Source organism: Lissotriton helveticus, chromosome 11, assembly GCF_964261635.1.
Source record: "Lissotriton helveticus chromosome 11, aLisHel1.1, whole genome shotgun sequence".
NCBI classification, from domain to species: Eukaryota; Metazoa; Chordata; class Amphibia; order Caudata; family Salamandridae; genus Lissotriton; species Lissotriton helveticus.
Genome location: NC_136072.1, coordinates 1,124,268,328 through 1,124,556,685, shown reverse-complemented (window position 1 = coordinate 1,124,556,685; position 288,358 = coordinate 1,124,268,328). Strand labels below are relative to the sequence as shown.

General features: G+C 45.8%; 1 protein-coding gene across 1 annotated transcript; it reads left to right on the top strand.

The window, feature by feature from the left end:
* The first annotated feature begins 70,567 nt into the window (after positions 1 to 70,567).
* On the top strand, positions 70,568 to 251,543 carry LOC144792693 (carbonic anhydrase 15-like). The gene is made up of 8 exons (XM_078667847.1): positions 70,568 to 72,267; positions 151,699 to 151,734; positions 189,594 to 189,764; positions 201,281 to 201,441; positions 216,462 to 216,554; positions 232,224 to 232,290; positions 248,805 to 248,971; positions 250,938 to 251,543. The coding sequence occupies exons 1-8, from the start codon at positions 72,201 to 72,203 to the stop codon at positions 251,145 to 251,147; spliced, it is 972 nt and encodes a 323-aa protein (XP_078523973.1). The 5' UTR covers positions 70,568 to 72,200; the 3' UTR covers positions 251,148 to 251,543.
* The last annotated feature ends 36,815 nt before the right edge of the window (positions 251,544 to 288,358 follow it).

The following is a 288,358-nucleotide window of genomic DNA, read 5'->3' as shown; positions in this document are numbered from 1 at the left end:
TCCTCACCATAACACTAAGATTGCCTCTGTTATGCCGATAATGCACACCATTAAACCAGGGCTACCACTGTGCCGCAGCTGGATGCCCAACATACATCAGTTATGGACAATGTTATGGGAGAAGCGGTTGCCACTCTGTCAGGAATGGCTAAAAGCAGGCCAGTCATGCTCTTAATATGTCAGTGATGGCAGCAAGTATGTAATTACTAGACATGTATGCCCAAAATAGTCAAGGACGACAATATTATGGCTATTGCAGAATTATACCATGAATGGGCACAATTGCGTCAGAGATAATACTCTTATGACGGAGACCAGCATACATATTTGGCAATCCTTGACGCTAGGTGTAGCTTTAAGGAATCAACACTGTTTATTTGGGAAGGACACAATGTCACACACCCACTCAAAAATGAATGTGATGCTTTTAATTTTCTCTGCCCTGGATCCATACGCTCTTCTCCTCAGCTCTTTGGTTGATCATGCTCCCAAGTAACACATTTTCACTCTAGTTTTTGCAGTCACACCCTTTGGTGGGTCAGCCCTGGTTACTGCTGCTACTATTCTTTGATGTCACACACAGTGCGACTGATCGAGCAGGGCGGATAACATGGCCAAGCTCCTTTTTAGGTAGATTTAAAGTGGATAAGATGGTTCATGTGGCAGATCCATAGGCCAACGCTGCAGCTTCCACATGCTTCAACCCCCTCCGCATACTCAGCAAGACCTGGACCCACCCCCCTTATCTAGGAAGACTGTCACCCATGCACTCATCACAAGCAGGCTGGACTACAGGAACACCCTCTATGCCGGAATCAACAAATCTCTACTCCACAAACTTCAGACTGTCCAGAACGCCGCAGCCAGACTCATCCTCAGCATCCCACGACAAGACCACATCACCCAGCATATACGAGCACTCCACTGGCTCCTTGCCAAAAAAAGAGTGACCTTCAAGCTGCTCACACACTCCTATAAAGCCCTCCACAACACCGGACCCCAATACCTCAACGAAAGAATCTCCTTCTACACACACAAAAGAAACCTCCGCTCCGCTGACCAGGCCTTGGCCGAAATCCCCTGCATCCAGAGAACCAGAACAGGAGGCTCACCCTTCTCCTACATCATGGCCAAGACCCAGAATGAACTCCCCCTCAGCATCAGATGAAGCCCCACACTGAAAGCATTCAGGAAGAGCCTCAAGACCTGGCTTTTCGAATGACCTGAGCTGCCCAATCCCCCACACTGTCTGCCAGCTCCTTGAGACCCTCACAGGGGAGTATTGCGCTCTATAAATCCCTGATTGATAGGCCATCACAGTGTGTGTTTGAGTGTTATCAACAGGCTCGTCATTGGTTTGGCTGTCTGTAACTCTTAAGGGTAGTGAAATGAGCAGTGCTGCCTTCTTTAATATACACAGAATCTCTGAGATTGGCTTAGTTTGGCTTCACCTCTGAGATCTACTTTGAGGGTGCTGGTGAGCGACCAGTAGCTCCCGAGCTACTGGTTGGAGACCCCTGCCCTAACTAGTACAGTCAGTCCCTAACTAGTCTGACTTCTCCTTTGGTGCACCATTCTTCCTTCGAGGGCACAAGTTGTACCTAGTAACTCCAGGCACAGAGGGGTCAGAAAAGAAGGCTAGGGGCTCAGGGGACTCAGACACAGAGGGGCCAATGGACTGGGGCTCAAGCACAGATGGGCCAGCAGAACTGGACTCCTGGACAGCCCTGATCTCAGGTGGAACTGCCTCATTCAACACTGCCTCGTTCTCCGAGAAGGGAACGAAGCGGGGCAACTGCTCCCCCTCAAAATCCCGATGCCTTCAAGGGCCCATTGGTCGTAAGGCAGGGGAAGAGGTACCCGGCAGCAGTGCTGTAGGTGAATTCAGTTCTTTCGGCCTGCAACCTTGACTGCACTATGGGTGGCAAGAAGTACTTGTACCTGCCCCTTCCACTGCGGCTCCAAGGCTTTCTTGCGTTAAAAATTACGAGTGAGGATGTAGTCGCCAGGCTGAATATCATGTTTGAGCCCCTCAGGTGCTGGCAGTAGGGTGTCCTGGATCTGTTGGTGAATAGAACGCAGACTTTTAGATAACGCATACAGATAGTCCACCAACATAGGGTATTCCAACTCAGAAAACATTTTTGGGCTGTGGGACGCCCCAGACATTTGTCGGGCGTACAAACACAACTTCATAGGGCATCAGCCCCATTCTGAAGTGGGCTGTTGTTTTTGTTAAAAGAGGGCTAATGTTAAAGCATCTGGCCATTGCAACCCTGTACTCTCCTGTATCTTTGCCAACTTCAGTTTAAGAGTACCATTGTACTTCTCAACCAGGCCTGCTGACTGGGGGTGGTTCACAGCATGAAACTTTTTTTTGATGTGGAGTCCCTCACAAAACCAACTGTTTCATTATTGCATTAAAGTGACTTCCGTTATCACTCCAAAGCAAACGGTGCAAGCTGAAACAAGGAAAGAACTCCTTGAGGAGTACCTTTGCAGTCGCCATGGCTGTATTTTCTTTAGTGGGGTAAGCCTCGGCCCATTTACTGTGTGTAATGTGAATGTGCAAACAACCACCAACACATATTTCAAATTGTTGAACCTGTCCATCTCAATAACATTTATGTGGAGAACTTCAAAAGGAAAAGCAGAAGGTGCAAAATTACCAGGTGGGGTAGGGTACCTTTCCCAGGATTGTGCATCATCCACACCATATAATATTTAACCAAATGGGCGGCTGTGTTTTGGCTATTTACATTTTGCCACACTGGGTCTAACAACTTGAAAATGCCTTTCGCACTGATATGGGCAGGCCCGTGAGCCATGGTAACCACGGGAAGAACATATGCATATGGTAGCATCCATCTCTGTTTTCCTGACTTATCAGTCCAACACCCATCCTCGTCCAAACGTGCTGTGCTTTCCTGCCATATTGCTAATTCCTCAATCGTTGCCTGACTCTGAATCTGCTTGACATTTACCAACATCCTTTTCATTCTTGTTCGAGCTGTCTCCTTAGCTGTCTGATCTGCAAATGCATTCCCTCTGCCCACATCATCCGTAATTGCCTTGTGGGTGCTGCACTTCACTACCGCTAATTTCTGGGGAAGTGTCAAGGCTGACAAGAGCCTATGTATAAGGGGGCAATGTTGGATCCTCATCCCAGGGGAAGTGAGAAAACCTCTCTCTGCCCAGAGTTGCCCAAAATTATGGGCAACTCCGAAGGCATGCTGGCTGTCAGTATAGATGTTGACAGCCAGTCCCACACTCAACTCACAGCCTCAAATGAGGGCAATGAGCTCTGCAGCTTGTGCCAACTGATAGGGAACTCGTGATGTCTCAACTAAAGTGTGTAGTGTCGTAATTGCTTATGCAGCTGTTGTAGTGCCATCTGGTAACTTGAAACAAGAGCCATCGACATATTGTTCCCCTTGGGGGTCAGATAGGGGAACATCAGTCAGGTCTACCTCTCCCTTCGTCTCTTCCTCTGTCCAAAAAATACAATCATGTATGTCAATTTCCTCACTCTCAGAAGGGAGGGGTAGTGACGTGGCTGGGTTCAGAGTGGCACATTTTTTGTTTTTAAATAAACTTTATTTCTTGATTTTCAAAACCAAAATAAACACAACAACAAAGCAGATGGTCGCATCACTTATAGAGTGGCACATCTTTTTATCGTGATATGCGGGGCAAAGAAAGTTATCTCATAACCGATCAGACGGCCAATGGGAAGGTGCTGCATCTTGGTCTTATTCAAAAGGGTATCCACAGCATGGGGCACCAAAACTGTGAGGTAAGTATCAAGTACGAGCCCAGCTGATTGTCTTATCGAGACAGCCACAGCCGCAGCCTCTCTTAGACAGCTCTGGAGGGCTCTGGCGACAGGATCAAGCAAAGCAGATAAAATAGCACATGGACGTTGCTTACCTCCAAAGGCCTGTGTTAAGACAGAAAGTGCATAACCAGCTTCCTCGTGTATGTACAACATGAACGGCTTTGTATAATCAGGCGTGCCAAGCACAGGAGCAGAGCAAAGTGTGACATTTAATTGCTCAAAAGACTGCTGACATTCATGAGTCCAAGGCAGGGGTTCATGCACACCTTTAGTGGTTAGTGCTAACAGGGGCTTTATTAACAATGAATAGTTAGGAAGCTATTGCTGAAAATAGGGAGTAATGCCAATGAAAGTGTGCACCTCTCTCTGAGTGTTGGGGGGTAGGCATTTTAACTATGGTACTGATGTGCTCAGGAGTCAATCTCCTACCTATCCTCCTTCGACAGTAGGTGACCTAGGTAGGTGACCTCCTGTCGACAGTATTGAAATTTAGAAAGAGACACTTTATGTCCATGATGTGTCAAATGCAATAACAATTTGACTGTGCTGCCTTTGCAACTTTCTTCAGTGTCAGAAGCAATGAGAAGGTCGTCGACATATTGGAGCAATATATTACCTGAAGGAAGGGTGAGGGAATCTAATTGAGCTTTTAAAGCTTGACTATGTATGCTAGGGCTCTCAGTATACCCCTGAGGAGCATGACAGAATCTAAAGCTCCTGCCAGTCAGTGTAAAACCTAACAAATGTCTACTGTCTGGATGTATTGGAATACTGAAGAATGCATTTTTTTAGATCAATGACAGAAAAGTATTTAGCAGAGGAAGTTATCATCGTCAGAAAGGCAGTAATGCCAGGGACCACCTGAAACTGAGGAACCACTATTTTATTAACTTCGCAGAAGTCAATCACAAAATGATAAACATCTGGATGGTCTTCAGAGGAACCCAGAGAGAGCCCTCTCAAGGATGGGAAGAATAGGCTATTGCATACATTCGCATACAACAACCCCTGATTCAATCAAGTCCTGTATAATTTGCAACAAGGCTCGCTCCCCAGCCTGCGGTATCTTGTACTGAGGAATGTGGGGCAAGATGGCATTGTCTTTTATTTTAATGGAAACCGGGGGGATCTGCAATAGTCCTATGTCCGATTCAACAGTTGCCCACAGTGTGGGTGGGACGTCTTTGAATTCAGCAGGGAGTGGTGCATCCTTGAACAGACACTGCTTAATGTTGACCACACCAGAACCCATTGCCATGTAAACACCTGCAGGGGAATAATAAATTGTGCATGCAACTTCTTTAACAAATCTAAACCCATCAGATTTTCTCCACAATTGGATGTCAACAAAAATGGCGAATCCACAGCAAAAGGAACTATAGTCAGTGCAAGAGGTCTAGAAATGGATCTCACAACCGGTACACCAGAAAAACCTACAGAAACCTTATTTTGGCCGGACAGAGCTGCCCCATGGACCAGTGAACAAAAAATGGAGCTATTCATTACACCTGTATCCACCAGAAATTCCTCGGCTGAGCAATGCAAATCCCCAGTAACATATGGACTGCGCTAATCTACAGGTATCGGAACTGGTCCCTCACTCTGCCCTTGGCTGTCCTAACTGTGAGACATCCCTGTTACCTCATCCGTGTCATAATCATCATGATAATATTCTCCACCCCTAGTATCACCAAAGTAGTTACCTCTTGAACTATTCTTTGATGCCACGGCCTGCTGAGCTCTGTCCTGTCCAAGTGCTCTCCGAAGCCTGCAACCGAGTTGCTATCTCAGGAAGCAAGTTTATAGCAAATCTATTAATGAACAACCGAACACCTCCATCCACTGACAAAACCTGTCCAAAAAGACACCCTCAAATGGGGTGATGAAATCTGACACACTTTCATCTGCTGGTAACTTGTCCCAATCTACCCTTCTCGGTGGAATGAGAGAGTGTATATACGTAATAATTTGGCCAGGCAAATCTAGAATCATATGCTTTTCCCCAGGCTTCCCCTCCTGATCCCATGCTTTAATCTGATCCCAGGTACCACCCAATTCCACAACTTGGTCCTGCTTGTGCATCTGTCTCCAAATATCAATGGGCACCAGCAGACCAAAGAACATTTCAATATCCGCAAGCGTCATCACGATCGATGAAGCAGCCTCAGTCAATTCCTTATAATATACAGTGAGATTTTTCCTAGGGTCAGGTAACTGGGCATATTATCAAGAGGGTTTATCTCCGCTTTTTTGGCTTTAAAAGCCAAGAAAGCGGAGATAAAATTATCTCCCTATTACCTAGCTGTCGCTAACACCAGTTAGCGACAGCTAGTAGGAGATAGCGACCATCTTGGGCCCCACTTTGCATGTCAGTGATATTTATCACTAATGACATGCAAAGTGGGCGTGCCAAGATGTTAGCGACTGGAAACAGTCGCTAACATCGCTATCTCCAAAAGCTAACACCTGCCCTGAGCAGTTCTTAGCCATGTTATCCAATGGGAGGTGGATAACATGGCTAAGAGCATTAGCTCGGTAATGCATGAATATCGCTGACTTTTCAGCGATATTCATGCATTGCGGCCGATTTTTATCGCATTTGTGATAAACCTTGGTAATACCAAGGTTTATCTGCGATAAAAATCGCCGCAGCTCAGCAGTACATTTTTGTCTCTAACTAAGCAATAGCGATAATTATCGCTATTGCTTGGTAATATGCCCCTCAGTCTTAAGGGACAAAACCTCACTTCTTTTCCCCGGAGTATAAACCCATTGTTCTTGGAAACAGGCCTCTACCCTCAGTCTAATAATAGTATTCTGCTGATCCCATAGCTCTGGTAATTCAGGGTGGAATATGGGATGAACTTCCCTCATCGGAAACTAACAGCCTGATTCATGTACGGGCCGTTTTGCGTGGCCCTAATAGCGAATCATAGCGACTCGCTATTGAGGACACGCAAAACGGCATTCATGTAGGAATTGCTAAATCAATAGCGATTCCTACATGTTCTCTATTTGCGAGTAGCAATTTGCTACTCGCAAAAAAAGGAATAACTCCCCATTCATTCCTATGGGCCAAAAGGCCAATAGGAATGAATGGGGAGTATCCCTTATTTGCGAGTAGCAATTTGCTACTCGCAAATCAGATAGCGATTTTAAGGGTGCCAGGGGTGTCCAAAGGACACCCTGTAGCACCCCTAAAATGCACATTTGAACAGGTGTTGCGCACACACATGTCCAAAGGACATGTGTGTGTGCAACATGCAACTTAGAAAAATGCTTTTAAAAGCATTTTTCTATGTTTTTGCTATTTACCGAGAGGTCTGACCTCTCGGTAAATAGCGGCCCAATTTTGCTAAGTCGCAATTTTTGCAAGTGTCATGAATAGCATTTAAGGAATCTCTAATAGAGATTCCTTAAATGCTAATCCTCGCATATTTGCTAATTCCTCATTAGCGATTTTTGCATTTGGGATTGTGAATCCCAAATGCCAAAATTGCACTCGCAAAAGGCAAGATTCTGAGAATCTTGCCCTTTGCGAGTGCAATTTTGCTTCATGAATCAGGCTGTAAGATACTATCTTCGGGCTCTTTTCAAGCAGTCTACTGCGATAAGCGACCAGTGTTGTGACATTACCAAAAACCTCACCAGGTGACATACCAGCAGCATATACATGGTCCCTAATATCATAAATAATTTGGGGTGCTACATCATTGAAGCATTGTTCCCACAGTCCAATCAACGTTGCCGACATTGCTAAAGGGCATGTTGCTGCACAAACGGCTCATAGTCTTTCATCACATCCCACATATCTTCCACACTATAAATGGGACTACATGCCCACTGCGCAGCCTGATAAACTACCACCTTCTTCTCAGCTTCCCCTACATCAGACCGTATCAATGTCCGTCCCAGCCAGTCCTTGGATTTCGTCCAGTCCCTGTCCTCAGAGCCACGTACTGGCGTCTCAATATTCTGTAACATCGGGGAATAGGGGAAAACAGTGGGAGTGATAATAGTGCTACAGGGCAATAAGGTCGCTACTTACTGGGTTGTGGGCGTAGGAGCTGGTGAGAGGGACGCCAAAGCAATAGGTATTGTCGGGATGCTAACATTGGTAGTTGCCACAGAAGGTGGAGACGAAGAAAGGACAGGGGGTGCTGTAGACAAAGGCAGACGGAGCAACAGTAGCAGGGACAGAGACAACAGAAGCAGAGGAACCGGGTAACTAGGGTTGCAGGGAAAGTACAGGGTATACCTTTTGCGGGGCATACGGAGGCAGAAGTCGAACATCCAGCAATTCCTCAACAAAAGTGTCATTTTCTTCTCGAGCAACATAAGACTTTTTACATTGTAATCTAAACATCCTATTGGCACACTCTATTCCCTATTTTATTTTCTATCTATCAAGTGTTATAGCTTTCTGAGTCGACAACTGCATTCTCCCCTTCCGGGCCTTTTTCTCTGCTTTCATACGTCTCTGTATAGCCTCCTTTTGCCATGTTCTGAGTGAATCAAACATAGACTGCCTGCTACTTCTTGCAAACAATTTTTCCTGTAGGAAATTAATTTGCTGTTCAACAAAAATGCCCATCAACGGCCACTGTAACTTGGTATTGTCCCTCGTATATTTGTACCATAGTGTACTAAACATAATAGGAATCAAATCAATAAAGCAGGCAATGCACAGCTGTATTGGGGTAGAAATGTTTTTAAGTGGGAAAGTTAACCATATGTAGGAAATTTAAAGGTGCTCCAACTGGTGGCGTAACCGGATTGCTTTGGCGTCCCTCTCTCAAACATTTCTACCCCAATACAGCTGTGCATTGCCTGCTTTATTGATTTGATTCCATTTTCTTCCGCCCAAATAGGCAATAGCACGCCCTAAAATGCAATTTGAAACCATCACAAAATCTACTGAAGCTAGAGCTGAACTACTAGCATATGGTGATGATGAAAAAGAACGCATTTACGCATTAATCCAAGACGACGTTTCACATGAATCTAATACTCGCACTAGAGAACAATGTGTCAAGCATCTTCTATACCTTTCCAAACGCCGCATTAACCAGCAATTACATGCTAAGACACTAGTGAAATATCACCAAGCTCTTCGCATCCCCCGTGGACTCAGAATCGCCTTAAAGCCGTCTCTATGCAAGAACTCAAAAAATTTTCAAACTAAATGGAACGCCATTCTCAACAAGTGTAGCTTAGACTTGATATTACTCATTATTGAGGAGCTTTCTAACATCTTGACCGAACTCACCAATGAAATCAAGGAAGTTGAAAAAGAACTTGAAGTTTTCAAATCTACTGAAGACATAACTCAAATGTTAGAAGACATGAAATTACAATTGGAAAAACACACTAAGGATATCAATGATAGGAAACTAAGAAAATTTAGACGTGACACATTGGATTACCAGCTAGATGAGGTCTACACTTGGGCCGACATCTATGCCCAACGTCGCCGCAATAAACCGTCAAGCCAACATACGGACACCTCGTCCTCCGGGAGCGAGTCCCCGAACAGACAACCAAGAAAGTCTACTGCGGACCCCAGGAACCAGCGAAATCAAACCGATGAGAATGCGTCCACATCTGCCAGTGTCTCTTTTTTAGAGAAAGGCCCCCCAGAAATCGTCGACCCAGGCGAAGCAAGAGAAAAGGAACCAGAGGTTCCAAACACCAGAGGCTCCAAAAAGGACAGAAAAAAGATGAATCGTTAGTCATTAACATCTCTGACATTGTATTAACGGAACATGAGACTGATCTGCTACAAAAAGGCACTTCCTTCATTCCAACTTCATTTACTAACTTGCTTGAATTGGAGACTAGCACATTTAAGTTAACGAGAAAACTTAGGTTACGGCATTTTTTTGAAAATATTATTCCACCCCCAACTGATCAAAAACCGGACCTACTACGTGGACTACGTCCAACGAGCTCCTATATACCACCAGTCAGCCATAAAAGCATAGATACCTTCGAAACATTGGTTAAGCAGGATCTGGGAAAAATAAACTTCAAGAAAAAGATCAAAAGCACAAATCTAACACAAAAGGATAAGGATACCTTGAGAAAGCTTGCTAACAACAAATCGATTAAATGCATCAAGGCCGATAAAGGCGGGGCTCTCGTCGTGATGAACTCCAGCATGTATAATGCAAAAATGAACGACCACATCGGCCAAGCTGACACATACATTCCGCTTGAATCTAATCCTACCAACTTATACAAAACTGCATTAGTTGCCATCATCGATCAAGCTCACGACAAAGGCACCATTGATGAGCGTACCAAAAAATTCCTACTGGTTGACTTCCCGAGAAGTCCCACGATAACCCTGCTACCAAAGATACATAAAAACTTAACGGACCCGCCAATGCGGCCAATCGTATCCACCAAGGGATCTTTGCATGAACCTATTGGTAAATTCCTTGACCGTTACCTTCAACCTCTCGTTAAGGAACTCAAAAGTTATGTAAAAGACACTACCGAGTTCATACTCAAACTAGCAGAAATCAAGATCGACAAAAATGACAACGTAATCTTCTGCACAGCGGATGTGAACAGTTTATACACCTCCATACCACATGGAGGGGGTATTGAAGCGATTGAGAAAGCTCTCACACACAGCAACATCCCTGAAGCTATGCAAGTGTTCCTCATGGAGCTGATGATTTACACTCTTTATCACAGCTACTTCTGCCACAACAACCAGTGGTTTCAACAATCTTCTGGAATGTCCATGGGCAACTGCGCGGCACCAGCGTATGCTAATATTTATATGTCTGATTTTGAACTACAGCATATCTATGACAATCCAGCTTGGACCAACAACTTGTTAATGTATGTCAGATACATTGACGATCTGTTTTTCTTGTGGAAAGGCAGCAGAACTATGCTGGAAGATGAACTAAACAACCTCAATTCCAAAGACCAAAGAATCCAATTGACTTGGAATCTGGACGATTCCCGAATCAACTTCTTGGACGTATCCATCACCAGATCTGATACAGGCTTAACTACCGATCTTTATAGGAAACCAACCGACAGGAATAACACGTTGCACTATGCAAGTTTCCATCAACACTCCTTAAAACGTCACCTCCCTTACAGTCAAATGTTACGACTAAAACGCATAGTATCCAACCCGGACACATATGCTCAAAGGATCAATGAAATGAATCTTAGATTTGCAGCTAGAGGATACCCATCAGAAATCACCAATGAGGCTACCAACAAAGTTTCCACCACCGACCGTGAAACTGCCTTAAAGAAAACAACTAAGAAAGACTCAAACCGGATGGTAGTTGTCTCTAAATTCTCCACTCTTAGCGGAAGATACAAGAAAATTATCCTGGAACACTGGAGAATCTTAGCATCTGAACCAGATTTTCATGAAATGTTCAAAAATCCCCCTATCTTTGCTTACTCAAGAGCTAATAATCTAAAGGAGATCCTTTCCAAAGAAACACCAACTCCAACCATCTACAAAGGCACCAAACCGTGCCACAACTGCAATAACTGCAACAACATTATCACTGGCAGCAAAATAAATCACCCAATGAGAGGTACAGAAATTAAGGTGCACGTCAATGCAACATGCGACTCATCTAACCTCATCTATTTACTGAAATGCCCTTGCGGCAAGATCTACATTGGCAAAACAGAACGTAAAATTAAGGTTAGATTGAATGAACACAAATCAAATATCCGGACAAAGCAAACAAAATCCAGTGTGGCAACCCACTTCATGGAATGTCATCACACCATTGCACAGTTGAAGTTCATGGTCCTTGAAATTGTCGACAAAAAGGAAGGAAGAGATAACAACAAGTTCCTTTTACAAAGAGAAACGTCATGGATTTACCGCTTGCAAGCTTGCAAACCTTTTGGTCTTAATGATCGGATCGAACTTAGTTGCTTTCTATAAATACCCGGCCGGGTATTCAAGGACACTTTGATCCATTGCGAGTCTTTGAAACATCACTGTTTGTAATTTCTTTATTTGTCACAGTTTCCATTTTTTTAATTTTATTCACAACCATCATCCCCTTTCATTAATCTATGCAATATTGTTTATCATCCCCTTTTCACCCCCTGAGATGTGGGCTTATTCATTTCACCTTTTCCATCTATGTCACCTTCACACCATCTGTTTACGATACACTCGGCCGTTTAGATTTTTCCCTTCACCCATTCCAACATGGCCCCCGTAGCCGACGCACCTGAGTCCTTCTTCAATCTCCATGATAGCAAACTCGGGTTTTTGTTATTACCGAGTCAGTTTCTCACACAAGCCCCAACACCTACCGGGCGTCCAGGCGTAGCAGCCGACTAGCAGCTAACCCGTTTGGAGACTTATTCAGTCCCCTGATAGAATCCAGTTAGGTAAGCTAAGCCTCGTTCTTGCCAGCCAGCCTCCGTTAAACGTGGCAAACACAGATTGTTTGGTTAATGGCTAACCTCCCGTTTTCTTTCACAGCACCGCGTTACAGCTTCAAGTCTACGTGAGCGCACTTCAGACTCCTTTTACTTATCTTCACTTTTGCGAGCCGTCTTTCACCCCCGGGCACCTCTTACCACGTCTGGGTGAGCCCATGATTTTCCAAAACCACCGTAGCACCCCGGTATTCTTAAACCATATTCTCCATTACCTACTGCCCACCTAACTAGTCATCTCTTTTCCTATCTCTTTCACTTTCTTCACCCGCTGACGCTGTTTTTAAATTCACTCCTGTATTCTCTTTTAAATCACGACTGGAAATGTTTATTTTTGTCTTTTACGATTTTGTGAATGTAATGCTGATACAAATGCAGTTCGTTTTCATTTTCAGAGCTCCTTGAGAAAGGGTAACGCACCCGAAATGCATTGGAGCAACAATGACTTTGTATAAAGCCATATGATTTGGATGCTACCTATCAATTTATGAAACTCATTTGAAAATATCAAAAATTGAATAAAATTTTGGAACTTCACCGGATTCTTTTTTGAACCAGAGGGAGTGCCCAATTACTGGGATGTGCGCACTGATCGTGTTCACACATTCATTGGCTAAACATAATAGGGCCAAGACCATTTTTAACATACTTGTCAAAATTCGGAGTGCCTTCCGGAGGCGCTGGCTGTCTTTCTTCCAATCGAGCATCAGCAGAACAACAGCGACAGCCCAAACAAAACACCTTCCTAAAGCACACCATTTTTCAGAAGAAAACAGGTTCTCTATTTATGCCGAGCAGATATTTGCAAATATTGTTACCAAATATTGGTCCCCAGACCTCATCAAATACAAATCTAAGTGGTACCATGTTCATAAAGAACTCAAACAAATTTAAGCGCTTGTCCAAAGACGGTCCTCAGACCGTGTCAAATAAAAATCAAATTGGCGCCATCTCCAGAAAGAACCAAAGCAAACTCACCTGGTACACACAGGTCAAACCAATTTATTCTCCACTGCTGACTCTATGAACCAAACGGATCCAAGGGTTTTGCCATTCAGGACCCCAGTAGGGATGACCACTGGACGAAGCACTGCTCGGTCAGACAGACGGGGCAGCTGCACCCACAAGACTCTCTCATGCAGGGATCCCCGGTTCACCTGTCTGACGTGACGCGGCCCGACCACCTCACCCATTTGCGGGCAAGGATGGGTCACTCACCCGATGGAGTCCCTGTTTGGGCGCCAACTGAAGGAAGTGACCCGATTAGGGCCACTGGGTCACTCGCAACCACCTCTCAGCCTACCACAAAAATAAAGAGTTGGTCAGACTGTAGAGAATACAAACCAAAGTGATTTACAAGTCATACACTCGAGCGGAGTCAAGTCTGACCAGCCTCCTTGGATTGCTGCAGAGGGGACTGACATCAGACAATATGTTAAGTGTAAAGTACACTTCCAGCACCCCTAAAGACCCGCCCAGACTGGACTTTTCCAGTTGGGAGCTAATGAACAAAGGAGGTACAGAAGGATGAGTTACAATCCTGGGACCGGGCACACATTATCTTGTATTCAAGATTACTCTGCCTGCCCTCACCGCTCTGAGCATTGGGAGCAAACCTATCTAGTCAGAAAGGTATGCACTAATAAAAATTCTATTCATTAGCACAGCAAACTCAGCCTTGGAGAAACACATGTACAGAGGACACATTTGCAGCTGCTTTTCGGTGAGGCAAACACAAAGCGAGATAGAAGTTAGTTTTTGATCATAGCTCAAAATGGCAGCTAAATACAAAATGGTGCCAGGAATGCTAACTTAAGTCATACAGTGTATGGGAAATTTGGGAAAAGCACTTTTCTAATACAACAGGCTGCAGTGGGTGCCACGGAAGGTGGGCTGCCTTTGGGAGCTCACATTTGCCAGAGGATGCTCTGGCTGCAGTGAGTACCACTGGTGGTCCCTGCAGCACGTGCTGCACCTGTTCATGCAGGGAACACCCAAGTGATGTTGCAGAGGCCCCACAAAGCATAGAAGGGGCCCAGGAAGAGCGGTGCCTGGACACTGCTTTTTTATTTCTATCTGATTCTTCAGACCTTTTCACCTGCTTCTCTAATGGAACCCCTTTCTTACTCAGTGGAGTGTTAAAACTAACCTAGTAGAGGTAAGAGGCTTGCATTTGCATTTGAAAGGCTACCTCCTTCTTCTTACCCACTGAGCTTTTCAGCCAATCGGACCGTTGCATTGTGGGGCTTGTAGTTTTGCTATTTACACTGTTGTTAGGGCTCAAAACCCCAGCATGCAAAGTGTTGTTGGATAAAATACCAGTATTTGCTTCAAGTGTTGTACAATACTTGGGTCGACCTGTCGGCTATATTTTAAACAGTTTCAGATGCCCAGTCCACTTGAAAAAAACAGTGGCTTCAAAATGAAGAAGTGATGTTGTCGTTTATGATGGTTTGCTGTTTTATGCACGATATTCATCAAAACAAGCATTGGCAAGGCAAATCATTTTGTATTTTTGTAGTAGAAAGTTTTATACTGAGCTCCACAACATAACAATTGTACAACATGGACAGCCACAGAGAATATGCACAGAACAGGTGGCTGTAGCAGGAGGAATATCACATGATTGACCAGTGGCGGCTGGCATGCAAGGAGGGTAGTAGGGCGGAAGGGAAACAAAATAAGTTATAAACAAATAAAATAAACAAATACATACTTACCTTCGATCCTGGTGCAACGTCCTCCTAGCTGGGGTACAGGCAGGCAAACAGGCTCCAGCGTGGCAGGACCAGGAAGCTGCAGTAAATAATCCTGGTGCTGCTTTCATGCAGAATGAAAGAAGCGCCAGGATTGGAGGGAGCGGCCTCTCTCGCCGCTCCTGAGGGCACTGGAGCCCTATCGGTCTCTGGGTTAGAGAGGGCTAAACTATGCATGTCTGGCTGGCCGTTGCAAGATGACGGGCCAAAAAGACTTGCATAGTTTAAATCTACGTTCTCTGCCTATCACTGCTTGCTGCTGCTGCCTGACTGGCAGCAGCAGAAAACAGAATGCTCCGCCCACCGTCCAGACGCTCTGCTCGGGAAGGGGTTTGGAAAAATAAAATGGTAATCAATAAAGTTTATTATCATTTTATTTTTCCATATCTGGGGGCAATTTGTTTAGTGGGGCGCCACTCCTCCGCCTTAATGGAGGAGCCACCCTTGCATGATTATGAGACTTTGGGCAGCATCTCCAGCACCCCCAAAAAAGTGTTGCTCTCTACTGAAGAAGGCAATTATCCTGAAACACACGCCTAGAGATACACAGCACTGGCTGCACCAACAAGGGTGAAAAACTAAAGCCTGACACCAAAGAAAGTGTTATCATGTACAGCATTTATTATGATGCATCGGGGCAAACTGAGTGCTGGAGTGTGAGGCAGTGTGCGCCCACCCCGATCCGATTATCAGACATAAGCAGGGAAGCTAAAACACAAGCAGATAACACTCTGAGGGAGTGAGATACACTCACTGTATGCAGACCAACATGTACAAGAAGTACACAACTCCTGGAGGAAACACCTAAACCACATTGAATATTAAACCCTCGTCTCCCTAGCGTGGCATGCTTCTTCAGTGAGTTCAGATAAGAAGTGAGACTAGGTGAAACCTAGAATCATCCCTTTACGGGCACACAGTTCATTGTCTTCCCTGTAAGAAAGACTTCCACTCCTGTTAGTTTCTTAGTGTTTGTCTTTATTTCTTAACGTTTTGAGTATCAAACGTTCAAACAGGCTTGTGTTATCCTCTTAATTTTTTCTCAAACATATTATTATCTTCAGGCAATGTCATAATGGTATTACCAATGCATTTCGGGCATTAAGAATCATGCCCTTCATCAGGGAGACAACACTGTAAAAAATGTAATAAATTAACATTACTATCTAGTGCACGAACGTATATGACAAAAATAATCTCATTACCACATTATCAGTTGGCTGAAAAAACATAAACTGACATAAGAAACGTAACGGTAACACTGGAAATGTGAAAAAAATATATGGGAGACTGGTGTTTTTACGAGGTGTTCACAAGGTAAGTAGGGTGAAAAGAATGTGGTATCAATGACATGCCTTTCGTTGTGGGGTAGTACCAATCTAGAAAAGAGAGATACGAAAAGGCTCATTTATCGAGTGACCGATAAAAACTAGGGCGAGCTCTCAAAAGAGACGTGTCAATCTGTCGTCGGGAATCAACTGACCTGAAATTGAAAAGTGAAGCAGGCTCAAGTCCGTTATTCGTCTTCAGTGATGGCGGCACGAAAATGTTCGGTCGCGCTTAAATATTTTGAAAAAGTTCCGGTCATGTGAAGTGTCACATGACCATAGATAAGGAAAAAAGACTGATGCTGATCTAGGAAGTTCGGCTGTGTGTCAAAAAAGACCACCCAGTGTATATCACACTCGGGGGAATAATAGCTAAAAATGCACATGTGCCCATGGTTTATGGTGTATGCAAAGTCAAAAAGGAAAAGTGTCGGTGATACCGAGGGTCATAAAAATTATGGGCGGGTGTGGAGGAAAACGTCAGGGTTCGAAGCTACGTGTTATTGGTCTTAAAGTAGTCTCGTTAAAGTGGTTGTGCCGTTGTAGGGTGTACATGGATAGTGAAGAATTCAAGAGGTACTAAAGTAAAATAGAAAAAAATTAAAAAGACAGTTGACAGAACAAAGAGTGTCAGATATCATGTATACAAACACAGGGGCATATTACCAACCAATAGAGATAATTTTTGTCTCTAACTTATTTAGAGACAAAAATTATCGCCGCAAATCGACGATTTTTATCGCAATTAAACCTTGCTATTAGCAAGGTTTATCGCAAATGCGATAAAAAACGGCCGCAATGCATGAATATCGCTGAAAAGTCAGCGATATTCATGCATTATCGAGCAAATGCTCTTAGCCATGTTATCCACCTCCCATTGGATAACATGACTAAGAACTGCTCCTGGGCAAGTGTTAGCTTTTGGAGATATTAGCGCTTAGCGCGAATATCTCCAAAAGTTGGTAATAGGAGATAGCGATGTTAGCGACTGTTTCCAGTCGCTAACATCTTGGCACGCCCACTTTGCATGTCATTAGTGATAAATATCACTGACATGCAAAGCGGGGCCCAAGATGGTCACTATCTCCTATTAGCTGTCGCTAACTGGTGTTAGCGACAGCTTGGTAATAGGGAGATAATTTTATCTCCGCTTTCTTGGCTTTTAAAGCCAAAAAAGCGGAGATAAAGCCCCTTGATAATATGCCCCACAATTACCACAATGTACGGTCTTTAGAGCAATTGATCACAAATAACATGAGAGTTCAATTCTTTCGTTCAAACCCATCGGTTTTTGGGTAGAAAGTTTTTGAATCCAATGATTCTCCCTTCTGAGTAGATGTTTGGAATTGTCTCTCCCTTCTATTTTCTGGACAGTTTCTAAGATTATGAACTTGATTTGGGAAACGTTGTGATGTTCTTCCAAGAAATGTAGTGATAAGGCTGATTTGGTGTTCTTCAATCTGATGTTGGACTTATGTTCAGTTAGTCACACTTTGATGCGGCGTTCTGTTTTGCCCACGTACATCTTCCCACATGGGCATCTTATCCCGTAGATTAAGTTGCTGGATTCGCAGGTGGCATTTACTTTTAGTTTGATGGGGTAGCCTTTTGAAGGATGGCTTATGTTGTTTGCTCGAATTATACTGTTGCAGTTCCCGCAATTTAGACAGGGTTTAGTTCCTGAGTAGGTTATGTTCTCTATGGGTTTGTGCTGGAGGATTTCTCCCAGGTTCTTAGCTCTGGTGAACGCAAATATCTGTGGTTGGCTAAATGACTGTTTGAAATCTGGTTCAATGTTAAGGATTGACCAATGTTTTCGAATGATTTGCTTGTATTTCTTGCTGGCTGTGGAATATTTAGGTACCACCACTGTGCGTGATTGGTCAGTTTTCGGTTTAGGGGTTAAGAGATTAGGTCTGTTGATTTTGTCAATTCTCTCTTTGGATTCCTCCACTACTACTGATGGGTATCCTCTAGCAATAAATTTATTGGTCATTTCTTCAAGTCGTGTCTCTAAAATTGTTTCATCGGAGATTATTCTTTTCACTCTGGCCATTTGTGAGAACGGTAAGTTCCTGATTAGGTTGGGTTCGTGAAAACTGGAATACAGTAGCATATTGTTCCTGTCAGTGGGTTTGACATATAAATCGGTTAGAAATCCATTGGGAGTTATAGAGACTTTTACATCCAGAAAGTTAACCATGGTATCAGATATGTCCCATGTCAATTGGATCCGTTGATCAATATCATTAAATTTATCAATTCAGTTCGTAATTTTTCTTCAGTGTTGGTCCAAATGATGAAAAGATCATCAATATATCTGATAATCATTTTGAGGTTGTCTGTCCATTCCTTGTTAGAAAGAATATGTTGATTTTCATACCACTGCATGAATATGTTGGCATACCCGGGAGCTGCCGAATTGCCCATGGCCATGCCAGTGAGCTGTTGGTACCAAGTTTCGTTGACTTTGAAGTAACTGTGATACAGTATGAAGTACATCAACTTCATAAGAAAAATCTGAAAGTCTGAATCAAGATCTGTGTGCAGCAGAGCAGTTTCCATTGCTTCTATGCCCATGTCGTGGGGTATACTGGTGTAAAGACTCCGTACATCAGCTGTACATAAGATTACCTTTTCAGTTGGATTCAAAGATATCTGTTGTAATTTCGAAAGAAATTGTGAGGTGTCCTTGACATAGGTTTGCATTGATTGCACTGTGGGCTGCATGTATTTATCCAATAGTTGTCCTATTGGTTCGTGTAGGCTCCCTCGCGTTGACACGATTGGCCGCATTGGTGGATCAAACATGTTTTTATGAATCTTAGGAACCATTCTTAATGTTGGACTTTTCGGATTCGCTGTAATTAGAAAGTTCTTGGTTCTCTCTGTTATGGTGCCTTGTTTGTATGCTTCGTCTGTGATAATTTTAAGATTTTTAGAAAACTCCAATGTGGGATTGTGATCGAGTTTACTGTAGGTGTTGGTATCTGTGATGTGTTCCATCACTTTGTTGTTATACATGTTGGTGTTCATAATCACGATGGCTCCACCTTTCTCTGCTTTAGTAAATATGATTTTATCATTAGTGGCCAATCTTTTTAGAGTATCAAGGTCCTTTTGGGTGGCGTTCTTTCTTTTGGGTTTGATATGTTTAATCCTGTGTAGATCTTGTTTAACTAGGTTTTCGAATAAATCCAGAGTCTTGTGACTTGATGGGGCCTGAAAGGTACTTTGTGGTCGTAATCCTAGTAGTTGATCTTTCTCGGGCTGAGGACGATCAGGGAGTGTATTGTCAAAGAAATGTCTCAATCTAAGCTTCCGCATTAACTTAAAGAAGCTAACTTCCAGTTCCAAGTTGTCAGTTGTCAGATAGCACGCACCTAACTATCACACGAACTATTAAACAATGAGCAACTACGAGGACATATCGAAAAGTACGGAAGCCAGAGCTTCAACTTTTGCATTTGAAATTAAGGATGCGGATCAAATATATTCTCTAATCAGGGAAGAACTTTCACAAGATAACACAAGCCGGTCCAAAGAGCAAAATATAAGACAATTATTGTATCTGTCCAAACGGAAAACCAACCAACAACTACATGCCAGCACACTGATAAAATACCATCGCAACTCGCGCATACCACGAGGCTTAAGAATTGCACTGAAACCATCCCTCTGTAAACATTCCAAAAAGTTTCAAGAACGGTGGTATGAAATTCTGAACAAATGTTCTTTAGATTTGATTTTACTGATCATACAAGAACTATCTACCATACTTGAAGAATTAAGTACAGAAATTGAAGAAACCTCATCTGAGCTATCTAAAATGATGACTGAGGAAGAATTAAGTACAACCCTAGAAGACATCAAAAACCAAATAGACCGACACTCCAAGGAAATCAATGAACGGAAAATCCGTAAATTTAAGAGAGATGCCCTTGATTACCGCCTCGGGGAAGTATACACATGGGCGGATATCTACGCCCAAAAACGGAGGAATCGTCCTTACAATTCTAACACAGAATCATCTTCTACTGACAGCGACACCAGCCACAGACCACGTAAACCCCAATTCACTCGCACAGCACAAGACAAAACACCTACTGAAGAACCTACCACCAGTAAAACAACTGAAACCAACCCTTTTTTAGACCAGGGCCAATCCCAAAAAGGAGACCCCAAGAGAGGGACAGGCAAAAGACAAAGAAAGAGACCCACCAACTACTCGGAGCACATCAACACTATCCAAGGACAAAGAGAAGGAGAGAAAGACCAAGAAGAACCAACCGCAGAACAACTAGTTATCAATATAAGTGACGAACACTTCAACCCGTATGAATTAGAGTTACTACAAAAGGGCACATCTTTTGTACGAACAGCTACCACTGACAACTTGGAACTGGAAGTTAGCTTCTTTAAGTTAATGCGGAAGCTTAGATTGAGACATTTCTTTGACAATACACTCCCTGATCGTCCTCAGCCCGAGAAAGATCAACTACTAGGATTACGACCACAAAGTACCTTTCAGGCCCCATCAAGTCACAAGACTCTGGATTTATTCGAAAACCTAGTTAAACAAGATCTACACAGGATTAAACATATCAAACCCAAAAGAAAGAACGCCACCCAAAAGGACCTTGATACTCTAAAAAGATTGGCCACTAATGATAAAATCATATTTACTAAAGCAGATAAAGGTGGAGCCATCGTGATTATGAACACCGACATGTATAACAACAAAGTGATGGAACACATCACAGATACCAACACCTACAGTAAACTCGATCACAATCCCACATTGGAGTTTTCTAAAAATCTTAAAATTATCACAGACGAAGCATACAAACAAGGCACCATAACAGAGAGAACCAAGAACTTTCTAATTACAGCGAATCCGAAAAGTCCAACATTAAGAATGGTTCCTAAGATTCATAAAAACATGTTTGATCCACCAATGCGGCCAATCGTGTCAACGCGAGGGAGCCTACACGAACCAATAGGACAACTATTGGATAAATACATGCAGCCCACAGTGCAATCAATGCAAACCTATGTCAAGGACACCTCACAATTTCTTTTGAAATTACAACAGATATCTTTGAATCCAACTGAAAAGGTAATCTTATGTACAGCTGATGTACGGAGTCTTTACACCAGTATACCCCACGACATGGGCATAGAAGCAATGGAAACTGCTCTGCTGCACACAGATCTTGATTCAGACTTTCAGATTTTTCTTATGAAGTTGATGTACTTCATACTGTATCACAGTTACTTCAAAGTCAACGAAACTTGGTACCAACAGCTCACTGGCATGGCCATGGGCAATTCGGCAGCTCCCGGGTATGCCAACATATTCATGCAGTGGTATGAAAATCAACATATTCTTTCTAACAAGGAATGGACAGACAACCTCAAAATGATTATCAGATATATTGATGATCTTTTCATCATTTGGACCAACACTGAAGAAAAATTACGAACTGAATTGATGAAATTTAATGATATTGATCAACGGATCCAATTGACATGGGACATATCTGATACCATGGTTAACTTTCTGGATGTAAAAGTCTCTATAACTCCCAATGGATTTCTAACCGATTTATATGTCAAACCCACTGACAGGAACAATATGCTACTGTATTCCAGTTTTCACGAACCCAACCTAATCAGGAACTTACCGTTCTCACAAATGGCCAGAGTGAAAAGAATAATCTCCGATGAAACAATTTTAGAGACATGACTTGAAAAATGACCAATAAATTTATTGCTAGAGGATACCCATCAGTAGTAGTGGAGGAATCCAAAGAGAGAATTGACAAAATCAACAGACCTAATCTCTTAACCCCTAACCCGAAAACTGACCAATCACGCACAGTGGTGGTATCTAAATATTCCACAGCCAGCAAGAAATACAAGCAAATCATTCGAAAACATTGGTCAATCCTTAACATTGAACCAGATTTCAAACAGTCATTTAGCCAACCACCGATATTTGCGTTCACCAGAGCTAAGAACCTGGGAGAAATCCTCCAGCACAAACCCATAGAGAACATAACCTACTCAGGAACTAAACCCTGTCTAAATTGCGGGAACTGCAACAGTATAATTCGAGGAAACAACATAAGCCATCCTTCAAAAGGCTACACCATCAAACTAAAAGTAAATGCCACCTGCGAATCCAGCAACTTAATCTACGGGATAAGATGCCCATGTGGGAAGATGTACGTGGGCAAAACAGAACGCCGCATCAAAGTGCGACTAACTGAACATAAGTCCAACATCAGATTGAAGAACACCAAATCAGCCTTATCACTACATTTCTTGGAAGAACATCACAACGTTTCCCAAATCAAGTTCATAATCTTAGAAACTGTCCAGAAAATAGAAGGGAGAGACAATTCCAAACATCTACTCAGAAGGGAGAATCATTGGATTCAAAAACTTTCTACCCAAAAACCGATGGGTTTGAACGAAAGAATTGAACTCTCATGTTATTTGTGATCAATTGCTCTAAAGACCGTACATTGTGGTAATTGTGTTTGTATACATGATATCTGACACTCTTTGTTCTGTCAACTGTCTTTTTAATTTTTTTCTATTTTACTTTAGTACCTCTTGAATTCTTCACTATCCATGTACACCCTACAACGGCACAACCACTTTAACGAGACTACTTTAAGACCAATAACACGTAGCTTCGAACCCTGACGTTTTCCTCCACACCCGTCCGTAATTTTTATGACCCTCGGTATCACCGACACTTTTCCTTTTTGACTTTGCATACACCATAAACCATGGGCACACGTGCATTTTTGGCTATTATTCCCCCGAGTGTGATATACACTGGGTGGTCTTTTTTGACACACAGCCGAACTTCCTAGATCAGCATCAGTCTTTTTTCCTTATCTATGGTCATGTGACACTTCACATGACCGGAACTTTTTCAAAATATTTAAGCGCGACCGAACATTTTCGTGCCGCCATCACTGAAGACGAATAACGGACTTGAGCCAGCTTCACTTTTCAATTTCAGGTCAGTTGATTCCCGACGACAGATTGACACGTCTCTTTTGAGAGCTCGCCCTAGTTTTAATCGGTCACTCGATAACTGAGCCTTTTCGTATCTCTCTTTTCTAGATTGGTACTACCCCACAACGAAAGGCATGTAAGTGATACCACATTCTTTTCACCCTACTTACCTTGTGAACACCTCGTAAAAACACCAGTCTCCCATATATTTTTTTCACATTTCCAGTGTTACCGTTACATTTCTTATGTCAGTTTATGTTTTTTCAGCCAACTGATAATGTGGTAATGAGATTATTTTTGTCATATACGTTCGTGCACTAGATAGTAATGTTAATTTATTACATTTTTTACAGTGTCGTCTCCCTGATGAAGGGCATGATTCTTAATGCCCGAAATGCATTGGTAATACCATTATGACATTGCCTGAAGATAATAATATGTTTGAGAAAAAATTAAGAGGATAACACAAGCCTGTTTGAACGTTTGATACTCAAAACGTTAAGAAATAAAGACAAATACTAAGAAACTAACAGGAGTGGAAGTCTTTCTTACAGGGAAGACAATGAACTGTGTGCCCGTAAAGGGATGATTCTAGGTTTCACCTAGTCTCACTTCTTATCTCAATTGCTAAGACGTCGTTGGACCCTCGACGCCTCCTTTTCGGTGCACCATAAAATCAAACCAACGTGATCACTTCACATAACCCATTTGCTGTGCATCTATCCAATTCTTATCTCTTCAGTGAGTTCCCCATCTGGCACTGAAGCAGAGAGTGCAGCTGTCCAGTGGTTGTGCAGTGCTCTAGTTATAGGTTCCCTAGTTAGGATAAGATTATGACCCTTATGTAAATATTTATGTTTACCCTTTGTTAAATAGTCAGACTCATAATGTGTGAGGGTGAGCTATAAATGTTTTACTGTGTCTCTCACCCCAAGAGTTAAATACTAAAAAACAGGAGGGTTGAGCAGCGGACGCTGCTTCTCTTTCAATATTTTTCAGGGCTGACTATTGCTCCTGTGAGATCAGCTGTCTTCCATAGGACTATATGTCTTGTTAGCTCACATCAAACATTGTGAAGCAGCTCTGGGTTCAAAGAGCTTGTTATGTAAGTGCATTTAACATATCCTATGTGTTTTTAATGGGTGCATCAACAGCAGTGGAAACAGCCCTTCTTCATGGAACAGGTGCACCTTGGGTAGAAACAGAGCAAGCTTCTCACCCTCAGATGACAGGTACAGCTAGGTTAGCAGTAGTGTCGGGGGTAGAAACAGTGGAAGCTTCCCTACCTTAGAGGACAGGGTTAGCTAGGGTAGCAGCACTGTGAAGGGGTAGAAACAGTGCAAGCTTCTCTCCCTCAGAGGACAGGTAAAGCTACGGTAGCAGCAGCGTCATGGGGTAGAAAGAGTGGAAGCTTCCCTACCTCAGAGGACAGGTACAGCTAGGGTAGGAGCAGTGTGAGGGGGTAGAGATAGTGCAAGCTTCTCTCCCTCAGAGGACAGGTACAGCTAAGGCATCAGCAGCGTCAGGGGTAGATACACTGCAAGCGTCTCTCCCTCAGAGGACAGGTACAGCTAGGGTAGCAGCAGCGTCATGGGGTAGAAAGAGTGGAAGCTTCCCTACCTCAGAGGACAGGTACAGCTAGGGTAGGAGCAGTGTGAGGGGGTAGAGATAGTGCAAGCTTCTCTCCCTCAGAGGACAGGTACAGCTAAGGCATCAGCAGCGTCAGGGGTAGATACACTGCAAGCTTCTCTCCCTCAGAGGACAGGTACAGCTAGGGTAGCAGCAGCGTCATGGGGTAGAAGGAGTGCAAGCTTCTCTCCTTCAGAGGACAGGTACAGCTAGAGTAGGAGTAGCGTGAGCTTTCCTCCTCACAGGACAGATACATCTGGGGCAGCAAGCTTCCCTACCTCAGAGGACAGGTACAGCTTAGGGTAGGAGCAGTGTGAGGGGGTAGAGATAGTGCAAGCTTCTCTCCCTCAGAGGACAGGTACAGCTAAGGCATCAGCAGCGTATGGGGTAGATACACTGCAAGCTTCTCTCCCTCAGAGGACAGGTACAGCTAGGGTAGCAGCAGCATCAGGGGGGTAGAAACAGTGCAAGCTTCCCTACCTCAGAGGACAGGTACAGCTAGGGTAGCAGCACCATGAGGGGATAGAAACAGTGCAAGCTTCTCTCCCTCAGATGACAGGTACAGCTAGGGTAGAAGCAGCATCAGAGGGTTATAGAAACAGTGCAAGCTTCTCTCCTTCAGAGGACAGGTACAGCCGCTGTAACAGCAGCATCAAGGGGCAGAAACAGTGCAATCTTTTCTCCCTCAGAGGACAGGTACAGCTAGGGTAGCAAAACATGAGCTTTCCCCTGGTGTGTGTGTAGTGCGAGCTGAGAAATGGGAAGAGCAGTTCTCCGATGTCTTCAAGGATGAGCTGGGTTTACTCAAAAGATTCTTCCATAAGATTATATTGAAGTGTGAAGTGATTCCCAAAGTACACAAGGTCTGGACGGTGCCTATGGTGATGAGGGAGCCTTTGAAGAAAGAGTTGGAGAGATTGTGTTGTTCCGGTATTATTGAAGAGATTGAAGCGTCAGAATGGTTAGCCTAGTGGAGAGTTGAGGATGTGTGTCAACTTAAGAGATCTTAAGCAGGCAATCTAGGTTAACAGACATCCTCTGCCCAATATTGGAGAGATGTTGGCGACAATCAAGGGTGCAAAAGTATTCTCTGCCCTAGATCTGTCATCAGCTTATCATTAGATTGTGCTACATTCTCATTCTAGACATCTGACGTCCTTCGTCACCCCAGAGGGTGCTTATTGGTTCAAGTGCATGCCTTTTGGCTTGGCATCACCTTGGCTGTATTTGAAAGGGCAGTGCACCAGTTATTTAAGGGAATGAACAATGTAACATACTTCTAAGATGACATACTCATCTTTGCTAAAAATATGTCAAAACATCATGCTCGGGAAGGGGTTTGGAAAAATAAAATGGTAATCAATAAAGTTTATTTTTCCATGTCTGGGGGCAATTTGGTTAGTGGGGCGCCGCTCCTCCGCCTTAATGGAGGAGCCACTCTTGCATGATTATCAGACTTTGGGCAGCATCTCCAGCACCCCCAAAAAAGTGTTGCTCTCTACTGAAGAAGGACAAACAATTATCCTGAAACAAGGGTGAAAAACTAAAGCCTGACACCGAAGAAAGTGTTATCATGTACTGCATTTATTATGATGCATCGGGGCAAACTGAGTGCTGGAGTGTGAGGCAGTGTGCACCCACCCCGATCCGATTATCAGACATAAGCAGGGAAGCTAAAACACAGGCAGATAACACTCTGAGGGAGTGAGATACACTCACTGTATACAGACCAAAATATACAAGAAGTACACAACTCCTGGAGGAAACACCCAAACCACATTGAATATTAAACCCTCGTCTCCCTAGCGTGGCATGCTTCTTCAGTGAGTTCCCCATTTGGCACTGAAGCAGAGAGTGCAGCTGTCCAGTGGTTGTGCAGTCCTCTAGTTATAGGTTCCCTAGTTAGGATAAGATTATGACCCTTTTGTAAATATTTATGTTTTCCCTTTGTTAAATAGTCAGACTCATAATGTGTGAGGGTGAGCTATAAATGTTTTTACTGTGTCTCCCAGCCCAAGAGTTAAATACTGAAAAACAGGAGGGTTGAGCAGTGGACGCTGCTTCTCCTTCAACATTTTTCGGGGCTGACTATTGCTCCTGTGAGATAAGACATCTTCCATAGGACTATATGTCTTCTTAGCTCACATCAAACATTGTGAAGCAGTTCCGGGTTCAAAGAGCTTGTTATGTAAGTGCATTCAACATATCCTATGTGTTTTTTAATGGGTGCATCAACAGCAGTGGAAACAGCCTTTCTTCATAGAACAGGTGCACCTTGGGTAGAAACAGTGCAAGCTTCTCTCCCTCAGAGGACAGGTACAGCTAGGGTAGCAGGAGTGTCAGGGGGTAGAAACAGTGGAAGCTTCCCTACCTCAGAGGATAGGGTCAGCTAGGGTAGCAGCACCATGAGGGGATAGAAACAGTGCAAGCTTACCTACCTCAGAGGACAGGTACAGTTAGGGTAGCAGCACCATGAGGGGGTAGAAACAGTGCAAGCTTCTCTCCCTCAGAGGACAGGTACAGCTAGGATAGCAGCAACATAATGGCGTAGAAGGAGTGCAAGCTTCTCTCCTTCAGAGGACAAGTACAGCTAGGGTAGCAGCAGCATCAGGGGTTGGAAACAGTGCATGCGTCTCTCCTTCAGAGGACAGGTACAGCTAGAGTAGGAGCAGCGTGAGCTTTCCTCCTCACAGGACAGATACAACTGGGGCAGCTAGCTTCCCTACCTCAGAGGACAGGTACAACTAGGGTAGGAGCAGTGTGAAGGGGTAGAGATAGTGCAAGTGTCTCTACCTCAGAGCACAGGTACAGCTAGGGTAGCAACAGCATCAGGGGTAGAAACAGTGCAAGCTTCTCTCCCTCAGAGGAGAGATACAGCTAGGATAGCAGCAGTGTCAGGGGATAGAAACAGTGCAAACTTCCTTACCTCAAAGTGCAGGTACAGCTAGGGTCGCAGCATCAGGGGGTAGAAACAGTGCAAACTTCCCTACCTCAGAGGACAGGTACAGCTAGGGTAGCACTACCATGAGGGGGTAGAAACAGTGCAAGCTTCTCTCCCTCAGATGACAGGTACAGCTAGGGTAGGAGCAGCGGCACAGGGTAGAAACAGTGAAAGCTTCTCTCCTTCACAGGTTAAGTACAGCCACAGTAGAAGCAGCATCAGGGGGCAGAAACAGTGCAACCTTTTCTCCCTCAGATGACAGGTACAGCTAGGGTATCAAAACATGAGCTTTCCTCTGGTGTGTGTGTAGTACGAGCTGAGAAAAGGGAAGCGCAGTTCTCCAATGTATTCAAGGATGAGCTGGGTTTACTCAAAGGATTCTTCCATAAGATTATATTGAAGGATGGAGTGATTCCCGAAGTGCACAAGGTCCGGACGGTACCTATGGTGATGAGGTAGCCTTTTAAGATCGAGTTGGAGAGATTGTGTTGTTCCGGTATTATTGAAGAGATTGAAGCGTCAGAATGGTTAGCCCCTGTATTGTTGGCCTTAGAAACCTAGTGGAGAGTTGAGGATGTGTGTCAACTTAAGAGATCTTAACCAGCCAATCTGGGTTGACAGACATCCTCGGCCCAAGTTCGGAGAGGTGTTTTGGACAATCAAGAGTGCAAAGGTGTTCTCTACCCTAGATCTGTCATCAGCTTATCATCAGATTGTGCTACATTCTGATTCTAGACATCTGACGTCCTTCGTCATCGCAGAGGGTGCTTACAGGTTCAAGCGCATGCCTTTTGGCTTGGCATAACCTCGGCTGTATTTGAAAAGGCAGTGCACCAGTTATTTAAGGGACTGAACAATGTAACATACTTCTAAGATGACATACTCATCTTTGCTAAAAAGTTGTCAAAACATCATGAGGTGTTGGTCGAAGTATTAAGTATTTTACAACACAGTGGGCTGACTATCAAGTTAGAAAAATGTAAATTTGGAGTCAATGGTGTTGAATATCTAAGTCATTGGCTAGATGAGAATGGCGTATCTCCCAAATTACTTCTGGTGAGAGCTATTGCGGATGCTTTGTCACCTTTGGATAAAGATCAATTAAGATCTTTCCTAGGATTGGCTGAGTACTATTCACGGTGCATTCCTAAATTTGTGGACAAAACTGTTTAAATGCGTGGCTTGATGCTTAGGAATGTCAAGTTTGTGGGGAATTCTTGAATGTGAACATGAATTTAAGCAGATCAAGGGAGAGATTGCCTCAGCGCCTGTTCTCAAGCCATTCGACACCTTGGACAAAAGCATAGTGTGTACTGATGCTAGTGCGTTGGGATTGGGTGCTGTGCTTATTCGGCAAAGACCAGGTAGGGAAGGGACCATTGCTTATTCCTCCAGACCAGTAAAGGGTGCAGAGATAATTGTCATATAGTTATGCTTTACCTATATGCTGTGTTAAGTTAGCATGAGCTTATTAGGAGTTTAAACGCCATTTTACCTTTCTGCTGCTTCTGCACACGACACATAACTGTTATTGTAGCTTTGAGCCTAGTAGAGTGTTTTGATTCACACACGAATAATATGTTGTTACTCTGATATCAGCTTTGCTTAGTGAGCCATGTCTGTACAGCGAGTGCTGAAGCCTTCAAGGATATTTCAACACAGTTGTTATGAGGTCTGATCTTCACACCTTCCTAGACATAACATACATGCAGCTGCGGCCAAATTCAGGTGCTAGGCGCATTTTATATTGCTTTGCACAGAGCATACTCACACAATTGATGGTGCTTCGCATGCAGAGAGCTGGTGGAAGATGATGTGATCCCTTACCACTAAGATCTGAGGTATGGGCCCGCCCTGCTAAAACCCAAAGAGACCTTCTTAGATACAATATAATATGTTAGCTAGGGAGGGTGAGAATTAGGTGTTGTTCAACCCTATTCATTTTTAGCATTATTTAACATGCTTTCACCTTTTGTATTCTATGGACTAGTAACTATGCTGATTACTTTTTTCTTATAATATGTTTGCTTGTATTAGCTAAGATACTGCGTTTGAGAACACTGCATTAGTAAATAAACATTTCAAATGTGCACGCGTCCTCTTTTACTCCTTGTTCTGGATTGAACTGATTGTATAACAAAACAGTGTTCATGTGTTCCACGTTACCTGAGGTATCCTAAGTTCATGTTCTGGTTTGTCTAAACATTGGGAGTTTGTAAGAACCAATGAGACACTGTTGCTAGCTTGGTAGGGGATTTTGGGTACTAAGGTGAGTTTTGGCACACCCATTCTCACTGAGGTTCCAAGTCTCTATGCACAGTTCTGTATGAGAACGGAATCCCTGCTACATAATGTATTCAGCTATTGAGAGGGAGGCCCTAGCATGTTGGTGGGGAGTGAATCATTTTTTTAAAATTGTGTGGGGAACACAGTTTGTGCTTCGCATGGACCATCGTCCTCTGGTGGAGGTGTTTACCAACAAGGGGACTAGTTCTAATTCACCCAGGATAATGCATTGGGTTTTGCGGATGATGGAATTTTCATATTCCATAGAGTACATGCAGAGAAAAAAAATGTAGTGGCAGATTGCCTATCTAGGTTGTGAGTAGAGGGCTTTGATGGTGGTGTGGCGGAGGATAATGGTGAAATGATGTTGGCTGTATGTGCCATTTTGGGTGGTCGCATTGGGCATGAGGAGTGGCAGCAGGCAGTAAAGGAAGACAGGGAGTTGGAGGAGGTAATGAAGTACATGTCTTGTAGATGGCCTGTCAAGGGAAAAGTTTCTGAGAAGGAAACATAACAACGGAATTGTCATTTGTGAGTGGGATCTTGTTGAGGGGAAAGTTGTTGGTGGTACCTGAGGTGTTCAGGTCTCGTATTCTGAGGCTAGCACATGAGGGGCATGTAGGCATGCGCACGTCCAAGTGGCGGATAAGAGCGGAATATTGGTGGCCAGGTTTGGATGTAGGTGTGGAAATTGAGGTCAAGGAGTGTTTGGCGTGTGCTTGGAGTGATAAGTCACAGAAAACTGTGAATTATCCTCCCATGGATGTGGAAAAGACAGACACAACATGGAAGAAAGTTGGGATGGACATTTCAGGACCTTACAATGTGTTGGGTGCTTGTCCTGTGTACACAATCATCATTTTTTTTTGTCCTCATTTGTGCGATCTTGTAGTTTTTTAGCAAGTTAGGTCTCCTCTGGTGAAGTGACCCGCCCAAGATGGAAGAGGCAAGACCATGTCTAAAAACTGCCAACAAATTCTATTAGAATTCTTTTGGATCTGACATATTGAGACCGCTCTAATGGATCCTCATGGACTCACTTAATCGCAGTTTGTAAAATCATTGGACAGCAATTCCTATCCTATACCATCTTCTTGTCCCATAAATCCCAATATACCATTCGTTTGGTCACCCCTCTAGGTGTGTCTAGGCTCCTAAACTTATTGACTTGTGTGAGCCAATGATCTATATTAGGAGGAGATGGGAGGATCCAGTTTCTACATATTTCACGTCTAGCTGGTAACATCAGGATGAATAGCAGACATTTCTGATTTTTATTTAGGACACCATCCTGGTCATTACCCTCTAACTCCATGAGCGCTGCGGGTTTTCCCGCTGTGTGCTGACTTTTTAAAAAGCCGCTGTTCATGACGAGCTCAGCTCGTCATGAGCGTACGACAGGCGTACCTCATGACGAGCTGAGCTCGTCATGAGCATCGAAGGGGCTAAAATACCAAAGATAATGTTAAAAGAGCTTACCTTCATATTTACGTTTAATGCTTTATTAGTTATCTCACCAATCTCCTTCCAATAGATGTCAAGGTGTGGGCATTGATGAAACATGTGAATATCATTTGCCTTTATTTCACCGCACTTGGGGCATTTTCTTGTCACCTCATTATTTATTTTAGAAAGCCTCTCTGGCGTCCAATAAGATCTGTGTAGGGTAAAAAGATGATTTATCCTAAGTGGTGCTAAGATAGTAAAAAAACATTAAAAAGTGCAAGATACTTGCCATAAAAAAGTGCAAGATACTTGCCATGTACATACTCATCATGATAGATTATCATACAAGATGGCCAGAGGTTGAATTTATGAATCATTTGACTACGCAGGATGTGATCAAAGCTTTGGAGAGATTATGGGATTTGAAGGTGAAGCAATTGTAACTGACGATGGTGCACAGTTCACGTCACATGCTATGAAGATGTTCTTGCAGTGGTATGGGGTGGAGCACACAGGGTAATCCACAGAGCAATTGGTGGAGAGATGGTATAGAACCTTGAAGGAGGGGATTCAATTTACCTTGAGCCGGGGAGAACAGTGGAGAGGTGCTGTACGTAAGCTAGTGTGGGCATATCGCACATCCCCTAATAGTGTTACGGGCAAGGTACCGTTTGAAGTCATGAGTTGAAGGAAGGTTCAATCATTGCTTGGCAAAGGGGTGTTGAAGAAGAGGGTTGGTAGTGAAGGACCTGGTCTGGTTGAAGGACGATTGGCTGTGGGAGACTCGGTGCATGGGTTTGTCAAAATTTTCTAAGCCAGTTCAGATAAAAAGGTGAATCGTTTTTCTGTTCTTCTTAGTGATGGTAATGTGTGGAATGTCAAGAAGGTGGTAAAGGTGTCTGAGTGCTTGTTGGAGAAAAGTACTTTGCAGCAGGGATGGAGATGTGACAGTGGGTTGTCTGATGGGTTGGCTGAACGCTTGGATGAGAGGTGGTCCAATACTCACAATTTGCCTAAATGGTTCGATGATTTCATCATGAACCAGTGAGAACTACTCTATGGTGTATATGTTCCATTTGCTGGTCATTTCCTGCATTATGTTGTTAATATGTTCTTAGGTTTTATGGATGCATATCTTGTAGACATTCACCACGTGTTCAGTTAGTTATATCCTGTGTGCATTTTTGTTATTACAGTTTAAACATTTCATTGTAAAGGGGGAGATGTGTTGTGTTCTGCTCTGGAGCCTTTCCCGTTCCGAGATTCTATGGAATGTTGGAACATGAGTGAGACTCGAGAGCAAGGCAGTTGAGAGAGGTGTTACTGGCTGGCAGCTCCTTCCTGGCAGTGTTTCTTCAGGATCTAATAAATCATCGACTTACCTGCAGTGCGACTTTTATTTCAGGCCTCTTACGTAGGAGCGGCAGAATGGTTCCACCACTGGATTTACGGGTCAAAGTCATCAATCTCCATGATGAAGTTCATCTAGGTATTGTTAAGAGTAAGTGCAGGGTTAAACAGTCTTACAAGTGGCCTGGCATAGAGAAGGATGTGGAAAGAGTTGTCAGAGATTGTGTGCAATGTATCGATTCTGATAAGAGCTTGGTCACCCACAGATCTCCCTTACATCCTATTGTTGTTCCCAGCATGCCGTGGGAGAGAGTAGGATTTGATGTCTTTGGTCCTGTGAGGGACATCAATGGTTTTCAAAAGTACATTCTTGTCTTAGTGGATCACTTTTCTAAGTGGCCAGAAATCAAGATTATGGAAAAGGCTGAATCAGAAACATTTGGCAGATGTTTTTGGACGAGAAGGCCTCCCTAAGGCTATAATCTCTGACAATGGTGGTCAATTCATTATTGTTGTTTTTTTAATTCATGAAAGAGGCAGCTATAGTTCACAGGACCACTTCCCTCTATCACCCAGAGGGAAATGGTTGCTTTGAACACTTTAATAGAGTTATTAAAGGTATTATTGAGCTGTCTTTTAGTAACCATGTGGACTGGGAAGATGAACTACTGTGAAAACTGTGTGTGCTTACAGGATCACTTGTTGTGAGTTTACCTAGCCTTCCCCATTTGAGTTGATGAGAGGTAGATTCCCACGCACCAAGGACAACAGGGGGTGGTTGAATAGCACCAAAACTGTTTCATGGTCTCCCAAGAGGGTAAGAGACTCCCTTGTGGCGGGTCAAAGGAAGTATAAGGACAGGTATGACCATTCTCATGGGACTAAGAAAGTGTGTTTAAGTGTTGGGGACATAATCAAGAAGGGAAGATTGACATTCAAAGGAGAGAGTAGATTTTCCACTCCTCTTAAAGTTGTTAAGGTTGTGTGCAATTCCGCAGTGCTCAGTGATGGCAAGGTACGGCATGCTAATAGGATAGCTTTGTTAAACGGCACAGAGGGATACAGGAGTAAGCGTCGGAGATGTTGGTTGTAATTTTGGAACAAATGTGCATCCTTTGAAGTATGTTTGTGATAGAGCAAGATTTCGCATATTACGCGACTTGCTTGAAATCAAGAACCTCGAATAACTTATAACCCTATAACTCAACCTGTACGTTTTACTAATTTCTCTTTATTTTTGATGTTCGTGTATCCTAGTGACGCTTGCCTATGTGTTTACTAATTCAAATAAACCTTGTTCCTAAAATGGCCGCCAATTGATGGGTTTCTTCTGCGCATGCGTTAGTCACACTCACGTGACGTGACGTACTTGCAGTTTTGGTGGGAATTCTTGCGCCTGCGCACTTGCTTCTAAATTGGCTGTCTGTATACTCACATGGTGAAGCTTGCGCTGATGCTTACGTGTTATTTTCTGTTGCACTAATTCGTAATGGCATAGTATATTTTTATATTAAAACGTATAGAGTAGCTATTCATGATATACGATGATTTCATTTATATTCTGTGTTTTAAATTTGTTTTCGCTTACTTTTCATGTACCGCGATATTGGGGGTCGGAGGGAGACGCGAACCATCTTGAAAGTCCCTACTGCGCATGTCGCGCAGGCAGAGAGAAGGCAACCTTGAGCAGTGGAACTCAGCCAGCTGGCAGCCACAGTCAAGATGCTCCTGTGAACGCGACCTGTGACCCAGCAGGATGGAGCAGAACTTTTCCTCAGTTGCTACAATTGTTATTTCTCTATTGTATTCTATCGAATATCTCGTGGGAACCCCAAAATCACTAGGCGGTCCCAGAGCATGCAAATTTAGGCTTGTAGAGTACGAATATGATTGGTGTGTTGACCTATCCTACTTTGGGACCAATCGAAATTGGGGATTCTGACACTTGCAACATTTGGGGGGTGGTACACTGACCCGAAAACAGTATAACTAGCCTAGGTTTAGCTAGAGAAATTGTCCGACTTGTCTGAATAGCTGACCTGTCACTGACCCAACGCACTCAATAGGTGACTGATACAGAGGTGCTGCGGAGCACTCTGTCCAAATAGGCCATAGACTCAAAAGGTTTTACTAAACCTTAAGTGCTGGCGGAGCACTTTGCTGGAGAGTTCGCTAACCCAATCGGGGTTCTGACTGATAGCTGCAGAGAGGGTGGAGCGCAGGCGTTGCTTCCGAACTGCGGGTGCTGGTCGTTCCTTGGTGGTCCTGTCCTGATCCTAATCTGGTTCTCCTGTCCTGTCCTGGGGTGTCCATTCTGCATTTGCTGTCCCATTGATGACTGTCCTTCCTTGGGGTATTTTCCTGTCCTTGACTGATCCGTGGCCAGGGTTGGTCTTCACACCATTCCAGGTAAATATATAGTGCTGAACCTCTATACTGCACTTCTATTTTCTGTCTTTGCTTTAATAAAGACATACCCTTGCGCATAATTGATTTCCATGTTTTCGCAAAGCTACTGAATGAATGCTCATACATTATTGCTATTTTCTAGCATGTTCCCATGTTACCCTTCCTTTAAGCACAATTTTTCATACCGCTTATAAAATATAGATGTGGTTATAATTTCTCTCTTTAAGTTGATTGAAGTAAGATTTCTAGAGCTATAGCGTGTTCCAATTTTTTCCCCTTCCTATAGATGTATAGGATTTCCAAATTCTTACCCAACCTTTTAAGTATTTCCCAGTAGTGAAATTCTAGTACGTGCATAACATTGCCCATTCATAGTTATATTTTTCTTAATTTCCATTCCTGAAATCTGTTTAGCATTTTCCCATGTTGTTACCTTCCTATAGACTTATAAATGGTTGCCTTAGTTTTCTTTCTTTATGGTTATGTGATATTCGTTATTTTGATTATTGACTGCCTTTTGGTGGTAAATTGTATGCTTTCCGAATCTGAATTCTAGATAAAACCTTTAAAACTTTCCAGTAGTTTGTGGTCATTTAATGAAGGTATAAGAGTATATGTTGGTATTTGGTTGTCTACCTTTCTTTTACAGCTAGCTCCCTGATCCATTGTGGTCATAGGTACCCTTAACGGTGGATTGGTAAGTCGGGTACTGTAGAGAAAATAGGAAGGATAAACAGTTCCGCGAAGGGTTATCAGTATTCAGAAATGGATGGCGCACAACATGTAGTGGTTGAGTAGTCACGATAGTGTAAATTTGTTTGGTGCAGCTTGTTCAAAGAAAACCCCAAAACTTTGAAACCAAAGCGTGAGAAGGCTAACCCTTATGATGAATAAACTAACCAGTCAAGCGCACACAACAATATTAATGATATGAGTAATCAAATTGAAGTCATTCACAGGATAAGATCACACACAAATGTTCTTTTCATTCCTGTTTTAATGAGTTTGTGAATGTTTCTCCTATCTAGGAGATCCATACAAAAGAAAACCAGCCGACACGTGTTTCGTCAATTGGGGTAATGACCCCTGACTCTTCAGGGCTGAGAATGTATGGAGTTTTGTAGTATCGGCAGAACGGTGATAATTCCAACCCGCTCCTGTTTTTTTTTTTTTACAATAATAAGGTGTAACAGGTCTATATTGACGGGGCCTGAGAGGGGAGGACAAGGAGTGTGTACTTGGCGCCTCCTTGCCGGTAGACCAGTCAGGGCCATACATTGAAGGAAAGGTTGACGGAAATGATGTCACCTTTCTGTTGGACACTGGTGCTACCCGTTCTACTGTGAGAACAGCGGACGTTCCAAACCTACCCCTCTCGGGAGAAGCAATCCAAGTAGTGGGCGTGTCTAATCAATTGATTAGTACCCCAGTTACTGAGCCCATGGAGATCACGATAGGGAATTTCAAAGAAATGCATAGATTTGTAGTGTGTGATACCAGTCTGGTAAACTTACTGGGACGTGATTTGTTGTGCAAAATGAACTGTACCATCTTTTGCACACCAAAGGCGTCGAAATTCAAACCCCAGACGAGGATGGCATATACAAATTAATGTTAATTAGACCAGACTCAGAAATTAAACAAATGACTATACAAGACTTACCCGAAGAACTCCAAAAGACAGTGAAACCGGAAGTATGGGACTTTACTGGAAAGGATGTAGGTTTAATGGCAAATGTAGACCCAATAAAAATAGCTATGAAAGAAAATGCAGTTTACCCCAATACCAAGCCATACAAAATGAGTGCAGAAGTGAGAGCAGGAGTTGCCATTGAAATAAAAGATTGCTAGAAGCAAACATCATACAAGAAGTGATGAGTAGCCCATGTAATTCACCCATAATTGGAATCAAGAAACCTAGTGGCAAGTATAGGGTAGTGCAGGACCTGAGAAAGGTAAATAAAATCGTTGTTCCTTGCTGTCCTATTGTTCCCAACCCAGCAGTGATCCTACATCAGATCCCCTGGGATGCTGAGTGGTTCACTGTGATTGACTTGTGTCACACATTCTTTTCGATCCCATTGCATCCAGACAGCAAATTTATTTTCTCATTTGCATTCGACAGTCACGTGTTCGTTTGGAATCGCGTCCCTCAAGGGTACACAGAAAGTTCCTCTATCTTTAATCAGATTCTGAAAAAGTGCCTTGAATCTTTAGTCTTACCTGGAAAATCTGTTTTGGTGCAATATATAGACGACCTCTTGGTGGCGTCTAAAAGTCAGAGAGACTGTGTTGTTGACACCATTGCCTTACTGAATCACCTAGGTGAAAGGGGACATAAAGTATCCCCTGACAAATTGCAGTTCTGTACAAAGTCAGTAAAATATCTGGGGCACCAGATAGAAAAAGGCATCAGAAAAGTCACCTCAGAGAGAGTCCGAATAATTCGGAACATGCAGTTACCCCGTACTCAGAAAGAAGTCAGAATGTTCCTTGGAGTTGTAGGTTACTGCAGGCAATGGATTGTGGGATTTGCAGTCCTAGCAAAACCTTTGATAAAAATGACCAAGAAAGGAGCAAAAGACCCAGTGGAATGGGATGATGAAAGCTTGACAGCATTTACTAAATTACGAGAATGTCTGTGTACAGCCCCTGCTGTAGGGATGCCTGACTATTCCAAGGAGTTTGCACTATTCTGTGACACACGAGATAATTGTGCACTGTCAGTCCTAACTCAGGAGCATGGTTTGACTAGACGTCCAGTGGCATATTTTTCTGCCACTTTGGATCCAGTAGCTGCTGGATTACCCTGATGTCTGAAGGCAGTAGCTGCAACTTGCACGAGTCAAGAACAGAGTGAATCTATTGTTATGGGACATCCTGTAACTGTGTATGTTCCACATGCAGTTGTGATTTTACTGACCAGAACTAAAGCTCAGTATCTCACCCCTAGTCGGCTGACTAAATACGAGAGGATTCTCGTGGGTGCTGCAAATGTAGTCATTACTCGGTGCAACATTCTGAATCCAGCCACCTTGCTACCTGATTCAATGACTGCAGAAGCAAAGGGAGAGGACGAGCATGACTGCATTGACCTGACAGAATTTAGTACTAAACCACGCCCAGACATCAAGGAAGTGCCCTTGCCTGTGGAAGATGAAGAACTGTTCGTGGATGGCTCATGTATGAGACACAAACTGGTAGGCCTAAGTGCTGCTTATGCTGTAGTCTCAGTAAAACAAATTGAAGAAGCATCCTGTTTATTTGGAGTGAAGTCTGCACACGTAGCGGAATTGATTGCATTAACAAGAGCCTGTAAAATTGGGAAAAACAAAAGAATAACAGTATATACTGACAGTCAATACTGTTATGGGGTTGTGCATGACTTCGGCCAATTGTGGCTACAGAGGGAGTTTCTGACTTCTTCAGGTACTCCCATCAGAAATGGAAAAGTTGTACAAGATTTACTGGAGGCAATCCAATTACCAAAAGAATTGGCAGTGGTCAAATGTGCTGCTCACAAATCTGGCACTGATCATGTGACCTTAGGAAATCGATTTGCTGATGAAGTGGCCCAACATTGTGCCAGACATCGCATGTCTGTAAATATTAAATTGGGGGAACTGGAAACAGCTGCCAACTTATGGTGTTTGAGGATGTGCCTACCTGGGAAGAGTTGAAAGATTGGCAGCATGCTGTGCCATCAAAAGAAAAGGAAAAATGGAGGAAACTTGGTTGTCGACAGAGAAGTGAGGATGGTGTCATTGTGGGCCCTAATGGTATGCCTGTGTTGCCTAGACATCTGCTTGCTTCAATGGCTAGGTTGATACATGGAGATTCACACGTTGGTAGGGACGCCATGGTTCTGGTTTTCCAACAAACATGGTACAATCCGAAGTTCAGGAAAGTAGCAGAGTCACTCTGCCAGAGGTGCTTGACATGTCAGCAATTCAACGCTGGGAAAAGAACAGTAGTTGAATTGGGGAAAATTGGGAAATCAGGAGGTCCCTTTGTAAGAGTACAGATTGACTTCATCACCCTGAATCGTTGTGAGGGAATGAGATATGTCCTTGTCATTGTCTGCCTATTTTCAAAATGGGTGGAAGCCTACCCTGCCAAAAAGAATGACGCAATAACTGTAGCCAAATTGGTACTACGGGAACTAATACCTAGGTTCGGGGTTCCAGTCACAATTGAATCAGACAGAGGCAGACATTTTCAGAATGAGGTAATCGATCAGCTCTGTAAAGCATTCAAGATCACACAAAAGCTGCACTGTGCATATCGTCCAGAGGCTTCTGGAGTTGTGGAACAGATAAATGGCACTCTAAAATCGAGATTAGGAAAGATGTGTGAATCTACTGGCATGAACTGGATAAATGCTTTACCTCTTGTTCTGATGGGACTCAGAAGTATTCCAGACCGAAACACAGGCCTAAGCCCCCATGAAATCCTGATGGGAAGAGTGATGAGACAGGCATGGGTACCAAGACATAAACTGATAAACATTTCTGATGATTTGGTACTTGAGTACTGCAAGCAACTAGGTGACCAAGTGCGTTCTATCTCTCGCCAGATTGGGGAAGACGCCGTCGCCAATCCAACAACTCCAGTCCATAAATTGGTTCCAGGTGACTGGGTTGTAATCAAGAAGCATACTCGTTCAGATTGCCTTGCACCGAAGTGGGGACAACAACGCCAAGTGATACTGGTGACCACGACAGCGGTGAAGTGTGCCGGCGTTCCTAAGTGGATCCATGCCAGCCATACCAAGAAGGGGATCAGAGACGAGAAAACTGACGCTGAAGGTTGTCCAGCTGAGGGGTCTCCAGACGATGGTCCTGAAGTAGCTGATGACGAACAACCGAGCACCAGTCGAGATGAGTAGATACCCATAATCGATCTGACTGACGACCCCATCAGAACAAGAAGTCAAACCTATGCAGACAGAGAGTGGGATAGAGAGGAAGAGACAGGCACAGGCGAAGACAATCAGATTATTGAAATCCATGTCAAATTTGAAGGTGAAGAAGGTCAGACAGGGACAGAGCCAGTGATCGACACACCTCCACAAACTCCTGAAATTGAAAAGGGACAGACAAGAACTAGTGTAAAAGTTCGAGCAGAAGAAAATCAAGGATTCGAAGTGCTTGAACAGGATCAGACAGAACTAGAAGAACGTGTTCAGGATACAGAAACTGAAACACCCAAAAGACTAATCCAATATACACCTGAACCAGGCCAGCTTAGTAACCAGGCAGAAGAAATAGAGACAAGACCGGGGACTAGTCAGACAGGAAGGGAAGAAGCAGAAGCAGAAGTGCCACAAACAAACGAAAATAAAAGAGCATTAGAAGAAAGCCAAATCACAGTGCCGGCTAAAAGACTCAAGAAAAAGAAAAATATCGAACCTAGATATATCAAGAGACTGAGACTGAGACTAAAAACAGTAGAAGAAAAGCTCGAGCAAAGAAGGAAAAGTTCCCGTATTGCAGAGCAGGCTGGAGAAAGCTCCAAAAGAAGAAGTGATCGAATAAAAAGACTGAACGAAAAATATCAAGATCCTGAATGGACATATTTGATTTTGGAGGAGTTTGAGGATCTTGATATAACTGACGAAAGTGACGAAGAACAGACAGCTGATCATTTTGCCAAAGAAGAAGAACCAACCTGAAATTGCGCAGTGTAAGCTACCTGTGCAAAGTTAGAAAGAGGGGTTGAGAAACTTCTTCTGAACGAAAATGTCTGATTCAAGTGTGAATGGAAGACCTAAAGGCAATTGTTGCAAAACATGCTGCAAAGTATGTATATGTAGTATAGCTATAGGGTTAATAATTTGGATAGGACTAACAGTTTTCATTCCTTATATGGTGAACAAAAATACTAATACTGACCTTACACAGACTGTGACCACTGACACTGAAGAACTGACAACTCGAAGTGTAGAAAGACGTGAAAAGGCACTCAGACAGACAAAATCAGACTTAGAAGCACCAGATGAGGAAGGACTACATTATCATGGAGTTAAGAACCAGACTCATCTAAATGTATTTGCAAACCTGTTAGTACATTACGTAGAAACTATGGAGATAGAAGACTGTTATGTCTGCATGAAGCTACCTACTTCTGTAGCTGAAGGCGTGACCTATCATCACCTGCCATTGACTTATGGAATTTCCTGTAGTATTTTAGCTAGCTTATTTTACAAAAGAGGACCGTTACAGTACTACTATTCTAACTTAGACGTGATATTTTCTGAACTTCCAATACGTGGACATCTGAATCCTGTACATACTAAAAGTGACGTTACACGTTATATGGGAGAATACTTTCTGACTATAGGCACTATAGATTTGAATGAAGCACACCGAGACAACTTGACCTGTTCACTACATGAACAAGAGAAAATGTTTCTAAACATGGCAGAGAAAAGAAGGGAGAGTTTCCAAAGAAAGGCAAATGATAAAAGACAGAAAACTCCTAAATGGGCTGAAAACATGGAAAGTACTTCAAATGGTGGGGCGGGTCCTGCTTTGTTGCTGGATTTCGAGAGAAAGGGGAAACTCTGTCTTCACCGCGAAAAGACTAGTTATTATAATAACATTTTCATTGGTTCCAGTCAATGTGAACACAATTACAAGGTAATTGGAGGTTGGGGTTTCAAAAATGGGTCAGAACCTGTGTTTCCCGGAATTTATTATATATGTGGAAACAAGGCTTATTTCAAATTGCCGGATCACTGGTATGGAAGCTGCTACTTTGGCATTGTCTTCCCGAAAATATACCATGTGAATGAAATTGCTGGAAGCAGTGAAAACACTAATGGCTTAGTGCGTAGTAAAAGAGAAAGCGTAGGGGAAATAATGGATAGTATTTTTAGTGCACTGATACCTGGAGTGGGAGTGGTTCTGAACACACACAGAATTTGCAAATTGTCTACAATAGTGGATGTGTTGTCTACTGACACAGCATATGGATTTCTGTTGGTCAATACCGAAATGGTTGCGATCAGATCTATGGTTTTACAGAACAGACTTGCTCTTGATACCTTATTAGCAAAAGAGGGCGGAGTCTGCCGGATGTTGAAAGCGCAACATTGTTGCACTTACATACCGGACAAAAGTGTACAAATCAAAAAATATGTGAAGAACATTACTAGTTTGGAAAAAGAACTCAAACCACTGGAGGTTGATAGTGCCTGGAAGAGACTTACTGATGGTCTCTCCTCTATAGGTCATTGGTTTTATAATTTAGGTAAAGGTTTATTGTTTACGGTACTGATGCCAATTGGAGTGATAGGTTTCGTCATATTCCTCATATTTGTCTGTTGCAAATGTCGCAAACACACGAAGAAGTACACTGTGAATAGGAGAGGTGTGAAACGGAGTGTGGATGAACTTGAATTGGAAGACTTAAATAATATGATTTACAAAAAGATGAAAAATTCTCACCCTAATAAAGATGTGAAAGAGAAATTGAATCGAATGTTGGAAGAAATTGAAATGCACAAAGTTTGAAAAGTTGGCATCTGATTCCATTAGTTTGTGATGATAGTAAATATCATCAAAGAGGGGATTGATAGAGCAAGATTTCGCATATTACGCGACTTGCTTGAAATCAAGAACCTCGAATAACTTATAACCCTATAACTCAACCTGTACGTTTTACTAATTTCTCTTTATTTTTGATGTTCGTGTATCCTAGTGACGCTTGCCTATGTGTTTACTAATTCAAATAACCCTTGTTCCTAAAATGGCCGCCGCTTGATGGGTTTCTTCTGCGCATGCGTTAGTCACACTCACGTGACGTGATGTACTTGCAGTTTTGGTGGGAATTCTTGCGTCTGCAGTTGAGAGAGGTGTTACTGGCTGGCAGCTCCTTCCTGGCAGTGTTTCTTCAGGATCTAATAAATCATCGACTTACCTGCAGTGCAACTTTTATTTCAGGCCTCTTACGTAGGAGCGGCAGAATGGTTCCACCACTGGATTTACGGGTCAAAGTCATCAATCTCCATGATGAGGTTCATCTAGGTATTGTTAAGAGTAAGTGCAGGGTTAAACAGTCTTACAAGTGGCCTGGCATAGAGAAGGATGTGGAAAGAGTTGTCAGAGATTGTGTGCAATGTATCGATTCTGATAAGAGCTTGGTCACCCACAGATCTCCCTTACATCCTATTGTTGTTCCCAGCATGCCGTGGGAGAGAGTAGGATTTGATGTCTTTGGTCCTGTGAGGGACATCAATGGTTTTCAAAAGTACATTCTTGTCTTAGTGGATCACTTTTCTAAGTGGCCAGAAATCAAGATTGTGGAAAAGGCTGATTCAGAAACATTTGGCAGATGTTTTTGGACGAGAAGGCCTCCCTAAGGCTATAATCTCTGACAATGGTGGTCAATTCATTATTGATGTTTTTTTAATTCATGAAAGAGGCAGCTATAGTTCACAGGACCACTTCCCTCTATCACCCAGAGGGAAATGGTTGCTTTGAACACTTTAATAGAGTTATTAAAGGTATTATTGAGCTGTCTTTTAGTAACCATGTGGACTGGGAAGATGAACTACTGTGAAAACTGTGTGTGCTTACAGGATCACTTGTTGTGAGTTTACCTAGCCTTCCCCATTTGAGTTGATGAGAGGTAGATTCCCACGCACCAAGGACAACAGGGGGTGGTTGAATAGCACCAAAACTGTTTCATGGTCTCCCAAGAGGGTAAGAGACTCCCTTGTGGCGGGTCAAAGGAAGTATAAGGACAGGTATGACCGTTCTCATGGGACTAAGAAAGTGTGTTTACGTGTTGGGGACATCATCAAGAAGGGAAGATTGACATTCAAAGGAGAGAGTAGATTTTCCACTCCTCTTAAAGTTGTTAAGGTTGTGTGCAATTCCGCAGTCCTCAGTGATGGCAAGGTACAGCATGCTAATAGGATAGCTTTGTTAAACGGCACAGAGGGATACAGGAGTAAGCGTCGGAGATGTTGGTTGTGATTTTGGAACAAATGTGCGTCCTTTGAAGTATGTTTGTGATAGAGCAAGATTTCGCATATTACGCGACTTGCTTGAAATCAAGAACCTCGAATAACTTATAACCCTATAACTCAACCTGTACGTTTTACTAATTTCTCTTTATTTTTGATGTTCGTGTATCCTAGTGACGCTTGCCTATGTGTTTACTAATTTAAATAACCCTTGTTCCTAAAATGGCCGCCGCTTGATGGGTTTCTTCTGCGCATGCGTTAGTCACACTCACGTGACGTGACGTACTTGCAGTTTTGGTGGGAATTCTTGCGCCTGCGCACTTGCTTCTAAATTGGCTGTCTGTATACTCACATGGTGAAGCTTGCGCTGATGCTTACGTGTTATTTTCTGTTGCACTAATTCGTAATGGCATAGTATATTTTTATAGTAAAAGGTATAGAGTAGCTATTCATGATATACGATGATTTCATTTATATTCTGTGTTTTAAATTTGTTTTCGCTTACTTTTCATGTACCGCGATATTGGGGGTCGGAGGGAGACGCGAACCATCTTGAAAGTCCCTACTGCGCATGTCGCGCAGGCAGAGAGAAGGCAACCTTGAGCAGTGGAACTCAGCCAGCTGGCAGCCACAGTCAAGATGCTCCTGTGAACGCGACCTGTGACCCAGCAGGATGGAGTAGAACTGTTCCTCAGTTGCTACAATTGTTATTTCTCTATTGTATTCTATCGAATATCTCGTGGGAACCCCAAAATCACTAGGCGGTCCCAGAGCATGCAAATTTAGGCTTGTAGAGTACGAATATGATTGGTGTGTTGACCTATCCTACTTTGGGACCAATCGAAATTGGGGATTCTGACACTTGCAACATTTGGGGGGTGGTACACTGACCCGAAAACAGTATAACTAGCCTAGGTTTAGCTAGAGAAATTGTCCGACTTGTCTGAATAGCTGACCTGTCACTGACCCAACGCACTCAATAGGTGACTGATACAGAGGTGCTGCGGAGCACTCTGTCCAAATAGGCCATAGACTCAAAAGGTTTTACTAAACCTTAAGTGCTGGCGGAGCACTTTGCTGGAGAGTTCGCTAACCCAATCGGGGTTCTGACTGATAGCTGCAGAGAGGGTAGAGCGCAGGCGTTGCTTCCGAACTGCGGGTGCTGGTCGTTCCTTGGTGGTCCTGTCCTGATCCTAATCTGGTTCTCCTGTCCTGTCCTGGGGTGTCCATTCTGCATCTGCTGTCCCATTGATGTCTGTCCTTCCTTGGGGTATTTTCCTGTCCTTGACTGATCCGTGGCCAGGGTTGGTCTTCACACCATTCTAGGTAAATATATAGTGCTGAACCTCTATACTGCACTTCTATTTTCTGTCTTTGCTTTAGTAAAGACATACCCTTGCGCATAATTGATTTCCATGTTTTCGCAAAGCTACTGAATGAATGCTCATACATTATTGCTATTTTCTAGCATGTTCCCATGTTACCCTTCCTTTAAGCACAATTTTTCATACCGCTTATAAAATATAGATGTGATTATAATTTCTCTCTTTAAGTTGATTGAAGTAAGATTTCTAGAGCTATAGCGTGTTCCAATTTTTTCCCCTTCCTATAGATGTATAGGATTTCTAAATTCTTACCCAACCTTTTAAGTATTTCCCAGTAGTGAAATTCTAGTACGTGCATAACATTGCCCATTCATAGTTATATTTTTCTTAAGTTCCATTCCTGAAATCTGTTTAGCATTTTCCCATGTTCTTACCTTCCTATAGACTTATAAATGGTTGCCTTAGTTTTCTTTCTTTATGGTTATGTGATATTCGTTATTTTGATTATTTACTGCCTTTTGGTGGTAAATTGTATGCTTTCCGAATCTGAATTCTAGATAAAACCTTTAAAACTTTCCAGTAGTTTGTGGTCATTTAATGAAAGTATAAGAGTATATGTTGGTATTTGGTTGTCTACCTTTCTTTTACAGCTAGCTCCCTGATCCATTGTGGTCATAGGTACCCGTAAGGGTGGATTGGTAAGTCGGGTACTGTAGAGAAAATAGGAAGGACCCAGGGTTGCTGGTAGTAGAGTGTTGGGTCATCCGATTAATGTGTAGGAAAAATTTAAAAGTATATGGGCCTGGTACGTGTATGGTGAAATTATTGACCGGGTGACCTGCGATCTCTATCAATTGGATTGAAGATGTTTCCTCTTCAAGCAGTGTTTGTATCCCTGGACCATCTTTTTTTGCTATCGACAAACGGCCTATTTTGGAAACCATCATTAATGTTCCACCTTTACCCATCTGTTCTCCTCAGCGTTCAAGTACTTTTGCTGGTTCCCTGTCTGTTAAACCAAAAATAACAAGTTGTGCAAATTCAAATGTTGCAGAAGGGAAAAGTTGTGTGGGATTTGGACAGATGGGTGGTGCTAACGATGGGTAAGTCACTAGGGCCTTTGGATGATGATATTACTCACGTTGACTTCTACCCAGTTGACATTGCGACAATTTGCAGTGGACTTACGGCATACTTGACGGGCTATCAAACCCATGGCCTTATGATTGGGTCATGATAACAGTAAGGTCCCTTTGAAGTTTGCAAAAAGAACATCCGTCCATCATCTCCTTGTGGTTGCTATGTTCACCCTAAGTTGGCAGGGTATGCCCAGACGGGGGTCCCTTGCTCACTTTGCCACTGGAGTCAAGCTATCCTGGCTGAGGAGGGCTGTTAGCCCGAAACTGGTCCCGAGATGCTTGTTTCCGGTGCAGGGAAGACATAGCTTGGCAGTTCAGGCTGGACTGTTGCTGCCCACCCTCCCTGCCGGTCCACCCTCTGTGTTGTGCACTCTCCCTGCTGCTCCACTGTTGTAATGTATCTTTTACTCAATGCACTCTCCCTACAGAAGTTCTCTCCTTGCTGCTCAGCCTATGATGAGATCAGATAGAATGTTGACTGTGTTTGGATTGGAAGTGTGAATCAGTTGGTGTGGATGGGCTGGGCTGGTTTGATTTATGTCTTTGGTTGTGCACGTTGGTGTTACATTCTTAGCATCACGTCATCTCTATGTGTTGTTTCTTGTATATCATTCTAGTTCCATTAGAATGCTGCTCCATGATTCCGAGCTCCCAGGCAATCAGTTTATCTCTGACTCTGTAAGCCTGAGAGCTGTGTTGCTGTGCTGTAACTTATATATTAAATTACTTAAATGTAACTTGGATTATTGGATTCTTTTAATGGCGACGAGGTGAGGACGAAGACTCTCAACACTCAGGTATCAGCACAGAAGAGTACATTTTTCCTGAACCCAACAAGTTAGAAGAATGATTATATTTAAAAAAGCAGGAAGAGTCATTTTAATGGAAATCGGACGTGTTCCTGCATACAAAACGGAAAAGGAAGCAAGTGGTATATTATTTTAAAAAATTCGTCTTTTGTTCAAATAAAAAAAAAAACGTATATCTAGAGAAAATAACCTATGGAAAAGCAATTGTATGGAGTATAAAGGACACCAGGAATATTCGATGCCGCCAACTCTAAAGTGAAGGTAAAGTGACTATATATATTTAAAGAAATTACTTGTGGGCACTTCAAGACGTTCAAAAATAATCTTGAACGCTTACCGGCTGAGCGCGTTGACATTTTAAAAGTCAACAAAAGACTTAGGGCCAGATGTATTAAACAGTTTTACTCATTCTGTGTCTATGGGAAAAAGTGTTCATACATATGGCCCGCAATCTCTTGAGGGGAATCTTCGGTCCGGTCAGATTCTGCATTGCCGAGCGTCTCGCAAAGGATCTTGGGAGACGCAATGCATGCAGGGATGGACGTCATCACGCAAAGATGTGGCAGCCATCTTTGTGTCTCTTGGTAACAGCTTAGCAACATAAACGCTAGCTGTAAAGGACACGATCGTCTTATTTTTGATTAAAAAAAACGGAGGAATTGTTTACACGGAGGAATCATTTAACATCTACGAAGTAAGTAGGTTTATTCACATTTTAGGAGCATTTAGGAAGTTTAAGGATGTTCCTGAAGGCATTAAAAAAAATGATAATAACATTGCACCCGCACCGATGTTCCTTACCTTTTAATGGAAAAGTAAAAGGACTTAATGAAAAGAGAATAAATACAGTTAAAGTGTTAAGAAAAAGAAACATATGGAATATTCATTTTGTGATTTGGCAGACATAAAATACATATACAGGTTATTTATTTATTAATTTTTATTATTAAACATCGTAAGTAGTCCATACATATTTTTGGGAGAGACATGGCAATGCAATTTGATCCACCAGCAAAATTTTTACAAACAAAGGGTGATCCACCATTACCCTGGGCAAGATGGAAAGAAGAGTTTGTAAACTACATGAAGGCAATAGATGGAGAAAGGATGGGGGCAGAGAGAAAAAAAAGCATATTATTACATTGCCTTGGTTCAGAAGGGCAAATGGTGTTTAGGACTTTGCCTCAAATAACTGTTGCGGAGAATACAGAGGCAACAAATGCTTACAATGAAGCTCTATTAAGGATGGAAAAAAGATTTAAACCTACTAGTAATATTGCACTAAATAGATTCAAATCTTATACTAGGAAACAACAAGACTCGGAGTCCTTTGATGAATTTTTGACTGCCTTACGTTCACTAAGTTTGCATTGTAATTTTGGAACTATCTCAGATGAAATGATAAGGGATCAAATTATAGTGCATGTTAAATGTAAAAAGACGCAAGAACAACTATGGGTTATGGGTGATCCCAAACTATCAGAAGCAATTTCAACGGCGAAGGCTTTTTTTTTTTTTTTTTTAGTCCGCAAGAGTTTTATTAACTTTTGACATTATTACAATCATTTCGCCTACAATCCGGAGGCCGGCTCCATTTCTATTCACAAGTTTATGTGATAATACACAGCTATTCAGCCGACAACCAACGGTCCGGCAGCAACGGCATCAGAGTAGTCCATACAGTCAAAAAATATCTATACCACGAATCAGTGACTCTCACTTTTGTGTTTTATAAACCAACTTAAAACTTTTGATACAGTACAGTGGAATACACCCCATCGCTCTGCCTCGTACATATGACCTGTACACCTGTGTTCCCGCTCCCTCCTTCGTGTTTGAGTCGGGTGTAAGTACCGCCTTTCAGGGGACCGTCTCGTCAGTCAAGGCGCTAAGGAGACCCCCATGCCAACATTCATCCCCTTCATTCATCCGAGTCCTCCCCATCCGAGCTATCCACTTCATCTTCTGTCAGAGGATCACATATGTCTCCCCGGTATTTATTCCAGGGTGTCCAGACTGCATTCCATTTGCGGGGGTTAGCCCTCTTTTTATACACCGCCCTTTCAGTCACCATAATCGCATCCATGTTCCTGCACCATTGATCTAGCGTTGGTGTCCCCGCCACTCCCCATTTTTGTGCTATATCCCGCTTCGCCACCATGCAACACACCGTCGTCCATATCCTCCCCTGGCGTGTGATGTCAGTCGGGCCCCATATGTGTAATAAGGCCATACGTAGTTCTGGTACCAGTGTCGTGGCAAGCGTCTGCGAAATGGTACGTGCTATACGCCTCCAGTAGTCCGCAATTTTCGGGCACTCCCATAGTGTGTGTAGGAAGGTACCCTCCCCACCACATCCCCTCAGACAGTGCGGATTATCAGTCCTGTGCAGTTTATATAGGGTTGTCCTAGTGAAGTATATGCTGTGGAGGACCTTCAGTTGGACCAGACGGAACCTCGCCGAGATGCCCGCCTCTCTGGGGGAGGCCAGCGCCTCGTTCCATTCAGTTCCGTCCATTTCCCCCAACTCTCCCACCCATTTTTCTCGCAATTTGAGTAAGGGGTCTGGCAGGTTATGTAGTATTTTACGGTATGTGAGGGAGGTGGCGCTCGTGTGCATAAAATCTGTTAACAGTCTGTCTTCCAACGGCGAAGACTCCGGTATCGTAGTCCCCGCTGGAATTACTGTCATGAGTGCATGTCGAATTTGGATATAACGATATGTTTCGGTGGGGCCTAGTTGATAGGTCTGTTGCAGTTGTGTAAATGGGACCACACCACCCTCCACCCACATGTCTCCTACCGTTGATATTCCTATGGTATCCCATGCATCAAACCCTTTGGATTGTCTCAGACTGCCAAGCGCCCTGGTGTCCCACAAGGGTGTCATTCTCGTTATGACTCCCTTCCATTTAAGCTTCGCCTGTGCGCTGTGCCAGAGAGTCGCCGTGTGTTTTGTCGGCCCTAGGAGCTTATTTACCTTCCCTCTATGATATAGCGGTGCCAGCAAACCCGGCAATCCTAGTTGATATCTGTCTGCCATGTAAGCATGGTCGTTCTGTGGGGCATGAAGCCACTGATTAACAACTTTCAATTGCGCCGCCCAGTAGTACAGTTGCAGGTGGGGCAGAGCTATCCCTCCATCGTACCAGCCTCTCGTAAATGTAAATAAATAAATGTAGGGCTAACGCAAAGAGTAATGGCGAGAGCGGGCATCCCTGCCTCGTTCCCCTGCTCAAAGGTATCTCACGGGAGATATGGCCATTCGCCGTCACCCGTGCCACTGGATCAGTATAGAGCAGTCGCACCCAAGCTATATACTTGGGGCCAAAGCCCATATGTGCCAGCACCGCAAGAAGGTATCCCCATTCCACCATATCGAATGCCATCCTAGCATCCAAGGAGAGAATGACCGTCGGTGCAGTCAACAGCGATGCACGGACCACCGCACCATGGACTCGCCGGAGGTTCAGTGCCGTGCTTCTGTGTGGCATGAAGCCCGATTGGTCCGGGTGAATGAGCTGGGCGAGGTATGGCATCAACCTGGTGGCTAGGAGTTTTGCTAATATTTTAGCCTCTATATTGAGGAGTGAGATCGGGCGGTAGGAGCCACAGTCCTCTGGCGGTTTACCGGGTTTCGGGATCTCCACAATGGTGGCTTGTCGTTGATCATGGGGCAACACCCCCTTGGCTAGACTGTCTTTGCACATAGCTAACAGATGCGGGCTTAGTGTATCCGACATTGCCTTGCACCATTCAATCGGGACACCGTTGGGGCCCATTGCTTTCCCTGAGTTTATCATGTGTATGGCTCCCTGGACTTCCTCCACCGTGAAGTCGGCTTCAAGGTCATCCACAGCATCTTGCGACACGGTTGGTGTCGGCACATCTCGCAATGTTGCCTCCGCCATCTCCGTCGTGACCTCCTCCTCAGGGGTATAGACCTCCTGAAAGTGATCCGCCAGTAGTTCCACTATCACCGCTGGTCGCGTGTGCAGCTCACCATCCCTGTCTGCCAGTTGCAGTATACTCCTGGCTCCCCCCCCCCCTTCTTTTCCAGCCATGCCAGGAGCTTACTTGCCTTGTCCCCCACATCATATACAGTCTGCGTTGTAGCGGTTATGTGCTCCATGGCCCTCTTCTTCAGGTGGTCAGTGTGGAGCTGCTGACTCAAACGGAGGGAGTGTAGGGTGTCAGGTGACGGATCCTTCGTGTGTGCTGTGTGCGCCTCAGCCAGGCGGAGCTCCAAGTGTGCGGTTTCTAGGTCCTGTGTGCGTTTGTACCCACCGATAGTCGATATCGCTTGACCCCTGAGAACCGTTTTATATGCTTCCCAAAGGGTAGTGGGGGAGTCTACTGAGTCCATGTTTTCCGCAAAATAGTTATGGGTTACTTTTTTCAGTTCCTTTTTTATTGCTGGGACTGCTAGATATCCCGGTCGTAATTGATACATTCGTCTATACGCCCGTTCCGGACATGATAGCGTGAGAGTTAAGGGAGAATGGTCAGATATACCCCTAGGTTTGATTTGAATTTACGGCGAAGGCTTTTGAACAAACGGAGAAATGGATGCACACAGTCAAGGATATAAGTAATAAAAATAATAATAATACAGAAGAAGTGTGTGCTATAAAACGGCAGGATGAATCAAAGAATGAGACACACAGTTCAAAACCATTGATGTCAGAGAATTCATATGGTGCTGGATTTAAGAGGTTTGATAGGAACGAAAGAAGTATGTCTTGTTACAGATGTGCAAATAGAGGTCACATTGCTTCATTTAATGGATGTCCGGCTATTAAAAGAGAATGTAAAAACTGTGGTAGGATTGGACACTTTGCAAACATGTGTAGAGATCCCCCCAAAAATATTAATCAATATCATTCCAGGATTTCATATATGCGAGAATGAGTTGGACAGGAGATGGCTCCTAGAAGGGAAGAAAAGTATTTGGAAAGTACATCCAATTCAGGTTTTGTGGTATCCTTAATGGAAACGGTAGGGAAACTTGAGGATTCAAACAACAGTTTAGTGATCAATCCCCCTATGTGTCTAGTACAAGTGTGCAGTGTGGAACTTAATCTCATGGCTGACTCAGGGTCACCATGGACCATCATTTCAAGAGAGTATTTTGCAGAAAAATTGGGTAGTGTTTGGGACATAAATAAAATTGTACCATCGGATATAAACCCGCTATGTTATAATGGTTCAAATATTGATTTGGTGGGTTATTTTGAAACTGTTCTGCATTTTAAAAAAAGGTTTGCCAACATACACCTATATGTAGCAGTAAAAGGCATAAATGTTCTTGGCTGGAAAGATCAATGGAAGCTGGGCATAATGTTGAATCCAAGGCTGAAGGATCCAGTGGTCTTGGATGAGTCATGGGGTATAAATTATATTTCTGGAGCCGATGCTGAAAACATGGAAAAGTGGGTGAAGGATTCCTTTAAAGAAGTGTTTTCAGATTCATTGGGAAAACTTAAGAACTATGCTCATCAGATTAAACTTAAGAACCAAATCACACCCGTTAGACAAAAAATTAGACCTGTTCCAATTAATGTAAGAGAAGAGTTAAAAGAAATACTAGCTGATCTGGTTGCAGATGGCATCATTGAACCTATAAACTCATCCGAATGGGTTTCACCCATAGTTTTAGTCCGGAAACCGGATAATACATTGAGATTGTGTGTCGATCTAAGAGCTCTAAATACAGGCATTATTGTGGATTGTCACCCATTACCGAACATAAATGAAGTTGTTTCTATGCTTGAAGGTGCTAAAGTGTTCTCCACATTAGACTCGAGATCAGCATATCATCAAGTTCCTTTGATGGAAGATTCAAAAACATTGACTGCATTTATTAGTCCACAGGGATTATACCAATATACAAGAATGCTGTTTGGGTTAGCTTCGGCGGCTTCAGTATTTCAAAGAATTATTGTCATATACAGGCATGTGTGAATACTATTCAAAGTTTGTGACTAATTTCGCAACAAAGATGGAGCCGTTAAGGTTATTGTTAAGACATGGTGCGGAATTTGAATGGACTGAGATGCAGCAACAGGCATTTTCTAGCATCAAACAAGATATTTTGAATGCTCCAACATTAAGACCTTTTTGTTTAAAAAAAATTGCATCATCACGGTAGATGCCAGTTTATATGGTATTGGAGGAGTTTTATCGCAGATTAGTGGTAATACAGAATGGAATGTCTGTTTTGCATCAAGAACATTAAATGAAATGGAAAGGCGTTATGCTGTTATAGAAAAGGAATTACTAGCGTGTGTGTGGGCTATAGAACATTATAGAAATTACATTTGGGGTAACAAGTTCACATTAAGGACAGATCACAAGCCGTTGGTAAATATACTCTCACCAGGTGGAGGTTGGAATGCAACAGCAAGAACTGCGAGGCTCACATCAAGGTTACAAGAAAATTGTTTCAATACTGAATTTGTCCCTGGAAAGAAAAATATGACGGCTGATTTTATGTCACGTCATCCGTATTGTAGTGTAGCTCCTATTTTCCCAATAGGCTCTGCGCATTGGAATAGTACCTACAGCAGTAAAGGCCTAGGCCAGACGTTAACTAGGTCTACTACTGTCGATGCTAGACTTAATTTTTGGGTTTGCCAGCTAAGCTCAGAGTTCGCTAGAAACTTTCTCGAATGTTCAAGGAAGGATTAACTCCCCTGATTAGACAAGAAGGGATTTAGTTTCTGACAACCATAGAACATGACAACTTTGCTCTCCCCTAATCAAGAGTCAATCTCAAGAGTCGTGTGAGCACAAGGCAATTATTTTACTCAGTCAGTACGTGCATTCTTAGTCTCATCAGAATGTAGAGAAAAGGAAGAGACGGGCGTGTTCAATAAAAGATGTTATTTATTGATCAGTCTCTTTTCTCGTACAAGAGAAATGGATCGATATTATTGCAATACTTATAGTTAAGTAAAGTGCATACATTAAAAGCAATAGTATAAAATAATACTGTAAAAACATTGATATGGTTTCTGAGCCATATGATGTTTTAAAATGATTAAAATATATTTACATACACATATACATTTGACTAAACGTGCTCAACTGGTGTTTCTAAATACGCCTACCCCGTGTACCTGACCTAAGTCTAATACGTGGGCGGGAATAGAAAGTTACAGTTTAAGTTAAGTTTGTTTTTGCCAAGTGAATAACTAAAGAATTCTCTAGGAGGGGTTATTCAGTTCTGTACCTGGAATTTAGGATGAATGAGGAATGGTATCTCTTTCTCTGCTCTCGATATTCCAGGCTGCCTGCGAGGGCTGCCCAGAAACGCCGGTGCTGGGTCTCTCGGCTTGAGATAGCAGCGCGTCTCTCAGCGCGTCAGGAAGGCGGGGCTGCTGCCTGTGGGGTCTGCTTCTGCTCTCGGCTTCGGCAAGTATGGCTGCTCCGTCTTGTCACCACGCGTGTGTTTGCATAGGGCAAGGTCGGCAATATTTATACCTTAAAGGTGCCGGGATTGACGTAAGGATGGACATAGGTACGTCAATAAAGATGTCATATGACTTGCTCGTTAGCACATTCTTAACTAAAGTTCTCTGTGAAATCAAAACAATGGCCGCACGGATTATCCAGGTTGTCATAGGTTTGATTTGTTATGAGAACGTCGTATGCCTTATCAGGGGCTGGAGGAATGTCGCTTGTCTAATTAGATCTCAAGCGTTATGACCTAATTAGATAACACGTTCCTGTGCCATAGTGTGACTGCGTCAGATAACGGTATCTGCATCATGGGGGATTTCTTGCCTCATGGGCTGACTGTTAGTTAACTAGCTAGGTAGTTTAACCAGAATAGGGTCAGGAATAGGGAGATCGATTCAGAACCTATAGAAATACACGACACCCACTCCACGCTAACTATGGTCATATCTACTAATCTATGCATAGTATAACATAGTACAACATACTATAGAGTATAGTGTATACCTTACCACCCCAAAATACATAAATGCATTTTGAAATTTTCAAATATACTGAAAAATTGCAGTCATATATATTGTATGCACTTAAGCTATGAATTAAATGCAAAAGTAAACACGCATTGTTATGCATTATTGCTTGTTGGTATATGAGAAATACACATGAAATGGCTCTTAATATGGCTATACAGAAAAAAAGTCGAAACCATTTCATCACATAAAATATATTGTGAACATACCAGCGGGCAGCTAAAGTCTATATAAAGTCTATAAAGTATCTAAAAAAATAGAAATCTTAGTTCTCTAGGAATAGTTTCTTACTTTAAGCAGAAGGTCAGTGTCCCGGGGAAAAAATATATAGAAAAATATTTTAAGGGCTTGCTGAAAAAGGTTGCTGTCCGTGAACTGGATTGTAATTGTTCATGTGACTTTATTTTTTAAGTTGAAGGCCGGATTCATGGAACGCCGTGTGCGAGTTTACTCAAAAGTCTCTATTTCTGTTCCGGAGAGAACATCATATCATTCAGGCTTTCGAAAAAACTGTCAACAGCTTCATGGGAAAGTTCCACTAAGTCGGAAATAGGGGTAACCATGCATTCATGCGCATGATTGTCTGCATTGACATTCTGATTTGCATTGCTGACAGAAGGTCGTACCTGTTCGATGTTGCTTTCATCTTGAACTTCACTACTCTTCAATCGCAGTGGTGAAGATTCCAGGAATGCCGTCATCAGAATTGGCAGCCTTTGAGGGCAGCACAAAGCGTGAACCTTGGTAGGAACCAGCAGTGTATCTGCATCCACCGGCGCATCCGATTGTAGTGTCAGACAGGTGTCTAACACGCATTCTTCTCCGCATAGCAGACACCTTAGTACAGGTAAAACACACCTTTGCCACATTGGTCGAAATGATAGAAACCAAGTCATGTTCAGGTCTCTAAGCCGGGAGAGTCCCAGGATTTTTGATATCCGGTCCCGGTATCCAATGGCTAGGATCGTATCTTCCATTGTCGCGAGAGTTTGATCTGTGACATGGGTTGCCATATCGAAAAATAAGGACTAGGAATAGGATTCCTGCAATTAGTCCCAGGATCAAGGGAAGTCCGCCAAAAATCGAATGGACGAAATCTGGAAAAATACCCAGTATGGCTTTGAATGGTGTTAATGCCATCGAAAATACTGTCTTAAATACCTTTGAGACCCCTGTGGTATCAGAAATATTTAAGATTTCGCTCAGGATTTCCGCGAAATGTACGGGGGAATTAGTTGATAATAATGTATGTATCTCTGCAGTCGTCCTTGCGACTTGTAGATCATACGTTTCTTTTGATGACGTGAGCCTTGTAGGCGTCTGAAGAAGCACTGTTTTCATTCTGCTTAAAGTGTCTATTCGAATAGAAGTAATTTTCAAACCGGGCCATGCCCTTGCCTCCCTGTCTGGAAAGGAGCTGGGGAACAAAGAACGTCCACAGCACTTGACCTTCGCCGTCGTAGTGACGAGATAAGGAGTCCCGGGCATAAGACTACAACATCTGCGGTCTACAATAAGAATGTAACTCCCATTATAGAGTCTTTGAAAGAATGGTTCTATTTCAGTTGCAGGTGCGCCTTGCTGGTGACATGAAAGGTTGTATGAATTCCCTTCACAGGCTCCGTGCAAACTAATACCGTTACACAGAAGCGTGCCGCTTAGTGACATAGCACAATTGTTGCCACTAAGAAACACTTTCTGTCCTTTGTTACTGACACATGCATGTGAATAGGGCAGGTTCCAAGTTGTTTTAAGGTACCCCTTTCCCAATTTCTCGTACATGCCAGCCTGTATATATTTTTGGCAGTATTGAAACCTGAAGGTTGAGATTGGAATATTTATGATTCCGTGGATTATCCATTCACTGACAGGTCGTTCTGACATTGTCAACGGTAATCTTTCTAGTTTTTCAATGCTCAAGATTGTATAATCAGCACCCTTCTGCGCCATACCGATTTGTCTATCAGTAAGGTTAAAGATTTGGAATAGTGACGTTGTGTTGATTAAACGCCAAGGCACGTAGCCTGAACGCAGATTTTGTAACGTCCAGCCAAGCTGTACAATAGAACGCAATTGTGACTGACCATGTTGTAATAACAGTAAGTCTTGCGATAATATATCGATTGCTGAAGACACAATGCTGTCCAATGAAAAAATTCTGGAGGACAGAGTCATTAACCCATTGTCCACTACAGAAAGTGATTTTTCCAAATTAATACGATCAATTTCACGTATTCTCTCTGCTGTTTCAATTTGAGTAACCTTCCAGGCCTCATTGTATGCTGCATATACAGAGGCTGCTATGAAACGCTTTTGACGCTGTTTGCGTGGTCCCATTATGAAATCACGCAAGTCAGCACCATCAGTAAGTAAAGTTAGGTGTTGCTTAATTTCAGGCAGTGTGGAAGACTGTAGCCATTGAAGGCATAATTTGCCCACACTGTAGGTTGTTATTATCCCTGGGTGATGTCTTTGGGGATATCTAGGGTCTGGCCTGGTCATTTTGAAACCCTGTGTTTTATTCAGGAATCTATCTTGACAGTTATTTGTATCTGTGGGCCAGATCAACCATTGTTTCCAATCAGGATGTGTTCTGTTTTGGTTAAGTATATGGTTTATGTCTATTCCTTCATCTGTATCAGAGTTATTGCTAAACATTGTTGGCTTTGGAATAGACGGGTTATTTAAATCTTTGATTTTGGCTAAGCCAAGACAGGTGGTTTGTTGAACAGTGTCATTTAAAAATATCATTTGTTCTGGGATCATGCAGGCTCTAAACAAAGCTTCTATACCCTGTACTTGCCATTCTTTTGTACCCCAAACACTTTTCAAATCAACATTTTTGTCCCAATAATCGAATCCAAAAGTATTCATTTTTTCAAAGAATGAATCAGAATAAATCAATTTTGTGTTGGTTATCATGGTTTTGGTCCCTGTCTTGTTTGACAATTTATAATAAAATGTTTCAGCATTACTAGTGTTAAAACCTTGAAAGTATGAATATTTGTCATAAACGGTTCTAGAGCTCCCTTTTGGAGGTGTAGCACAATGTTCCCATTGATTAAAATTTAAAACATTTCTAGGTTGTGCAGATTTATGCAAGAAATGGTTACCATAGTGGTTATAGCAATACATACTATCATAATTTGTAGAACCTTGCAAATAATCATGTTTTGTAAATTTAGCAGACATTACTAAGTCAGACATCATATTGTTTATACTTTCAAAGTCCCAATCATCAGCAAATGAGTTTGGTTTTGCAAAGTCACTCAAAGAGATCTTAATTTGGTATGGATATTTCAGGATCTCGACCGGACCATAAATTTCATAGTCAGTGTTGTCCCAGGCTACCCCACCAGGTATTGGAATTGCTGTGAAGTTGGCTGAAGAAAGTTCTGAAGAAAGTTCTCTTTTCTCGACGTGTGAAGATGTGTGTGGTTTGAGGACCAAGTTGATGTTCTGACTTGCTGTGTCCATTTTAGCATATTTTCCCTCAATGAACCGTCCCAAAGTAAATACCATGATGAGCCAAAGTATGAGGATAAATGCACCAAAACCCACCCAAAATTCAATCCATGGAGAAATCAGATATGTTTCTTTTAGTTGTTTCAAAAGTTCCTTCGCTTTGTCTTTAAAGGATTTTGATGATGGCTGTGTCTTTTGTTCGCTGAAGCCTTCAGAGGAATCATCGAAGTTGATGAAGTAACCGGATGCAGTTCTGTCAATTGTTCCAATTGGTTCAGGATTTTTGTTTTTTGCATTTTCACTTGGTACTTCAGTATAGATTGGTGTGTCTCTGCTAAATGTCTTTATTTGGGTTTTCAGAGGTCTTAGTTCTATTGCATTGTTGCATAGTCCTTGTTGTTCTTCTGTAGGCGTTTCGAATGTGATGAGCCTCTTTGTTAGGACCTCTGTACTGGTAGCAAACCTTGGTGTTCTGCTACTTATTGGGAGTCCACTTGGCCTACTGTTTGTTATCGGCCACATGTTGTGGTTTTACCAGGTCGATGGATACAACTCGGTTCTCCTTTTTTCCAGCAAGTGGCGGTAGTACAACTGATCTTGTCCCGTTGACAGACAAGACAGGAACTGCTTTTCTGTAAGAAGGCCCAAATTCCTTCTTTACCGCGATCTTCTCCCTGACTAGATCCCCGACTTTTGGAATCCAGACAGGTCTTGCTGGGACAGGTGGTGATTCTTCAGTGGTTGTTGGCTGTTGTTTCAACTGTATGTTGCTCAGGTCTTTTCTTGTTTTGTTTAAGTCCTGCAAAATAGCCAAACGGTCTTTGACATCAAAGCTTTTTTCTGTTACCACTGAAGTCTGACTATCAAGGTCAGAGATCAACATCCTAGTTCCGAATAATAATTCGTACGGACTGAATCCCTTCAGAGAATTTCTTGGCAAGTTATTTAGACTACGTTGGACACTTATTAGATGTTTGACCCACCCAGCTCCCGAACCTAATATCCTTTCTATTATAGATTGCTTTCTGTCTTGGTTTTTTCTTTACACCATCCCATACCCTCAGGAAGGAAGTGAGAAGATTCCCGCTGGGCTGTGCTCATTTGGCCATTCTTTCCCCCCCCAGGCTGGATTGCCTGAGAAAAAGAAAAAAAAATGGTCGAACGTAGCATGCTCTTAGCGTATATGCCATTTAGACTCGCAAATCTTGTATAACAGTCCGGACGTCAGCTGAGTGCTGTGGATCTACATTATAAGTGGGAACTAGCCTGTATATGTTAATCGCAAGCCATTCTTTTTGCTGGTAATATTATCTGCCTTGATACGACGAGGTATTAAACTGCTTCTCTCCCCACTGCGATCTCTGTTGCAGTTTGGGCAGTTTTTTACAAAGATGGTAAGATGGAGGCTCATGCCTGGCCACCAGTACCGTGATTGTAAATCTTCCAGAGAATCTTTTAATTTAAGGTGTCTGCGACCCTCGCCCATGTGTGCGTCTGCGATTAACAAGTTTCTCCTGTCCATGTTTGGAATCACTCTATCCCCCACTCCAGGGATTCGAGCAAAAGGGACGGAGTTTGCATCGATTATGTATGTATAATTGAGTGGATAGTTGATCGGTAACGCTGAGCAGTCGCCTTTTGATGACGTTTTCACCGCCAGCAATGTTTCACCGTCAATGTATTTTAATGTACGCTTTTTTCGATCTACGGGAGCCGATTTAGTGGCTGCCGCTGCGGCTGTCTCAGCCAATGAATTCCCCACAACGTGAACGCCATCACGTTGATGACTCAGTGAGTGAGTCACGTGAGTCTTTGGTAGTTCTTTCTTCAAAAGAGCTACTTGTTCCCAGAGAAGTCTCTGCTTTATTGGTGCATCTGTGTCATCTTTGTAACCGTTCTGAATCCATGTCTGCAAATCCTTGTTATATGCTTTGACGCAGAAATATGAATCTGACACTATAAGTGTCGGGAATTCGCGATCCGCATTATCTAGCGCCATTTTCAAAACTATTATTTCAGTTTGCAGTTCTGAATTAGTTTCTACTGAGTGTGATTTTGTTAATAGAGGTCTTAGTTTACCTCCGCGCCACACTTCTTTTGTGATCTCACATGTGGGATTGTATGCATGTTCTCCCCAAACGGAGGGTTGAGCATGTCCGTCTGTATAGATTACACAGGCGTAATGTCGTAGAGGCAGAATGTCGATTGGCAGAGGGTACGTCTTTTCATATTTTAGATTTTTTAATTCTTCTAGTTCTGGATCAAAGAAGTAGTATACTTTGTCCGTTGTGATTGAATTTACCCATTGTAACCATTCTGGATCCAATGTTGTTGTTGGTAAATTACACGGTGTTGTTAATGCCTCAAAGGCTGATTCAGCTGTTCTGACTGTGATATGTCTACCGTCAGCTATGTCTTTTTCTCTAGCTATTGCGGTTTGAACTGCTTGAACAATTTTTCCTTTGTTGCTGAATCTCTGTTCAGCTTTTGTGTACAAGTGTGATCTGAATGCAATTGGTACCTTTTCTCCCTCATTAGAGGTCAGGTATGTGAATCCGCATCTCCCTGGGATGACTCGGATCACAAGGTTGCGTGTATTATCACGTGTTTCTAATTTTGTCTTAATTAGCATGTCTGTTTGTAAGGATCTCAAAATGTCTGTGTGTGTTTGAGTCCAACTTGATCTTTTAAAATCTGGTTTAATTAGATCGTAAAGGGGTTTGACCCTTTCTGCGTAATTTGCAATGTAAGTTCTTCCGAAATTTAGGAAGCCTAGAATTGACTGTAGGTTTTTTAGTGTTTTAGGAGCTTGGATTACGGCACATTTCTCTAGGAAATTGTCTGCCAGGCTTTTGCCTTCACTTGATAACTCATATCCTAAGAATAGGACTGTCAGATGGGCAATTCTGGATTTTTTGAAGTTGAATTTGTAACCCTCTGCAGCGAAACCAAGTATTATGGTGTTCACTCTTTTCAAGTGAGTTTCCAAGTCATCATCTGTTAAGTAAATGTCATCGACATAAGATAATGCTTCATCATCATATAGTTGTAGTAATTCTGTTACTCTTGCTGAGAATACCCCCGGGCTGTTCTTGTACCCCTGGGCTAACCGACAGAATTGTTTTTGAGTGCCATTTACTGAGAAAGCTGTTAAATATCTGCTCTCTGGTGCTATGTTTTGACAAAAGAATCCGTTGGAGATGTCCAAGGTAGTTTTGTATTTTTTGCGCACTATGTTATTCATTAGTGCAGCACTGTGTGAGTTTTGCACTGCAAAAGTTTTGCAACATGTGTTAAGGTGTCGGTAATCCAAAACTAGACGATATGAATTGTCTGGTTTGGAGACCGGAAACAAAGGATTGTTCATTTGTGAGGTGCAAGTTTCAATCACCCCCTGGTATTCTAGCTGATCTAGTATTTCATTTACTTGTTTTTTAGCTTCTTGCTTAATTGGGTACTGCCTTTGTGCAGTTGGTTGTGATTTTAACTGGACTTTGTGAGGAGGAGAATCCTCATCCCATCCTACATGATTTTTATATAAAGCAGGTGCTAAGGCCACTGCCCACTTTCTAGCAAGTGTGTATTTTTTATGAATCGGGATTTGATTCGAGAAGGCAGGCATAATTACTTCTTCGCCATGAGGGCACTCCCTGACAAACTCTGGTGGCCAGTCTTTTTCAGCTAAAAGGATGTCATAACCCTTTGAGAGGTTATCCCAAAATAGTCCCCTTATTTTCCTAGTCTTATCTCCCTCTATACGTAATGTTATCTCGTATATTTTGTGGGGCTTGCTAACTCTGGTATCTGCAGTTTCCACTTGAAGGTATTCATTCGTGTCCACTGTCTCCAGATGATTCATAAGGACTTTGCGAGCTATGCTCACCTCTGCTGCGCTGTCTAGCATTGTCTGAGCCCACTCTCCGTTTTTCAGTTGTGTCCTCAGTATTCTCGGCATTGTTAACTACCTTGATACTGGCTACCTTCTTTTTTGGAAATTGTGATTTCTTTTTCAGTTGAGCAGGTTCCTTGTCTTTGGACTTGGCGTGCTCTTCTGATCGTCCTCTTCTTTCCGATTTCTGCGAGGAATTCTGAAAAGATTGAGAGGGACGTGTATCAATGTCTTGATATCTATCAGGTTTTTTAATATTATCCCTATTTCTAAGGTTATATCTATTCCCAGAGGGTTCACTCTGGGGTGACCTTTGTCTCGGGTTTGGAGATTTCTCTCTTCGCCTAGGAGACCTTCCTCTGGACTGGAATTTCTTTTCTTTGGGATTGGATTGTTTGTTCCCATCCCAGTTCTTTTTTGGTGAATTATTATTATTATTAAAAAACATTTTTTCTGGACTTGTAGTCAGTTGCGGTTTTACTGGTATTCCACCTAGACTATCTCTGCCTAGTTCTTCATAGGATTTTTCTATGATTCTGGCAATTTCAGCTGGTTGGTCTGCTATATCTGTCTCTTTTAACCTCTGGCGGATCGCCACGTTTGCTGCTTCACCCTTTATGTTGGCTAGTAATATAGCCGAGACCTGCTTGAAGTCTTTTAGTAATTTCATACCAAGAGTTAAAGCAGGTTCTGGACCGTATTCATCCTGAATTTGTTTTAGCACATCTGGTATTACCGAAATGGATGGAACACCGTGCGTTTTTGTGTAGATGGAAGCAAAGACTGTACCCCAAGTGTCACAGTCCTCAATGTGTGGTGCGATTCCCATTGGGAGACATATAGTCAGAATCCTGTGTTTTTCTAATGGGGTGGTGTCAGGAAACACCGCCTCTATTTGGGTAATTTTCTGTGCCAACCAGAATGGTATTTGTTCCCGTTTAGCTGGAACTTTACCTAGGCAGGATTGGATGTTCTGTGGTGTAATTTTATTTGTGTTCCCCTGGTGAGGGGTCAGCTGTGGAAGTTTAATCGCTGGCTGAATTGTTGAAGTCCGCATTACATACTGAACTAATTGTCTGTGAATTTTTAGTAGTTGTTTTAGCTGTATTAACAGCTCTGCTGCAGGCATTCTTTCGATGTCTGGATATGGTGTGTATCCGGCTAGGACCGGCCACGTTGCTCCTGGTCTTCCTAAAGGACCGAGCCTTGTAATGTGATTATTATGTTTTAGGGCGCCATCAAATAAGAGCAAATGCTCTTGGAATTTGAGTGGTACTTCCACCTCCTCGAAAGGAGTGTACTCATTAGGAGGTTCCTCTACTTTGTAGTGGAAGTACTTTGTTATAGTATTAGCTGCTGGAAAATGTATCCATGTATAGTATACCTCTGTCTGCCGATATTCGTGTGCCTCGATTACGAATATGACTGTGCCACCTCTAGGTGTCAGTCCATTTTCTATAAGTTTTAAGGTTATAGATCTCCTTTTGGCGACCGGAATGAGTATTATATCCGCGTCTGCTGCTTGCATGGTAGCATCAGCATCTGCTATTTCAGTAGCTAATCTAGTAACCTCTCGTTCTTCATCGCTGTCCATTTTGCTGACAGGATGGTATTATGTTTATTTGCAGATCAGGTTTCTTTATGGAAACAGAGATTAGATGCACAATATTTTGGAACACTGTTTATCCTTCAACGTTGACTAGACCAAGAACCATACATAGGAGTTCCCTCCTGCGAGGTTTTGGAGGATATTATAACCTTTCACCCACTCCAGACGTCTTTGGAGTATTTGGGAAAAGGGGTCTGAGTGAGAAAGCACGACTGAGTTACTCTAAATGTCTTACGTTAGTTTTATCGCCCTTTCCAAACGCGTTGGGCGCCATGTAGTGTAGCTCCTATTTTCCCAATAGGCTCTGCGCATTGGAATAGTACCTACAGCAGTAAAGGCCTAGGCCAGACGTTAACTAGGTCTACTACTGTCGATGCTAGACTTAATTTTTGGGTTTGCCAGCTAAGCTCAGAGTTCGCTAGAAACTTTCTCGAATGTTCAAGGAAGGATTAACTCCCCTGATTAGACAAGAAGGGATTTAGTTTCTGACAACCATAGAACATGACAACTTTGCTCTCCCCTAATCAAGAGTCAATCTCAAGAGTCGTGTGAGCACAAGGCAATTATTTTACTCAGTCAGTACGTGCATTCTTAGTCTCATCAGAATGTAGAGAAAAGGAAGAGACGGGCGTGTTCAATAAAAGATGTTATTTATTGATCAGTCTCTTTTCTCGTACAAGAGAAATGGATCGATATTATTGCAATACTTATAGTTAAGTAAAGTGCATACATTAAAAGCAATAGTATAAAATAATACTGTAAAAACATTGATATGGTTTCTGAGCCATATGATGTTTTAAAATGATTAAAATATATTTACATACACATATACATTTGACTAAACGTGCTCAACTGGTGTTTCTAAATACGCCTACCCCGTGTACCTGACCTAAGTCTAATACGTGGGCGGGAATAGAAAGTTACAGTTTAAGTTAAGTTTGTTTTTGCCAAGTGAATAACTAAAGAATTCTCTAGGAGGGGTTATTCAGTTCTGTACCTGGAATTTAGGATGAATGAGGAATGGTATCTCTTTCTCTGCTCTCGATATTCCAGGCTGCCTGCGAGGGCTGCCCAGAAACGCCGGTGCTGGGTCTCTCGGCTTGAGATAGCAGCGCGTCTCTCAGCGCGTCAGGAAGGCGGGGCTGCTGCCTGCGGGGTCTGCTTCTGCTCTCGGCTTCGGCAAGTATGGCTGCTCCGTCTTGTCACCACGCGTGTGTTTGCATAGGTCAAGGTCGGCAATATTTATACCTTAAAGGTGCCGGGATTGACGTAAGGATGGACATAGGTACGTCAATAAAGATGTCATACGACTTGCTCGTTAGCACATTCTTTACTAAAGTTCTCTGTGAAATCAAAACAATGGCCGCACGGATTATCCAGGTTGTCATAGGTTTGATTTCTTATGAGAACGTCGTATGCCTTATCAGGGGCTGGAGGAATGGCGCTTGTCTAATTAGATCTCAAGCGTTATGACCTAATCAGATAACACGTTCCTGTGCCGTAGTGTGACTGCGTCAGATAACGGTATCTGCATCATGGGGGATTTCTTGCCTCATGGGCTGACTGTTAGTTAACTAGCTAGGTAGTTTAACCAGAATAGGGTCAGGAATAGGGAGATCGATTCAGAACCTATAGAAATACACGACAGTATGAGTCAGTGGCTGAGAAGGGAAGTGATGACTTATATGTTGTTACCACTATTCAGGATGTTGTGGTTGGAGCGTTTGAGGATATTTCAGAGATTAAGTGGAAGGAATCAGAAAAAGATGATATGTTGTGGCAAACAGTTAAAAGATATATAGTAGAAGGATGGCCAAAGAGGAAGGATGTTTCTGAAGAACTCATGTCTATGTTTAAAGTTTCAGAAGAGTTAAAGTTGGATGGGGATTATATTTACAAAAATGGTAAGTGTGTTCCACCATTTGGGGTAAGAGATAAAATTCTTAAATTAGCACATGTTTCACATCCAGGGATGTCGGCCATGAAAAGGTTGATAAGGAGTTATTTTTGGTGGCCGGGAATGGATCGCATTGTTGATCGAGTGGTCAGAGAGTGTGAAATGTGTTGTGTGAATGATAAAATGCTTAAAGTCAATATTCCTCCACTTAAGAATGTGGATTGGCCAGAGGAACCTTGGAAGAAACTGGCATTTGATATTTCAGGTCCCTTCCTAAATTTACCACTTGATTCACGTTATGCTTTAGTGTTAGTAGATTGCCACTCAAAATGGCCAGAAGTTAAGTTGGTGCCAATGGCCACTACCAATAAAGTTTTGGAGTTTTTTAAGGAGGTTTTTGCTAGAGAAGGGTGTCCCTCTGTCATTGTCACTGATAATGGGGTGCAATTGATTTCGAATGATATAGAGGAGTATCTTAAGTGTCAGGGCATAAAGCATGTCACTACATCTTTGTATGCACCCCATGAGAACGGACAGGTGGAACGCTTTAACAGGGTTTTGAAGGATTATATTTCGGAAGTAATTAAGGAGAAAGGTGATTGGAAACAGTTGTTGAGGGAAAGATTCTGGATGTATAGGATTACACCACACTCTACGACAGAAGTTATTCCTTTTCGGTTGTTGAAAGGTAGGGATCCTGCTTCAAGAATTTGTCCTTGGTGGCTCAAAGAGAAATGTGAGGGTAATATTAAAAATGTTTATGACAAAGTGTATACCACCCTAAGAGTTAAGGAGAAACAGAGGAAGTACAAAGATTGGTTTGACAAGAAGTGGAACACCAAACAACATAATTTTAAGGTTGGAGTATGGGTGAGGATTAAAAAACCAGGTATACAAGCTAAGTGTTCCAGCAAATTTTATAGACCTATTAAGATCACCAAAGTGTTCAGAAATTCTATTATAACTCAGGATGGCAAGTTGTGGAACATCAGACGGGTATCTAGATGCCCCGAAAATTATAGGGCTGGGGATACATCCCATAATCTTGTTCAGGGTACCTCGGAGTCTGAATTGTGTATTCCGGGTACCTCTCATGACATTCAAACCACAGGTAGGTCTGATGAATCCATTGCCAATAGAGTTAATGATTCTACACGCTTGAGATCTATTCCTACAAAAATGCTTGACTATGTTAGATAATTTCTTCTCATTTTACTTTATTGTTTATGCTTTAAGTTTGTCTTTATATAAGGGAGATATGTTATATTCTTAGCATCCCGTCATCTCTATGTGTTGTTTCTTGTATATCATTCTAGTTCCATTAGAATGCTGCTCCATGATTCCGAGCTCCCAGGCAGTCAGTTTATCTCTGACTCTGTAAGCCTGAGAGCTGTGTTGCTGTGCTGTAACTTATATATTAAATTACTTAAATGTAACTTGGATTATTGGATTCTTTTAGTTGGGTTTGGTGATTTTCATAATAGATATGCTTTGGGTTTAAGCAGACCCATAATTTGTTTGCTTTGGGTTAAGGGATACCCATATAGAGTAGTTTGGGGGGTTTTATTACCCTGTCTTGGTTTGGGTTGTGTCTTATTCCATTTCTTTGGGGTAGACCTGTTCTGTCACTGGTTTGTGCAGTTGAGGGTTGTAGATCCCTGTTCTGCCACAGTTTTGTGCCTTAGTTTGTGGTGCATTGGCTACTCATTATTGTACCCGCAGTTTGGGGCGTGAGTTATGTGGATAGTTTCCACTGGTTTTGAAGGATGTTTTTATTTAACTTGCATTCTTGTTGTTTGTGATCATTATGAGGGGAGATGGGTGTAGTATCTTAGTTATCTCATGCATCCTCCTTTGCCCTCATTTGTATGTTTGGCAACTGTCATGCATTTGTTGTTATGATCATTATAGCAAGGGGGTGATGTATAATTTTGTTATTATTGCATCCTCTTTTGCTGGACCGTGTGTTTTATCAACTACGTGTGTTTTATCAACTTCACAAATATGTTGATTGTTTTCCATCACTATAAAGGGGTAGATGTGTTGTAATGTACCTTTTACTCAATGCACTCTCCCTACAGAAGTTCTCTCCTTGCTGCTCAGCCTATGATGAGGTCAGATAGAATGTTGATTGTGTTTGGATTGGAATAGTGAATCAGTTGGTGTGGATGGGCTGAGCAGTGAAGAGCCTGCTCCTGGTGGGGCACTTTAAAGGATCTTACTTGTATTATCTTATACCTGTAACCAAGAAGTGATCCTGTGAATAAAGCTGAGAACTTATCTACATCACCTGGTCTACGCAGTATTCATCTTTGTAACATCCACCCTCCCTGCCTATCCACCCTCCGTGCTGTGCACCCTCCCTGACAGTCCACCCTCCGTGCTGTCCACCCTCCGTGCTGTCCACTCTCCCAACCGGTCCACCCTCCGTGCTGTCCACCCTCCCTGACAGTCCACCCTCCCTGCCGGTCCACTCTCCCTGCCGGTCCACTCTCTCTGGCGGTCCACCCTCCCTGCTGTCCACCCTCCCTGCTGTCCACCCTCCCTGCTGGTCCACCCTCCGTGCTGTCCACCCTCCCTGCTGTCCACCCTCCATGCTGTCCACCCTCCCTGCCAGTCCACCCTCCCTGCTGTCCACCCTCCCTGCTGTCCACCCTCCCTGCTGGTCCACCCTCCCTGCTGGTCCACCCTCTGTGCTGTCCACCCTCCGTGCTGTCCACCCCTGTCCACCCACCCTGCCGGTCCACCCTCCCTGCTGTCCACCCTCCCTGCTGGTCCACCCTTCGTGCTGTGCACCCTCCCTGCCTATCCACCCTCCGTGCTGTGCACCCTCCCTGACAGTCCACCCTCGTGCTGTCCACCCTCCGTGCTGTCCACTCTCCCAACCGGTCCACCCTCTGTGCTGTCCACCCTCCCTGCCGGTCCACTCTCCCTGCCGGTCCACCCTCCCTGGCAGTCCACTCTCCGTGCTGTCCACCCTCCCTGCTGTCCACCCTCTGTGCTGTCCACCCTGCCTGCTGTCGACCCTCCCTGCTATCCACCCTCCCTGCTGTCCACCCTCCCTGGAGGTCCACCCTCCCTGGAGGTCCACCCTCCCTGCTGTCCACCCTCCCTGCTGGTCCACCCTCCATGCTGTGCACCCTCCCTGACAGTCCACCCTCCGTGCTGTCCACCTCCGTGCTGTCCACTCTCCCAACCGGTCCAACCTCCGTGCTGTCCACCCTCCCCGGCGGTCCACCCTCCATGCTGTCCACCCTCCCTTCTGGTCCACCCTCCCTGGAGGTCCACCCTCCCTGCCAGTCCACCCTCTGTGCTGTCCACCCTCCCTGCCAGTCCACCCTCCGTGCTGTCCACCCTCCCTGCCGGTCCACTCTCCCTGATGTCCACCCTCCGTGCTGTCCACCCTCCCTGCCAGTCCACCCTCCATGCTGTCCACCCTCCCTGCCAGTCCACCCTCCGTGCTGTCCATCCTCCCTGCCAGTCCACCCTCTGTGCTGTCCACCCTCCCTACCAGTCCACCCTCCCTGCCGGTCCACTCTCCCTGATGTCCACCCTCCATGCTGTCCACCCTCCCTGCCGGTCCACTCTCTGTGCTGGTCCACCCTTCCTGCTGGTCCACTCTCCCTGATATCCACTCTCCCTGCCAGTCCACTCTCCCTGATGTCCACCCTCCGTGCTGTCCACCCTCCCTGCTGGTCCACTCTCCCTGATATCCACCCTCCCTGCCAGTCCACCCTCCATGCTGTCCACCCTCCCTGCCGGTCCACCCTCCCTGCCGGTCCACTCTCCCTGATGTCCACCCTCCCTGCTGTCCACCCTCTGAGCTGTCCACCCTCCCTGCCGGTCCACCCTCCCTGCCGGTCCTCTCTTGGTCCTGTCCACCCTCCCTGCAGGTCCACCCTCCCTGCCGGTCCACCCTCCCTGCCGATCGTTCTTCCATGGATGGCTCCCGTGCCTGGAAGGGGAGCGGGTGGAGTGCACACATTCTTTATCCGAGTTTCCTTCGTGTCTTCTCCTGTGGTTTCATTCTGGAATGGCTCGCCTCGCGGCCGTCAGCCCTGTGTACCTTTGAATGTCCGGCCGCGCTCTCCCCGGTGGAGCGGACGCTCCTGCGGGCAGTTGAAGCCGGGTCTGTGGGGAACGAGGACGCGCTCCCGAGGGTGACTGACCGCTCCTGGACCCTGGGGGTGACTGACCGCTCCCGGGGGTGACTGACTGCGCCTGGACATCACCGGAGTTGAAGGGGAGTCCTCTCCTCTCCTCTCCGAGGTCCGGCTCCTTCATTGGACTCTCACTCTACAAGGTGTCGGCCCAGGACGGCCCCTTGGAAACCAGATACCGCGGGAGCTGCTCCGGTCCGGTCCTGCCGGTGCTGCCGGCACGGACGGGGTTAATGGTTAGCTCAGTGGGCTCGGGCTGAATATTTAACAGGAGCGCTGGGGCGGCTCTGGCTGGCCTGGAGTGAAGCTCGAGGCTGCTGCAGTGGGACTGAACCAGAGGGAGGGGAACCAGGACCCGGACACCCCCGACACCCCCGGCCACCCCCGGCCCCTGCCCGCCCAGCGCAGGGCTGTCGGAGCCTTCATCCTCGGCCACTGGATCTCTCTGGAGTCCCCGCGGCGCTGGACGTCTCTGCAGCCGAGGGGTCGTGCAGCTCCACCGGCCTGTGGCGGCCCCCACTGCACGGGGGCCCCAGGGAGACACACCTGCCCAGGGCTTCGAGCGCGTGGACGGAGCCCAGAGCATCGATCACTGCAGGGCTGGGACGAGTGCACTATTCTCAGGTGGGCACCACTGCACAAGCGACCAAGGGGCGGCATTATTCCGACGAGATTGCTTGAACAGTCAGTGGTGCCTGTCGCAGGTGGACACTCGTGCTGCACAGCTCTGGAGTAGGCACCACAGCACGGATTCACGTTGGTGCACTGTCCTTATGGTGAAACTAGTGTACCAGAGTCAGGGCGCTTCACCGACCTGCAGTGGACACTAGTGCACGGATCTACAGGGGACACTCGTGCACCAGAGCCGCGGTGCTGCACAGCTCTGGAGGAGGCACCACAGCACGGATTCACTGGTGAACTGCCCTTGTGGTGAAACTAGTGTACGAGAGTCTGGGTGCTGCGCCGATCTACAGTGGACACTAGTGCACCGGTGCCAGGGTACTAACTTGCTCCGTGGTGAGCATTAGTGGGCGGAGCCACGTGCACCACTACTTTGGGTTGGACACTACAGCCAGGAGTGGGGGGGCTGCCCTGCTCTGAAGTTGACATTTGTGCCCCAGGGTGCCGGACTGTTCTAGGGTGGATACTTGTGCACGGGAGCTGGAGTGATGGCTCGTGTGTGGTAGGAATTAGTGCCCTGCATTACCTGTGGCTAACTTCAGTGCACCGGGCCAGGGTGCCGGACTGGTCTGGGGTGGATACGTGTGCACGGGGACCGGGGGACTGACTACTGTGTACACTAGTGCAAGACAGGTAGCGTCGTGCACCACTTCGGGGGGAGCACTGGTGAGGGGGGCCAGGGGGTTGCTCCGCTCTGGGGTGAGCACTAGTGCACGGGAACTGCTCCGTCCTGGTTGGACACTGGTGCACAGAAGACGGGGGTGACGGTCTTCCATCGGCTCTGCAAGGATGAAGGTCCAGGGAGTGTGTCTAACCCTCCTCGCCCTTCCTCTCATCGTTAAGGCGTCTGGAGGAGGTGAGTCCATGGGGGACATGTCGGGTGTCTCAGTCTTTGCAAAGTGCCCTCTCCCCCAGTAACTCTCACCTCTCTGCTCTTTCGAGACTGCCCCTCGGTACATCTTTCTGCCTCCTCTCATGCTTCCTCCCTGCCCCCTCTACTCCTACCCCACACTTCACCCATGTCTACTTGTTCTGCTGGGGTGCCTCCTGTTTTTTTATGCGTCCCCTTGTCGCTGACCGTCTCCTGCCTCTTTCTCGACCTCTCCTTTTCTAAGGCTCTTTCTCCACAACTCTCCCTTTTATCTTATTTTCTTTTGTCTCGTTCTCTCTCTCTCCATCTCTCGGTTCCTCTCGCACCCTCTATCTTTCTCTCGCCTCTCTCTCCCGTTGTATGGTTCTCTTGCCCGCTCTCCACACCATCCTCTCCCTCCCTCGCACTATCCCGTCCCCTCCTTTCTCCTTCTCTTTTTCTTGCTCTTTAACGTCTTCTCTGTCTCTTTTTATCTTTCTTTCTCCTCGTTCTCTCACTCTTTCGTTCCCCCATTCACTTCTCCTCCCTCTCTCCCTCCTCCCTCTCTCTTGCCTCCTCTCCTTTTCTCTTGCTTCCCTCGCTCGATCCCATTGATTCTTTCCCTCCTCTCGTTTTCTCTCTCCCCCTCTATTTCCCTTCTCTTTCTCCCTCTCTCCCCCCACCCCCAGTGAGCCTGTTATTTTCATTATTGTTTTGATCTTCGTGAAGTCGCACCTATTAACGAGCGATCTTAATCCCCCTTATCTCCAGTGAAACCAGAGCGCGCGCGCGTTGTGCTTTCTCGCCCCTCTCGTTCAGCCGTGTCATCGCTTTTCACTACAAACAGCGGTAATGAGTCTGCCCGGGACATAAAAAGGCAGCGTAAGCTTTATTCACCCGGTTATCGAAAGTGACTGGCATGGTTCAAAGAGCTCTGGGCACCATATAAATAAACAAGTCTCACGCATTTTTCGTGAGCATTTGCTCTGGGCGTGAGCGCGCGTATAGAACTAATGCCCTTTACTTGCTGCAGGTATTTGGTGTAAAGATGACAGACCTCAAGGGGCAGCGCGGGGGCTGCAGAGGGAACATTTTTATTGAGCAGCCAGGAGCAGTGTGGTGTGTGGGGTACCCCGTGAGACCGGATTAGGCGGAACACACACGGGACGAGGAGCTGAAACGCTACTAGACAGCACATTGTAGATTTTCACATTTAGAATTTGAGGAGGGGCACAGAGTGATGTGCCCCAGATCACACGATTAGTTGGTCTAGCGTCGAAGCTGGGATTGTTACGAAGGGCGCCAGATTGAAACTGAGGTCAGGGCAGCAGTTTTGCCAGAGAACAAATGTTTTCCCTGGGAAGCTGATTCCCAGTAACACAGGGCCCGATTCACAGAACTAACTTAAGACAAAATCCTAAACTTACTACCATTTCGATATTCACAGAAGGCACTTACTCATTTTGGTATTCACAGAAGGCACTTACTCATTTTGGTATTCACAGAAGGCACTTACTCATTTTGGTATTCGCAGAAGGCACTTACTCATTTCGGTATTCACAGAAGTTAGGAGTCTTAACTTTAGGACTCCTAAATGCCTTCTGTGAATACCGAAAGTCTTAAAATCAGGAATTTTCTCAGTTTAGTAGTAGTAAAGTTAGGACTCCTAAATTCGGCCACACATGCGCCAAGCAGTCCTCCCACCCACCAAACAGACTAGTAAACACACAGCCATGTAATATGGCTAAGTTTATTGCACACACATATAATTGTAATGGTTAAGGGTAAAAATTGAGTTTATAGTATCATTAAGAACATATCCCTATGTATGAAGCCACACAATCCATAAACATGAAGTCAGCCGCTACATGCTCCCGCTAGCCGGACTACTCCATCAACATAGACACGTTTTTACATGTATGCAGATGACACACAGGTCATGTTTACCATCTCCTTCCGCCAGAAGCCTCTCTCACCAGGCCTCATGCCTGGCGGGCCGGGTCACTGCTGGCCATTCATCCATGGCCCTGAAGTTTCTTAAATTAATCCATGGAAGAGTGAGGGTCTGGGCACCCCTCGGGGATCAGATATGAGACCTCCCGGCTGCTGTAACAGGTCCCCTCAAATCCTGTAGAAAAATGAAATCCTCAGCACAGCAACATTTATCTGCACATTGTATGTATAGACACGTGTTTTGTCGCATACACTGGGAAATCTTCCCTGACTTTCTCAAGGCTCTACAATCTTTGGTATATTCCTTTCTTATGTAGTGATAATACCAACCCACAATGGGTAAATATCTGTCTTCTGCGTTAAAATCGGTTCTTCATTCAGGAAAGGTCTCCGTCTACAGAATTTGAACGGACAGTGGTATTGAGCTTGGTGAAACGGCGCCACTCAGGAAAATCGCACGTATATTAGTTTCAATAGATCCTGAATTCTGGGCGGTGCTATAAGGTGAGGAGAACCACCAACCTCCCCCAAACGTCACGGAGAGTCTCGGTTGTGGGCTACGTTGATGACTTAGCTGTCCTTACGAGCTCGTGGATTAGTCAGGTGAAGACCTTTCCTGAAGGAAGAACCAATTTTAACGCAGAAGCCAGATATTTTACGCATTGTGGGTTAGAATTATCACCACATAAAAAAGTAATATACCTAAGATTGTAGAGCCTTGAGACAGTCGTGGGACGATTTCCCTGTGTATGCGACGAAACACGTGTTTATGCATACAATGTGCAGATAAAAGTTACACTACAGACATGTGCTGAGGATTTCCTTTGTGTATTCAGTGGCCTCGGCCACAAGTTTGGGGGAGGTTGGGTGTTCTCCTCACCTTACAGCACCATCCAGAATTCATGATTTATTGAAACCAATATATGTGCGATTTTCCTGAGTGGGGCCGTTCCACCCAGCTCAATACCACTATCCGTTCAAATTCTGTAGAAAGTCTGACTGCTCATCTTCAGTCCTCCCTTTCTCTCAGCCATCAGGTTCCAAGGTGGATGACAGCTGTCTTCTGCAGCTCTTACATTCCGGAAAAAACTTCTTTGTTGGACCCGGACTTTCATATCCCTGTCATACTGGCGAGAATTCAGCCAAGACCGGATCACCCGGCTCCAACCATCAGCCTCTGCCCCCTGGGTCTCCACACCTAACAGAATTATCCTCAAAGCAAAGTCAGCAGGACAAGAGGCAACCCCCAGGGTCCTGGCACCCACTGATCCTGGCATGATCCCGAAAGAAGCGTCCTTTCCACCAGTCTATTAACTCTCTCTGTACCTCCACCCAGACCAGCCTCTGATGAGTCCACAGATCCCCAGACCAGCCTCCGAAGAGTCCACAGCTCGCCAAACCAGCCTCTGATGACTCTACAGCTCCCCAGACCAGCCTCCGATGAGTCTACAGCTCCCCAGACCAGCCTCCAATGAGTCCACAGCTCTCCAGACCAGCCTCCGACGATTCTACAGCTCCCCAGACCAGCCCCCAAGAGTCCACAGCGTCCCAGACCAGCCTTCGATGAGTCCACAGCTTCCCAGACCAGCCACCGAAAAGTCCATAGCTCACTAGACCAGCCTCTGTTGAGTCCACAGCTCCCTAAACCAGCCTCCGATGAGTCAACAGCTCCCCAGACGAGCCTCTGATGAGTCCACAGCTCCCAGACAAGCCTCTGATGAGTCCACTACTCTCAAGACCAGCCTCTGATGAGTCCAGAGCTCCACAGACCAGCCTCCGATGAGTCCACAGCTCTCCAGAGCAGCATCCGATGAGTCCACAGCTCTCCAGACCAGCCTCCGATTGGGCTGATTCACAGAACTAACTTAAGAGAAAATCCTAAACTTACTACTTTTGGTATTCACAGAAGTTAGGATTTTGTCTTAAGTTTGTCTTAAAACAGACTTAAGACACACTTAAGTTAGGATTTTGTCTTAAGTCTGTCTTAAGTCTGTCTTAAAACAAATTTAAGACAAAATCCTAACTTCTGTGAATATCAAAAGTAGTAAGGTTAGAATTGTGTCTTAAGTTAGTTGTGTGAATCGGGCCCGATGGGTCTACAGCTCCCCAGACCAACCCCCATGAGTCCACAGCTCCCCAGACCAGCTTTGATGACTCTACAGCTCCCCAGACCAGCCTCCGATGAGTCCACAGCTCTCCAGACCAGCCTCTAATGAGTCCACAGGTCCCCAGACCAGCCTCTGATGGCTCTACAGCTCCCCAGACCAGCCTCTGATAAGTCCACAGCGCCACAGACCAGCCTCCAATGAGTCCACAGCTCCACAGACCAGCCTCCGACGATTCTACAGCTCCCCAGACCAGCCCCCATGTGTCCACAGCATCCCAGACCAGCCTTCGATGAGTCCACAGCTCCCCAGACCAGCCACCGAAAAGTCCATAGCTCACCAGACCAGCCTCTGATGAGTCCACAGCTCCCTAAACCAGCCTCCGATGAGTCAACAGCTCCCCAGACCAGCCTTCGATGAGTCCACAGCTCCCCAGACAAGCCTCTGATGAGTCCACAGCTCTCAAGACCAGTCTCCGATGAGTCCACAGTTCCCCAGACTAGCCTCCGCTGAGTCCACAGTGCCCCAGACTAGCCTCCGCTGAGTCCACAGCGCCCCAGACCAGCCTCCGATAAGTACACAGCTCCCCAGACCAACCTCCGATGAGTCTACAACTCCTCAGACCAGCCTCTGATGAGTCCACAGCTCCACAGACCAGCCTCCGATGAGGACCAGCCTCCGATGAGTCTACAGCTCCTCAGACAGCCTCCGATTAGTCCACAGCTCCCCAGACTAGCCTCCGATGAGGACCAGTCTCCGATGAGTCCACAGCTCCACAGACCAGCCTCCGATGAGGACCAGCCTCAGATGAGTCTACAGCTCCTCAGAAAGCCTGCGATGAGTCCACAGCTCCCCAGACCAGCCTCCGATGAGTCCACAGCTCACCGAGGGTGTCCTGGTGGCAGCATTCTCCTCTTCATCTGTAACATTGTGGAACTCCCAGCCTTTAACTCTGCTATTTATCACTTTTTAAGATTTATCTACAAAAATGACTTTTTAATCAATGAATACATAATCTTATTGCTTTAGTTATTGTCGTGGATTTGTTAAACTCCTTAGCACCAAGAGGATCATGCATATGTGCTCTTAATAAACACCTTTAACATAACATGACATAAACAGGAAGAGATAGAAAAAAATTACTACCCATCTACCAACACACTTAAAAAAAATCAAGCAAGAAACGGCAGCGAGTGTGAAACAGAATAGATTCCTAGGACATAAATGATTAACCAGGTATTCCCCAAAATGCAAATAAATTACTTTGTTAACCTAATTAAGGTGCTTCATATTAATTAAGGTATCAATGGTTCACCTACTTGAGAAGAATATTTGTATATTTTTTGGCCAACAAGGAACACACAACCTGAACAGGTTAATATATGTAAAGGGTGCAATATTCCTAATCACATATAATATGCTTCTTATCTGTAGCTTTATGCTGAAGTGTCTTCTCTAGGCAATTCCCTGCCAGGCTCTAGAAGTCATACGTTTTGTAAACATGTTTTGTGCACAGGAGGACCAGTAAGTAAGTAATGGCTTCATAACTTGCTGTTTAGTACTTTGGAATAATTTATGCTTTTATGATCTGTTTTAAAAGATCGAATAAAGTTTTGTGAAACCCGAAGTAAATCATTTATTGTTTAGTTAATTAAAACCATAATATTTTCACAGTAAAATTACAATATGTTAAAATAATATAACATTTCTTAATTTAAGTCAATATTACTTAGTTTAAACAGTGCAGTTTTGCCCGGGAGGACCAGGCCTGCTTGACCCGCATTCACACTCAGTTTGGGCCCTGCTCGATTCTGGTTGTGATACAGATGTGTAAGGTGGCGTGCAATACAAGCTGCTCTTTTAAAGGAAGTAATAGAACTGATCGTGTCTCTCATCGTGTGCACGATAGGGAGCTCATTTCTCCCCCATGGTTGTACCCCTTAAATCATTTACAGTATCACCTTATATGACAACATGCAGCCAATAACCTGACCTATCAGAATACCTAAAGTGAGGGCTATAACTGGCAGTAAAGGCCACATTTTCACAACGCTGAAGCTTATGATGTAATAAGGCTTCACTGGCCAATCAGAAACCGACTCACACTGCCTTTTCTGATGCTTAGCCTTATTACAGAAATAATTATGCTCAGAGCCAGAAAAAAACCCTGGATAATTCTCAAACCTTGGCGAACATTACACCAAATTCTGTGTAACAATTTGCCCTGTGGCCCGAATGGGAACAGCATAGTGGACAGCCATGTATAGGGAGAGGAGTTGGCCTAACTGCTAGGGCGGTCGACCTTGAATCTGGGGAACCGGGTTCGAGTCTCGGCAAGGACGCTGAACATCCTGTAATTCTGGGCAAATCACTTAATCTCCCCATGCCTGACAAAAATGAATGTTTCCTCATTGTAATGCAACCGGTGCTATGTATAGCGCTCTGATACCTGATTCGGGTCATGTTCGTGCTATATAAAACTCCATAAATAAATTAAAAAAAAATGTAGGATTTGCCTACTTCTGGTGCCAACCTCTGGGCTGGCACATAAACAGTCTGGACCATAAAGTTGCACACCACAGAGCTGAGGCGAATGCATGCCCTCTAGCAAAGCACTTCTAATGAGAGCATACACCTCCAGAATAATTCCTATGCATAGACAACCACAGGAGGCTCAGATGCATAAGACGTGTGCTGCGCAAGGCAGTAGAAGTGTAGTGCATTGGTTTCTGAGGGCAATCAATCCATTCCCCCTCATGCCCCTGCTTCCACTGGGCTTTAGCATTTGACGTCAAATCAAAATGCGGTTAGGCTACCTTATGATGGTTGGCTTAGTATCAAAGTAAATAACGTAACATGACACAGCATGGCATGGCATAACATAACGGGGCATATTACCAAAAACTAGCGATAATTATCGCTATGTTGGTTTAGCGGCGATATTTCTATCGTCGAGCTGCGGCGATTTTTATCACTTAGGAACCTTGCTATTATCAAAGTTTATCTCCTAAGCGATAAAAATCGGCCGAAATGCATGAATATCGCTGAAAAGTCAGCGATATTCATGCATTACCGAGCTAATGCTCTTAGCCATGTTATCCACCTCCCATTGGATAACATGGCTAAGAACTGCTCAGGGGCAGGTGTTAGCTTTTGGAGATATTCCCGCTTAGCGCGAATATCTCCAAAAGTTGGTAATAGGAGATAGCGATGTTAGCGACTGTTTCCAGTCGCTAACATCTTGGCACGCCCACTTTGCATGTCATTAGTGATAAATATCACTGACATGCAAAGCGGGGCCCAAGATGGTCGTTATCTCCTACTAGCTGTCGCTAACTGGTGTTAGCGACAGCTAGGTAATAGGGAGATAATTTTATCTCCGCTTTCTTGGTTTTTAAAGCCAAAAAAGCGGAGATAAACCCCCTTGATAATATGCCCCTGAGACTTTCTACGGATAGCATAGAGGCGCCGATTTAAGTCAAACAACAAACTTTGCATAAGATAATAACATGGGCTCTGTCTTGAACCACTGTGCTGGATCGGTGCATAGATCAGCTCCTGTTTTTATGTGTTTTCTGTGTCTAAGGCAGAGGTGGGTTGGACTTGCGGAGGTTAACTCCGTGAAATTCCATAGAGTTACAGAAAACCTCTGCCAAGTTCAGCGGAGTTTTGCCAAGGGGTGGAAAATATGCAGCTTGTGCTGCAATTTAACGCCAGTGGTGTGAGCAGCGCAGATAATCGGCACAAAAGGCACCATGCGTTGCACAAGAGCGCGCACCCATTCGAGTTGGGTTGCGGCAACTCAAGTAGAAAATCTACTCGAGAAGCAGCAGATCTGCTCGAACAACAGCGAACGCTGGCGACCTCCAACGTTAGAAAATCGGCACGAATGGCACCATGCGTTGCAGAACAGCGTGCACCCAACTCGAGTAGAAAATCTACTCGAGAGGCAGCAAATCTACTCAAACGGCAGCCCTGTGACAGCAACCACTCGAGAACGCCCGCGCCCTCCCATGTTAGAAAATCGCTCTAGGGGGCGCCGAAGCTCGTTTGTGCTCGCACATTCTTTAGCCTCGCGGGGAGGGGGGGGGAATTCTGCTCCGCAGTGTTAAAGAGTAACATGGAGTGGCCAAAATTCTGCCCACCCCTAGTCTAAAGTGCAGACACTAAAATCAAAATTTCCCTGAGTTATTGCATTATCTGCAGATTGCATAGTTGGGGAAAAATGGGCAAGGAGTGTCTTTTTCTATTTCTTGTGCTGTCTGAAAATCGTGCACACATGTTTTTTGCACCGGCCTTCCGTTTGCGCCCATTGCACGTTAAGCACAAATACCGCCAACTTCAGATTTTTTTCAGGCAGTTTTCCTCCTCTCCTACCTGGTGAAAACTTCAGAAGCAAAACTGTGACGGTCGGGTAATAGCCTTCGGAAATGTGAATGTAAAAGTTGCTGCATGTTATTCCCCATTGTTTCCCACACAGGTGGAATCGGGTGCTAACAGTAGGTGTAGAAGAGTTATTCTATCCCTGCCCGCCTCAGAATGAGACCCTTGGAGGCAGATTTACAAGGCACTTGCGCCACGATTACCCCGCCATTGCGTGACGGGGCATGTGCGCCTCGCAAAAGTGCCTGCGTGAAATCTACAAGATCCACCGTGACGCAAGGGTAGTTTTGTGTGACGCATTTGTTCTGGCGCATCCCTGCTGATTTGCAGAGATGCGCCAGAACTCATAAATATACCCCTAGGAGCCTAAAACCCTCTGCGAATGGAAGCACCGCCCCTCCCTGTGACAGAGCTGAAGACATACATGTTGTCACCCTAGACAACTTGAGCAGTTGCCCACTGCCCCCACAACTTTCTGTAATATGTGTTTCTCTGCACAACCCGAGGCCTCGCACCTCAGCACAGTATCCAAAGAAACGTCACTTATTATGGGGGGAAAAAAGTCTACAGGCGGAAAAGTTCAATAACAAACTCAGATATATTTTCTTGCAGTGCCCACAAACAGGTCCGCGCTCCTAGGCAGGTTATCACACTGAATACCTAAGTGGCATCAAGCTCAGACTTCACACTGAATACCTCAGCAGTCACACCCAGGGGCAGATAACTGAATAACTCGGTGGCGTCAGACTCAGAGCCAACACACTGAATAACTCAGCAATCATACTCAGGGGCAGAGAACTGAATATCTCGGTGTCAGAACCAGAGCTGGTGCACTGAATGCCTTATCAGTCACACTCGGAGCCAGAGCACTGAATACCTCAGCAGTCACACTCAGAGCTAGCACACTGAACACCTCAGTGGTATCAGGCTTGGAGACAGCGCACTAACACCTCAGCAATGTCACACTCAAGGAGGGCACACTGAATACCTCAGCAGTCACACTCAGAGCTAGCGCACTGAACACCTATGTGGTTTCAGGCTCAGAGCTAGCGCACTGAATACCTCAGTGGTTTCAGGCTCAACGCCGGCGCACTGAGTACCTCAGTAGTGTATTCCTCAGCGCTGTCACACTTAGTGACAACGCACTGGGGGCCTCATTTATGAGGCTGTGCGTCACTTTTATGCCGCCGGTGCGTCACTTTTTGTGCCGCACCAGTGGCGTAAAAAATGCGCCTTGTTTCGCCACATTTACATAGTGACGCCTCTAGGTAGATGCATCACTTTGTAAACCCATGCGCCACAATATACCTGCACCAGGTATAATGTATGCAGGAGGGACGTATTGACACAAGAAAGTGTTGTAGAAGTGACGCAGTGAAATCTATGAGATTTCACTGCGCCACTTCTAGGACGCAAATGCGTCAATATCTTACTCCTGCCTCACAGCAGGCATAAGACTGACGCAGGCCCTTTCACATGGTGCTTGCCCCATGTGAAAGGATACATTGCTGGAGTTGCGTCACTTTTGTGACACACTCCAGCAATGCGCCACTTTTACACCCTACAGATACATCAGAAATACTGACGTATCTGTAACTCCTTGCGACATGATGCGTCATACTGTAAATATGACGCATCAATCATGTCACAAGGAGGGCGCACTGAGAAGTCATGCATCGCTGCTTTCATGCAGATATGCGTCACTTCTCATAAATGAGGCCCCGAATATCTTAGTGGTGTGACTCTGAGCTGGCGCACTGAATACCTCAGTGGTTTCAGACTCCGAGACGGGGCATTGAACACCTCAGTGGTTTCAGACACATAGCCAGTGCATTGATTACCTCAGTGGTGTCACACGCAGAGACAGCGCACTCAGGGACGGCTTTAGCACTGGTGGTGCCCTGTGCGACGATATTTGTAAGCGCCCCCCCCAATGACCACCTCTGCCATGGATTCTCTCACCACCGCCCTTTAACAGTGCCCTTCAAGTCTCCAGAACCACTCTCTCTCTGATTCATTTAGTTTTATAGCACCACTCATACCAGTGTATGGTGTCAGAGCACTTTACATCACACACACATTGCACAGAGACAATCATAGATTTGTAAATCAGTGTATAGGAAATGTTACATCAGACAGGACTACAAGGTGTAGTGTAGGAGTGACATGTCATCGATACTGATAGGCAATATAGTTTAAGAGTCCTTATTCTGGAAAAGCACAAATTCAGAATTTAAAATACATCATTGTTAGGGGTTCTCTGTATGCAATAATGTAATAACAAGAATTGTTTTCCACCGAAAGGAACCCTTTTGGCAAGATTAGGATAATGAAAGACTGAGCAAAAAACACATATAGCTCTAACATATACTTTGCAGTTTACACACAGCTCTTTGATGGCAGTTAATAGCTGAATGTTCTATATTACGATTTAGACTTACAAACGACAAGTAACAAAAGGAGCTCTCTTCAAGAAGCAGTAACTCACTGACCTATTTACATTACATGCACTTTGTTATCTGCATGGTACACATTCTTAGCTGCAGTCATTTTAACCCACTGTGCTACCTTTGGATGAGTCAAAACCTCCACTAGACAACCCTCTGTCTCTTTCCAGGAAGACAATAATCACTGTATTTATCTTGACATTTTAATTGATGCCTGATAATTGTTGGAGGGCAGAAACGCGCGCCAGCAGGTGGTTTTTAAATGACAATATACTTGCAAAAATGACACCCCAAGTTAGCGCCCAGTGCGCTGGCACCGATCGCACCGCCCTAGAGGCGGCCCTAAGCGCACTGAAGGGCATATTACCAAGGGCCTTATCGCCGCTTTAGCGGGAATTTTTCCCGCTAAAGCGGCGATAATTTTATCGCCCTATTACCTAGCTGTCGCTAACACCAGTTAGCGACAGCTAATAGGCGATAGCGGGCATTTAGGGGCCCACTATGCATGTCAGCGATAATTATCGCTAATGACATGCAAAGTGGGCGTGCCAAGATGTTAGCGACTGGAAACAGTCGCTAACATCGCTATCCCCTATTACCAACTTTTGGAAATAATCGCGCTAAGCGCGATTATCTCCAAAAGCTAACGCCTGCCCAGAGCAGTTCTTAGCCATGTTATCCAATGGAAGGTGGATAACATGGCTAAGAGCATTTGCTCTGTAATTCATGAATATCGCGGACTTTTCAGCGATATTCATGCATTTCGGCCGATTTTTATCGCTTAGGAGATAAACCTTGATAATATCAAGGCTCCTAAGCGATAAAAATAGGCGAAGCTCGGCGATATAATTTTGGCCGCTAACCAAGCTGAGCGATATTTTTCGCTTATGCTTGGTAATATGCCCCTGAATTCCTCAGCAGTGTCCCACTCGGAGGCGGCGCACTGAATACATCAGTGGAGGCATTTAGAGGCAGAGCACTGAATACCTCAGCGGTGTCCCTGTTGTATTCCTGCTGCTCAGCCTAGAATGTTTGGTGTGAGAGCTAGTTAGAATGTTGAGTGAGTAAGACTGTCAGTTGGATGAAGGGCTGAGGGAGGCAGGGAGACTGCTCCTGGTGGGGCTCGTCTTCTTCTAATCTTGTAACATCATTCATGGAAATAAACTACTTAAAGACACAACGTGGACTACGCTACCAATTATGTACAACATTTTGGCGACAAATTGAAAAAAAGAACCTACGTGTACCACCTCAAAAGAACCTGGAATTACTACGCTAACTGGTAGCGTAGTCCACGTTGTGTCTTTAAGTAGTTTATTTCCATGAATGATGTTATAAGATTAGAAGAAGACAAACCCCACCAGGAGCAGCCTCCATGCCTCCCTTCCGCAGGCAGTGAGTACTAGACTCAGAGGCACCGCATTGAATTCCGCAGGCAGTGAGTACTAGACTCAGAGGCGGCGCACTGAACTCTGCAGACAGTGAGTACTAGACTCAGAGGCGGCGCACTGAACTCTGCAGGCAGTGAGTACTAGACTCAGAGGCGGCACACTGAATTCCGTTGGCAGTGAGTACTCGACTTAGAGGCCGCTCACTGAGCTCCACAGGCAGTGAGTACTAGACTCAGAGGAGGCACACTGAACTCTGATTGAAGTGAGAACTAGACCCAGAGGCCGCGTGCTGAGCTCCGCAGACAGTGAGCACTAGACTCTGTGGCGGCGCACTGAACTCCGCAGGTGCTGGCAGTGATTACTAGACCTAGAGGCCGCGCACTGAGCAACACTCTGCTCTTAGGGGGCATGTAATGCAGGGCACAGGCTGTGAGTTCTGCTCCTAGAGGGCCTGTAATGCACGGCACAGGCAGTGGGTTCTGCTCTTACAGGGCATGTAATGCATGGCACAGGCAGTGAGTTCTGCTATTAGAGGTGCTGTAACGCAAGGCACAGGCAGTGAGTTCTGCTCCTAGAGGCGGTGTAATGCACGGCACAGGGAGTGAGTTCTGTTCTTAGAGGTGGTGTAATGCACAGCACAGACATATCAATGCAAAACTCCTTCCGTTGAAGACATATGAATGCAAAACCTTTCCATTTAAACTACTTCCATCTGTGATATATAAATTCAAAACTTATTCTGTCTATGACATATCAATGCAAAACTCCTTCCGTCCGTGACATATCAATGAAAAACTCTTTCCGTCTGGGACATATCAATAAAAAACTCCTTCTGTCTGGGACATATCAATGCAAAACTCCTTCCGTCTGTGACATATCAATGCAAAACTCTTTCCATCTATCACATATCAATGCAAAACTCCTTCCGTCTGTGACATATCAATGCAAAACTCTTTCCGTCTGGGACATATCAATGCAAAACTCCTTTCGTCTGGGACATATTAATGAAAAGCTCTTTCCGTCTATCACATATCAATGCAAAACTCCTTCTGTCTGGGACATATCAATGCAAAACTCCTTCCGTCTGTGACATATCAATGCAAAACTTCTTCCGCCTGTGACATATCAATGCAAAACTCTTTTCATCTATCACATATCAATGCAAAACTCTTTCCATCTATCACATATCAATGCAAAACTCCTTCCGTCTGGGACATATCAATGCAAAACTCCTTCCGTCTGGGACATATCAATGAAAAGCTCTTTCCGTCTGTCACATATCAATGCAAAACGCCTCTGTCTGGGACATATCAATGCAAAACTCCTTCCGTCTGTGACATATCAATGCAAAACTTCTTCCGTCTGTGACATATCAATGCAAAACTCTTTTCATCTATCACATATCAATGCAAAACTCTTTCCATCTATCACATATCAATAAAAAACTCCTTCTGTCTGGGACATATCAATGCAAAACTCCTTCCGTCTGTGACATATCAATGCAAAACTCTTTCCATCTATCACATATCAATGCAAAACTCCTTCCGTCTGTGACATATCAATGCAAAACTCTTTCCGTCTGGGACATATCAATGCAAAACTCCTTCCGTCTGTGACATATCAATGCAAAACTCCTTTCGTCTGGGACATATTAATGAAAAGCTCTTTCCGTCTATCACATATCAATGCAAAACTCCTTCTGTCTGGGACATATCAATGCAAAACTCCTTCCGTCTGTGACATATCAATGCAAAACTTCTTCCGCCTGTGACATATCAATGCAAAACTCTTTTCATCTATCACATATCAATGCAAAACTCTTTCCATCTATCACATATCAATGCAAAACTCCTTCCGTCTGGGACATATCAATGCAAAACTCCTTCCGTCTGGGACATATCAATGAAAAGCTCTTTCCGTCTATCACATATCAATGCAAAACGCCTCTGTCTGGGACATATCAATGCAAAACTCCTTCCGTCTGTGACATATCAATGCAAAACTTCTTCCGTCTGTGACATATCAATGCAAAACTCTTTTCATCTATCACATATCAATGCAAAACTCTTTCCATCTATCACATATCAATGCAAAACTCCTTCAGACTGTGACATATCAATGCAAAACTCTTTCCGTCTATCACATATCAATGCAAAACTCCTTCTGTCTGGGACATATCAATGCAAAACTCCTTCTGTCTGTGACATATCAATGCAAAACTCTTTCCATCTATCACATATCAATGCAAAACTCCTTCAGTCTGTGACAATCTCAATGCAAAACTCTTTCCGTCTATCACATATCAATGCAAAACTCCTTCCGACTGTGACATATCAATGTAAAACTCTTTCCGTCTATCACATATCAATGCAAAACTCCTTCCGTCAGTGACATATCATTGCAAAACTCCTTCTGTCTGTGACATATCAATGCTAAAGTCCTTCCGTCTGTGACATATCAATGCAAAACTCTTTCCGTCTATCACATATCAATGCAAAACTCCTTCAGTTTGTGACATATCAATGCAAAACTCCTTCCGTCTGTGACATATCAATGCAAAACTCCTTCCGTCTGTGACATAGCAGTGCAAAACTCCTCCCGTCTGTGACATATAAATGCAAAACTCCTTCCGTCTGTGACATATCAGAGCAAAACTCTTTCTGTCTATGACATATCAATGCAAAACTCCTTCCGTCTGTGACATATCAATGCAAAACTCCTTTCGTCTGTGACACATCAATGCAAGACTCCTTCCGTCTGTGACATATCAAGGCAAAACTCCTTTCGCCTGTGACACATCAATGCAAGACTCCTTCTGTCTGGGACATATCAATGCAAAACTCCTTCCGTCTGTGACATATCAATGCAAAACTCTTTCCATCTATCACATATCAATGCAAAACTCCTTCCGTCTGTGACATATCAATGCAAAACTCTTTCCGTCTGGGACATATCAATGCAAAACTCCTTCCGTCTGTGACATATCAATGCAAAACTCCTTTCGTCTGGGACATATTAATGAAAAGCTCTTTCCGTCTATCACATATCAATGCAAAACTCCTTCTGTCTGGGACATATCAATGCAAAACTCCTTCCGTCTGTGACATATCAATGCAAAACTTCTTCCGCCTGTGACATATCAATGCAAAACTCTTTTCATCTATCACATATCAATGCAAAACTCTTTCCATCTATCACATATCAATGCAAAACTCCTTCCGTCTGGGACATATCAATGCAAAACTCCTTCCGTCTGGGACATATCAATGAAAAGCTCTTTCCGTCTATCACATATCAATGCAAAACGCCTCTGTCTGGGACATATCAATGCAAAACTCCTTCCGTCTGTGACATATCAATGCAAAACTTCTTCCGTCTGTGACATATCAATGCAAAACTCTTTTCATCTATCACATATCAATGCAAAACTCTTTCCATCTATCACATATCAATGCAAAACTCCTTCAGACTGTGACATATCAATGCAAAACTCTTTCCGTCTATCACATATCAATGCAAAACTCCTTCTGTCTGGGACATATCAATGCAAAACTCCTTCTGTCTGTGACATATCAATGCAAAACTCTTTCCATCTATCACATATCAATGCAAAACTCCTTCAGTCTGTGACAATCTCAATGCAAAACTCTTTCCGTCTATCACATATCAATGCAAAACTCCTTCCGACTGTGACATATCAATGTAAAACTCTTTCCGTCTATCACATATCAATGCAAAACTCCTTCCGTCAGTGACATATCATTGCAAAACTCCTTCTGTCTGTGACATATCAATGCTAAAGTCCTTCCGTCTGTGACATATCAATGCAAAACTCTTTCCGTCTATCACATATCAATGCAAAACTCCTTCAGTTTGTGACATATCAATGCAAAACTCCTTCCGTCTGTGACATATCAATGCAAAACTCCTTCCGTCTGTGACATAGCAGTGCAAAACTCCTCCCGTCTGTGACATATAAATGCAAAACTCCTTCCGTCTGTGACATATCAGAGCAAAACTCTTTCTGTCTATGACATATCAATGCAAAACTCCTTCCGTCTGTGACATATCAATGCAAAACTCCTTTCGTCTGTGACACATCAATGCAAGACTCCTTCCGTCTGTGACATATCAAGGCAAAACTCCTTTCGCCTGTGACACATCAATGCAAGACTCCTTCCGTCTGTGACATATCAATGCAAAACTCTTTCCGTCTATAATACAGAAATGCAAAACTCCTTCCGTGTGTGTTATATCAATACAAAACATATTCTGTCTATCACATATCAATGTAAAACTCATTCTGTCTGTGACACATCAATGCAAAACTCCTTCCGTCTATCACGTATCAATGCAAAACTCCTTCCGTCTGTGACATATCAATGCAAAACTCCTTCCGTCTGTGACATATCAATGCAAACCTCCTTCCGTCTATGACATATCAATACAAAACTCATTTTCTCTATGACACATCAATACAAAACCTATTCTGTCTATCACATATCAATGCAAAACTCCTTCCGTCTATCACATAACAATGCTAAACTCTTTCCGTCTATCACATATCAAAGGGGACAGCATCGAGGGAATCTCACCGATTTGGTCCAGGTCTTGGAAGGAACTGTGAGAGATCTGCAGTGGTGGTTGACGAACCGTAATTGGGTCAATGGCAGACCCCTCTCCCTTCCCCAACCAGATTTCACAGTCGTGACATATGCGTCACTTCTGGGATGGGGCAGCAATCTGGGAGAGGTGGAGATGGGGCTCTACATAAAATTGTTGGAGATCGATTTATTTGGCATTGAAGGCTTTTCTTCCCTCCCTCATGGGGAAGCTGGTGCTAGTGTTCACGGACAACACCACCACCATTTGGTACTGCAACAAGCAGGGCAGGGTGGTGTCATGGACCCTTTGTCATGAGGGCCTGCGTCTCTGGACATGGCTGGGACAGGAGGGCATAACCCTGGTGGTTCAACACCGGGCAGGTTCTCTGAACGTCAGGGTGGACAAACTCAGTCATCGATACTTTGCGGATCACAAATGGGGTCCCCAGTCAGAGGTGGCACAAGGTCTCTTTGAGCAGTGGGTAGAACCTTGGTTAGATTTGTTCACCTCCGAAGAGAACGCGCAGTGTCAGAAGTAATGGAGTTTTCAAGGCGGCTCTCACTTAGCGAAGCCTTTCGTCATGAGTGGAGCTCAGGCCTGCTGTACGCCTTTCCACCCATACCACTCCTGCCCAGGGTTCTGAAGAAGATCAGGAGTGACCAGGTCGAAGTCATCCTTGAGGCACTGGACTGGACGAGGAGAGTCTGGTATCCAGAGCTTCTGAGAAGGAGTATTGATCCTCCGATCAAACTGCTTCTTCTGGAGGATCTTGTGTTGCAGCAGCAGGGGAGGGTTCACCAGCCGAATCAGTCAACTCTGCGCCTCCTTGTGTGGAGATTGAGCAGCAACAGTTAATAGCTTTTGACCTTCCTCCCAAAGTATGTAATGTTATTCTGGCGGCCAGGCGGCCCTCCACTAAGACTCTGCCATGGGAACTCTCAAGGATTATCTTTGTTCACTGTCTGCTTTTTTGCGGCTGTCAGACCAACCCTCTCTCTTCAAATCTCCCATTGTGCATAGATTTCTGAAAGAGCTGGCTCATCTGTTTCCACATACGCGCTTTGTTATGCCGCAGTGGGACCTTAATTTGGTCCTCACATTTCTGATGAGTGCTCCTTTGCAGCCTTTACACAATTGTCAAAGTTGACCATCAAAACAGCCTTCTTGGTAGCGATTACATCGGCCCGGAGGGTGAGTGAACTGCAGGCGTTATCTTGATCGCCTACTTTTTTTATGTCTTTTCCTGACAAGGTGGTGCTTTGCACCCGAGCATCCTTTTTTGCCAAAGATTGTGACCCCTTTCCATCTGGGTCAGTCCATCATGTTACCCACCCTCTTTGCTCCCCTGCAACCTTCTAAAGAAGAGGAGCGTCTCCACCAGCTGAACCCAAAATGAGCATTGTCGTTCTACCTTGACCAAACAAAACATTTCAGGGTGGATGACCAACTCTTTGTGCGGTACGTGCGGTAAGTAGGAGCAAAGAAGGGCAGTGCAGAAAAGGACCATCTCTCGCTGGGTCATTCCCTGCATCAAGATCTGTTATTTCCTGGCAAAGAAGCAGCCCCCTGAGGGATTAAGGGCCCATTCCACCAGGGGAAAGGCTGCGACTACTTCCTTAGCTCGGGGTGTCCTAGTCCAAGGCCTCTGTCAGGCGGCAACGTGGGCTTCATTGCAAATGTTCGCAAAACACTACTGTCTGGATGCTCAGGTCCGCAGAGATGGGCACTTTGCCCGCTCGGTCCTGCAGGACCTTCTAGTGTAAGGTATTGGTCCGCACCCACCGCCGGAATGGTATGGCTTGGGTATCTAATTCAAAGGTAAGGAATCTGCAGCTACACTCTATCAGATGAACAAGTTACTTATTTTCGGTAACGCATTATATGGTAGCGACTCTATCTAGCTGCAGATTCCTTACAGTCCCACCCATGCCTCCCCGCTTGGCGGATTAATATTGTTGGGCTAGGCTTACTCCCCTTTCGGGGCCCTAGTTTTGAAAATCACTACATCAGTTACTTCGTGTCTCTGTGCTTCTGGTGTGGAAAAAATTAAAAGTACTGACGTTGGCGTGCCTGGGTGGCGCCTAGATAGGCACCGCAATGTAATAACTGATGCTAATGACGCCCACAACATCACATGGAGCCAAATGGAGCCTGCCAATGCCATGCACAAGGGGTATTGCTCAGCAAAAGTTTCCGGATCCAGCCTGACGCCTGTGAAATTCAAAGGTAAGGAATCTGCAGCTAGATAGAGTCTCTACCAGATAATGCATTACCAAAGGTAAATAAGTTGTTCTTTAATGAGAGACGGGCAGAAGACATGGAAAGAAGAAAAGCACCTGAGAGCATCAGTAGCACAGAGGCCTCGTAGCCAGAGCTTCCCTTCTCTCCACCCACCAGGAGGATGATTAATACTGGGAGGAATGAGAGGGACAAGTGCTGGCCAGGGGAGGGAGGGCTCACAGACAGACAAATCAGAGCAGCACAGGCATTCTCTGAGGACCCAGAGACAAGAGGACAAGCACAGAGGCAGGTCTGGGTACCACCTCAACAGGAGGACAGTTAGACATGAGGGAGGAGAGCGAGATGGGAGGGGCAACTCACATTCTGTTCAGCACTGCGCTGACATCCTCTGTGAACTAGGAGAGAAGAGAACAAGCAGAGAACAGGGCCTGGAGCAGGTCTGGGTACCACCACGAGAGGAGGGCAGGCAGACTTGAGAAAGGAGAGAGAGATGGGGAGTGAGTCTGTTCAAAGCAGAGCAGGCGTCCTCGGTGGACCAGAAGAGAATAGAACAGGTAGAGAACAGGGCCAGGGGCAGGTCTGGGTACCACTATGAGAGGAGAGCAGGCAGACACGAGGGAGGAGAGAGAGATGGGGAGTGAGGGGTGGCTCACAGTCTGCTCAAAGCAGAGCAGGCGTCCTCTGTGGACCAGGAGAGAATAGAACAGGTAGAGAACAGGGGCAGGTCTGGGTACCACCGCAAGAGGAGGGCAGGCAGACACGAAGGAGGAAAGATGGAGGGCGACTCACAGTCTGTATAAAGCAGCACAGCCATCCTCTGTGGACCAGGAGAGAAGAGAACATGCAGGGAATAGGGCCAGGAGCAGGACTGTGTAGGCGGCATGGCATATATCGAGGTCAGCAATATCAACCTACAATGGCAAGTTTATATACGTTTTCTCTTTCCTCTGGATCTCTCCTTACCATTAGTTCACTTTCGAGACTCCTTCTAGGACGCCCCTTTGCTGAGGCAGCCATGCGCTCTACAAATTCTATAACATAACATAACATAAATAAGGATTGGGGTGATGTGATCAGTTCATCTTGCATCAGAGATCAGACAGGCTGGGGAGTTGAGGGCAGCTTTTAAAGGTTTCAGGTGATATTTTGGGGTGCTGGCTAGATGGGAGATACCGTAGTCCAGATTGGGACGGATTGGGGTTTGGAGCACTGTCTTGAAATGTTGAGACGGAATTAGGGACTTAATCCCCCTGCAATTGAGTATTTTTGGCAAGGGCACTAATATGGGTCTGAAGGTACATTATTTATAGCCTGATTTAGATTTGTGTGGATGGTTTACATCGTCACAATGATGACGGATATCCCCTCCACCAAATTATAAATCCTATTACATCCTAGAAAATGTATATTTTGGCAGACGGGTTATCCGAAACCGTTGTGACAATGTAAACCATCACCCGACATCTAAACCAGGCCCCATGTCTAAGATGAGGCCCCAGGATTTAGCTCTGTTGATTAATTAGCAAAAACACAGCTATCTATCTACATTTTTTTGCAGAGTTTTCTATAGCGCATACTTGACCTGAATCGGGTATCAGAGCGCTTTACATAGCAATAGCACAAGTTACGTTACATTAGGACACACACACATTCATTTTTGTTAGGCACGGGGAAATGAAGTGATTTGCCCGTGATCACAGGATGTTTAGCGTCATTACTGAGACTCAAACCCAGTTCCCCAGGTCCGAGGTCGAGCGCCCTAGCTGGCTGGCTGGCTGGCTGGCCTGACTGTCTGTCTGTCTGTCTGTCTGTCTGTCTGTCTGTCTGTCTGTCTGTCTGTCTGTCTGTCTGTCTGTCTGTCTGTCTGTCTGTCTGTCTGTCCGTCCGTCTGTCCGTCCGTCCGTCCGTCCGTCCATCCGTCCATCCATCCATCCATTTACCAGTCTGTCTGTCTATATATGCTGCTGTTCATAAAGCAAGAGCAAATTAAGTTTAATGGGATGGAATGCATGAAAGTAAGAGCTTCTTTGCTTCAATGACTCCAATGCTGAGCTCAAGCCTGGAAAGAAAGAGACCTGGATGGGGAAGAATACCTGGGGGCAGCCCCTGGTGGGGAGGGAGGAGGAGTCCCAGTCGTGGTCACTGCTGCCAGTAAAACCAGCGCCTAGCTATTCAACCTGCCCAATAGTCAAGGCAGACCTGCACAAAGCACCAGTCTGTCTACTAAGGTCAGATTACCCGTCTGCCCGTCTGGGACCTGGTCCTCTGTGGCCGTGGGCAACTCCCATTCATCTACTACCTCTGACCACAGGTCCGCTATCGACCTCCACTCACCCCAGGTGTTTCCTCCTGCAGCAGTGCTCTCCTTAGCACCGGCCCACATAGCCATGTCTCTGACCCAGGTTTCCACTTTGGGCCTGACAGTGGACTTCCAAGCCATTGCTATGTGTCGCTTAGCTAGGATGAGTGCCAGGTAATAAAGATGTGCCCAACATTCCTGGGGGGTGGTCTAGGGAAGGCTCCTAAAAACACATTTCGGGAATTTTCTCAAGTTTGCGAAATAATGTCCCATTAGGTTTCAACATGACCTCATCTCAAAACACCCGGGTCATATGGCCAAAGTCTGCATCTATCGTCCCACAGCGGGGGTATCCACTAGGGTCACCTCCGTAGATGACCTTGATCCTGTGGGGTGTCAGGTCTGTCCTGTGAGAATAATTATATTGACTATATTTGAGGTGTGTGTTACGAGACACCTTCTAGAAGTATGATAGTGTCGTCCCCCACTCCGCGTCTGACAGGTCCCTTTCCAACTCTATGGTCCAGTGCGCTATAGAGTACTCTATGAAACCATGTAATCAAGTGGCTGCCGTTGCCCATTGTCAACAAAAGTTTGAGGATGCCATGGGTCTGGGGTTCCTTGCCAAATGTTCCACATAGGTCACAAAATGTTCGTGCTAGAGCCTTGTAAGTGAAGAAGTGACCTGGTGGCAGACCAGCCTGCTCCAATAGTACACAAACAGTTATAATGTAAAAACACAACACAAGAAAAATTCCAAACCAAATAAAAATAGGCTCTAAGCTGACCATCTTAACAATACAGGGTCGTTAGGCCATTTGTGTGGAGGCTGAGCACAGGCTATTTAGTTGTAAGTGGGGCTGTGCTCAGCTCTGCCCTCCCCCATCCTGCCAGACGATGGCCCATTGAGGCATACCTAATCCCGCTATTATGTGTCTGTCTGGGAGGAATTCACAAAGTCTGTCAGCTAAATCCAGTCATTTGACCCAAGACAGGCTGCAGGCCCAAGGGGCTAGGGGCAGGAAAGTGCCACATTTCTAAAAGTGGCTTTTGTAAAATGTTCATGAAAAATCAGAATTTACCGTTAAATTTCAAAGGTGATATATTTACCTGCTCCCAATTGGGAATTACAGCTTATGAAATGTAATAAGGATTTCCTAATTATATCCTTGGAGAGGGGTAGGCATCACAGTAGTGAAAAAAAGAGTTGGGAGTTTTTCAGTACTAAGACATGTAAAACTTAAAAGCACATGTCACCCTGCCCTATGGACAACCTAGGGGCCTACCTCAGTGGTGACTTATATGTAATAAAAGGGAAGGCTTTGCAAGGGGGTTAAAATGCCAAGTTGACATGGCAGTTTAAAACTGCATTTAGGCTGCAGTAACAGACCTGGGACATGTTTTAAAGTGCTTCTTAAAAGGGCAGCACAATATGTGCTTCAGACCCACTGGTAACATTTAACTTACAAGCTGTGGTTATGTGGTAAATCACTCTACAAGGAACTTACAGGTAAACTAAATATGCCAATTGGGTATCAGCCAATTTGACCATGTTTTAGGGAAAGAGCGCAAGCACTTTCACACTGGTTAGCAGTGGGGAAGTGCACAGAGTCCCAAGGCCAACCAAGACGAATTTAATTTAGCAAAAGTTGGATGAAAAAGGCAAAGAGTTTGGGGGGTGACTCTGCAGAGAGGGTCAGGGACAACTGTCTAGAACCTCTCTTGGGGACATTTTACAGCTATTTATCACAGTTGTTCCCGGTCAGTCGTTGCTTGATTACTCACTGCTTTTACTATGGCTGGTTGTGAAGTGGTTGTTCACCTGCAGTTTCTAGCTGGACTCATACTGTATTCCATTTTTGCCTAACTCCACGTGTTGGCCCTCTGTTGCTCCTGAGCGGACTCCATATAATATTTTGTCAATATTTGGCCCTGCCTTTAGGGATGGGATTTGGTCGATCCTGGGTGGATTTGTTATAATGTTATATGAATGCATAAACTATATGGATGCTTCCATGGGTTGGCTCTAAGTTGCTCCTGGGTGGACTCCATAAAATATTCTCGTTGGTTGACTCTGCCTTCAGGGTTGGACTTTGGTCTCTGCTGGGCAGATTGTTATACTATTATATGGCTGTATAACCCTGTCTCCAGGGGTTGAACCGCTCTTGTTCCAGGCTGGACTCTGTTTAACATTCTCAGATTGCTTAGTCCTACTTTAATAGGTTGGGGTTCTCTTGATCCTGGGTAGTCTCCATGTAATAATATATGTCTAACCCCTACGTACAGAGTTGGGCCTCTGTCACCCCTAGGGGGACCGGGTATAAAATGTTTCAGCTGCTTAATCCTACATCTAGTCCTTGGGTCTGTTGCTCCCAGGCGCACTCAATATAATAGCATCTAGATGCCAAACCACGCTTTCAGGGTTAGACTCTGTTGCTCGACTTGACTCCATAAAGAATTCTCTTCTTGCTTAACTGGTCCCTTAGGCATATGGCCTCTGTTTCACTCTTTTGTAGACCCATCTCAATGGTGCAACTACTGATCCACATCAGTGGTGACATCTAATATACAATATAGGGCACCCTAAAGATGGTAGGCATTCTATCACGCCACAGCCTCTATTCTCACGTTCTACGCGACACCTCTTGCTTAAGAATTGTGATGCGCTGCACCATGGTCATAGTGACTTCTGCAAACTTCTAGCATGTCACGCACTACCTCCCATAAAGGCCAATCTACAACAAACACCCATTTCAGTCATGTAATCTGAAAGGATCCCAATGCAAATTGAATGCTTTGCAGCCACTTTCGGGTTATGAATCATGACATATACTCCATATTTGTATCAGCCGCAGTCAGTGGCGGCCGATACAAATAAAAAATGGGGAGGTGGGTGGAGGGGGCGCGGGTGGAGCGTGGGAGGGTAGCGCGGGGTGAAAAATAAATAAAAGACGTACCTGATGCTGCCGGCCACTCGGTGCACCTCTCCTGCTCCCAGCAGTCCCTAGGACATATCACAGACTCTCCATCCAATCCAGATGCTGCTCTCATGCTGTACTTAGCATGAGAGAAGCGTGGAGATCGGCCTGAGCGGCCTGGTTTGACGCTCGCTCAGGCACAGGAAGTCTGTGCTATTTATTTGTGGAATACAGCTGGGTTGGAGAAGCCTAAGTGTGCATGTCTGTTTGGCTGGCCTCCTGGGGTCAATCAGGATAGCCCGGCCCGCCTTTGAAACACCATACCAGGCATAGCAAGGAAAAGTAAAATGATAATAACATGTTTTATTATCATTTTATTTTTCCTTTATTTACTGCTCAGACAGCAGTACGGCAGTGCCCCTCTGGCTTAACGGAGGAGCTGCCGCTAGAACCACTACAGAAGAAAAATGTTATTATACCTGATGTGTCATGAATCCTCACTCCATTCCTGCACAAGTTCCTGCACGAATGCATTGTGGTCTATATACCATTGACCTTTTGAACTATGACCTTCTTCTTTTTCCAGACATGCTTGCTATCTCTCTTATACTGACATTCACAACTGTATCTTTTCTGTCTTTCTGTCTGCATCTCCAAGGACACAGGAGAAAGGGAGCAGGTAAGTTGAGACTGTATGACACTTAACAGAATATATATATATGATAAAGATAAAAGCGATTGCCCGCACTGAAGGGCAGGGGTGGCAGTATCTCTGCATGTTTGTGTTGTCATCTAATGTGTTGTGTTCCAGTTCTTGCTTTGCTTCGATTGAATTCATTAGTTGAATGAATACACCTGAAAATAGTGATTTGTAGGTGAAAAGTTCAGTACTGGAGACAGTGTCCACAACGACCTGTTGTGAGGTGCTCAGCCTACATGGCAGGAGTGTAGGGAGAAAAGGATTCCTGCACTGACACGTAACATTTGCCTTCCCAACCAGGATGGTAGAACAGATTTCAGCAGTAGTGCTTGGTTAATGGTAACAGGTAACATGGAACACGTGTCACTCGCACACTTTGCACGCATTCCCTGTTAAGAAATCTTCAACACATGATAGAGATGCGATGGAAAACGTATGGCCCTGATGTAAAGAAGGGTGGTAGTGTATAATTCGCTGAAAGGAGGCGTGACATGATTTCCTCCATAAGTGAAGTCTCCTTTCTGTAGCAACATTGTTGTAATTTCTACTGCAGTGAATCCGCTAAAGGCAATTGCAATTGCATTTATATAACGCTTACTACCCCTGACGAGGCATCAAATTACTTTTTTAGTGAGTAGCATGCTACTCTGGAAACCAAAAAGGATTAGTGGTGAATTAGTATAGGGAGATATGAAATTAATTTGAGCAGTGGATATGTTAGTTTGATTGAAAAGGATAGTGGAGGGATGGGAGAGGTAAGGGTCTAGAAAGTGTTTGTGTTTTTTGGAGCTCATAGCAGTAGGAAGAGGTTTGGGATGAGTAATGGGGAGGTGGAGGGTGAAGAGTCAGAGAGAAGGGTTTAGAAAGGCTTGTTTGGGAGATCTGAATAGTAAAAGAGGTATGAGATGATGCAAGGAGGGGTAGAAGAGACTAGAAAGGGTTATTTTGTGGGTCATAGTGGTAGAATGGGGTTTTGGATGAGTCAGAGAGTGGAGGTGGAGGATATATTGACAAAGGTGTAGGGTCAGAAATAGAGTAGTGCATTGGATAGAGTAGTAGCATGAGGTTTGAGATGAGTCAGAGAGCAGAGGTAAAGGATATATTGAGAGAGGTATAGGGTCAAAAATAGGGTAGTGCATTAGAGAGAGTAGTTGAATGAGGTTTGAGATAAGTCAGAGAGTGGAGGTAGAGTTTATATTGAGAGAGGTATAGGGCAAGATATAGGGCGGTGCATTGGAGATGTTGTATTAGAAGTAAAGTAACAAATATAAGATACATAAGTACATGGAAGGTATATATGTATAAGGAATGTAATATATGTAAATGTAAGTTGTATTTAATCAACTCAGACTTTCAAGTGTTGCTGTTGTGTACAAGTGGGTCATAATGTTTCCAATTGCCACACGTGAGTATTTCTGTTTTGGAAACATTCAGTTTGAGATGGCTCCATGTCATCCACTGATGTACAGCTCTGCGGCAACTGAAAATGTGTGAGTTTCCAATGTCTTTGGGCTTTCCAGGTAAGGAGTATTTGTGTGTTAGTTCTGCTTTGAAGGTAGGATGTGATCCAGTTGAGAGCAGTCCCCTCTATGCCAGCTCCGAGGAGTCTTTGGGCGAATGCTGTTCTTTCTATGAGTTAGCCCAGGAAAGGCCTATTTATAATTGGTCTGTAGTTGTGGGGGTTAAGTGGGTCCAGGTTTGTTTTCTTTAGTACTGGGTGTCTATGACTTTTTTAGAACTTCTGGAAATATTCTGGTAGTTAGGGAATTGTTGATGATTCTTCTTACTGGAGTGGCGGCAGAGGCAGTTAGAAGAATTTTCTAAAAAGTTTGTAGTGGACACGAAGCAGATGGGCTGCCGGCTGGCTTGCTTGCTTTGACCAGGCCCATACATTCATTGTGTGATATTTGTTAAAAGGAATGGAGAGGCTGTGTTAGCATACTCTTGCAGTGTTTTTTTGGAAAAAGTTTGGGGCTGATTTTTGTTGTTGTTGTTTTAAATAGGAGTCCAACATGTCTGCTTTGGCCATGTAATACTTTGTCAGTTTGTCTGTGAATTCTTGAGTAATGGCATGAGCACCTTCGAGGCAATTTACTACACAAAATTCTGTGCAAATTTTATATAATTCTTTATGTGCACATTTAGTATTTTGCATTCTGTCTGAATAGTATTTTTTTCTTAGCTTTTTTTGATTGCTGAATTGTATAATCTGTTTCTTTTCTGTGGGTGAAGTTTGTCTTGATTGGTGTTTGTGTTGAGCCACGTACGCTGTAGTTTTCAAATTTGCTGTTTTATCTCCTTTAGCACTGTATTTCTAATTTCCCTTTGTTCTGTTGTGCTGTTTTTAGTGGTATTAGGATATCAAAAGCTTCCTGTAGCCACTCATTGCGTTTTTAACAGAATGTATTGTGTCTAGATCTGTACTGGATGTTAGTTGTGTTTTTAAGTGTTTTTAAGTGTTCAAATTGAGTTTGTTCCACGGTCAATAGGTGGATGCGTGCAATGTAGTTTTAGCTGTGTTGCTTTGTGGTGTTTTATGTTGGAAAGCAAGCAATTGGTGGTCTGAAGTCATCGTTTGAACGGTAACTAGTTCTGCACTAATGACAGAAAATAGACACACTACTACCGGTTTTCTTGGACTTTATGTCTGAATGAGGTTGTGTGTCTTCTCCTCTCCTTCTACAATCACTTGGTTTTGTTATTTCTTCCTGTAAATTACATTTTGATCCATACCCTTAATATCCTTCAGCGTTTCTCAGGCAGTGGCTTTCTAATTAGACTACAGACATTTATGCCAATAAACACACCTTATTAATCACACAAAAAAGGAGGATCCAATAAACCTGGTCCGTAGGATCATTGCTCCTTCACCCAAGTCTTCTACAGCAGAGGCAGGGCCCATGGTTTGCAGCCAGCTCCTCAAAGGGTTCACAGAACTTCGAGCAGGCAGGCTTCAGCCCCCTCCATCACTGGCAGATGGTCAGAGGGCAGAACGCCCACATTCCAATGCCAAATACCAACGACAGAAAGGATAACTGAGTCCAAACCCAGCAAAAAGCAAGAGTAAAGGTGTCGTAAGAAAGCAAAACACTCTGGGAGACACTAAAATCAGACAGTAATTCCTCACTTAGACTGTGCCTTCAGTGTGCCCAGAAACAGGGAGCGAGGGCATGCCCTTGCGTTGAGCAGGATCTGAGGCTGAAAGGCACTTCAGAACCTGCTGATAAAATGACTTTGACACAGAGGGTCCGTCCTGCCGCGGCTTCGATCCAGCGAGACGCGCCTGTGCCAGCCCTGAAAGGCAGCCATTTTTTAACAGAATACATTGACTTTTAATCAAAGTCAAGCAATTGCAACGTGAACGATAGCTTCTTGCGCGTTCCCGGGAGATGAGAACACTTAGGCTACCCAGGCTCTGGCACGTGGCCCTCCGCTCTCCATCAGACAGGAAGGATGGTTCATTGGCAGGAGTCCCGTGAGCACAGGCCCAGTGAGCCGGACTCCTGCAAGCAGCTGAGGCCCTGGGACAGCCATCGGTACCTGGGCTGCAGAAGTGGGCATTTACACCCCTTCACTGTAGAAGTCGGGTGTGCCCTCGACTAGACCTCAGGCGCTCGGCTATAACAAATACACAGGAGTCAGTTATGATGCTTAGGCGGGAAGACCCCAAGCGGTCTCCCGCAGGTTTATTTATCCCTTCAGGGCGGGCCCGCCCTGAGGGGTGTATGCATGTGTGAGAAATGGCTACATTGTAGAGGAGAGCCCGAGTGGCTCTCTACATCCCTCCTTCATTTTAGTCCGATATCAGAACACCTTGACCATCTTCACGGGGATGCACAGGCAAAGTCTCGGAGTCTCTGGCTGGGGCCAGGGTTGGGCCGGTGGCAGTAGCGTTGGCTACGGCGGCTAGGAGATGACTCACATCCAGCTGGGTGTTCCACACTCTCCTCTCTGTCGAGGTTTGGATAGGTTGTGCTTGGGCTCGCCCATGCTCCTGGACTCAACGATGGATGTCCTTCCACCGCCGGACTCCACGCCAGTGACGGCCCGAGGGATCTGCTCTTGGCGTCATGTCTTGAGATGCCCCAACTCCAGGGTCAGCTTCCGTTTCATGGGCTCTCTTGAAGCTGGAAACGTTGCGGGTGACCAGTTGATTTTCTCTTCGTGCCGTCACCATCGTCCCCTTGATCCTTTCCACAGTCCAAACCTTCGGTTCATAGGGTGTTCGAAAGTTCCACCCGGGGTGTCGGTCTTTGATCACCACCGAGTCTCCTACTGCAATCGTTGAATCCTGTGCACGACGAGTCTCACTCGCCTTCCGATTGGTTGTCTCTCTCCTTGCTTGGATCGCCTCATCGTTCCTCGGTGCAGGAGTCCACGCTGGGCCCGCTGGTATGCTGTCTCGGGGTGCCCTTTTGAATAACAGGTGTGCGGGAGCACACTTCGTGGTGCTGTGAGGAGTCTGGCGATATGCCCCCAGAAACTGGTCAAGGGCTGCCTCCGGATTCTCTCCATTGTCGTCAGCGATGCACAGCACCCGGTTAAGGGTTCTCATTAGTCTCTCCACCTAACCGTTGGCTTGGGGCCACAGCGGGGTAATCTTTCTGTGGCGTATGGCAAGGTTATCCAGATATTCTTGAAACTCCCGCCCTTGAAAAGGGGGTCCGTTGTCTGACTTGACCTCTGCAGGCAGGCCCATTAATGTGAAGACCCGGTCCAGAACTGTTTTCACCTGCGGGACTGCTGTCGATGCGATGACCTCCACAATTGGGAAATTTGAGAATGAATCGACGATTAGCATCATGTGACGGCCGTCAGGGTAACTGCCGAAATTCACGCTCAGGTGTGCCCACGGGGTGTTACACGGTTCCTCCGTGATCACGGGCGCTGGCACCGGGTCCCCTCCGGTGATTGTGCAGGCATGGCATGACCTCACCATCTCGTCCATCCATGGCCGGAAACCAGACTTTGTTCCTCAGCCTCGCTTTGGTCTTAGCCATCCCCTGGTGTCCCACGTGAGCCAGGGCAAGAATCCTCTTCTGTAGGCTTTCGGGTACCACGATCAGGTGACCCCTCAAGATGACTCCTTCTTCCCCCACGCTGAGCTCATGCCTCACCTGTCAAATCTGTTGTCGAGCGTGACTAACTTCCAGCAGGAGGTTTCGGGCTCCATCCATGAAGTGAGCCCAGCTGTTGCCTTCTAGCGCTTCTCTGACCCTGGACAGGGTGGCGTCCTCTTGGGTGGCATGACCTATTTCCGCCAGTGTCATTGCTTTGGGGGAGGCGGACTGTGTGATCATGTTGACGAATGCCTCCATGCTGTGAACGACGTCAGGTGAGCGAGCTGACACGTCTGTTTCGGGGTGTCGGGACAGATAGTCTGCGGGATTCTGTGCCCCTGGGCGGAAAACGACTTTGAAGTTGTAGCCTTGCAACTGTACCACCCATCGTTCGATGCGCGGGGGAGCCAGTCGGGTTGAACCCGCGAATAACGGTAGCAGTGGCTTGTGGTCGGTGACCACGGTGAACTCTTGTCCGCACAGGTATCGATGAAAGTGCTGACACGCCCATTTGATGGCTAACGCTTCACGTTCAATTTGCACATAGCGCGTTTCGGTGTGGGTCAGCGCCTTGCTGGCATAGGCAACGGGCTTCCATACCTCAGAGCCATGGTCCTGCAGGAGTACTGCTCCGTGTCCGACCGGACTTGCGTCAATGACGAGCTCCGTTTTGCGCTGGGCCTGGAAGTACGCCATCACCGTCTTGTCGAGCAGGCTAGTCTTGATGTCTTGGAAGGCTTTGTTTGCCGCCACAGACCATTCCCACTTCCGGTCTTGGCGCGTGAGTGTCCGCAGGGGCTCCGACATTGCCGCCAGGTTTGGGATAAACCGGCCGCAGTAGGTGGCCATGCCAAGAAAACTCCTCACTTCGGTGGGGTTCCGTGGGGTGCTCGCTGCCCTGATAACCTCCGCTTTCTTTGGGTCCACCTCGAGTCCTTCTCGGGTGAACGTGTATCCGAAGAAGTCGATGCTTTCTTGATAGAATGAGCATTTTGATTTATGCAGGGTCAAACCGCAATCCACCAGCCGTTGTAGGGTCGTCCTCAGGTGTGCGTGATGTTCCTCGAGCGTGTCCAAATACACCAGAATGTCGTCGCTGAGGTTTATAATGCCGCGCAGCCCCGACAGCACCTCACGAATCACGTTCTGGAAAACCTCGGCCGCAGAGGACACTCCAAAGCTGAGTCATTGGTAGTGGCATAGCCTTACGTGTGTCGAGAAGGTGGTTATGTATCGACTTTCCGGCTCCAATTCTAGCTGATGGTAGCCTGCATTCAGATCGAGCTTGGAGAACCACTTTGCGCCGTTCAGGTCAGCCACGATGTCGTCCATGGTCGGCATGATGTGTCGTTCCCGCTTCACCGCCATGTGGGGCAGCCTCATGTCGACACACAGTCGAATCGCTCCAGGTTGCTTGGGCTTGGGGGCCACGACCAGGGGAGATACCCAGGGTGTGGGCCCGGATACCTTCTCTATTACTCCGAGTTCCTCCAACTTCCTGAGTTCTTCCTCCACTTGCGGTCGGAGGTAGAAGGGCACGCGCCGGTGCCGGAGGGCTATAGGTCGTACTGACGTGTCGATGTGAAGTCTGCATTTCTTTCCTTTGAGCTTGCCCAGACCCTGGAAGAGGTCTGGAAATTCTGCGAGGAAAGCCTCCACATGTGACTCGTGCACTTGGTTTGCGAAGCAGATGAGCTCTAGGTCTTCGGCTGTGTGGCAGCTGAGCAGAGTTCCTTTCTTGCCTTCTGTCACATGGAACCTCGCCTCTGTGGAGTGTTTTCCGCTCACGATGGTAGTTTGAATTACACCTCGCAGAGGCAGGGGTCAGTTCCTCCATATGTGTAAATTCTTGCACTTGAGGGCGCGAGGGGCGGTTTTGGTGATATCCATTTACTGACGCCCCAGTGTCTATTAGAGCCTGGACGTCAGTACCTTCTATGGTAACTGAGCACATGGGCGGTGGCCGTCGCTTGGTTCCTGCCCGGCTGACATACGAGATGACAAACACTTCTTCATCGTCGTCATCCTCGTACATTGGACGTCTCCCCTGGGCCTGATCGTCGGGCGGTGGCGTCACTTCGTCCAGTGATATCTGACGGACGCGCTGTGGCAGGCCTCTGGATCTGGGTGTCGTAGTTCGAAAACGTCCTCAATGGCACACCCTTGCGTAGTGGTTTAGCCTTCCGCAGCGGGAGCATGTCTTCCCTTTTGCCCGCAGGTGGCCTCTGCCGGGTGATCCTTCCCGCAATATCCACACTGGTTCTTTGGTGTGGACTTTGGCGCTAGGCGCATCGGCGTGGGCCTTCTCTGGATGGCATCCACCTTTTCTTCCTTGATCGGTAGGAGCCTTGCTGACGACGGCGTGGCTACAGGGATGTGCAGGGCCGCCTCCATCACTTCCGCTCAGGCGTCTGACAGCTCGTGGGATCGGGCCAGGACCAGGATCTCGTCCAGGAAGATTCCGGGTTGTCTGAGGATCAGTTTCCTCAGTAGCTTGGAGTGGCATCCCACGATGATCTGGTCTCTGATCTCTTCCCTAGGCTCAATGAAGGGGCACGTGCTAGCCAGATGGCGGAGCCGTGCATAAAACATGTAGACGGACTCTGATTCAGTTTGCCACTCTCTTTTGCACTTGAACTTTTCGAAGTCATTGTTGAGCTGTGGGTCAAAATGCGCGTTGAGCGCAGCGACCGCCGCATCATAGTGGTCCTCCTCTCCTGTGTTCAGGAGTGTCTCGAACAGATCGTAGATTTCTTCTCCCCGTAGTAGATGAGGAGTGACCTCTTGACTGTTCCATCGGTTTCACAGGTTCCCTTGAAGTAGTGGTTGAGTCTCCCGACCCAGGCTTTCCGGATCGGCGGATTCGCTGAATGGAGGCAGTGGTGCCACGGCGGTGTGAGCGTTTGCCGGGGGTTGAGGTCTTGGCGCGGGATCGCGGTTGTCTCCTGCTCCCTGCTGCTGCGCAGCCGCTGCTCCTGGCGCGGTGTTGCTCATTGCAGCGTTGTGGTCTGCTCAGGTGTCGCCCTGGCGTCGCTTGTGTCTACGCCCTTAGCGTGCTGATGGGCTATCCGCACGTGGTTCCGTTGCTCTGCCACGTGCCTACTGCGGGCGCGCAGGGTCCCTGTTCCCTCTAATGCCTCTGTAGGACCAACAGCCAGAGGGCGCGGAGCTTGTCAGTGCTCGACTGTGCCAATGCTTGAATTTAGCAGTGCTTGATTGTTTTTCCCTTCAGTTCCTCCCCCCCCCCCCCGGATATTTGGTTTTGGCCAATGCTTGATGTGGCCAAAACTTGTCCCTCGTGTGGTGGAGGTGCTTCTGCCTTGCTGGCTTGCCTTTCTTGATTTCCTCGCACGTGTGGAGCTTCTCCTCGAGGTGCTGTTGTGAAAGAGACAGGCGCCGCGTAGGACAGCCGTGCTTCGGGGCCTTCGAGTAGTTTCCAGGCTCCCCCGGGCTCCTCGCAGCCAGGGGGAGCTGCAATATGGCATCGGAAGCCGTAGGAGGTGCTAAGCGAGCAGGTAGGCCCAGGGGGAGGGAAAAGTGTCTGGCAGCACGCGCGGGGGGGGGGGGGGGGGGGGAATGTGCGTCGCACTCACTCCGACACCAGGTCGTCACCGGGAGCTCCGCCATTTGAACGCGCTCCAGTAGGAGGGAGGCGCGTGGGCAGGCTCGGACCGGCCGGCATGAAAACGATGACGCCAGGTGGCAGACGGGACACGTCGGGTGGGCACCGCAACACCTCCTTCCCCCTTTGGTTGCACGTAGTGCCGCCGGAGCAGGTCAGTCACGGGTGGGCACCGCGCGCTCCGTTGTGAGCAGGCACGCGTAGTATCATCCCACCCTCGTCGCCAGTGTAGAGGTCGGGTGTGCCCCCGACTAGGCCTCAGGCGCTCAGCTATAACAAATACACAGGAGTCGGTTATGATGCTTAGGCGGGAAGACCCCGAGCGGAGGGGTGTATGCATGCGTGAGAAATGGCTACATTGTAGAGGAGAGCCCGAGTGGCTCTCTACATTCACCTTCAGTTTTTGACACCTGCTCTGTTCACGCTGTGTCCGCTGCTTCGAGCATATGTACTTCCGGGTCAGCTGAGGGATTCACCCTGTTTGGGCCGAGAGATAGAGATCCAAGTGAAATGTTAAAACGCTGAGTTACTCTAGGAATGCTTGATACAGCAGCCTTTATGACAGACACCCTTCCCTGCATCCTAATCTCAGATGATGACATCACTTCCTGTAGTGTAAGTGATGTGACTCCATATTAAGGTGGTCAAGACGTAAGGCATGGCATTACATCATGAAAGACGTTACATAACTCACAACGTTTTATATATGAATGACATGATTGGTGCATTATATATTACACCATGAATTACATCCTTTGGTGAAAAGCATATTACATTATGAAAGGCATATGAAATGAGGAACGACATATTATATTGTGAATGGACTTTGATATTATGAAGGACATGAAATATGACCTCAATGATGTATTATTTAATGAATGACATTTTGAAAAATGATTGGCATAATACATTATGAATGACAATATATTAAAAATGACCTTTGGTAACATGAATGATGAAATGTGACCTAAATGGCGTATTACATTATGAATGATATTACTTTTTGAATGACATATGAAAATGATGAATGATTTTATATTAGGAATGGCTTTTTGCATTATGAATGACCTAAATGACGTATATCATTATGAATGACATATTACATTATGAATGATGTTACTTCATGCCCAGACATGGGTCCCGTGCTCACCATGCCACTGGAGTCAAGCTATCCTGGCTGAAGACGGCTGATAGCCAGAAACCGGTCCTAGGATGCTTGATTCCGGGAAGGCATGGCTTGGTAGTTCGGGCTGGACTGTTCCCATGAGGCACAGGGTCAGACTGATTTGCATATAGCCATGTCTGAACTGGGGTGGCTTGGTGAGCAAAATAACGATGGATTAAACCCAGATCTGTGACTGGGGGTGAATGTTTTGCCATTGTGCAACATTCCGTCCATCATCTTGTGTGTTTTGCTGTTACTTTATGAATGACATGAAATTATATTATATCATGAATGGGTTTTTGCATTATGAATGACATGAAATATGAACTAAGTGACATATTACATTATGAATGACACACTATTATTGACTTTTTAACATTATGGATTGCATATTATACTATGAATTGCTAATGTCCACTTACGTCCTGAATTCCATAGCAAAAATGACATTATGTGCAACATCATAGTAGACATTATTTAGAAACCATTCACACACTGGTGATCATACTCGCTAGACATGACATCATTGCCCAGTGGATTTTACACTTTTACAAACTCTCCTACCGGAGACCCTGTGTTAAGTACCATACCATAGCATACCATACCATTACCATACCACACCATGCCTTGCCATACAATACCATACCATAACATGCCATGGAGCACCATCCAGTACCATACCATGCCATAACATGCCTTGCAATAACATACCATACCACACCGTACCATACCATACCATATGTTAGTGTATCATACCACATCACACCACGCAACACCATAATTGATGCTGTTATCTGTGAGTAGACCCCGAATGCCTCCGTGTGAAGGCTGAAGATGACAGGAGGCAGTACAGAGCCCTTGGTGACTCCATAGGTGAACGGGATCCTTTGTGACCTGGAGTTGCCCAATGTGAACATGTGGCATTGGTTGGAAAGATGGGAGTAGAAAGAGTGAGGGACATTGCTGGTGAATCCCACTTGAGACTCCAGGAAGTGCATGAGGGTGTTTTGAAGGCAGCTGAGAGGTCCAGTAATATCGAGAGGCAGGGGTCCTTTGCAGTCAAGAGGGCATTGTCTACGATGTGTAAAGTGGCTGTTTCGTTGCTGCAGCGTGATCTGAAGCCAGGCTGGTAGCCGTGTACCAAATGATTAACATTGATGTGACCTTGGAGTTGAAAGTAGACTGCTGTTTCAATAATCTTGCTAACGAATGGTAGGTGAGTGATGGTAGTTGGGCAGGGCATCAGGGCTGGGGTATGTTTTTTAGGGGTGGGAGGATCAGGATTTGGTCTGTCTAGCTCAGTACACCCGCCATTCCAATAGACTACGCCAGTAACCTCGGCATCACAACACAGTTTCTTTAGCCTGCTTCTGGACCCTTTGCATGCTGCGCAAGATCTTCAGGTGGCTCTCAATGAACACCAGAAGGACCATCACGTAGGCCCTCATCACTAGCATGCTAGACGATGCAAACACGCTTTATGTGGGAATCACTGCGCACCCACTGAAGAGACTCCAAACAATACAGAACTCAGCTGCAAGACTTATATGCGACCTTCCAGAAGGATCCACATCATACCCCATTGCAGGAAACTGCACTGGATGAATCAGAAGAGATGCCAGTTCAAGCTGCTGACCCACGCCTACAAGGCTCGGCATAGCGAAGGACCAGCATGCATCAACAAATGCCTAATCTTCCACCAACTCTCAAGACTGCTCCGATCAGCCTACCTCTCCATCGCAGAAACCCCAAAAATACATTGAGCCTACAGAGAGGCACGATCCTTCTCGCACCCAAGGCCTGGAACAACCTCCCCCTGCACCTCAGGACCACACCGTCACGCCAACAATTCTGATGAGACTTAAAGACATGGATGTTTGAGTAATCACATCCACGCAGCAGCAAACAACCCAGCGCCTTGAGACCCTCACTGGTGATTTGCCCTGCTCTACAAATGACTGATGATTGATTGATAAGAAGTGACTTTAAGGGAGTTGAGTGTGTCAGCGAGATCTGGGAGAGAAAGCCCATTGGCCGACACCGGAAAATATCCATTACAACATAGGCATTACATCGTAATGCCTTTACAAGGCAAGGCGTTACAATGATGCGTTGTTACCGGTGACCTTTGCAGGATTCTACTTGAAGGGCTGGATGTAAAAGATGAAGCAGGCTTGGTATTGTTTGTGTGCTGTTGGATCGTCTGTATTTGATCAATGAGAAGGTTCATGGCATTGCATTTTTCTGTGGAGTGAGGTATAGGTGAGTCCCACAGGGTGTTGATGCAGTGCTTGATTGTCTTGAACAGTGTTCTGCGTCTTTTGGTGGGTTCATGGATAGATTTGGTATAGAATTTGCTTTGGTTGATATGATGAGCTGTCTGTGTGTTGCATGGATGTACTTTAGTATCAAGAGGCACCGCTAGAGTTCTGTTTTTCTTCCAGTTTCCCTCCTGTCTGCAGATGGATCATTTATTGTCAGCAAGGTCCTTAGAGTAACAGGTTGCTGAATGCTTTTGCTTGCAATTTTCAAGTTGTAATTGGTGCATGAATGTACACATAACTTTCCCAATTTCTTTTGAAGTTCTTTAGAAAGTGTTAGATCTGGGGGTCTCTAGTTGGCAGAGGTAGGTACCACTGTCCAAATAGGGACCCTTGCTTCTAGTCAGGGCAAGGAGATAACCTTCTGAGATAACCCTCTAGGTAGCTTGGCACGAGCAGTCTAGGCTAACCAGAGGCAATGCGTAAAGTATTTGTACCAACACTCACAGTAACACAGTGAAAACACCACAAACTGACTCCACAACAGTTTAGAAAAATAAAGGTATTTTTTTAATCTAAACTACACAAGACCAAAACGACAAAAATCCAACAGACACAGTTCAAGAATATGGTTTCAAAAAGAGTTCTTAAGGTTGCGTTAGACTTCTCTACGTTGCGATAGAATTCTCTACTGATGCGTGAAAGGTTCACAGTTGCGTCACGTTTACTCACAGTACCTTTTAGTTGCAACAAAGTTCCAAAAGCAGAAGCTGGTGCGGTGGAAAACAAGCGATGCGTTGCTCCTGAGACCCTGGGGAGGCGATGCGACAGCCCCGCTGCAGCAGCGGGCGTGTTGCGACGAATCCGGTCTGTATGGGGAGGAAGGCCACTTGTATGGATTCCGGTGCGTAGGTTCCGTAGGAAGTCTGTTCTCGCAAAGGCACGGAGCGACGATCTCGTAGGGACTGCGACGATCTCCGGGGCGACGATGCGCGGTCCAGCGGGGATCCTCTCTCTCGCAGCTCCTCGATGCGTTGATTCTGCGGCGATGCTCGCAGCGACGTGATGCGGTCCGCAAGCAAGCGGTGCGGCGATCTCACCCAGCGACGACAGGCTCTGCGACGATACTCGCAGCGATGTTCGATTCTCCTGCACCGGTCTGGTGTGTCCCGCAAACGAAGGATGCGACGTCTCTGGCAGCGGCGTCAGGCGCTGCGACGATCTCGACCTCCGTAGCTGCGGGAAACTTCTCGCACTGTCGGGGATGCCCTCCGCAAGTGAGCGATGCGACACTTTTCAGATTCAAAAGTCACTCAAGCTTAGTTTCAAGCTTCCCAGCTCAGGTACAACTTCCAGAGGCCCCACAACTGGATCAAGCACTCTAGGAAGGACAGAACTCTCTCATCAGAGTTCAGGGAAGCTGGGGGTGAAGTCCTTTTGTTCCTGGGACTTCAAAACAGGGAGCCAGCTCTTCTCAGGCCCTTGGAGATTCCTTCAAGACAGGGGACACAGCTCAGCAGCAAAGTCCTTCCCCTCTCCTTGGCAGCAAAGCAACAGGTCAGTCCAGCAGAGCAACAGCAGGACAATCTTCCTTCTTCAGTTTCAGCTTTCTCCTTGGCAGAGGTTCCTTCTTGATTTCCAGGATGATCTAATTTTCTGTTGTCAGGGGTCCTGTACTTATACCCCTAAAGTCTTTGTTCTCTTGGTGCATGTGGGCCCTGAGCCCGGTCTGAACCAGATCTGGGTGGATCTTGAGCACTTTGTTTTGCTGGCTGCATCTTTCCTTTCAGAGTGAGGGGCAGGGTCCTCAGCCGCCCAGCAGGGGGGTGGAGCCAGCATTGTGGAAGGCACCATTCCAGTTGCAACTGCAGTCATTCAGCCTAGTGCTGACTCATCCATCCTGCTGGGGAATTCCCCAGCCCCTGTCACTCACAAACCAGACAGTCAATACACAAACAGGCCCAGGCACACAGAAGGGTTAGACAAGAGAACAGCAACTTTCTAAAAGTGCTGCTCTCAAACCCAGGATTTAAAAGCAACCTTTCCTAAAAGGTGTGTTATTAAATTCTGAGTTCAGGGATACTAGATACTTATGTCCTATCTTGTTCCTATGGGAAGAAATGCTGTTAACCACTGTAGCCAGCATCCCCCATGTTAATCTATGGAGCAAGATAGCCTTACAATAGTGAAAAACGAAAATGGCTGTAATTCACTACCAGAACATGTTACCTGCACCAGTACATGCTCTACCTTTCACATACACTGCACCCTGCCCAGGGGGGGTACCTTGGGCCTTCCATAGGGGTGGCTGATGTGCACAAAAAGGGAAGGGTTAGGCCTGGTCAGTGGGGACACTGGCCAGGAGGACATGGCAGTTCTAAACTGCCCATAGGCACTGCAGTGGCAGGCCTGAGACACCATTTTAGAGCTACTCCTGTGGGTGGCACAATCAGTGCTGCAGGCCCACTAGTAGCATTTGTCATCACCAGCCCTGGCACACCCAGTGCACTTTACTAGGGACTTCATGGTGATACAAACATGCCAAACATGCCAAACATGCCAAACATGTATATCCAATCAGAATAACAATTTACACAGGGAGCACTTACACTCTGGCACTGATCAGCAGTGGCAGAGTGTCCAAAGCATCTAAACCAGCAAAAACGAAATCCAGCACAGCATCAAAAATGCAGGAGGTAGAGGCAAAAAGATCAATCATAGCATTTATCAATCAATCAATCATAGCATTTATATAGCGCACTACTCACCCGGAGGGTCTCAAGGCGCTGGGGGGTGGGGGGGTCCGCTACTGCTCGAACAGCCAGGTCTTGAGCTTCTTCCTGAAGGCAAGGTGGTCCTGGGTCAGGCGGAGGTGGGTCGGAAGGGAGTTCCAAGTCTTGGCAGCCAGGTAGGAGAAGGACCTTCCTCCTGTGGTGGCTCTTCGGATGCGGGGGACGGTGGCGAGGGCGTGGCTGGTCGATCGAAGCTGGCGTTTGGGAGCGTAGAAGTTGAGGCGGCTGTTGAGGTATCCTGGTCCTTGGTTGTGTAGGGCTTTGTGTGCGTGGGTGAGGAGCCGGAAGGTGATTCTCTTGTTGACCGGGAGCCAGTGCAGGTCTCTCAGGTGTCCGGAGATGTGGCTGCGGCGGGGGATGTCCAGGATGAGTCGTGCTGAGGTGTTCTGGATCCGCTGGAGTCTTTTCTGGAGTTTGGCGGTGGTTCCAGCGTAGAGGGAGTTGCCGTAGTCCAGACGGCTGGTTACGAGGGCCTGGGTGACCGTCTTCCTGGTCTCGGTGGGGATCCATCGGAAGATCTTTCGTAGCATGCGCAGGATGTTGAGGCATGACGAGGAGACGGCGTTGACTTGTCTGGTCATGGAGAGGGAGGAGTCCAGGATGAAGCCCAGGTTGCGTGCGTGGTCTGTGGGTTTGGGTGCGCTGCCCAGGGCGGGGGGCCACCAGGAGTCGTCCCAGGCGGAGGGTGAGGATCCCAGGATGAGGACTTCCGTCTTGTCCGAGTTCAGTTTCAGGCGGCTTTCCGACATCCATTTGGCTACGTCTGTCATCCCTTCGTGCAGGTTGGCTCTGGCGGTGGCTGGGTCGTTAGTGAGGGAGAGGATCAGCTGGGTGTCGTCGGCGTAGGAGATGATGTTCAGGTTGTGTTGGCGTGCGATGGCTGCGAGGGGGCTCATGTAGACGTTGAAGAGTGTTGGGCTGAGCGAGGAGCCTTGAGGGACGCCGCAGATGACTTCGGTGGCTTCCGATCTGAACGGGGGGAGGCGGACTCTCTGTGTCCTTCCGGCGAGGAAGGAGGTGATCCACTCCAGTGCCTTCTCCTGGACTCCAACGTTGCTGAGGCGCTGTACTAGAGTACAGTGGCAGACAGTGTCGAAGGCCACGGAGAGGTCCAGGAGGATGAGGGCCGCTGTTTCTCCATTGTTGAGCAGGGCTCGGATGTCATCGGTGGCTGCGATCAGGGCGGTCTCGGTGCTGTGGTTGGCCCGGAAGCCAGACTGCGAGAGGTCGAGGGATCCGTTCGTCTCGAGGAAGGCGGCCAGTTGCTTGTTGACGGTCTTCTCGATGACTTTGGCTGGAAACGGGAGCAGCGAGATGGGGCGGTAGTTCTTGAGGTCGGTTGGGTCTGCTGATGGTTTCTTGAGTAGAGCGCTGAGTTCGGCGTGCTTCCAGCTCTCCGGGAAGGTGGCGGTGTCGAAGGAGGTGTTGATGATGTCCCGCAGGTGGGGTGCGATGACAGCGTCGGCCTTGTTGTAGACGTGGTGAGGGCAGGGGTCTGTCGGAGATCCGAAGTGGATGGAGTTCATCGTGCGGATGGTGTCTTCGGTGCTGATCGGGGTCCAGGCGCGGAGGGTGGTGGTGGGGGCGGTGGTTCGGTCGTGGCGTGCGTCGGTTGAGTGCTGAAGCTGTTGTGTATATCTGCGATCTTGTTGTGGAAGTAGGAGGCGAGGGAGTTGCAGAGGTCTTGCGAAGGGGTGATGTCGTTGTTTCCGGCGTTGGGGTTGGAGAGCTCTTTCACGATGTTGAAGAGTTCCTTGCTGTTGTGTGCGTTGTTGTCCAGTCGTTCCTTGAAAGCGGTTTTCTTGGTGGCGTGGATCAGGTGGTGGTGTTTTCGGGTGGCGAGCTTGAGGGCAGTCATGTTGTCCGGTGTTGGGTCTCTGCGCCAGGTTTTCTCGAGTGCTCTGCAGTTCTTCTTGGAGCTCTTGAGGTCGTCGTTAAACCATGGGGCTTTCTTGCTGCCGGGTCTGCTCGGCGGGGTCTTCAGCGGGGCGAGGTCGTCTGCGCAGTCGCTGATCCATTTCGTGAGGTTGGTGGCTGCTTGGCTGGGGTTCGTTGTGCTGGTGGGAGGGTTCTTGTTCAGGGAAGTAGCGAGCTGGTCTGCAGTGATCTTGTTCCAGCTTCTGCGGGGAGCCTGTTGCTGGTGATGGTGGAGCGTGGTCCTTCTGAAGCTGAAGTGGACGCAGCTGTGGTCCGTCCAGTGGAGCCCCGTGGCGTGGCTGAAGGCGATGTCCTTGCTGGAGGAGAAAATCGGGTCGAGAGTGTGTCCGGCGTAGTGGGTGGGGGTGGTCACCAGTTGCTTGAGTCCGAGGTTGGCGAGGTTGTCCAGCAGGGTGGTGGTGTTGCGGTCGTTGTTATTCTCCAGGTGGAAGTTGAGGTCCCCGAGGAGGATGTAGTCGGCGGAGGGGAGGGCGTGTGGGCTGATGAAGTCGGCGATGTCCTCGCTGAAATGTGTGCGTGGTCCCGGGGGTCTGTAAATGAGGGTGCCTCTGAGGGTGGTCTTGGGGTTGACGTGGATCTGGAAGTGCAGGTGTTCGGCGGGTGCGAGGGTGTCGTCAGCGTCGTCAGTGTTGGTCGTGATGCGGATGGTGTTCCTGTGGATGATGGTGATGCCTCCTCCTGTCTGGTTGACGCGGTCCCTCCGGATGATCTTGTATCCGTCTGGAATGGCGATGGCGATGTCGGGCGCTGAAGAGGCGTTCATCCAGGTTTCCGTGAGGAAGGCGACGTCTGGGGCTGTGGTGTCGAGCAGGTTCCAGAGCTCGACGGCGTGTCTGTGGACGGAGCGGGTGTTGAGCAGGATGCACTTCAGGTGGGTGCTGCTGGAGGTCGGCTTGGTGGGTGCTGGTGTGGCGTGGGTCCGGTTGCAGGTGAACTTGCAGGTGTGGCAGCTGAAGGGTCCGTGGGTGCGTCTCGGTGTGGCTCGGTAGCAGCCCGGGGTTCGGCCGGTGTTGAGTGCGTTGAGTTCGGTGGCATCGTAGGTCCGTCGGGTCAGCTTCCATCGGTGGGGGCCAGGGGTCCTGGCACTGGGCGCGGGCCAGGCGCGGATGGGCGCAGACGGGCTTACCTTTGGCGCGCCTTCGGCGCTCATTTGGTGCTCCCGCTGCGCGCGTCCGCTGCACGCGTCCGCTGCACGCGTCCGCTGCACGCGTCCGCTGCGCGGTCGCTCCGGGGGCGTCATAAGAAGGGAGCCGGTAGGGAGGGTCTGCGGGGAGGCGGGAGCGGGCTGACCAATCGGCTGGCGGGGGGGCGGGCCGCGGGCTGGCAGCGGCGGGAAAATGGATGTCGGGCTTGGCGGGCGGCCCTGCGGCGGCTGGGGCAGCGGCAGTATCAGCAGGTAGGCAGTGGCTTGGTGGGCGGCCCTGCGGCGGCTGGGGCAGCGGCAGTATCAGCAGGTAGGCAGTGGCTTGGTGGGCGGCCCTGCGGCGGCTGGGGCAGCGGCAGTATCAGCAGGTAGGCAGTGGCTTGGTGGGCGGCCCTGCGGCAGCTGGGCAGCGGCAGTGTCAGCAGGTAGGCAGCGGGCAGCAGGTAGGCAGTGGGGGCGACCAGGCCGAAGGCGCAGTGGTCGCTCCCTAGGAAGAGTCTGGGTCCCCTTTAAGAAGGGAGCCGGTAGGGAGGGTCTGCGGGGAGGCGGGAGCGGGCTGACCAATCGGCTGGCGGGGGGCGGGGCCGCGGACTGGCAGCGGCGGGAAAATGGATGTCGGGCTTGGCGGGCGGCCCTGCGGCGGCTGGGGCAGCGGCAGTATCAGCAGGTAGGCAGTGGCTTGGTGGGCGGCCCTGCGGCGGCTGTGGCAGCGGCAGTATCAGCAGGTAGGCAGTGGCTTGGTGGGCGGCCCTGCGGTGGCTGGGGCAGCGGCAGTATCAGCAGGTAGGCAGTGGCTTGGTGGGCGGCCCTGCGGCAGCTGGGCAGCGGCAGTGTCAGCAGGTAGGCAGCGGGCAGCAGGTAGGCAGTGGGGGCGACCAGGCCGAAGGCCCTGAAAGATAGGGGGAAACCACGCCAAAGATGCCAGGTCTAACATGTGTCCCCTCCAGCTGAAAGTGGGGAGAACTACCCACCCTCTTGGGAGTTCTCTTCACTAAGGCTGAAAAACCTGGACAGACCATCAGTGTTGGCATGTTCTGTACCAGGGCGGTGTTCCACCGTAAAGTCCATTCCCTGTAGGGAGATGGACCACCTCAACAGCTTTGGATTCTCACCCCTCATCTGCATTAACCATCTGAGGGGCCTGTGGTCGGTCTGAACACGGAAGTGAGTCTCAAACAGGTAGGGCCTCAACTTTTTCAGAGCCCAGACCACAGCAAATGCTTCTCTCTCAATCGCACTCCACCTCTGTTCCCTGGGGAGTAGTCTCCTGCTAATAAAGGCTACCGGCTGGTCTCCTCCCTCCTCAGTGATTTGTGAGAGTACTGCTCCCACACCATGCTCTGAAGCGTCTGTCTGAACTATGAACTCACTGGAAAAGTCAGGTGCCTTGAGCACCGGCGCTGTGCACATAGCAGTTTTCAGGGTTTCAAAAGCAGTTTGGCAGGCGTCAGTCCAGTCAACTCTTTTGGGCAACTTCTTGGAAGTGAGTTCTGTCAAGGGGGCGACAATGGTGCCATATCCCTTGACAAACCGTCGGTAATACCCGGTGAGTCCTAAAAAGGCCCTCACCTCTGTCTGGGTCTTGGGGGGCTCCCAAGCCAGAATGGTATCAATCTTGGCCTGAAGGGGCGCCACCTGGCCGCTCCCCACCTGGTGTCCCAAATACACCACAGATCCCTGCCCTATCTGGCACTTGCTGGCCTTGATAGTGAGGCCTGCCCTTTGCAGAGCCTTCAACACTTCGCAGAGGTGTTGCAGGTATTCCTCCCACGTGGAGCTGAACACAGCAATGTCATCCAGGTATGCGGCGCTGAATTCCTCCAGCCCGGTCAGTACCTGGTTAACCAGTCTCTGGAATGTGGCAGGGGCATTCTTCAACCCAAAGGGCATGACACGGAACTGGAAGTGCCCCTCTGGTGTTGAAAATGCAGACCTTTCTTTGGCCCCATCAGTTAAGGCAACTCCCAACCGATCCACGAGCTCATCAGCTCTGGGGATGGGGTGTGCGTCAGTCTTCGTGACCGCATTGAGCCCACGGTAGTCCACGCAAAACCGGAGTTCTGGAGGGCCACCGGGGGTAGCAGCTTTCTTGGGTACCAAGACCACTGGGCTAGCCCAGGGGCTGCTGGAGGGCTCAATCACCCCTAGCGCCAACATCTTGGAAACCTCTTCCTAGATGCTGGCCCTGACCTTGTCAGCTACCCTGTAAAATTTCTGTTTCACAGGCAGACTGTCTCCAGTGTCCACATCATGGATGCACCAGTTGGTGACTCCTGGGGTCAGGGAGAACAGGGAGGAGAACTGACCCAACACTTGGCGACAGTCACTCTGCTGTTCTGGGGTCAGGGTGGGTGAGAGGACCACACCATCCACTGACCCATCTTGCTCCTTAACTGCCAAGAGGTCAGGGAGAGGATCACTATCCTCTTCCATTCCTCCATCTGTAGCCAGGAGCATGGTTACTTCAGACCTCTTAAAGTGTGGTTTGAGGCGGTTCACATGCAAGACTCTCAGGGGCTGCTCCCCATACAGGTCTGTATGGGGAGGAAGGCCACTTGTATGGATTCCGGTGCGTAGGTTCCATAGGAAGTCTGTTCTCGCAAAGGCACGGAGCGACAATCTCGTAGGGACTGCGACGATCTCCGGGGCGACGATGCGCGGTCCAGCGGGGATCCTCTCTCTCGCAGCTCCTCGATGCGTTGATTCTGCGGCGATGCTCGCAGCGACGTGATGCGGTCCGCAAGCAAGCGGTGCGGCGATCTCACCCAGCGACGACAGGCTCTGCGACGATACTCGCAGCGATGTTCGATTCTCCCGCACCGGTCTGGTGTGTCCCGCAAACGAAGGATGCGACGTCTCTGGCAGCGGCGTCAGGCGCTGCGACGATCTCGACCTCCGTAGCGGCGGGAAACTTCTCGCACTGTCGGGGATGCGCTCCGCAAGCGAGCGATGCGACACTTTTCAGATTCAAAAGTCACTCAAGCTTAGTTTCAAGCTTCCCAGCTCAGGTACAACTTCCAGAGGCCCCACAACTGGATCAAGCACTCTAGGAAGGACAGAACTCTCTCAGCAGAGTTCAGGGAAGCTGGGGGTGAAGTCCTTTTGTTCCTGGTAATTCTCTACAGTGCCCTGCCCCTGTAACTCGAGTTGCCAGGTTGGATGCCAGTGTGCTGGTTGTGGAAATGCTTTTCTGATTTGGTCATGTGCTGTTGTTGCTTTTTAGATTGGGATCACAACCCTTCTAGCTTGTCTTGTCGAGCACAAGGTAGGTGAGGACACTCGAGTTACAGGGGCAGGGCACTGTAGAGAATGTGTTTCCCCCCCCCCCAACAATAGATTTGTTGCTTTTTGTCATTACAGATTGGTCCTGAAGAGAACTACGCAAGAATGGTAGTTCGAAACGCGTAGACCCCGTTAATAGCCAAAAAGAGTCTGTTATTGAATCTTTAACGTAGAAAAATTTGTAAATACTGAAAAAAACAATTGGCTTGTGTTACTGGAGAGTGCATCCAGTTACGTTTCGAATCATTTATGTTTTGTTGTGAGTTTGTCTATCTGTAGTGGATTGAGTGTTGTATGAGTGGAGATTGAATGGTGAATAAGTTGTATTACACTGTAAATATCTAACAAATTTTGTTATCACTGTATTTGATATTTGTTGCGCACCTCAGGTTTTTAATATTTGTACAATACATTGTGAGATCATTTTGAAATAGAAGTGTCAAATGAAAATGAAAAAAGATTAAAACAAACAGAATTTATTTCACTGTAAACATATTGTTTGGATCATATGTTTATTCAAGTAATGTTATTTTGAAAAAGTAGTGGCATTTGCAACTGTTTTGTTTCTTATACAAGTGTGGCAAGCAATGCCTGTGGGAGCCCATACCCAGTGGTTTTGTGTTCGTTAACCACTGTAGCCAGCATCCCCCATGTTAATCCATGGAGCAAGATAGCCTTACAATAGTGAAAAACGAAAATGGCTGTAATTCACTACCAGAACATGTTACCTGCACCAGTACATGCTCTACCTTTCACATACACTGCACCCTGCCCAGGGGGGTACCTTGGGCCTTCCATAGGGGTGGCTGATGTGCACAAAAAGGGAAGGGCTAGGCCTGGTCAGTGGGGACACTGGCCAGGAGGACATGGCAGTTCTAAACTGCCCATAGGCACTGCAGTGGCAGGCCTGAGACACCATTTTAGAGCTACTCCTGTGGGTGGCACAATCAGTGCTGCAGGCCCACTAGTAGCATTTGTCATCACCAGCCCTGGCACACCCAGTGCACTTTACTAGGGACTTCATGGTGATACAAACATGCCAAACATGTATATCCAATCAGAATAACAATTTACACAGGGAGCACTTACACTCTGGCACTGATCAGCAGTGGCAGAGTGTCCAAAGCATCTAAACCAGCAAAAACGAAATCCAGCACAGCATCAAAAATACAGGAGGTAGAGGCAAAAAGATAGGGGGAAACCACGCCAAAGATGCCAGGTCTAACAGAAAGGCATTGGCGTCAGGTTTGGAGTTGATAGGGTGAATATGAGTTTAGCATTAGGTTGTCCATGGTGAAATATTTGAAGGATCTGAAGGCTTTGTCTTCTCTTTTGTGTTGGCCTTGGATTGTTGGTAGGACGCTGAGCAGTGAGATAGGGATGGCAAAGTAGAAATCCAGTCCGGGGGTGTGGGTGGTTTGCATGGAATTCTTGGTGATGTTGAGAAGACAAGGTCAAAGTTGTGACCTTTGGAGTGTGTTGATTCTATGAGACGGAGTGCCATGTTGAGTGTATTGATGATATATATATAGCTCACCTAGTGGCCATCGCCACTGGGTAGTTATATGTAGTTGAGCTGTTTCAAAGGAAAAGTTTTTTTGTGTTGCTAAGGTTTGATGAATCTCGACTAAACTTTCCAAAAAGGTGGTCTTTTTATTGTACTTTGTGTATGGACGATTGTGAGGTGATCTGTCAAGCAGGGCCCAAGAAAAAAGGGTGATCCAAAAACACAAAATCCCCATGCATTTTCCGTAGACTTCTGTAAGAACCACTTCCGCAAAAAACTGCTAAACGGAATTACACCGGAAGCTAGATCTTGGTCCTCAGATTGTGATTTGATATAAATCAGTTTAGTAGATTTTTAGAAATTAAGGGTCAAAATTATTTGTAAATTGGGACATTTGGGTCCGTGAGAGGCTTGCGAGAGTCTCACAGGAGCGCCAGTTCAAAATAGAGCATTTTGATTGACCCAGAGAGCTTTATTTCCCATGGGCCAAATCGATACCGCAGAAGTTAGACTTCCAAAGGATTGCTAATGCGGGATTTCTGGTCTATTGCTGTTAATCCAGATCCCAATTCAGGTCGACTAAATCGTTGGTACCTGTCATTGAGTAAAAGGCAATCTACTACTGGGTTAATCAAGAAAGATCTTACACCACTCTAAAGAACCACTTACCACTGGAAAAGGTTTAAAAGTTTATTATAAAGCCAAAGCTATCTGGAGATACAAACATCTCAGAATGAGATTCAAAAGGTATACAGGAATCAATACAAACAAGAATTCTCTGAAAGCTCTTAGTCGGCAGAAGGATATCACTAAAACAAATTCGAAAAGCATTAAAGTTGCCAATATGGACACAAGCTGTAGCTTATGCGTCATTTACAGAAAAGAAAAGTTCAGGTTAGACTGTCCCTACACTAGACTAAGTGACATCCCTACTTAACAAGATCTTTACCTAAAAAGGTGTCAGCCGTGGTGACTTCCAAAGAAGATCACAGACTTCCCTTAGTCTTTGTCTCAAAGTCGAAGTCTTGCAGTTTCCTATCTGCCTACCCATCCGCTCTCTTAGATTCCTCAGATCATCTGCTCTAACTCCACCCCGGGGTGCTGTCCCTAATACAAAATCACATTTCCAATAGGAACGCCCCTGGAGACGCCTCTCACGTGGTGTAGTTTCTGGCGGCAAATTCCATGCTGGTACTCCTCGGGACCCTTCGTTAAAGTTGACCTTGCTTCCCAGGCTTCTCTCCGGCAAGACGGTACCCCCTAGAAATTCCTGAAGACTCCTACAGGCCTGTGCCAGGCGTCTCTGAACAAAAGTCTATTCATCATTTTCTGATTAAGCCCCCTCGCACCTGCAAAAGACACTTTTTCTCTGTGGGCCCCAAATTCCGGCCTCCACCATATCTTAGGGTCGTAAAACATTTGAACAGGCTTTACATTCGTGCTCTGTGCGACCTCTCCTTAACGAGCACATGCAGATCAAAGAAGCAACCTTATCTATTCAGGCCTACTAGAATTACATGAAACGGGCCTCTGCAATATGCACATTTAATTTCTTTGTTTAAACAGTATTCTAACTAACACACATTACTATAATGTAACACATCTATTCAAAACATTATTTTAATTCTATGATTAATAATACTTTGCAGTAAAATGACATTAGAATCCAGGTTACTTAAAAGTGTAGCAGCATCTTTCGTTTCTTGTGAAATGCCATGTGGCCTACACATTTCCATGGTTTGCAGAATTACATTTCTTTTTCACACAGCCCCATAACGTGAGACTCCAACATCATTCTAACACTTCTACAAAGCTCTACATTAGTTTTCACACTGATATATGTATCTCTATTCTAATTAAACACTCCTGTATATATTTTCACTCAATAAGTTTGACACTCTGGTGTATTCTATTCTAAACTAATACAACGTGCTTGTAAATATGGTGCACTTCTACATTTTTCAGATTTGTGCTTTCTCAATCCCCCCTTTGATGACTTACAGTAGTCATCATCATCACAACCCCCTCTCTAAAGTATAGAGTATCAAACTGAAGTCGTTGCAACCTTCCCTCGTTTCATCTCCTCCAGAGCCCTCAGACTCCGATACTTATTCTCCTGCATCGCAGCTAATCTCCTCCCCTGCTCTCGCATGGATCTCTGCAACCTGTTTGCTCTATACCATTTGTACAGCTTCACCAACCCCCACAAAGCGATTACACAAATCACTATTATGATGATAGGTTTCAATATGTACCAAATGATATTCTTTCCCAGGTTGGCAAACCAACCTCCAGCTTTACCCATTCCTTGACCTACTTTTTCCCATACTGTTACCTTCGTCAAATCCTCTATTTCATTGTGTATTTCAGTAATGTTTCGAATGTACTTTTCTAGAGGTTTTGAATTGTCTGGAATGTAAGTGCAACATTCCTGGACCTTCAAAGCCTTGCAGACTCCTCCCTCTTTGGCCAACAGAACGTCTAGAGCAAGTCGGTTCTGAAGAACCATTGCCCTTATCGATTGCATCTCTCCTTCCACCAGCATTAAAGATCTAGCAGTACTGGCGGATAGTCTATCTACAACTGTTGCCAATCTTCTTATCTTAACATCATTTAGTGCTATCCCCAAAATAGGAAACATAGCGCCAAATACATCTCCAACTACCTCCTCAGCGCTTACATCCCTTCTTCTTCTAGTTTGTTTCCCTCTCTTTTTGGTTTCTAAGTCCTCAGCATGGTATATTTTGGGGAAGATAATTGCTAAATAACATGATCCATACCAATTATCTGGTAGTTTCACGTATGCATTTCTTCCACAAACAAAATACACATTCGGGATCACCTGCATTTCCTTTAGGAAATCTTTGGAGTAATTCTCCAGTTGGAAAGCATGTTCACAACTGACCTCTCCCACAAACACATTCTCATAATATGTTTGACTTCTGTGTATACACAGCTTTCCCCTTTTCTCTCGGTCTAAAGCTATTGGACCATTGCTACCCTTCCTTTGGTGTTCCCTTTCTTCCTGGGTCCAATCGGTTTTCCATTGTCCTGAAGCTTTTAGGATCTTTTGTCTTTTATATCGATCATCCACCTGCCCTATACATTTTTTCTCAATTTCGGACACTTTACAAGTCAAATTATTTCTTCGGGCATGTGAAGTATCTAATGTTCTCCATGGAAGGAAAAATTTCTGTAATCTGTCTTCACTCTTGTAATAATCCCATTTATTGAGGTGCTTATAATTTGGCACCTCTGGCAATATCGAGTCAAAGTTCGAGAAGTAATACTCGAACCCATCCCTTTCATAAAATATGCTCAGCAACAAACTACATGTGATTCCATAGGTCAATGGAAGATGATGATACCTGATGCCTTCATCTACAGAGGCTGGCAACTGCATGCAGACATAGCAGTTCTTCGCCTCCATGACATCAATATATTCATAAAGCAATTTGGCATAAGCATTTGTTTTAAAATTCCCCTGTGATTCATCTGCATGTAATCTTTTTATTTCAGCATCTAACAAAGCTTTCTCCTTCGCTGTGTTTTCCCCCTGTTTGCCAGCCGTAGGAGGCTTCTGTGTTGATGCACTTTTTGCTTCTTTTTCTGCTTTCACATCATTTTCATGTCCCACTACATATGATAGAGTAACCACTAAAACTATAAGAGAAATCACTACCACTAAAAGTGTGCCTACTATGCATTTTGCCCTGCGGTTCAGGTTGCCAGCCTCCATGGTCTCAAGACAGTGTAGCTCTGGTTCTCTTTCACAGTACAAAGTCTATTTTCTTTGCTTCTCCAATCTTTCGAACCACACCTGGAAGCTGAAAATCCCCTCCGCCAGAACAGTCTCTAAGTTCTGTAGCAATAGACAACCTTAGCCCTTCTCCATCCTCTAAAAATGGAAATCCCTAATTTCTTCTTCTTCTTCTTGACGCTAGGTTATCTATCAATCCGTATTTACAAAGTTCTTTGCAAAGTCTTTAGTAATCCAAAATTATGCGTGTTCCAAGAACTTCCACTACTCGCTCAAATATTTCCAAACGAAGAAGGATTCCCTCAAGTATTGGACACCTTGAACAGCAACACGGAAATTCAACTGTCTCTAGAATCAATTTTCTTATGCCGCTCAGAAGAGGAGGATAGACGATGTTGAGTGTCAGCAGCCCTTCGACCTCCACTCCTGGTATCAGCAACTCTACTTCCACTGTTATGAAGGGGTCAGTTCTGGTCAGAGTCACTTTCCTCAGCCTCCCAGTTCTGCGTCCCTCGGACATCGGTAGCGAGGTAGGTCCACTCAGGAGTAGCGTATCTTCTGCAAGGCACTCGCACCCTCCTTGATCTTCTCGGACCTTCCTGTTCTTGTCCTTGTGCGCTTTCTTCTGGATCTGAGTCTTCGGATATAGGAGCAAGAGTTTCCTCTCGAGCTGGCTTCAAGCTTGGCCTCCTTTTTCTTTCAGGCCAGGTAGCTGCTCCACGCCTCGTTCTCCTATTTCTTGTCCGTTCACTCAGTTCTTGATCACTCTGAACTTGTTCTGTCTCTGAGTTGTTTTCACAGCCGCTTTCTCCTTCAGTGGCAACTTCAGTTTCACTGCCGTTCTGTCTTTCTTCTTCTTCTGGATCTGTGACACTCCCAACTTCTTCAGACACCCCCACAGCTTGACTGGTCCCCTCTTGTGATTCTTCCTCTACAACTGGACTTTCGTCTGTGAGAGGAGCTGTTTCTTCTAGGGGTGCTGGAACTCTTCGAGTATGGGAAGCGTGGATCCAATTTGGCAGTCCTCCGCACTTCACGGCAGTGTTTGTCGTTAAGATAATCAGGTTGGGTCCTTTCCAGCGCACGTCTAAGCAGTTCTTCCGGACGTGCTTCTTCACCACTATCCAGTCACCTGGACACAGGTCGTGGCATTGATCTCTTGAAGATGGAACTTCTGCGGCCTGTACCTGAAGAGACACAGAATGAATGGCGTCAGACAACCCCTTGCAATAATCCAGGATCAGGTCATCTGTAATGTTCAATAATGCAGTTGTTGGGACAGTTGGAAGTCTCATTGCCCTCCCCATCAACACCTCGTGTGGAGAGAGACCTGTCCTCCTGTCGGGTGTGCTACGCATGCTCATAAGGACCAAAGGAAGAGCATCAGGCCAACTTAAGGAAGTTGATGAACAAACTTTAGCAATTCGACATTTCAACGTCCCATTTATCTGCTCCACGATACCTGAAGCCTCTGGTCGATAGCTACAATGCAATTTCTGATCAATGTTCAATGCAGAGCAAAGCATCTTCACAACTTCGCTGTTAAAATGTGTTCCTCTGTCCGATTCCAAAGAGGCAGGCATCCCGAAGCGCGGTATCAACTCTCTGAGCAACAACTTTGCTACTGTGAGTGTATCGCACCTGCGTGTAGGGTATGCTTCAACCCATCTGGAAAATATGCATACTACCATAAGAACATACCTAAGGCGGTTGACTTTTGGCATTTCAATAAAATCCAATTGCATTCTGTTGAAGGGCCCCCCAGACCTCCCAATGTGACTCAGTGTAACTGGTGTTCTTTTCCCTATATTCAACTGCTGGCAAGTAACGCATCGCTTACACACTGCGTCTGCTGCAATCCTAAATTTTGGGCAATACCAAGTCTGCCTGAACACGCTCAGCATGGCATGTCTTCCCAAATGCACTGGACCATGTATCTGTCGTGCCATTGGACTCGCTAACTCCTCGGGTAACACTGCCCTTCCATCTGCTGAAACCCAAAAGTCCATTTCGCTTCTCACACAACCTGCTGTTTCCCATGCCTGCTTCTCAGATTCAGGTGCATTGTCTTGCATTTGTTTCAAATCTTCCCAAGTATCAACAGTTTCTAACATCATGCTTAGTTCTGTCCTTTCCTGAGCCCCACCTACTTCCACCTCCGTGAAAGAATAACCATGCTCAGCACAATAGCGGGCAACTTCGTCTGCATATCTATTTCCTTGTGACACAAAATCTGTATTTTTCGTATGAGCTACACATTTCACAACCGCAATTGCGGCTGGACCCTGTAATGCTTCTAACAGCAGTCGTACAAATTCTCCATTTCTGATTGGCGAACCAGAGGAGGTCGTGTTACCCCTCTGAGACCACAATTGCCCGAAATCATGAACTACACCGAAACCATATTGGCTATCAGTATATATGGTGACTCTAATTTTGCTACCTGCTATACAGGCACGTGTCAATGCAATGATTTCTGCTACCTGAGCGGAGTGTACTCCTTCCAGGCAAGCGGCTTCCACAACTCCAGTAATGGTGCAAACAGCATAAGCTGCTCTCAACCGACCAGTATCGTCTCTTAAACATGAACCATCAACAAAGAAAATTTCATCGGGGTCGATCAATGGTTCATCCACAATATCTGGTCTTGGCTTCGTACATAGTTCAGTCACATCAAGGCAATCGTGATCTTCACAGTCTTCGCCTTCTATGTCATTAGGAAGTGGCATCAGTGTAGCAGGATTCAAGACAGAACACCTCTTAAGGGTCACGTTCTCTGCAGCAAGAATAACTTGCTCATAGCGCGTGAGCCTACTGTTAGTCAAGTGCTGGGTCTTGGTCCTGGTCATTAACAGTTCCACAGAATGAGGTACATACACCACTAACTGGTGTCCCATCACAATGCTTTCACAACGCTCAATGCTGACACCCATTGCAGCAACGGATTTGAGACATCCGGGCAACGCTGCGGCTACTGGGTCTAAGGTAGCCGAAAAGTATGCAACTGGTCTACGGGCATTTCCATGGACTTGCACTAAAACTGACAAGCACAGCCCTCCCTTTCGCAGCAATAGAGGGAAAATGGCTTCTCATAGTCCGGCATCCCCAGAGCCGGAGCACGTCATAAGTCATCTCTCAGCTGTAGGAACGCCATCAAGCACTCATTATCCCATGGTACCGGATCGCTCACCTCCTTGTGCGTCAGTTTCTGTAAGGGTTTTGCTTTCAGTGAAAAGTTAGCTATCCACTGTCGGCAATAACCAACCATTCCTAGAAACATCCTGACTTCTCTCTGTGTTGTAGGCGAGTTCATCTTCATGATTGCCTCTATTCTATCTGGTGACACCTTGCGCTTTCCTTTTTCTATCCGGTGACCCAAGTACTGTACTTCTGTCAGACAGTACTGCAATTTACTCGGGGACACCTTGTGTCCATTTTCAGCTAAATGGTTCAACAAGGCGATGGTGTCTTCCTTGCAAGCCTCTTCTGTTCCTGACGCAACAAGTAGGTCGTCTATGTACTGGACCAGAACTGAATTCTGGGGCAGTACCAGACTTTCAAGGTTCTTTTTCAACAGCTGGTTGAAAATTGAAGGGCTATCTGTGAACCCTTGTGGGATTCTGCACCATATTAAGACGCGACTCTCCATTTTAAACGCAAAAAGGTACTGGCTCTCTTCGTCTAATGGGATTGAAAAGAAAGCCTGACAAAGATCTATCACTGTGAACCACTCAGCTTGAAATGGTATCTGAAACAGTATTACTGATGGATTCGGTACCACTGGACAACATGAAACAACAATGTTATTAATTTTTCGAAGGTCCTGTACTATTCTAAATTTCCCACTAGGTTTCTGCAAACCCATAATCGGGGAGTTGCATGGACTTCCCACGATTTCCTTCAGTATTCCCTGTTTAATCATAGAGTCGATCACGGGTTTTATTCCTGCAATCGTCTCTTGGGACAGCTTGTATTGTGGCGTTCTAGGATAATCAACATTTGGTTTCACTATGATCTTCACTGGCTCTACCCCTTTGACCAATCCTATCTCTTCTCCTGTAAAATCCCATACTTCTGATGATACTGCCTCGCGTAAGTCCCAAGGAAGGTCCTCCACTGTCAGAGTAGGATACAGTTCTATGCATGTTCTTGAATTCACGATTTTGAAGGTAGCGTCATCATCTGTCATCTCTACCTCTACTCCCTGAGGTGTGCAGTATATGGTACAGTTCAGCTTGCACAATAAGTCCCTTCCTAGCAGACACACAGGACTAGAATCGCACACCACAAACTGATGTTCATTCATGTAGTTTCCGATTTTCACTGACACTGGTTCCGTCAAAGGGCTAGTCATCCTCTTGTTTGCGACTCCTACCACCTGAATTGTTTCCCCCGACATTGGTAGATCCGGAACCACTGCTGATCTCAAAGTTGATCGAGTAGCTCCGGTATCCACCAAGAATGTTGTGGGACATCCTGCCACTTCAGCCTCAACAAATGGTCCTCTTTGATCCACTTCCAGAACTGCCCCGAGGGTACAGTCCTCTTCTTTGCTTACACGTTGTCCCGTCAAGGGATCAATGTAGTAACATTTTTCCTCATCTGTGAACAAAGGCATTTGTCTATAGACCTTTCCTCCTGTCATAATCTTTGGTGGCTGAGGGAACTGAGCTCGTGGAGCCGAAGTCCCCTCTTTGGCCACATTACTTTTTGTCACTGTCACCCTTTGAACTGGAACCTCCTGAACTTCTTCCTCTACTTCTATCTCTCCATTTTCAGGGTTATAGGGACACTCGCGTCTCCAATGTCCCACCTGATGACACTGATGGCACTTTGTCGTTCTCTTCAACGCGGCAAGGTCTATTCTAGGTCTCGGGTTTTCTTCGCTGTCTCTATTCTGCCCGTTTGGTTTTCGTCCCATTGTCCCTGTTCCCTGTTGGCGCTCTCCACCCTTTCCAGCTTACTGCATCTGTACTACCATCAGCTTGTCTTTTAATTTCTTTGCTTTGGACTCTATCTCATCACTACAGTATCTTGCGTATCTCAAAATCTCATCCAATGGTTTGTTTTGCCAACAAATTAAATGCTGCTGAATCATCAGACAAATATCAGGTCTCAGCCCCAAAACAAACTTTGATACAAATTGTCCTATATCCTTAGGGTCCATTACATCTAGTCCACTGTGTTGTTTGAATGCTTTCAGCAATCGCTCATAATACTCATGGACTGTCTCCTTTGGTTCTTGTCTTGTTCGGTCTATTTTTACCCAATCTATGTCTTGTGGCGGCACCTTTATCTTCAGCCATGTCATTACCCTATCGTATTTCAACATTACAATTTCAGACGGTCCATTTGTAGCAGCATTCCTTTCTGGTTCTACCGTTGGCCACTCGACACTAGTCTTGCATGCTGTCCACAAATCTCCTGGCACCACAATGTCAAACAAGGTGTTCAAATCAATCCATAATACTTTTGAGATTTTCACAAACCTTCCTACCTGCTTGTACCACTCAACTGGATTGTCCCTTAACTTCGGAAATGAATTGGTAAATGCAGCCAAATCTCCTCTACTCCAGGGCACATGTACATAGTTCCCATTCGATATTTCTCTCAAAGGAAATGCCTCCATCTGCATTACCCTTCCTTCCGGAGACATCACACTCGTGCTCCGTCTGACAGTACCCCTTTTGGACCACCTCTCTTCCCATTTGTCCAGATCTCTCCACGCTCTTATTCCTGTTATCAGCTCCCTTATGTGAGTCTTTAATCCTGTAGTTCTCTTCTCATCTAAGTCTTGGTCTGAATACTGCAACCTATGGTTACTCTGTAATGTCTTTGTTCTGGACAAATCCACCATATACTTCTCTGCCAGTTCAGACAGTTTCTCATGAATTGCTCTTGCCTTTCGGGTAATATCCTTTGCTATAAACAGTAACTCATCTTGTTCGTATAGGTCAATCCTTTCTAAGGCTAACGTCCCATCTATTATCTCGTCCAGATCATGTTTTAAACTAGTGACGTCAAGTCTTCTGGCCTTTACTGCAGCTTTCAGTATGCTAGCTCTAGGGGGTCCATTCACATCTCTCCCATCCCAGCTCCGAGTCCTACGTCTAGGCTCAGGCGAGTTATGGGGAGTCCTCCCATGTTCCCATCTCTCCAGGTCCCATGCAGTTCCATCCTCTCTGGGTGTATGGTGAAACACTTTCCCATTTCTCATAATCCCACAAGTCCCATCCTGCATGGTCTCCCTAGATACATGGTAAGACATTCCGTTATTCCCCCTTTCTTCGTCTTTTGCCGGTGGCCTCTGATCTCTCGACCCATGGCAAGATCCTTCACTGTTCCCCATGCTCCCACTACTCCAGTGCTGTACATTATCATTAGGTGCATGGTGAGTACATCTAAACCTATCCCTGTATTCTTGTGTCCTTCTTTCTCCCTCACTGGTTATGAGACGGGACGTCTCTCCACATCCTGTACTTCTCTCACGTCTCTCTTGCTCATTCCCACCGTCAGTATGACGTATAACTCCTCTACTCTCCGGACTGTTACCATCCCACTCCTGACTACTTGCGCTAGCCCCGCAGTGAGACAATGTTCCGTTGCCTCGACTTCCCCACTCAGCCCCTGTTCTTGACCTGTGGGCTGGTGCTTCTGTGGACCCATCCCATTCTCTCAAGTCCACTCTCAGCTCCTTAAAGGATTTCGGCCGTGGTCCCCTCAGGTCCATCGGTCCTCTCTGACCCCCCTGTTCTCCTGCGGGACCCTCTGCTGAATCAAATGGGGTGCTCCATGTCACTGGTCCTGGCAATTGCCTCCAGGCATTTGTCATGTTATTTCTCCTTTCCATTTCAACTCTTTCTCTGTCTAACCGTATCTGTTCTTCCTCTCTGTCTCTCTCGGGGTTGTAAATCGATACTATAGGACCTATGGTAACGGGTACTCGTAGAGCGTCTGGCAACCCATAAGACTCAACCCTCTCAGTTTCCGGTACCTTCTGCACCACAAACCTTCCGACTACACTCTGTACTGTACTAGGCTGAGGTGTCTCCTCACCTTTGGTAGGTGTCCACTCCGATATAGGGAGTGGTACATACCCCTCTATGGCAGCCCCACCTCCCCTTGGGAGTTCGTTACTTTCTGTCTCCCCTACGTTCGGAGGCGGTCTATCTATTAGCAATCTATTTATCAAGTTGTCCTCCAACTCGCTCTCCTCATCCTCTTCCATGAGCCTCTTTTCTCCTGCCACCTCTCTCACTGGGTACAACTTATCCACCTCAATAGCCTGTACCCTCCATCTCTTGGCGTCCGCATCCCATTGGGCATCTCGCACTGCCCTTACTGATCGCTTCAACCTTTCTTGGCGCCTGTTCAGATTTCTGTCGTGTGCCGCCCTAAGCCACGCATTAAGGGCCTCGAACTGCGTTGGTCTAGGCGGAGGATTCAATGAGGACATAATTGCTTTCAGCCGATGTAACGCCTCTAACCTGAACGTTCCATACTTAGGAAACGTCAGTTCCTCATTCCCTTCTGAAATCTTGCTCCATTCACTAATCCACAGTATAGTATGCAAGCCAACATTCGCTGCCATATAGTAAGCTGGTGTACCCTCTGGCGGTGCCTCTTCCCCGTAATAAGAGTTCCTTCTTTTTCTCTTAAAAATCCCTCTCAAACATTTAAAACACTTCATGTTCAAAACCTACAGAATTTCTATTTCCTCCGCGTTTGTTTACTTCCTAATGACAATCCACCAATCTCAGCACGGTTCTCGCTTACTGCCCTATCACGACGCGGCTTTTCACTGACGTCACACCAACCGCCCTATCACGGCACGGCTTCTCACTAACCGGCCTATCTCAGCGCGGCTCTCGCTGACGTCACTCGTCCCCCTTCGCAGCAGTTCCCCTCCTTACTCAGCTCGTCTCCGCGGTCATGCATGCGTCCCATTCATACTCTGAAAAATGATTACTTCCGTCCAAGCGATCACTTTTCTTTGACTGTACGCCCACAGTCTATCTGTAATTGTCACCTTAACTGACGAAATGTCTTTCCGTTTACGTCCAGACAATCGCCTTCTCTGATAGGTTACTTACACACAGTAACTTTCGACCAGCGTCCGTTACTCACACACGCACTCTTACACTCCCCCTATCTCGGTCATGCGGCGGTCAATGGTACCTCATGACCTCCTTACTCTGGTCGACAATTACTCTGGATGTTCGATACACCCGAACCACTTAAGCTCTACCCCGAACTTAAGATTTTACCAGGTTGCGCGCGCTCACAACCTTCTCACAATCACACTACAGGCATTCAACTCCGCATGACATTACATTACAAATACAACACAAAACACCGCAATCTGTCCATGCATGACCCTTGTTATACTCACTCTCGTCCGATACTGCTGCTTTTCTCTCTCCGTCAGCACCTTCTTCGGCAGGCCACCTCTCGAGCTCTAGGGACCTTGGGGTAAACTAACCTAGTCTAGATCACCTCCCTCAAGAAGGTAACCATCCTCTGCTACCAACTGCTAACGCGGGATTTCTGGTCTATTGCTGTTAATCCAGATCCCAATTCAGGTCGACTAAATCGTTGGTACCTGTCATTGAGTAAAAGGCAATCTACTACTGGGTTAATCAAGAAAGATCTTACACCACTCTAAAGAACCACTTACCACTGGAAAAGGTTTAAAAGTTTATTATAAAGCCAAAGCTATCTGGAGATACAAACATCTCAGAATGAGATTCAAAAGGTATACAGGAATCAATACAAACAAGAATTCTCTGAAAGCTCTTAGTCGGCAGAAGGATATCACTAAAACAAATTCGAAAAGCATTAAAGTTGCCAATATGGACACAAGCTGTAGCTTATGCGTCATTTACAGAAAGGAAAAGTTCAGGTTAGACTGTCCCTACACTAGACTAAGTGACATCCCTACTTAACAAGATCTTTACCTAAAAAGGTGTCAGCCGTGGTGACTTCCAAAGAAGATCACACACTTCCCTTAGTCTTTGTCTCAAAGTCGAAGTCTTGCAGTTTCCTATCTGCCTACCCATCCGCTCTCTTAGATTCCTCAGATCGTCTGCTCTAACTCCACCCCGGGGTGCTGTCCCTAATACAAAATCACATTTCCAATAGGAACGCCCCTGGAGACGCCTCTCACGTGGTGTAGTTTCTGGCGGCAAATTCCATGCTGGTACTCCTCGGGACCCTTCGTTAAAGTTGACCTTGCTTCCCAGGCTTCTCTCCGGCAAGACGGTACCCCCTAGAAATTCCTGAAGACTCCTACAGGCCTGTGCCAGGCGTCTCTGAACAAAAGTCTATTCATCATTTTCTGATTAAGCCCCCTCGCACCTGCAAAAGACACTTTTTCTCTGTGGGCCCCAAATTCTGGCCTCCACCATATCTTAGGGTCGTAAAACATTTGAACAGGCTTTACATTCGTGCTCTGTGCGACCTCTCCTTAACGAGCACATGCAGATCAAAGAAGCAACCTTATCTATTCAGGCCTACTAGAATTACATGAAACGGGCCTCTGCAATATGCACATTTAATTTCTTTGTTTAAACAGTATTCTAACTAACACACATTACTATAATGTAACACATCTATTCAAAACATTATTTCAATTCTATGATTAATAATACTTTGCAGTAAAATGACATTAGAATCCAGGTTACTTAAAAGTGTAGCAGCATCTTTCGTTTCTTGTGAAATGCCATGTGGCCTACACATTTCCATGGTTTGCAGAATTACATTTCTTTTTCACACAGCCCCATAACGTGAGACTCCAACATCATTCTAACACTTCTACAAAGCTCTACATTAGTTTTCACACTGATATATGTATCTCTATTCTAATTAAACACTCCTGTATATATTTTCACTCAATAAGTTTGACACTCTGGTGTATTCTATTCTAAACTAATACAACGTGCTTGTAAATATGGTGCACTTCTACATTTTTCAGATTTGTGCTTTCTCAGGATTGATCAGTTTCATTGCCTGACAACAACATCAGAAAAATGAAACACACCCAAAAAATTATGGCGGTGGGACACCTTTCTTAAGGGCCCCTTCCTTGAGCCATTAAAGACCCCAGGGAGCCACTCCTGGGACAGAAAAATTGCATAAAAGAGAAGGCCTGCAGAGGTGGGAGGCTCCAGCGAGTCCTGTAAGAGCAAGTGCTCTGATTGGCTAGCTGGTGAAATGTTAGAAATGAAATGGCCACCATTACTGTTTACTGTAAAAAATTGGATCTGTTGTCAAAATGAAGTAAAAAAGCTATATAAGGGTGCAATAGAAAGGCATGCTGTCCCCCTAGATTTAGGGAGGTGGTGCCTAAGGGATAACTACGGAGAAGATAATAAATATATATTGTTTTAAACTAATATTTATGATCTTGCAGGACTCTAGCAGCATCATGAATAGAAAAAAGAAGTAGAAGATTTCTCAATGTACTCTATTAGTAGGAATGCACATTGTGATACTCATTTTGGAGAGGCAGTGTGTAAGAGATAAATACTGTGAAGAGTACATAGTTAAATATTATTGTAATTTTGTTTACCTTCTTGAAAGACTCTTGTGTGATTGTGAAAAGTGCAAAGGAGTAGGTGATCTTTGAATGCACACTTGCTACTGTAGGAAGGAGTGTTGCTGGAGATGGTGTTTATCAGAGTCTACTGTTTATGCCCATCAGCTTGGCAAAGATTGAGAGTTGAGTACAGTCTCTTCCCACACCCTACTATGCACACCAATTATCAGAGAGAGGAGTGTTAGCAGGAAGGATAATCCACTCACTACTACACACACCTGTCATGGGAGAGATAGGCAGAGAGGGCAGTCTCTCTCAACACACTTTACTATGCACCCCCATCCTATGAGAGAGGGGTCTGGCAGGAGAGACAAGTTCATCTCCACACACTACTACGCACACCCATCGTTTTAAGAGAGAGATTAGAAAGGACAGGCCGGTCATTTTCCAAACACTACTACGCACACCCGTCATCTGAGACTGAAGTCTGAAAAGAAAGGCCAGTCCATTCACACACCCAACTACGCACACCCGTCATTCAAGAGAGGCTTCTCAGTGAAGAGGCTAGTCTCTCTCCACACATCCTACCATGCACACCTGTCATCTGAGGGAGAGGTCTGAAAGGAGAGAGCATCCCTTCCCACAGCCTACTACGAACGTCCATCATCTGAGACGGAGGTCTAATTGGAGGGGCCAGTCCCTCCACATAACCTACTATGCACTTCTGTAGTGCATAGCCAGGTCTCAGCGGAATGGCCAGTCCCTGCCCACACCCTACTATGCACACCTGCCATCCAAGAGAGAGATGTCAGCATGTGGGGGGGTTGGATTAATTTATTGTAATTTAATATTACTTTACTTAAAAAACTAGAAATTCACAGATAAAAACAAAGGTTAAAGTAACGTTATAGATAGGTGTGATAAAAAGATCTGTTTTTTTTTAGAAAAACCTTCTAAATTTACCGGTAAATGTAAAGTAACATTGTAGTTAGGTGAATTTGTCAATGACAACATTAACGTTTTGAACCAAAAACACCCACAGGAATCCACAAGTTATAGTTTGCAGTGCTAACTTTAACTTTCACCACTGCCATGCACTTCTTATGACCTCACATATGACGTCACTCATGTTCTATGATATAATTTATGACATCACTGATGACATATCGAGTGACATCACTGATGCCAAAATTTATGATGGGCACTGATGACATATCCAATGGCATAACTGATGACATCACTGATGACAGCATCCAAACTTCACTTCACACCTATTGCTCGATAAATTGTATTCTACAAAACAGCTCACTTAGATGTAGAAAACAAGCATTATATGCAACATTGAGCCCATAGCATACAGTTTACACGTAGCATAGATCAAATTAACAATCGACCACAGATATACAACAACCACTCATTGACTGCAGTGTTTAATATCTACACAATTGTTGACAGAAAAACAAAATAGGAAATATAAGTTCCAAAACAAATGCTCTGCTATGGTCAGCTTTTATAAACCCTTGACACTCACCGAACCTATATTGAGAAATGAAGCTGATATGAGCCAAAAGGCAGGTACTGTAAACAGTTTTTTCTCTATGGAGAGAGTATACTCTATATTACACTGTATGCAGAAATCCCTCTCATGAGAAATGCACCACACAGCATTACAACAATCTGCTCAGAACAGTGTACACTCTATGCAATAGTTGGAAAAAAAAAACAATATTTGTTAAAAAAATACCCCCAATTTGAAGGTGCTAAAGAACATACCTGCTGCACCCTTCACAATGTTGTGACAACTTTACAGATAGCTCATATATTCTAGAAAAACTAACACACATATTTTTCTTAGTTCCTGGTGCATACAGTCTTCTATGTTAAGGTTAAATTATCATGCTGACAAGATTCTCTCTAATAATTCAAGACAGCTTACAAAAGTTAGTATCTACTACATAAACTCTTTCTCCTCTAGGAAACTTTTTTGGTAGTATCAAAACAGTGTCTGTAGCATAATGAACATTAGTCAACTGTAACCTGCACACAGTGTTACTCTTGAATACAATTTTCTATAATGTGTTAAATATCTCTACATGTGGTGCATTATGAGCACATGCATTTTGTAAACACTAAAATGCATTTAACATGTATATATAAATATATATACACATATACAATTTTGGATCTTTTTTTTTTGAAAACTTTTTATTGATTTTAAAACAAGAAAACAAAAGAACAATACAAAACAAGGCAGTACATTAAAACATGTCATCACGTGGTCCGTGGGGGGGGTACATAGAGGAATCAAGCAGTAGTGCAATCAATAATTGGGGGGGGAAAGGAGACCAAAATACATACAAAACAACTATGTTCCTGCGGAGGAAACGTCAGGTTGGGAGGAAGACAAATCAGCATCAAATTCCGACATTGGGGAGTACATATATCTCCACGGTATGCGTTCCATTGGGTCCACACTTTCCCCCACTTGCCTGGTTTGCCACGGGAAACATACACAGTTTTTTCTCGAAACATGCACCAATCCATGTTTTGTGTCCATCCCAGAAGTGTCGGAGGCTTCTGAGCGCCCCACACTTGGGCAATATCACGCTTGGCTACCATGTTTCCCAAGGTCGCCCAGCGGAGCTGCGCTCGATTGTAGTCATTCGGCTCCCAGACATTCAACAAGCATCTTCGCGCTTCAGGCATTAATCGCACTCCCGTGACATCACTCATTACTTCATGCACGCGGTTCCAATAACGTATCACAGCAGGGCATTCCCAGACAATATGAAGGAACGTAGCCACCATACCGCATCCACGCCTGCCCAATCCATCAATCGAAAATCCCATACGAACCAGACGTGGGCCAGTCACATACACCCTATGCAGAATTTTCAGTTGGACGAACCGAAGACGTGCCGGGATAGCTACTTCCTTCGGGGAAGAAATAGCGGACTGCCAGTCCTCATCATCGAGTTCCAGACCATCTCCGGTCCACAACCCTCGAAGACTATCTAGTAGATCAGTCGTGGTATTGATCAACTTTTTATAAATTAGCGAGATCGTGCTATCAGGAACGTGACCATCCAGAATCCGATCCTCGAGCGGGGATGCCTCCGGCACGTCCGAGCCTAGTGGAAAAACAGACAAGACCGCATGCCGGACTTGCGCATATCTGAAGAATTCCTTATCATTCAGCCCATACTCAACTTTCAATTCCTCAAACGTCTTGACCCTGCCCTTGATCCATACGTCATCTACCCTACTGATCCCGATCATGTCCCACCGATCAAATCCCTTCGATTGCCAAAGGGAGCCCAGTTAACCGAAGCATATAGTGGGGTAGCCCGGGTCGGCCTACCGGCCCATCCCGTGGCCGCCGTAGCTCTACGCCACACCTGCACTGCTGTTTTGGTGGGGCCCGTAAGAGTGTCACCAGCTGATTTCGCATATAGAGCCCTATTGTAGTCCCCACCGGGTAGTAACCATCTGTCCATCGCAAAAGCCAGGTTTAGTGGGGGAGTGTAGGTGCCATGGTTGATGGCCCCCAGTTGAGAGGCCCAGTAATAGCGACGAATGTCCGGGAGAGCGATGCCGCCATCGTACCAAGGGAGTGTAAGCTTCGAGAGGGCGATGCGAGGACGGCCCCCCCATAACAATTGCCGCTGTAGACTCTCAATCTCACGAAAATATTCCGCTGGCACTACATCAAGCGTGTTTTGAAGCGCATAAAGGAACCGGGGGAGCAACATCATCTTAAACAACGCAGCTCGTCCCAAGGGAGAAAGGGGGAGCTTGCTCCAAGTCCCGACAGCCGCCCGAAGGGGTCTGAGAGGGGGCAGCAGATTGCGCTCATACCGAAGTGTGGGGTCCAAGGTGACAAAGATTCCCAGATATTTGAAACCATCTAGTACCACCGGAATAGGACAATCACGGGGCAGGAGGGGAGTATCACCGGAGAGAACATAAACGCAAGATTTAGACCAATTTATAACTAAGCCGGAATTTTTACGGAAAGAAGTCAAAACGTCAAAAAGGACGATTAACGACTGTCGGGGCGATGTGAGGTACAAAAGGATGTCATCTGCATACAGAGATACACGGTCTTCAAAGTCCGGAGACCATCGAATACCCTTCATGGATGGTTCCCATCGCAGCCAAGCCGCCAGTGGCTCTAAAGCAAGGGCAAACAAGAGTGGGGACAGAGGACAGCCCTGGCGCGTACCTCTACCGAGAACAAAGGAGGCCGAGACACGTCCATTCACCACTACCTGGGCTAAGGGATCAGCATAAAGCAATCAAACCCAACGGATAAAGGTGGGCCCAAACCCGAATTTGGAGAGGACCGCCCAAAGATAGGGCCATTCAATCGTGTCAAACGCCATGGTGGCGTCCAAAGACGCCAAGATGGCCGACTCTCTCAATGTCCCGGCTCGCGCGAGGACTCCATGCAAGCGCCAAAGATTAAGTGCCGTATTGCGATGTGGTATAAATCCGGACTGGTCCGGATGAACCAGATCGCCTATAAGAGCCACCAGACGATTAGCAAGAACTTTGGCCAGGATCTTGGGTTCAGCATTTATTAGGGAAATAGGCCTGTACGATTCGCAGCGGTCACGTGGCTTACCCTCTTTATGTATAACCACTATGGAAGCCAATCTCTGATCAGGAGGAAGAAACCCTTCCGCCAGTGATTCCAGAAACATAGATCGCATATACGGTGCCAGTACATCCGGACAAAGCTTGTAGAGTTCTATAGGGAGTCCATTAGGGCCCGAGGCCTTCCCGGAGCGAATCGAACGGATAGCGGTCGCAACTTCATCCGCCGTAGGCGGAGCCTCCAGCAGGTCCCGCTCAGATTCAGACAAACATGGTAGCGAGATATCGCGTAAAAGCATGTGGGAGTCCTGCTCCGGTCTATCGGACACAGGGGAGTACACTACCCGAAAATAATCGGCGAACCTCTCAACAATCCCAGCAGGGTCCGTGATACTTTCACCATTCGCGTCAACTATAACAGGAACCACTCGACTCGCGCATTCTCTCCTATCCAACCAAGCAAGCAACTTCCCAGCCTTATCTCCCACATCATACAGACGTCCCTGCTGTTCACGACTCATCTCCTTCGCTGCATCAGTCACCAGAGCTCTGTACTCATGTTGTTTTAGGTCCAACAGATGAAGCCTCTCAGGGGAGACTCCAGCATCAAACTCTCCCTCAAGAACGGTAATTTCAGTCTCAAGACGAACAACCTCCTCTCGTCTACATCTCTTAACATTGCCAATCGACGAGAGGGCCTGCCCCCGAATTACAGTTTTGTACGCCTCCCACAAGGAGACAGAAGAGGATACTGACCCCACATTTTCGGCAAAATAGTGATCAATTGTCTTAAGTAGTTCCGCTCTAATCTTAGGATCATGGAGGTACCATGGGTTGATCGGGGCCACTCGACCCTCCGATCCCCCATGTGCGTTCACAACCAACCACAGTGGGGAATCATCCGAAATACCCCTGGCATGATGTTTCACCTCCCCTATACGGGAAGTCTGGGAGGAGGGCATCAAAACATAATCCAACCTCGAAAGGCTGCCGTGGGCCCCAGAGTGGAAGGTATACTGTTGTTGCCCAGGATGATGTAATCGCCAACAATCGGTCAGCCCTAGCGCCTCCATGAAGTCCCCAAGCCAGGATTGGAACTTAGCGAGAACTCGGGGAGGGTAACGATCACACATCCCAGATACTACTGAATTAAAGTCTCCCCCGACCACAAGCAAACCCTCGGGGACTCCCAGAATCACTCTTCCCAAATCCGCATAGGTCGTAGTTTGAAGACCTGAGGGTATGTAAACAGAAAATAGTGTAACCACCCTACCCTCCCAACGCCCCACAATGGCGGCGTACCGCCCTCTATCATCAAGTATAATGTCGTCAACAGCGAGGGGGAGGGAGGTCCGGATTAGAATGCCCACCCCTCTGGAGCCAGAAGTGAAACCTGAGTGTGCAATGAGACGATAGCCACGCCTATTCATGGCGTGGCACGTATTACCCAGCAAGTGCGTCTCCTGAAGCAAAACCACATCAGGGGACAAGCGTCTCAGTAACTGCAAGACCACTCCCGGTTTAATTCTGTCTCCCAGACCATTGACGTTCCAACACAGTATCCGTAGTCCCCTACCCCCCATCCCAGAGTCCACCCCAAGTCTCCCCCCACGCCAGCCGCGACACCACAACACAGAAGATCATCAGCATTATGCCTTGAAAAAAACAAAGAAACACATCCCTGAACTTCCCAACCCCCCAAAACAACATCATACCCCCCACCCCGCACCCCTGCGTTAGACTCAAAAGCCACCCCAACTCGCAGCGTGCCTGTCGCCCTAACATACAACTAATCTACGAAAGGAACCCCAGAGGAGGAAGTCTCACCCGCCCCTCACCCACACCCCAGTAAGACAATGGAGTAGCAATCATTATCAGTATAGCATCGAACCATTGCCGAAAGTCAAAACGTTGGTCCGGGAGCCGATGTCGCTCCCTATTCCTGCTCCGTCGGGCCGCCCTCCGCTCCACCGGATGGTTCCGATTGTTCAAACCGCCCTCGTCCCGTAGGCAGCGAGTCCAACCAGCAATTAGCCGCTTCAGGATGGTCAAAGAAAAATGTTCTATCATTGTGGACGATACGCAATCGAGCCGGGAAAAGCATGGCATATTTCATGTCCCTGTCTCTCAGTCTCTTCTTCACTCCTTGAAATCCTAGCCGCTGCTTCTGGACTTGTTGGGTGAAGTCCGGATAAAAGCTGACCGCAGCGTTCTCATATTCCGTGGGGCCTGATGTGCGGGAAGCCTGCAGTATCACATCCCTGTCGCGAAAGTTGAAAATCCGTGCAATGATGGGGCGCGGAGAGGCACCCAGCTTGGGCGGGCCACCCGGGACACGGTGGGCCCGTTCTACTGCAAAGAACTTGCTCAGGCCCTTGGGCGCTAAATGATTTAGGACAAGGTCCTCCACCAGTAGGTCCACAGCTGACGATTCCGCCTTCTCCGGGACACCGACCAGTCGGACGTTGTTCCGTCGTGCTCGGCCCTCAAAATCGTCCAAGCGACGGGAGAGATAGTCACGGGCGGATCTCAGATTACCGACCTCCGTCTGTAGGTCAGAGACGTCGGCGATGAGACTAGTAGTCTTCAGGTCGAGAGACTTGACCTTTTCGTTGGTCTTTGCAAGATCCGCCCTGATTAAATTGACATCTATGGCAACAGTGTCCAGCTTGTGGGTTAGGGCCTCATACTGTTGTCCCATCGCGGCCTTCATCCCAGCAATGGCGCACATGACGTCTTTCAACGACGGGTCATCACCCAGCAGGGATTCGTCCTCAATGCCGGCCGGGGGTTTAGCCATTCCGCTCGGAGAGCTCTTAGTGAGGGTATATCGGTCCATGACGTTGGATTGGACAGAACCTCCTCGAGCTGCTGGTCTGGTCTTGCGCCTCTCCGCTTCAGGCTTGGTGGCCATCTTAGGTCGTGTGCCCCGGAGGGTAGTCTGAGACCTAGTGAAAATGGCTACACTCGATGTGCCCGCAGAAGCTCAAGGAATAAAGTGAGGACCAGTCACTAGGCAAAGAGCAAGAAAGTCCGGATCTCCAAGCGATGTTTCGAATAAACGAGTGAAGCAAGCAACCAGGGCGACCAAGGCAAGGTCAATGACGTAGGATCATCAAAATCGAAACCGAAAGTAGAAGACCGGGCAAGGGAGGTTAACGCAGGCCGTTGTTATTCAATTACTACCCGGCTGTCAGAGTAGGCAAGCCCGGGGCAGTGCCAAGGAGCAGGCCGCAAATATTCAAAAAAACATATCTTAGGTTCCCGGAGACCAAAGCGAAATCCGCCAACGGATAAGTGATCAGCAGGTTCACGACCACAGAAGCCCATCGTCCAAATCAGGATTAGATGCAGGATAGATGATGGAGGTGGCGAAGGTCCGGGAGCTCTGAGCTCACGCGACCATCTTGGGTGCGCGCTAAGCTCCTCCTCCCTACAATTTTGGATCTTGATCCAAAATTGTAAATAGAATGTTATATCAATGAAGTTTTAAAGTGATCTTGATCTTAATTTGTACTTTACATTTTATAGATCTTACTGATTAATTTCCATGTAATCATTGATTATCACACGATTTAATGAAATGCAAACCTCAGCGAATTAATATGTAGCCTATGTTTGTACAATTGAAAATATATCCCTAGGTGCACTGAACACACTTGGAGACATGGATATGAATTATGATGGGACAGAAGTAATCCAATCAATATTGGGTTTCTAATATGAAATTAAATGCCAACTCTTTGTTTTAAATATGTATATATATATATAAAATGTTATCCTGCACTTGCACTTTCTTGGCACTGAGTGTACTTTACAAGCAATGTCAATATGGTGGATGAATTAACCCATGTTTGCCAAAAATCGATCAGCAGTTTAGCTGTCGAAAAATATTAAACAGAAAGGAGGGATACGCACTGAGCACTTTATTAATACAGTCTAGACCCGGAGGACTCTATGGTCCAGTAGAAGGCTATTGGAAGCCGAAACACGTAGACCATCCTGTTAGTACGATTGCACTATGGTGTGTGAAATAAATCACTTTTAAAATTATTACCTTTGCTGTGGTGCCTTGACTTTCGCCGCAAAAAGAGTCTTGCTTGTAACGCGAAGGAATCTCAAATAAATAAATATTTTAAAAAAAATAAAATATATATATATATATATATATATATATATATATATATATATATATATATCAAAAAACACCCAGTTCATGCAGAACAGACGTACTCGGACACTTAAAAGTTGCTGGTGCTCAAGAATTTATTTGGCAGGAAACAACGCGTTTCACCTTATGGCTTGCTCACGTTGGCCGTAAGGTGAAACGTGTTGTTTCCTGCCAAATAAATTCTCGAGCACCAGCAACTTTGAAGTGTCCGAGTACGTCTGTTCTGCCTGAACTGGGTGTTTTTTTGATTTATTGGGCGACCAGTAGCCCCACCTCGGACCCCCCGTGAGCAGGCTGGGCGTGATCCAAATTACCGGAGCTGGTGGGCTGGTGGTGGAATATATATATATATATATATATTCACTGAAAAAAACATAGGTTATAGACCATATATAGTTAGAAATTAGCATTTAGAAAACCTTATTTTACTCACACAAAACCATTGAAATTCCATATATAGTTAGTTGCACTAACTATATATCGCGCACCCGCAATCCACTGCTGATGATGTCACATATTACATCATTCATGACATGGTCAGTGACATCACTGATGACATCACTGATGACATCATCTAGTGTCTGTGTGTTTTTGTAAAGTTTAAATACGTTTTACATATTGAAGAATGACTGGATGGATGGAAGACTGAGTGTGTGTGTGGCTGGCTGGGAGGTGTGTGACGCTGTGCATATCAATGTGTACTTGTATCAGTGATTGTATAAGAGAGTAAGTATGTGTTAGTATATGTGTGAAAAGTATGGTGTTCTGTGTTTAACTATAGATGAGGAAATCGAAGTGTGATTGATTCTTCACAGGACTGACTAGGTGTATGAGTGCATATGATAGTGTTCTAATAATAACTGACTGTATGTATGAGTAATTGTATGGGTGAATGAGTGAATGTGTGTGTAGACGTACGAATCAGTGAGTGCGTATGTAGTAACTGGTATTGGTGTGTCATGATGTCATCAGTGATGTCATTTGAGATGTCATCAGTGATGTCATTTCAGATGTCATTAGTGATGTCATCAGTGATGTCACTGAAGTATGGTGTTCTGTGTTTAACTGTATAGATGAAGAAATGGAAGTGTGATTGATTCTTTACAGGACTGACTTGGTGTGGGAGTAACTCCATGGATGAGTGGCAGTGTGTGACTGTCTGCATAGGTGTATGAGTGCATATGATAGTGTTGTAATAATGAGTGACTGTATGTATGAGTGATTGTATGGGTGAATGAGTGAATGTGTGTGTAGACGTAGGAATCAGTGAGTGCGTATGTAGTAACTGGTATTGGTGTGTCATGATGTCATCAGTGATGTCATTTGAGATGTCATCAGTGATGGCATCAGTGATGTCATTTGAGATGTCATCAGTGATGTCATCAGTGATGTCACTGACCATGTCATGAATGATGTAATATGTGACATCATCAGCAGTGGATTGCGGGTGCGCGATATATAGTTAGTGCAACTAACTATATATGGAATTTCAATGGTTTTGTGTGAGTAAAATAAGGTTTTCTAAATGCTAATTCCTAACTATATATGGTCTATAACCTATGGTTTTTTCAGTGAATTTTCAAGGTTTTGTAAATGCTAATTCCTAACTATATATGGTCTATAACCTATGGTTTTTTCAGTGAATTTCATTGGTTTTTTAACAGCTAATATCTGTAGCTGTAAAATGTATTCTTCTTTAAATCCAAAAATATATTTTATATGTTTATTAATACATTTTTTTTAAAATATTTTTTTTTCTTCGTTCCCGCTTCGCGAATCGGGAAGCTTCCCGTTAGCTGACCTTGATGCCGCGAAATAGACCGCGAGCCGGTAAACGTTTCTTTACCGCAACTGCCGCGTTAGAAAACAACATCGTGACGCCTCCCGTCCGCATGACGTTTCGCGTTGTCGCGTGATACGTCATATGACGTGCTACGTTAGCGAACTGGTACGCTTACCGAGTCGCAAAGCACAGGTTTCTGGAAGCAAACCTGGAGGCCCTGCAAAGCGCTTAACGTAAACACAGCAGGTCATGTGACTTGGTAATAACACTTTTCATTGGTTCATTTCGCTTTTGGTTTCCTAATGATGTAAGACTAGGTCATATAATCTAAAATGAACACTTTTCATTGGTTGAGAACTATTGTTTTTCCCAAATGATGAAAACCCCTCCTTCTTTCCTCACTCTGACTTTCATCTTTGTGAGAGAAAGACCCTTTGTTACCAGTGAGCAATGGCTTCTTTAGTAGCTTCAGCTGGTGCTTCCCCACCACCTCCACCACATCCAAGGAAGAGTGGACCACCTGCTCAAGTTATAATTCAGCAAGAAGAGGAAGAAGAAGAACAGGACGACGAGCACGAAGAGAGGCACTTTTTGCCTGAGGAGCCCAGGACGTCTCACCGGAAAGAAAACTTCATTTGGCAATTTTTTTAAATTCCCAAAGGTCAGAAAAAAGTAAATGCAAGATACGTAACTTGCCTTATATGTCAAGATAGACTGTCCAGAGGGACCGACAAAAAATACAGTTTCGGAAACTACACAATGCATCGCCATATGACTAGGTGGCATCCTAACAACTACAGTGCTGCACAGTTTCGTAACGACCTAGATAATCTCCCTATTATGGCCAGAAGATCTGTTGTACCGGAAGTAACGGGACCAGAGGGCAGGGAGATGGTGCCAAATATACAAACGAGATTTCATGAAGTAAAACAAGTCTGCGTACATTGCAGTGGATTCATTTGCTACGGAGAAAGAAGCATCACTCTGATCAACAGAGCTATTGACTATCATATGCAAGTTTGTACGAAACGCCCCAAATAATAAATACTTTTTTTTTGTTTTGTTGCTCCTGTTGAGCCCTTTACAATGAATCGTTTTCATTGCCCCCTCCAAGAAAAACCCAAAAAAATATAAAACTGTTCAGAAAAATTCAAAAAAAGTAAAAAAATGTTCAGAAAAATAATAAAAAAAATATAAAACAAAAACAATAAAAAAAAAGTTCTTTTCAGAACTACCTCCCCGTTATTAAAAAATTGGTACAATATTTGGAACTGTGCCAACCTCTATTTCTCGTAGTTCGCTTCCCAGTTCGCTCGCCGGTACGCGAACCGGAAGTGAACCAAAATTTTTTTTTAAAAAAAAGAACAGTAAGTATAAGGGAAGGAAACAGACACTTATGTTAAAAGAAAGACAGCTATAGGGGAGTAAACTAGAGATACTATTACCCGTAATCCACTGCTGATGATGTCACATATTACATCATTCATGACATGCTCAGTGACATCATCAGCAGAGGATTGCGGGATTTTTGGCAACGTGCCTTATCCACGGTTTAATAACGCTGCCTTTTGCTTTATATAAGTTTTCAAATTGTATGAAATATATACCAATAGGTCGTTATGAACCTTTAGGTAGTGCTTTTCTTCATGAGGTCTGGTCGCTTCCATACACATACAGATGTTTCAAAGATGATCAAGAAGTTTATCTGAATGGAGAGGAATGCACTGAGACGCCACATCATTCACTAATGTGTAGGCACATACAGTTACACGGTTCATGCAACAAACACCGACCAAATATGGCTTGCGTGTTGCAAGGCACGCCAGTTCCTGCTATCATCCCCACGTTCAAGATGTTGGAAAATGGTAGTTATTTGATGCTCAATAATGAAGATTGTTCTGGGTTAATTAAAAGTATTCCTTTTATCGTAACAGTAAGTGAACGGGTTATTTGCTGCAAAAATGTTCTATTTCCTCCCACACATGAACATAGGGAGTTTTCAATCTGGCCACAAATACCAACCTTGGGAGCAGATTTCAATGGCATGGCAAGAATAAGAGCTCTTTTGTCTCAGAGAGAGGTGGCTTTGAGTTCGGCCCGTGAAACTTTCGTGCTTCACATAGCGAACACCCGTACAGAGGTGCAGACCCTTTTCAATACGGATTCGCCTTTGCATTTCAGCAAGATGGTTCGGACTATCTTTAACGCGTCCTCCACAAAGGCCCTGGCGCACTTTTTAAAAGTTGTTACCAGTGGTCTCGTGACTTCATTTGAGAAAATCTTTGGAGTCATCCCTGCTTTCTTTCATTCTATTTTCTCCACTGTGCTTCGTGGATTCCCATTTTTACTTGCATTACCAGCGGACGCTCTTCTGATTTTTTACATTTTTAAATATGGATGTCCTTCCTGTGCAAGCTCCCGCCCTGCAGCTGCTGACACTGTTCCGCAATCGCATGCTAGAATATTATGGCACAATGCCGTTGGCGATATTAAGCACGGCATATGGATTATCTTTTCGATTCTCCTACTTCACCTGTGTCCAGCCTGTATTTCACTGCCTGACCTGTGATTTCGATTGGGCCATTGATTTGTGTCTCTGGGGACCGGTTTCTCCTGACGTCGACTTTAATCAGCTGATGACTCCTATCATTACTCACGAGTTGGTTTGTCCTGGCGAAAGGATTATGGCTGTGGCATTGATGCATGGACTAATTGGTCCCTGGAATTTACTGGCGGCAACACAGTCTTTCTTGGAACAGAGCTTTCTTGAAAACCCACCGAGCTGTCCTCTGATGGTGATAGAGGATCCGGTGCTGGGAGAGCACGTATGTTCTTTTCCGCTTTTAAATTGGATTGCTGAACTCTTTTCGGATGAAGACGGTGACTTCCTATTGGAGGCTGTTGCAGCTTATTTTGCATACACAGTTATGTCATAGACCTTTTTCATGTTTGATATGCTGAGTACTAGCATTTCATTGACAATTCATTGAGTTATTTGTCAAGTTTTTATTATTTAGCTTGCCTATTGGCTTAAGACTCGATAAAGTACTTGGCTGTTTTATTTTTCTTTAGCATTAAATGTTCCTAGTTTTTAATGTTTTACCTTGCGGACCGTCCACATATAAAGTTGCAATCTGCTCTCATGAGATGGCACTTCTATTATCTTATTCAGTTCGTTTCCGGATCATGGGGAGGTGTCATCTAGGTCCTGGATATCTTTACACCGTGTTAAGTTAGCATGGGCTCATTACCGGTTTAAACGCCATTTTTCCTTTTTTGCAACTTCTGCACACGACACTTAGTTGTTGCTTTAGCTTTCAACCTAGTAGTTCATCGTGGTTTACATAAGAATAATATGTTATTGCTCTACTATCTGCTTTGCTTGTTAAACTATATCTGTACAGCGAGTGCTGAAGTTTCAAGAACAACACGATACAGAATTGTTATGAGGTCTGATCTCCACGACTTCATACTCATAACATAAGTGCAGCTTCTGCCAATTCTGGGCATGAGGCGGGTTTTATATTGCTTTGCCGAACACACATACACAACAGTTGATGCGGTTCACATGAAGAGAGAGCTGGTGTATGCTGATGTGATTCCTTCAAATCTAAGACACTAAAGTATGGGCACGCCCTAAACCAACACAAACAGACCTTCTTAGCAAATAATATAATATGTGTATTAGGGAGGGTGAGATATAAGCAGCCGTGGGCCGTGGAGGGAGTTACGGTGGGGCAGGGAGGCGGGGAGGGGGAGGGGCAGGGTGGAGCCCTCTCCACCCTGCCCCTCCCCCTCCCCGCCTCCCTGCCCCACCGTAACTCCCTCCACGGCCCGTGGCTGCTTATAAGTGTTGCTAACTCTTATTCATTTACAGCATGTTAACATACTGTCACCATTCGCTTTTTATGTACTAGTAACTATGCTGGTAATTTTGCTACTGATAATATGTGTACTTGTATTATCTAAGATACTACGCCTGAGAAGACGGCATTAGTAAATAAACATTTCAAATACACATGTGTTCTTCTTAACTCCATGTTCTGGTTTCTAAGAAATATATAACGACCGACTGTTCATGAGTTCCACGTATCCTGAGGTACTATAAGTTCATATTCTGGATTGTCTAAACATTAAGAGTTTGTTATATCCAATGTGACACTGTACCTAGCTTGCTAAGGGGTTTTTGATTACTAAGGTGAGTTTTGGGGCACCCTAATTCGCCGAGGTTCCAATCCTCTGTCCACAGTTCTGTGTGAGAACAGAAACCCTGCGACAGGGGCACCCCCGACCCTTGCTGGAGCTTCATCACACTTGCGATACAACTCCAGCAATGCGCCACCTTTACGGCACAGATACATCACGCATCTGTGCTGTTTTGGCCCCATGATGCGCCGCATTGTAAATGCAGCACACCATAGGTGACGGAACAGCGGCACAGAATGACTAACACATCCCTGGTGATGCGCCAGTCATCATAAATCTATCCCTATGCTTCTTATCTTGTTAGAGATGAACCGCCATATGTATCATCAAAGTTTTTTGCATTTCCTAAATAGCGAACTTTAAGGAATAAATAGCGATTCTTTACCATTCCTAGTTTGCGATGAGCTATTAGCTAATTACAAATTACCCATTCATTTCCTTCATTTCCATAGGGCGGTTGGACTCACTTTTAGCTCGAACGGCTGAATGGATTTCCACGAAACTTGGCAAAATTGTAGGGACTGGTAGCCCGATGTGCCTTTGCTATGTCTCAAGATATATGCTCCAGTGGTTTTTATGAAAATTAACTTTGAAAAATATATATTGGGCTACATTGGCCTATATATATGTTGGAGCCCAAATGTAGCCCAATGTAGCCCAATGAAGCCCAATGAAGCCCAATGTAGCCCAATGTAGCCCAAAGATGGCCGCCAGAGACAAAAAAAACAAATGTAGCCCAAATATCAGCCAGATGTAGCCCAACTATAGCCCAGTGACAGAATGACCAATCAGCTTCGCAAACCTCCGTTACGCGAAGCGGAGCGCTGTTACAGATATATATCTTTTTTTGAACGTTAATTTCTCAAAATCCACTGGAGCACATATATTGAGACCTAGCAAAGGCACATCGGGCTACCAGTCCCTAATATTTTACCAAGTTTCGTGCAAATCCATTCAGCCGTTCGATTATTATTATTATTTTTTTTTTTTGCCCCGAGGGGCCCTTTTAAAACCTCCACATCAAACCTAGGGGGTCAGCGAGGATCTACTATGCCCCCTTATGGTCATTTGCCCCTTCGCTTTGGCCTCCTCTTGTCTCTCGATCCTACCGAGAGACAAGATGGCGGCCGCTACGGACTGTTTGGAATGTTTACAGACGCCGGAGAACCAATCAGCTTCGCTTCACAAAGCTCCGTTGCGCGAAAAGTACACGTACTGGAGCGCTGCCCGGTCCGCTGTTACAGATATATATCTTTTTTTAAACGTTAATTTCTCAAAATCCACTGTAGCACATATGTTGAGACCTACAAAAGGCACATCGGGCTACCAGTCCCTACAATTTTGCCAAGTTTCGTGCAAATCCATTCAGCCGTTCGGGCTAAAAGTGAGGCCAACCGCCCTATGGGAAACTCAATGTTAAAAACACGTTTTGGGACCCCCCTTTTTTCTCGGCCCCCCCTTGACGAAACCCCCCCACATTTTCAGGGGCTGCTCAGAAACAAAATGTTCCATTTTCCTGAAAATTTCAGCCAATTCCGTCCACAAACGCCAAAGTTATTAGACATAGAATTTTCAAAAATCCCATAGAGAAAAAATCCTAACTATATATACCTACTGGCGACCGCCAGTAGGTAATATATATATATATATATATATATATATATATATATATATATATATATATATATATATATATATATATATATATATATATATATATTATATGTGTTACCCAGTGGCAGTCCCCACTGATTCGTTATAGTTAGGATTGTGCTTCCACAGTTTTTTGTTTTGCTAATAACTTTAATGCCATTTGACGAATTTTCACGAAACTTTCCACAAAAGTGCTTTTTTTCCCCTAATTTACACACTGCCACTTCTTGAAAATATGTACAAATTCGGCCCATTTGTTATTGGAAAGCTGAGTGCTTCTGGTATTTGCTAAAGTTTTTAAATACCTAGAAAACATTTTAATCATAACACCTACTTCCTAGATTTTCTCTGAAGCTATCAGAACCTGAATGGTTCATGTTTTACCTCTGGTACTTGTACCTTCTAAGAGACAACAAGCAGCACTACTTTGGTTCTCTTTCCACCAATTGCCTCATTATATGGCATTGCTTTCATTTGTGGTTGTAGCAATCCATGGAGTATTTTAGCATTTTACACACGTGTGTTTTAAGTGAGACCTGACATACCAACTACAATACAGCATCAGGCATTTGTCATCATATTTAGTGCATCGCTTCTTGCAGCTGGATTGTCCAAAGCTGCCTTTCGTGAGTTGTGAGTGGCGCCTGGCTGCCATTTTGGAGTCTCTTACCTCTCTCTTTTACCATAGCGTAGATATGTATTGAGAAAAGCAGCTTTCTTTGAGTATCATTTGGCATAAAATAATTGCAAATGGGGATAAATGTGGGGGCTTAGTATACCTTTAGAAATCTCTGTTTGTGGTTCCTCTTGACTCTCATCTGTCCCACCCTCTGAAATAGTGCCCACCATATTAATGTCTTGGTTTATGTAGCGCCTACATGGCATCTCACTTGTCTTCTTTTTCTTTCTCCACAGCTCACTGGTGCTACTCTTCTCAGAACCCCTCATGCGGTAAGTTATCTGTTTCCTCTATAAATTCCTCTGGGGCCAGTCACGGTCCAGTCCCTTAAAGCGTGCGAGCATCATTGTAACAGCAGTGGGTGACATGTCCAGTACTGTGCAATACCGCCATCTGGTCTGCTCAAAATGGTGGGATGGCAGCTGGTAGTCCAGTGACCAGTAAACTGAAGGAGTGCAGTGGTGCTGGAACAGTTCTCAGAGTGGGGGTGCTGCTGTTAATGTTACATCACTAAAGTTATAGGGACATTTGACTTCTGCCTTTGAATGCACAGCAAATGTGACAACATAAAAACATGATTTAAAGGGATCTCTATTGTTCTTTCACCCTCTGAACGGATCACTGATATTTTGCTCCTATACTTATAATGGTGGTGGGTAGAAAACTATTGGAACACAATATTGTTGACTCTAATATCATCCAAACATTAAAAAAATTTTTTTTTAAACACAGAGTTTAAAGTAGCAAATGCTAATATTTTAATGTGAATATTTAAAATAATGTACATTAAATACATTCCACTAATATTTAATACTCTATATAAATATATACTTATATTAACACACAAACACATATATACAAAGGTTACTGGGATGCTATAGTTAGGCTCAGATTTCACTCGTACAAGACCAGTGAAATTCAGTAGATAGTTACCTGAACTAACTATAATTTACGCCCCCACAATGTACTGCTTATGAACTCACATATTACATCACTCATGACATGGTCAGTGACATCCCTGATGGCATCTCAAATGACATCACTGATGACATCATCAAGTGAGTTGTTTTAAAAAAGTGTATGGGTGTTAAACATGTATACTAACCTACTACAAAAGTTAAATTAGTATACTAGGTGTACAACTACTGAGTAATACTACTTCTAACATATATTATGTGAGTGGCTGTGTGGCTGTATATATTCTTGTGTGTATTGGTGTGTGAGTGGTTGTTTGGGTGTATAAGTGGGTGTGCAAGTAGCTCTGTGGGTGAGTGAGATGCTGTCTAGGTGGCTGTGTTGGTGAGTGAGTGGGTGTGTCAGTGGCTATATGGGTGAGTGAGCAGCGATGTGAGAGGCTCTATGGGTGGTTAAGTTGGTGTGAAGTTACTGTAGGGATGAGTGAGTGTGTGTCAGAATGGCTGTATGAGTGAGTGACTGGGTGTGTAAGTGGCTGTATGGGTAAGCGAGTGGTTGTTTGAGTGGGTGTTTGGTTAAGTGAGTTGGTGAGTGAGTGGCTGTATTGGAAAGTAAGTGTTTGTGAGAATGGCTGTATGGGTGAGTGAGCAGATGTGTAAGTGCTTGTATGGATGTATGAATGGGTATGTAAGTGGTTGTGTGGGTGTGTGAGTGAGTGTATAAGTGCTTGTGTGGGTGAGTGTGTTTAGAGGCTTATTGGTGAGTGAGTGAGTGTGTGAGTGGCTGTGTAGGTAAATAAGTGGGTGTGTGAGTAGCTGTATGGGTTAGTGTGTGGCTATTTGACTGGCTGTATGGGTGAGTGACTGGTTGTATGGGTGAGTGAAGGGTTGTTCGAGTGGCTGTACAAGTGAGTGAATGAAGGTGTGAGTGGCTCTTTGCAGGAGGGATTGGGTGTGAGTACTGGTCTGTGAATGGGTATGTGAGTGGTTGTGAGAGTGGGCGTACAAGAGGTTGTATGGGGTTTGAGTGGGTGTGTGAGTAGTGCTGTGGATGATGTCATCAGTGATGTCATTAGTGCTGTCAAAGAAAATGTCATGAGTGATGCAATATATGACGTCATAAGCAGTGCACTACAGGGGTAATATTTAGCTCAGGTAATTATAACTGCTGAATTTTACTGGTTTGTATGAATGAAATCTGAGCCTAACTATAACATCCCTGTAATCTTTGATTTTTTCAGTGAATTTCTATGTTTTTTTAATTCTATTTCCTAACTATAATGTCCCTGTGACCTTTGTTTTTTTTCTGTGAATTTCCCCGTTTTTTTCTAATTCTATTTCCTAACTATAACATCCCTGTAATCTTTGCTTGTTTGAGTGAATTTCAATGTTTTTTTAATTAGTAGTTGCATTTGCAGAGTGATGGAGAAAGTGGGCGGGGCCTCTAACTAGCTCAAAGGAATCCCACTGTGTTGGACTTACTGGAGGTAATAGGAGGGCTTCTTGGCCCCCAAGGACCCTCAGCATCCAAGAGGACTTCATCCCTCAACCAGTAGTGCACCAGGAGGTGCATTTGCAGAGTGGTGGAGAAAGGGGGAAGGGCCTCTGACTAGCTCACAGCAATCCATCTGTGTGGGACTAACTGGAGGTAACAGGAGGGCTTTTTGCCCCCCAAGGACCCTCAGCAGCGAAGGGGACTACATCCCCCAACCAGTAGTGCGCCAGGAGCTGCATTTACAGAGTGCCAGAGAAAGTGGGTGGGCCTCCAGGGACCAGTCGGGTAGCTTTGTTTTTTAATTAAATTTTTTTTCGTAACTATGCCCTCCCCTTGTGTATGCCCTGCCTGCAGGATTGTAGATATTACGACATTAGGGGGGCAATGCCGATCTCGCTCGGAAGGGCTCCGAATGCGATCCCGCCAGAAAAAGTACGAGCCGTCCGCGTGTTTTCTGACTGACTCGTACAGCTGTACGAGCGAGCAAGTACGATGTGAGAAATGCGAAATTGCCGACTGAATCGTTTCTGGGTCCGAACTGCTCCTTACGTCTCGTCCGCAAGCATACCGTACCGTGCAATGGAGGCGATTTTCGACCAAGCCAGTACGATGCACGATTCGCGCAGCCCAGATTGTGTCGGAGCCTCCGACATGTGAAGGCTCCAGGAAGGGGATTTCGGGGGTCCGCGCTGGACTCCCCTTCACCCATAGTCGTATGAGGTGATCACAGGGGGGGAGCCAAGGGTCCCCCCTACACATGCATGTAAGGTGCGGGTGGTACAGATGCGTCCCCAATACAGGGGGCGCCCTTGAGTGGAAAGTAACTTTTACATCAATGGGAGCCTATGTACGCTTCGTACAACAGGTTCCCATTGACTTCACTGGGGCTCTGAGCACCCCGTGTCAGTCAGTGCTTGTTTGCATCATACACGGGCACTCGGAGCCCCAGAGCACCAGCCGGTCGGAAAGCCCTCCGGATCAAAGTTGGATGGAGCCTTCTCCCAGCGTGATCGGAATCGGCCCCTTAGCCTTTATCTTATAACATTTCAGCTACAGGAGGCCAGGCAGCACAATTTTTTTTAAGGAGGCGGAGCCAAAGCCCGCTGTTGATGGGTACGGAGTTTTGAAAATTGGCAAGGCAGACTCAGACGTTTATCATTTCATGATCAGTAAAAAGATAATCAGCATATCTGTTATTTATGGCATTGAGAAACATCAACAGTGTGCTATGAAGTTCTACATACAAAATATTGTATGGGACCCGATGCACAAACTAGGTTTTGTAGTACTTAAAGTAGTACTCAGCTAATACTTACTACAAAATGCAATTCACAAACCTATGAGTGGAGATCACCACCTTCATCTCTCCTTTCTTTTCGGGACCAGGATCTCCGCTAATGTAAGCATATTTTTTTTTTTTTTTTTTTTTTACTAAATAAGGTAGGGACCAGTGAGAGTGGTGGGAAAATGGGGAATAATTACTTAAAAATAGATGAGGTTAACATATGGTTGAGAGGGTGACGTCATTCACATATCGTAAGTTAATTAATAACCTGCCAGATCCAACGCTTAAGCTCCGACAAAAATGGTCCCAAGATGTATGTGACTTTGATGATTCAGAATGGCAGGAGGCGCTGTCATCCCCGCGGGAGACGGCCATACCTGCAAGGCTCAGATTGGTCCAACTTAAAGTATTACACCGCACCTACTACACTAGGAAGACACTCCACGCCATAGGGAAAGCCCAACACAAATACTGTTTACGGAATTGTGGGGAGGAAGGTACATTTTTCTATACACTGTGGGAATGTCCTCTTGTGGCTGCATACTGGGTCAAGGTGATGCGCACTATCTCCCAAGCTGTAGAGGTCTCCCTATTGCCTGAACCCAGAAGATGTCTGTTAAATGTGTAGGAGCCCAACGACCTCACTCATCAGGAACAAGATTGGGCCATGCTCGGTATGGCCTTTGCTAAACGCAACATTGCTAGGCTGTGGGGGTCAGGCGATGCACCTACACTCCGGAACTGGTGTACGGACATGGACGAGGCGATGATAACTGAGAAGACGGTCTTTATGCACTGTGGATGTCCACGTAAATGGGTACAGGTGTGGGGAGCATGGAATAAGTTCCGAGGTTATATTTGTGAACCACCTGAAGTTGAAACGGATGATGTGTCCCCTTGATACGATTGTTTTCCCCCGGGGTTCGAGTCACGAGTCGAAAGTAGCATGTATTGTGTATGAGGAAATAGGTAAGATAAGCGTTGTACTATCTAAAGCACTGTTCGCAGCCAATCATGATTGTATTTGTCTATGTACTGTTTGCCCTGTTTTTCAATTCAATAAAAAAAAATAGGTGAGGTTAAGGGGAAATTGAGGATGGTTTTGGAAGGGGAATGTTAATACAAAACACACATCCACAAAAGACTGTGACCATTTTAGGCCACTAATACTGTTGTAATGTTACTTCAGCCCTAATCATGTCATAACAGACTTAAATGTACTCCAACCTAGTCCTGGAGTAAATCAAGCACCACACTATTACTATGTTGTGAATTCCTTGTAGGTGCAAATGGAGGTATTTTTCAGTCAAAAATGTATGTTCATGGCCAAAAATGTGTTTGTGAATATGGCCTTTAGTTCTCATTAAGACTCTGATTCATGGATATTTAGGCGCAGATTTGCACATCTCTAAAATTCTCACTGGTTGATAGCTGAAAGCTGTGACACTCACAGGTTCATAGGAGAACTCCTAGAAAACATCAGAAGACTCCTATATAAGCTAACCCAAAGACATTTCCACATGCATGTTTGCTGTACAATTACACATTCTTATTTTTTTTTCATGTTTGCAATTGCACTTCAAAAAACTTTTTTTTCTCCATCAGAAACATATTTTTCCCTGTGGAGAAACTCCCTTGAATCCTTCCCGGTTTTCTTCACATTTTCACCCTGGAAACAAATCTACTCCTTCCCTTGATAGGAATAAATGACTTATTTTCAGAGTTGCATAAGATTTGTGAATACCCACAAATCAATATGTTTGTGGGTAGGCACAAACTTTCCGATGCTTCTCTGCCCTGTAATGCTCTGATACTTACCGGTAATCTTCATTACTCCTGGTCCCGTTGTCCTTGTCTCATTCATGACACATGGAGATATATCAACTCCCAGATGGAATAAAGAACACAAGGAATGCTGGTTCCCCCTACCCTACCCTGTCCCACCGGGAGTACATAAACAGTACTTACCCAGCATTTGTTCTGAGCTACCAAGCCCTCCAAGGAAGGTCGGCCATTCGGGTGGGTTGGAGGGCGAAATGAATGGGACGAGGACAACGAGATCAGGAGTAATGAAGATTACCGGTAAGTAATAGGGCATTAGCCCCAGGTTCCAAAAAGTCCTTGTCCCATTCATGTCATATGGAGAACACAAAAAGCCAGACAACTGGCCTTCCAAACTCAAAACAAAACACCCAGGACACCACACCTAAAGCAGCACCCAAGTGAATTTCTTCAAGAAAGCTGCAGAAAAAAAACACAGTTAGGAGCACACACCCTGCAACCCCTCTAACCCTCAATTGGCATCCTCCCCCAAAACATTTTGGAGACGATAATGGCGAACAAAAGTATTGGAGGAAGCCCAACAAACCTCAGCAATGGACACCCTTTGCAATTCCACCTAGGCAGCCACCACCCCCCTCGAGGAACGACCCTGTGCCCCACCGGTAAAGGAGCACCAGCAAGGGAATAACCAGCACATTCACCTGTTTCAGCTATCGACTGATGGATAGTGAGGAAGCCTTCTCCCCTTTAGAAGAGGGCCTAAAGAAACAACCAAGGGCTCAGATTTACGAAAAGACAGAGGGGCATATTATCAAGGGGGTTTATCTCCGCTTTTTTGGCTTTAAAAGCCAAAAAAACAGAGATAAAATTATCTCCCTATTACCTAGCTGTCGCTAACACCAGTTAGCGACAGCTAGTAGGAGATAGTGACCATCTTGGGCCCCACTTTGCATGTCAGTGATATTTATCACTAATGACATGCAAAGTGGGCGTGCCAAGATGTTAGCGACTGGAAACAGTCGCTAACATCGCTATCTCCTATTACCAACGTTTGGAGATATTCGCGCTAAGCGCAAATATCTCCAAAAGCTAGCACCTGCCCTGAGCAGTTCTTAGCCATGTTATCCAATGGGAGGTGGATAACATGGCTAAGAGCATTTGCTCGGTAATGCATGAATATCGCGGACTTTTCAGCGATATTCATGCATTTTGGCCGATTTTTATCGCTTAGGAGATAAACCTTGATAATAGCAAGGTTCCTAAGCGATAAAAATCGCCTCAGCTGGGCGATAAAAATATTGCCGCTAAACCAACATAGCGATAATTATCGCTAGTTTTTGGTAATATGCCCCAGAGTGTGCTCCAGCTAGACCAGGGGAGCCAGTTTCATGTCCAACATGGACCAATCCAATTCACCGGAAGAGCTAGGAACCACCACCAGAACCAGCTCCCGGGACCGATGGAATTAGAGACACCACCTTAGGCACAAAAGAGGCATCCAACCTCAAAACACCCCATCTTCAGAAAACGGCAAGTTTTGGCCATCAGAGCACTCAGTTCACCAACCCTCTGAGCGGAAGTGATCGCTACCAAAAAATCACCTTGACGTTGCCAAACTTAATATCAACTCCAAAGGTACAAAGGGGGCAGACACCAGAGCCTTCAACACCAACGGCAAATCCCATAAGGGAAACAGCGATTTTACCACAGGACGGGCAAGAGAGAAACTGTGCAGCAAGCAATCCACCAGATCACCCACACCAGCCAGGTTTCCCCAAGGGGACCAAAAAGCCTTAATGGCTGCCCACTGCACCCGTAAGGTAGCCACCACAAGCCGCTTCACTAACCCTTCCCACAAAAACTGTAACACATCTGTCAAGAAACATTCCAACGGAGACAGCTGGAGGGAACCAATCCAACGCAGTAAATTCCCCCAATGCATATCATAGGATTTAAGAGTGGAAGGCCTACTGGACTGCTGGATGGCAACCACTAGGTACAGAGGCGCCTTCTTCTCTGCAACCCCTGCCTCTCAATTTCCAGACCGAGAGACGGAGCCTTGGAAGAGCCAGAAACGGGACACGCCATGCAGGAGGGGGAAAGCATGGAACCATCCACAGACCCTGAACAGCCATTAGCCTGAGACTGGGGAACCACAACCGACGGGGCCAAAAGGACACCACCACACCACAATCACAAATCTGGACTTGCTGGTCAGACGAACCAGAAACTGGGGAACCAAAGCAATTGGAGGGAAGGCATACAACAGGTGGTCGGGGCGGGCCAAGGTGCCCTCAGAGCATCCACCCCCCAGGTCCCTAGGCCAGTATCCCCTGCCTGCAGCTCTAAAAATTCTTGCACTGAAACTGGTCCAATGCTTACCCCTGATCAGCAGAACTGATCTTTCTGGAGCTTCTAAGATCTAATAAGAAAATCTTTCTTGGGATAAAAGAGATATATCCTTAAAAGCATTTCACAGTGAATTCTCAAATCTGTACATTAAGGTTAAAAAACTTCAAAACATATTTTACCACAATTAATTGGAAAAATCGACCGACTCCTATTCTCGATTTATATTGCACCTTAAAAATTAAAACATTTAGGATCTAATTTCACAGAGGGTACAGATCATGCTGAAAGCAATGATGTATCAAATTATTAGAACACGAACATCTCAATGTAAAGCCTTCCAGAGGGGTGCTGTAAGTTCAACAGGTGCAGGTATGTACGCATTTCAGCAGTCTGGCTAGTGGTAGCACCCTGGGTGCCAGGACAGACCCTGGCAGGCAGCTGGCGCACAGCCCCCTGTGCTGCCTTTAACACCGGGGGGCAGAAGGAAGAGAAGAAAGTGTGGGCTCGGGTGATGGAAGCAGCTTTCAACAAGCCTTGCTCTGCATACATTAGTGTCTCTCTCTCTCTCGACTCTTATCAGTCGAGGAGATGCACAGATGCCTCGCGTGACTGCTCATTAGCCAGTGTCATCAGCAGGTTTCAGCAGCGAGAAATGTGCCCACCAGGTAATAATTTAATGAAGGCGGTGGGCAGGCTGGCAGACCCGTTCGCTGGTGCCCGCTTAGCATGCAGACGTCTCCTTCAATGAGAGCCTGGGGAATGCACTGGTGCACTGGGCGCTCTGCAGCAGCAGGCCACGTGACACCCCTATGGACTGCTAATGTAAACATGGATACACACTCCTCTGAATCTGCTTTGATCCTCAGTTAGCACTGCTAGCTCGAGAGGTGGGTTGCAAAGAGGGTTTACTTGCAACCAAAACTTCAGCAACTCTTAAGATCAGCACTGACTGCGAAACACGTGTCAGGAGATAACTCACTGATATTATCGAGAGGGAGAGTGAACAAGAAAGTGTGAATTTTTTAGATTGGATGTACCAGAATACACTGGGGTCACAATGAAGTGACAACACCTGTGATACTTTTGAGAGCTGCCCTATGAGCATGCCACAAACACACTGTCCTGGCTTTTCTGGAATGGGGCATGACAGCACAACTTAAAAATCAAACACACCAGCCCTTCTGATGGTGACTGATGCCTCTGAAGCACATACCAGGAGACAGAGGCTTGATATGGTCCACAATGGCTGTGAAGAAATATGAAAATGGGAACTTGAAAACTACATGTACCAGAATACACTGGGGTGATACTGAAGTACCAACACTTTTGAATACTGTAACGTGAAAGTGCCACCAGCCACTACTACAAATCCATTTGAAAAAACTTTGGGTTGACCATAAACGCCGTTTTTGGGATGCAAATGGCTTCCTTTGACTGTGCCCTTTACTCTAAAGACCCTCAAATGTGGTTGTCCCTAGACTTTCTTGGGACATACCACCACTTCTTCTGGGTAGATCCCAGAGGCCTCTACTGCGGTACCTGTGGCCTCTTTGGGCTGCGCGTCACCACCTCTGGGCATACCCCCTCTACTGCGGTTGTTACTAGATTTTCTTGGGCCCAACCACAACTTCTAGGTAGACCCAGAGGCCTCTACTGCAATACATGTAGCTGGAGCCTTTGTCCACCACTGGGTGGACCCCATAAACAAACTATTGAGGTGTCAGTAGACTCCCTTGGCCCTTTTCAGAGGTCCATAGACACATATACTTGTGACATCACTAAATTCCTTGAGTTGGCTGTTGCCCAACCTTGGGTGGACCTCAGAGTCTCATACACTAAGAGGCTGTGTTTCACTCCCTGGGGTTGCACCATCATTATCATCACCCTTAGGATGAAGGGCTAGCACTCCCGCCACGATTTTACCCTTCAGTCGGATATGTCGTACCCATGCTGCATAAAATATTCCCTAATGACCTCACATACCTCTATAAACATTTACATGCCAAGACAACATATCAAGACACATCAAGACCCCATGTCAGGATCTCACACCCCTCACCCAACTCTTCCCACACATGGCATAATACAGGCACACACTCTGCACCAAGCACATGTTAGTCTGCCATCGCTCCCCACCGTTCAAGTCTCCTCCCATCACCTGTTGTCTATTGAACCTGATTGCATGCCTAGTCTAATTATTACTGGACAAAGACAGCCAATGAGAATGCTTGCAACCAGTTATTGTTACAGGCAATAGGACTGGACGCCCTTCTACCATTCTGAATTTACCTCTATGTTTAAATCATTCACACGGGCTAAAGAGCAGCCAGTCAGGGTACCAGGGTTGTCCATTCTTACCAGGACATTTTGCACATCAAGGTATAGAAATATCTGCACGGCTCTTGGAAAAAAGGCTACTTCATGGGGGAACATAAAAGAGCAGAATTTCCATTATCTGCATGTCGGCGAAGACTTTCACCCATCACTATTTTTGTGATGTTTGTCATTCTTGCTCTTCTACATTACCTTTATTATTGTGAAACCGCTTTTTGCATTTTACACCTTATTTTCTGTATTTTGCAGTAAGGGTGTCATTATCCCCCCACTTTGGCAGCTTGAGTGGGGGTGGGTTCAGTGCTTAATTTGTAAATTAATAAGTGCCAGGACCCTTGTAAGAAGGCCACTGCAGCTTTGTTGCAAAGTTATCCTGTGTGTCTTGTGCACCCCCATTTTTTGCTGCCTTTTACTAATGGTTATTAAATCTAACTGTATCCTGGGCTCTGTCTAAAAGGCCCACGACCAGGGCTATGGTGAAAACACACACATGCATGAGGGTACACTATATATTAGGGTTCACTTATAAGTGGCATGACCTACACTATAAGTGCCTAGTACATAATAGGGCAGGGGGATTCAAACTACCTTTAAATCCCTAGTATATAATAAGGCATGGCAGTTTAGAGGCCAGCAGCCCTTTCTTCACTTGCATGTCTACACTGCTGAGCACCTGGGGTTAGTTTAAAAGCAGCCCTGTGCTGCACCATTGCTTTTAAAATGGAAATCGTGCCTAAACTCGACTTTGGTGGTGGGGGCACTTAAAAATGTATATTCTACACAATGTTTGGCATTTTAGGTACCTCCAGTGTCTCCCTAGGTGTCCAAAGGGGTGGTGGATGTGTCACTATAAAGGAGGCTCCTTGTAAATTATGTTTTATATGCCCGGGGGATGTGAAAATTGCACCTTTCACTTCCCCTATTGTAGTAAAGTTCCTTTCAATATCATCTTTGGTGCTAGGAGCCCTGTGGAGTGAGGATCTACACTATTGTTACATATTCAGGACCTCTAACGTCTGCCCCAGGTGTCCCATGAGTGGGGGTGAGGGGTCCTGTCTTTATAAGCAGGGTCCTTATAAAAGATGTTTTATAAGCCCTGGTCTTGATGAAATTGCACATTTCATTTTCCCCATTGTAGATCCCCAGCCAATATGCCATTGATGAATGCATCCTAAAATATATACAGAAAAGAAGTTATAAGACTTTCTTGTCTGTAAACCAAAATTCTGCCTTCCAGTGGTCTTCCCTGATTGGTCAGACTTAACAGGACTAGCCAAGCTGCTTTGATGAAGTGATAAGTGGCTAACCGCAGAGAGGCAAATATGTTGGAGAGAGCTCTGCTAAAGAGGAATACCAGAGCAGGGGGGAGGGCCGAAAACGATGGCACTTTAAAGAAAAGTTAGGACCGGCAGGAAAAGCCAGGTCCATCTACCCCCATTCCATATGTCCCAGCCAGATGGCAGGCTTAAGGAAGGAATTTGCAGATGTTTGAGGGAGGGGGGCTATGGAAATGAGCCATACTGGAGATCGGTTTAGCTAGCTCTTGCTCCTTTGCCGAGACTCCAGCCATACTGACTTTTGGAGGAATAGTGCTTTCTGGGAGACCATTATGCCACACTTTAGAGGAAGTGATCATGCTCTGGTGTGTTGCCGTGCACCTCATTGGACATGAGTGCCCTCTGGCCTGACCCCAGAAAATACTGACTAAGTACTTGAGTGGGGCCGAGCCTCTTAGATCTGCTATTTGAAACTAAGAGTAGAAGAAGGGTCCATGCTTGAAGTTTGATTTGCACCAACTAGGCCCTGTACCTGCTGCACAATCTGGAACTGCAGCCCTGTAGACCTAACTTGCTTCAAGAGGTATAAAGAGTGGACTCCCTGCACGCTATAGGTTAACAGAGCTCACTTGGATCACCACCACTAAGAATCCCCAGCCTGGAGTGCATCTGGTTGATTTGTAAGGGTTTTGGCCGAGTGGATTGTGGGAACTGAAGTCCCAAACTTTCAAGGATCCTCTTGGAGATTCCAGACCCTTGGATTGTGGTTTAGACACTTTGGAACCCCCACAGTACTGCAGGAAGAAGTTACAGAAGTTTGGAGAGCTTTGAAAAAAAGCTCCAGAGGGGGACCGAATCAACCGCGAGAGCCAGGCCGCCTACCTTCAACCGCGCGTCAGCCTGGCTTGCTGGTTTGTCCTAATGAAAAGCTCCAGAGGTCCAACTACAAGAGTTTGACCGGGAGCTCCAAGGAAAGCAAGCAAGCAAACCCTCACTGACCCCGGCCTGGTGAAGAGCCTCAAGGGACTCGGCAGAAAAAGCTCCAGAAAAGTTTCTAAGTTAGAAGGTACATTTTGACCGGCTCCTATGTGAGACATTTAATCTCGAGGCAGCCTGGTTCCCTGGTTCATCTCACTGAAAAGCTCTGGAGGTCTGACTTCCAGACGTTGACTGGGAGCTTGTCAAAGGTTAAGCTGCTGAACCCTCATTGAACCCAGACTGGTGGACAGCATCAAGGGACTGCGGCAGAAAAAGCTCCATGAAGGTTTCTAAGTCAGAAGGTAAAAACTTTGATCGAGGCCTACCACAAAGGTTAGCAGTACAGGGCTCCTTCGCGGTCGGCCTGAAACTTTGCCTTTGCGCCTTTCTAGTGCAACCAGATGTCCCAATAGGCACTATGGATTTCTATGTGCTATATATACAACTTCATATCTCTGGTTCCCTACATTGGATTTTATTTTTTGGGTGTCATTTTAAAGATAACAAGTATTTCCTATTTTTATAACTTCATGTTGGATTTTTATTGTGTGTTGTGTCTTGTTTGTTTACTGAATCGGTGTTTTAAAATGCTTTACATACCTGTCTCTGAAATTAAGCCTGTCTGCTTGCAGCGAAGCGACAAAGGGATGAGCAAGGGAGTAATCTTTTGAGAACTATTCTGAGCCTTAGAATGTGTTAGTGGCCTTATTGCCATGGTAGATACACATTTGCCAATATTCATAATCCACTTTCACCACCCACTGTCCATGCCAGTGCCTCCAATAACCAAACCAACACAACTACTAACAGTCACACTCTCCAAATGTGACTATTCCAGGCTACCAAAGCTATAGGAATGGCTTAAACAGCAGGCATTAGTACATTTTTATGTATATTGAATTATTAAAACCTTGTTCTGTTTATCTATAATTTAGAAAGACTGTCTTAAGTGCTGGCGTTGACAATTAAGTGCCGGTGATGAGCACCGGAAACCACCGGCTCAAATTAAGCACTGCCTGGGTGTCGCTAGGTAGGCAGCTCTGTGTAATATGAAATATGTACAATATTGTTTATGGCTCATTTGGAGACTGTGGTCTGCTTGAAGCTTATAAAACAGAGGAAGGGAGGGATGGAGAATATGAGAGCTTGTGAGAAAGTTGGAGAGAGGATAGAAAGATGGATGAATATATGGATGGAGAGAAGGACTGTTGCACAGAAAGATGGAGAGAGGATGTATGCAGAGTTGCATGTAGAGGCGAATTAAGTTATGGTTGGAGAGCAGGATAGATGGATGAATGCAGAGATGGATGGATGGATGGAGAGAGGATGGATGAAGAGATAGATGGATGCAGAGATGGATGGATAGATGGATGACTGGATGGTTGGATGAATGGGGAGACGGATGGATGCACAGATGGATGGAGAGGCAAATGATGTTATGGATGGAGAGCAGGATAGATAGATGGATGGATGCAGAGATGGGTAGATGGATGGAGAGAGGATGGATGAAGAGATGGATGGATGCAGAGATGGATGGATAGATGGATGACTGGATGGTTGGATGGATGGAGAGACGAATCGATGCACAGATGGATGGAGAGGCGAATTAAGTTATGGATGGAGAGCAGGATAGATGGATGACAAAAAAAAACATATGCCTCCTTCTAGGTGCTGCTAATATCTTCAAACTAGAACAGTACAAAAAAAACTTCCATACAAAACATTCAGGTGTGCATAAAAGGGAGGGCATGCACAAACACACAAAAGGATGACATATTAGCCAGCCCACAATGCACACAGCAAGTGCGCGCCAGGGGCAACCTCAAGCCTGTCCTGGTGAGTTTTAGACTGAGAAACCATGGGCTCAATTATAAGCCCATTGCGCTGCCGGTGAGTCACTTTTTCACATGCACCAGTGGTGCAGAGCGCCTGCCCATATTTACAGGGCGATGAAAAAGGCACCCTGCGTGACTGTCAAGGCCTTGTAAATATGGGCCCCTTTCACACATTATTCTGCGTGAAAAAGGCGTTCCATGGGTCTTCCCAGGCAACGTCCGTGGATCTGGACACATTCCCAGATTTAAAAGCTTTTGTAAACCTGGGAATGCGTCAGATTCCTACGCCTCGCAAGGGGAAGCAAAGGAGAATCACAACAAGGAGAAATACCCTCATTTTTTCTCATTTATTGCTCTTTCTGTGTGTGCTGCTTTCGGCAGCACACATCAAAGGAGCAAAATGCAATTAATTATTATTTTTGTGCAGGAACTTGCCCCTTCCTGCACAACAATAATCATCCCTGCAATGCAGGCACCCTTGCACCATGGCTCTTGTGGGCCGACGCAGGGAAGAAGGACTGGAACGCACACAGCACATTCCGGCCCTCGTATTTTGACGCACAGTAGCACAGCAGGAGGGCTTGCTGCTCTGCATCAAAATATAGTAAATGAGACACTATGGGCCATATGTATCATTCAAAATTGCAATCGCAAATGCCGAAATTCACAGAAGTTCGGCGTTTGCGATCGCAATTTAGCTAAGTCGGATGTAGGAAAGGAAAATAGCCTTGCAAAATAAGGAATCGCAAATTTGCGATTCCCTATTTTCCGTTGCATTTAAGGAATCGAAAATTGCGATTCCTTAAATGCAATGTAAGAGGCCCAGAAAAAGTGCAATTTGGCCATTAGGAATCACAAATTACCACCAACTTTAAGTTGGTGGTAATTTACGATTTCTTTGAAAAATTAACTTTTTTGCATTTTTCAAAGTGCCATGTGGCGCACATACATGCCCTTGAGGCATGTATATGTGCCACATGTGCACACATGCACATTTCATGGATGCAACAGGGTGTCCTTTTGACACCCTGTCACCCTTGAAATTGCATTTTCAATTTGCGATTCTCTAATTGAGAATCACAAATTGAGAATGTCTTCCCATTCATTCCTATGGGCCTCTAAGCTCATAGGAATGAATGGGGAGGTATTCCTTAATTGCAAATAGAAATTCGCAATTAAGGAATATGTAGGATTCGCGAAATTATTTGCAAATCCTACATACATAGCGTTTTGCGATTCTCAAATAGCGATTCGCAGAAAATCGCTATTTGAGAATCGCAAAACCAAAGTTTCATACATATGGCCCTATATGTTTTTAAATGAGTCTAATTATGAATTTATAAATAAATTGGCGAAAAGCCCTAGTTTTTCGAATCACTTCTCTAAGTAACTTGCGACGTATGCCAATACTTCAGGGCATGGCGCTGTGATTAGCTGGACTGAAGATCTCTTTTGCCATGCTGCCCCCTGTCCTCCAGCCCACCTGGATTTTCCCTGTGTCCCGCACCTCCAGCCCGCACCTGCCTGGGAGAAGGAAATCTATACATCTTTGGGTTACAAGACCTGTCCTTCAGAACTAACGTCAGCCAAGGAGAACCTGCCAGCTCCAGGAATAGCTCGGTGACGGAGAGGAAATCCTGATGAATTATTAATGAATTCTAAAAAGGTCTCTCCTGCTTAATATTAAAAAAGGTCAGACTGTGCAGAGGCGTGCAGGAGCTAATGACCTGCTTGGCAGCTCCCCAGTCTGCTATGGCAGGGACCTGTGGGGACTGTGGTGGGCCAACCACTGGAGAATGAGCTGTTTGCAGCCCTCAGGATACCAAAATCAATCCAGGAACTCTTTTCCACGAGATCACGGCGCAAGCTTTGATTCGGAGCTTACCTTCAGCGGAAGTGGATCTGTACTGCAGTGACGTTTTTGAGTGGGAGTTGCCTGGCAGCCCTGGGCACCAGGCTTAAAACAGGAAATCAATGCACTTTTTTTTTTACTCAACGCAAACTCAAACTAAAGGGAGTTACATTACACAAAATAACGGGGCATATTATCAAGGGGGTTTATCTCCGCTTTTTTGGCTTTAAAAGCCAAGAAAGCGGAGATAAAATTATCTCCCTATTACCAAGCTGTCGCTAACACCAGTTAGTAACAGCTAATAGGAGATAGCGACCATCTTGGGCCCCGCTTTGCATGTCAATGATATTTATCACTAATGACATGCAAAGTGGGCGTGCCAAGATGTTAGCGACTGGAAACAGTCGCTAACATCGCTATCTCCTATTACCAACTTTTGGAGATATTCGCGCTAAGCGCGAATATCTCCAAAAGCTAACACCTGCCCTGAGCAGGTCTTCACCATGTTATCCAATGGGAGGTGGATAACATGGCTAAGAGCATTTGCTCGATAATGCATGAATATCGCTGACTTTTCAGCGATATTCATGCATTGCGGCCGTTTTTTATCGCATTTGCGATAAACCTTGCTAATAGCAAGGTTTATCTGCGATAAAAATCGCCGATGTGCGGCGATAATTTTTGTCTCTAAACGAGTTAGAGACAAAAATTATCGCTAGTTGTTGGTAATATGCCCCAACATTCCTTTAGTAGAGACATGATCATTGAAAAGTGTCACATCGCTGCGGTAAAACAGCGATGCAACAGTTTTCAGTGCGCCCTGTTTGCGACACCATTGATGCGCCGTATTTACTGTACGGCGCTTCATGTCGCAAGTATTGACAGATACGTCAGGAATCCTGTTGGCGCAAAAATGGCGCATTGCTGGGGTGTGTCTGAAAACACAACTCCAGCAATGTGTCATTTCACATGGGGAAAACCCCAGGTGAAAGGCACTGTGTCATCCCTTACGCCTGCTTCAAGCAGGCGTAAGGATGTGACACACTGACGCTGTAGAAGTGTCACAGAGAAATTTCATAGATTTCAATGCGTCATTCAACGTGACTTTCCTGCGCCAGAACGCCCACCCTGCATACATTATACCTGTCGCAAGTATAATGTAGTGCAGGGGTTTACAAAGTGACGCATCTACCTAGATGCGTCACTTTGTAAATATGGTGCAGAAGGGCACATTTTTACACCGCCGCAGCATTACAAAAAGTGATGCAACAATGGCGGAAGGACCTCATAAATAAGGCCCTAGGATTTGCCCGGAATCACATGATGTTGAGCCAACACCAAGATGCGAACTGAGGAGCATATTACCAAGGGTTGCGATAGGCAATCATTGCCGGTTTAGCGGCCGTTTTCGGCCGCTAAGCGTTGATAATTCTATCGCTCTATTAGCAAGCTGTCGCTAACTGATGTTAGCGACAGCTTTTAGGTGATAGCGAGCGGTTTGGGCCCCGCTTTGCATGTCAGCGATATTTATCGCTAATGACATGCAAAGTGGGCGTACCCAACCTGTTAGCGACTGAAAGCAGTCGCTAACGTCGCTATCACCTATTAGCAAGGCAGGCGTAGTGATGGAAATATTCACGCTATCGCCAAAAACCAACGCCTGCTCAGACCAGTTTTTAGCCATGTTAACCAATGGGAGGTGGATAACATGGCTAAGAGCATTTCGTTGCTAATGCGTGAATATCACTGTATTCTCAGCGATATTCACGCATTTCGCCTGATTTTTATCGCTTTTGAGATAAACCTTGCTAATAGCAAGTTATCTCACGATAAAAAACGGTGATGCGCGGCGATAAAAATATTGCCGCTAACCCTACTTAGCGATAAATATCGCTATTTGTTGGTAATATGCCCCCTAGTTCTCATACCTAAAGTTGGCAACTGTGGCCTTCACGCCACATCCTGCCATCTTGTAGGCAGCAATAAACAGATCTCTAAGCCCTTAGCATTTTAACCTGTAGCATCTTAGTAATTTGTCATTCTTGCTCCTGTGACACACCCACAATTTACATTTCACAAAAACAGACCACACACTATTGGGAAAAACTGAAGCAAGTTTATTCATAATTCCACAGCTGTTTGAGACTAACCGCTGATACCCATCCTGAAACCAATGCAAAACCACAGGAAATCATATGGTGCTCTACCATTTCGCAATGGGGCTGCGACCCATGCTATTCTTAAGGTTTTACATCCATGCCAACGCGAAGCAAACTGTGGCCAATCCCCAGCTGTCAGGATACCAACTATCCCTTGAGTAGTGACAGGGTTGCCATCACATTCTTCTCATAGTCCCCTATGACCCGAGCAAATTGAAGGTTATGGCCCGTGTCTATCTTTTGGAGAAATTTCCACTTCTTGCTTTAGGATCACCCAGTAAGTCCACTTGTGGTGCTGTAGAGCAGTGATCCTCAAAGTATGGCCCGGGGGCCACATGCGGCCCTCCTGACCTTTACATACGGCCCCCTGTTCACTGAACTCAGCACTAACATTAAAAAATGTTAAATATACAAGCAAGCCTTTATTTAAAGGTTAATTGAAGTTTAAAAAAGCAGGTACCTAGGTTGTCCTGCATTACATAACTTTAGGAAGACCTTTTTCAAAGCTATCTTGCAGCAAAAGTGTAAAAATATGATCACGTTTCTTCAAAATCCATAAAGTGTATTTCACTCCACACAATTTGGTAAAGTTGGGATTAACCTCATACTTTCTGGTTTCACATTGTGCAATTCAGCCACTAGATGTATATGCTTTACTTCCCATATGCCCACCTCACAGCAGCCCCCTCTCCCCCAAATTGCCACCCTGCTGGCATCAATGCGGCCCTCGTCACATCTCAGATCAAACATTGTGGCCCTTGAGAAAATGTTTGCGAGTACCCATGCTGCAGAGCAACGAGGTATTCGTGCTGTGCCTGCTGGGTGGATGGGCGATAGTTTCCTCTGCCGCTGCCAAGGAAAATAGGGAGCGCTGGAGAGCCAGCTCACCTAAATACCCCCAACCTGGGTCAGAGATGACGTCATCTGCCCTTGAGGTCAATCAATCAATCAATCAGGAGTTTGTTAAAGCGCGACTACTCACCCGTAAGGGTCTCAAGGCGCTAGGGGTGGGGGGGATTGGGGGGGGTGCAGGTTCCATTCCATCAAGGAGGGGGTCTGTCGAAGAGCCATGTTTTGAGGTTTCTTGTGAAGATGGGGAGCGATGTTGTCTGTCTGAGGTGGAGCGGAAGGGCGTTCCATGCTTTGGCCGCGAGGAAGGAGAAGGAGCGGCCTCCCGATCTGGTCTTTCTGGTGCGGGGGACCACAGCGTAGGAAAGCTGGGCTGATCGTAGGGTCCTTTGGGGTGCGTGGAATTTGAGTCGGCTGTTCAGGTATGCTGGTCCGGTGCCGTGGAGGGCCTTGTGTGCGTGGGTGAGCATCTTAAAGGTGATTCTCGCCTCGACGGGGAGCCAGTGGAGTGTGCGCAGGTGCTGGGAGATGTGGCAGTGTTTTGGCAGGTTGAGGACCAGTCTTGCGGCGGCGTTCTGGATGTTCTGTAGCTTGCAGATGAGGTTTTTGTTTATTCCGGCGTAGAGTGCGTTGCCGTAGTCGAGTCTGCTGGTGACCAGGGCGTGAGTGACTGTCTTTCGGTGTTCGAGGGGGATCCATTTGAAGGTCTTACGAAGGAGGCGGAGGGTGTGGAAGCAGGAGGATGAGACAGAGTTGATCTGGCGGTCCATTTTGAGCTCGGAGTCCAGGATGATTCCCAGGTTGCGTGCGTGGTCTGTGGGGGTTGGAGGGTTTCCGAGGGCGGTGGGCCACCAGGTGTCACTCCAGGCGTCGGGGTTTGGGCCCATGATGAGTACTTCTGTTTTGTTGGTGTTTAGTTGTAGGCAGCTGTTTTTCATCCATTTGGCGACGGCTTCCATGCCTTCTCGAAAGTTGCGTCTGGCGGTGTTGGGCTCGTTGGATAGGGAGAGGATGAGCTGGGTGTCGTCTGCATATGACACGATGTTGAGTCCGTAGGTTCTGACGATGGGGGCAAGTGGAGCCATGTAGATGTTGAAGAGCGTCGGGCTGAGGGAGGAGCCCTGGGGGACTCCGCAGGTGATAGGTGTGGGGTCCGAGAGGAAAGGGTGGAGTCTGACCCGCTGCGTCCTGCTGGAGAGGAAGGAGCAGATCCAGTCGAGGGCCTTGTCCTGGATTCCTGCATCGTAGAGTCTGCGTATTAGGGTGCGGTGGGAGACTGTGTCGAACGCCGCTGATAGGTCGAGGAGGATGAGGGCTACTGTTTCTCCTTTGTCCAGTAAGGTGCGGATGTCGTCTGTTGCGGCGAGGAGGGCGGTTTCCGTACTGTGGTTTTTTCTGAAGCCGGATTGGGAGGAGTCGAGGATGTTGTGTTCTTCAATGAATGTGGCGAGTTGGCTGTTGATGGCTTTCTCGATGACTTTCGCTGGGAACGGGAGCAGGGAGATGGGTCTGTAGTTTTTGAGGTCGGTGGGGTCCGCTGAGGGTTTCTTTAGAAGGGGGTTGACCTCGGCGTGTTTCCAGTCGTCGGGGAATGAGGCGGTCGCCAGGGAGCAGTTGATGGTTTGGCGGAGGATGGGTGCGATGGTGTTGGCGGCTCTGTTGAAGATGTGGTGGGGGCAGGGGTCCATGGGGGCCCCTGAGTGGATTGACTTCATTATCTTCAGTGTGTCTTCGGTGGTGAGGGGTGTCCAGTCATCAATCGCTGGTTTCCGGGTGTCGGGGGTGGTTGGTGAGGGTTCAGTGTGTTGGTTGTCTTCGTCGAAGTTGTCGTAGATGCTCTTGATTTTGTGGTGGAAAAAGATGCTGAGTTTGTCGCAGAGGTCTTGTGAGGGAGGGATGTCGGTAGACTCGCTGGTGGGTTGGGCGAACTCCTTGATGATGCTGAAGAGTTCCTTGCTGTTGTGTGCGTGGGTGGAGATTCTGTCTTCAATCGCTTTTTTCCTCGTTTCTCTGATGAGTTGATGGTGGGCGTTGGTGGCGGCTCTGAAGTTGTTGTGGGCTTCTGTGGATTTGGTGTTTCTCCAGGCCTTTTCGAGGCGGCGGCATGTGCGCCTGGACTCTCGAAGTTCGGTGGTAAACCATCTGGCTTTCTTGGCACGGGTATTGTTGTTTTTCTTGAGGGGGGCTATGGTGTTGGTGCTGTCCGAGATCCATCTATGCAGGGTTCGGGCTGCGGTGTTGGGGTCATCGTTTTCCGCGATGGTTGGGGTGGAGTTGTTGAGTGAGGAGGTGAGCTGGTCATCGGTGATTTTGGTCCAGTTTCTTTGTGGAAGCAGGTGCTGGTGTCTGTGGATGGTGGGTGTTCTGAAGGTGAAGTGGACGCAACGATGGTCGGTCCATGGGAGTTCGGTGGTGTGGCTGAAGGTGATGGAGTTTCCTGTAGTGAAGAGGGGGTCGAGGGTGTGTCCTGCTGAGTGCGTGGGCTCGGTCACGATCTGGCGGAGTCCAATGTTGTGGAGGTTGTCCAGGAGGGATGTGGTGTTGGGGTCCAGTTGATCGTCGAGGTGGAAGTTGAGGTCTCCCAGCAGGGTGTAGTTGGTGGATGCGATGGCCTGCGGGGAGATAATGTCCGTGATGGAGTTGGCGAAGCGTCCGCGGGGTCCAGGGGGTCGGTAGATGAGGGTTCCTCGGAGGGCGGCGGTGGGGCTGGCCAGTATCTTGAAGTGAAGGTGTTCCATCAGTTCTGTGGACTCGTCAGGGAGTGTGCTCAGGCTGAGGCTGAATTTGTGGACGATGGCGATTCCTCCTCCTGGGTGGATGGGGCGGTCCTTCATGGAGATCTTGTATCCTTGGGGGATGGCGATGGCGATGTCCGGTCCCGAGGTGGTGTTGGTCCAGGTTTCGGTGAAGAATGCTACGTCTGGGGTTGTGCTGTCGAGGAGGTCCCAGATTTCTGTGGCGTGTTTGTGGAGGGATCGGACGTTGAGGAGGATGCATTGCAGGGTCTTTAGTTCGGTTGTGTTCTTGTGGGCAGGTTGTGCTGGATCCGTGTTCTTGGCGGTGCTGCAGGTGTGCCGGCAGCGGTGACAGCTGAAGGGTCCATGGGTGTCGGCTGGTGATGCTAGCTTGCAGTTGTTGTTGCAGCCTGGGTTGAGTGCGTGGAGTGCTGCTGGGTCGTAGCGTTGGCGGGGCGGAGGTCCAGGGTTCCAGGTGCTGGTCGCGGACGGGTCGCAGACGGGCGCAGACGTGCTTGCCTTTGATGCGCCTTCGGTGCACCAGCGGCGTGCCCGCAGCCCGCGGCCGCGCAGCGGCCGCGTAGTGGCCGCCATTAAGTAGGGGTCGGGGAGGGCTGGACAGCTGGGAGGCGGGAGTGGGGAGGGGAGCTGGATTGGGACGGTCGTGCTGGGGGGGGAGGGGCCGCGGGGGCAGCAGCGGCGGGGAAAGGTAAAGGGAGGAAAGAAGGGATAAAGAAAAAAGGGAGAATAGGCAGAAATAAGGCACAAAAGAGCAGAGATGCAGAAAAGAGCAGAAAGGTGAAAGATAGAAAGGGTAAAAAAACGAGTGAAAACGAGAGAAGGAGCAGAGGGAGAGAAAGGGAAAATGGGCAAAAATAAGGCACAAAAGAGCAGAGGTGCAGAAAGGTGAGAGATAGAAAGGGGAAAAAAACGAGTGAAAACGAGTGAAGGAGCAGAGGGAGAGAAAGGGAAATGGGCAGAGATAAAGCGCAAAAGAACAGAGGTGCAGAAAGGTGAAAGATAGAAAGGGGAGAAAAACGAGTAAAGGAGCAGAAAGAAAGAAAGGAGACAGAGGTCCACTGGACCACCAGGGATGAGGCGCAGGGAAACCTGCGGGTGGAGGAGGGCCTCGATCACCAACACTAAAGAGTGCAGGGGCAGGGGCACCTCACTTAATGGTGGAGCTGCGAGGGTGGGAGAGCAATTTCACTGACAATGAGTCAGTGGTCTTGCTCGCCTGTCCCCGCAGTGGCCGCCATTAAGTAGGGGTCGGGGAGGGCTGGACAGCTGGGAGGCGGGAGTGGGGAGGGGAGCTGGATTGGGACGGTCGTGCTGGGGGGGGAGGGGCCGCGGGGGCAGCAGCGGCGGGGAAAGGTAAAGGGAGGAAAGAAGGGATAAAGAAAAAAGGGAGAATAGGCAGAAATAAGGCACAAAAGAGCAGAGATGCAGAAAAGAGCAGAAAGGTGAAAGATAGAAAGGGTAAAAAAACGAGTGAAAACGAGAGAAGGAGCAGAGGGAGAGAAAGGGAAAATGGGCAAAAATAAGGCACAAAAGAGCAGAGGTGCAGAAAGGTGAGAGATAGAAAGGGGAAAAAAACGAGTGAAAACGAGTGAAGGAGCAGAGGGAGAGAAAGGGAAATGGGCAGAGATAAAGCGCAAAAGAACAGAGGTGCAGAAAGGTGAAAGATAGAAAGGGGAGAAAAACGAGTAAAGGAGCAGAAAGAAAGAAAGGAGACAGAGGTCCACTGGACCACCAGGGATGAGGCGCAGGGAAACCTGCGGGTGGAGGAGGGCCTCGATCACCAACACTAAAGAGTGCAGGGGCAGGGGCACCTCACTTAATGGTGGAGCTGCGAGGGTGGGAGAGCAATTTCACTGACAATGAGTCAGTGGTCTTGCTCCGGGGCTGAGATCACTTGCTTGCCCTTGTGAGATAGCTTAGTAAAGTGGCCCCTGTAAAAATACTATTCTGCAGACAGTGGGGAAACACTAACAGGATGTCCCCTTTAATGTCCCCCTGCGGGCGACGTGGCCAAGAAAACTTCTGGTCATGGACTCACCCCTCTCCCTTTTCTGACACCTTTAAAGGATTATGTCCTTTTTTAAGGCTCGTACAAAAGGGGGTGGTGATGGACGGAGCATCTGAACCAATCAAACACTCACACCCAGTGAACAGATCTTGGTTTAATCCATCACCGTTCTTTAGCCCACTCTGCCACCCCAGTTCAGACATGGCCATATGCAAATCAGTCTGACCCTGTGCCTCATGGGAACAGTCCAGCCCGAACTGCCAAGCCATGCCTTCCCTCAACACACACACCGGCACAGCTTATCCGGTTGAGGATAAGCTGTGCGGTGACCGAGTGTGGAAGACCCGACGATAGCGGGTTTCCAGAATCAACACGTGATCCTTCCGGACACGAGTATACTGGCAAATAAAGGGGTAGCAGGTATGCGTGAAAGTCGCTAACCCCAGGTGTGTGTTGAAAGAAAGTGGCAATTGCAGTGGGTAACCCCCATTTGCCCTGAAGAAGTTGCGGAAAATAAGAGCAACGAAACATGTTGGCACCCATGACCCACCTGAGACTACGTATGGTGTGAGTCATTTTTAACTTGGGAGGATTCACAGCCCAGAATAAATCCAGAGTGGCTAGTGAACTCTTCCATTTTAATTGTGTGAGATTCACGTTTTCTTTCTCACTGGGGGATTTTGTGTTTTTGTGTTAGATGTACACAAAAAACATAGCAAGGGCAAAACGTCAACCCGCTATGATAAGAACAGTCAGCAGATTGTGGGGCTGATGTTGAGAAGAAGCACTGTTATATGTTGTCGGTCTTTTTCTGGTGTTTGTTTTCCTTTCCCACTGTCATGAGAGTGAGTCACCAATGTTGATAATTGGGATTACTGACAATTACTAGTCAGATAAACCCGATTGGTGGTTCTTCCGTGAGGGGCTCACTCTCTTCTCCACACTTTTTTCCCACAAATACTGCTTGGTGGGTGATGGTATAGCGATAGATTGGTTGTCTGCTGTGTGAGTACCGTATTAATCTTTGACACTCGGAAGGATGTGTAAAGCCAAAGAGTACTTGGCTGTTGGTAATTAAAAAATTTCGTATGACCCTACCCGTGTTACATTTAAACTAAAGTTAGAGTGCCTTGGTAGACAGGCCTGTGTTTGTGTATTATGATTTGAGTGGGGGGCGGCTTGTACCCCTTTATCTCTACCCCTGAGACTCCAATTATTTGGATATGACATTTTGGCTGTACCATGGTGCAAGGGTGCCTGTGTTGCATGCAGGATTATTTTTCTGCAGGAAGGGGCACCTTCCTGCACACAAACAATCCTGGGAGGCTTTTTCCTCTCTGTATGAGTGCTGCACATAAAAAAGAAAAGAAAGAGGTACCTCATGAGCTCTAGCAGTAACAGTTGTCTGCAGCCGTGGAGATAGTTTGCCACAATGTCATCAATGGGTCCTTTCAATCAACGCCAGCAGTTCTAGCACATACCATATCAGTGAGTAACTATCGCTTCAGCTTTCTCCGTAAATTTAAAAGCTGTGTAGTTGTAGACGCCTTAAACTCGGTCTATTTCTGGAGCTATCGCTCCGAGTGGTTAGTGTGCCTGAAGGGGCTGGAAAAAACCTAACCCAAACTCACTAAGATGTGTCAATAGCACAAAATATCTGTAACCCTTTTTTTATTCATGACCTCTATAAATTAAAAATCTAATGGTAATCAAAAACTCATTGAACATCAGCGTCAATCTGTTTGCGCTTGCAGAAGACCTCTGTAAGGGCCTTCATCATGACCAAAACAAAGGGTGGTAATCATAGCATCTTACTAGGCAAATTGTTCTCAAAGTTCTTTAAATCCAGCATTTATTATACTAAACGTGCATACCTTTTGTGGTCACAATTCCAAAACAGCACTAGATTTAATTACAGGACCAGCCAGCCATCCTTAACCTCATCGCTGCTGCCGACGGCCAATGGCCGTCGCGTGCACTACCTGTGAAGTGCTGCACACGTCCGTTGGCCGTCGCGGCCCCGCCCGCGCAATAGAATGTTCCACACTAGCGCGGAACATTCGGCGCAGTTAAGGAGCTAATCAATAGGCCTCTGAGGGCTATCCTTAGGTTGGGTTGCCCTGTTATCATAACCCTCATGTCTTTTGTACTGAGAACACAGAGGTGACCTGTTTCTCTCTCTATTACCAATGTGCAGCCACAGCCCGTTGTGGGAGTTCCGGTGGGGCAGAAAGGCGGGGTGGGGGTGCTAAAAACCGGAATATGGATAATTGCAGGTAAGTAAACAATTTAATTAATAAAACGAATTTCGTAGCGCGCCCTGCATTGCAAAATGCGTTGCAGCGCGCGCTACGAAATTAATTTTTATTCACTAAATTGTTTACTTACCTCCAATTATCCATATTCCGGTTTTTAGCACCTCCCAACCTGCCCCTCCCCCGCCCCACCTTTCTGCCCTACCGGAACTCCCTCCACGGGCCGCGGCTGCTAATGGAAGCTCTTTAAATCATCTTGGAAGAGTGGTGGCAAGTGCCAGCACTTCACAGCCCCACACCAAGGTCTTGTCTCTCTGTTAATAAGTGCCTTAGCATATGTTCCCTTTGCATGGAAGGGGTCCCCTTGCCTCAGAATGGATGAAAGGAAGACGTTTGTCGGAGAGAAGGAAACTCTCTTTGGTCTTGTGGTGTCACGAGAGGACTGGTCCTCAGAGGAGGTTGGGAAGAAAGGGAGAAAAATAAAAGTAAGGCTTGGAGTCACTGTGTTGGCCAAGTGCTGCACACGGTACTCTGGGCGTGCCCTGACAGTAAGGAAAGTGGCTGAGGGAACTGCACCACACAGCAGAAGGACGTAGTTGGTGAAAGCTAAAAAACATTAGCTTGATTGACCCAGCGGTTGTTGCTAGTCAGAGCGGAGTTTACCTTTTTAAGAACTGCTGCCGAAAAGCACAATAAAGAGAAAGAGCTGATCTACACAGAAGAGAAGAGATGATGGCTGCCTGCTTGCTGTAAGAATTCACTCTGCCTGACGCAAGACTGTGGCAAGAGAGTCTCCAGCCTTATCCTGCATATCCAGGCCTGCAAGACTGCTCCCAAGGGCTAAAGAAGATAGCCTTTGTTGACCTAGAAAGACAAGTAGTCCAAGTTTTAACCAAAAGAACCCTGCTAGAGGCGGGAACTGACCTCCCCAGACTAAAGAAAGAGGAATCTGGATCTGCCTGGAAGAGGCCCAAGGTGTGAGAAAGTGGCTCTATATGTACTGGTCCAAAGTAGGGTACCGTGTGTATAGAGTCCACAATCCCAAGAGGTATAACAGAGGTTAAAGTCAGATCTGACCTTACTCTCTAAAGTGGCAGCTTGGTCGCGCAGTAAGGCAGTACCAGAGGACCGTGTAAAGCATTTGTTGTACACACTCAGTCAGCAAAAGGTTTCACACACTCAAGAACTGAGCTCTTGGCCAATTGTTTTTATAACCAAATATATAGTTTGTTTTATTTTCAGAACCAACAGGTATCAAAATATACTTTTCTCGATATGAGTACTCATGTAATTACTTTGCAAAGAGGCAATAAACTTTGTAAACACAATAGGTACAATGGTTGCAGTAGGCAACCCAATTCTAAACACAATTTAAAATTAAGCTACATAAATGCAGCTGATTACTTTATTAATTACTTTTGTAACTCCAGGACTGTATCCTAAATTCAGGCCTGGGGTCTAAGCTGAAAACAGTTTAGTAAAAACGTTTGAGTTATCGCAATGATTTTGAAAGAATAAAAAGGTATTTTATAAGTCCACACTTAGAAACTTTTCAGTGAAAATCTAGCAATGTTATCCAATGGGAGAAAATTCAGGTTACAGGTAAAGTACGTTCTCGTTACTTTTGTAATCCAGTACTGGGCTCCTAGGTCCAGCACTGGAGTCTCTACTTAAGACAGGTAAGTAATTACGTTTCAGTAGTAGGTACGATTTTTAAGAAATATTTCAAGTTTTCGAAAGTAGACACTTAGAAGAAATTTCATAGAAAAGCAGACAATGGATTCCTATGGAGAAAATTCAGGTTACCAGTAAGCACGGCTATGATTATTTTTGCGGTTCAGTACTTGGCTAAAAGGTACAGTACTGGCTTCTCTCCTGATCACAGGTGAGTACTTCGGAATTCGGTATTCGGCTGATTTTAGATGAATATTTTAAAGTTTCAAAACTTCACACTTAGAAGATTTTTTGAGTCAAACCTGTCAATGTTATCCTATGGCAGGAAAGTGAGTCATCGGTTTTCAGGTGAGTACTCGACTGGTGAAGTTAAGGTTCTGGGCATAGACTTAGGGGTCCCCCAGGGTCAGGTAGGTACAGTTGGTACACCCGCAGCGGCACAGGGGCAGCCAGGTGCAGAGGTAGCTAGGCCTAATGTTATCCAATGAGAGGCAGGGGGCCTTCGGTTGGTGGCTTTTGGCTTTGGGCTCCCACACACTTGTTCAGGGCTAATGGGGAAGTTGGATAGGGTACAGGTTGCACTGCCAGGGGCACTCGGGCAGCTGGGTGCAGGGTGCTTTTGAGCCGTCCGGCGCTCAATGTTATTCAATGACGATCTTGAAAAGGGAACAAAGGCTGCAGGCTCGGGGACGGAGGATCTTCTGGAGTAACCAACACTTCGAGGGGTAAGTGGGGATCTTGGAGGATAGGTAGGCACCCAGGAGTTGGGCGGTGGGGCGCCGGGTGCAGGGGTGTCTTTTGAAGTCGGGAAATCTTACCCCATGCTGGTTGCGGTCGGAGGGGTCCTTTGTCCTGAGGCTGCAGGCGTCGTCGAGGTCATCAAGGAGGGTCCTTGGGCACTGGATTCCAAGTCAGAATCGCTGGAGGGACTTCCTCAGGGTCTTGATTCACTCCAGCACAGGCCCGGCTTTGCGGGTGCAGACTGTTCAGGGTTCATGGTTCCGGGCTAATTACTTGCTTTGAGCAGTATCACTGCTCGTGGGAGACCCAGGTAGTCAGAGTCACAAGACAGTCAGGTCCGAGGGTCGACAGGCCGGTAGGGCTGAGGCCAAATCAGTTGGTGTCTTCCTCTTTTTAGCAGCTGCAGGGCAGGTCTTCCTGTTCTTTGATCTTCTTTCTTGTTTTGTAATCTGGATCTGTGGAAAAAGGTTCAGGGTGCCCCTAAATACTGAATTTAGGGGCATTACAGGTTGGCAAAGGGCAGGGACCAATGGGTCCCTGTCCTGGGGTTGGTACACCCCCTAGCCTGCTCCTCTCCTGTGGGAGGGGAGCAGGAGCCTAGCTGTGATTGGGCAGGGCTCCCCATCTTCGGGTCATGCTTCACCTCGCCTCTCCTCTCCCACCTGAGGGGTGGGGTTGGCACCCCCCCTTTCTGACGTAGGATTTCCCGCCAGTCTTCCTGCCAGAGTGGGCGTCAGAACTGGTGGGGGCCAGTTGCTCAGTACAGCAAGTGGTCTGGAGAAGCTCACAAAGGCGGAATGCCTTTGAAGCATCCCCTGCCCATCCCGGGAGAGGAGGATTGGCACCTAGTCCCAGGATGTGCATTGTTGCAGGCCCAGGAGAGCGGGAGCTCTCCACCCAGGGGTCCAGCAACATGTCTACTGTGTGGCAGCCTAGGCAGCTTCTCAGACAAGATGTGGATTGTAGGTTTAGGTTTCAGGGGGCATCTCTAAGATGCCCTCTGTAGTGAATTTTACATTAAATCCCACACTGGCATCAGTGTGGGTTTATTGTGCTGAGAAGTTTGATATCAAACTTGTCATCAGTTTGTAATGACAACCTCCCAGCACCATATACTCTTAATGGCATCCCTGCACTTACAGTCTCCAGGAATGGCCCTGGGTACTGTAGGAGCACAGAGCTCATGCACCTGTGCCCACACCACTGGCATAGGGCTCCCAGCTAGAAGGGTGGCTGATGTATGCCAGGGCAGTGGGTTTGTGGGCATGGCATGTGTGCCATGTCGACTCTTTGTTTAGTTCTGTACCAGGACACTCAGCCTGCAAAGGCAGTGTGTGTGTGGCCCTGTACCCTGGTACAGGGCCCCTAAGGGTGGCACAATAAGTGCTGCAGCCCTTAGGGGTCTTCTCTGGTCACAATGCCCTGGGTACCTAGGGTACCATTTACTAGGGGCTGACATGTTTCCAGAGATGCCAATTGGGTTTAGGCTTTTTTACAGTTTTTAGGGAAGGAACACAGGCCTTGGGTACCTGATTGGCAGGGACCCAGGGCACACAAAGGAAAAGTGCATCAGGTATCGAGCAAAAAGTGGGGGGGTACTGCAAAAGAAACTCACTTTCTCACACAAGGCTACCATGGGATTACAAGAAAGAGTATTTAGTCTTCTGGAGCCCTGCTTAACCTCAGCTGACAACCTTGCCCCAGTGGGACTTCTCCAGAAAACATCAACGTCTGCAGTTAAAATTTAGATTAGGATGACCCATAAACCCTTCTCTGACCCAATGCCATCAGCAGGTGGCGACTAAAGGTGGCTCAGTGCAAGTCCTCTCTAACTATGGAATGGTGGAACCTTCCTAACTTCTTTGCCTGTTGTCCTCAGACATTGCCTAGTTCTAGGTCAATTGTATCTAATTGACTTACATTGGATTTTGAGTTCATATTCTTTTCTATGGAAAGTTGTTTTAACAATTCCTGACCCCTATAGCTAATTATTTTATTTGTGTGCTATTCTAATAAGTACATGTTGCTCTTCTTTACTGTTTGAGTTTTTTAACATAATTATTTTATAAATGTAATTTTGTCTTGGAGTTGTTGCACATGTTCCAGAAGCAACATTGTTTTAGGAAGTGCTTGGTGCTTGTGCCAATTTACCCATATTCCTTATCGCTTATCGCTAAATCGGCGATAATGGGCTTGATAATATGCCCTTGTGAATTCCCATAGAAACCCATGTTCTGGTGTGAACATGGGCTTCTATTGGAATTCTCTGCAGCGTATTATCAAGCCCATTATCGCCGCTTTAGCGGCAGTTTCCTGGTGCTAATGCGGCGATAATCTTAACTCCATTCTTGATAATATGCCCCAGGATCATTTTGACTTTGCGGGATCACTGCCACTGTTTACATCAAGACTCTGGCCTCGCTCTCTCTCATAATTTAGCAATACAGTTTCCTACAAGGGCGGTCCAATATTCTAGAGAATTAAAGGCCCAAAGAACGAAAGCAGAATTGGTGACTCGACAAAGAGGAGCGACAGACAGGCATTGCAGACAGAACCTAGAGAGCAAGTAACAATACAGAGAACAACACAACTAGATACATTATGAAGAGGACATGCCATAAATGAAATGAATTCGTACTTGTATAGCGCACTTATACCCTGAGGTGTCTTGGCGCTGATACTCATACCGCTGTGGAACCCTTCCTGGCTTTCCTGGCTTTTCCCGGTGAAATGCCCTATCCTGGGCACCCCCAACATGAAGCTAGGCATCCCAGCGCTGTTGGGGCCGTTGTGGAGATTAAGCAAGCTTTTGCCCAGAGTTGCAGAGTGGGACCCATGATTAGAATAGGCACAGAGGCGAGAATTATCAGGTCCAAGGAAATTGAGCCCAAGACCCGTCGAGGCGGGAATTGAACCCTGGTCCCGGGCTAGACCTCTGCAACAGGGTCTGCCGCTCTAACCATTGAGCCACACTTCTCCACAAACAGAGTTAAGATCAATGCACAAAGGCAAAGTGGTATTCTAGAGGGAAAGGCTGCATGGATGTCATCTGTGGCCAAACTGCTACCTCTTGCTTGACCTTTGCTACTCCTGGAATTGGTTTTCATTCACTTGTTCAGGGACTAAGAAGACAGTAGCAAAAACAAAAACATAGAGCTCAGTAACTGTTATTACTTTTTGTAGTTGGCACTCCATGCCTGTGATGTCATCACATGTTAAAGGGTAAGTGATGTCACTTCTACAGCTCCCAGTATTTTAGAGAATCCACATCCATGAATGGAGAGAAATAAGGAAAGGTGTGATAAGAGCAAAATATGGGAGTTATAAAATGAATGATATAATGAATGAATGACTGAATGAAGGAGGAGTGTATACTTACCCGGAGGCAACCTAATGGATTGAGCAGTTAAACAGTGACTGAAAGGGAGTGATAGTCCAAATGAGGTGGAGGAGTGTAAGAAGGATAGCAGAGAGGAAAGAAGGCACAAGTGAGACTATAAAAGTTAACAACTTTAAAATTAACATTTATAGACAACTTCTCTGCCTCCGTACTTGTGCATCACAGGCTCCGATAAGGCTGATATTTGGTAACCTTTAAAAATCACTTCACATGAACATGACAAATCTGCTTTATGTAATTCATCAGATACTTGGATGTTGATCAATATATTCAAGCCAGGTCATAGGCAAACATATTTTTGGAAACACTATTCCCTGAACCTAAAACTCAAATTAATGAGGGATTGGTATGGCATGTTCCAACGAAAGATATAGCACCGCCTGAGTTGGTCCTCCTGACAACATCAAATGTAGACTTTGTGACAACAAGCGAGAATCAAGTTTGCATGTGCCTTGCATTTGTTCTATACTTATCGATGAATGCAAAAAACGGATCCGGGCTCCTCTCAACCAACTCAAGGCTTGAACTTGTTACTAAGCCCTTATCCTCTCCTTGATCGAAGAAAACCTACAGTTAAATACCAGATTTGTCAAGTTTATGGACCTGGTGGAAACCTAAATTCCAGGAAAAGGACACCAAATAAAAATGATTTATGATAACTGGTTTTAACTTTTATGTAAAGACAACGGGCTGCCTTGTAAAGTGTGGGTCGGGCAGGGACTATCTGAACTCAATCAGGGCGTATAACTAGGGTTTCCAGTTAAAACCGAATTTAACCGATAAAATACCACTGAAGGGAATATTTGATTTTCAGGAGAAACTGGAAAACACCAGATTTTGCTCCACTTTTATTACTTTGGTGTCTAATCAGTATAAGTCAATATGTCAAAGCTCTTTCCTATGATGGATGCTCCAACTATCATCCTCTTGGGCACTGATGTGTCACCTAATATAGACTTTTGAGCATCCCTAAGGCCACTGGAACCACTGGACTTCCCAGACCTACTTCTACTCCCGTTTGGGGGCTTAGTTCACCATAAATGGCTTCAGCTCACTTCCCACTGCATGCTGCTATACAGTGGTTACTATAGTAGTTTCTGATAGATACATCTGCCAGTGGATAATTTCACCACCACAATATCCTCTTCTTTCACAGACAGCAGGACAGAACTTTACCTTCTGAAAGCTCCTTAATGAGAAGCCCTCCAGTAGGTGGTTGAAGCAACCTTTTTTTGTATAAAGCAAACTTGACCCAAATTGGGCATCAGAGCGCTTTACATAGCACCAGTTGCATTACATGAGGACACATTTGTTTTTGTTAGGCACAGGGAGATTAAGTGATTTGCCCAGAATCACAGTATGTTCAGCATCACTGCTGGGACTTGAACCCAGTTCCCCAGATTCGAGGTCGAGCGCCCTAGCCATTAGGCCAATTGAAGTGTAGTAGTGCACAAGTCAGCACTACCCATCAGGTTGCATTCCACCAACTGCACACAGCCAGAATTCCAAGCTGGACCATAACCCACATACTTACACATTCCATAGAATAAAGCCCAACTACATACAGGCATCAATATTGTAGCAACAAAGATCACTGTGGAAACAATGCCCAGGAAATCAATGTCCTCTTATAAATCACTGTGAGGAACACTCATGTCCTTAGTTTTAAATTATGATGGTAAGAAAATCAGACCTATTGGTGCTGCTACCCCATACAGAACTAGGACCATAGCATGAACATATTCAGCAACCATGTACAGTCCCAGCAGTGGTCTTTGTTCTGGTGTTGCTGAAACTTCCCTGCCAATGGAGCATACATAAACCTAAACTTATTCTGTGAGTTAGTGCATGAACCGCAGACTGTCCAGTTCAGAAACCTGCAGAGGCCGCTACAGCTCTGTGTGTCCTAGAGGGGGCTGCAGACAACAGTTTGAGCAAAAACAGGGTCATGGACCCATATTTACCCTGCACCAAAGTAGAACATATTTATTTATGAGGATCACCAAGTTCAACTTTCATTCTTGTTGTCTCCATGTCAAAATGAAGATTCAAACTTATGGTGCTGAAACAAGGCCTGACACGTGGCAAAAGCACCTGCTCAAACCAAACAGACCGTGGTTTAAGCCTGGTCTGGTGGCTCAATGGACTAATGCGTCCACTTTTAGGGGCCTGTGTTCAACCTCATGGTCACAGGTTCAAATCCCCGTGGGTTCACTCAGTGTTTCATCCATCTGAGGTCGATAAAATGAGGTCCATTGAGTAGGGTAACAATAAACATCTGTTACTCAGTGCCAAGATACCTCTGGGTGAAAGTGCGCTTTACAAATACTCATGTTATGTTATTAAAAGGAAACCTGTAGAGCTGTGCTCGTTCCTTCCCCGAAAGCAAAGAATGCACTAGAACAATGAACGCTGCACAGAACACAAAGGCGAAGAGCCTTGGGCGACTCTTATCCATACCTGGCAGGAGCACAGCTCCCACACTTCTTTCACATAAACAAAGGCCCACACGCTTAGTATAAATCAATGCATGGCCTGGACTGGCTTCCAAATAAACATAAAACCCTACAGGCATATCCCAGTACAAACTGTATTTGCTGCCCTAACTGGGCAAGCAAATGACAGAAGGTCCTGGCATTTCTAACTGCCTCAGCTGCTTCTTTGGACTGCAGGAGGGTGTTTGCTTTAAAAAATGACCCTGCCGCTAGCAGTGTGCTCAATAATGTCTTTGCAGACTTCTCCTCCTTGAACAATAATTGGCCTAGATTGGATGCTAAGGCCACATCTAATACTCTAGTCCCTTCTTGGTGTCTTGAGACAAAGCTGTGCAATATATCTTCCATGTCCTAACTAGAAAATATTTATTCATTACTCTATTCCATTTAGAGGATTACCAGAGCAGTCAGAAAGGTGAGTTAAATGTCCACCATTAACTTTTCATCTGCTGCAATTAAATTTTATTAAAGTGCAGCATTTCCCCATCCTTGCACATCCTGGATATGGGTTGAGACTGAACTGCTGGAAAGAGCAATTGCAAAGAGGAGAAATGAGAGAGGGGCAGGCATGTAGGGAACATAATGAGAAGTTACTTGCAAGAGCAAATTCAATGCAAAGTTAGAGACAATGGATTTAAGGCAAGGAACGAAGGACAGAAGAGTTGACAGGAATGAATGAGGCAAAGAAGGACATGAAAGTCAAAATAAGCACTATGTAAAACCATTCCTGTCATTTTTTTAGAGAGCAAAAAACTTGTAAACACTGATAACCACCGATTTTTATATTATTTGAGCACACTGAAAAAAATACACCAGGAAACACTACAAATAGAACCTGAAAATAGCAAGGCCTACCTCTGTCCAATTTATACATGATGGTATTACAGTTTTGTACTCAACATGTTTATCAGTCACAAAAGATGGTTTTATGCATGCTGCCTTTAATTATCTGATGGTATTTTATTACTGAATTAATTAATAATTGTAATAGTTTTAGATGACTATACAATAAAGACCATCTCTTCTTTTTTAGCTAAAATATCTTGGGCCTCATTTATGAAAAGTGACGCATCGCTGCGTGAAAACAGCGATGCGTCACTTTTCATTGCGCCCTCCTTGCACCACCAATGATGCGTCACATTTACAGTATGACGCATCATGTCGCAAGGAGTTACAGATACGTCAGTATTTCTGACGTATCTGTAGGCGCAAAAGTGGCGCATTGCTGGAGTGTATCACAAAAGTGACGCAACTCCAGCAATGTATCGTTTCACATGGGGCAAGCCCCATGTGAAAGGGCCTGCGTCAGTCTTACGCCTGCTGTGAGGCAGGCGTAAGAAAGTGACGCATTTGTGTCCTAGAAGTGGCGCAGTGAAATCACATAGATTTCACTGCATCACTTCTACGACCCTTCCTTGCGTCAATACGCCCCCCTTGCATACATTATACCTGGCACAGGTATAATGTGGCACAGGGGTTTACAAAATGATGCATCTACCTATATGCGTCACTTTGTAAATATGGTGCAACAAGGCAAATTTTTTACGCTGCTGGTGCGTCACAAAAAGTGACGCACCGGCGTCGTAAAAGTGACGCACGGCCTCATAAATGAGGCCCCTTTTGTTGGGCAGACCGCGCATTCCAAGAAAGTACACACAAAGCAGTAGGTTGTGGGGCATCTGCTGGAGACTGTATAACAAAAACTAGGACTTGATGGTGATGGGGCATTTTAGCATTTTTTTTATATTTCACCAATATTTGTGATTTGAGTGATTGACCTAGAATTGGATCACAGGTTTCCCATTTCCAAGGTGGCACCTCAGCCAATGGCATTCAACCTTCCTAGAGACGCGGGAGATGAGAGCGGAGAAGGTGAGGGGTGGACCAAAGATCAACACCCAGGTTGTGAGCAGACCAGGAAAGTGGGAGAGTTAGAGAGATGGGAGCGACTGGCATGGGGAGGGTGGCGCGCAGAGCAGCCGGGCCGGTGACTGCTGAGCTAGACTGCACCGTAAAATCCTACATCCACCATGACCAGCTGTTACAAGCACAAAGCCGCACAATGCAGACATTTGTACTTTTTGGGCAGGGCTTAATTTGTAAAACAATAAGTGCCAGGGTCTTCGTCAGGACGCTACTCCAGCTTGTACAACCAATTGCCAGTGGTAGCGCTGCCAATGACGGTACCAACGCGCAGTGCTTGAAATGGAGAAATAGAAGTCCTGGTACTCTGACACAGAGGACCTGCCTGTTTCTGAGAAGTGCCGGTACTCTCCAATTAAAAGTATTACGTTTTTCTTGAGAAGTGCAGGAACTCTCACTCTCAAAATTAAAAAGTGCCAGTACTCAGTACCGGACAATTCCGGCCCATTTAAAGCACTGCCAACACAACTTCTAACCGTCACACTCATACAAGTGTGACAATTCAGACGGTTCGAGGCCCCCACAGCTCAAAGAATGGCTTGAGAGCAAGTATTAGTTGTTGTCAATGTATATTGAGGTCATAAACAACTGCTGTTCTGCTCATCTTTAAATGATGCAAACTGTTCCACCATGTGGCAGGTGCCGAGTGCCGGGGACCACTGGCTCAACTTAAGCACTGCTTCTGGGGGGAAAAACACAGTTCACACCATTTTTGCTGCTTGGTTCATGGGGACTGTAGTATGTGCTCCAATCTAAAAGCTTTTCACCAGGTTAAAATGTGGAGAAGCAGGAAGAAAACTGATTACACAGTGTGCTTGCTGTGTTTCATTCTATGACACAGAGAATATGTATTTCTGCACTTTTTTAAAGCTGAAGGTAATACTATGTTATAGCAAAAAAACTTTTCTTCGTATTACATAATTAGCAAAGTTAGTAAAAAAGCATTTTCCACTATTTTGTGCTGTATTTGTGGACTTGGAATACTTTCCTGAAATCTTGTCTGTACCCGTAAAAGGACAGTAAATATGTTGGGTATCTTTAGCAATGACTCCACAATCTATTTGTTTTAAAACTCTTTCAGTATGGACTAGAATAAGATTATATGATGTTACAACTCAAACAATTACAACGCATGCTTTTACAACACCGTTTTTACATCACAACTACCATTACATCTAATGATTTTACATTGCATGCCATTACAAAGCATTTGTTAAAACTACCATTACAATGCATGCCATTACAACTCATTCCATTACAATGCATACCATTACAACACATAATAATTTTAGGGCAACAGTAGGGTAAGTGTTGGATAGTGTAAGGGTAAAAATGACTATTCCCTACTACCCAAAACCTATACCCACCCTAAAACTAAAAAATCTCCATTACTTACCTTATAATGCGTTGTAAAGGCATGCGTTGTAATGGTATGCGTTGTAGTGACATTCATTGTAATGGCATGTGCTGTAATGGCATGCGATGTAAAGGCAGTTACGTTGTAATGACTGCATTGTAAAGGTAGTGCATTGTAATGACTGCGTTGTAATGGACGTTTCCCCTAGAATAACATTTGTTTGCTCTAATTCCTATTACATCAGCTATTAAATTGCTCAAATAGTTTTGCCTTTATTTTTGTACCAGTGCAAAGTTTCTTTAACATGGAGCGAGCCCTCCAGCAGGGCCATCAAACGCCCACCCCAAAAACACTACACGCGCCCCAAACCAACCGAGTTAACCAGCCAACCGCTGCTTCTCTACCTCCAGGTCCGCCCCACTGGAAGGATATCAACCACAACTGCGGGGGAGAAAACCAGTCACCTATCGACATCGACAGGTCCAAGATCAGCAGAGACGAGGCCCTGGGAGACATCACCTTCAATGGCTACGACAAGGCACCCCCGGGCAAGTGGAAGATCATGAATGACGGACACACAGGTGGGCGGAGCTTGGGCACATCTCAGATGTCATGTTTGTGTCGAATGTGTTTGTAAGTTGCACACTACAGCACTTGATTGCTTCTAGGCGCTCTTTGGTGGGGGTCTCAGAGATGCTCTGTAGAGTAGGCTGGTGAGCTGTGTGGTGTCTAGGGGGGAGATGTATCAAAATACCTATTTGCGATTCTGAAATAGTGATTTTTTGAGAATCGCTATATGAGAATTGCAAAATGGTATGTATATAAAAATTCGCTATTTTTTAGCGATTTCTTAAAATTCCTTAATTGCAATTAGCAAATTACTAATCGCAATTAAGGAATAATTTCCCATTCATTTCTATGTACCAAGAGGCCCATAGGAAGAAATGTGAAGTTATTCTCAATTTGCGATTTGCAATTTGCTTATCGCAAATTGAGAATATTTTCAAGGGCTCAAGGGTGTCCTAAGGACACCCTGCTGCACCCCTGAAATTTACATGCGCATGCGCATATGGCACACATACATGCCCTAAGGGCATGTATGAGCACCACATGGCACCTTTACAAATGCAAAAAAGTTCATTTGTAAAAGAATTCGCAAATTACCACCAAATACAAGTTGGTGGTAATTTGCGATTTCTTTGTGTAAATTCGCAAAACTTAATTGCTTCTTACATAGTATTTAAGGAATCGCAATTTGCGATTCCTTAAATGCTTACGCAATATTAAGGAATCGCAAAATTTGCGATTCCTTAATATTGCGATGCATTTTAGTTGATACATTCCATTTTCTGATTTTTTTGTCGCAAACACTGCTTTTTAACCGATTCACAGCGTTTGCGACAAAAAAATAGTTTGATACATCTGCCCCCAAATTACATGCCCTGCCTGTTGATAAGGGTGGAGCAAGTGGGATTGCAAAAATAAAACCTGTCCAATGAGCGACCCAAACTATTCCCGCCTAACACTGCACTCCAGGGCAAGCATGAATGAATGTAGGCAGCTGCAGGAGGCGTTATGTGTTGTCCCCTCTTACCAGCAGCACTAGTGCTAATATTTTTAAAGACACAGGCAAAATGACAGTTTGCCATTTGGTGCCACCCTCCCCTCGCTACAATGCATGTGTTGTAATCTGGTAGCCTCTGGCAGTGGTTCTGTAAAGTAGTTGCCTGCAGTGACCTTTATGTGGCAGTTGTCGGAGATGGTGTTTAATGGCTGCCCTGCATGTTCCAGTGCCTCCTTGCTTCACGGGGGCAACCAATTGTATCGTAGATGTATATAGCGCTTAGAACCCCTGACGAGGTGTTGAAGCGCTTTTCTGATTGGCGACACACAGCTCTGCAGACTCCACAGTTAGTTTGTAGTGTTTCTGCCGTAGAAAAGCTAAAAGCAAGGTTCATCTGAAAAGGGATCACCAACAAATTTGTGTATGCAAGCCTCTCCTTTTCTGTGATTCCTCCATAAATTCATGTCTTCATACCTCCTTCTCCGTGCTCTCTTGTTATCGCAGATATGCATATATTCATGCCTCTCTGTCCTTCTTCTGTATCTCGCATAATCACATATTTAAGTCTCTCTGTCTTTGTTCCATTGTTGCCCGGCACATTCATATCTTCAAGCCTCTCTGTCCTTGTTTTGCTGTTATCGCATATTCATCTCTTCATACCTTTCTATCTACAATTCTCCCTATGCATGTTCTGTTATTATTATGTTGCTTATTCTGTTATTATCTCGCATGTTCTGTTATTATTATCTCGCATATTCTGTTATTATCTTGCATGTTCTCTTATTATCTTGCATATTCATATCTTCAAGCCTCTCTGTCTACAATTCTCCCTATGCATGCTCTGTTATTATCTCGCATGTTCTGTTATTATCTCGCATGTTCTGTTATTAATATCTCGCATATTATGTTATTATCTCGCATGTTCTCTTATTATCTTGCATATTCATATCTTCAAGACTCTCTGTCTACAATTCTCCCTATGCATGTTCTGTTATTATCTTGCATGTTCTATTATTATCTCGCATGTTCTGTTATTATCTTGCATGTCCTGTTATTATTATCTTGCATATTCTGTTATTATCTCGCATATTCTGTTATTATCTTGCTTGTTCTCTTATTATCTTGCATATTCAAATCGTCAAGCCTCTCTATCTACAATTCTCCCTGTCCATGTTCTGTTATTATCTCACATGTTCTGTTAGTATCTCGCATGTTCTGTTATTATCTTCGCATGTTCTGTTATTATTATCTTGCATATTCTGTTATTATCTCGCATATTCTGTTATTATCTTGCTTGTTCTCTTATTATCTTGCATATTCAAATCGTCAAGCCTCTCTATCTACAATTCTCCCTGTCCATGTTCTGTTATTATCTCGCATGTTCTGTTTTTATCTTCGCATGTTCTGGTATTATCTCGCTTGTTCTCTTATTATCTTGCATAGTCATATACTCAAGCCTCTCTATCTACAAATCTCCCAAAGCATTTTCTGTTATTATCTTGCATTTTCTGTTATTATCTTGCATGTTCTGTTATTATCTTGCATGTTCTGCTATTATCTTGCATGTTCTCTTATTATTTTGCATATTCTGTAATTATCTTGCATGTTCTCTTATTATCTCGCATGTTGTGTTATTATCTCTCATGTTCTCTTATTATATGGCATGTTCTGTTATTATCTTCGCATGTTGTGTTATTATCTCGCATGTTGTGTTATTATCTTGCATGTTGTGTTATTATCTCGCATGTTCTGTTATTATCTCGCATGTTCTGTTATTATCTTCGCATGTTCTGTTATTATCGTCGCACACTCTTATTATCTTGCATGCTCTCTTATTATCTTGCATATTCATATCCTCAAGCCTCGCTATCTACAATTCTCCCTGAGCATTTTCTGTTATTATCTCACATGTTCTGTTATTATCTTGCATGTTCTGTTATTATCTCGCATGTTCGCTTATTATTTCGCATATTCTGTAATTATCTTGCATGTTCTCTTATTATCTCGCATGGTGTGTTATTATCTCTCATGTTCTCTTATTATCTTGCATGTTCTCTTATTATCTTCGCATGCTCTGTTATTATATTTGCATGTTCTATTATTATCTTCACATGTTCTGTTATTTTCTTGCGTGTTCTCTTATTATCTTGCATATTGATATCTTCAAGCCTCTCTGTCTACAATTACCCTATGCATGTTCTGTTATTATCTTCGTATGTTGTGTTATTATCTCACAAATTCTGTTAATATCTCACATGTTCTGTTATTATCTTGCATGTTCTCTTATTATCTTGCATATTCATATCTTCAAGCCTCGCTGTCTACAATTCTCCCTATGCATGTTCTGTTATTATCTCGCATGTTCTGTTATTATCTTCGCATGTTCTGTTATTATCTTCGCATGTCCTGTTATTATCTTGCATGTTCTCTTATTATCTCGCATATTTATATCCTCAAGCCTCTCTATCTACAATTCTCCCTAAGCATTTTCTGTTATTATCTCGCATATTCTGTTATTATCTCGCATATTCTGTTATTATCTCGCATGTTCTGTTATTATCTTGCATGTTCTCTAATTATCTTGCATGTCCTCTTATTATCTTGCATGTTGTGTTATTATCTTGCAAGTTCTGTTATTATCTCACATGTTCTCTTATTATCTTGCATTTTCATATCTTCAAGCCTCTCTGACTACAATTCTCCCTATGCATGATCTGTTATTATCTCGCATGTTCTGTAATTATCTCTCATGTTCTGTTATTATCTCGCATGTTTTGTTATTATCTCACCTGTTCTGTTATTATCTCGCATGTTCTGTTATTATCTTGCATGTTCTGTTATTATCTTGCATGTTCTCTTATTGTCTTGCATATTCATATCTTCAAGCCTCTCTGTCTACAATTCTTCCTATTCATGCTCTATTATTATCTCGCATGTTGTGTTATTATCTCACATGTTCTAATATTATCTCTCCTAGTCATATCTTCAAGCATCTCTTTCCTTGTTCTGTTGTTATATGGTATATTCATTTCTTCAGACCTCTCTGACTTTGCTCTGTTTTAATCTTGCTGCTTTATATCTACAAGTCTCTCTGTGCAGGTTCTCTTATTGATTTGAATATTCATATCTTCAAGCGTCCATGTGCTGCTGTTAGCTGGCATATTCATGTCTTTAATTCTTCCTGTCCCTGGTCAATAATTTCCTTGCATGTGCCTATCTTCAGGCCTCTGGGTCCTTGCTCTGCTGTGTTCTCACATATTCAGATTTTCAAGGTACTCTTTCCTTGGTCTGTCATTATCTGACATCTGCACACCTTTAAAACTCTCTGTGCTTGCTCTGCCATTATCACACATATTCATATTTTCAATCCTCTCTTTTCTTCTTCTGTCCTTATCACATGTATTCATATCTTCCAGCCTCTCTTTCTTTCTTCTGTTCTTATCACACATAATCATATTTTCAATTCTCTATTTCCTTCTTCGGTGCTTATCACGTATATTAATATCTTCCAGCCTCTCTTTCCTTCTTCTCTCCTTATCACAGTTATTCCTCTCTTTCTTTTTTCTGTTCTTATCATATATATTCAAATCTTCCACCCTTTCTTTCCTTCTTCTGCGCTTATCACATATATTCCTATCTTCCAGCCTCACTTTCTTTCTTCTGTCGTTATCACATATATTACTATCTTTCAGCCTTTCTTTACTTCTTCTGTGCTTATCACATATATACATATCTTCCAGACTCTCTTTCCTTCTGTGTTTATCACAAACATTCATATCTTCCAGCCTCTCTTTCGCTTTTCTGTCCTTATCTCATATATTCCTATTTTCAAGCCTTTACTTTCCTTCTTCTGTCCTTATCACAGTTATTCATATCTTCCAGCCTCTCTTTCTTTTTTCTGTCCTTATCATGTATATTCAAATCTTCCAGCCTTTCTTTCCTTCTTCTGCGCTTATCACATATATTCCTATCTGCCAGCCTCTCTTTCATTACTCTGTCCTTATCACATATATTCATATCTTCCAGCCTCTGTTTCTTTCTTCTGTCCTTATCACATATATTCCTATCTTCCAGCCCCTCTTTCCCTCTTCTGTCCTTATCTCAAATATTCGTATCTTCCAGCCTCTCTTTCTTTGCTCTGTCATTATCACATATATTCATATCTTCCAGCCTCTCTTTACTTTTTCTGTGCTTATCACATATATTCTTATCTTCCAGTCTTTTTTCCTTCTTCTGTGCTTATCACATATATTCCTATCTTCCAGCCTCTCTTTCCTTTTTCTGTGCTTATCACATATATTCATATAATCCAGCCTCTCTTTCCTTCTTCTGCGCTTATCACATATATTCATATCTTCCAGCCTCTCCTTCCTTCTTCTGCGGTTATCACATATATTCCAATCTTCTAGCCTCTCTTTCTTTTTTTTGCGCTTATCACATATATTCATATCTTCCAGCCCCTTTCCTTCTTCTACGCTTATCACATAAATTCCTATCTTCCAGCCATTCTTTCCTTCTTCTGTGCTTATCATATATACTCCTTTCTTCCTACCTCTCTTTCCTTCTTCTGCGCTTATCACATATATTCATATCTTCCAGCCTTTCTTTCCTTCTTCTGCGCTTATCACATATATTCCTATCTTCCAGCTTCTCTTTTCTTTTTCTACGCTTATCACATATATTCATATCTTCCAGCCTCTCTTTCCTTCTTCTGCGCTTTCATATATTCATATCTTCCAGCCCCTTTCCTTCTTCTGCGGTTATCACATATATTCCTATGTACCAGCCTCTCTTTCCTTCTGCTGCGCTTATCACATATATTCAGATCTTCCAGCCTCCCTTTCCTTCTTCTGCACTTATCACATATATTCCTCTCTTCCAGCCTCTCTTTCCCTCTTCTGTCCTTATCCCAAATATTCCTATCTTCCAGCCTCTCTTTCTTTGTTCTGTCATTACCACATATATTCATATCTTCCAGCCTCTCTTTCCTTCTTCTGTGCTTATCACATATATTCATATTTTCCAGCCTCTCTTTCCTTCTTCTCTGCTTATCACATATATTCATATCTTCCAGCCTTTCTTTCCTTCTTCTGTGCTTATCATATATACTCCTATCTTCCAGCCTCTCTTTCCTTTTTCTGTGCGTATCACATATACTCCTATCTTCCAGCCTCTCTTTCCTTTTTCTGTGCTTATCACATATATTCATATCTTCCAGCCTCTCTTTGCTTCTTCTGCGCTTATCACATATATTAATATCTTCCAGGCTCTCCTTCCTTCTTCTGCGATTATCACATATATTCCTATCTTCTAGTCTTTCTTTCCTTCTTCTGCGCTTATCACATATATTCATATCTTCCAGCCTCTCTTTCATTCTTCTGCGCTTATCACATATATTAATATCTTCCAGGCTCTCCTTCCTTCTTCTGCGATTATCACATATATTCCTATCTTCCAGCCTCTCTTTCCTTCTTCTGCACTTATCACATATATTCATATTTTCCAGCCTCTCCTTCCTTCTCCTGCGGTTATCACATATATTCCTATCTTCTAGCCTCTCTTTCTTTTTTTTGCGCTTATCACATATATTCCTATCTTCCAGCCTCTCTTTCCTTCTTTTGCGCTTATCACATATATTCCTAACTACCAGCTTCTCTTTTCTTTTTCTGCGCTTATCACATATATTCATATCTTCCAACCTCACTTTCCTTCTTCTGCGCTTATCACATATATTCATATCTTCCAGCCTCTTTCCTTCTTCTGCGCTTATCACATATATTCCTATGTTCCAGCCTCTCTTTCCTTCTGCTGCGCTTATCACATATATTTAGATCTTCCAGCCTCTCTTTCCTTCTTCTGCACTTATCACATATATTCCTCTCTTCCAGCCTCTCTTTCCCTCTCCTGTCCTTATCCCAAATATTCCTATCTTCCAGCCTCTTTCTTTGTTCTGTCACAATCACATATATTCATATCTTCCAGCCTCTCTTTCCTTCTTCTGTGCTTATCACATATATTCATATCTTCGAGCCTCTCTTTCCTTCTTCTGCGCTTATCACATATATTCATATCTTCCAGCCTCTCTTTCTTTGTTCTGTCATTATCACATATATTCATATCTTTCAGCCTCTCTTTCCTTTTTCTGTGCTTATCACATATATTCATATCTTCCAGCCTCTCTTTCCTTCTTCTGCGCTTATCACATATATTCATATCTTCCAGCCTTTCTTTCCTTCTTCTGTGCTTATCATATATACTCCTATCTTCCAGCCTTTTTTTTCCTTTTTCTGTGCGTATCACATATACTCCTATCTTCCAGCCTTTCTTTCCTTTTTCTGTGCTTATCACATATATTCATATCTTCCAGCCTCTCTTTGCTTCTTCTGTGCTTATCACATATATTAATATCTTCCAGCCTCTCCTTCCTTCTTCTGCGATTATCACATATATTCCTATCTTCTAGTCTCTCTTTCCTTTTTCTGCGCTGATCACATATAATCCTATCTTCCAGCCCCTCTTTCCTTCTTCTGCGCTTATCACATATATTCATATGTTCCAGCCTTTCTTTCCTTCTTCTGTGCTTATCATATATACTCCTATCTTCCAGCCTCTCTTTCCTTTTTCTGTGCGTATCACATATACTCCTATCTTCCAGCCTCTCTATCCTTTTTCTGTGCTTATCACATATATTCATATATTCCAGCCTCTCTTTGCTTCTTCTGCGCTTATCACATATATTAATATCTTCCAGCCTCTCCTTCCCTCTTCTGCGATTATTACATATATTCCTATCTTCTAGTCTTTCTTTCCTTCTTCGGCGCTCATCACATATATCCATATCTTCCAGCCTCTTTTTCCTTCTTCTGCGCTTATCACATATATTCTTATCTTCCAGCCTTTCTTTCCTTCTTCTGTGCGTATCACATATATTCCTATCTTCCAGCCTCTCTTTCCTTTTTCTGTGCTTATCTCATATATTCATATCTTCCAGCCTCTCCTTCCTTCTCCTGCGGTTATCACATATATTCCTATCTTCCAGCCTCTCTTTCCTTTTTCTGTGCGTATCACATATACTCCTATCTTCCAGCCTCTCTATCCTTTTTCTGTGCTTATCACATATATTCATATATTCCAGCCTCTCTTTGCTTCTTCTGCGCTTATCACATATATTAATATCTTCCAGCCTCTCCTTCCCTCTTCTGCGATTATTACATATATTCCTATCTTCTAGTCTTTCTTTCCTTCTTCGGCGCTCATCACATATATCCATATCTTCCAGCCTCTTTTTCCTTCTTCTGCGCTTATCACATATATTCTTATCTTCCAGCCTTTCTTTCCTTCATCTGTGCTTATCACATATATTCCTATCTTCCAGCCTCTCTTTCCTTTTTCTGTGCTTATCTCATATATTCATATCTTCCAGCCTCTCCTTCCTTCTCCTGCGGTTATCACATATATTCCTATCTTCCAGCCTCTCTTTCCTTCTTCTGCGCTTATCACATATATTCATATCTTCCAGCCTTTCTTTCCTTCTTCTGCGCTTATCACATATATTCCTAACTTCCAGCTTCTCTTTTCTTTTTCTGCGCTTATCACATATATTCCTAACTTCCAGCCTCTCTTTCCTTCTTCTGCGCTTATCACATATATTCCTATCTTCCAGCCTCTCTTTCCTTCTTCTGCGCTTATCACATATATTCATATCTTCCAGCCTCTTTCCTTCTTCTGCGCTTATCACATATATTCCTATGTTCCAGCCTCTCTTTCCTTCTTCTGCGCTTATCACATATATTCATATCTTCCAGCCTCTTTCCTTCTTCTGCGCTTATCACATATATTCCTATGTTCCAGCCTCTCTTTCCTTCTGCTGCGCTTATCACATATATTCTGATCTTCAGCCTCTCTTTCCTTCTTCTGCGCGTATCACATATATTGAGATCTTCCAGCCTTTTTTTCCTTCTTCTGCGCTTATCACATATATTCATATCTTTCAACCTCTCTTTCCCTCTTCTGACCTTATCTCATGTATTCCTATCTTCCAGCCTCTCTTTCCTTTTTCCGCGCTTATCACATATATTCATATCTTCCAACCTCTCTTTCCTTTTTCTGCGCTTATCACATATATTCATATCTTTCAGCCTCTCTTTCCTTTTTCTGTGCTTATCACATATATTCATATCTTCCAGCCTCTCTTTCCTTCTTCTGCGCTTATCACATATATTCATATCTTCCAGCCTTTCTTTCCTCCTTCTGTGCTTATCATATATACTCCTATCTTCCAGCCTTTCTTTCTTTTTTCTGTGCGTATCACATATACTCCTATCTTCCAGCCTCTCTTTCCTTCTTCTGCTCTTTTCACATATATTCCTATCTTCCAGCCTCTCTTTCCTTTTTCCGCGCTTATCACATATATTCATATCTTCCAGCCTCTCTTTCCTTCTTCTGCTCTTATCACATATATTTCTATCTTCCAGCCTCTCTTTCATTCTTCTGTCCTTATCACATATATTCAGATCTTCAATCCTCTCTTTCCTTCTTCTGTGCTTATCACATATATTCTTATTTTCCAGCCTCTTTCTTTGTTCTGTCATTATCACATATATTCATATCTTTCAGCATCTCTTTCCTTCTTCTGTCCTTATCTCATATATTCCTATCTTCCAGCTTTTACTTTTCTTCTTCTGTGCTTGTCGCATATATTCATACCTTTCAGACACACACATGAAAGCAGAAGTGTAGTACACACACACACACACACAAAAGCACAAGTGTTACAGTACACACACACGAAAGCACAAGTGTTGTAGTACATATACATGAATACACGAGTTTTGTAGTACACTCACAACGAAATCACGAGTGTTGCAGTACACATACACACATGAAAACACGAGTGTTGTAGTACACACACAGGAAAGCACGAGTGTTATCGCACACACACAGGAAAGCATAAGTGTTGTAATACACTCACACGAAAGCACTAGTGTTGTAGTACATACACACAGGAAAGCATAAGTGTTGTAATACACTCACACGAAAGCACGAGTGTTGCAGTACACTCACAACAAAAGCACAAGTGTTGCAGTCCACATACACACATGAAAGCACAAGTGGAGTAGTACATACACATGAAAGCATAAGTGTTGTAGTACACCCACATGAAAGCACGAGTGTTTTAGTACACTCACACGAAAGCACAAGTGTTATAGTACACACACGAACGCATATGTGTTGTAGAACACACAAATGTCTACATCTGCAGCTATTTAGGTTCCCTTAGCAAATGTCCTCTTCTGTGAATTTCAGCTAAATGCATTTTTCATTTTTATCTACATTTATAAATAAAACAAAGAGGGAAATAAATAGTTTTATGCCTGTGTTTATCTGTAAAAATACAAAATTGGTTACCACCCCCTGATGTCTGTCTGTTGTTCCCTGTGCACAGGAGTGCATCACCCCCCTGCTCCCTGTCCTCTGTGAAGAGGGGTGATCACCTCCTGCTGTCTGTCTGTTCCCTGTGCACAGGGGTGACCGACCCCCTGCTCTCTGACTGTTCCCTGTGCACTTGGGTGCATCACGCCCTGCTGTCTGTCTGTTTCCTGTGCACAGGGGTGACCCACATCCTGCTGTGTGTCTGTTCCCTGTGCATAGGGTGACCCACCCCCTGCTGTCTGTCTGTTCCCTGTGTTCAGGGGTGACCCACCCCTGCTGTCTGTCTGTTTGCTGTGCACAGGGGTGACCCACCTCCTGCTGTCTGCCTGTCCCCTGTTCACAGGGGTGACCCACCCCCTGCTGTCTGTCTGTTTCCCTGTGTAAATGGGGGACCCATCCCCTGCTGTCTGTCTGTTCCTTGGGAACAGGGGTGACCCACCCCTGCTGTCTGTCTGTTCCCTGTGCCCAGGAGTGACCCACCCCTGCTGTCTGTCTGTTTCCCTGTGTAAATGGGGGACCCGTCCCCTGCTGTTGGTCTGTTCCTTGGGAACAGGGGTGACCCACCCCTGCTGTCTGTCTGTTCCCTGTGCCCAGGGGTGCATCACCCCCTGCTGTCTGTCTGTTCCCTGTGCACAGGGGTGACCCCCCTCCTGCTGTCTGCCTGTACCCTGTTCACAGGGGTGACCCATCCCCTGCTGTCTGTCTGTTTCCCTGTGCAAAGGGGGGACCCATCCCCTGCTGTCTGTCTATTCCTTGGGAACAGGGGGGACCCACCTCCTGCTGTCTACCTTTCCCCTGTGCACAGGGGTGACCCACCCCCTGCTGTCTATCGGTCCCCTGTACACAGGGGTGAACCACCCCCTGCTGTCTGTCTGTTCCCTGTGAATCACCCTTTGATGTCTGTCCGTCTCTTGCTCGCAGGGTGGAATCACTCCCTGCTGTCTGTCTGATTCCTGTGCACAGAGGTGCATCACCCTTAATGTCTGTCCGTCCCCTGTGCACAGGAGTGCATCTCTCCATCTCTGGCCCTTTTTCTCTTAGTAGTATGCTGGCTCCCTCTCTTTTTCTTCTCACCTTCTTGTGTTATGATTTTCTTGCCAGCGCTGGTCAGTCTGGAAGGGGACACCATCTTGGGGCACATAAACATCAGCGGGGCTGGACTCCCCAATGTCTTCCAGGCGCTACAGCTCCATTTCCACTGGGGTGGCCCGAACCAGGACGGCTCGGAGCACCGGATCGACGGGAAGCAGTTCCCCATGGAGGTAAGGCATGGGGCGGGCACCAAAGGATCGCATGTACTTTTCATGCAGCCTGGTGAGTTGAAAACATCATGGGCCAGATGTAGGAGAGCAGATACCGGTCGGTAACGGCCGATTTCGGCCGTTACAGACCGGTATTTGGTGTTTGACATGTAGGGGCCATCATTTTACAGAATCTGTAAATTTACCGAATCGGTAAATTTACCCATTCTGTAAAATACCGAATCGGTAATTTTACCGATTCGGTAAATCCACATGTAGGTGACACACCTAAGAGTGCCACAGGCCCTTAAGAGTCGGTATTTTACCACCCAATCCTATTAATGTAAATTGATACTTGTATAGCGCACTACTCACCCGCAAGGGTCTCAAGGCGCTTGTACGAATACCGCTGTGGAATCCATCCTGGCTTTCCCTGTGAGGTGTCCACTCCCAAGGTGGAGGCCAGGCATCCTTAGCATTGTGGGGGCCGTTGTGGAGATTAAGCAAGCTATTGCCCAGAGTTGCAGAGTGGGACTCCATGATTGGAATAGGCACCGAGGCGAGAATTATCAGGTCCGTGGAATTTTTGAGCCCAAGACCCGCCGAGGCGGGGAATTGAACCCTGGTCCCGGGCCAGACTTCTGCATCAGGGTCTGCCGCTCTAACCATTGAGCCACACTTCTCCTCTCCTATTGGGTGGTAAAATACCGAATCCAGGTGTGCATGCACATCTGTGCATGCACACCTGTGCCATGTGGCACACAGACATGCCCTTAGGGCATGTCTGTGTGCCACATGGCACACATGCCTGTATTTGGGGTGCTAGAGGGTGTCAAAGTGACACCCCCTGCACCCTTGCAGGATTCGGTAAATACCGAATCGGTATTGCCCATTGATTCCTATGGGCTTCAAGGCCCAAAGGAATCAATGGGCAATACCGATTCGGTATTTACCGAATCGGTAAATACCGAATGTTACCGATTCGGTAATTCCAAATGAAAAAATACCTACATCTCCCTCCTTCATATTTACCGATTCATAAATACCGAATCGGTAAAATTCGGTATTTATGAGTCGGTAATTTGAAGTTACCTACATCTAGCCCCATATCAAGTAGATTCAGCTGTCCCTGTAGGCATGGAAGTCAATTCACCAAAATACCAGGGGAATCTAAAGTGAGTTGAGACACACTGACCCTCCCCCTTAATACATCACAGGGAGTGACCTCATATAGGGCCAGATGTAGGTAGTCCAATACCGGTCGGTAACTGCCGAAATTACCAAATTTCGACAGTTACCGACCTGTATTAGGCTATTGAGATGTAGGTGGCTACATTTAAGATTCGGTAAATTACTGAATCTGAAATGTAGGGAGCACTCAAATGAGTGCATTGCATGGTTAAGGATTCGGTATTTACCACCAAATAAAAGTTGGTGGTGAATATCGAAAACCTTTGAAAAAGCAAATTTGTGCCTTATTCAAAAGTTCCATGTGGCAGACATACATGCCCTTAGGGCATGTATGTGTGCCACATGTGCACCCATGCACTATTCAGGGGTGCAACAGGGTGTCAATGTGACACCCTGCCACTCTTGAATGTGTTCCCCCATTACCGAATCGGTAAATACCGATTCGGTAATTCCCATTCATTCCTATGGGCCTCCAGGCCCATAGGGATGAATGGGAATTACCAATTCGGTATTACCGAATCGGTAATTACCGAATATTACCGATTCGGTAAACTTTACCGAATACTTACCTACATACCATTTACCGATTCTTCAATACCGAATTGGTAAAATTCGGTATTTTAAAATCAGTAAATGTAACTTACCTACATCTGGCCCATAGACTTCAACATTTATGACATCATAGGAAGTTATGTCACATGACCCTTGGTCCTGGTAACATTACAGGAAGTGATATTTTTAAAAATATAAAATAAAATGTAGACAAAATAATCGGAACATCCTGCAGTGGTTAGAACTCTGTTAAAATTCAATCCATATTTTAACCAAAGTGCAGCAATTGTAAACCAGTGGTGGAACCAAACTATGTCAAAGGCCAAGCAATCATAGGCCGAGGGTGACCCCATTATCGATGAGGCCTGGAGCCATGACATTCCTAGGTTCAGCAATCACATTTCCAAGTACAGCCTCAAATGCCCCTGATATTGTATCGAAGAACAGGAGCGTAAACCCGTCAACCGTGTTGGGATTGGGGTGAAATATGATAGGAACAAAGAGTATCCCAACTGGTATTGTTCGTAGGCAATTAATACGGATATGCATACACTATTATCCACAAGGAAACAAGGAGACTCTATTCAATTGTAGCATGTGCTCATGGCATCATTTTTATAATCCATTTGAGAAAAATTGATAAGGAAAAAAGGGAGTAATTTACAGTTGTAACAGCACTGTATTACATGAATAAAAGCAATTATTGCAACCCAAATTGCACGTGGTGCTCGTGGTTTGTGAGTGAAAACCGGAAGTAGCAACTCAGGTGACAATGTGAATAGCGTGGGTGGCGCAAAGTGGTTGGTGTAGAATTATATACAGTGAACAATTGGCACAGTATGGTTCCGGATTTCTTCAGGAGTACATTTTAACTTGAATACAATTTTAGTGTTCGGGAACCATTCTATGTGGAGCGCCTATGGCTGCGCTGGTGTGTCGACGACGTTTCGATCCACATGAATCAGGATCATCATCAGGACTGGGTTGGGTTCGAGGGCAGTGCAATGTCAGCGAGCGATCAGCTGAAATGCAGCCGTGGCGTGCTACTGCTCGAATAACCAGGTCTTGAGGAGTCTCCTGAAGGTTAGTAGGTCCTGGGTCTGCCGTAGTGGGATGGGGCTGGTGTTCCAGGTCTTGGCGGCGATGTGGGAGAACGATCTGCCGCCGGAGGTTGCTCTTCGGATGTGGGGAACAATGGCTAGGTATAGCAACACAAGAGCACCTTCATTGTTCAGAGACTGACCTGGATGGGGCCTGTGTCGGAATTTATTATTGGAACCAGTCTGCACACATGCTTCAAAAGGAGTCTGTGGTCCACCCTTAACAACGAACTGAGGGCCATATTATCAAGAAAGGGCGATACATTATCGCCGCTTTTATCGGCAGGAAACTGCCGCTAAAGCGGCGATAATGGTCTTGATAATATGCCCTTGTGAATTCCCATAGAAGCCCAGGTTCTGGTGTTTTCCTTTCTTGATAATATGGCCCGAGTGTGTGTTCTGGAAATTGTGATGTTATAGCTATCAAAGGAGTTGCAAAGGCTGAGTCTAGGAATGTAACTGGTGACTTTAATATCTACGCAGTTTCTTCAGCAGCATTTTCAGGGCTAATCTTATGAACTTCTGTTTCCTACGCCAGGAGCGATCACACATTTGTATCAGTATCTCACAGCCCTAACTCTCAAGCTCAAATAGTTATACACAGACAAATCAGTTAAACAGACTAAAACTACTCAACTCATACTCCACAATGAGTTAAAACTGGCTAAAACAACTTAACACAACTCCCAAGCGTATTCATCCTATATCAGCTTCGCACTAGCTGCTTCCAAGAAAGGTGTGGCAAGTGAATTACTTTGAACAAACCTTTCTTCCTTCCAGTTGTAAAATAGAACCCTTCAATTACATACTGCTGGACAGGCTGACTGGTGCTCTCAGGCTGGGGTCATAATGGCGCGTGTGCCACAGAGAGCGGTGCCTGCCTGTGATAGGTGACTGCAGTGACGTGCCCTACGAACCACAGTGCCAACGATATCAGCTGCAATGAAATGATATGTGATATCCCAACGCCAACTGCGCTAGAGGCTGAAGCACAAGTGCCTTTCTTAGTAATACAAAACATAAATATACAATGTACAGTAATTCAAAGTTTATTGTCCTATATTAGAACGGTCAGCATTTAAAGGCATGGCACCTTGCACTGCCATGTGATTAAATAGTTCTCTTTTACAACTGAAAGGAAGAAAGATTTGCCTAAAGCAGGAGCGGCCTGTGCAGGTAAGAGTGGTGGCCCTGGTGTGGGGTGAGGTGGGGGGGCAGAGTCGACGGAGACGACGAGGGAAAATTTATTATTTAATTTTCCCTTGTAGTCTGTCAAATTCGCCCCACCGTCAAAGTAATGCATTAGCGACACCTTTCTTGGAAGAAACTAGTGCGAAGCTGATATAGGATGAATACGCTTGGGAGTTGTGTTGAGTTGTATTAGCCAGTTTGAACTCATTGTGGTGTATGAGTTTAGGAGTTTTGGTCCATTCAACTGATTTGTCTGTGGATAACTATTTGAGATTAAGGGTTAGGGCTGAAATATACTGATACAAATGTGTGATTGTGATCGCTCCTGGCGTAGGAAACAGAAGTTCATAAGATTAGCACTGAAAATGATGCTGAAGAAACTGCGTAGAGCATAAAGTCACCAGTGGAGGTTTCTGCATGAGGACGGGGTTGTGTCGAACCTCCCCGCGTGCTGCAGCCATGTTAAACATGAAAAATAAAATGGCAATGGAAAGATTTCATTGCCATTTTATTGTTCACGCAGCACACAGCAACCGCCAGCCAACCCCTAGCCCTGAGAAATGGGGACGTGTCCTCCTCTGCTGCTGATTGGCAGCAGAGGGCAGGAGCAGTGGCTGGCTGGATGCTCCAAAGTGCGCATGCCATTTTGGCCGGCTAGCTTACCCCAGCCAAAATGACATGCGCACTTTGAAACTCTCCACTCAGCTGTCTTAGACAGTTGGGTGGAGATCAAGCACAGGCCTACGGGCCTGAAAGAGTGACCAGACCCCGCACTCCATCCGATCCTGGTACTTCTCTCATGCTGGTTACCAGCATGAGAGTCGCGCCAGGATTGGTTAATGGAATTGGCTGGATCACTCAGAGCCTAGGGACCAGAGCGAGGAGGACGTCTGGCATGCAGCAAGCAAGGTAAGCAACTTTATTTTTGTGAATTCATAGTCATTCTCTTTGCCTGCATGCACACACCCATCCACTAGGCCTTTTGCCGGAGTGAGCTAAAGAATGGTGATGGATTAAACCCAGATCAGTTGACTGGGGGTGTGTGTTTGATTTGCTCAAATGCTCCGTCCATCATCCCCTTTTGTATCGCTACGTTCGCCCTAAATTGGCAGGGTTTGATCAGACGTGAGTCCCTTGCTCACTTTGCCACTGGATTCAAGATAGCCTGGCTGATGAGGATTATGCATCCGAAACCGGTCCCAGGATGCTTGTTTCCGGTCCAGGGAAGACATGGCTTGGCAGTTCGGGCTGGACTGTTCCCATGAGGCACAGGGTCAGACTGATTTGCATATGGCCATGTCTGAACTGGGGTGGCGGAGTGAGCTAAAGAATGGTGATGGATTAAACCCAGATCAGTTGACTGGGGGTGAGTGTTTGATTTGCTCAAATGCTCCGTCCACCATCCCCTTTTGTATCTCATTTGCCGACCCCAACAACATATCTCCCTGCCAGCCACCCGTGAAAGTCACAAGCTATATAACTAGACTCAGCCTTTGCAACTCCTCTGATAGCTGTAACATCACAATTTCCAGAACACACACTCAGTTCAGTTGTTAAGGGTGGAACACCAACTCCTTTGACGCATGTGTGCAGACTGGTTCCAATAATAAATTCAGACACAGTAAACAATGACCGTGCTCTTGTGTTGCTTTACCTAGCCACATGATGGTAGTGACTGAGTATACAGATGCTGTTTCCGGGGCATTTCAGGCTGTACTTGGAAATGTCTAGGAATGTCTTGGCTCCAGACATCATCTTTAATGGGTTCACCCTCAGCCTACGATCTCTTGGCCTTTGGCATAGTTTGGTACCAACACTGGTTTACTATTGCTGCACTTTGGTTAAAATATGGGTGGAATTTCAACAGAGTTTTAACTACTGTAGAAGTTTTCGATTATTTTGTCTAACTTTCATTTTTTATCTTTAAAAATATCACTTCCTGTAATGTTATCAGGACCAAGGGTCATGTGACATAGCCTGCTATGATGTCATAAACATCAAAGCCTATGTGAGGTCACTTCCTGTGATGTAATAAGGGGGAGGGTCAGTTTGTCTGAACTCACTTCTGCTCCCACTGGCATTTTGGCGAATTGACGTCCATGAAACAAACCCTGCTTTTAAAGGATTTTGAAATCATACAATGTGAGACAGGGACTGTTATCTCTGTTTTGTCCTTTGGTACCCAAGTACTAACCTTTTCTGATAGATACATCTGCCGTGTGGATTCCTCACCTTGTGAATATCCCCTTGCGTCTGCAACATTCGGAAATTCTTTTTGTAGCCTCGCGCCGACGTGGACTAGGACGTCATAGAGACACGACCTCGCTCGCGACTCCGCTGACGTCACCGACGCCTACAATAGGCCCACGCCGGCGTGATGACATCAGTTCCCTTTTTTCCGCGTCGTCGACGCTAACGGTTTCGGGATACTCTGTAGCTTATAGTATATTGTTACTTTGTTTCTTCGATTCTCAGTTCTCTAACTTTTGCTCTGTTGTCATGTCGACAAAGAAGACAGGTTTTAAACCTTGTAGAGAATTTGGGAAGATGATGTCCGTTACGGACCCTCACCAAGATTGCATCTGGTGCTTGAGTTCGGATCACGACGTTGATGGATGCTCATCATGTCAAAAGATGAATCCGAAGGCTCTTCGTGAAAGAGAATCTAAACTTCTTGTGGCCAAGCTAAAGGCGAGTAAAGTTAAAAGATCCTCGAAGCACTCGAAGAGATCGAAGTCGAGATCCAGGTCGAGGTCTCGAGAGGCGTCGGCCTCGAAGTCTTCATCTGATCACGTTTCCGGTTCTCATAGGAAACATAAGAAAAGGAGACATGGATCCCGTCATCATTCAGGTGATAAGTCTGGTTCTAGATCGAAGTCTCCCAAGAGGATGAAGTCGAAAGTAATTCCTCCGCAAGTGTCGGATCATGAAGGTGAGGCTTCGCCTTCGGAGTCGATAGTCCATTCTCCGACTCCGGTTCCGGATCCGACTTCGGCTCCGTCTCCGGCTCCATCTCCGGCTCCAGATGACACCGATGGAGTTCCTGTTGAGGAGGAGGCTTCGAATCCTGTTGAGGAAGCAGATTCAAACCTGCCTCGAGATCAGCCTGAGCATCCACCATTCCCGACTCCAGGTCAGGACCCCTCTGCGTTTTTAAACGCAATGTATGGTGTTTTCTCGAGATCGTGGTACCCCTCTGGAGCACCTTCGGGTCCCATGGGTCCTATGGCTTTTAATTTGGGTGTTCCTCACTCATATGCTCCGGCACCTTTCATGCCATATATGCCAGCCCCGACTCCGCTGTGGCAGTACCAAGCTCCACCGAGATCGACGCTGGTATCGACGCCGGCTCGGCCGAAGTCGACGACTCCGGTTCCGGCATCACCGACTCCTAGCAAGTCTATGGAGCAACCTTCCAAGCCCTCGGATTCGATTCCGAAGTCGGCTCCGGCGCCGTCGAATTCGGCGTTGGATTCGACTGCACTTCGAGTTAAAATGAGGTCTCGGAGAGAAGCTCAGCGTCTTCTTGATGAACAGAGAGTTGATGAGTCTTCTTCTGAAGTGGAGGAAGGCGAGCTGGATGGGAGTTGTTTTGAGGACCTGGCAGAGGCGAGTGGTCTCGAATTTTCTCCGGAGTGGTCTTTGCCTTCAGGACCTGATGCAACCATATCATGTTGTCATGAAGAAGGCAGCAGGACTTTTGGGTTTGACCTTGCCTACTGTCGAATTTAAGTCGAATTTGCTGACTGAGGTCCTTCATTCTCCAAACTCGGCAGTGGAGCCTTTGTTGCCATTTAATGATGCTTTAAAAGATCCCATTATGGAGGTATGGAAGAAACCTTTTTCTGCTCCTGCAGTTTCAAAAAGTGTGGCTAGGAGGTATAGAGTGGCTCCTGAGGATCCTGCTTTCTTGTCTTCACATCCTTTTCCTGAGAGTTTGGTAATTCAGGCCGCTTGTTCTAAAAAGTCAGTTGGTGCTTTTCCGCAGGTGCCTGGAGACAAAGAGGCCAAAAAACAGGATCAAATTGCAAAAAAGACTTTCTCTTCGGCTAGTATGGCGTTGAAGTCTTCTAATGCCACTTGCCTTATGGGTAGATATATTCATGCTCTTATGGACTCTATGCGTTCATTAATCCCTAAGGTCCCTGAGGATAGCAGAAAAGACTTTGAGGAAGCTTTGTCTGATTCTCAAGCAGCAGCCCGTCAGGTCATCCAAAGTGGGCTTGATACTACAGATTCTGTGGCAAGGATCATGGGCACAGCGGTTGCCACGAGGCGCTCAGCCTGGTTGAAGTCATCTGATTTTTCACCTGATGTGCAGTCTGCTTTATTGGATTTGCCTTTCGATGGTGAGGGGCTCTTTGGAAGGAAAGCAGACACGGCCTTGGAGAGATTCAAGGACAGCAGGGCAACTGCTAGATCTCTTGGCCTTCAGGTCAGAGGTTCTACGACCCGGAAATTTAGAGGGTTTGTCCGCTCGTCCTTTCGTTCATATAGACAAGGTCAGCAGCAGCAACAACAACAGCAGCAGCAGAATACCTTGTATAGGTCATACAGGGGAAAACAGAGGGCACGTCCTCGAGGGCGTCAAGCCTCCTCCTCCTCCGCCTCCTCCAACCCCCAGCCACAGAAAAGCAGCCCTAGATCCGCCATTCAGGATCATGTAGGCCCAGTGGGGGGTCGGCTTACCCACTTTCTACGGGATTGGGAATCGGTTACATCAGATCTTTGGGTTCTCAATCTCATAGAAAATGGGTATGCCCTTCCCTTTCGGGAATTCCCTCCCAATTACCCTCCTTGCCAGGGGTATTGCTCAGAGGAACATCTGTTACTTCTTCAGGAGGAAGTTCTTACTCTATTGAAGAAGGGTGCGATAGAGGTGGTCCCAGAGCAGGAAAGGGGTCAGGGATGCTACTCCCGGTATTTCCTGATTCCCAAGAAGGATGGCAGACTTCGTCCAATCCTGGATCTCAGGATCTTGAATTTTTATCTGAAGCAAGAGAAATTCAAGATGCTCACCCTTGCTCAGGTTCTTCAGGCTCTGCTGGAAGAAGACTGGATGGTGTCACTCGACTTGCAGGATGCGTATTTTCATATTCCAATCCTGAAGTCGCACAGGAGGTATCTCCGTTTTACGGTGGGATCGCAGCACTACCAGTTTGCGGTCCTTCAGTTTGGACTTACTACTGCGCCTCGAGTCTTCACCAAGGTGATGGCAGTGGTGGCGGCGCATCTCAGAAGATCGGGGATTCCTGTATTCCCGTATCTGGACGACTGGCTGATCAAAGCAGAGTCGTCAGAGAGAGTGCTCCAACATCTGCAGGAGACAAGCCAGTTGTTGTACAGGTTGGGTTTTTCAATAAATGTACCCAAGTCTCACCTGGTGCCCTCCCAGCGCAACCTGTTCATAGGTGCTGTACTGGACACAACTGTTTGTTGTGCATTCCCTCCCCCTCAAAGGATTCGCGACATACAGGAAATGATTCCTTTATTTTACAATGGAGCGGTCGTTCCAGTCCTGAAGGTCCTTCGCCTGCTCGGTCTGATGGCTTCTTGCATTCTGTTGGTCAACCATGCACGCTGGCACATGAGGGCCCTCCAGTGGTGCCTCCGCAGGCAGTGGTATCAGCACAAAGGGGATCTCAGGGAGTCAGTGAGGATCTCCAGAGAAACTGCGGCGGATCTGTCTTGGTGGGGCGTGGAAGGCAATCTGTCTCAAGGAAAGCCTTTTCAGCTGCCTCCATCGGTGGCCACAGTGATAACGGATGCATCCACTCTAGGGTGGGGTGCTCATCTGGGGGATCTGGAGGTCAAGGGTCTTTGGTCTCCAGAGGAAAGGTTGCTTCACATCAACCTTCTAGAATTGCGGGCGATACGTTTGGCGCTCAAGGCCTTCCTCCCTTCCCTTCGCGGTCAGTCAGTTCAAGTACTGACGGACAACACGACCGCGATGTGGTACGTCAACAAGCAGGGAGGAGTGGGGTCGCAGTGTCTCCGCAGAGAGGCTCTGCGTCTCTGGTCCTGGGTTCAGGACCATCGGATTTGTCTGATGGCAAATCATCTGGCCGGAGTTCTGAACGTTCGTGCAGCAGTTCTCTGCCGACCACGAGTGGAGGCTTCACCGGGAGGTGGTTCACGACATCTTTCAGATGTGGGGGACTCCTCGGGTGGATCTGTTTGCCACTCGCGAGAATGCTCACTGCCTGTCATTCTGCAGTCTCCAGTTTCCGATGCAAGGAGCTTTGGGGGACGCGTTTCAGTTGAGTTGGGCAAATCATCTCTTTTACGCGTTTCCTCCCATACCCTTGATTCCTCGGGTTTCGGAGGAAGATTCGCCAGGACCGGGCCCAAGTCATATTGGTCGCCCCGGACTGGCCAAGAAGGGTGTGGTATACAGATCTTCTCCACCTCTCCTCTCACCCGCCGCTCCGTCTCCCTCTCAGGGCAGACCTCCTCTCTCAGATGGAGGGGCAGGTTCTACACCCCCACCTCCAGACATTGCACCTTCATGCCTGGAGATTGAACGGGGCAACCTGAATTCCTTTTCCCTTCCGCCTGACGTTGTGGATGTCATCTTGTCAGCCAGGCGTGACTCCACTAAGTCCATTTATTCTTATAGATGGTCGAAATTTGTCACGTGGTGTGGGGAAAAGTCTATTGACCCTGTGAGAGCCCATTTGTCTGATGTTCTCCAGTTTGCCCTTTCTCTGGCGCAACAGGGGCTTGCTGTTGCCACAGTGAAGGGTTATCTTTCTGCGCTGTCGGCTTTTCTCTGCTTGCCTGACCAGCCATCTCTTTTTAAGTCTCCTGTGGTTTTAAGATTTTTGAAGGGCCTCACAAATAAGTTCCCTCCTTCTCCTTTTATTGTGCCTCAGTGGGACTTAAATCTTGTTTTGACTTTTCTGATGGGTGCTCCTTTTGAGCCTCTTCACAAATGTCCCATGAGACTTTTAACCTTTAAAACAGTCTTCCTCGTTGCAATAACCTCGGCAAGGAGGGTAAGTGAGCTTCAAGCTCTTAGTTTCAAGCCCCCTTTCTTGACCATTCATGCTGATCGAATGGTTCTTAGGACCAGGGCTGCTTTTCTGCCTAAGGTGGTAACTCCCTTCCATCTGGGGCAGTCCATTACCCTACCTACCTTCTATCCTCCCCCTCACCCTTCTAAGGAGGAAGAGAGACTGCACCGTCTGGACCCTAAGAGGGCGGTGTCCTTTTACTTGGATAGATCCAAGGACTTTCGTTTGGAAGACCAACTCTTCATTGGTTTTGCTGGCTGCAAGAAAGGAAGAGCGGTCCATAAAAGAAGCTTGTCAAGATGGATCGTCCTCTGCATTAAGATCTGCTACTCTTTGGCCGGTAAGGAACCACCAGAGGGTATAAGGGCTCATTCTACAAGGGCTACGTCTTCGACCTCTGCATTGGCTAGAGGTGTGCCTGTAGAGGATATTTGTAGAGCGGCAACTTGGTCTTCCCTCCACACTTTCGCGAAGCATTACTGCTTGGATACCGAAGTGAGGAGGGACGGTCATTTTGCGCGCTCAGTCCTTCAGGATTTCCTGGTCTAGAAGAGTGGACACCCTCCTCCGGGAGTGGGGACTGCTGTGGGACTCTATTCACAAGGTGAGGAATCCACACGGCAGATGTATCTATCAGAAGAACAAGTTACTTACCTTCAGTAATGTTTTTCTGGTAGATACAATATCTGCCTGTGGATTCCTCACTGACCCACCCGCCTCCCCGTTGTCCACTCTTCTATACCAGTGTTTCTGTAATGTAATGTATATATATTTTGTTGTCAGGGAAATGTTTCAATTGCTTTCCTGCTTTTGCTTTACACTGTGTGTTTTGCCTTTGCTATTGTGTACTGTGTATACTGTATGCATTTCTACTGTCATTGGTCCGTCCGTGTGCCTCGATGGCACGGAAAAAAGGGCGGAACTGATGTCATCACGCCGGCATGGGCCTATTGTAGGCGTCGGTGACGTCAGCGGAGTCGCGAGCGAGGTCGTGTCTCTATGACGTCCTAGTCCACGTCGGCGCGAGGCTACAAAAAGCATTTCCGAATGTTACTGACACAAGGGGTATTCACAAGGTGAGGAATCCACAGGCAGATATTGTATCTACCAGAAAAAGCGTTACCGAAGGTAAGTAACTTGTTCGTTATCACTGTTCTCGTAATGTCAGAGGCTAGAGCAAAAAGTAAAGAGGGCTGGAGTGGGGCTGGGAGGGTAATTGCCTACTCATCTCTCAAATCCTTACTAAAGCCCAAACGCCTGATGGTGGCCCTTAGAGCTGTGAGATATCTGGGTAACCCTTCATATTAGAAGGGGTTAGTTGAATGAACTGGGTAAAGCTCCACGTTACTAATCGTTCCCTGTTAAAGGAGTACTTTTTTCTTGGGGTAACGAGTCAAACAATTGAAGTTTAATGGTAATAGTTTGTGTTGGTTCCCTCGAGGTCAACAAAGGAACTTACAGCTAGATTCATCAAAGTAAATTCGGCTCGCAAAGGTCCAGATTCTGAGAATCTGGCCCTTTGCGAGCGCAATTTTTGCATTTGGGATTCATCACCCCAAATGCAAAAATCGCAAATTGCGAAATCGCTAAATTGCGAGGAATTGCATTTAAGGAATCTCTATTTGAGAGTCCTTAAATGCAATTCATGAACCATTTTTGAATTGCGAAATCGCTATTTTTGGCCGCTATTTACCGCGAAGTCTGATAGCGAAAACTTAGAAAAATGCACTTTAGTGCATTTTTCTAAGTTGTACGTTACACACACACATGTCCTTTGGACATGTGTGTGTGCAACATCAGTCTACATTTACATTTCAGGGGTACTACAGGGTGTCCTATGGACACCCCTGGCTCCCTTGAAATCGCATCCTTATTTGCGATTAGCAAATTGCTAATCGCAAATTAGGAATGACTCCCCATTCATTCCGATGGGCCTTTATTTAGGCCCATCGGAATGAATGGGGAGTCATTCCTTATTTGCGATTAGCAACTTGCTAATCGCAAATAAGGAAGCTGTAGAAATCGCAAAAAATATTGCGATTTCTACATGAATGCCTTTTTGCGAGTCTTTATTAGCGATTCCTTAATAATCACTATTAAGGACTCGAAAAACATTACAATGATGAATCTGGGGGTTAGAGTTCTAGGAATCTTTTTATTAATATGCTATGTTGCCCTCGAGGAGCTGTGTGCTATAGAATTAACGAATATGCTAACAGCTTTTCTAAGATGCTATGTACAGGCAATGAATGGGAGATGAACGTTCTAGGCACCATTTCTTCTTGGTTTCTTAGATACATCAGTAAAATAGCTGAAGCTTTCAGATTATCATTTTCAATAAGGCATTGCACCGGTTAATAAAAGAGATGAAGGTTTGGGGCATTTCTACTCAGTGGGGCCTTGTATTAGCGAAGGTTCTAGGAAATTCCTCTCATTAATATCCTGAGCTGGTCAGGAAGAGAGTTGAAGGTTCTAGGCATTTGTTTTCATTAGTATTGTCTCCTAGTTAGTATTGTCTCCTGGTTAGTAAATGGGATGATGGTTTGAGTTTGCTCCTTTGGTTTCTGGCTGTTGGACAGTGAGGGTACTGAAAAAAATAGTTATTCCATTTTGGTATCTTGTTATGGGACACTTGGGTTATTGTTATGTTGTGTTATGTTAGTAGAAATTTTTAAAGCGGACGGTCACCAAGAGGTTTCATGGCGCTGATCTTGGGCAGAGTGAAGACGGAGGCGGATTATGCATGGGCTTGCTCGAACAGCCATGTATTAAGCGCCTTTCTGAACACCAACAGGTTGTCGCGCATCCTGATTTCTAGTGGTAGAGAGTTCCAGAATTTAGGGGCGAGGTAGGAGAACCTACACCCTCCTTGGCGTTTGAGTTTGATGGCAGGGGTAGTCAGTAGCTGAAGATGGGCAGACTGCAGGTTGCAGAGTGGGGCATGCCTTACAATCATATAGCTGATGGATTTGGGGCTCCTGCAGTGCAGCAAAACACACAAGATGATGGACGGAATGTTGCACAATGACAAAACATTCACCCCAGTCCCCGATCTGGGTTTAATCCATCGTTATTTTGCTCACCAAGCCACCCCAGTTCAGACATGGCCATATGCTAATCAGTCTTGACCCTGTGCCTTATGGGAACAGTCCAGACTGAACTGCCAAGTCTTCCCTGGACCGGGATCAAGCATCCTAGGACCGGTTTCTGTCTATCAGCCGTCTTCAGCCAGGATAGCTTGACTCCAGTGGCTTAGTGAGCACGGGCCTTGAAAATTAGGTACCCTGTCTTGAAAGTTGCGCGTTGGGCCATAGGTAGACAGTGAAGTTTGGATTTCAAGGGTCTTGGGGATTGCCATCTAGGTTGTTTATGGATTAATTGTGAGTTCCAGGCGTCTGTTCCTTCCGGGTCACTGACAAAGACACAGATATAAAGTTAGTTCTTTAACTTGGTAGCATTGAACTCGTCTGTGAGAGGTCCTGAAGTCATCTTGATATGGTGTAAGTAGGAAGTGAGGGGGCCAGAGATTAACAAGTAACCTCTGCCTTTAGGGATCAAGTAACCAGGAAGTGAAAGAGCCAGGGATCAACAAATGACTAATGTGACCAGAAAGTAATGGAGCCTGAGTTAAACACAACATGACCCATGTAACCAGGAAGTGAAAAAGCACGAGGTTAACATCTGACATGTTAATAGTATGAGGGAGCCTGACATCAACAAGTAAACGATGTACCCATGAAGTGAGATGGCTTCGGGTTAACAGGTGACCCTTCTTCTTGGTGCTTTGCAGCTAGCAGGAGAGGAAGGGTGAGGATAAGAAGTGACCCCTCCTCATGCTCCAGTAAGTCAAAGAGTGTGAGGCACATGCAGCTCTTTCACTTGATCTTATCTGAACAGAAAGGGTGCCTAAACCTATTAGGTAACCATTAACCTGATCAGGAAGCTGCTGAGGATTATGGGTAATCTTTTTCCCTGTTCTTTTGTTTTGTAGCTGCACATTGTTCATCTGAACTCCAAGTATAAGAGCATTGCAGCTGCTAAAGCAGATCCAAATGGGTTGGCTGTCTTGGGGCTGTTGTTTAAGGTAAGTGGTGAAGCAAAGCACTTGTGTGGATCTAGATACACGTCTAGGTGTGTTTACATCTTTATGAGTTTGCGAGTGCTTCCATGTTTATTTGTGCTATTTGTTGCGGGCCTTCCTGGCTTAAGAGAGTGTGGACATCATCAGGAGAACACAACCATTAAACCACGTTGAGTAGCCATGTTTGTAGTTCTGCTCGATGGTTCGCGGTACAAATTCATAGACGTTGATTCTACTAAACTGCCAGGAGTAGTCGAAGTGACACAACGCACTCTTTTTTTTAAGTTCAAAAAGTTTTTTGGAATGAATTTTCATGGATGATAAAACAGTACAAAAAATCATACCGGACAGTAAGGTATATAGAAACATAGCATTATAAGGAATATAATCAACAATTAACAATTCAATATAATACCTATAACAACATGGGTGACTACATATTCATATAAATAATAATATATACTAAAAGAGGGCTATATTGACCAAAATGATGATAAGTAAAGAAAAAGCAATTCAAAAGAGTAATTAAAATTAGCGAACATTCATTGACATAAGAGTCAAATACTAGACCAAATAGTAGACCAGGTAGACTTGGAGGTAGAATAATCATTAGGAGAATGAGGAAAAGAACATCGCCCACGTCTGAAAAATATAATCCATGCCCACCTTGCATTAACTGAGAGTGATGTAGCATCTTTCGAAATACAAATGATAGATTTGGTAATCACAATTTGCGAATGCATTACCATTTATTCCCATGGGCCAGCAGGCCCATAGGAATGAATGGAGTCACTTTAGCTAATAGCGATTCGCAATTACCGAATCGCTATTAGCTAATGTAAGGAATTGCAAATTAACTCGCAATTCCTACCTGCATAGCTTTTTGCGATTTCAAAATAGCGATTTGGTAAAAATTGTTAATTTAGAATCGCAAAAGTTATGTTTCATGCATGCGGCCCTTAATGTTTATTTGATCCTAAAAGTTGATTTGTACTCAATTGTTTTCTGCTTAGAATTGTGAACCCAGTTTAGCTCCTTCACAGATAAGTGAATCCCATGGAACTATTGTTTTATACACCCAGGTTCCCTTTGAGGTATGGGTGTCCCCTATCACATACACACAACACCACTTCATTTGCTGCACTGATGAGAGAGAAAAGACTCGAATCTTGGTGTCTTTCAAGCTCTGGGGCTTTGCATTCAACTCTTTTGTACACCTATTTTTTTTTTTTTCAGGTACTTTTCAGGTACTTGTTAGAATGCAATTCAATCTCGTTTCAAAACTAAAGATAAAGTATAAAGGAGAAGTTGATGAATAAACAACTGAAACGCCTCTAGACTTGGTTCATTGCTTAGAAAAATGTGCTATTTGTTAGATGAATAATAGGATAAATTCTCCACGGCCTCTATGTAACTATATATCTCACGAGAAAGCTTAGTGTGTGGAGAGCCAGTGGCAGAGATCTGATTGTCACATGTTTGAATATCAGATGGAAAGACTTACATTTCGCCATTTCAGAGGCTGATAAAAATATCACCAATAATTTGGGGATTAATAACACCTGACACTAGTGTGAAGTGACGTCAGCTTGTTTAATTTGTATGGTAGGTGGACTAATAATGCTGTTTTTTAAAAACTTTTTCGATAAGGTGTCCTTATGCAAGCTATTGCTCACTTGATGTGGGGCATTTAGGAGTACGTTAAAATGTGCCCTGTCAACACTCCTTTATGAACTGTGACATGCATTTTTGAATTTGCCCCAAAACAGATAAAAGGGAATGAGTTGAGAATATTTGAGGAATACTCATATGCAATTAGTACTAACAGAAAGAACTGTGCCCTATTTGCACTTTTGCTCTCAAGGGGCAGAATGTTTCAGGGTTGATACACAAATGCACGTAAAAGTACTTAAGAGAACTACAGAACTATTGGCCAGAGTCACAAAGGTAAACCTACACTCTTGTGTAAATTTGTGATTTTTTTAGCAATTCACAAAGGAATTTGACGAGTATTATCTTTACGACTGCGGATTCTCCGCATTTCCCAGAGGAGAATCCACGCTTAAAAATATAGGCAGTTTTATTATTTACGGAGTTTTATATAGCGCGAAATTGGACCGAAGGTATCGGGTATCAGAGCGCTTTACATAGCACCAGTTGCGTTACATGAGGACACCTTCATTTTTGTTAGGTGCAGGGAGATTAAGGGGCATATTATCAACGGATTTATCGCCGCTTTTTTAGCTTTAAAAGCCAAGAAAGCGGAGATAAAATTATCTCCCTATCAGCAACAGGGTGCTAACATGCAAATTCGCATGTTAGCACCCTTTTTCTCTACGCTTCCCCTTGCATCTCTAATGAGATGCAAAGGGGGCGTTCCAGAGAAAAATAATAGGAGAAATATTGTTAAGTGACACTTCTCCTATTATCAAGGATTTCGCTAACCTTGTTAGTGATAAAAAAAGCAGCGCTAACCGTGGTTAGCGCTGCTTTTTTTACACCTGGTATTTTCCTGACTTAGCCAAGATATCCTATGGAAGGTGGATATCATGGCTAAGTTTGTGAGCCCCTATCATTAAGTTAACGCCAAACTTCGAGAGATTATCGTTGGTTTTCCAGCGATAATCTCTCATTTGGCAGTTAGCGCGAGTATTTTTATCACTTGTGAGATAAACCTTGCTAATAGCAAGTTATCTCTGCGATAATTTCCGGCGATGCTTAGCTATAAAAAAATTCGTTGCTAAGCCTCGTTAGCGATAAATATCGCTAATCGTTGGTAATATGCCCCTAAGTGATTTGCCCAGAATCACAGGATGTTCAGCGTCATTGCTCAGACTCGAACCCGGTTCCCCAGATTCGAGGTTGATCGCCCTAGCCTTAGGACAACTCCTCCCCCAGTTGTAAAGCTAATACTTGTTAAATTCCTTTGTGACTTGCAAAAAATCGTAAACTTACACAAAAGTGTAAGTTTAACATTGTGAATCAGGCCCAATGTTGTTACACACTCCAAAAAGCCTTTGGAAGAAGGGCCCTTGTCACTACAGCTGTTCAAGGGCCCTTGTTGCTCCTGCTGTCAAGGCAATGCACAGCTCGAGTAAGAGCTTCTGTTCGTGTCACAGGAAGTCATGGGGGTGCTGACTGTGCCTCGTCCACATTCACTGCACAAGCTGCTACCAGCCTCCATGTAGTTGGCGCCCCTACTACCTTGCCTGCACTCACAGCTCAGAGCCGCCCATGTCCAAGGCCTCTGGGCGCTACAGCAGCTGCAATCACTCGTGCTGCTCTCATGACCCAGGCTTAGGGCTTATTTAGAGTTTGGTGTACAGATACTCTGTGAAAAACATGGCGATGTCCCGCCCGCTGTATTACAAGTTCACTATAGTCAATGGCACCGTAAGCGTGGTGCGCAGGGCATCTGCCCTGTCTCGATGGAGTTAGGAGGAAGGGGACCCAGAAGAACATAGATGGCCATTGATGGGTAAAGAGTCACAGACTGAGAGAGTGAGAGAGACAAACAAAAGAGATATAGACAGAGATGCAGACCGATCAAGATAGAAAGATAGATAGATAGATAGATAGATAGATAGATAGATAGATAGATAGATAGATAGATAGATAGATAGAGAGATAGATAGATAGATAGATAGATAGATTGACAGACAGACAGACAGACAGACAGACAGACAGACAGATAGATAGATAGATAGATAGATAGATAGATAGATAGATAGATAGATAGATAGATAGATAGATAGATAGATACATAGATAGATACATAGATAGATACATAGATAGATTGATTGAATGATAGACAGATAGATAAAGGTAAATAGATTATAGATAGTTGCTGAATAGATAGAAATAGAAAGAGAGCTATACAAATGACCTTCCCTTGTCTCCCTCTCTGTGGCTCTCCCAGTCTTTTTCTTTCTCTTACACTCGTTATCTATATCTGTCTTTTCTGTATGTCTCCCTCTCACTTTCTGTCTCGCCATCTAACTCTCTCTCCTTTCTCTCTATGCTTTTCTATACCTCTCCCTGCCTCTCTCTTTGTATTTATCCGTGTATTGCTGCCTTTCTCTGTCTTTGCCTTTCTCTCACCCTGTCTCTCTGTCTTTTACTGTCTTTCTTACTTTTGTGTCTTTTAGCCTTTTTATTTCTTTCACTCTTTCTCACACCTCTTTTCCTCTCCCCCATCTCTGTCAGTCTTTATCTCTCTCTACTTGTCTTTCTCTGCCTATCTCCTTCTCTCTCTCACTGTATATCTCTACCTGTCCGTCGTTTTATTTCTGTTTCTTTCTGTCTCACTTCCTCCATGTTTTCATCTCAGTTTCTCCCCATCTCTCCAGCTTTTTGTTTTTCCTCGTCTTTCTCTTTCCTCTCTCTTCCTACCCGTCTATGTTTTTTTTTCTCACAGTGTCTTTCTATCCTTGTCTCTCTTTCTCTGCCCCGGACAGTCTCTCTATGACAGACTATCTTTCTCTCTTTTTCTCTCCTCAACTCTTTCTGTCTTTCTGTGACTTTGTTTGTCTCTCCCTATCTTTCTCTAGCTGTTTGTCTCTCTTTTCCCATCTCTATCGGTTTTTTCTCTGTCTCCGTGCCCTGAGCCATTCTTAATGTCTATCATAAACTTAAAAGTTTTCATTTCTTTATGTTTGTGTAACGTGGGATCTGAACAGCCTAAATTTGGCTGAATCTGCAGGGACAAGGAGTGTTTGTTTGGTGCTTTTTCTCGTTTTCCTGCCTGCACAGGGACAGAGTCAGGAGGGGCCATGTCATGAAGGGTGGAGCCAATGGCAACCTATACATTAGTACTGACAAATGCTGCCTCCCCAAGAGATAGGTAACAAGGGAAAATGTGACACTTAAGCTGTTCTGGCTCACTTAGTTGGTAGCCACCTGCATTGGAAGATAATGGAGTGGGATAAGCACTTGCTTCAGAGGGCTGAGAAAAATGGGGGCCTCTAAAGGGGTGGTGCCCTGAGACCAGTAATTAAGGATCCTACATGAGGGGTGTGGCCTCTGTAATTAAGGGTGTGCCCTTATAGAGGGGGCATATCATCACGTTGGCCTTCTTCTGCATGTTTCTTTTCTTTGTTCTGATCTGTCTTCTTCTCCTGGTCATCTGCTCTTCCTCCTCCTCCTCCTCCAGGCCCTTCACCCACTCTTGACCCTTCTCCTCCTTTTCACCACTCTCCTGGTCCTCCTCATCTTGATCCTTCTTGAGCGCTCTCGGCCCTATCCTCTGCCTCCTACTCCTAACCCAAGCCTCCTCCACTTGATATTTGTTTTGGTTATCCTTCTAGTCAGTTACTCTTCTGGGTCCTGGCCCTCTCTGTCCTGATCCTCCCCTAATCCTAGTCCTCCTCAGGGTCCTGGTTCGTTCCTCTAGTGCGTTACTCTTCTGTGTCCTGATCCTCTGTGTCCTGGTCCTCCCCTTGATCTTAGTCCTCCTCCAGGCCCTGGTCCAGTTCTTCTAGTATGTTACTCTTCTGATGGATACATCTGCCAGTGGATTCCTCACCTTGTGAATGTCCCCCTGCGTCAGCAACGTTCGGAAAATTCTTTTGTAGGACGCCGACGTGGACGACATCACAGGAGCACAGCATCTCGCGCGACTCCGACTGACATCACTGGCTCCTTATAAGGCCTACGTCGGCGTGATGACATCAGTTCTCTTTTTCCGCATCGTCGACGCTAACGGTTTCTTGGGATCTTCTGTTGCGTGGATAGTAACTTTGTTACTTTTGTGGATTTCTGGTTTCTGTATCTGTTTGGTGTTGCTGTCTTCTGTCGAGATGTCATCGAGGAAGGCAGGATTTAAACCATGCGATTCATGTGGGAGGATGATGTCCATTACCAATCCTCATGGTGACTGTCTATGGTGTCTGGGTTTGGATCACAACGTCAAGGGTTGTCGATCCTGTTTTAAAATGAACCCAAAGGCTCTTCGGGAACGAAAGGCAAAACTTCTTGTTGCCAAAATGAAGGGAAAGGATACCAAGAGAGCTTCGAGGTCAAGATCGAGACGCTCAAGGTCGAGGTCGAAGTCAAAGTCGAAGTCGAGGTCGAGGTCCCGGTCAAAGGTCGGATTCGAAGTTGGCTTCGGGTCATGCTTCTGGTTCATCAAAAAAGAAGCATAGGAGAAAGAAGCACAGTTCAAGACATCATTCCAGCAGGGAATCGGACTCCAAAAAGAAGTCATCTTCATGAAAACATTGTAAGGGCATGATATCTCCCTCTCCAGCTCGTAATCCTGAAGGTGAGGCCACGCCTTTACAATCTCAGGAGCCTCCACCGGCTCCGGAATTGAATCCGTCTCCGGATCCGTATCAGTCTTCGGTGCATGAAGGAGGAGAAGAAGTTCCTCAGGGCTCGACGACTCCGGTGCATCATCCTGAGGAACAAGAGGTACAGAAGGAGTCGAATCCGGTGCAGCCTCCTCAGGAGCAGCCGGTAGGTTCGTACCCTCAATTTCCTGGTCCTGGTCAGGACCCTTCGCATTTTCTAAACGCCATGTATGGCGTATATGCGAGAGCAATGTACCCCTCTGGTGTGCCGGCTGGTCCCATGTGTCCATTGGCCTATAATCTGAGTATGCCGCAGGCTTATGCTCCGGTTCCTTTCCTGCCGTTTATTCCGACGCCGACTCCACCATGGCTTCTCTCGGCGCCTCCGAGGACATCGACTCCGTGCACGGCTTCACCGGCTCCGGAGCGACCTCGAGATCCAAATCGAAGTTCGACGCCGGTACCAGCTTCACATTCGAAGGCGGCTCTGGCTCCAGCTCCTCATTCGACGCCAGCTCCGACTCCATCGGAGTCGTTACCGGATCCGACGACGTCGGTTCGAATGGAGTGGTCGAGGCGTAGAGCGCAGCGCCTTTTGGAGGAAAGAAATTATGGAGAAGTTGAGATTGAAGAAGACGAGCTTCAGGATCAGGAGGATTATTTTGGAGAGTTGCATGATGCAAGTGGTCTGGAATTTTCACCAGAATGGGGGTATGCCCACAGTATCTGATGCTCCTTCTAAGGATGTGGCGCCTTACCATGTGGTAATTAAGAAGGCTGCAGAACTCTTAAATTTGACTTTGCCATCTGTGGAGTACAAGTCAAACATTCTTACTGAAGTTCTCCATTCTCCATCCTCTGTGGTTGAGCCAATTCATCTATTTACTGAGGCTCTTACTGATCCCATATTGGAGGTATGGAGTAAACCTCTTATTGCTCCTGCAGTTTCAAAGACAGTGCCAAGGCGCTACAGGGTGGCGCCTGGAGATCCTGAATTCTGATAGATACATCTGCCGTGTGGATTCCTCACCTTGTGAATATCCCCTTGCGTCGGCAACATTCGGAAATTCTTTTCGTAGCCTCGCGCCGACGTGGACTTGGATGTCATAGAGACACGGCATCGCACGCGACTCTGCTGACGTCACCGACACCTATTATAGGCCCACACCGGCGTGATGACATCAGTTCCCTTTTTTCCGCGTCGTCGACGCTAACGGTTATCGGGAATCTCAGTAGCCAACTGGTACTTTGTTGCCTTTTTGTTGCAATTTTCTGCTTCTTTGTATCCTGTCTCTTCGACGATGTCTTCAAAGAAGACCGGCTTCAAGCCCTGCAGTAAAATGATGTCTATTACCGACCCGCACAATGACTGCATCTGGTGTTTAAGTTCTGACCATGATGTAGATGGTTGTTCCTCATGTCGGAAGATGAACCCGAAGGCCCTGAGGGAAAGAGAGACCAAACTCCTGGTGGCAAAGCTGAAGGCTGGAAAAGAGAAATCGTCGAGATCTCGTTCTTGAAGGGCGAGGTCGAGGTCGAGGACGAAGTCGAGGTCTGGATCTCAAGAAGGATCGTCTTCGAGGTCGGCTTCGGATCATGCTTCGAAGTCGAAGAAGAAGCATAAGAAGAGGAGACATGAGTCACGACGTCGTTCCGGTAAGGAGTCGGGCTCGAGGTCGAGGTCACCGAAGAAGGTACGTTCTAAGGTGGTTACTCTAGATGTCTCTGAACCTGAAGGTGGGGCCTCACCTTCGGAGTCGCATGTACAATCTCCGACTCCGGCTCCGAATCCATCTCCGTCCCCGGCCCGAGAAGAGGAAGAGGTTCAGGAGGATGTGGATTCCGCACCTGTCGAGGAACCGAATCCGAACACTCCTCAAGACCAGCCTGAAGGTTTTCAGCCGCCCTTTCCAACTCCAGGCCAGGACCCATCAGCGTTTCTGAACGCTATGTATGGCGCCTTCTCAAGGGCATGGTACCCCTCTGGTGCACCTTCGGGTCCCATGGGTCCTCTGGCTTTCAATTTAGGAGTTCCTCACTCCGCTCCTGCTCCATTTATGCCTTATATGCCGGCTCCGACGCCGCTTTGGCAGTTTCCGGCTCCGCCGAGACCGTCAACGCCGATTCTGACTTCGCCCGCTCCAAGTCGTCCTCGAGAGCATCCCACTGAACCATCGGATTCGATACCGACGTCGATCCCGAAACAGTCGGAGCCGATGGTGGATCCGACTGCGAAGCGTGTGAAAGAGAGGTCCAGAAGGGAGGCTCAACGCCTTTTGGAGGAGCAAAGGTACTTGGATTCACATTCTGATGTGGAAGAAGGTGAATTGGAGGAGGACTGTTTTGAGGAGTTGGCTGACGCAGGATGCCTGGATTTCTCTCCAGAGTGGGAGTTGCCCTCAGGCTCTGGTACTCCTTCTAAGGATGTACAACCTTACCATTTGGTTATGAGGAAGGCTGCTGATCTTCTTCAGTTAACCTTGCCAACTGTGGAGTTTAAATCTAATATTCTCACTGAGGTTTTGCATTCTCCAAATTCAGTGGTAGAACCTTTGCTTCCATTTAATGATGCCTTGACGGAGCCCATTTTGGAGGTGTGGAAGAAACCACTGTCAGCTCCTGCGGTTTCTAAGAGTGTGGCGAGAAGGTACAGGGTTGCACCTGAGGACCCTGCTTTTTTGACCTCTCATCCTTCGCCGGAGAGCTTGGTCATTCAAGCAGCCTGTTCTAAAAAGAATGTAAGTGCCTTTCCCCAGGTTCCATGTGAAAAGGAGGCAAAGAAACAGGATCAGGTTGCTAAAAAGACCTTCTCCTCTGCAAGTATGGCGTTGAAGTCGACAAATGCCACTTGTCTGATGGGGAGATATGTACATGCCCTTATGGATCCTTTGCGTGTTCTTGCTCCTAAGGTTGCTGATGCCAACAGGAAGGACTTTGAGGAGGTGATCTCAGATGCACAAGCAGCAGCTCGCCAAGTTATACAAAGTGGTCTGGACACTGCGGACTCTGTGGCGCGTATCATGGGCACTGCTGTCGCCACTAGAAGGTCAGCTTGGCTAAAATCCTCGGACTTATCAGCGGATGTTCAAGCGACTTTATTAGATCTTCCTTTTGATGGGTCTGGCCTCTTTGGGAAGAAGACTGATGCAGCCCTTGAGAGATTTAAAGACAGTAGGGCAACTGCTAAATCTTTAGGTATTCAGATAAGAGGCTCTTCGACCAACAAGAGATTCAGGGGTTTTGGTCGCTCTTCCTTTTGGAATTACCGACAAGGTCAACAGCAGCAGCAACAACAGCAGCAGCAGCAAAATTCCATGTACAGATCATACAGGGGAAAGCAGAGGGCGCGTCCTCGTGGACGTCAAGCCTCTTCCTCCTCCACTTCCTCCAACCCCCCTGCCCCAGAAAAGCAGTCCTAGATCCGCCATTCAGGATCATGTGGGTCCGGTGGGGGGTCGGCTTACCCATTTTCTACAGGATTGGGAATCGGTTACATCAGATCTTTGGGTTCTCAATCTTGTAGAAAATGGGTATGCCCTTCCCTTTCGGGAATTCCCTCCCAATTACCCGCCTTGCCAAGGTTTTTGCACCGAGGAACATCTGTTGCTTCTACAGGAGGAAGTGCAGACTCTGTTAAGAAAGGGTGCGATAGAGGTGGTCCCAGAGCAGGAAAGGGGTCAGGGATGCTACTCCCGGTATTTCCTGATTCCCAAGAAAGATGGCAGACTTCGTCCAATCCTGGATCCCAGGATCTTGAATCTCTATCTGAAGCAGGAGAAATTCAAGATGCTCACCCTTGCTCAGGTTCTTCAAGCGCTGCTAGAAGAAGACTGGATGGTGTCACTCGACTTGCAGGATGCGTACTTTCACATCCCAATCCTGAAGTCACACAGGAGGTATCTCCGTTTTACGGTGGGAACGCAGCACTATCAGTTTGCGGTCCTTCCGTTTGGACTTACTACTGCGCCTCGAGTCTTTACCAAGGTGATGGCGGTGGTGGCAGCACATCTCAGAAGGTCGGGGATTCCAGTATTCCCTTATTTGGACGACTGGCTGATCAAAGCAGAGTCGTCGGAGAGAGTGCTCCATCATCTGCGGGAGACAACCCAGTTGTTGTACAGGTTAGGTTTTTCGATAAATGTACCCAAGTCTCACCTGGTGCCCTCCCAGTGCAACCTGTTCATAGGTGCCGTACTGGACACTACTGTATGTCGTGCATTCCCTCCTCCTCAAAGGATTCGCGACATACAGGAAATGATTCCTTTATTTTACAATGGAGCGGTTGTTCCAGTCCTGAAGGTCCTTCGCCTGCTCGGTCTGATGGCTTCATGCATTCTGTTTGTCAACCATGCACGCTGGCACATGAGGGCGCTCCAGTGGTGCCTCCGCAGGCAGTGGTATCAACACAACGGAGATCTCAGGGAGTCAGTGAGGATCTCCAGAGAAGCTGCGGCGGATCTGTCTTGGTGGGGCGTGGAAGGCAACCTATCTCAGGGGAAGCCTTTTCAGCTGCCTCCTCCGGTGGCCACAGTAATATCGGATGCATCCACTCTAGGGTCAGGTGCTCATCTGGGGGATCTGGAGGTCAAGGGTCTTTGGTCTCCAGAGGAAAGGTTGTTTCACATCAACCTTCTAGAATTGCGGGCGATACGTTTGGCGCTCAAGGCCTTCCTCCCTTCCCTTCGCGGTCGTTCGGTCCAGGTCCTGACGGACAACACGACCGCGATGTGGTACATCAACAAGCAGGGAGGAGTGGGGTCGCAGTGTCTCTGCAGAGAGGCTCTGCACCTCTGGTCCTGGGTTCAGGACCATCAGATTTGTCTGATGGCAAATCATCTGGCCGGGGTTCTGAACGTTCGTACAGACAGTCTCAGCCGGCAATATTCGGCCGATCACAAGTGGAGGCTTCACCCGGAGGTGGTTCGTCACGTCTTTCGGACGTGGGGAACTCCTCAGGTGGACCTGTTCGCCACTCGCGAGAATGCTCACTGCCTGTCATTCTGCAGTCTCCAGTATCCGTTGCAAGGAGTCTTGGGGGGCGCGTTTCAGTTGAGTTGGTGAAATCAACTCCTTTACGCGTTTCCCCCCATACCTTTGATTCCTCGGGTTCTGAGGAAGATTCGCCAAGACCGGGCCCAAGTCATATTGGTCGCCCCGGACTGGCCAAGAAGGGTGTGGTATACAGATCTTCTCCACCTCTCCTCTCACCCGCCGCTCCGTCTCCCTCTCAGGGCAGACCTCCTCTCTCAGATGGAGGGGCAGGTTCTACACCCCCACCTCCAGACATTGCACCTTCATGCCTGGAGATTGAACGGGGCAACCTGAATTCCATTTCTCTCCCGCCTGATGTGGTGGACGTCATCTTGTCAGCCAGGCGTGACTCCACTAAGTCCATCTATTCTTATAGATGGTCAAAATTTGTTACTTGGTGTGGAGGGAATTCTATTGACCCTTTGAGAGCCCATTTGTCTGATGTTCTCCAGTTTGCCCTGTCTTTGGCACGGCAATGGCTTGCTGTTGCCACAGTAAAGGGTTATCTTTCTGCGCTGTCGGCATTTCTCTGTTTGCCTGACCAGCCATCTCTTTTTAAGTCTCCTGTGGTTTTACGGTTATTGAAGGGCCTCACAAATAAGTTCCCTCCTACTCCTTTTATTGTGCCTCAATGGGACTTAAATCTTGTCTTGACCTTTTTGATGGGTGCTCCCTTTGAGCCTCTTCACAAATGTCCTTTGAGGTTTTTGACTCTTAAGGCAGTCTTCCTCGTTGCAATAACCTCTGCAAGGAGGGTAAGTGAGCTTCAGGCTCTTAGTTCCAAGCCCCCTTTCTTGACCATTCATGCTGATCGAATGGTTCTTAGGACCAGGGCTGCTTTTCTTCCTAAGGTGGTTACTCCTTTCCACCTTGGTCAATCCATTACCCTCCCTACCTTTTATCCTCCCCCACACCCTTCCAAGGAGGAGGAGAGGTTACACCGTCTGGACCCTAAGAGGGCGGTGTCTTTTTACTTGGACAGAACTAAACACTGTCGTTTGGATGATCAGCTCTTCGTTGGGTTTGCTGGCTGCAAAAGAGGAAGAGCGGTCCAAAAAAGAACCCTGTCAAGATGGAGCGTACTATGTATAAAGATCTGCTACTTTTTGGCCGGTAAGGAACCACCAGAGGGTATAAGGGCTCCTTCTACAAGGGCTAAGTCTTCAACCTCGGCATTGGCTAGAGGTGTTCCTGTAGAGGATATTTGCAGAGCCGCGACTTGGTCTTCCCTCCACACTTTCGCGAAGCATTACTGCTTGGATTCCGAGGTGAGGAGGGACGGCCACTTTGCACGCTCTTTCCTCCAGGATTTCCTGGTTTAGAAGAGTGGACACCCTCCTCCGGGAGTGGGGACTGCTGTGGGACTCTATTCACAAGGTGAGGAATCCACACGGCAGATGTATCTATCAGAAGAACAAGTTACTTACCTTCGGTAATGCTTTTTCTGGTAGATACAATATCTGCCTGTGGATTCCTCACTGACCCACCCGCCTCCCTGTTGTCCACTCTTCTATGCCAGAGTTACTGTAATGTGATGTATATTTATTTTGTTGTCAAGGAAATGTTTCAATTGCTTTCCTGCATTTGCTTTACACTGTATGTTTTGCCTTGACTATTGTGTACTGTGTATACTTTGGATATATCTACTGTCATTGGTCCGTCCGTGTGCCTCGAAGGCACGGAAAAAAGGGCAGAACTGATGTCATCACGCCGGCGTGGTCCTGTTATAGGCGTCGGTGACGTCAGCGGAGTCGCGTGCGATGCCGTGTCTCTATGACGTCCAAGTCCACGTCGGCGCGAGGCTACGAAAAGAATTTCCGAATGTTGCTGACGCAAGGGGATATTCACAAGGTGAGGAATCCACAGGCAGATATTGTATCTACCAGAAAAAGCGTTACTGAAGGTAAGTAACTTGTTCTTCTTAGCCACACATCCTTTGCCAGAGAGTTTGGTGGTTCAGGCTGCATGCTCTAGGCAGTATGGCCCTAAAATCGACAAATGCTACTTGTTTGCTAGGCAGATATATCCATGCTTTGATGGATACAGTGAAACAGCTATCTCCTAAGCTTCCTGAGGAGGATAGAAAGAACTTTAATGAAGTGATATCTGACACGCAGGCTGCAGCTCGGCAGGTCATACAAAGTGATATGGACACAGCAGATTCAGTGGCTAGGATCATGGGGTCTTCGATCGCCACCAGAAGAGCTGCTTGGCTAAAGACTTCCGAGTTTCTGCGGATGTTCAGGCTGCTCTGATGGATTTGCCTTTTGATGGCACAGGCCTTTTCGGAAAGAAAGCTGATGCTGCTTTGGAAAGGTTTAAGGATAGCAGAGGAACGGCAAGATCTTTGGGTTTGCAAACTAGAGGCTCTGTCGCCAAAAGATACAAGGGTTTTGGAAGGTCTACTTTTCGTACCTATAAGCAGACCCAGCAGCAACAGCAGCAGCAAAATCCTTTGTACAGGTCCTACAGAGGCAGACAAAGGGGTCGTTCTCGTGGACGTCAAGCAAAGTCATCAACATCTGCTTTGTCTAGAGGTGTACCTGTAGAGGACATTTGTAGAGCGGCGACATGGGCCTCCCTCCACACTTTTGCAAAGCATTACTGCTTGGATAGCGAGATGAGGAGGGATGGCCATTTTGCGCGCTCTGTCCTTCAAGATTTTCTGGTATGCAAGAGTGGACACCCTCCTCCGGGAGTGGGGACTGCTGTGGGAATCTATTCACAAGGTGAGGAATCCACTGGTAGATGTATCCAATGGACGAACAAGTTACTTACCTTTGGTAACGCTTTTTCTGGTGGATACAGTATCTGCCTGTGGATTCCTCACATGCCCACCCGCCTCCCCGTTGTCCACTCTTCTATATCTGAGTTTATGACAATGTTTAAATGCATTAATGTGTTTATATATATATATATATATTTGTTATATATGGTGTTTTTCATGCATTATCTTCACACTATGGGGCCCATTATAATCACGGACGGACTTGAGTCCGTCCGCGATCACAGAGGAGGAGGGAACCTCCGCATGGGCATGCGGAGTTCCCTCCTGTCCAATTAGGATGTGACCGCCACCCTGGCGGTCACATCCTCTATTTGTAACATTCCGGCGGGTGCTGCTTCAAGCTGCACCCGCCGCAATGTCACAAATGCATACATTGCATTTGTATGCAGAAAGCGGCAGGCACCGCGCGGTGCCTGCCGATTTCTGCATACAAATGCATGGGGGTACCATAGGTATGCCCCATGTGCACCCCCCACGTCCCCTTCACCCAGGGGGCCCGCTACGGGCCCCCGAGGTGAAGATCCACATGCTTTTCCTCGGGCGGTGTCTGAGAGACACCGCCACCTTATTAGGCCTTTTCCGCCGCGGTTGTAAGCCAAATGCGGCAGAAAAGCGGCAGACAGAAACCAGGGTCCACCAGCCATCCTAATGTGGCGGTGGGTCTTTGGTGGGTCCGCAGAGGATTTTCCGCATCCTCCGGGCCGGCGGTGGCTTCCGCTGGCCCGGAGGACGAGGAAAATCCTCCATCGTAATCTGCCCCTATGTGTGTATTTTGGGATATTATGCACTGGGTACATTGTATATGTATATGTCTACTATCATTGGTCCGTCCGGGTGCCTCGAAGGCACGGAAAAAGGGCGGAACTGATGTCATCACGCCGACGTAGGCCTTATAAAGAGTCAGTGACATCAGTCGGAGTCGCGCGCGATGCCGTGCTCCTATGACATCGTCCACGCCGGCTGCTACAAAATAATTTTCCAAACGTTGCTGACGCAGGGGGATATTCACAAGGTGAGGAATCCACAGGCAGATACTGTATCCACCAGAAAAAGCGTTACCAAAGGTAAGTAACTTGTTCTTCTGTGTCCTGATCCTCTGTGTCCTGGTCCTCCCCATGATCCTAGTCCTCCTCCGGGTCCTGGTCCAGTTCCTCTGTCCACATCCACCTCCTGGTGGATGACCTCCTTCTGATCTTATGGTCTGCTGCCTGATCCTCCTCCTTCTTCTGCTCCATCTCCTATTCTTGGTCCAATTCCTTAACCTCCTGGTCTTCATCCTGGCCTCTCTTGTTCCTCCTGCTCCTGGTTCTCCTGCTCCTGGTGGTCCAGCTGCTCCTGGTCCTCCTGCTCCTGCTCCTCCTGCTCCTGGTCCTCCTGCTCCTGGACCTCCTGATTCTGGTCCTCCTGCTCCCTCTGTTCCTGACTGTCCTAGGTGACTCTAGGGTGATCTTAAAGTCGCCTGAGCGGCCTCAGAGATACCCAGGTGGCCTTGGTGGCACTGGGCCATGCTCGACGGTTCTCTTCCAAGCTCTGAATCTCATCATTGCTGTTTCTTCTGTTCAGGTGGTGGAGACTGATAACACAAACTATAACACCATAGTAGAGGCCATGAAGAGCGTGTCCCTTGAAGGTAAGAACTTGGTGAACTAGTTCCATTGTTGCATACCGGCACATGCATATCAATGATGACTGTGTGCTTTCCACTTAAGGATAATGTAACATAACGTAACATAATGTACTGTGACGTATGCATTTAAGTTCAGATGAAGATGAAAGGGCCAGAAAGCAGAGTAGAAAATGTTCAATCAGGTGGTGGGATGGACTGGAAGATAAGATATTGAATCATCGGAAATGAATAGGGATTTAGCAAGCAGCAAAGAGAGCTTTTTAAGCAATGCATTCTGGGTTCTACAGGGTTAGCAGCGAAAAAGTAAAACAGGAAATGATGCAGGGGATAGCCACATTAACAAGATCCCGTTGGGGAGGTTTGGAGCATCAACAGAAGGAAGAGACGGGACCAGGACATGTTGGAAGACTGAGGAACATGTAACGAAGGGCAAGATAGTCATAGAAGAAGAAATTAAATGATTGAGCAACAAGGAGAAGAAAAGATGAAGTCCCTGTCCTGGGTGGCAGCCTATACTCTATCCCCATACATCTTTTAAAAAACGGCAACAAAGGTCGCAGAAGACTCTTCATGACCATATTCTTCATGCTAGGACTATCATGGTACCCAGGAGATGGACTATTGCCTTGGGAGATGGATGTATAGTCAGAGGGTGGATTTGTGATGTCATTAAAGTCCAGGGGCACCTGTACATAGAACCACAATGAAAAGATTTCTTAGATATTCTTTGAAAGAATGTTTTTCTACACCTCTCACTTTCACCTTTTTCTCACCCCCAAACTAATCTGTTATGTGATGCCCCTGAAACATATGACACACAGAACTTGATTGACATTCTTTTGATCCAACGCAGAGCCACCATTTTCTTTGGTTGGGCTCTAATTGTTCAATAGCCAGACACTATTTTAATCAGACGATGCAGTGGACGAGCAGCGTTAGTTTCGCCAACATTACTTTTAAATCACCTTGTGTTTGTTTTAATCTTGGAACTGTTCTGTGTTTTTAAAAAAAATATATCTAATTCTGAGGGGCGTGGTCTAGCGGACCAACATGGCAGACACTTTCTAGGCGAGCTCCAGCAGTCACCTCATACTCCTGCCTTATTCTACCAGATTTTCAGCCATACATCCCCTGACACCATTCCCCAAGTCGGATTGGACGGAGACCTGGTGGGCGGCGGCCCAGGATCAGAAGGGGCAGGGGAGAAGCTTTGAAGTTTGGCCTCTTGATGCTAGGCCGGGCAGCTGAGCGGCCCTGGTGGAGTCGGGGGCTGTGTGGTGTTGTTGAGCCTGCTGCCACGGACTAGCCCCACAGGCTCTCGGAGGTGGCCCACTGGTGCTTGACGACCTGGCGCCAGCCATGGGAACTGGGCAGCCTGGGCGGGCAGGCTGCCCTCGGAACTGCAGCGGCTTAGATGGCCCCCACGGTGCTTAGTGGAACTGCGGCTGCACGGTGAGCCGGCATCCATTCACCGGGCACTAGAGAGGAGCGGCGATGCAGCTGCTAAAGGGCCACAAGGGAAGACACGGAGGTCCTGACCTTTCTTGCTGTCCATGCCCGGATTGACTTGGGCAGCCCTGTCTGGCCCGCGGGTTGGGAATCACTGGCTGCAGCGGCTGAATGCAGCCTGCGGAGGACACTCGAGGATTGGGCCGACATACCAGTGAGGTGACACAGGTGTCCAACTACATGCCCACTGCCAAGTGAGGAGCCCATTAGGGGCAAGGGGTGGCATACTCCTGACTGCAGAAGCGGCCCGGCAAGGTCTCGCTGCAGCTAGTGGTAAAGGGTGGGCCCTCTGGTCATTGCCGTCCACAGCTGGTAGCCGCCGCTTGCCCCCCCCTCCATCGCGGGCCTGCCCACTACACTGTGGACAAGATGACTCCATAAATTTTGGTGGCTCGCATCCTTCCCGGGGGTATTCACTACAGACCTCTTGGGTTCCAGGGTGCTCAGAACTTTGCTGTTGAGACCCTTTTACATGTCGAGCGCCGACAATGACTTAAGAAAAGCCCCCAGGCCCTGCAACTAAAAAGAGCACGATTGATTGTTTTACTGGGGCTGCAGTGGCAGGCGTTGATACTGGTGAGGCTCAAGGTAATACATTGGACAACGCGGCATTGTTAGCTGCTATCACCCAGACCAAACAGGGGTGGCGTGGTGAGCAAAAGAACGATGGATTAAACCCAGATCTTTGTGACAGAGGGTGAAGGTTTGCATTGTTCAGCATTCCGTCTATCAATTGTTCCTTTTGGTTTTGTTGCCCTAAGTGGGAAGGGTACACCCAGACATGGGTCCCGTGCTCACTGCGCCCCTGGATTCAAGCTAGCCTGGCTGATGAGGGGTGATGCCCCGAAACCAGTCCCAGGATGCTTGTTTCTAGTCCAGGGAGGATCTTGCTTGGCAGTTTGGGCTGGGCTTCTCCCATGAGGGGCAGGGTCAAGACTGATTTGCATGTGGCTCAATCCAAACTGTGGTGGTGTGATGAGCAAAAGAAGGATGGATTAAACCCAGATCTTTGTGACTAGGTTTGAATGTTTGCATTGTTTAGCATTCTGTCCATCAGTTGTTCTTTTGCTCGCGACATGCTGGATGCGAAGATTAAGGCAGTTGGCTCTGATGTAGCTCTGCTGAGCCAAGACCTTCGAAAAGCAGTGGAGCACACTACTGAGGCTGAGACTTGTGTTTCTAATGTTGAATATGTAGTAACCACACTACAGCAAAAAGTTAATACCCTCATGACGATGACCAAAGGGGTCACTGCACGAGTGGAAGATGCTGAAGGTCGGCCCCACCGCAACAGCCTTCGCTTCGTGGGATTTTTGGAGGGGTGAGAGGGAGAGGATATGGGCAAGTTTCTTGCCCATTGGATTACTCAGTGGTTATCATCAGTTCTCCAGTATTAGGGGTGTCTTTCATAGATTCACATGCCTGAATCATTCCCCGTCGTCGGAGTGGGAGTCCCACGGTACATAAAATAGCAATAATATGCCATAATATCATTGTAAAAACCAGTAATTCCTAACCAGGAAGTAAAGTAGCCCAAGCTACAGGAGAAAAAACTTCCACACTCATGACTATCCTAGTCATTTTGTATAGACCAAACTGCAGCCAATGAGGCGACAGCACCCACCAGAAGGTTCTCCCCAGAGGCTCAGGCTCTCAGATTTTCTACCGCACGTCGTGTGAAGGGAGTCTCCCTGAGCTCTGCTCAGTACTTCTCTATTTTTCTTCTGGAATCTAGTGATTTGAAGATGTCTACTAAGAAATCTCTATTCAGGCCTTGTGACTCTTGTGGAAAGCTCCGGCTTTTTAAAGAAGACCCCCACAAGAAGTGCATTTACTGCCTGTATCCTGAACATCAAGTGAAGGACTGCAAGATCTGTAGGACCTTCCCTCAGAAGACCCTCAGGGACAGAGAGGGCCGCCTGCTTTTGTGGCTACAAAAGCTCAAGGATTCGGATTATCCTGCTTCTGAGGTAGGCAGTATTGCCTCTGGGTCTACTTCAGCCTCTAGGAAGAGAGCTGCTGATGAGGTTTTAACTTCTCCTGGGGCTAAGGTTGCAAGGAAGTAACAACCTGTTAAGGGGAATGAGAGGCCTTCCACATCTAAGGCTACTCCCCCTGTTAAGGAGAAAACTGGTTCATCTACGCCCCCGAGAAAATCCACAAAAAAGTTACCTCAAACATCTTCTGAGAAGACTTTACCTCAGAAACAGACCCTGTCGGCGACGACGCCGTCGTCGACTCCCTCGTCGACGAAGTTCTCCGTCGACACTACGTCTACATCAACGGTAACTTGTTCCTCTCCTAAGCCTGAGATGATCATGCCGACGGCGTCTTCATCGCCGACGATGGTCTATGTTAATGTTAGACCTATCTCGTCGACGACAGAGTCTTCATCTTCTGCCGTCGGCGGCTAAACTTAAGAAGATCCCGTCGACGACACCATCGACGCTTGTTCTCCCATCGAAGAAGAAGCCACCGTCGACTGGATCGTTGACGGCTACCACACCGTCGACGAAGACACCATCGTCGACGAAGATGTCGACGAAGATACCATCGTCGACGAAGCCAACATCGTCGATGAAGACACCACCGTCGACGGAGCCATTATAGTCGATGACGACAACTGTACCGTCGACGACGACCTCATTGTCATCTACAGTCAAACCCAAGTTGACAAGTCCTTTGGTAGAACCCCCGTCGACGCCACAGCTATCTTCTTGTACCATTTTGCAGGTGTGGTCGCTGTCTACGGCTTTTCTGTCGACGCCAAAACCGTCTTTGCTTCAGAGACGTGGTTCAGCCTTGGAACCTTTATCTCCTCTACATATTTCACCGCAGAAAATACCTCTACAGGTTCCAGACAAGCTACTGGATTCTGAGGACAGTGATGAGGATTCTCTTATTGAGGAAACATTTGGAACGGCTACAAGTCATTCCGAATTGAATATAAAATATCAAGAGGATGACCAAGAAGATCAGCAGTCGCCTGGCAAATGACATCAACTGTAACAAATGTCCCTTCAGCTCAGGTGCCAATAGCATTGCTTACCAACCTTCAATGCATGCTAATTGACTATTACAGGTGTTTTCCGCCATCAGAGTCAGCTGGCTCTGTACCTCCTACACCTGTGGTTGAGACGCCTTTGCCTGACCTCAGATCTCCGAGGTCTCCTCCACCTGCATCATCTAATCAGCCGGACGAACACCGTTCTTCAGACGAAGAAGAAAGAGAAGAAGGAGAAGTCGATAACGAGTCATTGATGTCGGAGTGGGATGATTACCAGGTTCAGACTCCTTCTCTGTCGCCACCGGCTACTTCAGATTCACCGCCAGTGGACGTGGGAGGATTCCACCTTTTAATGGAGCGGGCCACGAAACGCTTCCACATTCATATGGAGCATACAGAACAGGAATGCTTCCTATATGATTTTAACGACCAGCCAAGGAAGCAAGCAATGTCTATACCTATTATAGATTTCATTTGGAAGGAGGGGATTAAGGTCATGTCTAACCCGGCTTCCATTCCTCCTGTCCTGCCAAGGATTGATAAAAAGTATAGGGCTCCATAGAAGTCCCCTGCTTGCCTTATAGGACAACCTAAACTGGATTCAGTAATTGTTCAAGCTGCAGAAAAGAGATCTAGGAACCCTTCATCTCCAATCGCGGCTCCACCTGATAGAGACGGTAGGCACCTGGATGCCATTGGCAAGCGTGTTTCAACTATGGCAGCTACCACGCTCTGAGCTGCTAACTCATTGGCTATCCTGGGCAGATATGACCGGCAAATGGGGTCAGATATCTCGCCATACATAGACCAACTTCCAGAACCTTCCAAGTCTGAAGCGCAAAAGATCCTGCAGGAAGGTGAAAGAATCTCGGCTGAGATTATTGATTGTGCTGTTGATGTGGCCTCAACGGGCTTCAGGCAATTGGCAGGTGCTGATGTCCTGCGTAGGCAAGGTTGGCTACGCTCCACTTCATTCCGTCAAGAAGTGCAAACAAAGGTATTGGATATGCCTTATGACGGAGAGTTTCTGTTTGGTCCACAAGTGGAAGAAGCCCTGCAGACAATCAAAAAGGATACAGAAACCGCTAAATCCTTGGGCACCCTGCAATTTCGTAAGCCGCCCTCTCGAGGAGCGAGAGGACGTGGATCGTTCTCTAATCGAGGCGGATATTCACAACAGTCCTCTTACAGGCAGGGAAATCAACGCTATCAAACACAGCGTTATCAATCCTTTGGTAAATGAAACAATAATTATTTCCAGAACAAGAGGAGACCGGCCTACCACGTAAAGGATAAACGACAATGAGCCTTATCACCTGCCACCGCTTCTGTCCCAAATTGGAGGACAAATATCAAAATTCTACTCAAAATGGCCATCGATAACATCGGACAGGTGGGTCCTGGACATTGTGGCCACGGGCCATACCCTCGAATTCGAACAGTTTCCTCTGAACGTTCCACCAAGGGGGCAACCTCCAGCTCATCTAAAGGAGCTGTTTACCCAAATCAATTTGATGCTGAAAAAAGGAGCAATCGAGAAGGTTCCTCAAACGATGAGGGGAACAGGATTATACTCCAGATTTTTTCTAATAAAGAAGAAGTCCGGAGAATGGCGTCCAATTCTGGATCTCCGTGCCCTAAACAAATATCTGAAGAAGCTAACGTTCAGAATGTTATCGCTACAGGAAATACTGCATCTTCTGTAGGCTGGAGACTACATGGCCACCTTGGATCTCCAAGATGCGTATTTCCACATCCCCATCTTACCTCGACACAGAAAGTTCCTGTGATTCAGAGTGGCTGGCAGGGATTATCAATTCAAGGTCCTTCCCTTTGGACTGCGCTCGGCACCCAGGGTCTTTACAAAGGTCCTGGCTCCAGTAGCAGCACACCTCCGGCTGGAGGGAATACAAATATTTCCATATTTGGACAACTGCCTTATCAAGGCCAGTTCTTACGCAGACACAGACAACCATTTACAACAGTGTCTAGCTCTCTTTCAATCTCTGGGCCTTTCCATCAACGTCAGCAAGTCCCAGTTGGTACATCCCGAAGACGAGCTTCCTTGGGGGCGACCCTAGACACCCAGCTGCTCCAAGCCTTTGTGTTGGACGAAAGACGAGTAAGAATACAGGACATGGCTCGACATCTACTTTCAAAAAAGTCAGTTTCAGTCCGACGATTCAAGTCCTTTCTGGGGATGGTATCGTCTTGCATTCTGTTGATACCGAATTGCCGTCTCAGAATGAGGCCTCTTCAAGAAGAACTCAGCTTACAATGGCTGCAGGTATCGGGTTCATTCGAGGACCTCATCCAGATCACCCCTCGCATGTGGGGTTCCCTTCTCTGGTGGATGCAAAGAAGGAATCTGCAACAGGGCTGCGCGTTCCTTCAGGACGCACCAAACTTTACGATCACCACGGACGCATCCCTCGAAGGCTGGGGAGCTCATCTTAAGGGACTGACGATCAGCGGCAAATGGAACCCTCAGCAGAAACGTTGGCACATCAATCTGTTGGAGCTGAGAGCCATCTTCCTTGCCCTCAAATCATTTTGAGTAATCATTCAAGGAGCCACTGTATTGGTTCGCTCAGACAATACGACAAGTATTCACTATGTCAACAAACAGGGAGGGACAAGATCGGCTCTCTTGTCTCAGGAAGCCCAGGAGCTATTAGACATAGACATTAGCATCTACGCTACTCAGCGCAAATGACGGTTGACAGAATTATCACAGACTGAGGCACAGATGGCGGACCTAGAGACGTGTGGTTGAGGAAACGAGTGCAGGTTGGCGTGCCGGCAGTTGGGCGTAGCCCAACAGTTGTATCAGAGGGTCATCTTGGTGGAGGCCAAGGGTGATTGGATGGCCTCCCAAAGTAGGATATATCAATTGGGGATAAGTATGGGAAGTTGCTACATAGACTATGCCAGAATGCCCGAACAACAGTTCAGGTTCTCACCATTTGGGATGATTAGGGAATACTGCTCACTACTCCTAGCGCAGTAGCTAACATCATGCCGGCTATTATCAGACTATGTATGCTGATAGAGAGGTTATGACAGGCGCAGAAATAGCAGACTTTTTAGATGCCCTGCCTTTGCTGTATCAGGTGTTTTACTTATCTAATGCCCCCATGATGCCACGGCCGCACCCCTACAGCAAAATGTCAAACTCGATACTTATGGAGTTGCTTCATACCTCTACCTGTCTTAGGACCTGCGACATAGAGCAGGACATCTCGTGTTTCAATCACTGGCTGATGAAGGCTATTGATACCATTGCGCCTTTGAACATCTACTCCTCACAGAGACCTAAGCCCTCAACGCCTTGGTTTTCTGATGCCCTCAAGTCAGAAAAATCACTTTGTAAAAGGTTAGAAAGACAATTGCGATCCAAATATGACAAGGGCGCAAAATCAGTTTACCAAGTCGTCCTCAAAAAATATCATGCAGCTATCCGACTGGCCCAAAAAGCATATATTGCAACCTCCATCTCCGAGGCGGAAAAACACACAGCGAGAGTTGTTTAAACACATCAGCTCTTTTCTTTCCCCCATGGCAATAAAAACTTCCTCACTCCGACCAAAGAGCTATGAGAGGGCCTATCTGACTTTTTTAGTAAATCCTGGCCATCTATGAACAGTTCCCGGCACAGAGTCCCTCTCAACAAGAAGCAATGGCTTACTCCTCTACCGGACCATTACTGTCCAGCTTTGCCCCATAACCATAGAGGAATCAGCAGTGGAACTCACAAATTGCAAGTCTCCTTTAGATCCCTGTCCCTCTGCCATCCTCCAACATGCCTCCCCGGTGGTGAATCCAATATGAACAGACTGCTAAATGAATCCCCAGACTGGGTGCTGGCTCCGTCCAGCTGGAAACAAGCTCTTCTCCCCTGCTTAAGCAGCCTTCTGCCGACTCTACGGGGCACATTATCAAGACAGGCGATAAAATTATCGCTGCTTTAGCAGCAGAAAACTGCAGCTAAAACGGCGATAATGGGCCTGATAATATGCTCTATGGATTTCCAATTGAAGCTCATATTAGATGTCCTTCACATTTAACACGGGCTTCAATTGGAATTCAATAGTGCATATTATCAAGCCCATTATCGCCGTTTTAGCGGCAGTTTTCTGCCGCTAAAGCGGCGATAATTTTATCGCCTGTCTGGATAATATGCCCCTATGGTTCTTAGCAACTTTAGAGCACTTTCACTCCTTCCTACGATTGCTAAATTTCTTGGGAAAAATGAAAATAGGCGGATATCATAGTTCCAGTCTAATCATTTGCTCCATGGCTCTCAATCAGGATTCCATGCTGGCTTCAGCACGGAGACCAGTTTGCTTGAAGTCTCTGAATATATTAAAACTAATCTAGATTCTACCACCCCGGTCATGGTAATGCTTCTGGACCTCTCCTCGGTATTCAATACAGTCTCTCATCCTATTCTGCTTGAGAGACTTGGAAATATTGGTATTAGAGATCAACCCCTGCTCTGGCTTAAATTCTTCATCAGTGAGCGCTCCCAGGCTGCTTTTCTTCCACCTTTGACCTCTGCATCAAAACCATTAGTGTGCAGAGTCCCTCAGGGCTCTGCCCTCAGCCCCACACATTTTAATATATATCTGGAGCCCCTGGTGAAAATAGTCGAGTCTTGGGGAGTGAGAGTTGTATCCTATGCGGACGACACTCAACCCTTCCAGGTCATCCAGAAAAAAAGAACCCATGTCCTTGCGTTCTTTCAAACTTTGTCTCAAATCTGTAGTGAACTAGATGAATGCCGGCTGTCTAAAACCTAACTCAGGTAAGACTGAGATTCTTTTCTTTGACGTCAAGTCCACCCCTGAACCTAGCCTATGATGGCCATTGGAAATCAGCCTCCCCCTTCCATCCCCTGTGGTAAGAAATCTACAGGTGAAATTCAACTCCGACCTTACCTGTGAGCCTCCGATCAAGGCATTGTCCGCTTCTTGCTTTTTCACTCTTAGGTCCCTGAGAAGGATGCTGTATCTTATCCCCGTGGAGTTTCGCAGGACAATTGTCCATGCTATGATTACCTCCAGGTCGGAGTACCACAACAGCTTGCATCTGGGGTGCCCAGCCATTCTTATTCAGCGTCTCCAAATCATCCAGAATGCTGCTGCAAGATTAATTCTCAGGATTCCCCCCTGGGTTGCGGTATCAGGACTCCTACGTCAGCATCACTGGCTTCCAGTGAATAAAATAATCCAGTTTAAACCATTTGCTGCGTGCGTCGGCCAATGGCCGTCACGAGTACTACCTCTGTAGTGCTGCGCATGTCCGTTGACCGACGCGGCCCCGCCCACGCAAGAAAACGCCCACACCGCGGTGGATTTTCGCCGCGGTTAACGGGTTAAGGCACTCAACCTTGCCTTCAGGGCCTATAACCGCAAGAGACCTCTCTACCTTAGGTGTCGCTTCAAAACTTACATCCAGGAGAGATCCTTGAGATCCAATAATCTCAAATTTTTCCAACTCCCCTGCATTCAAAAGACCAGAAGAGGAGGGTAGATCTTTCACCTGTTTGGCAACTAAGTTGTGGAACGCCCTTCCGCTTGGTCTGAGAAGCAGCCCATCAGAAACTGTTTTTAGAAAGAGCTTTAAAACCTTACACTTAGACTCCTGAATAAACATCATTCTGATAGATACATCTGCCGTGTGGATTCCTCACCTTGTGAATATCCCCCTTGCGTCAGCAACATTCGGAAATTCTTTTGTAGCTTCGCGCCGACGTGGATCCGGACGTCACAGAGGCAGGACATCGCGCGCGACTCCGCTGACGTCACCGACGCCTACAATAGGCCCGCGCCGGCGTGATGACATCAGTTCCCTTTTTTCCGCGTCGTCGACGCTAACGGTTTTCAGGGATCGTGTAGTAGCTTACAGTAACTTTGTTACTATTTTCGTATTATTGTGTCTATCTTCATTCTCTTCGGGATGTCGTCGAAGAAAACTGGATTTAAGGCCTGCGGTGAATGTGGCAAGACTATGTCTATCACCGATCCTCACGAATGTTGTGTCTGGTGTTTAAGCTCAGACCATGATGTCGAGGACTGTTCTTGTTGCAGGAAGATGACTCCGAAAGCCTTGAGAGAGAGGGAGGCAAAACTCCTCGTGGCTAAACTCAAGAGCAAGAAAACTAAAAAATCTTCGAAGTCTCGATCTCGTCGGTCGAAGTCGAGGTCGAGGTCTCGTTCGAGGTCACGCTCGGAGTCGTCTTCGGCTCACACTTCGAAGTCTTCGAAGAAGAAACACAGGAAGAGGAGCCATGAGTCACGTCATCACTCTGGGAAGGACTCTGGCTCGAGACCGAAGTCCCAGGTCAAGCTTATGAATAAAGAAGTGGAGATTTCGGAGTCGGAACATGAGGAGGCTTCGCATCCGGGTTCACCCGAACCTCAAGAACAGGTCCATTCTCCGATTGTATCCAATCCTTCTGGTCAGGAGGATGAAGGTGAGGAGCAGGGGGCTGGTGGAGCCGAGGTTCCGGCACCTGATGGTTCGTCGACTCCGGTTCCTGCACCCGAAGAAGAGGTCGACGTCGTGTCGACTCCACCTCCTCAGGAACATCCCAGAGGTCCATATCCTGAGTTTCCGACTCCAGGTCAGGATCCTTCTCAGTTCCTGAACGCCATGTTTGGTGTCTATTCCAGGGCAATGTTCCCGTCTGGTGCACCTGTTGGTCCCACGGGTCCTATGGCCTTTAACTTAGGGGTTCCTCAGGCTTATGCCCCTGCACCCTTCATGCCTTTTATGCCGGCTCTACCACTGCATTGGCATTTTCCGACACCGCCGGTGTCGTCGACGCCGAAGCGCACGACGCCGGTGCCATCGACGCCGATCCCATCGACGCCGATACCTGCGACTCCGAGGCAGGATTCTGCCCGACCTCGTGCGGATAGACCCCGTCCGACTTCGGGTTCGACGCCGGCACCGACCCCGTCGGAGTCGATTCCGGATCCATTGGCTTCGGTGGTGAAAAAAAAGATCTCGGAGAAAGGCCCAGAGACTTCTGGAAGAAGAGAAATATGGGTATTCAGATACTGAAGAAGGAGAGTTGCAGGATTCTGAGGATCCGTTTGAGGATTTGTGTGAAGCCAGTGTGCTTGAACTATCGCCTGAATGGGAATTGGCTTCTGTATCAAATGTTCCATCAAAGGATGTGGTACCTTACCACACTGTTATTAAAAAAGCAGCGAGTTTACTGAACATTACTCTACCCACTGCTGATTATAAACCTAATATTTTAACTGAGGTGCTTCATTCACCCTCATCTGTGATTGAACCTATGTTGCCCTTCAACGAGGCCTTGTCTGAGCCTATCTATGAGGTCTGGAAAAAAACCTTATCTGCTCCTGCAGTTTCTAGAACAGTGGCGAGGAGATATAGAGCTGCACCGGAGGACCCTGCATTTTTAACAACGCATCCTCTGCCTGAGAGTTTGGTGGTGCAGGCTGCCTGCTCAAAGAAATCTGCTGGTGCGTTTCCACAGGTTCCTGGGGATACGGAATCCAGGAAGCAAGATCAAAGTGCCAAAAAGATTTTCTCATCAGCCAGTATGGCATTAAAATCAACCAATGCTACGTGCCTGATGGGAAGGTATATCCATGCTTTGATGGACTCTGTCAAGCAGTTGATTCCGAAGGTTCCTGAGAATGACAGGAAGGATTTTCAAGAAGTGGTTTCGGACACTCAAGCAGCTGCGAGGCAGGTCATCCAGAGTGGTCTGGACACCGCAGACTCAGTGGCAAGGATCATGGGCTCCTCCGTGGCCACCAGGAGGGCTGCCTGGCTCAAGTCATCAGAGTTCTCTGCAGACGTCCAGTCTGTCTTGATGGACTTGCCTTTCGATGGTTCAGGCTTATTTGGCAAGAAGGCTGATAATGCCTTGGAGCGTTTTAAGGACAGTAGAGCCCCTGCAAAATCTTTGGGTCTTCAGTCCAGAGGTACTACCGGAAGACGTTTCAGAGGGTATGGCCGATCTTCCTTTCGATCTTACAGATCATCCCAGCAGCAGCCTCAACAGCAGCAGAATACACTGTACAAGTCGTACAGGGGCAGACAAAGATCTCGCCCTAGAGGTCGTCAAGCTTCCTCCTCCTCCTCCTCCTCTCCTTCCCAACCCCCGACCAACGCAGCAAAGCAGCCCTAGATCCGCCATTCCGGATCATGTGGGCCCAGTGGGGGGTCGGCTTACACATTTTCTACAAGATTGGGAATTAATAACATCGGATCTTTGGGTTCTCAATCTTGTAGAGAATGGGTATGCACTTCCTTTCCAGGAATTCCCTCCCAATTACCCTCCTTGCCAGGGTTATTGTTCGGAAGACCACCTGCTTCTCCTGCAGGAAGAAGTCCTGGCACTGTTCCGAAAAGGTGCGATAGAGGTGGTTCCAGAGCAGGAAAGGGGTCAGGGGTGCTGCTCCCGGTATTTCCTGATCCCCAAGAAAGATGGCAGGCTTCGGCCAATCCTGGACCTCAGGGTTTTGAACCTTTACCTGAAGCAGGAAAAGTTAAAAATGCTCACTCTTGCACAGGTTCTTCAAGCGCTGCTGGAAGAAGACTGGATGGTGTCGATCGACTTGCAGGATGCGTATTTTCATATTCCCATCTTGAAGTCGCACAGAAAGTATCTCCGTTTCACGGTTGGGTCACAGCACTACCAGTTTGTGGTCCTTCCGTTTGGTCTTACTACTGCACCTCGAGTCTTCACCAAGGTGATGGCAGTGGTGGCAGCTCATCTCAGGAGATCGGGGATTCATGTGTTCCCGTATCTAGACGACTGGCTGATCAAAGCGGAGTCGCCGGAGAAGGTACTCCATCATCTGCAAGGGACAACTCAGTTGTTACACAGGTTGGGTTTTTCGATAAATGTACCCAAGTCTCACCTGGTGCCCTCCCAGCGCAACCTGTTCATAGGTGCGGTACTGGACACTACTGTGTGTCGCGCATTCCCTCCTCCTCAAAGGATTCGCGACATACAGGAGATGATTCCTTTATTTTTCAATGGAGCGGTCGTTCCAGTCCTGAAGGTTCTTCGCCTGCTCGGTCTGATGGCTTCATGCATTCTGTTGGTCAACCATGCACGCTGGCACATGAGGGCACTCCAGTGGTGCCTCCGCAGGCAGTGGTATCAGCACAACGGAGATCTCAGGGAGTCAGTGAAGATCTCCAGAGAAACTGCGGCGGATTTATCTTGGTGGGGTGTGGAAGGCAATCTGTCTCAAGGGAAGCCTTTCCAACTGCCTCCATCGGTGGCCACGGTGATATCGGATGCATCCACTCTAGGGTGGGGTGCTCATCTGGGGGATCTGGAGGTCAAAGGTCTTTGGTCTCCAGAGGAAAGGTTGCTTCACATCAACCATCTAGAATTGCGGGCGATACGTTTGGCACTCAAGGCCTTCCTCCCTTCCCTTCGCGGTCAGTCAGTGCAAGTCCTGACGGACAACACGACCGCGATGTGGTACGTCAACAAGCAGGGAGGAGTAGGGTCGCAGTGTCTCTGCAAGGAGGCTCTGCGCCTCTGGTCCTGGGTTCAGGACCATCGGATTTGTCTGATGGCAAATCATCTGGCCGGAGTTCTGAACGTTCGTGCAGACAGTCTCAGTCGGCAGTTCTCTGCCGATCACGAGTGGAGGCTTCACCCAGGAGTAGTTCACGACATCTTTCGGATGTGGGGGACTCCTCGGGTGGACCTGTTCGCCACTCGCGAGAATGCTCACTGCCTGTCATTCTGCAGTCTCCAGTATCCGTTGCAAGGAGCCTTGGGGGACGCGTTTCAGTTGAGTTGGGGAAATCAACTCCTTTACGCGTTTCCTCCCATACCCTTGATTCCTCGGGTTCTGAGGAAGATTCGCCAAGACCGGGCCCAAGCCATTTTGATCGCCCCGGATTGGCCAAGAAGGGTGTGGTACTCGGACCTTCTCCACCTCTCCTCTCGCCCACCGCTCCGTCTCCCTCACAGGGCAGATCTCCTCTCTCAGATGGAGGGGCAGGTTCTACACCCCCACCTCCAGACCTTACACCTTCATGCCTGGAGATTGAGCGGGGCAACCTGATTTCTTTTTCTCTCCCTCACGATGTGGTGGATGTCATCTTGTCAGCCAGGCGTGACTCCACTAAGTCCATCTATTCTTATAGGTGGTCTAAATTTGTTGCTTGGTGCAGGGAGAAATCTATAGACCCTTTGAGGTCCCATTTATCTGATGTGCTCCAGTTTGCCCTTTCTTTGGCTCAGCAGGGGCTTGCTGTTGCCACGGTGAAGGGTTATCTTTCTGCGCTGTCGGCTTTTATCTGTTTGCCTGACCAGCCTTCTCTTTTTAAGTCTCCCATTGTTTTAAGGTTTTTGAAGGGCCTCACTAATAGGTTCCCTCCTACACCTTTTATTGTGCCTCAGTGGGATTTGAGTCTAGTTTTGTCATTTTTGATGGGTGCTCCTTTTGAGCCTCTTCACAAATGTCACATGAGGTTTCTGACTTTCAAAACGGTTTTTCTCGTTGCAATCACCTCGGCAAGGAGGGTAAGTGAGCTTTAAGCTCTTAGTTCCAAGCCCCCATTCCTGACCATTCATGCTGAACGAATGGTTCTTAGGACCAGGGCTGCTTTTCTGCCAAAGGTGGCGACTCCTTTCCACCTTGGTCAATCCATTACCCTTCCTACCTTCTATCCTCCCCCTCACCCTTCCAAGGAGGAGGAGAGATTACACCGTCTTGACCCCAAGAGGGCGGTGTCTTTTTACTTGGACAGGACTAAAGACTGTCGAGTGGACGACCAGCTCTTCGTTGGCTTTGCTGGCTGCAAGAAGGGAAGAGCGGTCCATAAGAGGACTCTGTCGAGATGGATCGTCCTCTGCATTAAGATCTGCTACTCTTTGGCCGGTAAGGACCCGCCAGAGGGTATAAGGGCTCATTCAACTAGAGCTAAGTCTTCGACCTCAGCATTGGCTAGAGGTGTGCCTGTTGAGGATATTTGTAGAGCGGCAACTTGGTCTTCCCTCCACACTTTCGCGAAGCATTACTGCTTGGATTCCGAAGTGAGGAGGGAGGGTCACTTTGCGCGCTCTGTCCTTCAGGATTTCCTGGTTTAGAAGAGTGGACACCCTCCTCCGGGAGTGGGGACTGCTGTGGGACTCTATTCACAAGGTGAGGAATCCACACGGCAGATGTATCTATCAGAAGAACAAGTTACTTACCTTCGGTAACGCTTTTTCTGGTAGATACTATATCTGCCTGTGGATTCCTCACTGACCCACCCGCCTCCCCGTTGTCCACTCTTCTATGCCAGTTGTTTATATGATGTATTATTTTATGGTCAAGGGTTTGTCTATTTCAAATGTTTTATTGCATTTGCTTCACACTGTGTGTGTTACCTTGATTTCTATACTGCGTATACTGTGTATATGTTTACTGTCATCGGTCCATCCGTGTGCCTCGAGGGCACGGAAAAAAGGGCGGAACTGATGTCATCACGCCGGCGTGGGCCTATTGTAGGCGTCGGTGACGTCAGCGGAGTCGCGCGCGATGTCGTACCTCTGTGACGTCCGGATCCACGTCGGCGCAAAGCTACAAAACAATTTCCGAATGTTGCTGACGCAAGGGGGATATTCACAAGGTGAGGAATCCACAGGCAGATATAGTATCTACCAGAAAAAGCGTTACCGAAGGTAAGTAACTTGTTCTTTAGCATCCTTTCTGTGAGGGCTTTGGTGGGTGTTCCTTCTGCTCGCGCCGGGACTCCTCCTAGGAGGTAGCTGTGTGCTTAACAAATGTATTGTATGGTATGATGTTTCACTGACTTGTGTCTTTATTGGGTCAAAGAGAGGTCTCATTTTGCTTGTTTAGCCTGTAAACATTACCTCAAATCCTCAAATTGCCAATGTATTTCCACCTGGCCTCTATATGCCACCTACTCAGTTCTCCACTTTTTTACCCTCTTTTGACCTATTGTCTTAATCTGTGTTTTTTCATTCCCAATGCAGGACAGTTTGTGGAACTGGCTTCCACATTTCGTCTGGATAGCCTGCTCCCTAGAGCAGACACACTTTCACGATATTACCGCTACCGTGGTTCTCTAACGACACCTGACTGCGCTGAGGCTGTGATTTGGACAGTATTGGAAGAACCGGTTTACATCAGTCGTGCACAGGTATGACCCCGATATCACCCCCCTGCAACAAACCACATTGGGAACGAGGTGGAGGGCGGACCCAGTATCAAGCAGACCCTCAATGCAATGTTAAGACCAGGGATACGGGCACAGATGGGCCACACTCCTGTGAATGAAGCCAGTCTTTGAAGACAGAGTAACGCTGTTTTGAAGAGCATGGTGCCATGAATGCGAATAGTGAGGTTTTTGTGAAGAGGAGTAGCCAGCAATAGGGACTGAGTGTGCCTCCAGTGGCATTCATGGGGGCATATTTTTGAGAGCTTGCGTCACGTTGACTTAATTTAAGTAATGGCAAACTTTAATTTCCAACTCAGGACTATGGAATAAACTGTTGTGCAGTATTTACGTTTAAAAAACTGAGGCTCAATATTGGTTTGGACTCCCATTGTTTCGCAATTATTCCGCAATGATCGTAAAAACATTGTGAACACTTGAAGACAAGAACCTCATTTTGAAAGAGAGGGAAAGGGTTAACAGATGGAACAAGCATGAAGCAAGGCTCTGAGTTAGCTTTATGAAGCTACACAAAGCCACTTTGTGTGGTTTTGAGTGATCTCATAAAACTGGAGGAAGACAACACAGCACAACCCGCTGCATTGCTTACTCTGCGCAAGGGACGTGTTCCATGGGTGTTCCCATGCAAATCACATGGTTAATGACGCATTCCCATATTAACCGAACCTGGTAAACCTGGGAATGCTCGCAAGGTGAGGTGTAGCAAGAAGAAATATCTTTATTTCTCCTCATTTTTAATCTGTCTGTATTCTGCAGCACACATTGAAAGAGGGAAACACCTCTATGGATTGCTTTTGTGCAGGTAGGTGCCCCTTTCTGCACAAAAGCAATTATGCCTACAACACAGGTGCAAGGGTGCCTAGGTTGGCGCAAGGCTGCCGAAATATCACCACCTCTGGGGGAAAGGACAGAAATGCACTAACTTGGATAAATACAGTACATTCCTGCCCTTTTCCTCTGGAGCAGCGTGGCACAGCATAGTGACTTGCTGCGCAGCACTGCGTCAGAAAGTAGGTATGCCTTATGATATTTGGGATGGTGAATAGGTTTTGCTCGACTGGGTAGTAAGAAGCAATGATGGAATTTGTAAGATCCAACTGAAGTTTATACTATTGTGCTGCTACTGTGCAGCGTCAGAGACTATGCCTTAGTGATGGAAGAGGTGTGGCGCAGCGGCCAGGGTGCCTGACTCCAGACCACAGGGTTCACGGTTCGATCCCCGGCTCCGGCAGCAGGTTAGCCCAGCACCATGTGACTCTGGGTAATAGCTTGCTTAACCTTTTCCGTGCTTATGGCCTCGTCATGAGGCACGGGGCTCCGGTGCTCATGACGAGCTGAGCTCGTCATGAGCCGTGGAACGCTCACACTTGGGGATAATTCCCCTGCTGTGCTGAGCGTTTCACGGGAACGGGTGTGGTCATGACGAGCTCAGCTCGTCATGAGCACACGAGCACTGTGCCTCATGACGAGCTGAGCTCATCATGAGCACCGAGGCGCTGTGCGCGCCCCCGCCCCCCAGCACAGCGGGGGAATATGCCCCGCACAGAAGGGGTTAATCTTCCCGATGGCCCCCAGCACCGGGACACCTCACCGAAAGTAGCTGTGCACTTCTGATAGATACATCAAATACTGGCATTTTATTTATGGTGCAACGCTTCACACATCTCCTCTAGTTTTCAAATACCAGGCTTGCTGAACTTAGTCACAGCTTCGCAGGGGGGCCTCCTAACAAGATATACCATAACACTTAAGATGATAAAGTCACAGTGCATGACTGGGATTGGAGGGCTAGAGTGGAGGAACTACCTTGTCGGACAGGACCATTTTGGAGGTGGAAGAATCGGAAATAGTCTCTATATTGCTCTGCAGGTCAAGTCTGCCCCTTGTGTTGCATAACAAATGATTTGTTTATCTGCTTTTGCGAATACAGGTTAACGTCTTTGTAGATACCCTCCACTTCACTGCCACTGGGGAAGCAACACAGAAGATGACCAACAACTATCGACCAACACAACCCCTGAAAAATCGGAAAGTCTCCGCCTCCAGAGACGCGACAGTTAACCGGGGGACAACATCGAGCATCAGCGTACTTGCACTGCTTGTCCTGCTCCTGACTGGACAGCACATGGTCTTTTCCTAAAGACTCTCCCAAACTCACCTCACCCTCCAAAATTGTTTTATTGATTTTAAAATGTGTCTTACTGTGACAGCACCTGCACTTCCATACTGTGATTCTGCCTGTAATGCACTGGAAATGATTGAATGTAAATGATATGTATAATATTATAGTTTAACATTGACAAAGAAATTTAGTTTGTTATTTGAAGGGGAAACGATTTTTAGAAATCATAGGATAGAGTTTATATATGAAAATTCTTGTTATGCAAGTGATAAAGCTAATGAAAATATTTGATGAGGCACATGTAACACTTTATACTTGTCGAAAAAATGTTCTTTCTCTCTCTATATATATATACATACAAATACATTATTTAAAATACTTTGCAAAAATCAAATAAATCTTTAGTATTTCTTACATGAGGTATTGGATATCGTATTTCTTTTACTTTTTTTAACAGAAGTGAGCTCACTCTGCCTCCAGTGGCAATTATTGAGAACTACAACTAGAAAAATTACTGTCCCCCTGTTGGACACCTTTAATCGAAGAAACCGGTTTCATGGCATGCAGCTCCAGTCATATGTCTAGAATGTATCTCTCTGAAACTTTCCGCTCTTAATTAGTGCTTTATGTGGGACAAATAAGGTTGTAAGTTGCCACAGAACACATGTAATAAGAGCTTAAGTAGGAGACCCATGAAAGAAGTGTGTGATGTACTATGTATGGGTTCGAGTAACGGGCCTGATAACATGTTGGAGAGTCCGACATCGACAGCTCGTTGGTGGCGAACCCACCGACATCGGTCCCTGCGGTCCGCCTGGCCATTACGATGCAGCAGGTGGAGGCATCTGGCGGAGGGACCGTCCACCACACTTCCGACGGGCACAAGGAGGGTCAGTAATCCATACAATGAGGGCAGTGCCTGCTCCAGCACCGCCGCAGTGATTACAATGTCCCTTTCGGCCTGCCCTTTCATAGCGACTCACCCAAAATGAAAAGGCAGGCAGAAAGTGACTTTGGGGCACCCTATCATGGCCCCTTTAACCCTGACCCTCTGCAATGGGCATGCATGGTACCTGCTATATAGTGCAGGGATATTTTAAATGTGTTTCTTTTCTTTTGGGGCGTGTGAAGGCGGTCCCATTGTAATCCGGGCAGCACGACCACCGACTTCTAGTTGGGTGGTCCTGCTTCCGACCGTCATGGTAACCAGGTCCTATGTGCTCACTAAATTCCTAAACATAACTATACTTTGCTGAGAGAGTAAATGAAACAGATGGATTTGGGCTCTAATTACATTGTTGTTTAATTGGCTCTTGATAGAGTTTGGCATGCGCACTTGTAACATGGAGGGATCTAGCAACCCTTCAACATTACATCGTTTTTGTTAATTGATTTAATGTAATACTTATGAATATATATATATATATATATATATATATATCCAAGTCAGCTTCTCCTTCCAAACGGTAAAAGAAAGCAAAGGACACTGCAGGATATGTAGAGGCTTGCTTTATTTTGGATTCGGCATAACCGGTTTCGGCGTGTGCCTTCGTTAGATGCTCATGTCCCAAAATGCGTGCACCGAATGTCTCGGTGTTTAATGGGCTCCTTCTCCAGGTGGTTTAGAGGCCCCGCCTGCTTCTGTTTCCGCCCACTTGCGCTAATTACGGGGACTACCAGTCCCACAATGCTGCATGTCGACAGTCCGGGGATTAGGGAAGCCGCTGTGTTGATCTTGCATTACCTGCCTCTACCCCCATTCTCTCTTGCCCCAAGCTTTCCTAGTGCACAAGATGGGAGACACTGAAAGGGTTGTCAGAGTCTCACCTAGTTGTCTAGGTCCGCCGTAATCCAGCAGCTTTATGGCACCAGCTGATATGTGTATATATATATATATATTCACTGAAAAAACCACAGGTTATAGACCATATATAGTTAGGAATTAGCATTTAGAAAACCTTATTTTACTCACACAAAACCATTGAAATTCCATATATAGTTAGTTGCACTAACTATATATCGTGCACCCGCAATCCACTGCTGATGATGTCACATATTACATCATTCATGACATGGTCAGTGACATCACTGATGACATCACTGATGACATCTCAAATGACATCACTGATGACATCACTGATAACAACATCCAGTGATTTTTTGTTTCTATAAAGTTTAAATATGTCTTACATATTGAAGAATGAGTGGATGTGTAAGTGTCTGGACGAAGGATTTAGTAGGTGCATGACTGACTGTATGAGTGAGTGATTAAATGTGTCTCACTGACTGCATGGGTTAGTGACTAAACTGTCTTAATTTGTGCATCATTATGTCTGTTGTTCTGTAAACTGCTGCATGTGTTGATCAGTAGCTATATGAGTAACTATATGGGTTATTGATTGATTGCCCAAGTATTTGTATGGGAGACTGAGTGTGTGTGTGGCTAGCTGGGAGGTGTGTGACTCTGTGCAGATCAATCTGTACTTGTATCAATGATTGTATAAGAAGGTAAGTATGTGTTAGTATATGTTTGAAAATGTAAGGTGCTCTATGTTTAACTGTATAGACAAGAAAATGGAAGTGTCATTGATTCTTTACAGGACTGACTAGGTGTGTGAGTAACTCCATGGATGAGTGGCAGACTGTGAGTGTCTGTATAGGTGTATGAGTGCATATGATAGTGTTGTAAAGATGAGTGATTGTATGTATGAATGATTGTATGGGTGAATGAGTGAAGGTGTGTGTAGACGTAGCAATCAGTGAGTGCGTATGTAGTAACTAGTATTGGTGTGTCAATGGTTTCAAAAATTATACTCTCTTTTTAACACTGGGTGAAACAGAGGTTATATTAAAATGTGAGGAGATGCATTGTATTGTCACATGAATTATATCATCAGTGATGTGGTCATTGATGTCAAATGAGATGTCATCAGTGATGTCATCAGTGATGTCATTTGAGATGTCATCAGTGATGTCATCAGTGATGTCACTGACCATGTCATGAATGATGTAATATGTGACATCATCAGCAGTGGATTGCGGGTGCACGATATATAGTTAGTGCAACTAACTATATATGGAATTTCAATGGTTTTGTGTGAGTAAAATAAGGTTTTCTAAATGCTAATTCCTAACTATATATGGTCTATAACCTGTGGTTTTTTCAGTGAATTTTCAAGGTTTTGTAAATGCTAATTCCTAACTATATATGGTCTATAACCTATGGTTTTTTCTGTGAATTTCATTGGTTTTTTAACAGCTAATATCTGTAGCTGTAAAATGTATTCTTCTTTAAATCCCAAAATATATTTTATATGTTTATGAATAATTTTTTTTTTTAATATTTTTTTTTCTTCGTTCCCGCTTCGCGAATCGGGAAGCTTCCCGTTAGCTGACCTTGATGCCTCGAAATAGACCGCGAGCCGGTAAACGTTTCTTTACCGCAAGTGCCGCGTTAGAAAACAACATCGTGACGCCTCCCGTCCGCATGACGTTTCACGTTGTCGCGTGATACGTCATATGACGTGCTACGTTAGCGAACTGGTACGCGAAGCGAGTCGCAAAGCGCAGGTTTCTGGAAGCAAACCGGGAGGCCCTGCAAAGCGCTTAACGTAAACACAGCAAGTCATGTGACTTGGTAATAACACTTTTCATTGGTTCATTTCACTTTTGGTTTCCTAATGATGTAAGACTAGGTCATATAATCTAAAATGAACACTTTTGATTGGTTGAGAACTCTTGTTTTTCCCAAATGATGAAAATCCCTCCTTCTTTCCTCACTCTGACTTTCATCATTGTGAGAGAAAGACCCTTTGTGATCACTGAGCAATGGCTTCTTTAGTAGCTTCAGCTGGTGCTTCCCCACCACCTCCACCACATCCAAGGAAGAGTGGACCACCTGCTCAAGTTATAATTCAACAAGAAGAAGAAGAAGAGGAACAGGACGACGAGCACGAAGAGAGGCAGTTTTTGCCTGAGCAGCCCAGGACGTCTCACCGGAAAGAAAACTTCATTTGGCAATTTTTTAAAATTCCCAAAGGTCAGAAAAAAGTAAATGCAAGATACGTAACTTGCCTTATATGTCAAGATAGACTGTCCAGAGGAACCGAGAAAAAATACAGTTTCGGAAACTACACAATGCATCGCCATATGACTAGGTGGCATCCTAACAACTACAGTGCTGCACAGTTTCGGAACGACCTAGATAATCTCCCTATTATGGCCAGAAGATCTGTTGTACCGGAAGTAACGGGACCAGAGGGCAGGGAGATGGTGCCAAATATACAAATGAAATTTGGTGAAGTAAAACACACCTGCGTATTTTGCGATGGATTCATTTCCTACGGAGAAAAAAGCATCACTCTGATCAACAGAGCTATTGACTATCATATGCAAGTTTGTACGAAACGCCCAAAATAATAAATACTTCTTTTTTTGTTTTGTTGCTCCTGTTGAGCCCTTTACAATGAATCGTTTTCATTGCCCCCTCCAAGAAAAACCCAAAAAAATATAAAACTTCAGAAAAATTCAAAAAAAGTAAAAAAATGTTCCGAAAAATAATTAAAAAAATATAAAACAACAAAAACAATAAAAAAAAAAGTTCTTTTCAGAACTACCTCCCCGTTATTAAAAAATTGGTACAATATTTGGAACTGTGCCAACCTCTATTTCTCTTAGTTCGCTTCCCAGTTCGCTCGCCGGTACGCGAACTAGAAGCGAACCAAAAACAGTAAGTATAAGGGAAGGAAACAGACACTTATGTTAAAAGAAAGACAGCTATAGGGGAGTAAACTAGAGATACTATTACCCGTAATCCACTGCTGATGATGTCACATATTACATCATTCATGACATGCTCAGTGACATCATCAGCAGAGGATTGCGGGTTTTTTGGCAACGTGCCTTATCCACGGTTTAATAACGCTGCCTTTTGCTTTATATAAGTTTTCAAATTGTATGAAATATATACCAATAGGTCGTTATGAACCTTTAGGTAGTGCTTTTCTTCATGAGGTCTGGTCGCTTCCATACACATACAGATGTTTCAAAGATGATCAAGAAGTTTATCTGAATGGAGAGGAATGCACTGAGACGCCAGATCATTCACTAATGTGTAGGCACATACAGTTACACGGTTCATGCAACAAACACCGACCAAATATGGCTTGCGTGTTGCAAGGCACGCCAGTTCCTGCTATCATCCCCACGTTCAAGTTGTTGGAAAATGGTAGTTATTTGATGCTCAATAATGAAGATTGTTCTGAGTTAATTGAAAAGGGTCTGCACCTCTGTACGGGTGTTCGCTATGTGAAGCACGAAAGTTTCACGGGCCGAACTCAAGGCCACCTCTCTCTGAGACAAAAGAGCTCTTATTCTTGCCATGCCGTTGAAATCTGTCCCAAGGTTGGTATTTGTGGCCAGATTGAAAACTCCCTATGTTCATGTGTGGGAGGAAATAGAACATTTCTGCAGCAAATAACCCGTTCACTTACTGTTACGATAAAAGGAATACTTTTAATTCAGATTTGCCTTTCAATTTCAGCAAGATGGTTCCGACTATCTTTAACGCATCCTCCACAAAGACCCTGGTGCACTTTTTTAAAGTTGTTACCAGTGGTCTCGTGACTTCATTTGAGAAAATCTTTGGAGTCATCCCTGCTTCCTTTCATTCTATTTTCTCCACTCCGGTTCGTGGATTGGCATTTTTACTTGCATTACCAGCGGACGCTCTTGTGCTTTTTTATATTTTTAAATATGGATGTCCCTCCTATGCAACCTCCCACCCTGCAGCTGCTGACACTGTTCCGCAATCGCATGCTAGAATATTATGGCACAATGCCGTTGGCGATATTAAGCACGGCATATGGATTATCTTTTCGATTCTCCTACTTCACCTGTGTCCAGCCTGTATTTCACTGCCTGACCTGTGATTTCGATTGGGCCATTGATTTGTGTCTCTGCGGACCGGTTTCTCCTGACGTCGACTTTAATCAGCTGATGACTCCTATCATTACTCACGAGTTGGTTTGTCCTGGCGAAAGGATTATGGCTGTGGCATTGATGCATGGACTACTTGGTCCCTGGAATTTACTGGCGGCAGCACAGTCTTTCTTGGAACAGAGCTTTCTTGAAAACCCACCGAGCTGTCCTCTGATGGTGATAGAGGATCCGGTGCTGGGAGAGCACGTATGTTCTTTTCCGCTTTTAAATTGGATGGCTGAACTGTTTTCGGATGAAGACGGTGACTTCCTATTGGAGGCTGTTGCAGCTTATTTTGCATACACAGTTATGTCATAGACCTTTTTCATGTTTGATATGCTGAGTACTAGCATTTCATTGACAATTCATTGACTTATTTGTCAAGTTTTTATTATTTACCTTGCCTATTGGCTTAAGACTCGATAAAGTACTTGGCTGTTTTATTTTTCTTTAGCATTAAATTTTCCTAGTTTTTAATGCTTTACCTTGCGGACCGTCCACATATAAACTTGCAATCTGCTCTCATGAGATGGCACTTCTATTATCTTATTCAGTTCGTTTCCGGATCATGGGGAGGTGTCATCTAGGTCCTGGATATCTTTACACCGTGTTAAGTTAGCATGGGCTCATTACCGGTTTAAACGCCATTTTTCCTTTTTTGCAACTTCTGCACACGACACTTAGTTGTTGCTTTAGCTTTCCACCTAGTAGTTCATCGTGGTTTACATGAGAATAATATGTTATTGCTCTACTATCTGCTTTGCTTGTTAAACTATATCTGTACAGCGAGTGCTAAAGTTTCAAGAACAACACGATACAGAATTGTTATGAGGTCTGATCTCCACGACTTCATACTCATAACATAAGTGCAACTTCTGCCAATTCTGGGCATGAGGCGGGTTTTATATTGCTTTGCCGAACACACATACACAACAGTTGATGCGGTTCACATGAAGAGAGAGCTGGTGTATGCTGATGTGATTCCTTCAAATCTAAGACACTAAAGTATGGGCACGCCCTAAACCAACACAAAGAGACCTTCTTAGCAAATAATATAATATGTGTATTAGGGAGGGTGAGATATAAGCAGCCGCGGGCCGTGGAGGGAGTTACGGTGAGGCAGGGAGGCGGGGAGGGGGAGAAGCAGGGTGGAGCCCTCTCTACCTTGCCCCTCCCCCTCCCCGCCTCCCTGCCCCACCGTAACTCCCTCCACGGCCCGCGGCTGCTTATAAGTGTTGCTAACTCTTATTCATTTACAGCATGTTAACATACTGTCACCATTCGCTTTTTATGTACTAGTAACTATGCTGGTAATTTTGCTACTGATAATATGTGTACTTCTATTATCTAAGATACTACGCCTGAGAAGACGGCATTAGTAAATAAACATTTCAAATACACATGTGTTCTTCTTAACTCCATGTTCTGGTTTCTAAGAAATATATAACGACCGACTGTTCATGAGTTCCACGTATCCTGAGGTACTATAAGTTCATATTCTGGATTGTCTAAACATTGAGAGTTTGTTATATCCAATGTGACACTGTACCTAGCTTGCTAAGGAGTTTTTGATTACTAACGTGAGTTTTGGGACACCCTAATTCGCCGAGGTTCCAATCCTCTGTCCACAGTTCTGTGTGAGAACAGAAACCCTGCGACAGGGGCACCCCCGACCCTTGCTGGAGCTTCATCACACTTGCGATACAACTCCAGCAATGCGCCACCTTTACGGCACAGATACATCACGCATCTGTGCTGTTTTTGCCCCATGATGCGCCGCATTGTAAATGCAGCACACCATAGGTGACGGAACAGCGGCACAGAATGACTAACACATCCCTGGTGATGCGCCAGTCATCATAAATGTATCCCTATGCTTCTTATCTTGTTAGAGATGAACCGCCATATGTATCATCAAAGTTTTTTGCATTTCCTAAATAGCGAACTTTAAGGAATAAATAGCGATTCTTTACCATTCCTAGTTTGCGATTAGCTATTTGCTAATTACAAATTACCCATTCATTTCCTTCATTTCCATAGGGCGGTTGGACTCACTTTTAGCTCGAACGGCTGAATGGATTTCCACGAAACTTGGCAAAATTGTAGGGACTGGTAGCCCGATGTGCCTTTGCTATGTCTCAAGATATATGCTCCAGTGGTTTTTACGAAAATTAACTTTGAAAAATATATATTGGGCTACATTGGCCTATATATATGTTGGAGCCCAAATGTAGCCCAATGTAGCCCAATGAAGCCCAATGTAGCCCAATGTAGCCCAAAGATGGCCGCCAGACACACAAAAAAACAAATGTAGCCCAAATATCAGCCAGATGTAGCCCAACTATAGCCCAGTGACAGAATGACCAATCAGCTTCGCAAACCTCCGTTACGCGAAGCGGAGCGCTGTTACAGATATATATCTTTTTTTGAACGTTAATTTCTCAAAATCCACTGGAGCACATATATTGAGACCTAGCAAAGGCACATCGGGCTACCAGTCCCTAATATTTTGCCAAGTTTCGTGCAAATCCATTCAGCCGTTCGATTATTATTATTATTATTATTTTTTGCCCCGCGGGGCCCTTTTAAAACCTCCACATCAAACCTAGGGGGTCAGCGAGGATCTACTATGCCCCCTTATAGTTATTTCCCCCTTTGTTTTGACCTCCTCTTGTCTCTCGATCCTACCGAGAGACAAGATGGCGGCCGCTACGGACTTTTTGGAATGTTGACAGACGCCGGAGAACCAATCAGCTTCGCTTCACAAAGCTCCGTTGCGCGTAAAGTACGCGAACCGGAGCGCTGCCTGGTCCGCTGTTACAGATATATATCTTTTTTTAAACGTTAATTTCTCAAAATCCACTGGAGCACATATATTGAGACCTACAAAAGGCACATCGGGCTACCAGTCCCTACAATTTTGCCAAGTTTCGTGCAAATCCATTCAGCCGTTCGGGCTAAAAGTGAGGCCAACCGCCCTATGGAAAACTCAATGTTAAAAACACGTTTTGGGACCCCCCTTTTTTCTCGGCCCCCCCTTGACGAACCCCCCCTAAATTTTCAAGGGCTGCTCAGAAACAAAATGTGCCATTTTCCTGAAAATTTCAGCCAATTCCGTCCACAAACGCCAAAGTTATTAGACATAGAATTTTCAAAAAACCCATAGAGAAAAAATCCTAACTATATATACCTACTGGCGACCGCCAGTAGGTAATATATTCACTGAAAAAACCATAGGTTATAGACCATATATAGTTAGGAATTAGCATTTACAAAACCTTGAAAATTCACTGAAAAAACCATAGGTTATAGACCATATATAGTTAGGAATTAGCATTTACAAAACCTTATTTTACTCACACAAAACCATTGAAATTCGCATATATAGTTAGTTGCACTAACTATATATCGCGCACCCGCAATCCACTGCTGATCATGTCACATATTACATCATTCATGACATGGTCAGTGACATCACTGATGACATCTCAAATGACATCACTGATGACATCAATGATGACATCTCAAATGACATCACTGATGACATCACTGATGACATCTCAAATGACATCACTGATGACATCACTGATGACATCACTGATGACATCTGAAATGAAATCACTGATGACATCACTGATGACATCTCATTTGACATTACTGGTCACATCACTGATGACATCATTCATGTGATAATACGATGAACCTCTTCAGACTCTAATATAACCTTAGATACACTCAGTGTAAACAGACACTCACAGACTGTCACTCATCCATGGAGTTACTCACACACCTAGTCAGTCATGCAAAGAATCAATCACACCTCCATTTCCTCAACTATACAGTTATACGCACCTTACTTATTCAAACATATACTAACACATATTTACTCTCTTATACAATCCCTGATACAAGTTCACAATGATCCATACAGCCACTCACACATTCACTGGCTCTTATGCGCAGTTATTTATATATGTCAATTCTCACATGTACTGTGTTTTACATATGTACTTACTTTGACATGTAGCACTGAGATATCCATTCACTCACCAATACACTCATGCACACAGTCAACCGCCCATACAGCTGTTTCCATATGCACTTTTGAACCCATACATCTAGTGAATCAACTGCTCACACATCTATGCCCAGAGTCATACACCTCCCAGCCACCCACACACACACTCAGTCTCCCATACAAATACTTGGGCAACCAATCAATAACCTATATAGTTACTCATATAGCTACTGATCAACACATGCAGCAGTTTACAGAACAACAGACATAATTATGCACACATTAAGACAGTTTAGTCACTAACCCATGCACTCAGTGAGACACATTTAATCACTCACTCATACAGTCAGTCATGCACCTACTAAATCCTTCATCCAGACACTTATACATCCACTCATTCTTCAATATGTAAGACATATTTTAACTTTACAGAAACATACAGTCACTGGATTTTGTCATCAGTGATGTCATTTGAGATGCCATCAGTGATGTCATCAGTGATGTCACTGACCATGTCATGAATGATGTAATATGTGACATGATCAGCAGTGGATTGCGGGTGCGCGATATATAGTTAGTGCAACTAACTATATATGCGAATTTCAATGGTTTTGTGTGAGTAAAATAAGGTTTTGTAAATGCTAATTCCTAACTATATATGGTCTATAACCTATGGTTTTTTCAGTGAATTTTCAAGGTTTTGTAAATGCTAATTCCTAACTATATATGGTCTATAACCTATGGTTTTTTCAGTGAATTTCAATGGTTTTTTAATAGCAAATATCAAAAGCTGTAAAATGTATTCTTCTTTTAAAGGAAAAATATATTTTATATGTATTTAATATAATTTCTTTATGTATATAAATTTTTTGAGGGAACGAATTTATCAACTATCATGCTGAAGAAGAGTGTGGGGAAAAAAAAACAAAGAGGAGGACTAAGAGGAAAGAACAATCAGTTCAAAAATACAATTGCTTTAAAGCATGAAGTGCTTTTCCACACATTTACATTTAAATAACCCATATTAGAACATACAAAATATCTACAGAGGAGACGGTGTACATTGAATTTTAGACTCTTCATTGGTACCTACATGTTGGTACTTACATCACCCACACAACACAACAGCTCTATTCAGAGCTACCCTACCTCAAAGCACTCTAAAATATTATTTTAATATTTCCCTTGGTTTTCCCCTTGTTACGCTTTTTTTTTTTTACATATATAGGCCTCCTCAGCCACCCTTCAGAAAACCTAGGGGGTCAGGATATGTCTCCCGTGCCCCCTTATACCCATTCCCAACATTGTTTATCCTCCATCTTGTGACTAAATTCGTCCGAAACACAAGATGGCGGACTCCCGTTACGCTACCGGTGAGCTACCCGGTTCGCGTACCGGGTAGCGCTTCCACCGCGAAAAATTGAAAAAAAAATGATTTTCTTTTTTTGCCCCGCGGGGCCCTTTAATAGCCCCCACATCAATCCTAGGGGGTCAGGAGGGGTCTACCTTGCCCCCTTTCATTCATTTCCCCCTTCGTTTATTTCCACCTCTTGTCTCTCGATCCTACCGAGAGACAAGAAGGCGGCCGCTCCGGACTGTTTAGAATGTTGACAGTCACCGGAGAGCCAATCCGCTTCTCCTCGCGAAGTTCCGTTACGCGTCTGGTACGCGAACCGGGGCGCTAACCGGGACGCTGTCACAGATATATATATTTTTTTGAACGTTAATTTCTCAAAATCCACTGGAGCACATATCTTGAGACCTAGCAAAGGCACATCGGGCAAACAGTCTCTACAATTTTGCCAAGTTTCATAGAAATCCATTCAGCCGTTCGAGCTAAAAGTGAGTCCAACCGCCCTATGGAAAACTCAATGTTAAAAACACGTTTTGGGACCCCCCTTTTTTCTCTGCCCCCGCTTGACAAAACCCCCCCAAACTGTCAGGGGACGCTCAGAAACAAAATGTGCCATTTCCCTGAAAATTTCAGCCATTTCTATGGCAAAATGAAACCCCTCATTTTGTTCCTTTGCAAATTAAATGTTTTAAGTGTTAACACTTTATTCCAATCAAGATGACTTCAGGTGTGCCATACTTTTGTCATAAGTAAGACTGTTAGCGCTCTAGTTGTTCTTTAGAACACTCTGTGACATTCTGTCACTGGGCTATAGTTGGGCTACATCTGGCTGATATTTGGGCTACATTTGTTTTTTTGTGTGACTCTGGTGGCCATCTTTGGGCTACATTGGGCTACATTGGGCTACATTGGGCTACATTTGGGCTCTAACATATATATAGCCCAATGTAGCCCAATATATATTTTTCAAAGTTAATTTTCGTAAAAACCACTGGAGCATATATCTTGAGACATAGCAAAGGCACATCGGGCTACCAGTCCCTACAATTTTGCCAAGTTTTGTGGAAATCCATTCAGCCGTTCGAGCTAAAAGTGAGTCCAACCGCCCTATGGAAAACTCAATGTTAAAAACACGTTTTGGGACCCCCCTTTTTTCTCGGCCCCCGCTTGACAAAACCCCCCCAAACTGTCAGGGGACGCTCAGAAACAAAATGTGCCATTTCCCTGAAAATTTCAGCCAATTCCGTCCATCAACGCCAAAGTTATTCAACATAGAATTTTCAGAAATCCCTATTCAAAAAAATCCTAACTATATATACCTACTGGCGACTGCCAGTAGGTAATATATATATATATATATATATACATATATATATATATATATATATATATATATATATATATATATATATATATACAATAATCTTCTCCAACGAAGGACACGCACTTTGGTTTCTACCTTAGTCTTCTCCAAAATGGATTACGGAAACGCTCTCCTTCTCCACACCCAGAAGCGAGTCATAACAAAGCTGCAATCCATTCAGAATGCGGCAGCCAGGATTCTCCTGAGCATTCCTCGCCGCAATTCTACCACTCTTGGCATTCGTCAACTCCACTGGCTGAGAGTTGAGAGCCGCATCAAATTCAAGGCACTCTGTATTGCATATAAGGCAGTACACAACATAGGACCCAGGTTCCTGACGGAAGCCTTTCAGCCATATATTCCTAGACGGCAATTAAGATCGGCCAATACCAACCTTCTCACTGTGCCACGTACAAGAACCGCCACCTGGGGAGATAGACGTTTCTTGGTGGCCACCCCAAAGCTCTGGAATCTTTTGCCACAGTCCATCAAATCTGCCCCTAACCTGATGAGCTTCCGCAGGCTCCTAAAAACGTGGTTATTTAACCAGTAATAGGATCACTGACCCCAGTAGCTCCACAGCGCCGAGACACCCCAGGGTATTTGTTGCGCTATAAAAATTACGAAAATAAATAAAAAAATAAATAAATAAATAAGAAGGAAACCAAAAGTTTATTCCAGAGGTTACGCGTTACGACAGTGAGGCTGTCTTGATCACACAAGTAATACAACTGGCAGGAAGACTTTATATAGGTGCTGAAACAGAAAGAGGACTGCAGTTTGACAAGTGGTGGTCAGACCACGGCGGCCTTTATTGAATGGGTTTTGAAAGTGAAAATCATTCGTAAAGTGCCCTTATTGGTGTGATCAAGGCCGCTTGGACCGCCGAAACATGTCTTGACTTATTTAAGAAAATAAAATAATGCTGGCACGAAAAGTTGGTCTGCACCCGTTATTCCGCGTCTAAGCGGGTGTTCGTTATGAGCTGCTGCTGATACACACACACACACATACACTATAAAAAATCAAAGGTTACAGGGATGTTATAGTTAGGATCAGATTTCACTCATACAAACCAGTTATAGTTACCTGAGCTAACTATAACTTACACCCCCACAATGCACTGCTTATGATCTCACATATTATATCACTCATGACATGGTCAGTGACATCACTGATGACATCACTGATAATATCTCAAATGGCATCACTAATGCATTCATTAATGCCATCATCCAGGGATTGTGAGTGTTTTCTAAAGTTTTCTGAGTGTTAAAGATATAGAGTATGATACTACAAAACTTAAATTAGTACACTTTCTATACTACTAATGAGTGATATTATTTCTGACACATATCATATGAGAGGCTGTGTGTATCCGTGTGTGAGTGGGTGTGTGAGTGGCATGAGTGTGTGAGTGGCTGTATGGATAAATAAGTGGGTATGTGAGTAGCTTTTTGGGTGAATAAATGAGTGTGTGAGTAGCTGTATGGGTGAGTGAGTCGCTGTGTGATTGGCTGTTTTCGTAAGTGAGTGGGTGTGTGAGTGGCTGTGTGGGTGAATGATGGCAGTCTGAGTGACTATATAGGTGACTGAGTAGCTGTATAAGTGAGGGATTGGGTGTGTCAGTGGCCGTATGGGTGAGTGAGTAGCTATTTGAGTGTGTACATAGGTAACTGAATGGGTGTGTGAGTGGCTGTATGGGTGACTGAGTGGCTCTTTTGAGAGGTTGTATGGGTTATTAAGTGGGTGTGTGAGTGGCTGCATGGGTAAGTAGCGATTTAAGTGGGTGCTTGGTTAACTGAGTGAGTGAGAGTGATTGGCTGTTCTGGCCAGTGAGTGACTTAATGGCTGTGTGGGTGAGTGAGTGGATGTGTAAGTGCTTGTATGGATGTGTGAATGGGAATGTAAGTGGGTGTGTGAGTGAGTGTGTGAGTGCTTGTATGGGTGAGTGAGTGGCTGTGTTGAGAGTAAGCCTGGGCAGGGTTTGCAGATTTCCTCTATGCGGAACCCTGCAAAGTGACAAAAAAGAAAACCTCTGCAGAGTTCTGCAAGCGACGTAGTGCAGCTTGCCGCTCAGGTAGAAATTCAACCCGAGCGGCAGCTCGCGCTCACCAACTTACCATTGACAATCGCGAGCGAGGAAAAAACTCTGCTCCGCTATGCGGAGCGGAGTTTTCTGCACATCGCGAGTTACGCAGAGTGCAGAAAACTCTGAAAACTCCACGAACAGAGTGAAGTTCACTTCCCAGGGTTAGTCGAGAGGCTGTACGGGTGAGTGAGTGGGTGGTTGAGTGCCTGTATTGGTGAATAAGTCAGTGTGTGAGTAGCTATATGGGTGAGTGTGTGGCTGTGTGAGTTGCTGTATAGGTGTGTGACTAGTTTTATGAGTAGTTTTATGGATGAGTGAGTGGTTGTGTGAGTAGGCTGTATGAGTCAGTGAGTGGGTGTATGATTGGCTCCATGGATGAGTGAGTGGTTGTGTGGGTGCTTGTATCTGTCTGAATGGATATGTGAGTGGGTGTATGAGAGGTTGTAGGACGGTGTGAGTGGGTCTGTGAGAGTTCCTGTGGATGATGTCATCAGTGATGTCTTCAGTGATGCCATATGAGATGTCATCAGTGATGTCACTGACCATGCCCTGAGTGATGTAAAATGTGAGGTCATAAGCAGTGCATTGCAGGGGCGTAAGTTATAGTTAGATCAGGTAACTATAACGGCTGAATTTCATGTGTTTTGCATGAGTGAAATCTGAGTCTAACTCTAACATCCCTGTAACCTTGAGTTTTTTCAGTAAGTTTCTAAGGTTTTTTTTTAAATTACATTTCCTAAATGGTATGTCCCTTTAACCTTTGGTTTTTAGTGAATTTCAAAGTTTAAAAAAAAATCCTCTAACTATAGCATCCCTGTAACCTTTGTTTTTTTCTGTCAATAATGTATTACCTAACTGTAACCTCTATACTGTGACGATGGGTGTGTGAATGGCTGTATAGGTCAGTGACTGGGTGTGTGAGTTGCTGTATGGGTGTGTGAGTAATTTTATAGTTTTGTGAGTGGGTGTGTGAGGGGCTGTATGGGTCTGTGAATTGGTTTATGAGTGGCTGTATAGGTCTTTTGAGTGGACTTGGGTGCCTGTGTGGGAATGTGAGTGCCTGTGTGGGTCTTTGACTGATCATGTGGGTCTGTAGGAGGGTTTGTGAGTAGCTGTGTGAGTTTCTGAGTGTGTGTGAATGGCTGTGTGGGTCTATAAGTGGGTGTGTGAGTGCCTGTGTGGGTCTGCAAGTGGGTTTGTAAGTGCCTGTGTGTGCTGGTGATTGAGTTTGTGAGTGGTGCTCGGTGTCTGTGAGTGGGTGTGTACGTGCTTAGGTGTGTCTCTGATTAGGTGTGTGATTGGTGCTTTGTGTCTGTGAGTGGGTGTGTGAGTGCCTGTGTGGGTCTGTGAGTAGGTGTGTGAGTGGCACCGTGGGTCTGTGAGTGGTACTGTGGGTTTGTGAGTGGGTGTATGAGTGGCTGTGTAGGCTTATGAGTAGGTGTGTGAGTGCCTGTGTGTGTAAATGGGGTGTCTAAGTGGGTGTGTAAGGGTGGGAGTGTGTGAATCTATGAGTGAGTGATTTAAAAAATAATTGGGGTCTGGATCTGTGGATCCACCCGAATCCACCCAAATCCATGAAGATCTGGGGAGGATCCGCAGATCCTTGCTTAGTAAAAATAAAGTCCCACACAGACCCCTCCATTAGTCACATGGGGTCAGGGTACCTCTACCTGGACTCCTTCTGTCACCTTTTAACTTTATTTACCCCACTGGGAGCCGAGTCTGAACAAACAAAATGGCGACCGCACATTTCCTCTCAGATTGTGGCCAGCCAATATCGGTATTGCTGTTGGCTTGAGGATCTGCGTTCCTAGATATACAAATTTGGATTTCAGTTAATATCTTGAAAACTACGGAACAGAATTACACAAAATGACAAAAAGGGTTCTTTCTGGACATAGAACCTACCTTTTTGCCAAATTTGGTGTCAATCTGTTCAGCAGTTCGGGCTGTAGTCGTGTCTTAAATCTCCTTGGAAATTAACATAAGAAAACACTTTTTTGACTCCCCCCTTTCTTGGACTATGCTTGAACGATCAGCCTAAAGCTTTCGATGCACAACAAGAATCAAAGGAACACGCTTTTGGGAAAGTTTTGTGAAGATTCGTCAAATGGTCCTAAAGATATAGGCAAGTCAAAACACTCTCTTCCTATGAAAATTAGCTCCTAACTATAACTACCTACTGGCGACCGCCATTAGGTAATATATGTACATTACCTACTGGCGGTCACCAGTAGGTAGTTATAGTTAGGAGCTAGTTACCCTAGGAAGAGCGTTTTTTCATTTGCCAATAACTTTAGCTCCGTTTGATGAATCCTTTTGAAATGTTCAAAATACACTGCCCACACTCCTCAGAACGGAAACCGACCATAAGAAATTCCATAGGTCCCTCAAAACCCTATTATTATAAACTCCACATGCCCGCAGCTTGTCCTCCCTGTCCTCACTGTGATTGCTCATATCAGCGCTATGAGACCTAAGGGTGATATTTGCGCTTAACAAATGTCAAATAACAATAACAAAAACTAACATGCTAGTCATTTCTGATAGATACATCTGCCGTGTGGATTCCTCACCTTGTGAATATCCCCTTGCGTCAGCAACATTCGGAAATTCTTTTCATAGCCTCGCGCCGACGTGGACTTGGACCTCATAGAGACACGGCATGGCACGCGACTCCGTTGACATCACCGAAGCCTATAATAGGCCCACGCCGGCGTGATGACATCAGTTCCCTTTTTTCCGCGTCGTCGATGCTAACAGTTATCGGGAATCTCAGTAGCCAACTGGTACTTTGTTGCCTTTTTGTTACAATTTTCTTCTTCTTTGTAACCTGTCTCTTCGACGATGTCTTCAAAGAAAACCGGCTTCAAGCCCTGCAGGGAGTGCGGTAAAATGATGTCTATTACCGACCCGCACAATGACTGCATCTGGTGTTTAAGTTCTGACCATGATGTAGATGGTTGTTCTTCATGTCGGAAGATGAACCCGAAGACCCTGAGGGAAAGAGAGACCAAACTCCTGGTGGCAAAGCTGAAGGCTGGAAAAGAGAAATCGTCGAGATCTCGTTCTCGAAGGGCGAGGTCGAGGTCGAGGACGAAGTCGAGGTCTGGGTCTCGAGAAGGATTGTCTTCGAGGTCGGTTTCGGATCATGCTTCAAAGTCGAAGAAGAAGCATAAGAAGAGGAGACATGAGTCACAACATCGTTCCGGTAAGGAGTCGGGCTCGAGGTCGAGGTCACCGAAGAAGGTACGTTCTAAGGTGGTTACTCTAGATGTCTCTGAACCTGAAGATGTGGCCTCACCTTCGGAGTTGTGTGTACAATCTCCGACTCCGGCTCCGAATCCGTCTCCGGCGCCGTCCCCGGCCTGAGAAGAAGAAGAGGTTCAGGAGGATGTGGATTCCGCACCTGTCGAGGAACCGAATCCAAACACTCCTCAAGACCAGCCTGAAGGTTTTCACCCGCCCTTTCGAACTCCAGGCCAGGACCCATCAGCATTTCTGAACGCTATGTATGGCGTCTTCTCAAGGGCATGGTACCCCTCTGGTGCACCTTCGGGTCCCATGGGTCCTCTGGCTTTCAATTTAGGAGTTCCTCACTCGTATCCTCCTGCTCCGTTTATGCCTTATATGCCGGCTCCGACGCCGCCTTGGCAGTTTCCGGCTCCGCCGAGACCGGCGACGCCGATTCCGACGTCGCCCGCTCCAAGTCGTCCTCGTGGACATCCCACTGAACCATCGGATTCGATACCGACGTCGATCCCGAATCCGTCGGAACCGATGGTGGATCCGGCTGCGAAGCGTGTGAAAGAGAGGTCCAGGAGGGAGGCTCAACGCCTTTTGGAGGAGCGAAGGTACTTGGATTCACATTCTGATGTGGAAGAAGGTGAATTGGAGGAGGACTGTTTTGAGGGGTTGGCTGACGCAGGAAGCCTGGATTTCTCTCCAGAGTGGGAGTTACCCTCAGGCTCTGGTACTCCTTCTAAGGATGTACAACCTTACCTCTTAGTTATGAGGAAAGCTGCTGATCTTCTTCAGTTAACCTTGCCAACTGTGGAGTTTAAATCCAATATTCTCACTGAGGTTTTGCATTCTCCAAATTCAGTGGTAGAACCTTTGCTTCCATTTAATGATGCCTTGACGGAGCCCATTTTGGAAGTGTGGAAGAAACCACTGTCAGCTCCTGCGGTTTCTAAGAGTGTGGCGAGAAGGTACAGGGTTGCACCTGAGGACCCTGCATTTTTGACCTCTCATCCTTCGCCGGAGAGCTTGGTCATTCAAGCAGCCTGTTCTAAAAAGAATGTAAGTGCCTTTCCCCAGGTTCCATGTGAAAAGGAGGCAAAGAAACAGGATCAGGTTGCTAAAAAGACCTTCTCCTCTGCAAGTATGGCGTTGAAGTCGACAAATGCCACTTGTCTGATGGGGAGATATGCACATGCCCTTATGGATTCTTTGCGTGTTCTTGCTCCTAAGGTTCCTGATGCCAACAGGAAGGACTTTGAGGAGGTGATCTCAGATGCACAAGCAGCAGCTCACCAAGTTATACAAAGTGGTCTGGACACTGCGGACTCTGTGGCGCGTATCATGGGCACTGCTGTCGCAACTAGAAGGTCAGCTTGGCTAAAATCCTCTGACTTTTTAGCGGATGTTCAAGCGACTTTATTAGATCTTCTTTTTGATGGGTCTGGCCTCTTTGGGAAGAAGGCTGATGCAGCCCTTGAGAGATTTAAAGACAGTAGTGCAACTGCTATATCTTTAGGTCTTCAGATAAGGGGCTCTTCGACCAACAAGAGATTCAGGGGTTTTGGTCCCTCTTCCTTTCGGAATTACGGACAAGGTCAACAGCAACAGCAACAACAGCAGCAACAGCAAAATTCCATGTACAGATCATACAGGGGAAAGCAGAGGGCACGTCCTCGTGGTCATCAAGCCTCTTCCTCCTCCACTTCCTCCAACCCCCCTGCCCCAGAAAAGCAGTCCTAGATCCGCCATTTAGGATCATGTGGGTCCGGTGGGGGGTCGGCTTACCCATTTTCTACAGGATTGGGAATCGGTTACATCAGATCTTTGGGTTCTCAATCTTGTAGAAAATGGGTATGCCCTTCCCTTTCGGGAATTCCCTCCCAATTACCCGCCTTGCCAAGGTTTTTGCACCGAGGAACATCTGTTGCTTCTACAGGAGGAAGTGCAGACTCTGTTAAGAAAGGGTGCGATAGAGGTGGTCCCAGAGCAGGAAAGGGGTCAGGGATGCTCCTCCCGGTATTTCCTGATTCCCAAGAAAGATGGCAGACTTCGTCCAATCCTGGATCTCAGGATCTTGAATCTCTATCTGAAGCAGGAGAAATTCAAGATGCTCACCTTTGCTCAGGTTCTTCAAGCACTGCTAGAAGAAGACAGGATGGTGTCACTCGACTTGCAGGATGCGTACTTTCACATCCCAATCCTGAAGTCGCACAGGAGGTATCTCCGTTTTACGGTGGGTTCGCAGCACTATCAGTTTGCGGTCCTTCCGTTTGGACTTACTACTGCGCCTCGAGTCTTTACCAAGGTGATGGCGGTGGTAGCAGCACATCTCAGAAGGTCGGGGATTCCAGTATTCCCTTATTTGGACGACTGGCTGATCAAAGCAGAGTCGTCGGAGAGAGTGCTCCATCATCTGCGGGAGACAACCAAGTTGTTGTACAGGTTGGGTTTTTCGATAAATGTACCCAAGTCTCACCTGGTGCCCTCCCAGCGCAACCTGTTCATAGGTGCCGTACTGGACACTACTGTATGTCGTGCATTCCCTCCTCCTCAAAAGATTTGCGACATACAGGAAATGATTCCTTTATTTTACAATGGAGCGGTCGTTCCAGTCCTGAAGGTCCTTCGCCTGCTCGGTCTGATGGCTTCATGCATTCTGTTGGTCAACCATGCACGCTGGCACATGAGGGCGCTCCAGTGGTGCCTCCGCAGGCAGTGGTATCAACACAACGGAGATCTCAGTGAGTCAGTGAGGATCTCCCGAGAAGCTGCGGCGGATCTGTCTTGGTGGGGCGTGGAAGGCAACCTGTCTCAGGGGAAGCCTTTTCAGCTGCCTCCTCCGGTGGCCACAGTAATATCGGATGCATCCACTCTAGGGTGGGGTGCTCATCTGGGGGATCTGGAGGTCAAGGGTCTTTGGTCTCCAGAGGAAAGGTTGTTTCACATCAACCTTCTAGAATTGCGGGCGATACGTTTGGTGCTCAAGGCCTTCCTCCCTTCCCTTCGCGGTCGTTCGGTCCAGGTCCTGACGGACAACACGACCGCGATGTGGTATGTCAACAAGCAGGGAGGAGTGGGGTCGCAGTGTCTCTGCAGGGAGGTTCTGCGCCTCTGGTCCTGGGTTCAGGACCATCAGATTTGTCTGATGACAAATCATCTGGCCGGGGTTCTGAACGTTCGTGCAGACAGTCTCAGTCGGCAATTTTCGGCCGACCACGAGTGGAGGCTTCACCCGGAGGTGGTTTGTTACGTCTTTCGGATGTGGGGAACTCCTCAGGTGGACCTGTTCGCCACTCGCGAGAATGCTCACTGCCCGTCAATCTGCAGTTTCCAGTATCCGTTGCAAGTAGCCTTGGGGGACGCGTTTCAGTTGAGTTGGGGAAATCAACTCCTTTACGCGTTTCCCCCATACCTTTGATTCCTCGGGTTCTGAGGAAGATTTGCCAGGACCGGACCCAAGTCATATTGGTCGCCCCGTACTGGCCAAGAAGGGTGTGGTATACAGATCTTCTCCACCTCTCCTCTCACCCGCCGCTCCATCTCCCTCTCAGGGTAGACCTCCTCTCTCAGATGGAGGGGCAGGTTCTACACCCCCACCTCCAGACATTGCACCTTCATGCCTGGAGATTGAACGGGGCAACCTGAATTCCTTTTCTCTCCCGCCTGATGTGGTGGATGTCATCTTGTCAGCCAGGCGTGACTCCACTAAGTCCATCTATTCTTATAGATGGTCAAAATTTGTTACTTGGTGTGGAGGGAATTCTATTGACCCTTTGAGAGCCCATTTGTCTGATGTTCTCCAGTTTGCCTTGTCTTTGGCACGGCAAGGGCTTGCTGTTGCCACAGTGAAGGGTTATCTTTCTGCGCTGTTGGCATTTCTCTGTTTGCCTGACCAGCCATCTCTTTTTAAGTCTCCTGTGGTTTTACGGTTTTTGAAGGGCCTCACAAATAAGTTCCCTCCTACTCCTTTTATTGTGCCTCAATGGGACTTAAATCTTGTCTTGACCTTTTTGATGGGTGCTCCCTTTGAGCCTCTTCACAAATGTCCTTTGAGGTTTTTGACTCTTAAGGCAGTCTTCCTCATTGCAATAACCTCTGCAAGGAGGGTAAGTGAGCTTCAGGCTCTTAGTTCCAAGCCCCCTTTCTTGACCATACATGCTGATCGAATGGTCCTTAGGACCAGGGCTGCTTTTCTTCCTAAGGTGGTTACTCCTTTCCACCTTGGTTAATCCATTACCCTCCCTACCTTTTATCCTCCCCCACACCCTTCTAAGGAGGAGGAGAGGTTACACCGCCTGGACCCTAAGAGGGCGGTGTCTTTTTACTTGGACAGAACTAAAGACTGTCGTTTGGATGATCAGCTCTTCGTTGGGTTTGCTGGCTGCAAAAGAGGAAGAGCGGTCCAAAAAAGAACCCTGTCAAGATGGATCGTACTTTGTATAAAAATCTGCTACTCTTTGGTCGGTAAGGAACCACCAGAGGGTTTAAGGGCTCATTCTACAAGGGCTAAGTCTTCAACCTCTGCATTGGCTAGAGGTGTTCCTGTAGAGGATATTTGCAGAGCCACGACTTGGTCTTCCCTCCACACTTTCGCGAAGCATTACTGCTTGGATTCCGAAGTGAGGAGGGACGGCCACTTTGCGCGCTCTGTCCTCCAGGATTTCCTGGTTTAGAAGGGTGGACACCCTCCTCTGGGAGTGGGGACTGCTCTGGGACTCTATTCACAAGGTGAGGAATCCACACGGCAGCTGTATCTATCAGAAGAACAAGTTACTTACCTTCGGTAACGCTTTTTCTGGTAGATACAATATCTGCCTGTGGATTCCTCACTGACCCACCCGCCTCCCCGTTGTCCACTCTTCTATGCCAGAGTTACTGTAATGTAATATATATTTATTTTGTTGTCAAGGAAATGTTTCAATTGCTTGCCTGCATTTGCTTTATACTGTGTGTTTTGCCTTGACTATTGTGTACTGTGTATACTTTGTATATATCTACTGTCATTGGTCCGTCCGTGTGCCTCGAAGGCACGGAAAAAAGGGCGGAACTGATGTCATCACGCTGGCGTGGGCCTATTATAGGCGTCGGTGACGTCAGCGGTGTCGCGTGTGATGCCGTGTCTCTATGACGTCCAAGTCCACGTCGGCACGAGGCTACGAAAAGAATTTCCGAATGTTGCTGATGCAAGGGGATATTCACAAGGTGAGGAATCCACAGGCAGATATTGTATCTACCAGAAAAAGCGTTACCGAAGGTAAGTAACTTGTTCTTCAGCTCCTGTCTTGAAACATTTGTGGTGATCTGTCAAGTGGAGAAGAGAAAAAGGTAGGTCTTAAAATGTTTGTGCACTCCGTACGCATGCACATCTCCTGTCCCCGGAGGCTGGCAGCGCACGCATCGTGCGCTTTCAGTTTCCCTCCCCTAGCGTCTCCTCTCTCGCGTCTCCTCTCTAGCGATGGTAGCTTTCACACGCTCCCAGCGCTTGTTTTAAAAGCTTTAATGCTAGTGTGAATACTTTCTGGTGAGGGGTAGCGGGCTGCGTGATCAAACATAGACTGATTCCCTTTGGAATAACAAGGGAGCGTTTGTCAAAGAATAATAACATGCATTTTTTCATGCAGCAGTTACAAAATAAGCATTAGGGATTCTAAAGTGATGTCCATTTCGAAAACAAAGAGATCTTTTTTATTGTCAAGTGTTCAGTATTTGAAATCGGAGACTGGATGATGTCATCATTGATGTCATTTGAGAGGAGGTGGTGGTCCCCGCGGTGTTAGTAAGCCCCAGGATGGTGACCCATGCGCTCCCTCCTATATCTGCATAATACTCCTGGGACCTGGCTCACCCAAGGGCCGGTAATGAATGAATTGTGGAAGCCCGCACTTCTTTTTAGGTCTCGCCTAGCGAATGCAGCACAGCTGCATCGCTTGGCGAGGCTCTATTGCTGTGGCTTTCGTACGCGAAGGAAGACAGGAGGTGGCACGCGCGGACAGGAGATGTGCACTCCGTACGCATGCACATCTCCTGTCCCCGTAGGCTGGCAGCGCACGCATCGTGCGCTTTCAGTTTCCCTCCCTTAGTGTCTCCTCTCTCGCGTCTCCTCTCTAGCGATGGTAGCTTTCACACGCTCCCAGCGCTTGTTTTAAAAGCTTTGATGCTAGTGTGAATACTTTTCTGGTGAGGGGTAGCGGGCTGCGTGATCAAACATAGACTGATTCCTTTTGGAATAACAAGAGAGCGTTTGTCAAAGAATAATAACATGCATTTTTTCATGCAGCAGTTACAAAATAAGCATTAGGGATTCTAAAGTGATGTCCATTTCGAAAACAAAGAGATCTTTTTTATTGTCAAGTGTTCAGTATTTGAAAGCAGAGACTGGCTTTGTGCGTGTTTTAATTCACCAGCTCCTTTAGAGACTGAAAAAAATGATTTAACAAATCTATGCCTCATTCATTTTTCTCTCTGTTTATCTATAAATCCCATGTAATTCAGAATGCCTTGAAACTGCAAAATGGATAAAAGTTCCATAACAACATTTCTTAATTTTCATTTTTTTTAAATGGATGTGACACAGCAGGGATTTTTAGCATCCCCTCCCATTTGTTTTACGTTTGAAATCGTTGAAAAAAATCATGGGAAATAAAAAGGGTAGTTCAAAGCAATCCACCACACTGTTTTGTTTGAAATGAAACAAACAGCACATTCTACATGCTACAGTTTCCCCTATTCATTAGACGAGTTCTTTTAATTCTTTACTCCATGTGCTCAATAATGTTTTTTTGCCATTTCTAGTGATGTTTGTTCAACTTCCACCGTGACTACGAAAACGTCGGTCTTTGAAGGTACAGGGGGGTTACCATAACATGGAGAAAGGAACACTTCTATTTACAAACGTCGTCTGTTCACGTGAACAGTGTGAAACATACATCAAGAAATTCAAAAATTGTATATAGTGAATAGTATTTGTTGGATTCGTTTTCAAAAAACGTTTCTTTAACCTTCACACTCACTTCTATTGAGCTAACCCCGACATGGAAATCTAATAATTTGTTTTCAATTAACAGCAGAACTCGGAAACTACAACTTAGAATATTTACAGTGCACATAAATAAGCTAGTGATGCTCAAGTCCTGAACTACATCTCAAAGTTATGCCCAAGCCAAAACTATTTACAGTTGTAACCCACTTGCATGATTCTTACAAATGACCAACAAAGAACATGCTCGAGTGTCGTTATTCCTGCGAATACCCATACCCTGGGGTCGATCCTGGGAACTCACCACTAGAGGCCCTGTCTGAACACAATTTCTCTTTTTGCCCCAATGTGCCTCCCATGTAGGAGTAGTCAAAAGAATGGGCTCCCATCCTGTGTCCAAAAACTACCAACTCCCTCTGTGGACCAAGCTAGGAAAAATAATTGTTGATGCAAGGCCTTAATGTGTTAACATGTGAGATGCAAAATTCCCTGGTAGCATTAATAACCTGTGGGCGTAATACTTATTCCATCAATTCTACTGTAGAGGAGGTTACCCCAAAACGAACAAGCATTTGCCATGCAATAGGTCTCGCATTTACGCGAGTTTGAGCTATTGACATTGCAAATAACAATGCCTTTTATTTTTGTTTTCGTTTTAAAAACATAAATAAAAGGCATTGTCATTTACAATGCCAATAGCCTAAACTTGTGTAACTGCGAGGCCTATTGCATTGCAAATGCTTGTTTTGTTTTACTTTCACCCGGATCCGTGGATCCCGCCAAAAAGTTTTACAAAATGCTTTTCTGGCCATATGCCCCCCAAGAGGCCAGGGGGCATATTAGCAAGAACCTCGTTAAAATTATCGCCGTTTTAGCAGCAGGAAACTGCCGCTAAAACGGCGATAATGGGCTTGCTAATATGCGTTATAGAATTCCAATAGAAGCCCAGGTTAGATGTCCTGCACATCTAACCTGAGCTTCTATTGGAATTCTATAAAGAATATTAGCAAGCCCATTATCGCTGTTTTATGCCGCTAAAAAGGCGATAATTTTAAAGAGGTTCTGGCTAATATGCCCCCTCATGTGTCAGGTTGTTTATACCATGCCCCCTTTTCTTTTTTTTTAAACATTTGTTGGTGCGCCTCGGTTCAACTGAGTCCCAAGATGGCTGCCAACACTTCCTGGATGAAGTGTTGGCAGCCAATCAAATTTCGGTAGGGTTTCAGTAGTATTTTGGCCTCCCAGATATCTATATTTTTTAAACTTAAATATCTCTGAAATTACTGTACTGATTTACATCAAATCACAAAACACACGCTCTCTGGACCAACATCTAGCTTTTTGCCAAATTTGGTATAATTCCGTTCCGTGGTTCGGGCTGTAGTTGCGTTCAAAAAATGAAAACTCCCCAAAGACATAACATGGGGAAAACACATTTTGGCACCCCCTTTTTTCTTGGCCTATGTTTGACACATAAAACTATCAACAAAGCAGCCGAACAAAAAAGGGGACGTTTTTGGAAAAGTTTGTGAAGGTTTGTGAAAGTTCATTAAATGGCACCAAAATTATTGGCCAAACATAAAATACTTTCTAGAGTTCGAGATGTGTAGTAGCGCATTTAATGTGGGCGTTTATTCAAGCACTACATAACTTCTTGTTTTCAAATGCTGTCTTGCTGTCTTTGGCATGTCTTCTATAGAGGCGTGATCCGAGAATATTGGGATGTGTGAAGTGTGCATCCCTCTTCCATGTTTGCACACTTCAACTTGCGGTTGGTCAGTGCACATCTTTCAAGGCAGCAGCTTTGCTCCATAATGTAACGCCTGCTGCAGAAATCACTGCGTGTAATTTGCAGGTCACATGTTTTGATTTCTCTTATTATAGCTCGGTTGTACATTGTTAATTCGACTTTTTTTGTTCCTGAGAAATAGCGTCAGCTCCTTTCTAACACGTTTAATTGCTTTACTTCCAAATTCTAGTGTTTACTTTGAAATTAATTAGATGCAGTGTTACTGTGAAAAGCAACACTTCTATTTTTCTATTATTGAAAGATAAAATAAAAATAACTTTTAAAATCATCAACATGCCTTAAACATTATTCCAGGCGTGACACTAAATAAACACTGCCCTTCCCTGAACCGTAAACACCCTTTAATGCTACTCTTTCACGAGCCATATAAATACCTTTCAACGCCCCAAAACTTCCCTTCCCTGAACCCTGCACACCATTAACAACCCCTCAACACTACCCATCCCCAAACCCTACAAACTTTAACCACCTCTTAACACTACTCATCTCTAAGCTCAACAAACCTTTTACTACAACTTAAAGTTACCCTTGGCTGAACTTTGAAAACCCCTTGATCCTCCTTAACTCTACCCTTCCCTGGTTTATAAAAGGCTTTACTACCATTTTAACAGTACCTTTCCTTAAATCCTAAAATACCCTGTGAGAAGTTGGCCTGATGTATGATGTCCACAGTTCTGTGGGCACCTTGTATCAGTCCAAACAATCCCTTATGGTGGTGGTTGTAAGTCAACCTTATAGACTAGCTATCCTAGGGGTAGACCTAAGCAGTCTTAGGCTTAACTCAAGAGGGTGTGTGAAGCCAGCTGTTTTACCATATGCAGTCCTGTAATATCAAATGAAAGGACACCACACAAGTTATATATTATAAAAATATATGTATTTATTACTAGAATAATCCTCTGTACTCTTTATGAGTGCAGAGGCACAAGCGTTTAAACAAAAGCACAGTTAAACATACAAAAGCTGCACAATTATGGATAGGGCCGGTGGCCACTCAAACCATATACTAAATAAGTGGTATAATCTTCACTTTACGAACAATGGTAAGGCCTAGGGACTTGGGAATCACTGGGACTACACTGGACTAACAGCAGTTAGGACGGGAGTAGCCTGCGGGATTCGGGTGCAGCGCTAAAAGCACACGCATGCACCAATGCAAAGTCAATGGTGCGTAAAAGTTATAAAGTTACTGTTTTGGAAGTCTTCCGACTGGAATAGAATTAAGCCACTTTAAACTAGGACACTAGAGGTGTAAACCACTATAGGAGCACCGGTGTTAGTTCGTTACCTCACCCACAGGAAGCGGGTGCATAGGTGCCAAAGTGTGTCGGGTTTCGTCGTGGAGTTCTATGGAGCCTGGAGATGAAGATGCTGCAGGCGGCCAGGAGAGAAGAGTCCGGTTGGATCCAAGGGTGGATCGAAGATGTAGAGTACCTGAAAGCAGAGGGGACAGAGTCTGGGTCACTTTGCAGTGACCAGGATGGAACCAGGAAGGAACCAGGCAATGTCGGGCGTAATCAGGTGGTTGTCATGAAGCTTGTCTCCGCTGCCACGTGGACTCGGGGGGGCATCGAGGATGACCAGGAGTGGATCACGAGCTGTCCCACAAAGGTTCTCACTGTCGGTGGTGTCGGCTTCCAGATCAGAGTTAAGAGGCCTTGGCAAATGCAACCCATGCAGGATTTGAAGATTGCTTCTTACTCAAACCAGCAAGGTCAGAGCGGTGGCTCCTTTTCAGGGGAGCAAGGGCCAGTCTGAAGCAACCAGACCAGCAGTGTAAATTTGTAGGTTCATTGTTACTGGGGCCACTAGCCAACAGGCAAGTGACCGGACCAACGCGTCAAGCAGGAAAATGCAAAAAGGCCCCACGCAGCACTCGGTGAGTGTGGAGGGGTGACCTTCAGTGCACAAGCTGCTCGGGGCTGGGGCTTCTCAAACCCCAATGCACAGTTTCGCGGGTGCCTCGGGAGCTGCACTGTCAGCACTTTGCAGTCTTTTCAAGATGGCCGGCCCCACGCTTCACGTCACCTCCACGGGTCTCAGATTCAATAGGACTGTGGGTCGGACTGTTAGAAGTCAGGGAAACTGGGTCTTGTTGATCTCTGTCGCTCGAGTTCCGGCGGGAACTGCAACAAAGCAAACCGTTGGGTGCTGGATGGTGCCTGTTTGCACAGGGTGGTCACTCCTTGACCACAAGGGAGATTCTTCAGTCTTCCACGTCGAGTGGGATGTCGAAGGGTCCAGAGCTCTGTATCAAAGTTTCAGTCAGGATTATCTGATGTGCACTGGCACAGCTCCTACCTTTATTCCAAATCAAGGGGCTGGATATCCTGCTAGGTCCCTCCTATGGGTGAGACCCAGGAAGGGGGTGGTTACACTCCTTTCCCTTTGTCCAGTTTCGCGCCAGAGCTGGAGCTGGAGTGCCCCAGAACCGGTTTGACTGGATTTTGCCTGGGACACCTTGTGTGCCCCAGGCAGTGTCTAGTTTCATTCAGCCCTCCCTGCCCCAATCCACTATCTCCTGTCTGGGGTGGTGAAGCACCTCCCAGTGACAGGAAACCTATTGTCCAAGCCTCCCTCGCTGGAAGGGCTCCCAGCAGCAGGAGGCCAGAATTGTGTCTGTGGCAGCAGCATCCATTTTGTGATGCTGAGGCTCTGGTTAGATTTAACTGCGTTTAAGTAAAGTAACATGTCTTCTCCCTCTAGAAGGGTGGAATGCTACCCCCGTCGCCAGAACTGGCGAGGGGGTAGTATTCCAAAGTGTATGACACCTTACACAACATGTTTTGATAAAGTCAAACCAAAGTTAGCAATAACCGCGAGGATTATAATGCACTTAAGAGTATATGGTATGGCAATACCCTGGAACAGCTATAAGGAAATGGTTCCGAAAGCTGCAGACAGGCTCAGCTCGTGCTAGAGCACCATCTCACATAAAACCAAGCACTCTGCCTCCAGGATTGTTAAGGCCTGCCATAGGAGTGACTTATAGGTATATATGTGTCCAGATATAGGTTTAGATATAGGTATACTATATCTAAGCAAGGGGTGATTACACAACCTTGCCCCAGCTGAGTGATCAGCCAGTTGTGTCTGTTTGAATGGCCAGCCAGGGGTGGCAAAAGATATGGTGCAGCCCCTGGTAGGCCTTGGATGCACCTATGCCCTGGGTACCTATAGTACTCTGTACAGGGGCTGATAAGGTGTCCAATACCAAATTGGTGATGTACCTATAGTACATGTATGTTAATTTAGAGAGAGAACAGCAGGCTGTGGGTCTGATTAGCAGGCCCACAGCCACATTAGGTCGAAATCCAGTGAAGCAAAAAGCAAAAATTGGGGTGACCATAGGAAAGCAGACCCTACTCTCCTACATACCCTTACTACCTCTTATCACTACTCTCCCCTGAATTCTAATAACTCCTTACAACCCCATAGCGATACACTTCCCTGAACCCTAAAAACTTCTTACTACCCTTAAATTGTTAAACTTCACATCATAGACTTGTACATTACATTTTTTCTTTAAATATTACAATTAATTCAGTTCTATATGCCCAACCCTTACTTTGTACTGTACCCTTCAATCCCTAACGCCAAACCTTTTCTGTGCAATATTCAAAAATGTTATATATTTCAAATACTTGGGAAAAATTACTTTTTCAAAGTATTTATTTTTAGAACTAATACTTAGAAGTGTCATTTTTTTGAAATTATTTTTATTTAGGCCCTCCTACCTTTTAAATTACTGAGGCAATAGGAATAGCAAAAGTAATCCTTGTTGAATCCACAGTACACAAGAATAGAAAAACAAAATGGTGCAAAGCTGAGCACCACTCCTGGAGGAATTCCAGAGGAGCTGCCATGTCCTTGTCTACAGTGCATAGATCAATGCTAAAAACCAACCCTGGCTTTATTTTCAAGAAAGTAACGCAGTGCCGTGCTGCAAGCCATTTGGCTGAGCCGTGCTGTGTTACTTTCAGAGAACTGAAATGTGTCATGTTTATAACAATATGAAGGATCCCTGGTCTCTCCCCTATGCTGGCATATAATTGGCTGCAATGCGCCAACGCTGGCACCCTTGCCCCATGGTGCAAGGGTGCCTGTGTTGCGGGGATGATTGTTTTTGTGCAGTAAGTAACATGTGTTTGCAGGTGGGCCTTTCAGGACACCATGTTGATTAGCTTCTTCGTACAAGATGGTCTGACAACAAAATATAGTAACCAAAGTATCAGATGAGAAAATGTTGGGACTGATTCACAAAAGCAGTTATGATTAGGGAAAGTAACACTATAGGAGTACTTTTTACGTACTCTCACATACCGTTTTCAAAAGGCTCAAAACATCCAGGGGCTTACGTATGAGCCCTTTGCGCTGCCATTGCGTTACTGTTTGTGAAGCTGCGAGAGCGTAAAAAATGCACCATGCACTAATATGAACAAAATGACGCTTCTAAGCGGATGCGTCACTTTGAAAAGCCCTGCGCTACATTATACCTGAGCCAGGTATAATTTATGCAGGGTGGGCATTCCCCCGCAGAAAATGCTCGTAGAAGTGTTGCAGTGAAATCTATGCGATTTTACTGCGACACTTCTAGGACATCACGGCGTCACAATCTTAGGCCTACCTCACAGCAGGTATATGACGGGCGAACGCCCTTTGCTACGGGGATTGCCCCATGTGAAAGGACACATTGCCGGAGTTGTGTCTGTTTTCAGACATGGAGTGTGGTACGGTAAATACGGTGCATCCATGGTGTCGCAGGAGGGTGCACTAAAAAGTGTTACATCGCTGTTTTCACGCAGCCATGCAACACTTTTCATAAATGAGGCCCTTAATCCCTCATTGGTAAAAGTGCAAAGAGGGCATAGCCCTTTCTGTTTGCATTATTGTATATAGATTTTCCTTGAACATTCACATTTTATTCAGATTTTTGCTCTTTTGGGACTAATTCACATAGACATGTAGGTGCACGTGAATGAGTAGTTTAGCCATACTAATTTACATATGCCAAAATGCCCTGGTGACTAAGCCCCATAGAGTCCCTGATATATATCCACATTTGATTTAATAATATCCCTGTGCGGTGAACTCTGCTCTATTTGTGGAGTTTGCAGAGTTTTTCATACTCCGTGGAGCACTCTGAGAACACCTCCCAGCGAGATTTCTCAATGCGAGCAGTCGCGGATGTCTGCAACCGCTCATGTTGAGAAACCTCCCGTTTACGTTGAGGAAGCTGACGCTTGAGTACAACGTGTAGTCGAACGGCAGAAAGAAGCAGCGCGGTGCATGGTGCAGTTCGCACTGATTTTCTAGCACTGGACAAACACCTGGCGCTAAAATCAGCGTGAATGGCACAACCTAAAGCACTCTGCCACTTGTGGAACTCTGTGTATCGTGTGATGTTTTTGTCACTTTCCGTAGTTACGTGTAGTGGAACTCCACGAACTCTGCCCAGGCCTATTTTAATATAGAAAATCTACACCCAATGGGAGTATGTTTTTGTGAACAATGTTTAGGACACAACAGTATTGTCAGATGATATTTTTGCTAATGATATACTAATGTTCAACCCACAAGAAGGTATCTATCAGAAACCAACTCACACTTCAATGTTCTCTCTATTGAAGCATGCCCCGCCCACTCTCAGGGCAGTATCTATTTCTTCATTTAGTTATTTTGTATAGCACTGACGTGCAACCAGTAGTCACTTTTCAAAGATTTGTCAGTTATTAAGGGCATCCTTCCCAGTGTGTTGGTAGAAGTAATTACTCCTTAGAAAGGGGTCCTCGTTATCATCACAGCGACAGGCATCAGTGGGCCACTGACTGCATTTGTAGGGGCTCTGTTTACGATGCATCGCCCTTCTCTTTCCCCTCTGTCACTTTGTGGGATTGGCTGCCTATACTACCGCCGCTGTATAAAGTAGACACCACCATTTTTCTGAGGGTCACACAGCTTCAGTCCGCCGGCCTTGCCCAGGCTCGCTTAACTTGTTCCTTCGTTTAAATTGAAACCCAGAATCTTGGTCTTGGCCGGCTCTCTTCTTTTAGGAATCTATGTATCATCATCTTATTTATTCTATGATTCAACTTCGGGGGAACCTATGTCTCCTGTGGGTACCAAACCCAAGAAGATCTCATACATCCCTTGCAATTTGAGATGCATGCCCTTCTGCTGAGAGGTAAACCCTTGAATGCGCTTGAAGTTAGCGTTCGCCTTGGTGCTTCGTCATCTCTGCCCACCTTGTACGCTGCTAGCAGAAACCTCCATGGTGAGGATGACCATTGATATCACAGCGTCTGTGGGTTATGGGTGTCACCAGCCCTGTTGCGCAAGTAGGGTAATATTCCCAAGGGCTGGCGATAACATTATCACCGCTTTAGCGTCCGTTTTTGGGCGAAAAGCGGTGATAATATTATCGCTTTATTAACATAGATATGCTAGCGCGTGTTTCCTTGCCTTAGCGCCCGTGGTCAGCACGCCTCGCATTGCATCGTTAATGAGATGCAAAGAAGGCGTGCCTGACAAAAACTCCATGGGAAAATATTGCTAACCCAGCTTCGCGATATTATCAACGAGAGGTAGCGCTATTAGAAATCGTATTAACTATGCCTTAACGCAGGAATTTAACGTCTGTTAAATTCCTGAGTAAGGCATACCTAACATTGGGGTGGATTATGCTGATACAACCACAGAGTCGTATCAGCAAGGTTATCGCCATTTTCCATCGACCATCGCTGGAAAACCAGCAATGTTCCATGGAAAACCCCGCTATCGGAATAATTATCGCCATTGCGCTATGTGTTGTTAATACAGCGCTTGCATTACGATCATTTCCAGCGATAGCCGGCGATGAAAATTCTCAAGCTAAGCACGGCCAGGGCAGGACTGGCCGTTGCGGGCACCGGGCAATCCCCCGGTGCGCTGCGAGGGTGGGGGCGTTTTTTGGCCTTTGGTGGCCGTTTTTGTTACAGGACCGTTTTTGCAGCATAGCTGCAAAATAGTCACTGTAACAAAATTGGCCGAATACCGGCCCTGACAAAGAGCTCGGTCGCGAGCACTTTGCCAGGGCTGGTTTTCATTCCCAGTCCGGCCCTGAGCACGGCCAGCGATAATTATTGCTGCCGCTTGATAATATGCCCCGTAATCTCTCCCTTGGTGATTATCGCTGTCACACTGTTGCAAGGGGCATATATGGTGCAGGTCTTGTGGCCTATAGGTTTTACAGGAGGTTTGGAAACCTCTTCAAGCTTCTCTCTTGTTGTAGAGCTTAAGCCATGCCCGCCGTAACTGGCCTCTTAACAGGTATTACTTACAAAGAAGCAGTTCTGGTGTCTGTGTGTGCGCATGTCGGCACAATAGAACAAATTCCAGCAAAAATGTAGCAACATCTCTTGGATAGGAGAGCTTCAGGGGTTCATATTATTTTTTTCCCACAGTCATTCATAAATCCTTTATTAGAGTTATACTTAGTGTCGTCAAGGAACGTGTGTATCTTTTAAAGCACTGTAAATCACACATGGCGTTTTGTGATTAAAACTACAGTGATTAAGATCTCATGTTTCACCAAAGTGGGGCAAAAACCACATATTACGCATTGTCCTTGAGTTTATCATTTTTAATTCCTGTATATCCATGAATACTGGTCTTGTGTGTTTTACAAGGTACCTCTTAACACCGGAGATGTTCTGCAGAAAAAGTCCCTTTTGAGAGAAATACCCTCGGTTTACAGGTGCCACTGTCCAAAGTCATGAATCTGTGTGAATCCATCCTCGTTTGCAACGTCCGTTAGGTCTCTCTCACCCAGGATCTGGCTATGAATCCCTCAGGGTTGCATCGTTTGCAAAGACTGTCTGGCCTCTCCCACACAGGTTCTGGTTATGAATCTCTCAGGGTTGCCTGGATTTGCAAAGACTGTTTGGTCTCTCCCACCCAGGGTCCAGTTTATGAATCCCTCAGGGTTGCATAGATTTGCAAAGACCTTTTGGTCTCTCCCACCCTGGGTCCCGTTATGAATCCCGCTGGATTGCATGGTTTGCAAAGACTGTTTGGTCTCTCCCACCCAGGGTCCAGTTTATGAATCCCTCTGGATTGCATGGATTTGCAAAGACTGTTTGGTCTCTCCCACCCAGGGTCCAGTTTATGAATCCCTCAGGGTTGCATAGATTTGCAAAGACCTTTTGGTCTCTCCCACCCTGGGTCCCGTTATGAATCCCTCTGGATTGCATGTTTTGCAAAGACTGTTTGGTCTCTCCCACCCAGGGTCCAGTTTATGAATCCCTCTGGATTGCATGGATTTGCAAAGACTGTCTGGCCTCTCCCACAAAGGGTCTGGTTATGAATCTCTCAGGATTGCATGGTTTGCAAAGACTGTTTGGTCTCTCCCACCCAGGGTCCAGTTTATGAATCCCTCTGGATTGCATGGACTTGCAAAGACTGTTTGGTCTCTCCCACCCAGGGTCCGGTATAAATCCCTCCGGGGTCCATGGTTTGAAAAGATCGTTTGGTCTCTCCCACCCAGGGTCCGGCTAGGAATCCCCCGGGGTTGCATGGAGTTGCAAAGACAGTTTGGTCTCCCCCACCCAGGGTCCGGTTATCAAGCCCTCAGGGTTGCATGGATTTGCAAAGATCTTTTCGTCTCTCCCACCCAGGGTCTGGTTAGCAATCCCTCCTGATTGCATGGTTTGCAAAGACTGTTTGGTCTCTCCTACCCTGGGTCCCGTTATGAATTCCTCCGGGTTGCATGGTTTGCAAAGACCGTTTGGTCTCTTCCACCCAGGGTCCGGTTAGGAATCCCTCGGGCTGCATGGATTTGCACAGACTCTTTGGTCTCTCCCACCCAGGGTCTGGTTATGAATCTCTCAGGGTTGCATGGTTTGCAAAGACCGTTTGGTCTCTCCCACCCACGGTCTGGTTATGAATGCACCAGGGTAACATGCGATCATTACTGTATCCGATTGGCTGGAGTAGACTACCTCCGTGCTCCGAAGAGCACTAAAGGTCTGTGCCTGCTCTCCAGCTCAGACAAGCTCGCACCCCTAAGTAACCCCAACAGACAGCGCCCCAGGAAGGACACTTGGTTCACCGCCGATCTCCAAGAATCCAGGCACACCTGCAGATGCCTTAAGAAGAACTGGTGAAACAGCCAAACGTCTGAAGATCGCACCACCTACAAGAACGCCATGACGGAACACTACCAACGCATCAGATCCATCAAAAGGAGCTTCATCCAAAACAAGATCCTCACCAGCTCCAGAAACAAGAAGGAACTATTCAACATCATTCAGGAATTCACCAAGCCCCCAGCGAAACCACAGATATCACCCCTTCCCAGGACCTCTGCAACAAGCTCAGATCCTACTGCCATCTGAAAATCAAGGGCCTCTGCGACAATTTCAACTACAAGACGCCTGACCTCGAAACCACATCCTCCTCCAGCAACGCCAGCCAGCCCACCATTTCCTCCTGGACCCCAGTCACCACCGAAGAAACAACCTCAACCATGAAAGGCATCCAATCAGGAGCCTCCTAGGACCCCTGCCTGCTGCACATCTTCCACAGTGCCGCCATCGCTCCAGAACTATGATGCACAATCAACTCCACTTTCAAAACCGGCATCTATCCCAATGACTGGAAATGCTCAGAAGTCAGACCCCTGCTCAAGAAGCCCTCAGCAGGTACCATGGACCCAAAGAACAACGTCCCATCTCCCCCCTCCCGTTTACAACCAAAGTCACTGGGAAGACTGTCAATGCCCACCTGACAAGATTCATCGAAGAAAACTCCATCCTCGACGCCTCCCAATCCAGATTCCTCAGCAACCACAGCACCGAGACCGCTTTACTCACCGCCACAGACAAAACCTGCATGCTCCTCGACCAAAGAGACACTGCAGCCCTGATCCTATTCGACCTCTCTGCAACTTTCAACACCGTCTCCCACCGCACACTCACCGCCAGACTCCGCGACTCCGGAATACAGGGAACCGCCCTTGACTGGATCCGCTCCTTCCTCACCGGCAGACCCAAAGAATCAGACTGCCACCCTTTCTTCTCTGAATCAAAGGAAATCAACTGTGGAGTACCCCAAGAATCGTCACTTAGCCCCATGCTCTTCACCATCTACATGGTCCTGCTCGCCGCCATCGTCAGACAGCACGGACTCAGTTCATCTTCTTCCTCACCAAGGACACTATCACCACCTGGCTCAACTTCCAGGAATGAATGAAGGACCACGCCTCCTGGGTGAGCAACAGCTGCCTGAAGCTCAACTCGGAGAAAACAGAGGTCTTAATACACGGACCCTCCCCCTCTGCATGGGACAACACCTGGCGGCCCACCGCCCTCGGCAGCCGTCCCACCCCATGGACCACGCCCATAAAATCGGCATCG

What these genes read in the sequence shown, in the direction of transcription:
- LOC144792693 (XM_078667847.1), top strand. Translation starts at nt 72,201, where the DNA reads ATGAAGGTCCAGGGAGTGTGTCTAACCCTCCTCGCCCTTCCTCTCATC. An exon ending in CATGAATGACGGACACACAG is followed by an intron (nt 189,765 to 201,280) that starts GTGGGCGGAGCT and finishes TTTTCTTGCCAG; the next exon opens with CGCTGGTCAGTCTGGAAGGG. An exon ending in GAAGAGCGTGTCCCTTGAAG is followed by an intron (nt 232,291 to 248,804) that starts GTAAGAACTTGG and finishes TTCCCAATGCAG; the next exon opens with GACAGTTTGTGGAACTGGCT.